The 274,090-nt window shown below is 44.0% G+C and overlaps 8 protein-coding genes across 28 annotated transcripts; 4 read left to right on the top strand and 4 right to left on the bottom strand.

The window, feature by feature from the left end:
- Nucleotides 1–50,797: 50,797 nt before the first annotated feature.
- On the bottom strand, nt 50,798–75,217 carry SEC22C (SEC22 homolog C, vesicle trafficking protein). Of its 4 annotated transcripts, XM_030501244.1 has the most exons (9): nt 75,128–75,217; nt 70,358–70,453; nt 69,588–69,797; nt 67,332–67,495; nt 65,224–65,406; nt 59,336–59,454; nt 58,665–58,730; nt 56,475–56,687; nt 50,798–53,632 (listed from the first exon to the last, which is right to left on the bottom strand). In XM_030501244.1, the coding sequence occupies exons 3-8, from the start codon at nt 69,767–69,769 to the stop codon at nt 56,487–56,489; spliced, it is 915 nt and encodes a 304-aa protein (XP_030357104.1). In that variant the 5' UTR covers nt 69,770–69,797; nt 70,358–70,453; nt 75,128–75,217; the 3' UTR covers nt 50,798–53,632; nt 56,475–56,486. The 4 variants fall into 4 exon arrangements, with proteins under 4 accessions (XP_030357104.1, XP_030357076.1, XP_030357086.1 ...); XM_030501216.1 differs by having other exon boundaries at nt 50,798–56,687; XM_030501226.1 differs by having other exon boundaries at nt 53,419–56,687; nt 70,400–70,453.
- A 23,992-nt stretch (nt 75,218–99,209) lies between these two features.
- On the top strand, nt 99,210–142,169 carry NKTR (natural killer cell triggering receptor). Of its 8 annotated transcripts, none has more exons than XM_030477816.2 (17): nt 99,210–99,349; nt 99,691–99,785; nt 107,717–107,791; nt 111,827–111,934; nt 112,956–113,000; nt 114,783–114,870; nt 124,195–124,224; nt 125,078–125,223; nt 126,495–126,696; nt 127,242–127,394; nt 128,290–128,377; nt 132,524–132,666; nt 133,668–136,601; nt 136,787–136,882; nt 137,210–137,269; nt 137,860–137,958; nt 139,724–142,169. In XM_030477816.2, exons 2-17 carry the CDS (start codon nt 99,728–99,730, stop codon nt 139,800–139,802), a joined length of 4,404 nt encoding a protein of 1,467 aa, XP_030333676.1. In that variant the 5' UTR covers nt 99,210–99,349; nt 99,691–99,727; the 3' UTR covers nt 139,803–142,169. The 8 variants fall into 8 exon arrangements, with proteins under 8 accessions (XP_030333676.1, XP_030333668.1, XP_030333661.1 ...); XM_030477808.2 differs by having other exon boundaries at nt 127,239–127,394; XM_030477801.2 differs by having other exon boundaries at nt 126,495–126,717; nt 137,863–137,958.
- Nucleotides 142,170–149,282: 7,113 nt separating this feature from the next.
- Nucleotides 149,283–178,636, top strand: ZBTB47 (zinc finger and BTB domain containing 47). Of its 2 annotated transcripts, XM_030477856.1 has the most exons (7): nt 149,283–149,286; nt 157,643–157,768; nt 167,542–168,915; nt 172,204–172,351; nt 172,935–173,050; nt 173,466–173,610; nt 173,766–174,133. In XM_030477856.1, the coding sequence occupies exons 2-7, from the start codon at nt 157,766–157,768 to the stop codon at nt 174,131–174,133; spliced, it is 2,154 nt and encodes a 717-aa protein (XP_030333716.1). In that variant the 5' UTR covers nt 149,283–149,286; nt 157,643–157,765. The 2 variants fall into 2 exon arrangements, with proteins under 2 accessions (XP_030333716.1, XP_030333707.1); XM_030477847.1 differs by lacking the exon at nt 149,283–149,286 and having other exon boundaries at nt 157,287–157,768; nt 173,766–178,636.
- A 7,621-nt stretch (nt 178,637–186,257) lies between these two features.
- LOC115617330 (kelch-like protein 40) lies at nt 186,258–215,667 on the bottom strand. 2 transcript variants are annotated; one of them, XM_030507679.1, is made up of 17 exons: nt 215,601–215,667; nt 213,923–214,069; nt 213,264–213,331; nt 212,757–212,870; nt 211,912–212,106; nt 210,864–211,073; nt 206,704–206,875; nt 205,904–206,048; nt 205,478–205,513; nt 204,557–204,758; nt 204,108–204,246; nt 193,553–194,676; nt 190,685–190,845; nt 189,015–189,122; nt 187,834–188,019; nt 187,126–187,272; nt 186,258–186,369 (listed from the first exon to the last, which is right to left on the bottom strand). In XM_030507679.1, the coding sequence occupies exons 2-17, from the start codon at nt 214,026–214,028 to the stop codon at nt 186,258–186,260; spliced, it is 3,225 nt and encodes a 1,074-aa protein (XP_030363539.1). In that variant the 5' UTR covers nt 214,029–214,069; nt 215,601–215,667. The 2 variants fall into 2 exon arrangements, with proteins under 2 accessions (XP_030363539.1, XP_030363548.1); XM_030507688.1 differs by lacking the exons at nt 186,258–186,369; nt 187,126–187,272; nt 187,834–188,019; ... (2 more) ...; nt 193,553–194,676; nt 204,108–204,246 and adding exons at nt 200,347–201,712; nt 202,989–203,130.
- A 3,821-nt stretch (nt 215,668–219,488) lies between these two features.
- Nucleotides 219,489–253,862, bottom strand: CCDC13 (coiled-coil domain containing 13). Of its 2 annotated transcripts, none has more exons than XM_030494283.1 (15): nt 252,594–253,862; nt 247,752–247,900; nt 245,065–245,207; nt 241,549–241,638; nt 241,168–241,284; nt 239,868–239,972; nt 238,019–238,183; nt 236,504–236,734; nt 234,694–234,900; nt 233,424–233,551; nt 230,561–230,644; nt 229,603–229,731; nt 226,947–227,101; nt 223,400–223,511; nt 219,489–222,858 (listed from the first exon to the last, which is right to left on the bottom strand). In XM_030494283.1, the coding sequence occupies exons 1-15, from the start codon at nt 252,806–252,808 to the stop codon at nt 222,699–222,701; spliced, it is 2,190 nt and encodes a 729-aa protein (XP_030350143.1). In that variant the 5' UTR covers nt 252,809–253,862; the 3' UTR covers nt 219,489–222,698. The 2 variants fall into 2 exon arrangements, with proteins under 2 accessions (XP_030350143.1, XP_030350152.1); XM_030494292.1 differs by having other exon boundaries at nt 236,558–236,734.
- A 667-nt stretch (nt 253,863–254,529) lies between these two features.
- HIGD1A (HIG1 hypoxia inducible domain family member 1A) lies at nt 254,530–261,538 on the bottom strand. 8 transcript variants are annotated; one of them, XM_030493741.1, is made up of 5 exons: nt 261,009–261,226; nt 260,130–260,333; nt 259,515–259,622; nt 256,436–256,570; nt 254,530–255,673 (listed from the first exon to the last, which is right to left on the bottom strand). In XM_030493741.1, exons 3-5 carry the CDS (start codon nt 259,615–259,617, stop codon nt 255,624–255,626), a joined length of 288 nt encoding a protein of 95 aa, XP_030349601.1. In that variant the 5' UTR covers nt 259,618–259,622; nt 260,130–260,333; nt 261,009–261,226; the 3' UTR covers nt 254,530–255,623. The 8 variants fall into 8 exon arrangements, with proteins under 8 accessions (XP_030349601.1, XP_030349581.1, XP_030349611.1 ...); XM_030493721.1 differs by lacking the exons at nt 260,130–260,333; nt 261,009–261,226 and adding an exon at nt 261,439–261,538; XM_030493751.1 differs by lacking the exon at nt 260,130–260,333 and having other exon boundaries at nt 261,009–261,525.
- A 173-nt stretch (nt 261,539–261,711) lies between these two features.
- Nucleotides 261,712–269,868, top strand: ACKR2 (atypical chemokine receptor 2). The gene is given in 6 exon segments (XM_030482986.1): nt 261,712–261,853; nt 264,653–264,783; nt 265,385–265,442; nt 267,042–267,271; nt 267,273–267,308; nt 267,310–269,868. Coding segments are annotated over 6 exon segments (1,440 nt in total). The 3' UTR covers nt 268,153–269,868.
- Nucleotides 269,869–270,173: 305 nt separating this feature from the next.
- On the top strand, nt 270,174–272,386 carry LOC115608225 (5-beta-cholestane-3-alpha,7-alpha-diol 12-alpha-hydroxylase). Its single transcript, XM_030486720.1, has one exon. The coding sequence runs from the start codon at nt 270,784–270,786 to the stop codon at nt 272,314–272,316; it is 1,533 nt and encodes a 510-aa protein (XP_030342580.1). The 5' UTR covers nt 270,174–270,783; the 3' UTR covers nt 272,317–272,386.
- Nucleotides 272,387–274,090: the final 1,704 nt, after the last annotated feature.

The raw sequence follows: 274,090 nt of genomic DNA, 5'->3' as shown, positions 1-274,090 counted from the left end.
AGGCCCTGCGAATTCAGTGCAAAGCTTATGGCCTTTTAGTAGCAATGGCTATTATTACGGGGCTATGTGTTTACATACTGGGCATCTTTTTCCTATAATTTCCCTATTTTAAGCCTTCCAGATCACTTATCTCTGATGATTTTTAATCAAAACAGACAGTTCATGGAGGTCAGCTGCAGGCATGGCACTAATTGGAACTCTGGCTGAACTTGACAATGACAGCACTGGCTCCTCAAAAGGACATTTTGCCCAAGTGGAAGCTTGAAAGCTCCCAGTAGACTCCTCCTGCTTTGTTTTGATCCAAGCATGGTCACAACAGGGAACCCTGTCACACAATATTAACCACTGATCTGTCTGGATAGATCACGCCAGACAGATAGGTCTTTCTGGTATGACTCACCTAATGAGATGTAGAGCTCTCCATCCAAGTCGAAGTTCCTCCTCTCAAACAAGCCATGTTAATGGAGAACTAGTCTGTGGCAAACATTGAGATTCAGCATATCTTGGTCAACCTACATGATTCTGCAATGTCCTTTGTGGGCTTCCTGACTTGGATGCACCCCTAATGCCAACATCTTTTCATGAAGCCTATCTTGTAGTGTTGCACATGAATCTTCTTTCTCATCTCCTTGAATAAGCAACAGAGACCTTTATCTCTGCTGCTGTCCTGAGATTCTAAGAACTCTCATCTAGCTCAATTAGCACAAGTCATACTTTAGAAGATAATACAGATAGATAGAAAATTTAGCACTGACATTTCTTCCCCTATTTACATTTTCATTCATTGAATTAATAGCACTCATTTTTTCCTTAGGTGATTAGTGAGCACTCAGCAAGGGATACCATATAAAAGTGCTCACCCAAACACACAAAATATAGCTTAAAACCTCCCTTGATATTTTAAACTCCAATATTGATAATAATGAATCGACTTCCACCTGGCTGTCAAGCATCCAGCTGGAAGCCCAGTAGCTAAGCCATACAAGGGCGTTCAGATTTCTGCCTGCAGGTTTTAGACTGGGATCAAGGTTTTAGCACCACATAGCTGAAGTGAGGGCTTTACCCACAGGGACACTGCCCAGCTGTCTTCCTGGGTGTATTTTCACATGAACCCCAAGCTAGCAGACAGCCTCCCAGCATACGAAATTAATCCGTCTGTACAAGAATAGGAGATAATTGAAAACCTACTTTATTGAACCCAGAAGGGTTACATTGGCTTGTGAGGTTGTACATGTTGCCATCAACAGAAGAACAAGTGCTTCTACAAGAGCTTCCTTCATGGAATTTGGGGCAAGTTTCTAAAGCAAAATACTGTGTCTTGCAAGTAACAAAATTAATTTTTAATGAGGCATCTAAAACACCTCTGCCTGGAATGGCTTTGGGTTTTAGCAGCATCTAACTATATCCATCAGGGGTTAATCAACAGCTGAGCGTTAATTTTGATGACCTCAGTTTCAGGATAAGTCATCCAACCTGATCTGGTAGGAACTCACTCCAAATAATTTTCCAAGGAACTCATTAACATTTCTCTCCTTTGTCAAATAGAGTAATTGGAGTCATAAAGAAACAGCATGAATAGTTAAAGGTGGTCAAAGGTAGGAAAAAACCCTGCATCTTCTGCACCCTAGTCCAACCATAGTAGACACAAGGCAATAGCCTTTACAGTTATAAGGCAGAAATGGTTTAAGAGGAATGCCTGATGAGTCTCTCCATTGGCGTCATTAGGATTTGGATCAAATATAAAGGCTAATCTTTCTATGTTCCCCTATGGAGCTATGCTCTTAAATGATTCATATAAACGAGGTGCATACATTAAATATGCAACGCTGTAGGCATCAATATGCAAGTGTTAGAAACAGCTCTTTATTCAAGTGACCTGGGCAAAACTCTGATTCTCCTATGAAAAAAAGAATGTTAAAGGAGCTGGGATAAAGATGATTCTTGTAAATGCATATCTAAAGAAAGGAAGAATAATTTTGAATGTATCCGTGCCCTTTATTATTCACTGGAAAAGGTCTCATCTTTTGTGCATTTGTAAATATATTTGAGTCCATGATTATGCATTGTCATGATTATTTTGTGGTGAAATCATCAATCTAAGCTGCTCTGGAATTAAGCTGAATTTTGCAAGTGACTTCTCTGTCAGAAAAATAGGTGTAGAGCAATTCCTTGATTCTTGTATGAATCAGACGTATTAATAAAAAATCCGCTGAGCTAATCTGCCAATGATTTGACAGCCCACTCTTCCAAGGCTTGAGAAGCCTTGAAGTATCTTAATTCATACCTGAATCTCACCTGTAGGCTGCATTATTATGGACATTGTCACCACTTTTGAGAGACTTAGTACAGCTATTCACACAGAAGTGCCCATTGCCATTTGAGATGTTTCAGGATATCTCACCAGGCTCCAAATATTGCTTCAGAAGAGCACAGGTCTTTCATTGCATCTGCATCATAACTTCCCTCCTCTTATGGATACTTTGGATGTCTCCAGATACCTGTTCTGAAGGTCTCAAAGAAGATGAGAAAAAAACCCCCTATTATTCTTATAACCTTCCAAAGAAGGAATCACTAATGATATCATTTAGCAGTTACTATTGACCCTGAAAGATGTGGCTATCAACACCAGATTTCTCCAGGTCATGTTCTGTACTGGCACTAGAAGCAAATCCTTCTTTCTTCACAAGCTACAATGGTAAACCCTCCTAAGCAGGTTGGTGCACTAGAGAACTCTGGCCTGAGAAAAAACAGGAGAAACTCTCCAGCAACAACTTTACGAGCAACCAAACAGGCAACTTGCCAGCTAGCACTTTTCCATTCATTGTCAGTTAGGAGTCATTATGGGTCAGGGACCATTTGCTGTTTCACTAAGGGATGTCCCTTGTGCCCATCTGGAAAATGAACACAGCAGCCTGAACAAGAGCCATGTCCGTATTGGTTGGTATCATGGCTAAATCCCATTCCAAACCATTATAAATTCAGCTAGTCATGTCAGCAAAATCACATTTTAAGGTCTAAAGTCCCTTCCGCCTGGAGACTCCAGGGAACACAAAACCTCAAAAATGGTTTGTACATATCTCTGGCAAGCCAGGAAGACCTGCCTGGACAGGCAAAAACCCCACAGATGTTTTTTTTCCCCCTGCTAATTAATTTCAACAGCAGGAAAAGGCAAGTTTATAGTTGCATCTTCAAATAGAAGTTTCTAGCACCTAAAACAAAATATGCCAATTTTCCATATAAATGCAGTAGCACAAGTCAAAGAGGGGAAAAAAATACTTATATTTTGTAAGTGTATAGAATATGAAGTTCTAGTTATACTTTTCAGCAGCAGCTTTTCATCGGCTGCAGCCCACAGCCTCATATAACACTTATTAGCAGGGCTCTAAGAGCATTGCTTTCTCAGCTTGTGCATAATTCAGACAGAAAAAAAACCACCCAAACATTTCAGGATAAAACAAATTACATTCTTTTTAAAAAAAAAGTAAAGGTAATCAATGGTTCTAAAAGCATAGTTTGGCAGTAAACAACGCTTTCAGTCTCACCTACAAATGTTTTCTTTAAGGGATTCTTTCGTAAAGGGCTTTTTGATTAAATAGCACTATTAAAATACAAAATTCCATTCAAATAAAAATCTGAAAGATTTAATTCTGAAAAGCAGGAAAAGGAGAGATTGAAGTGCTTTTCGAAATTGCTGTTTGCTTGATTTCTACACAAATACATTGACAATACCAGCAGTAAACATTCTGGTGTCTTTAAATCTGAATGTCTCCCCTGGAAAAAAAGTTTTAACCATAAAATGTTGCTGAGTTTTTGACTACACTGTTCCCTGCCTAGGAACATTTTCAGAGAAGGCACCATTTGCTAACCACACAGCACCCAGAGCTACAAGAGAAGAGGTTTTCTGAGCAAACAGGGTGATTGAGAACTAGAAATAGAGAACAAATATACTTCAGAGAAATATATAGTGCTACCACTAAAATCTTGACGTTTCCACAAGAAGATATTTGCAATATTGTCTCTATTGAGCAGAGAGAATTTCAAAGCTGCAGTGAATGTTCCAGCAGCCAGAAGTCCATGTCAAGACTCTAGTGGTCCTTAATGTAATTACCTGAGTGAGAACTCGGCCAAATAAACAGCCATTACCCTTCCAAGAAGTGACTCTTCCATTTTAATGGGTATTAGGATCTAAAGCTCTGGGCTGATGTCTGGTCTGAGAGGCAGCACTTTACCTGTGCTCCCTTGCACTGCGTTTGGGGTTTTTTTTGATCGTTCTGGGGAGACCCCTATTAATTAACACATCCCCTGCAAATACAGACCTACCAGCTCCTCATCGTGGGTCACCCATGGACCCAAGCTAGACAGAAATCCTGGATAAATGACCCTTTAGCAAATGCGTGTTGTACCTATAGGATATGCATTGTAATCCTGGACTTACTGGATTCATTGTTCATGCAGCATATGATCCATCTGACATGGTGAGCAAGTCTGATTCTCCAGGACATGTTCTATTTGCTGGCATTATGGAAATTATGCATGCCAGCCACCATAACACATTTGACCCTAGGTTTTCACTGAATCAATAAGCTAAAAATAGAGTCTTCTATTGACTCCTTTTTATTACTAGTGCTACAGCTCAAGCTGGGTGCCTCCAAAGAGGGACCTCAAAAAAAGAAACTGCTGGGAAATTATACCCTTACAATCTAAATTCCCCACTCCTCATGCAACAGTTCAGACCAGTCATTCATACAGTTAGGGTCTAAGGTCATCCCATTCTTCACTCAGTCCTTTCATTGTCTCTAGGCAAATGCTTCTTATCTTATATAAGGTTATAGCTTCTGTTAATGAATGTAGCTTCCTTCTGGTTTGAACCATCTCTGAGGCCTTTTTTTATTTGACTAGGTATAAGTTCAACATATCCAGGTGAAACTTCACGACTTGTGAGCCTAAGGCTTCAGCAAATTTAGCTACTCCTGTTAAACAAGTTATGCTGAACAAGTTCTATAGAAGTAGTACAACAAATTGCATAATGCTGGAGATGTTCAAATCAGTTTTGTAGTATAGAGCCAAGGAGGGGAGACGGGAGAGAGATATATAATTTATTGTCCCTCCTGTTTTCAGAACTGCCCACACAGCAGATCTAAAAATGATATTTCATGGTGCACCCTGGTCCTAGGTATTCATCAGGATTAAGACACCCTTGATCAGTGGGACTTTGAGTACAAAGCAGGTGAAGTGTGCTCCACAACCTCTAGGCTGACAAAGCAGCTGTGCACAGCACTGATGCCAAAATCATGGGAACTCTCCAACGTTTTATCTTCCCGGAGCTAGTTTCTCAAGCCTAGGTTTAAAACATCATTCACTAGCTAGTGCAAATGGGCTAGACAGTGAAGATTTCCACCACGTACTTTTCTGGTTCAGAAAAGGTTAAATAGCTTTCTTCACTGACAGTAAGAGCAGATTAGTCTATTACTCTACAGATGGATTGTTTCTTTAATTATATGCTGTCACTGCAAACTTCACAGATTTTCCAGATACATTTCTTTTTTTATATGCATACATGTGTCTAGATAGATGTATAAATATGTACATATTTTTATAGAAGTTCAGCATCCAGCTTCAGGCAGAAATGACCTGAGTCACACTCAAAATTAAAAGTACTGCAAGCTCCTGAAATACTTTCTTCAACATATCCCCCTCTTCTCACCTCCTTCTCATCCCCCTCCTAAGTAAGTTGCAAAGGAAATACTAATTAGCTTCCAGCATCAGGCACATCAGTATTATATGCTCTCAACTGACAGATACTGTACAGTAATTGGGTCAAACACACAGATGCTCAGAATAACCAAAGCATTGTGGTTTTGCCTGCAGCTCTGCTGGAGGAAGAAAGGAAAATTTCACAGTAAAGGAGGACCCAACACAGTTACTTGTAGTTTGACTGCTTTAAGGATGCTTGACTAAAGCACTTTACTAGTTTTAAAGATTTATGAGGATTTTTACAAAATCTTCCAATATCTGTGTGGTAGAAAAATGCATTTTGCCTTAATAGAAAAAATATCAGGCTGAGGATCACAAATATGTTATTAGCTTCATACAGGTAGCATGACTTTACCACACACATCCACTCTTCACACTCTTCATCTTCTCCAAAACTGAAATTGGAGCATCTCCTTCTGCAGGAAGGTACTTGCAATGCTGCCTCTACTTAGTACAGAGGCCATCAGAATAACCACAGGAAACCTAACTAGTTCTGGGCTGCAGTGTGAGCACTTACACAGTCTGAAGGATGAGAATCCTCTCACTTGCTAGGAGCTGTGGTTGAGCCCTGCAACTGGTTAATTACACTGTGGCAGGCTGGGAACAGTACAGCAGCTTGAAAAGTTGAATCCTGACATAATACATCTCTGCACATACTAGTCACAGGGGTATCTGTCAGAGTAGCTAGATGGAAGCAATCTTGGGTCTTCACTGGTATAAATGGCTGTGCAAGCAAATAGCCTTATTAGTGAAAATTAGTGCCTACAGCTGGTATTGCCCTGCCAAAGCCCGGACAGTTGTGCTAATTTATGTCTGCAAGGGGTTTGGACCTGGATTTTAAGATCTGGAACATTTTCAGATTGGGACAGTGGATATTTCTTTCGGCTATGCTTGAAAACATGGCTTGTCACATCACGCTTATGCTTTTCCTTCTTTCCAGATACAAAGGATCTATGAGAACTCAGATAAAAATCCTACACGGTGCTACCCCACTAACTTTCTCTGCTGAAATACTATTACAGGATGGGGTGGATGAGTTCAACAGGGAGAAGGAGATGGTCTGTACAATCATGAATGAATAAAGGGTTTCCGTGAGATGCTTTTTTCTTCAGTCAGCTCCATCTGCGGAGAAAAAACAAGTGAGTATAAAAAGGGCTCCAGAGAACCAGACATCTTTTGAGAGGGGATGCAGAGAAGCAGATGGCATTTGCTTATGGCAGCAGCTCTGAAGAACCTTAAAATCTTTCAGTCAGGAAGCTTGGCAATTCATCCCATCCCAGGGACACACCAAAGCACCTCATGAAGAAAGACATTAATGGCATTCCACCTCTAACTCTTCCAAGATAATACTCTTGGCCAGATTCTGCACTTGTTCAGGGGTGAAGTTCCAGAGCACTGGAGGTGCCCACTGCCCTAGGTACTTGCCCAAACTATCCCACACACCCTGCCACTCATAACTATTCAGCCTCAGGGAAGATCTCTGGGTGGTATCCTTAAATAGTTGTTTAACCGTAAACAAGATCTGAAACACATTCAGAAGACATAGCAATAGGAACATGCTGGTTTGAACACCCCAAGGATATTCAAAATTCTCAAAAACTAGTGCAATTGGCCTGGAAGAGAAGGGGGGGACAAAGGGAGTTGTCTCCCCCATGGATTGGGTCTCAGACGTGAAAAGGTAAAAGGTATGATAATTAACAGTTTCCGATAGATGGCTCCCAAAGTATGGAGATGAAGACAACGCTGAGTAAAAATACCAGAATAGTTTCACAACAAGCAATTCTTTCATATCATAAGCCAGTGTTACAAAGTACAACAACATGGTAACCTTAGCCACGTTGCCACAGATGATAAACAGCACAACAGGGAACATACACTGCAAGTAAGGTGATACATAACGCTACTTTAAGAACAAGCACACCAACTTCGAGAGTAAATAAATAAACATTGTGACTAGCAACTATTAAATTAATATAACGAATGCTTATAAAAAATTTTGTTCTAATGCATTCTAGTCAGATCTGGTGTTACCTCAAACTGTCATGCCCCATGTTGGGCACCAGAAAGGACTGTCATGGTTTAACCCCAGCTGGCAACTAAGTACCATGCAGCCGCTTGCTGACTTCGCTCTCCCCAGGGGGATGGGGAGGAGAATTGGAAAAAAAGGTAAAACCTGTGTGTTGAGATAAGAACACTTTAATGACTGAAATAAAGTAAAATATAATATAATAATGATGATAGTAATGAAAAGGGAGACGCAAAAAGAGGGAGAAGAATAAAACCCAGGAAATACAATTGCTCATCTCTCACTGGCTGTTGTCCTGCCTGTACCTGAGTGATTGGTGGTTCCCAGCCAACTCCCCCCAGTTTATGTACTGGGCATGACATGCTGTGGTATGGAATATACCTGTGGCTAGTTTGGGTCAGCTGTCTTGGCTGTGCTCCCTCCTGGCTTCTTGTGCCCCTCCTCACTGGCAGAGCACGAGAGACTGAAAAGTCCTTGACTAGGGAAAGCACTATTTAGTAACAACTAAAACATTGGTGATTATCAATATTATTCTCATACTAAAGCCGAAACACAGCACTGTACCAGCTACAAGAAAGAAAATTAACTCTATCCCAGCCAAAACCAGGACACATAATAATCAGCCCCACTTTCCTTTTTAGTTTTGTGGACTTTTCTTATCCAAGCTGTTTAGCAGGATTGTTGCAGTCTTTATTGTTTCCAGTCCAAGAGGGATGCAGCTTCATGCCTGGCATATAACTTAGTGGAGGCAGAGGAGCCCTTGATCCCAAAGCAAGGATTTTCAATGCTACCAAGGCTTGACACACCAGGCATACAGATCCCAACTTCAAAGAGCAACTCATCATTATCTGCACAGCAGCTGAGGCCAGTGCAGCTTTTGAAGATGCCCACCAAAGACGTTTGAGCCCTAACCCAAAATAAAATAAATAAACATCCTCCTGAGATGACTATGTTTTGCTGATCAAAGTCAGAGCAAGTGCTGGGTGTATTTGGGAAAATGCCAGAGCCTGGTTCACTTCACGCACACTCCCGCTTTTAACAAAGCAAAAGACCCACTGGTATTTTACCCACAGCACAAAGGCAGGCTTCCTTTCCAGGGGAAACCATCTTCTCTCAACTGAGGAGTGGAAAGGAGTGTTGGGTCAGAACTGCAAAGTCCTTGCATATGAGGACTTCCTAGAGGTACACAGAGCCTAAAGAACCACATAAATAGTTTGGGAGTTGTTTGGGTTGGTTATTTTTTTAATCTCAGAGAAGCAGACAGCTCAGTCAGACCTAGTTTCTCAGCAGTGAATAGCACTGAAATCCTTCAGACAACTCACATTGCCCCTTACATGTGAAGATCCCCACACCACAACTCTAATGGGCTATATCTTTCAAATGGTCTATTTGGGATGAAGCATAGGGAGAGATACTGGTAGGGTCTAATAGGAGCTGTACTGTGCCACAGCTTCAGTACTGCTGTCTTGAGGCCCTCCATCCTCTCCAGCACCACTGGCAGCAGATACAGCTCAGCTGCCTGTAGCTCACAGGCCATGGATGAGGCAAGGGGCCACCACGAGGCAGCACCCTCAAAGTGGGTCAGCGTAGAGCCAGCTCACATTCAACATGGAGACTTGACAGGCCTGCAAGCGTCGGCACAAGTCAGTAATAAGCATTGGAGAGCCTTGTTAGGCAGTGATGCTGTCTGGAGCAGAATCATAGAATCATAGAATCGTTTCAGTTGGAAAAGACCTTGAAGATCATCAAGTACAACCATTAACCTAGCACTGCCAAGACCACCATTAAACCATGTCCCTAAGTGCCACAGCTGCAGGTTTTTAATTACCTGCAGGGATGGTGACTTCATCACTTCCCTGAGCAGCCTGCTCCAAAGCTTGACAACCCTTTCAGTGAAGAAATTGTTCCTAATATCCAATCTAAACCTCCCGTGGCACAACTTGAGTCTGTTTCCTCTTGTCCTATCACTTGTTACTTAGGAAAAGAGACCAACCCCCACCTCGCTAGAACCAGACAGCTTTGTCCTCCAGGAGAAAAGAGGAGCAGCCTAGGATTAGATATACCAGCCCTCATGAGACATATTCCCAGCTTTTAGGACAGCTTTATTCTGCTGGAGCAGCGCCCTGGAGCTCATGGACAGATGCTCGAGACCCTCTCTATCTGCTTTGCAGCAGACATGGTCAAAGCTGATGTTGTCAGGGCAGGCAGAGCCTCAGCAAGGTTTGATGTCTGGCTGTACCTATCCCACCTGGGCTTCTTGCAGCTACCACCACCTCTCCATTCATCCTCCAACACTGACCTACAGCCCAGCAGCTGCTAAAGGCTGATGGGACTTGCCATGAATTTGTCACCTTCCCCAGTGAGTCACCTTGAGCAGAAACCTCTTATCCACCCAACACACATGCAAAGACTGCAAGGACGCTCACTACATTTTAAATGATGCTAAGCAATCCTACCCCAACCACATCTACCTCTCCTATGTAAAAAGCAGGGTTGAGATGAAGCACAGCAGACTACTGCCCCTCTCCCATCCAGATTTTTCTGTCCAGATGCTGCCAAAAAACTAGGTCAGCTACAGGCACATTATCTGTATGCATAACTTCTGCTTCTCTGTCTGCAAAGAAATATCAAAAAGGCAGATCCTGGTGCTGCTAATTTCCCAGGATAATGAGATGGACCTATTTCTCTCTTATGGCTGTGGGTTTGCAGGCAATACTTGCTGCACAGAAATACCCCATGTGCTGCCAGATCCAGCTACTCTTGCCCAGACAAGCCAGATGCCTGGAGATACCCACTGCAGTCACATGCACTTCGGTCTTTTTTGAGAACATGACTCGAAAAAAGGCATAAGTTGTTGCTTTCTGCATGTTAATAAGCACAATTATATGCATGCAGCATATAATATTAATATAATTCTGCGGATTGGACATGCAGTAGTCTCTAAGAAACTGAAACACTTTAAATATAAAGCTGTGTTTTCTTGTACAATTCACTATTTATTACCTAACACAGCCAGGGCAGCAGGCCCATTTTTATGAACACCAGGTACAAGGCAAACCTGAGTTTATGACTGCTTTTACAAAACGTTCTGAAATCCCATAATGGCCCAGGGCGCCTACCAGTGCTGTTTTCCCCTACTTTTGCGAATTTCTCATTTGATTAAAGGTAAGGGAGCATCCTATTAGACATATAAAATAGAAGATCACATGTGGTACAGCAGCACATGCACAAACTGGGGAGGAAAAGGGATCTGTGGCACAGTGAGTTCACTTATTTTCTAGTTTGGGGAGGGAGTTCTTCCATTATTTGTGTGTGTGTGTGCATTTATCTCTTTTTTCTGGGTCGTGGTAACTGTCAGAGTAAAAGGAAAAAAAGTCCTTGGGGTTTTTTTTCTTAAAAACAAAATGTATTGAGAGTATATCTCCCAACTAAACCCCTCTGGAAATCTAAAGCATTCTTTGCTATGGGGAGGGCTGTTACAAATTTTGCAATCCCTGACAAACCAGAGGAATGGAAATGCTCCAAGTGCTGTATAGCCTGTGATTAATCTGAAATAAGAACATCAATAAAATATGATCTGCTTCTCTTCAGCTGATAGAGACTCATAAATAATAAAGCAATAAGATGTGAAGTCCAAAGTAGAAAGACTTTTTCAATGTCAGAAACAGTAGGAGAAAAATCCCTGAAAATTATGTGGGAGAAGTTAATTTAGAAGCCCCTGTTGTTTGTCTTTGCTCTGCTTACCTTCACACCCTTCCCACCACAGCTTGCCACCTGCACAAAGCATGAACCACCCAGACCTGAGCATCACCTGGGGTACCAGTTACCCCCTGGAAAGAAGAGGTGACCTGATTTGTACCTGGAGGCTTTTCCCAGCTATACTGCCCAGCTGCTATGTAAACCCAGATGTAGATGCACTTATCACTTGTGTACTGCCTGCTTTGCAAAGCTTGTAATATCCTCTGAAGTCTGTGGTCCCTCATGTTGTGCATCGTTAAACAAATACCATGTTGTTAGAATGATGTCAAGATGAAGCGATTTGTTATATGTATGTTGGTTGAAAACTGGAAGAAAGCTTCAGTCCTGCATCCAGCCCTGGGGCACCTAGCATAAGAAGGACATGGAGCTGTTGGAGGAAGTCCAGAAGAGGCCGCAAAAGATGCTCCGAGGGCTGGAGCACCTCTCCTATGGAGACAGGCTGAGAGAGCTGGGCTTGTTCAGCCTGGAGAAGAGAAGGCTTCAGAGACACCTTAGAGCAGCGTCCAGTGCCTAAAGGGGCCAAGAAAGCTGGAGAGGATCTTTTGACAAGAGCATGTAGTGACAGGACAAGTTGGAATGGCTTTAGGAAGAAATACTTTACCATGAGCATGGTGAGGCCCTAGCACAGGTTGCCCAGAGAAGCTGTGGTTGCCCCATCCCTGGCAGTGTTCAAGGCCAGGTTGGACAGGGCTTGGAGCAAGCTAGTGTAGTGGAAGGTGTCCCTGTCCATGGCAGGGTGTTGGCACATGTTCTTTAAGGTTCCTTCCAACCCAAACCATTCTGTGATTCTATGAAGTCCCCACCATATCTGGCAATCCATGGATATAGGCAGTACATAGACCTTTGAGGTCTTCAGTCTCTGTCCCTAGCCCTAACATTGCACTTCTTCCAGCAGGGAAGTAGAGTTTGTTATCAGCCACTTGGTTCAGTTCAAAGCAATCAAGATCCACCACGTTATACTATCTCATGGTGGATTCTGAAGTGCTATAAGTACTGTGCTAAGCTGTGCTAAATACAGGCAGTCATATTGTTACAATATGCTGGAAGCAAGTGGAAATGAAGAGAAATAGAAACGTGGTAATGAAACAAACATGCCAGTGCAATGTAAAATTGCTGTGTGTACATTGTCCCAGGAGAGGGAGGTGACTTCTCAGTTCTGCTGCCCATGGTTTTGTCCTTCGCCTCAGGTGGCTGGAGACTGTCCTCTGGCCCGGCATGACCCACCCTTGCTGTTGCCAAAAGTCCATCCTCCTCCAGCTGTGAGTGTCCCCTAGTACCTAATGATAAAATAGCTAAAAAAGTGTTATTTTCTTAAACAGACAACTTCCATGGAGGTGGACAGGACAGCAGGTCACCTGTCTGGTGTCACTTAACACATTTAGTTTTCATGGCTACATTGATTCTTCAGGTGCTCCCAAAATCACAAGTAAAATGGCACTGAAGTTTTGATTTTTAATGACTACTGGAAATGTGTGCAAACTGAGCAGGACTCCAGAGTTGCTAACCGAGTTAAAAAGAGATGGCTGATACAGAAAAGTATTAACAAAGCCAAAGACATGATATTGGAAGCATATTCTTTCTGTGCTGGGAATCCTTTCTGGGCCTGGCTCTCCGCGACAAATGGGAAAGAGAATAAGCCAATGCACTCATCCATCATCACAATTGTATCTGTACAGACAACACTTTTCGTCTGAGGAAGCATTATACATTTATCATAATAACTGTCTGCAGAATTTGCAGTACGCTTCTCAGCCTCCGATCTACCACATGGCTTTCATCTCTCTCTGTGACAAATAGAGATATATGCACAATTCAAAGGAAGCTGGGGTGCTGGACAGTGAAGGAGGCAGAAAACAGCTATTCAAACAGCAAATCAGCCCTGGAATTAAAATATACATGCAAATGTATTGGTCCAAGAGGGTGAAAATCAGCCATCTCCACCATTCATGGTGCTGAAGCCATGAGCAGGAGGGAGGAATTATGTAATTAAGGACAACACTGCTCTTTCCTCCATGATGGGATGCTTTTCAGGGGCCTTCATGCTCTTCCCAATGACATCCACCAGCCTGCATTCACAGAAAGGAGTTCACAGTTCCCCGGGGGGGGACACTGTCACTCTCACTGTCACTGTCACTCTGGAGACAGTGACAGAGACATAGAATCATAGAATCATAGATAAGTAGAATAGTTAGACTTGGAAAGGACCTTAAGATCATCTAGTTCCAACCTCCCTGACATAGGCAGGGATGCCTCACACTAGACCATGTCTACCAAGGCTCTGTCCAGCCTGGCCTTGAACACTGCCAGGGATGGACCATTTACCTCTTCAAGTGCATGCTGTGGCAAAAGTATGCTAATCTGACTCCTATTAGCCAGCAATAAAATCTGTTGAACCTATCCCAAACTACCCTGCATGAACTCCTCCCAATATTCATGAACAGGTGCTCATCTAATACATGGCCACTTCTACACTGGAGCAACTGCAGGAGTCTGGATTCATGAATGCTGTGCTGTGGGATCCCATAATATCCTCACAGAGGCTGAATAGGGTCCTCAATACCCAGGACCCAATCTCCTCTTCCTTTACCAGGGGAGGCAGAACAGGCAGCTCCATTTATTTATGGGGAAACATTTTCCTCTCTGGCTGTTTGAGGCAGGGAAAGCATCTACAGGCAAGAAAGTCTTTATGGTGTCAAGTTGAGGTTATGGTAAGGAAGAAGGGGGTTCTTGGTTTTTGTTGTGGTTTAAGTCCAGCCAGCATCTAAGTACCACACAGCCACTTGCTCACTCCCCCGTGGGATGGGATGGGGAGGAGAATTGGAAAAAAAGGTAAAACCTCTGGGTTAAGATAAAAACAGTTTAATGATCAAAATAAGGTAATAATAATAATAGCAACAACAATAATAATAACTGTCATCATCATAAAAGGAAAATGAGGGAGAGACGTAAAACCCAGGAAGGACACATGATGCACAGTACAAGTGCTCACCATCTGCTGACCGATACCCAGCCTGACCCAAGCAGCTATTGGCCCCTCCCGGTCAACTCACCCCAGTTTGTATACTGGACATGACGTGCTGTGTTATGGAATATCTCTTTGGCTAGTTTGGGTCAGGTGTCCTGTCTCTGCTCCCTCTCAGCTTCCTGTGCTGCTCCTCACTGGCAGAGCATGAGACTGAAAAGTCTTTGATCAGGATAAGCGCTACAGAGCAACAGTTAAAACACCAGTGTATTTCTATGCCAGTTACATCGTGCCAGGCCGCATACTTCCCAATACATCATCACCTTTCCTGTCTTTTGATATATTCATACAGATACATGAATATATCAAAATAATTCATCATGGCAGTCCAGTGAAGTTCTTATTGACTGGAAAAGGGGAAATATAACCCTAATTTTTAAAAAGGGAGAAAAGGAAGATCCAGTGAACTACTATAAGTGTTGTGAAACACACAAACCCTGCCTGGTTCTTAGTGCTTTATACCTTCAGTCTCAAAAAAATAGTGGATAGCCAGATTTTCAGTATCATGCTTTCACTGGATGTTATTAGGAAACAGCTAGACTGGTATCAGTTAATCACTTCTTTGGTGAAAAGTTGATAGCCAGACTTGCACTCTTTTTTCCAACAAGCACGTCAAGAGTCTTTCCCCTGCCTGGTCTCTGTCTCCATGGTGGCCTACAGGAGCTTGTTATTTTTCTCTTAGTCATGCTCAAACAGCTGCTATAAACAGACACCCTACTAGTAGGAAGTCTCATTTTCTCTGTGTAACTTCAGTTCCAGTATCATACCATCTGAATAATGTGTCAGAACTGTGATGTCTACCATCTCTTCAGCTGCCTATTCACCTGAGTTGCCTGTCATCTCAGCCCAATGCAATCAAAGAAATAGCATAGGATGCTCCTGGGCACCACTGCTGAAAAGTCTCTGATCACTGTTAATAACGCTGGTTCGGTTAGGCCCAAATTCTAATGCAATTAGTGGGAGAGTAACTGAATTGGATTTATTGTGCCTCCACTGGGGACATACAAATGTTCCTCAAGGACTATTGAGGACATGTGTAACTCCAGAAGCTTAAACACTTTTCCATGTACCCCCATATCAGAAACTGCAAGAAGTTTAATCACATTTTTCTTCCCAAATTGTAGCTTCAAGGCAACATGGTGACCTATGTCTGCAAATCTTTTTTACAAAGGCTCTTGGTTTATTTTGGTTAAGATGGATAAGCCCATCTCATATTCCCAGCAGAGAAAGGCATTTTAGGATTGATATGCATCATTGTCAGATGTGCCTCCAGCAGTATAATCACAATCTCCACCATGTAGCCAAATGCACTTTGAACAGCAGGCAGAAGAGGACTGGATGGAAGCTATTTAAAACCTTTTACGATTACAGGTCTCAGGTAGGAACTGTTTGTTTTCCTCTCTCTGGTATTCACTTTTTCCTCTTCCAGTGTTATCTCCACTAATGGGAAAATAAGGAAAAAAGGAGGACAGGGCAGAAAGAATACGAACCCTTGGACCTCTGCCACAGGGTAGGTAGGCAAACTTCATAGTTGCATTCATTAGGTTTCAGGTTTGGTTGTTTGACTTCTATGGTTTGTGGATGTTCAACGTGTATGTATGCAACCAATGATGATGAAAAGTGAATGAGCAAGACACACTCTCTTTCAGAGGAAGCACTCATCATCTTTTGTGAAAGAATCTATCTTGCTTTAAACAGCTTGATAAAAGGAGGACACAAGCTAAATGTGAAATTTCTAAAAGCTACCCTTCTCCTGTGCCTGGATAATAATCCAACCTGAGCAAAGTGACACATTTAAGTAGACAACATAAGAACACGATCTCTTTTTGTCCAAAATTGTGCTTCAAAATGTCTCATATATACCAACAAAGCATTGCAATTTTTCTGGTACAAACCAGTGCAATTTATTGACCTTTGGCAATAGCCAATGAAAGTTATAAAAGGAATTGACTTGGGTCATGACATAGCTGAAACACAAAATTAATTCAAAGAAACGCTTATCGAGTCTGGAGAAAATGTGCCCTTCTTGACCAGTAAGCTGTGGCCCATATCAGCAGGGGTGCTGCAGAGGTCATTTGCTTAAAATAGGCACAAGAAGGAAACTCAGTGCACCACAGATGTGATCACTAAAGATCAGAGTTCACAGGTGAGAGGAGGGAACGAGACAGCATCTGATAGCTGTCATTCTAGCAGTACAAAGCCCAGCATCACGATGTCAGCATGGGGTAGGTGTATTGCTGATGGTAGCAGGGAAGATGAGGGTGGGAATCTCCTTCTGGATCTGACAGGTCTAAAATGAAGGTATTTAAGCCTGAGCTTTTCACCGCAATCTCCTTCTATAGTGAATAGAAAGAAATTGGCACATCCAGAAAGCAGTTCGCCTCACCCTAAAATACGAGCATAAGGTCAGTCTGAACAAGATCCTTTGGAAGGGCTTACTCATACCTATTGGTTATAGGTGGACTCCAGCACAAGAAACTCAAATGCAGTCATCTGACTTTTAGGTGCCTAAAATGAAAAGATACAATTCTCACTTTGAATCACACACCTGTCCCTCTCCACCATATTACATATCTCTTCCTGCGGTCTGGGGACACGCCACAGGACAGGAATGGGTGGAAAGAAACCATCCTTCTTTGTCTCTGAAGAGAATAGCAGACTCTTTCCCATTCCCTGTACCTGAGGCTAAGGAAGCAACCTGCATCTCTGTGATGAAGATGGGTGGCTGCTCAGCTACAGAAGCAGCACAAACTGAAGGTTAATAGAAAGCAAATTACCTTCCTGGTGTGTTTTCTTGGTTTGGGGTTTTTTTACCTTACTTCTGGAACAGGTTTATAAGATAATCTCAATTGCATAAGAAGCTGATCTTGGCTGAATCACACCCCATCAAGGGAGAGCTGTCTCCTACTGCACGATTACAGCGGTGGCAGGTTTCCACGCTCCGTGCAGTGAGGTGATTTCAGCCTAAGCTGCACTCTTTACAGAGTCAGAGTGATTCCAGCACTCTGCATTCACTAAAAGTTTATCTCTTTTCCCAGTACCAGGAAAATCACTTCACTTGTCAGCAAGACAGAGCCTTTTTGATCAACCTGAGGTAGGATGTCCTACAGTAAAAACCTTGCTGCCTGCAGCAAAGTGCAATCTGCACTCTTTTCCAGGTTTGATTTCCTTTGTTTTCCACCCTCAGGTTCTTTCTTCACAAAGCACTGCAGACTGGGACAATTCACACTCTGTTGGAGCCCAGTAGTGAAGTTTTCAGCCCCTGTGAGCTTTTCACGTTTTATAGGTTTTAATTTTCAGAAGGGAATGAGAGCCTAAGAAAATAACCTTTGCTGGGCAACATTTTGTTCGCACTTGTCCCTGGATGTGCGTTCTGTGTGTAGGCTGGAGGAAATTTCAGCAGTCAGATCTTGATCTCAGTCCCATACCTGTGAAACAGAACTGCCCACATCATAGTGGCATTTGGAGCATTTGTTCTAAGGAATGGAGGAGAAAGATGGAGATACTGGCCTATGATACACCCACATGGTACTGTGGTGTTCTCCTAAATAAGCAATTTCAAAACAAAATGAAAAGGAGCATTCTTAAAGAGTTCAGGTATTTTGCTGTCATTTTTGAAAGAAACTATTTCCGCCCACACAAGCTTTTCATTTTGAAAATTTCCTTAATTGCTCTATTGTTATCTTAATACTCAAACTTTGATCAGAACACTTCGATTCAAATGAAATGTTTTATTCTTAGAATTACCAGTAGCTCAAAACATCGCTTTCCCTAATTACTCTAATTGCAGAATCAGGGCAATTTGCCTGCTTAGTGCAAGAGGTGTCAAACAGCCTAGGAGTCAGAGCTGAGACATGCAGGTCCCCATGACTTCACAACCAGGATAAAAGCAGCACGCAATTCTGTGAAGGTTGCTCTTGTGAAATAAGCAATGAAAAAGGACATGAGAGTCAGGATTCAATTCCAGCTCTTCTCTTAGGCTTCCTGAGTGGCATGCCTCTCAGTAGGCATAGATGCCTCTGTCTGAGCTCCTCGCCCTGTATGAAAAAGGTCCAGGGGACAATTCACCTCATCCTGAAGAGGGCATATAAATATGTCAAACATATTATACTCTAAAAGTACCAACCTCTCCCCTAAATTCATAATCAAGGCCCAAAGATATAATTTAGTTGCCTAGAAGCGAGAGTCTAGTGACATTGGAGACTCATGGGGCTCTCCTATTGCGAGTCTAGTTGCCACTTCAGAAGACCTTGAGTACCTCACAGGTCCTGCCAGCCCCATACAGATGTCTAACATACCCCAGAGTATGTGAAAAACCAAACACATATGTTTAGTCAACAGGATAAAGCTGATCAGAAACTTTGAGAGATAAAGAAAACAATAATTCCCTGAAGAGTTTGCTCCAGTAAGTGAATCACCCTCACCATTAATATTTTTCTCCTTGCTGTGTTGTGCTCTTGTCTAGATTAAAGAGCCTGTTAGCATCCAATATTTTCCTTTCAATAGTATACTTTTAAAGACAGCAATCAATTCCCTGATTGACTGCAGCAGGGTAGATAGAGTTTGTAAGGTCTTACTGTAAGATCTATTTTCCAGTTCTGAAATAATTTCCTTGAGTGACAGAAATGGGCAAAGTAGTGCAAAAATAATCTTTGAATGAAAGCTGGTTCTTGAAGATGATCAATTCCCAGCCAACACATGTAATTCACAGGACTCAGAATTGCAAGTGTACAATAAAGTCTTCTAAAAACCCAATTTCCACTTCTTTGTGGCATCATTTCTAGGACCGAATGTCATTCTTGCAGCCAGGAATGGATATTTTTCCATGAAGCGAAAGGAGTTCCCTTTTATCTCACATCTGCTCTTAGCTATCATGAGGCAAAGAATCAAAGTAAACTCTTTAAAGGAGTTTCTGGTGCCTTCTACATTGAGCAAGACTGTTAGCACATGAACTCCTGAGTTCCCCTGACACCAAGGGCACTAGGGAAAGGGAGCTCTCCTAAACCAGTGAAATAGTTGAAGGGAAAGTAATTTGTGAAGTCACCCATACTGTTGACTTTTATTACCATACTATCGACCTCTACAGCTTTCAACAGGAGGAACGGAGACTTTTACTACAGGCGTCAGCTAATGCAGGGAAGTAATTATGTTAATGAACAAGACAAACAGAGATATGTGAGGCAGAGTCAGGGGAATTAGCTCATGCAATACATCAGAGCACATTTTAGCAGGGCACAGGTGACAAATGTCCTCGTGACTGACGAATGAGGGAACTGAACCAGCAATCTCAGGAACAGAGGTACAAGCAGTTATTGCTGCTCTAAAAAAACCCCCAACAAACATGCAGTTCATGAGTCCAACCTCTAAGTTTTATCTGAAGGTCACAAACCTACTTACATAGGGCTGAACAGCACATAACTGCCTAAAAAATTTCATCAGAGAATGAACTAGCTTCTGGAAGTATCGGCTTCTTTTGACTGATTTAGAAAGTGCCTGGATTACTAATTCAAAATTAGCAGCTATCTTTTAAACATCTGATGTTAGATAAAACGTATTCTTCCCCTGTTGTTTCAGTGGGAAAGATAGAATGGGCAGAGAAAAAGATGGCCCTGTTATACAGGTTACTTGGACTACCTAAATTTAGGACTATTTGTATCTCAGTGTTTTTCCAACTGACTTACTTGTTTTAATGAGACAGCAAAGACTTAAATTCAGAATTTACACTCAGTAAAGTCTTCCCTCATCAGACAGCTCTTCCCTCTCCTGTCTGCTTGCAGAAGGACTGATAAAACCACTCTTCTCCAAAGCAAGTGCATTTCAGCAACCCTCTACTTCCCTTTTTTGTCAAGAGCTTCCCGATAAACAGGATGTAAAGGAAGATAAAAATCATCCATTTCCCAGCCTAACCCTCCACAGCAGGCACTACATCAACTCCAAATACTCAAGCTGCTAATTGCAGAGGGAGAGGACTCTGCAAGCCCTTGCACTCATCTCCTGTCAGCCTGTGCCACCTACAGCTCCCCAGTATCCGTGTTGGGCTGCCAATATCTTAGCAACCTGCTTTCCCTCCCATTGGGACTTGCTTGGCTGAAGGGGGTCTGCACATCATGGGGCTTTGATGAACAGCTCATCTTGCTTTTGTTTTATTCTGTAGAGGATATTTTCTGGGTGTATCAGACACTTCTGGCAAACACACTGCCTGGGGGCACTTAAAAGCCAAGCAAGGAATTAGTCATGGTGAAGTTTTTGAAATGTGTGAAAACTGTTTTTCTGCTGGACTAAAAGCTACACGCTTGGTCTACTTTCAATGCAATTAGTAGCATATCAGTACGAATATAAATACAGTATTTTAACAGGTGACAAGTTACGGAACAAGATATCAGTCCTGATTAATTGATGTGTTGTTGGCTTGTGCCAATGCTACTTGTCTTAACCTCTTTCCTCACTTCACATTTTCTCCCTGCTGAGAGTTCACCTGTGACAAGTCACCATTGCTCAGCCAACAGATGGCAACATGTCCATGGGTCCAGCAGAAAGGTTGCACTGTTCAGATCACTGCAATTAAAGTTATTAAATACCCTTAGGGCAAGTTTAGGCACAGGAATGCAGGAATGAGCACTTCAAAATAGCTAATTTTTATAAGCCTGAATGATGGTAGCATGACTGAGATGAATAATTTTAAATTCAGAAGTGAAAATCCAAATGTCACTCCACCCCCACATCTTATACTGTTGACTGAGATGTGAGTGAATATTTGACCCATTGGTTGGGAAAGACTCAAACATCATTCCAGATGCATGGTGCCACTGGACAATGCTGGTTATAGAAGTATTCATGTCTTAACCAAGCTGGCACATGGGACTGGGACAGGCTTTAGACCTATTTCTGTAAAGAAAATAGAATAGAATATGTTGTTATGATGTCCTGCATTGGACATCCTCTGCTCACCTAGAGGCTGGATGATCCTAGGAGCTGGACTGTCTTAGTGCAGCACTGAGCTTGAGTGAGGCATCTTAAAAATCACTGGTCCTCTGATGCCAAACAAGGAGTTGCTGCTAAACACCAGACATAGGCATGTAATGGTTTGGAAAGACTGGCATTACTAATAGACTGGGAGAGAGAAAAGGGAATAGGTTGTTGTCTTCCTGCCAGCACATCAGCCTTTGCTTCAGGTGCTATCATGTTTAAGAAAACATTTACCAACTTCCCCAAGAGGTTTTACATGTGCAAAATGCTATGTGAGGACCTGGTTTAAAGTCCCTGTGTCCCACTGTTACTGCACAGAGAAGGAGATTCCCCTGAACAACTCCACATGGAACTGAGGGAAGGTCTTCACAGGACCAGAGCAGTCTAACCAGACATTGACAAGGCCAGGACATCACCTGCTGTGCACAGACCAGCCCTGGGCGCAGAGCCTCACGTGAAGGACATGCACACTTTTTCTTCCTCCTGAGGAGGACCACGCTATGCAGAGGCCTCTGGACTCCTTCCCTGCTGGGTTCAGCACATCAAATCTGAATGCACCTCCCTGTCATTCCAGAGTCTCCCTCGAGGACACCCCAACATTCACATTCACATGTGGCAAAGAAACTTTGCGTGCTGACATTGTCACAGAGAAACAGCTGAAGTCAGGATGACCTGACACCAGGCAGCAGGGCTTTAAGGATAAATGCTCCTCATTTGGCAGGATGGATGGGAGCTCTAATTTCCTGGACTAATACTAGCAGTGAAAAATCAATTACACCGAGGTCTTTTAAACTAATCAAGCAAATGTATTAGGAGGTATATGGGCATACACACAGGGAGGCAGCTGAAGAAGAAAGAAAAAGAGGTTGCAGAGCTTGTTCATGATGGATTTCAAACATATTCAGAACTGAAATGAAGGATGTACTAGTGTTCATTCAGCAGGGAATAACAGCAAGGAGTAAATAACTGAGAAGAGCTTTGGATACATCTTGAGATTTCAGGTTAAATAAAGAGCCAAGATAAATTAAAGGAATGGAAAATTATGTGCTGCTTGGGATTATTGATTAGGGCAAGAAGTCAACTGTGGCCACAGGAACTCCAACCTAAAAGATGTTTTCCTGTAAGTCACCACAGCATTACCAGCTGCAAGGATGCTGTTACGCTGGCATGTGTCCTTTTGTCAGGAGTATGCTTCAAAGACACAAATTCCTTGTTGAAAGCCAGCACTGCTGTGGTCATCTAGAGAGAGTACTGATGCATTGACACTTGCCTGCAGACATCAGCATAGATAAAGGCCTCACTGATCCAGCCACAAACTGCACAAAATAACAGACAATTCCTCATGCAAAAATCTCCTGATCCAAAGATAGAAAAATTGAGAGGACTGTATTCTTCTTTTATAGACATGAAAGTGAGGCACAGATGGAGTGTAGGATTCTCCAAGGTCACTTAGGGCATTAGTAGCAGAATATGGGAGTAAATACATTTCTCCTGAAATGTGATGAACTACTGAAAACTTGAACATATCCATCTTTCCAGACATGGCACAGACATTAAAAATGGATAGATGTCCAAGCTTTGAAAATGCACCTACACAGCACCTGAGTTTTTCTTAACATGATAGGACTTCTCTGAAAAGAGCAGAGCAGCAGATGTTTGCATTGGAGCGCTTCAGTCCAGATGTGGCTTGGAGGTCAGATTTTACTTTTTGGGAAAGAGACTGCTTTCAGAGGGCAGCAGGAAGGCTGCAAACAATGAGGTCTTAGCCCCAGAAACAAGAACAATTTTGTAAAAGACAAAATTAAATTTATACCAGGGAAACTGGGATATTGTAAGGCAAGATTTTTGCTGTCACAAGCAAACATAAAACCGATGTTAAAGACCGGAAATGCTATTACTTCATGAATGCAAAGAAAGAATTCAGGTACCATTATTTCTGCTTGACTTGCACTTGACAACACAATTTTCCTCCCAATGCTTGTTAATGCCAGCATAAACGTAGGCCAACCACTGACATATACCATCAATGCTAATAAAAAGCACGGTTGCTTGGCACACAAAGATCCTTCTGAACGCTCCTGATAACTTTAGAAGCTGCTGTTATTATCACTATAGCTTCTATGAATGTTAGTCAAAGCACCTTTAAATGGAGGGAGTAAACTGCAAGGGTGCCGTATCATCTCAGTTGGCTTTATGGCACCAATAACATTTTGATTTCTAATCCACCATTATTTCAAATGAGAAACTCTCATAGCTAGAGCTCAGCCTTTCTCATTCCTTTGTCACATTGCCCTTTATGGCAATTCACAGGCAGTTCCATCACTTGAGTATGTGATAGTCCATAGGTTGTTGTGTGATGATCCCTACAGTGACCCATCAAGTGAGGGAAATGCCTGCTTCGCAGGTGATAACGTGTCAGTAGTTGCTTGCTATGTCCTGTTCTCTGGCTCGGGGACTGATAGGTTTACATCCAAATAGAAAAAGTTAATGCTTGTGCACATCCTTCACATAATCACCCTAATAGCCTTATGCTCACAATCCCCATCTTCTCAGACCTCCCATTGACTCCCTGTTGGAGCAGGCCAGCTGATTTATAGGTCCCTCCTGCTTCCAGCAACTCTGAGAGGTACAGGCTTCGTCACAAGGGATGACTGGGTCACATCTTCCTCACTGCAACATCTTTCCTCAATTCTTCAGTTCAAGAAAGCCTTTTTCTTCTAGCCTCATTCCCCAGTGAGCATCCCTCCTGCTGATGCTAGCCAGAGGTCCACCTTTGCTCAAGACTGCCTTGTAAGCACTTTGTTGCAGGATGAAGGTTAGAGAAAGACCGAAGTGATTTTTATGAGAAATACCTGCAGTTACACAGCCTCAAGGTGTGTCCTTGACAGATCTAAGACCTCATTAGCACAGTATTGCATTTATTTATGGAATTTGTAATACACTTCAGTAAAAAAAGGTGCTATATAAATTGAATCTTGCTTGGAAGGTGCAAAAATCAGGATTTCCAGTCACTGCACTCCGTAACAAATGGGGACATGGGCAGAGTGAGGAAAAAGGTTCAAGGTGGGTACCAAGGGGAGTGGTTACATCAACCCAGTTTGTGGAACCTGTTAAAGAAAAATAATGAAAGCCTCTTCTATTACAAATAGGACTAAGGAAAAAGAAAAAATTATTGGAAGGTATTCTAAAGCCTGGGCAGCTCTGTGTAACCAGTGATGGAAGTGGATGTCTTCTGTGAAATCTTGTACTCCAGAGCCGCTGTGTAGTGAAAAGGGCCAGTATGATACCAGTTTGACCAGCATAGTTAGTTTGGCGCACAGAGAAGGGCCAGTATGGTGTGAACATCTGCAACAAGCCATTTGAGCTGCTGGTTATACCCATTTGGGTCATGCAGTGTTCTTTCAGTACACCAACATTGTCACACCTGTACAGTGCCTAGTGTGGGTGCAATTGCAGTGGTGCAGTTACAGTTTCTGCTCTATGCATCCAGTTCCAGTGATGAAATATAAGACCTCAGGCAAATGACAAAAAGAAAAGTATATGACAAAAAGAAAAATTCTTCCAGATCCAGTTGTGCTGGTGAGAGATGACACAAAACACCCCACTGTGTTTCTTCCCCCTTTGCACTTTAGGTGCATCCACTGGTGGCTGGCCAAGATGCTTGGGTTGGGTTTCATATGTGGGTTGGATTTTCCTGTCCAAACTTGCTTTCATCAGTACAAAGTATTTTTCTCCTATCCGAAAGCATCTTTTCTTACTGAAGACCAGTCTTTGAGAGGAAATTCTCACCAATGTGAGAATTTTACAGTCACAGTCTTTATGCTATTGTATATCCTGTGTACATCTTAGTCATTTCACAATATTCAAGAAACCTCAGTCAAGAAACCTCTTGGTGTTCTTGGGTCCCAGGCTTCAGCATAACAGAAGTATCAGAGACCATTGCGGAGGAGGTGTTGGGAAATACAGTGATCTCAAAAACCTGACCAGAGCTGACAAATGACAGGAAGATGCACTATGAGGCCCTTACGGTCCTCATAACTGAGGGCTTCACCAAGTTCAAACCTTTATTTTCACAACCTCTCTCTAAAAGCAGTAGGATACTCACTTGGCAGATAAAAAAATGCAGTTACATGATCTCTCCAATGAAGTAGGATGTTTCTATACTCGTAAACAAATAAAGTCAAGACATGGGAACTTTCCAGTGATCACCCACATTGTCAGCATGGTCTGTAGCTGGGTAGAGGTTTTTTCAGAGACTATGTGATGACACATGGAGAACTGCAGGGACAGATCCAGGCTAAGCCAAAAAGAAGGACGACAACAAAGAGAAAGACATTCACTACAGCAAAGAAGACATTCACTACACTGCTGGACGACAGAGTGGAAAGAGAGAAGAAAGCTTTCATGAGTGAAGGGGAGGACAGCTCTTGTCCTGCCCAGAGACATCAGCTTGATGCATGTGTGTTGTCTCTCTGAAAGCACTGAGCAAGCTCACTGCAAGGATATGTTAATGTGTTTCACGACTGTGTCTTATCAGTACATGTGCATGACTGCACTAAAAGCTCGAAACACCCCCGCACTTATCTGCTTATCTAAATGTTTTTGTTTCTCTCTCTGAGGTAAGCAGCATGTCCCAAATGCCTTGTTGATGTTCCTGGTGGGTCAGCTGCTAATGCTGTGCAACAGGCATCTCCCCAGTCCCAAAGGCTGCAATGCTCTGGGGAGGGTCCACTGTAGCAGTAAAGACATAACCAAGACCCAAGCACAGCCGTCAGATGATATAACTGCAGCATTTCAGAGCAGTCTTGGAGCCACTTCCTCCAGCCGTGTTTTCTGACCTCAACTTTAAAATAACAAGCAGACATCCTCTTGTGGTCAAGAAAAAGGTCTGAGACTTTGAAGACTAGGGGTTGTGGTGGGTTGACCCTGGCTGAACACCAGTTGCCCACCAAAGCTTCTCTATCACTCCCCTCCTCAACTGGACAGGGGAGATAAAATATAACAAAAGGCTCACAGGTCGAGATAAGAACAGGGAGAGATCACTCAGTAATTACTGTCATGGGCAAGACAGACTTGACCTGGGGAAATCAGTTTAATTTATTACCAATCAAATCAGAGTAGAGTAATGAGAAATCAAACCAAATCTTAGGGATTTACTTCTGTATAAAGCACAGCTCAAAAGGAAGCATGGCCCAAAGAGGCAGGTGGTCAGAGGTCAGAGCCATGGGTGCAGTAGGAGAACATCTCACTGTCATCCAATGCCTTCATAATCCTGCCCCTAGACAAACCTCTCTGCACAGTGCAGGAGTAAAGGTTATCATCCAAAGCCACAAAGCAGAGATATACTATATCACTGAAGACACAACAGATAAAATTTCTGGCACTGGCTCTGTGCCAATGCATCGCTTCCAAACCTGGCACCAAGCCTTTAAGCTGCTCCTGGTTGTGACGTATGTCACGGGGCTTTCCAGAAAGCAAAGAAATGAAAATTTATCTTTTGGCCATGGCCATTTAATATCATTAGCAGAGTCCTGCAGAGAGGTGGTTGTCAGATGCTTGCTTTTCTTTGGCATACCCAATCATAAAAGCCTAAATCCAGGCTTCACTCCAGGGTTACAAAGCTAGGCTAACCCTCCATAGCGCAAGAGCGGTCCACCCAGTCTCCAGCAAAGTCTGACAGGCTAAATCATTTCCAGACCCAAAAATGCTGAGGACAGTTGCTTTTTCCCTACCAGCAATACATGTTACCAAGCCACAGTAGCCTGGACACAAGTTATAAGCTATGGTCAATCAACATGAGGTTTTATAGAGCTCAGTCTCCTTTTCTCCCCCTCACAGGCTGCGTAGAAGTGACAGCTTTGGTTTTGAGGAGGGCATGAAGGGAAAGAGCCCACACACACACGCTAACCAGCGAGACATACAGGTCCTGTTCAGGCTGGAGCTGGATGCAATTCCCTTCCTTCACATACACTGTTAATAAACTGCTTTAACCTCACAGTACCTATCAGATGGGCTTCTGCAGACCATGGTAACAGAGCAAAGAAAAATTACAATTATTCTTCATTCAGAGTATAAATAACTGGTGCATTTTCAATGTACATCAGATCTAAGAAATCACTAGATTTCTTCTTTTGGTCTAGTTCTGGTAAAGAGGACAACAGAAAGACCAAGGGGAGCTTCTGAGTTTCTTCCAAAGTGAAAATGTTGCCATTCATTATCACAGCCACACACATGGATGAAACTCAGTGCAGCCCCCAGAAACATCTGAACCAGCTCTCCCAAGTCATCAAGAGGAGTGGATCAGTTCTGCAGAGCTGAACATGCACACCGGGAGCTGGATGATGCAGAGGGAAAACAAGCTTGATTCAGCTCCCCAGTACCTGCAGAGCAATCAGTGTGTTGCAGTCTAGATTTTTAAGAGGTCCCACCTCAGTCAGGATGATATCAGTAATCACAGGGACATATTTGCCGTCTGAGCTGCTTTCTACTTTGCTTGAAAGAGGGAAAAATATGACAAGCAGATGCAAATGGAAACATGGATCTCTCTAAGAAGTCATTTGCATGGCCCCAAGGTCATAATTTTAAGATAGCTATTTTTATAAGCTTACTTTAAATAAGCTATTTTATTTAAAATACCACTATTTTTAAAAGACTGCTGGGGGAAAAAATATGGAGCAGATACAGAAGATAACAAGGATAGTACACAGATGTGAGAAAATATCTTACAAGACTTAAGAACTGAATCTGTTCAGAAGGAAAAGTTAAAGGAGGCATGACTGAGGTGTGTAAATGTCTAATGGGGTGGTAACTCTGGGTAATGGTGGGCTCATTAGCAGGACAAAAATTAAAGAGTGGAAAATAAGCTGAACAAATTCAATCTGGAACTCACTGAAATGGCGGCTTCATCCTTTCCAACAGCTGCTGATGCAGACAGGTGACTACTAAATGAATATGCACAGGTTAGGGGTTAGCTAAATACAATTTAATCAGAAATAAGAAGGTCAAAAGGAGTGACCTTCTTCATACAGTCCAGATGTTGCAGCAGTACCTCCACTTTACTAGACCCGCTTCAGCTCACGGAAGAGGCACCAAAGCATTGGGATCAAACTTCTCTGAAATACTAAGAATCTTTTCATGGTTGCTGGGTTATAAACTCATTCCTGTGTTTACAGCAGAAATAACCTGGTGAACTGCTCTGCCATCCATTTATATCCTTTGCTGAGTATTTGGCATTCTTTGCATAGTCCCCTTGCCACAGAAGGCTTCTGCCTATCCAAATATTTATGTGGGTGTCATCACTAGAGTATCTGAACATTTACTTTTCTTTAAACAACCTACCTTTAGGTGAAGCAGTTTTGTTCCTGGTCACGAAAACCATCTACAACAGGATGCAAACTGGGCTAGAGCAGTGTCATTCATGCTGTAACAACATGAAATTGGCTTTTTAATAACTCCAGGTAGCCTGCATCCCTATTTTATTCCTCTCAAGAGAAACCAGGTCAATTGTGTCTCATGCTGCAGAGATTGCCTACAAAACAGAAAAAAATAAAAGAAAAAAAAAAGGAAACCTGGTGGTGAATATACTTAGTGCAGCAGTGCCACACCTGACTGCATTGTTTCCTTATGTCCTTTCTCTAGGGAGAAGCGGTATAAAATGGCCCCAGATTTCAAGATGTGAACAAATCCCTATTAACCCAGTGGCAACCGGTAACACTTGTGGTGCCTGGACTTTCTTCTATCACCAGAGCAGCGCAGGGACACTACTTATCACTGACATGTGCCAGCAGCACCATTTCTGCCCATTGATCCATGAAGACTTCTAGAAGTAATCAGGAAAACGGGGTGATGGCCACAGCTTGGTGTCAGCTTCAAATACAGACACTGCTAAATTCCTCCTGAGGCAAATATTTATTCCAGCCTCTCAAAGGCTGCTTTGCACATGAAGACACACACTCACACCACGTAACAGTGCACTTCTGACTGTGCCTACGGTAGGTCTCTTAAAGGCATCTGTCCACCCTTTCTTTGGGGAAATTCAAGAAAACTGTGTCAAAAATTAAATAATGGTGGACTTGAGGTCTTTTGAGTGCCTGGTTCAATTTGGTGTGATCTCTGCTGCTCTTGCTGGTCTCCAAATGGCTTTTATAATGCTAAGGGAATTTGACCCAGCCCGGCCCAAAAGGGAACATCCACGTCTCTGAAAACCAAGACCCAGCTTTGATACAAGAGCACTTGCAACTATACGATGCTCTGAGAGAACCAGGTTAAATGAAATATGGACAATTCCTGGGTTCAGACTAGCCAAGATCAGCAGCTTCTCCAGTCCAAGCACTCAGAGTCCATTACTGCTTTTTTCTACACCTCATCCTCAGGCAATGTCTTTTTTTCCTTGCAATTTTCCTGTGCTCCATTCACTGGCTGAGTTTGGCCTCAGGATTCAAGCATCATTGTCTAGCTCGAAGAGCACTTCACTTTTACACAAAGAAGCTTCAAGCACCGAGGTGCAGGCTTGAAACCAGACAGGCTCCTCCAAATGAGAAGGGCTGTTATTCTCTCACTAAAGTAAAAAAGCTCTGTGCTCGTGAAGGGGAAAACACAGGATGCTGGGACCCAAGACACAAGAGAGATACCACTGAATATTTCCTTCTGGATATTTATTTCTGGATGCTGAGAATAACATCCAGAAGGGAATTCTCCTCCAAAGGACCAGAAGCTTTTCATATTAACGCACTTGAACTTTTGATGCTTTAATTTCTCATTGTTAAAGGCTTGGGCAAGGACGCAGGAGATGCTACAGCAAAACTGGTTGCAGTGGTTTCTTGCCCTCCAGTCCTGGTGATGGATTTTTTTGGAGGCTTCCTCTTGGAGGCAAATTGTTTCTCCGCTGGCATGACACTGGCCTGATCCCATTGCTGATCCCACCTATCATTGGCTTAGCTCAGAAAGCACTATTTGAGGTTGGGGTTTTGCAGGAGCAGATGCCAAATGCCATAGATTTGCACCTTCATGGAGGGGGCCTTCAGTCTCTGCAGGCCCCCTCCATGTACTTCATTTTGCAAGACAGTGAAATCAAACCCTGTGGATATACAGTGTGGATACGAAAAGGAAAAAAGAGGTGAAAAGAAACACAAGTATTAGCTGCTGCATTGGATTAGGATTAGTGGCAAAAAGGAGGGTGTTCAGGCTCTAGTCCCTCACTACTGACACCAAGGAGGGCACAAATGCGATATGCTGCAAGACAGATTTCTTGCAGGGTGTTCAGTTCATGGTACATGCCAGGTCTTCTTGGCTGATGATGTGACACCTTGAGGTCAGTGAAGACAACACTTAACATTTTTCAAACCAGCCCATCACAGTCAGTTGAAGCACTGAGATTTTTGCGTGTGGTTGGTTGCTTATTCTGAGTTGGCTTATTTTCTCCCCCTTCCCATTCCTCTCAAGCTCCGAGTTTTCACACATCAACCATTAAGAGAGCTCACGTGAGGAAGGGTTTTTTTCCCAAGATCAAGCTGCCATTGCCCTGCTTGGTTCACATGCCTCTTTTCATCTCTCTCCAGCATTGCTCCCCACCCCTTCCCACCCTCCTTCCCCACCTGTGTCAGCATCGCCAGCGAGAAAATCTGCTGGGCTTCCTCTCTGCTCTTCTCACTCTCCTTCCTCTGTAATCCCCCTATCAAAACCTGAGCTTTGTGTCGTCTCCATTGGATGCCCACTGCCCTCTTCAAGAGCAGGGACCAGCAACCCTATTTGCTGGTCTGCTCCCCCTTCCCCAGCTTTCTCTCTTTCACACACACGTGGAATCACCCTCTCCTGTCTATTTCTCCATTTCTTTGAGCAGCCAAAAAAAGGAATATTTCCTTCATGAGAAGTTTAAGGAATTTTCTGGTTTTCCCGGCTTGAAACTCTGCGGATTATGTCTGTTCTGTTTCCTCCACCACCACCTAATGGCATGCAAGAAAACAGCAATTGGATCCTGGTAAATTCTGTATAACTGGTGTTAAGGATGCAGGTTCTCACAGAGGCACCTAGAGGACATTGTGTTGAACTCTGTCACCGTGAATTTACTTAAGAGACCAGTGCATGTACCCCTGCCAGAACAGCCAAAACTAGTCCTGCCTCACCAGTCCACAGTCAGAGCAGGCTTTCCCAGGGACACTAAAAATTATGATTTGCATTTTACTGTAGGGAACAGAGACCCAGAAGGGCAAAATGCTCAAAGGGTGGAAGCAATGCAGCAGGGAGGAATTAACTCAGGTCCTTCCTAATTGCAGAAGCATACAGAGCTCCTTCCCTGCTTTAGGTGTGCACATGTACATACTTAAACTGATGTTCAGAGCCAGTCCAGGCCTACTGAATAGAGCCAGGCCCTTCCAAATAGATTTGTACAGGCAGTAAATGGCACAGGGCAAGGACCTTCTGCCTCTCCCTTGCACCAAGGCAAAGCCACCAGTCATAAGTTCCAGTTCTTATACAGGTCTTTACCTTAATCACAAGGAGTCAGCTCTCATCAGCCCTCCCTTCCTGCTCACAAGCAAAGCATCTGAGCTTGAGCTGCTTGACCTTTTTATTTTCTCAAAAATATTCCTTCCCTCTGCACTGCTTTTAGGCATGCTCTAAATGTCCAACTCAAAAAAACATTCAAAATAGAATTTCCCTGACATATTACTGCAAACAAACGTGATGCTACACAGTTTATGTTTTCTTCAACATGCAGCCGATAAATCCTGCATCTTGATTCAGCAGAGGTTTCTGGTGCCAGGAGGTATTTAGTGCTCAAAGACAATTCTTTAACGAGAAACTTAAGCACAAATTTAACACCAAGAAGCCTGCCTAGGATAGCAATGAAACCCTAATCAAGAAGAGACACTGAGATTTATCTCCAGAAGGAACAGTACTTATGTCATCAAGAAATACAAAGCCAGAAGTTATCTATCTTGGCTCTTTCTCCCAGCAGAACAGCGTAAGAATGCATGTTTTAACAATGGAAGTTAAGTCTGACTCAGGAGTGACCGATGTCCCTTACCAAAAACCCAAAACTGTAGACAGACAAGGCTGTGTCCAGGCACTCCTGACCATTGACTCCCTCTAAGCCAACCCAACCGCACACCTTGCCCAGAAAGGTGGATATTTGTCTCCCTGTTCCACTTGTCAGCCCATGCTGGACCAGTCATCTCTGTCTGGACAGCAACACTTTGCTGGAGGACTCCTTGGCCTCCTCAAACAGAAACCAACATTTGGCAGGCACAAGGAGAGCCGTGCCTGGCTGATGGGCAGCTCAGATCTGCTCTTTTGGGAGGTAACGAAACACTATCTTCCTCCTCACCATGTGCAGCAGCCAATTAGAGCATCTGCCCTCCAGAGATCACGCAGGCTTAAACATTTCCCTAGATTAAAAACAAAAACATCACTTGGCACTGTCAGGCACAATAAAAAGAGATGCTGGCAGGTCTGCCAGAGCAGAAAGCCATTGGCACAGTAAGGAAAAAAACAGGGCATGTGGCACGTCAAGGATGTCTTGCCCTTTGAAGGGTGAAACACAAGCAAAGAGCTTGTTTTGCTACAGCTAAGTTTCATCCCAGCCCTCTGAAGAGGGCAATCATCTGCCCTCAGGAGCCCATCTCCATTACACATGAGCAATGGAAACTCAGTGTTTTCACTGGGCCCAGTCATTAACTCAGGGATGCTGGAAGAGGAATGGAAGGAAAGACTCATGAGAAAGAACCAGGGCTCCTAGTTTCAGGCACAGCAGTAGGGTAGAGGAACTGGGGGCACTGGGTAGTATCCTGAACTCAAATGTGATTTGAACCACCTCTTTTCTGATGCCCACAATGCTCGGGGGGTTGGCAATCCCCCCACCCTGGCTAAAGGGAAGTAAAGACAGACTGGGGAGATCTGGTTTGCTACTAGGTAGCTCAAGGACCAGACCAACAAAGCTGTTGATTCTGCTTCCAACTCCATCACTTCACAAAGCTGTGACCGTGGCTTCTCGCCCTTGACTTAGTTTCCCTTGGTTGAAACTCATGGTGTTGATCATGACTGTAGAAAGGTCCTGATGAAAGTGAGACATGGTGACGAGCGCTGTTAGCATTGGGGTCCATACCCTCCCGTCACAATTCTGTTCTGTTCAGTATCCCCAGCTGATGATGACAATACACGAGGAAGAAACCAGCACATATAGCTGGGGACATATATGGCTTCATACAACACTACTTCAAGTCCAGGCACCTGCTTCTACTCTATCCTCTCTACATCTCTAGCAAGAGAAATCCTACTTTGTTTATTCACGAAAATATTTATGGTGCTTTGCGTCATGCTTGCTAATGCAGAGGGGTCTGTTCCACCACCCACAAGCAAGGTTAGATTTACTTTCTCCTAACACCCAGTTTCACAGTTCTCATTGCCTTTTCATAAAGACTTTGAATTACAAGTCGCTGCACTTCACAGGCAGGGAAGGAGCCAGTTTTCCCTGTTCAGTCATGTCTGACGTGGGTATTTGTTCATTACTTGCTAGGAACCCAGAAGGAAAACAAGCAACACATTTACCTTGGCCAAATAAAAACTCGCCTGGTTATCCCCTGCTACTACAAAGTAAAGAGGAAGGAAAATAGCAGAGCCTTGGTACCTTTTATATTCACTTTGTAAAGACATAACCAGTAGCAAAAATACAAGGGTAATCCATCACCTTCTGTTTGCTAATGGCATAAAAATTTCTGTCACGTCAGGACCCATTATTTTTGAGCTCAGCTCTGCAGTGTTAGAGCATAAATTTACACCCTATTACCAAAAGAAGCATAATTTAAGCTAGTTTATAGGCTGTTTTGGTTTTTAGCTGCCTGCAAAGCTCTCCAAGAGGCGGCTGGGCCTGTGGGGGTTGCAGTTCAGCTGGGCTTGTGGATGAGAGCTAAATGTTGTGGTGGATGAGGTGAGGATTTTAGCTGACAGCTCCTGTTCTCCCCGGTGACATAGGGATTCTCACATCAGCTTTGAGAGTCCTCGTCCACCCGTGGCTAAGACAGCCTTCCACGTAAAATCCAGCTGAACACACATTGCTATCCCCTACCTCAACATTAACCTTCTGAACCTTCATCCTGAGGCAGGCTGTGGTTCCTTAAATCCAACATCAGGAGACACACAGATGTCCCACTCAAGTTTCCTTGCTCCTTTTTCTCATTCATTTCTGAGGACTCAAAGAGACTGGTTTTATTGTGGTGATAACTCTTGATAGCTATTCTTGTTAACATCTAAAGACAAAGCTCTTTCTGGAACACAACATAAGCACTCTGGTCCCAGGTAATAAAACTGGGTAATATTTTTCCCCATTCGGAAGTTCAGTTTTCATAACCAGCATTTTCATTTTCCTTATCTCTATTGCTGCTGTCTTCATATACTTGCACAACTCTCCTAACATTTAGGATTCAGTTCAGAGGTCAGCTTTAATGATGGCTTGATCATTACTTGTCATGCTTTTCCCTAGGATTTCCTTCCATTCTGGACAAAGACAGTAGGCAGCCCAAGGGCATCACTTTCAAACGGTTCCAACTGCAAATACTGAGCAGCAAAATCCTTCCTCTAGCTCACATACAGACACCTTCTAGTGCATACCCAAATGAAGATGTCTCAATCTGCCAAGTGGTTCCTACATTTAAAGTGAAATCAGTTGCTTTCATGAAGATCTGAACCTGTTTTGGACTTCCAGCTGCCTTTTCACCAGGACATTGTTCTCTTGTAAATCTTGTGTCACACCTGCCAGTCCCATGCAAATGGATTAGATATCACCTCAAATGGTTTTCGTCAGCTGTGTATAGGCAATTTAATCACAGCTGAGGTGTGCAGGATAAGGGAACTGAAGTATGTGCCACTGGTGTCTGTTTCTCTCATGCAAAAAGAGTCCAGGGTGTTGGTTTAGACTTGAAGTTTAATTTTTGCGTGTTAGTTAAGATTACTCCTCTGCCGAGAATGCTAGGGATGTTTAGCCTCAATAAGAGAAAGCTCTGGGTGATCTTGTTAATTTGTACAAGTACCTGAAGGGGGGTGGAAAGCAGGCAGAGACAGACTCTCCTAGGCGGTGCCCACAGGACAAAAGGCAATGGGCATAAACCAAAATATGGGGAATTCCACTTACATACAAGAAAAAACCCTTTTCACTGTGGAACAGGCTACCCAGAGAGGTTGTGGAGTTTCCATGCTTGGAGATATTCAAAACCTGATGTTTTATATCCTACTCCCAAAATCACGCCTGGTCTTGGAAAGCTGTATCTGGAGTAAGTGAGCAGTAAGAGAGCCCATGAGTAAGTGAGCAGTTAAGAAGCTGGGACAATCCAGCCTCTAGCACTTGAGCTCAAATGCTGGCCCTTTTATTTTGCGGTCTAGAAGAACCATTTTGTTTACCACTATGGGAAGATTTTACAGATGAGTTAACCTCAGTGTTTCCTTTTAATACATCAATCCCCCTCCTGGGTTACCACCCGCACCCACGGTAAACACATACATGCACATGCCTCTCGCACACACAGCCACCCACATGCCAGCTTCAGTACGCAACAGATGAACGCACCCAAACAAATGTGTATCCAAGCACCCTCATGGTCCACTCAAGAAATGTGAAATTGCTGAGCTCAACTCTTTTGCTAGCTTCCCAGTTTGATCAGATCACTCTCACTTAGCTTTCTCCACTGAGTCCTCATCCATCTGCTCAGGTAATCACAGCATTTCTGAATCACTGTGATTTCATTGATTTCTAAGGAGTTGCTCTGGATTTATGCTGATCAAACAGATTGGAACCAGTTGGCAGTTTTGTTAAATGTTCTCCCCTCAAATCAATACTTGATGGATGAGAGGAATGCTGTAGACTGAATGCAATTTCTTCAGAACGGAAGATACTTCATTACAGCATGACTGCTTTGTTTCCTACAGCAAATTTGCAGTCTTTTAAAATGATAATAGATATAAATTAAATCAAAACAAAATAAATATCCCATGTGAAAGATAATGCAATAATGCTTGTGGCAAACCTCCCTTTGGAAAGACAAATGGGTTTCATTGTTATTTTTAAAGGATTTATCCAACTTCTAGAGGCATAAGTTGTAGTTCGAAAGAAAATTCAGCTTGTTTAAGGGGGACGTGGTCCTGGGCAACTAGCTCTAGAAGGCCCTACTTAAGCGTGGGCAGTTGGACCAGATGACCTCCAGAGGTCCCTTCCAACCCCAACCATTCTATGATTCTGTGACATCTCCCAGTACAAACCCAGAGAATCAAAGACCATATCACAAGATACATTTTCCTACAGCAACCAGGTCATGAATATGTGTCAGTCAGGGCTTGGATAAGCACAGTAGCCTGTCCTTCCATACATACCTGTAATATGCACAGGCTATGGAAAAAAGAGCATCTTCACACACAAAAGCCCTTCACTGCTAGGAACTTTTCACAGTTGGCTTTGCAACAGCTCAGCTTGGCATGAGGACAGTAAGCTTGGCTTTGCTTAGAGGAAACATTCCAGGAGCTGATGGGGCAAGAGTTATTCTGGGAAATCGACATGAGTTTTGGCCATGGTCCTAACACAGAAAACTCGGGGCAGTAAACTCAATAAAGAAAGGAGAAACATTTCACAACATAGAGGTTATCTTCAAACAGAGCCACAGTTGGGTTTTTCTAGCTGAAGCACAAATAGTTAGGATGGACAGATTGAGAAAAGGCTTGTCCAGCTATCTACCATCCTTCCACACCCCTGGAGCATCACCTCATCTTCCAGAAAGAAAGATCCCTAAAAGTTATAATCCTCCTAGACACCATCATGTGTCATAGGAAGCCATAGGAGTGCCTGGCTGGGCACATCGCAGCCCATCCTCCCTGGGTATGCAGTCTCTCAGCAATGAAAAGTGGTGGTGCTGATTTTGAATGACTTTGGTGATGAGCTGCTGCTGCTGAAAAAGCCTCAACAAAGAGACTTCAGCTGTCACAGCCCATGGCAAAGCTGGCCCATCCGTATGGATGTCCCACCTACTGCAGGTGTAAATCCCAGCAGCCCCATCACTGAGTGTGTCACTGGTTTATCCCAGTTGAGAATCCAGACATTTCTTTTGAACTTAGATGCATAAAAACAGAAGATGACCTGAGCTACAACAGTTATAGACAAGTGAAAGCTTAACAGAGGGTGCTGGAAAACCCAGACTTCAAGAGAGGTTTTTCAAATAAATGTGACTTCAGATTGGCTCCAGGTCAACAGAAAAGACAGAGATAAATTAACTTCCCCCAATAAAATCCCACGCTTAGCTACTGCCAAGACATGAATGAGGCTGGAGATATTTTCTTGGCTAAAAAGAGCAAGTTTATGTTGGCCATGTCAGGTTTGCAAGATGATGGACATGTCAAATACAGATGCACATGACCTTTGCTCCAGTATTTAAAAGGGTGGCTAAGAAGAGGATGGATGTTCCAGTATTTAAAGGGTGGCTACAAAGAAGATGGACAGTCCCTTTGACAAGGAGCCACATGGAAAAGATGAGGGGTGATGGGCACGAGCTACTCCTGGGGAGATTTCAACCAGACACCAGAGGAAAATTCTTCAGAATGAGAACAATCAGCCATTGGAATAACCTCCCCAAGGAAGTGGTGACTCTCCAACACTGGAAGCTGTTATGACTTGGCTGGACAGGGTGTTGCGATCTAGTCTAGGTCATGCTTGTCTAAAAAGGTTGGGTCAGATGATACTTGAGGTCCCTTCCAACCTGGTATTCTAAGAATCTATTATTCCATGATCTTCCTCCACGCATGCACACAAACACACCTTCTCATGGATATGTATTTCTGTACCTTTACATACTTGTAGAATTCATATATGTCTGTGTGTGTGCATTTTTGTGTCACCAATGGCTGCCTCCATACCCCACAGAGCTCTGCTAAATGCAGTCCAACCACAGATCATCTTGTAATAAAGCAGCCATCCAAGCAGAGCAGATTAACATGATCCTGGAAAGTGCTGGTATGGATGGCCACAGGAATCTGTATAAAAAGACTTTAATATGCAAAAAGAAATTAAAAAAATAATAAAGTGAGCATTTGTAGGAACAAGCAGAAAGTCTTTCACTGTTGAAGTTGCTACTGTCATCAATGTCCTGGGCTTACTCACTCCACACAGACCACAAATGCCACACAGCAGGGAGTTGTCAAACCAAGTGGCCAAAGAGTAAATTTAAACAAAAAAAAAATTAAACATATTTAATTGTTTAAAATCACCAATTTAAGTGATTTAAATTGGTCTAGGTAAATAGACCAATTAAATCGTTCAGTGACAACACAGGAGAAGATTCCTGTTTTCCCACAGGAATCGATATTGTAGCCAACTTATTCCTGCTGTGATCTCTGAGCATTGATCAAATGACTGCACCTCTGCAGTGTTTAAAATGCCACCAGGAACAGAGTACTTTGTCTGAGGGACACAAAGGGCTTAGAGGTCACAGCAATCACCTGGAGTTTGAAATGTCTGTTCTGTCCCGTTCAGAAAAGGAGCAGTGGTTACACCTGACCCAGCTGAGATGCTCCTTTCCCCACCCACTGTCCTGGACAGAAGATCTGGGATTTCAGCAGAAATCTTCTCTTGGTGTTGTCTTTTGAAGGCTAAACTTTAGAAAAGAGACAATTCAGGTTCTTATACACAGGGCTCAACTCATTTGCCTAAACACAGATATCTAATGACATCTGCGTGTTGTTGGGGCATCTGAGATGTCTACACAGGAGTGGGAAACAACCTACAGGAGACCCAAACTCTCTTGGGCTGGTAGCACAGGACCAAATAGAAAACCCTCAAATGTCATTAGAAACTGATATTCAGACAACCAAATCTCAGTGTGTGTAAATTAGGGAAAGGAAGCGCTCAAAGACACAAATTTATATGGCTTTTTACCAGAACCACATTAGTATTCAGATGTTTATCGCACCACTTATGCCACAAATAATTTCTTTTTAAGCGCTGCTTTTATATGCTTTGTAGAAATCTCTTTGCAGAAGAAAAGCAGCAATTATGTTAAGCTCTCTTCAAGTAATTGAAGCCTTTATCAGCCCTGTTCCAGTGTCTGCTTGTCTAGGATGTGTACTATCACACTCTGTGTGAATTTTATGAGTCTAATAAGCAATCTTCATACTGACAAGTATCGACTAAATTTCTAGATAAAAAGCAATGCATCCACATCGGCAAAGAGCACCCAAGATGATAAGTGATAGAAAGACTATCATGCAACTTTTAAATTTAAAATCAGAGAAATGTCCCTTAACCTTTAGAGATAAGCCACCGAGTTCCTTCCCTTCATGTGTTAAACAGAGCCAAAGAGGGTGAGCTCCTATCTTTTATTAGACCAACCATCATATATGGAAAAAGAAAAAAGAAAAATTTCTGAACATACAGTTCCTCCTTCAGACTGAAATCAAAACATAAATATTGAAGCTAAATATAAGATGAGAGGAAATGCTCCAAATCTAAATACGTTTGACATTTAGGCAGGTTGAAAGAAGCAAGCAGTTAGCACCGGCAGACCTCAGGTAAGGCATTAAGCTTATTAGCCTTCGTGAGATGCAAAATTATGGGATGGAGAGGAGGAGAGTAGGAATCTAATTATTTATTTATTTTTGCCTGCCACTGCCAGGGGGAATGAGATACAGCATGGGGGTGGGGGAAAGTAATACACCATAAAATCAATGTCTATTGATTTTCCACGTCTAGTAGATTTATGTATTTTACTTGATAGACTCATGTTTCAACAGATTTTATAGGTCTTCCCTGGAGATGAAATTGAGTGATCGGAGATAAATGGGTCATGCCTTGAAAAATATTCTCTCGTGAGCACCAGAGGGTTTCTGCCTGTGCTATTTTGCCCATCTGGCTAATTCTTGCTGGTTTGTTGCTGGTTTTTTCATCTTCATGGGGTCTCTGGCAGTACTTGGTGCTCTGAATGAAATCTATCCCTTTCTCATGTGTGCTTGTGCAGGGCTTGGTGGGTTTTCAGATAAGCTTTGCATTTGGTTCTCACCTCCATCGGGTTCCTGAGCCTGCAGTGTTTCATGTGATGTCTCTAAACTGTGGAAGGAGGGGCGCAGGAGACACCTGTAGACTTGTAGAAGATGTCTCAGTGAACTTTTCTTTTAGGGTATGTGCTTCTGTGAGAATAGCTTCCCTGGAAACGTTCAAGGCCAGCTGAATGGGGCTTTGAGCAACCCAGTCTAGCAACCCATGGCAGGTGGTTGGAACTAGATGAGCTTTAAGGTCCCTTCTGACCCAAACCATTCTATGCTAATTCTTTAATGCTTTTCTGCCACAGCTCTGGCATGGTTTGGTATGTTAAAACACAGGCAAACCTATAGACATCTAAGAGTCTCCTGTTGCTGGGTCTTTCTGTTTTGCATTACAGCTCATTTTGAAGGAGAGATCTATTTCACCAGGCAAGTAGTTGAGTGGACTTCCCTTGCAGACCAGAGAGGTGGGTCCCACAACTTGGCTCTGTACAATAAAATACAGTGGTTTCCATGACTTATATGGCCTCAGCAGTATTTCACAGCACTTCGGTGGGGTTTGGGTGGTCGGCGGGTTTGATTGATAGTGTCAGTGGTATCTATATGTGCTATGGGGCTTTTCTGCATCTGGTGACCTGGAGCTAGAGCTGGTTGTTTTTCACGCTGATTGTGGGGTTCAGAAGACAGGTACTGGAAGAGCAAGAGCGAGAAGGACTCAAAGGTAAATTTGGCAACCCCAAAGCTATTCTCATCTTAAAAAGTATCACATCCTGCCATCCTGCCTTTTAACTTCCTAAATCAGCTGAACAGAAGGATAATGAATTGCTGGAGAGGGAAAGCAACTGTACACTGAGCAGTTGTTTCATTTGCTTTCTCCAGCCTATGAACCCAACTCTCCAGTGGCACTTTGCCCAGTTCATTTTACTTTAGCAGCTGGTAAATGAATATGTGATCAGGAAGCATTTCCAATAAATGTAATTACTCCTTTGCTGGGGAGAGTTGTGGTAAATGCAGCCCAGCAACATTTTATGCAAAACCAAAAAAAGGGAGAGAATAAATCAAACAAAAAGGCTTTTCTTAAGAAATTTCAGGTTACCTTGATTCTCATGGGTTAAAGTAAACCACTGTTCAGGTCCTAAAATGGTAGAAATCAGAAAACAGCTCCTTTAGCCAGGGAGAGAACTTCTTCCAGTGGACCTACAAGCTCTGCTGTTGCTATGATTTCTCTTTAGGGGATGTCATGGTTTAACCCCAGCTGGCAACTCAGCCCCACACAGCCACTCGCTCACTCCCACGGGTGGGATGGGGAAGAGAATCTGAAGAATGAAAGTAAGAAAACTCATGGGTCGAGATAAAGACAGTTTAATAGGTAAAGCAAAAGCCGCATGCACAAGCAAAGCAAAATAAAGGAATTCATTCACCACTTCCCATCAGCAGGCATGTTTCACACCTAACAGTTACTTGGGAAGACAAACACCATCACTCCCAATATTTCCACTTCCTCTTTCTTCCCCCAGCTTTATATACTGATCATGATACCATACGGTATGGACTATCCCTCGAGTCACATGGGGTCAGCTGTCCCAGCTGGGTCCCCTTGAAACTCTTTGTGCACCCCTAGCCCACTCACTGGCAAGGTGATGTGAGGAGCAGAAAAGGCTCAGCAATAACTAAAACATCCCTGTGTTATCAACCCTGTTTCCAACACCAATCCAAAACACTGCCCCATACTAGCAACTGTGAAAAAAATTAACTCTATCCCAGCCAAAACCAGCACAGCGGAATAAGTTACTGGTGGGAATAACAGTCATTTTAACGCAGCAACAACTCTGGGGTTCCACTAGAGAAGAGGGTCCGGCTGTACAAGGTGCTGTACGTATCACATTTGCTGACACAACGGCTGTGGATTTTACCGTCAAGCATTTGGGCACTGAAATTATGCCCATCTACTTTGCAACCAGTTGCTTGCAGATTGCAAGCTTCAGTCATAAATTGTGGCCTCTCTCTGGACAACTATAAACTTACCCAACCTAAGTTTATAGAGTTAGAAGGCACTCCTGAAAATCCTGCATGTAAGTAAAGAAGAAACTAAGGATAAGAGAAAGGAATAGCTGTTTTGAGATCAGATTATTCCTCTCTGTTTAAATGTGCCTTCAAAAAGATTGACATCCCACAACAGAAGCAGAAAAGTCGAAGATTTTTGGTTTTTTAATAAATCCTACCCAGGGTTGTTCAAATGTTCCCAACAGCAATAAAAGGGAATGCTGTATCAAGACTTCCAACTTCTTTTTTTGTTTATTGCTGAACTGGAAGTTTCAACATGCTCTGTCTGGTGTTCTGGAGTGAAATTTCATCAAACTAGGCATCTTCCGACTGAACTTTTCTTTGACAGAGAATAGTCCACTGAAAAAGTTCTGCAGCTATTTTATTTAGGAAGAAGGAAGATTTAGAGAAAGTGAGAAATCCCTGTATCCGCAAGAGCTTTATGTTGGTGTCGGATCTGTGTGTCTCAAGTGGACTTGAGTCCAGAGATCAGGTGCTCTAATTCATGTTCTTGAGCTCAGGCACACTGCTAGCCATGACGACTGATTTCTGTGCCTGTCTGATGGAGCTCGAGCACAGCCCTAAGTGACCTGCAGGTCACACAGGGGATCCTCAGAGAGCAGGAATTGAACACCCATCCTCTCAGCTCCACAGCTGTGTCAAAGCCCGTCAATCTCTTTGGCTTATGGGACTCTCTGTTGAGACCTAGGCTGGTCACTTGAAAATGAGAACACTTCAGGTCTTCAAATTGGAAAAAAACCATCAAATTGAGTAATGTCGTAAGCTGGGCTCAGTAGCACAAGTCTTAGAAATCTGTCCACAAATCCAACCTAAAGAAAGGGGTTGAATGATCAAAGATGCTCTGAAACTAGTTCTGCTGCTCAAGTTCCTCAATATGTATCATCTCATAACTTGACTGAAGGTCCTCTTTTTGTGTTCCTCAAGCTTCAGCTTTCCTTTCATCTTTACTACACTTAAATCCTCCATTCTCTTCTAGTGTATCAAACAGTGACCAATGCTCCCAGCAGCCAAAGGCCACATGGGACCTGAGCATTTATTTCCCTTACCTCTGTGACACTTTAACAAGCTCTCAAATGCTGCCATAAACAGTGCTTACTGATCCTTGGCATAAATGGCTTGCACTCCAAAATTACTGCTGCTTCTAAATCCAGTCTGTTGTATTCAGTACCCACAGGCCAATTAAAATCTTTGCGACTTTCCTGCTCGTCCATTTCCCTTTGTTTGTATCCTCATGTAATGTCACAGGTTTACAGCTGAGATCCTTTTAATTGAGCCATTCACAGCCATCTAAGCAGTTTCTCTCAAGGATTTTAGACAGCTCTTTTGTCTTTTAGTTATGCATAAATCTCTGCATCCATCACAGCACAGTTCTATTCCCCACATATTCAGTCTCGACTCTGTCATAAAGTAGGTTTACGTTTCTGCTACTGTAAAGTAGCTAGAGTTACTAAAAGAACAGAACAATTTAGTCTGAAGGAATCTCAGGATATCTCGAGTCCAACTCTGCCGCTCAATGTAGGGCCAGCTTCAACATTCACCAGGATGCCCAGTCAAGTCCAGTCCAGTTTTACTGTCTTCGAGGGTGGAGATGACACAATCTCTCCAGATCCCAGCCACAGTAATTGACCACTCTCGCGGTGAAAAACATTTCCTTATATATATTATTGGAATTTCTGTTCTTGCAACTTTTGTTTGTTGCTTCTCATCTTTTTTCTGGACAAGTATGGCTTTGTCTCCTCCATAACCACTCATTAGGCTGCTGAATACAGCAATTGCCTTCCCCTTAGCAACCCTTTATTCAAGCTGAGCAAACCCAGTTCTCTCAGTTTCTCCTTCTACGCCATGTGCTCCAGCCCTATAATCATTTTGTCTCAACTGGACTCGCTCAGTATATTGACGTCTTTCTTTACTGGAATGTCCAAAATTGAACTCAGCGCTCCAGATGAAGTCTCACAAATGCCAGCTGGAAGGGAACCATGCCTTCTTTTCATCTGCTGGCCACACTGTCACTGACACAACCCAAAATGCTGTTTGCCTTCGTCATTGAGAGGGCTCATTGCTGCTGCATATTCAACTTGTCCACTAAAATAAACAGTCCTTTTATAGAGAGCAGCTCCCCAGCCAGCTGCTGTGGAACTCAGGTTTGCAACTCATTGTAGACTTGACCTTGACCTTAATTCCCAAATATCCAAGAAGATCATACAGCAGCCTTATGTTCAATGTCACCATAGCACTAACTGAGCTAGCTCGATTATACCCTACTATGTGAATCAAAGTGGAAATACCCTCTTCCCCCATTTAGTAAACTAATGTAATTTGCATTGCCACAAAATCTGGAGACTTTACACCCCTCGTGAAAAAAAATCATATATATTTATCTTTGCAAACACTCTGGCCATCTAGTTTGTGTCCAAAATGGTGTCAAGATCTCAGAGAAGATGTCCCTTGAGAATCTGCTTCTGCCAGTGACATAGGTTAATGCCTGTTCCATTGCAAACACCAAACAATACTCTGCTAGGTAGAAAATCAGTCCCACCTGACCAAGACTGTTCTCAAGGTGAATAAACAAAGTGGACTCCAAAGGGAAGGGAGTCCTCACACCAGGGGTTTCCTGGCCAGCACAACATGCTGAGGCAGATGAGTTTCCAAGGGGTGCCTCAGTTGCTGCTGACAAATTGAAATATGAATGTGCAGGTTTTAAAAGATAAAGCCATAGCCCATCACTCATTTAAGACACCGCCGTGTTGTGTATAATGCCATGACCTTTTGCGTTATTGAATATGCTCATTCCTATAAAAAGGATTGATTTTCTTCCCAGGCAGTGATGAATGGCTAGATACGATCCAAAGGGAAGAGCTGCTTATTAACCCAGGTCAAAGATATTCTCAAAGCTCTTCTCCTTTTTTGCTCACATACCCAAGTGTGCTCAAAGCAACGGTAGGCCCCATGGTTAACCAACTGAAGCCCGTAGTTACTCAGTACATCAATCGGTGTGGGTGCTATACAGCTGACTGGACATTAATTTATTAAGCATATCAATTTTTGAGTCAGTCTTAAAAGGTAATAGGGTCCAAACAAGACCAAACACTGAATTTTATCTACTTGAGACTGTCACACAGGGACCAAGACCAGTTATACCCATCTTTAAAATCTTTATGATAAAACTCTTTGATCACAGCTTACTGTTGCTGTTTCTGGGCCTTCCTGGATAAAAAGTGTCTTGCTTTGAACAAAATATTTCATTTTCAGGATGTTTTCATTTTGACTTTTATTGAGATTATAGCTGACAGTGAAGTATCAGTTGGAATGAAAATTGCAGCATTTCAAGTTTAACAAAAACAAATCAAGTTTGGATGTTTTCTGTTTGTGACTGAAACAACTGAATGAGTTCAGTTCATACTATGAAACCTACTAATCTACTCTTCTTTTTTTTTTTTTTATAAATAATCCAGCAAAAATATTGTGCTTTGTCCTGACACATTCTAAAATATATATGAGAGAGAAGAGTGAGAAAGAATTAAGGGTTGTCTAAATTCAATACGACATGTATTCCTGTGTTTAAGTAAGTCCCCTCTGTATTGAGCATCGATCTCTATCATCAGATCAGCTCGGTAACATGTCAGCAATCAGAAGCAATTCACTGAGGTTTCAAATGAGCAAAGGTGATCAAATTAAAACCTCATTTCTGTATCAAAGCCTCATCAAAAACCTCATCAAAACCTCACTCAGCTGTTAGATAATGAAAAGACACAAAGATCTATGTGGCTGGTTGTCAAGCACCGGCCAGCATGGTAGCAGGCGGGCAAGACTCAGCTCAAGATGAGAAGCAGCAGGCTTTAAAGAGTAACCTGAAATCATATTTTTAACATTTGAAAAAACTTTAAATAACAATCTATGTGTAATTATGCTGCTTCATTACCAGCAGGCTCTAAAGTCACCTTTCTGAATGGGAAGCAAGATCATTAAAGCAAAAGCAATCCCCTGAGATCGTATCTTAAGTCATAAATCTGATGTGCTGCAAGTCAGCGTCATTTCAACACAAGGTTAATTTGCTCCCACTGCTGTAACACTGGCTGTTGGTGGGGATTTTTCAAATATGCTAATCGGAGACCCAACTGTGGCGAAGTAGCAAAGAAAACTTCCCCTCTCTTCAACAGTAAAAGTGGAGCATGACAGCCTGTCACTCTCTATGCAATGACAAGGAAAGGAAGAACAAACAAACAAACCAACAACTACAGGGGAAGAAATTGCTGGGAAAGCCTAGTATTTTTGGCTGGGAAAGAATTTTATCCCTGACCACACAGTGATACCAGGAGTAGGTAACAACACAACTCTCCTCCCCAGCCAGGCAGCTCCCCTTCACCCCTAAAAACCAGCAAATTTACTGTGGGATTAAGCCAGGCAAAATCCATCCTTGTTACCTATCCCAGCCTCAGCACTGAGCTTTGTCACCTCTTGCCAATGCACAGGTTTCTCCAGAAGAAGCACCCAGTGTCACCTCTCCCTCCATGTGCCCTGGGGAGCTCAGGCATCTTGGAGATTAGGGTTAGGTTGGAGCAGACATAACCAGGGTACAGTCCGGCAGTCCCAAGTGCCCCAGTTCTGCTCTTCCCTGCCTTCTTTCCCTCCATTTATCCTTTACGTCTCCATGCTGCCCTCTGTAGTGTGAGGTGGGCCCAGGTTTTTTTCTGCACACCCACCTAATTTCCCCTGCCACCATGGAGGAGGGAATACAGAAATAGGCATGGCGTCCAGCAAAAGAGGCAGGAGGAAGATGTGGTTATCACAAAAACAAGTTAATCGCAGGGCATATGATGCTGAGAAGGAGGAAGAACTAATGAGATCCTGCAAGGTCCCTTTCAGCACCAGCAAATCATCTCTCAGACCCAGTTTGGTTGCTCACTGGAAGCAACCTAGTGACATCAGGCAGCTCTAGCTCAGGCTTTCCTGTCCAGCACTGGATTATGGGATACACCCCAGGACAGACAGCAAGGTTTGATGTCACGCCTAGAAGTGATCCTACATGTCCTTTTCCCCCCCTCAAAGCTGCCCGCTGCCATCCAGGTACCCACATTTTTATTCCTTTTCACAGTAAAGGGCAGCGTCATCCTTTGCCCATTTATTAGCAGAGTTTTGGGGACAAATTTGACTCAAATCCTTCTCCGTCTGACTTAGCTTTCCAACCAGTTTACTGCAGATGGATTAAGTACCAGAAATGTATGCATGTATGCCTCCAGACTTCCCACTAATTAAGCTGCTGTTTTTGTCTCTCGGAAACCCTCCAGTCTGTTCCTGGATCCCTCAGGCCAAGAACAAAGCCCCAACACTCAGACCAGGAGTGCCAATATTTAGCACAAAGAATGATGATTTGCTCCTTAAAGACTAGAGAGACAAAAAAAAAAAGAAGCTGCAGCGGCTTTGCCTTTGACAAATTGGTTCCAGCCTAGCTAGGTAAGTGGATTTGCAGCCCTAAAGTGATCCTGCTACTGTCTCCAAGGTGTTTTATCTCTTTCATGAATCCCACAGCAAAAATTACTGGGAGAACCTTTGCATTCATACAAGCAGGTAAAAAAACAGGCAAGTTCCCTGAGTCAGCTGCTTGGCTTCCCTCCCAGTGCAGCATTAGCTTGTACACTGGTGCCTCCCAGTGCTTGCCAGAGAGAGAAGCAGAAAGCTCAAGAAGTGACATTGAAGATTGTTCTAATTTTTTTATTTTAAATCCAAATATTCTTTATTATGTACCTGCTCATCCAGGGGGAAAGGAAGCAGAGGGAGAATTGGGAAATCCTGTGTGTGCATAGGGAACAGCCAAAGGCACATGAGACCTGGGAATGGAGGCAGCAAAGCTTCTCCCTGCTCAGTTTAGTGTATTAGCCATGAGACCACAAAGCGGTGCTGGTTCTCACCCACTGCCTCCGACCCCAGCGTCCGCAGAGCAAGCCAGCCTTAGTGAGAAGGTTCAAAGAAAGAGGAGAGAAGTGACACTATGGCTTAGGTACGTATGGACTAGACACAAAGTAGAAGCTTCAGTATCAACACGTGACATGTTGCAGGAATTCTGGCTTCTGAATCCAAACCAGCAATCCAGGGTGACTATGTTGCTAGCTCTTGAGATGCCTCGAGCATCAAAGGTTCCTGCTCTGCATCATGTGAAAGTTTCTCAAGAGTCTTAAATGACACCTGTGTGCAAGTGAAAGGCACTATCTTGGGAGGAGACCCATCTTCTGGCAGGATGCCCCAATTCCCAGCTCTGCTCATAGCAGATGTGCCCAACTGCTGCCTTGTCCTGCAGGGAAGCCTGATGCGCTACATACATTTAGGTCACATCTAATACGTGAAGGCAGTAAAACACAGGGTGAGGCAGAGCCACTGCAATCCCTGCCACCCAGAACCATGGTCAGCAGCTGTAGTTGTACTGTCACATCTGAGTTTCATATTTATTCCCCTTTGGTCAGGACACACACTATCCCACTAAAAGCACAAATATGGGCCGCAGGAGGCTGGATTGAGATCAGCCCTGAGGAGAAGGACGTGAGAGTGTTGAGTGACGAGAAGCTCACCATGACCCAGCAGTGTGTGCTTGCAGCCCAGAAACCGTGTCCTGGGCTGCATCACCAGCAGCGTGACCAGCAGGTCGAGGGAGAGGATTCTCCCCTCTTACTCTGTTCTTGCCAGACCCTCGCTGCAGTCCTGCATCCAGCTCTGGGGCTCCAACATAAGAAGGATATGGAGCTGATGGAGCGAGCCCAGAAGAGGCCACAAAAGATGCTCTGGGGGCTGGAGCACCTCTGCTATGGAGACAGGCTGAGAGAGCTGGGCTTGTTCAGCCTGGAGAAGAGAAGGCTTCGGGGAGACCTTAAAGCAGCTTCCAGTGCCTAAAGGTGCCAACAAGAAAGCTGGAGAGGGGCTTGTGACAAAGGCAGGTAGGGACAGGACAAGGGGGAACGGCTTTAAAATGACGGAGGGGAGATTTAGATGAGACATGAGGAAGAAGTTCTTCTCTGTGAGGGTGGCGCGGCCCTGGCACAGGTTGCCCAGAGAAGCTGTGGCTGCCCCATCCCTGGCAGTGTTCAAGGCCAGGTTGGACGGGGCATGGAGCAACCTGGTCTAGTGGAAGGTGTCCCTGCCCATGGCAGGGGGTTGGAACTGTAATGACACTTCCAATCCAAACCATTTTGTGATTCTATGATAAAGGCAGGGTGTTCTGCTATTGAAAGTCTGATGGGACATGCACAGGCTTATTCAGCACGCCTGACATCCTCGCTACAGCTAGACTTGGGGTATTTTTGGCCTCATCCAGCAGGCAAATACAAATAGTTTGGAGCCAATGATGACAGAAGGTCTGTGCCCTCATCTCTCACTCAACGCCACAGCCGGCAGGAGGAGGTGGCACCTCCCAGGAGAAGGCCTCGTTAGCTTTGCATGGTGCATACTGATGGGCATTAATGTATTTCAGAGCTGAACTTTCCGCATAATTGCTTTTTAGTGCTTCCCTGCAAGAGTCCATGAAATAGGGGATTTTGTATGTTAATGTCTTTCCTTGCATAATGAAAGGATAAATCTCCACCCTCCGCAGCCGTATGTCACAATATCCTGACTGGTGCTTTACATTTTAATGGCCATTATTTCAAGCCTTTCTTACCATTCTCATACCAAACAAAGGGAATTTTATAGGCTTTGGTGTTTTGCTTATTGCATACTTTAAGTGGGAACAGAAACCAAAGACCTTTAAGGCCTCTTTGTTCTGTGTTACCATTTAATTACTTTTAAAATGGTCCTTCCAAGCAGTCTGGAACAGCCTTCCTAGGGCTAGAAAAGAAATGACTCAAGGGAAAGACCTGCAGCCTCAGTGATGAGGAGACACCTCCCCTTTCAGCTGCATCTTCCCAATTAGAAATTAGCTCAAGCCAACCTAAGACATGCATAAACTCAATCTCATGCTGTTATTCACCACCATAATTTGGCAAAAAAGAGCTACTACTGTATCTGGTGGGAAGGGATATTACCTTTTATCTGCCTGCCCACCCAGGAGGTTAACAGCTTCTCTCTGTGAACAGCCCTTCCTGAAGCACCTGACAAATATAGGCACATGTTATGATACACTGCAGCAGGGGAAAATGTAGCAGAAACTGTTCACTCCCACTCCAAGGTCCCCATTTTTGCCAGACTAACACTTTAGAGGAAAACCAGCACGCAACAATCAGTTGAATTTAAAAATATCACTTTATTAAGCCTTTTGGAAAAGAAAGAGTGAGGGCAAGAGGATTAACTCCCACTCCCCCAGGGAGCTCAAACACACCTTCTCTTCCTACAGACATGATATTGCTTCTTTCCAGAATATTCTCCAAAAGGCGATACCTTTAGTAGAGGTTTATTTGCGGACAACTGTGAGGTACCCGTAAAAGCCAGCAGGAGTGGAATAAAGCCTCTGACCCCTTCAGCCCGCATCCTCAGCAGAGGCACCTCACTACTGGGGTTAAGAATGAGGCTAAGATCAACTTTTAAAAGCAAACATCACTGGGAAGAGACTGTTCAACTGTCCCCTCCTCCTGCCTGACCTCTTTTGAGCTTGCTCCAAGAGTGGCTTTGGACACAAGAACTGAGAATCATGAGGAGGTAACACATTTGAAGATGGAGTTGCTCTTTTTCTTGAGGCTACTGTTTCCTTCCTCCCCACAAACAGTTTTCACATGCAATTAGGTCACATTTGAAAGACAGCACACGGCAGAAGTTGAGTTACTTTGTTTAAAATAAAAACATGTATTTCTATGACCTTAGGAGTTGTTCCTCTTTTGGCACAGGGACCCTCTGATCCTCCCACCTCCTTTTATCAGCATCTTCAAAAGGGAAAGGGAGTTATAATTGCTTTCTCTCCTCACCTTAGGAAAAAAAAAAGGGAAAGGCTGCTGTTCTCCTCTATCAGCATCTTGAGAAGAAACACGCTTTGAGCAATCATTTATTTACAGAACAAAAATAACATCCAGATTTCAAAGAGCAAAGCAGTTTGGAACAATAAGACACTCTCCTTCCTCCCCCATCATCAGCTTTTGCTTATCATCACCTACTGTCTGCACAACCCATTGCTCTGCTTCTTGCCTCATCACAGGGGCACACACAGGCTCCTCTGTCTCCTTTGAGTGCAGCAGTGAGTGCTGCAGCACTGTATCTCGAACCTACTGCTGACATTTCCATGCCGCAAGCCTGCAGCCCAGCAAGCTCCAAGGCTAAAAGGCCAAGTCAAGGCAGAGAGTGGGACAGATCTTTAAAGCAGAAGAATAATACTAAAGGATTTGCAGTTCTCCCAGATCCACTTTACCCACAACTGCCTTCCTTGATAAAGAATAAGCCTCAGATTAGAAAAGATTTCACTTTTTACACATTGGAAACCAGTGGAAGAACACAGCCCTTTACCCACCATGTTTTGCTTTTACTGCTGATCATTCCTGTGGAGGATCAGGGAGCAGTAGTTCCACAAGCCTGGTTTCTTCTGGCTTTTTGATTTTTACCCAACTCTTTGGTCCCTGATTAGGCAGGGTCCTCTATGAGTGCTGCTGTTCAAAGCATTGCTCTCTCAAAGTGCATCTCCTGACACCTGAACCTATTAAATTCAGATGGTGGGAAAGCTGAATGTTCTGCCACATCAGGCCATTCATTTCTATAAATCCTGATGAATTGCCGTCTTCAGAGCCATTATCAAAGGAGGATGAAATTGGCCAAAAAAGAGTCCACAAACTCTTAGTAGGAACTGACTAGTTGCACTAACTAATAGGCCTAGTTCCATTAAGAGACCAAGCTAAAAATCTAACATTAATCTGCAAAATCCCCACTATTCATTGCCAGGCAGCTGGAAAAAGACTTACAGGACTGTGTTATATCTTACTTCGCACACTTCAAAATGCAAGTTTTGCAGGAAAAGCCTCTATAATATGGTGTCTGAAAGTTAAAAGCAAGACTGTTAAAGCTACAAAGAGATTATATCACAGCATAAGCCAAATTGTTGCCTGGAGAAGCAATTTCTATAGACACATTTATAAACATATTTATATAGTTCAGCTGATGGATCAGTCACTTTCCAGTGTGCAGATGGCTGAACAAAAATCCTAACTAACAGGTATCAGAAAGCACACGGCCTCAAAGACACCCTGAGTTCCAACACATACTTCCTTCTGTAAGAGACTACATACAGGATGCACTGTGGCAGCATTTAAAATCACTCTGATTTTGAAGCTCTTTGTTAAAGAGAAGAACTGAGCTTATTTTTAAAATATTTTGAACACTGCCACATAAAACACTAAAGATGCATACAAAAATGAAACAGCCATTCAACCTTGTTTCTAATATAATCACTTATTTCAAAACTGTAAGTGAAGACAACCATTACAAAAAAGCCATTTATTAGATATATGTACATATATACATATACATGCAAAACGATTTTATACACATTTACACAGGTTCAGTTATTAATACAGTGCAAAAATGTCTAAAAAGGAACCAGCCCACCTTCTACAAACTTAACAGGTCTTTGGGAGAAATTAAAAAGAAAGAAAGAAAGAAGTCACACAGAAAAGAATCAGCTTCATAAAGTGACTAAGCACTGCAAATCTTTAAATTAATGAAGTTTATTCTTTGCCGATGTTCTTGTGCTGAGCTGCTGGGTGAGGAAAAGTTTCAAAAAGACTTATCTTGAAAACTGACAGAATTAAGAAGATGCAATTCAAACAACATTAAACAGTTTAAAGTTGAACAAAAAGGGATGGATTCCTGTTTGGGGATTTGATTTGGTACAGGCATAATCCCAAGTTATGAGTCAGATTTCATGTACTCAAACTGCAAGTCATTCTTTTTTATTAAATCTTAAAGAACTCAGATCCATGTAAACTCTTCTGTTTCTCTTGCCGTTTCACCAGAAGAAAATGTTTAACTGTATAAATACCACAGAGATGTAGGAGCCATTTTAAGTACTACCATTAAAATGAAAAAATCAAAATAGATCAAACTGTAGATGTTCTGCCTCATCCTGGAATCACAACCCAAACCTACAAAGTGCATAAACGCACACATATTAATCCATGTAGATTCCTTAATATGGTTTACACATAATACAGGAAAACAAGCAAACAAACAAAAAATGAGGTTGCAAAGGGATTAAGACTAACAGCAAACCAGAGCTTAGTTCATTTAGTAGAAAAAAAAATAAAAATCTAGTCACATCATCCATCTAATCCACAAAGCAAAAACCCAAAATTACACAAAGGCAGAACTGAACCAACTGCTTTTGTCTGATTTTATCAAAATCATTTTCAGGAAAAAGAAAATATTAAACAAAACCTGAATTTATCTGCTCTATGTTAAATACACAAGCTACCTAAACACTTTGTTGTACCACTCTTATTGCAGAGCTATTGCTAACATCACCTGGCATGAGGATGTATTTGGTTTATGATAAAGCAAACAGATGCTGGGGAAGCATTGGAACATCACAGTCTTTTCCAATCAGCTCAATACAAGGATGAGAAATAGAAAGCATATAATAGTTCGTTGGCCCAACACCCCAGTTAAAAATGCTCTGCCTGCCTTAAGCTATAGCAGGTGAACGCTATCCAAGCCTTCAGAGGAACAGTAAAGCTCTTCTGGACATTTTAGCCAGACTGAGGCTAAAAAGGTAGGAGCAGGGAGTTGGGTCATATCACTAAGGTCTTTTCATAAAGTCTTGTCTATCTGTAGCATAAAATGCTTCATCCTTTCCCACAGGATGATTCCCCATGGTAACCCAACGGGCTGATACCCAGCTTATGCTCCTGAAAAACACAATCAGTCATCAGATCCAGTGTCTTTAACAGAGTGCTAGATTACTAGTAGCATTTTTGGAGGGCTGTCCTTTTTTCAGATTTTTGGTTTTTGTTGGTGTTTTTTTTTTAACTTGTAATCCAGACTCATGGCTTGGTTCCTGCAGTCTCTAAGGATATTTTACCGGGTAAAACTGGGACTGAACAGCATGAAAGCTGTTCACATCTCTGGGGTCATCTGGGTGTCTTAAGGACAATGGTTGAATTCTGGCTTCGTTTCTCCATTTACACTCCGACAGAAAACTAGGGTAACAAATAACTTTAATCCACTCCCTTATAGCAGAAAAGTATTCCGTTATGGCACACAGCATTAGCTGTTCTCTTAAATGGATGGCTAAAATATTCCTCTATCATTCCTACTAGACTAGACATTCCTCCCAGTTTCATTATGTTACTCTTACAGTAAAAGGGATAATATGGGGTGGAAAATAAACACCTACATTTTACTAGTGGAAAAAGCTCTGGTACCAAATCTCTTGATGTCCTAAAAACTGTTCAGGTTGTAACGATCTGCCTATCGATGTTGCTGCTGCAGTCAAGCTGCATCACAGAAGTGTTTCCGAGGTACAGCACCACAGGTTTCTGGTGCAGCAGCACACTGATACTTGTCTTTGCATCATGAGATTTCAGGAAAATTCACTAAGATGCAAGAAAGTACTTTTGTTAAGCACTTCTGCAAATTCAGGAAGACAACTCTGCACCATGTTAATCACTTTGCAACCACTAGAGGTAGAAACTATGCGAGAGGAAAATAAATCTTTGGTGACATCTCTGGTGGAAGAAATGAGGCGACTAGAAAACAGTTTCCTAAGAAAAAAATAAAAGGAAATCTAGGACAATACTGCCACAATAACACACCAAAGAGTTCTCTACATCTTCTCAGTCTGAATGTTTACAACCCTTCAAGGACAGCTACATTAAAATGCTATGCATTTTTTTAAACAGAGAGCCTACGTTATTCATGTATGTTCTAAAATGCTCCTATGCACCTCAATACATCGCATACAAGAATACTCAGTGCAGCAGATGTTATTCAGCTCTTGCATTCAAAAGTGCAAACTCATAAATTCATCATAGTGTAAGAACTCAACACCATTAACTAAAGGTGTTTTATATAACAAAGAGAACCTGCTCTTGCTTTCCATTATTGGTAATGGCTTTCTACCCACCAGCTACACTTTTTTTTTTTTTTTAAATAAAAAGGTGAAGGAGTCAGTAGCCTGTCATAAGTATGCTTGGGAGATTTATTATCTGTACAGACCAAGCAAACATGGAATTACTCTTACGCTAAGAGTGACCTTAACCAAGGAAATAAATGCTGCTTGAGCTGAAAGATCATTTATATTCACTTCGGTTTATTTTATGCTGCCCCAAGCATATTTGCATTTAACCAATGAGCACATACTTAACTATGATGCACTGTTTAGCCAGGAGATATTTATAGCCTTTATGGTTTTTAAAAGACCCACAGTGTTTCCTTTCCTTCAAAACCTAGAAAAATTACCCTGAAGCTCATCCTAACAATTTTTCCCACTGCTATTGAACTCATCTAATTATGGCAAACTACTCCTTTACTTACATTTACCAAGTATCTTAATGCTTAACAAATTCTATAGACAAAAATGTTACCCACCACTTTATCTTCATTTCATTATACAAGTTTAATATTTTCAGCAGCATTGGCAGGGCAAGACATTGACCTGCCAAACTGTTACAAAGCCAGTAAGACAAATGGCAAAATGCTGTCTAGATGGTACTAGTCAAGGAGTAAAAGCCCATTTATGGCAAGGAGAACCTCCATCTGTTGATGGCACCTGACAAGACCTACCATGCACAACTACCACATGCCATGTTAAATACAGCTACATTCCTCACCCTATGTTTGACACGATTACAGTATCCTACTTTATTTCAACTTGCTTTGAAATATCCTCCTCGCAATAACCATTGTCACAAATCTTTAAAAACACCCTAAGCAATTTTTGGCCAGTTTAATTAAAAAAAAAAAAGTCATAAAAATAGAATAGCAAACCTAAAGCTTTTTTCATACTCCACAGTCAGGCTGTTTTTCCATAAGTTGTCTTGTCAATATCTGATAAGAAGAAAGAGATGCCACTCCTATGTGAAAGGCTATTTGCCAGAGGTTCCGTAATCCATACAAGTAAATGTTGCATAAACAAACAGAGAAAAGGAGTACAAATGTCTTCACCTTCCTTGCCGAGCTGTAGAAGAGGTATAAGTAACACTGCAAAAGCACCAGAGAGACGCTGTTAGCATTAAACATTTTCACATGGAAAAGACAAGTGGTAACGGGCACAAGTTACTCCTGGGGACATTCTGATTGGACACAAGGAAAATTTTTGATGGTGAGAACAATCAGCTACCGGAATAATCTCCCCAGGGATGTGACAGGCTCCCCAGCATCGGATACTTAAGATTTAGCTGGACAGAGTGCTGGGCCATCTAGTCTAGGTCTGCTTTGCCTAGAAAGGTTGGATCAGATGATCCTTGTGGTCCCTTCCAAGCTGATATTCTATGATTCTATGAAACTATGTACATATAGACAGGATACATAGCTGGGAATTGCTGGCACATTCACGCCTCTTGGATGTGCCTGCCAGCACAGTGATCACTAAGAAGCCCAAAGCTTCCCTTCAACTCCTGTGCTGAAAGGTCCTCCAAGAACAGCCAGAGCGGTGGCCTCAACCCAGACCTACCACCTAAACACAGATATCAAAAAAGGTCTGTCAGCACAACTGGCGTCCCTTCTGCCTGTCTCAGCCTGGACTAAAATGAGCCTGAAAGCTGAACCAGCTTTCAAAAACTACCTACAATTTTTTACAAGACAAAGGCTTAGAAGCTGGAAACAGCAAACCCAAACCTGCTTCTGTCATATTTGTTTTTGAGATAAGGGCTTCATTCACTAGACTTGACTCAGTTTCTGTCAACAGGTTCAGCTAGAGCTTTGAGTTCTTTTTCTTTTTAAATTCCAGATCAGGTGGAACTCATTTGCTAAGCATGTGTGAAGAGCAACAACCCTTATATCAGAAAACTGAAAACTCAAAGTGATGGCACAAGAGTTACTTTTTTAACTCAGGCAGTAACAAATCATGCTTTCTCACTTAAGGTCACAGTTTCCAACTGTGCTGATGACACAAGTAGAGATCAGCATGCAGAAAGCACTATCATATTTCAGCTGAATTTATGCACAAGCATTTGGTAAAGATGACTGCTATAGATCAAAAAGATAAGAGAGAACTGTTTAGCTTCTCTAGCTTCAGGTACTAACTGGAAAAAAAAGCAGGTCAGAGCCTTTCTTTGTGAAGAATGACTTACATCAAGTATTTAGATCCAAATTATATCTCCATCTTAAAGCTCTGCCATGAGCAGAGTTGTAAGAAGGCTGAAAGACAATAAAATGCATCTATTATGATTCAATAAATAGCCGCTGTGCAAGTTTTAAATACCACAGATAAATAAGTCTTCAGACAAGAGTTCCCCTAACCATTAACCAAATGCAACAGTACTAAGCAATGAATACACTGTCGGCATTATGTTACTCCTTCTGTGAACTAGTAACCCAACCACAACAGCTTCCTGAAGTGACAGGCTAAGAACCGAAGATTTTCCAAACAACATATTGCTCTCAAGGTAAAGGTTGTGGACCACTGTTTTAGGCATTTTAAGGAATTTCTCAAGAAGAACCCATCTAGAGCAGATAATATTTCCTCATTCTCACTATTTTTTTGCATAAGGAGGTCAGAGAAAATAATCATAGAATCATAGAACAGTTTGGGTTGGAAGGGACCTTAAAGATCATCTGGTTCCAACCCCACTACCATATGCAGGGACACCTTCCACTAGATCAGGTTGCCCAAAGCCCCGTCCAACCTGGCCTTGAACACTGCCAGGGATGGGGCAGCCACAGCTTCTCTGGACAACCTGTGCCTCACCATCCTCACAGTAAAGAACTTATTTATTACAGTCAGACCATCTGACATATCAAAACATGAAAGCACTGAAAAGGCTTGCAACTACAGTTAGCCAAGGGTCAAATTGTGCCTTTAACTGTAGTTGTGCCACTTCATTGGAATACCTCAGTGGAATCACCTAGGTAGGATACTAAATCCCAAACTGTTCCTCTGCTTATCTGAAAATTATTTTGTCTTGTATATTATAATATTAAAATAATACAAAAGCATTTTATTTACAGTTAACATACCTGAAAAATACAGGCTAGAAAAGGTAGAAAAAAAGCTATCACATTTCCAATTCCTTCATGGTCCTCCTGTTCAGATTAAAAGTGACAAACAACTACGTCAGGTACAGCTTTTAGCAAATACTGCTTGATATTTTAGAATGCTGTATTTCATCAAGTACCTCTCATTCTAGTTTATGCTGATTGACTGTAACAGTGCTAAACAGCAAGATCAATATCATTGAATGCGATACCAAGAACTGAGGCTCAAGTGATGATTCCTGCTAAATAAAACTGTGCCACCATACAATCAGGACACACTTTTTTTTCCTACTTTTTAAAAGTTGTTTACACTTTCACATATGCTTAAAAAAAATTACACAAAAGTATCTAGAACAAAATACAAGAACGGAAAAAAAAAAAAATAAAATAATCCAGCCAGCCTGGCAAGACTTAAATATTCCTCCAAATTTTAATCTCCCTAGAAAAGAATTAAATGCCATGTGCTGCAATAAACAACAAAACACAAAGTCTAGCAGGTGAGCAATCAGTTGTGTACTCCCTGGATGAACAACACACTTCTTGTGAGAAGATGTGTGCTCTACTTAGCAGCAGAAGAGCCACCCTTAATCTGATTAACCAAATAACTCGCTCCTTCTGACACATGGCACAGGTTTCAATTCAAGCAGGGTTACCTGAAATGAATAGTCTGCTAGGTGAACTCCTCGAATGAGATTCAAAGCTCCACACATGATGTTCAGAACAAGTGACAGAATCCCCAGGGGAGTCACACGCTGCATTCTGTAAGTAGGCACTTAAAAAAAAAAAAAAAAAAAAAAAAAAAAAACAAGCAGAAAAGAGAGAGACATTAGTAAAAGTTCACACTATTACTATTAATATTTTAACATCAAACAATCCAAATGAGCTCATGCAGGTATTAAACATTTTCAAAACCTTTCATGCTTGCTCCAGAGAAGACCAATTATGACTAGAAAAACCTTTTTGTAGCAATATGCTGTTTAGTTCTTCAGACATCTACAAATCAGTAAAGCTCTGGAGTATTTTTTAGAGAGATTAAGCAACAGAATTTGTTCTTGAGCTATTTGGTATTAATGTCTTCTATTATGGTGCACACAAATATTTTTTCACCATTTATTATAGCAGATTAGCATACCTAACACTCTTCTCAGGTAAGCAGAAGAGCTAGATGCTTTAAGCACTGGTCTGGAAAAGAGCTTAAATTTTTGACACCCACAAAAGCAAAACAGCAATTCATCTCTTCCTCAACTGTAATTATACATTTCTTCCTACAGAGTTTGAGGTTTCAGGCTGGTATACAGCAATTTAGTTTTACCTGCATAGTTTCCACACAGCATTTGGTGCCCTAATCAAGCAGTTGACAGGACTCAGCTGTACAGCCAAGGACTTTGAGGTTCTGCTGCTAAAACAGTTGTTGTAGGAGTCAGCAGGATGATACTACCTAGTCACAGCAGGGAAATGTCTGTCACAGAACTTTTGGGCCTCTCAGACTGACAAAACACTGTCAAAACAAAATGTGACCAGCAGGTTGAGGGAGAGGATTCTCCCTCTCTACTCTGCTCTGGTGAGACAACCCGCCCCACCACACCCCCCAGAGCTGCACCCAGCTCTGGGGCCCCCAACATAAGAAGGACATGGAGCTGTTGGAGTGAGTCCAGAGGAGGCCACAAAGATGCTCCGAGGGCTGGAGCACCTCTGCTATGGAGACAGGCTGAGAGAGCTGGGCTTGTTCAGCCTGGAGAGAAGGCTCCAGGGAAACCGTAGAGCAGCTTCCAGTGCCTGAAGGGGCTGACAAGAAAGCTGGAGAGGGGCTTTTGACAAGGACATGTAGTGATAGGAGAAGGGGGAATGGCTTTAAACTGACAGAGGGGAGACTCAGATTAGACATTAGGAAAAAGTTTTTCCATGTGATGGTGGTGAGGCCCTGGCACAGGTTGCCCAGAGAAGCTGTGGCTGCCCCATCCCTGGCAGCGTTCAAGGCCAGGTTGGACGGGGCTTGGAGCAACCTGGTCTAGTGGAAGGTGTCCCTCCCTGTGGCAGGGGGGTTGGAACTGGATGAGCTTTAAGGCCCCTTCTAATCCAAACCATTCTGTGATTCTATGAAAAATGGGGTCTAGGAACTAAACTGGATGCTACACTTTTTGGTCTTTGAGCCACATTTTACAGTGCATTGCAATTCCCTTTCTTCATGTTTCACAGCTAGTGAAATTTATCTCCCTCCTTTCCCACTTTCTCCACTACTACTACATAACACCCACACCCCCAAATATCATTTCTTCAGGATCATCTAATTGATACATACCTAATTAAGGTCAAAGCAATTATTATAAATGCGTATTTAACTTTGGAACCTACCACTTCTAATTCAGTTTTGGCTGTACAAATCTCACCTAGTTTCTTCCCTAGCTGTGCTAGCTAACTCAACAGATACCACACCTAGATACTCACCTAAATTTCATCCCTGCCCTTGGATCCTCACAAGTAGAACAGTGTCAGCATAATAAACGGGAAGGTAATTTGCAGCTCAGATACCAAATCCAGATCCTCTCCTGCACCAACATCCATAAGGTGCAAGAGAGAATGAATGAGCCCTCAAGACTCCACATCTCTCAGGACTCCCAGCCGGCTGCCCAGATGTAGCGAGTTCCTGACTACTGCAGATAGACTACGCAACACAGCAGACGTGGTCTCTGGCTTTGTTTCAGTGACAGATGAAGCACAGTAACAGCTTAAATATTGCAATACTGCATGGTTTAAGACACAAACACACTTTGTGTCTTCTCCTTCAAGAGAGGTTTTGATGGACGTAAAAAAGTTTGTTGCCAAATTAATATACAGATATAAAGTATCTTTTATTAAGTGTCGATGCAATTAACTTGTCTGGCATGCGTTCATACATCCATAATTTCATCTCCAAAGCAGTTGCAAAAGGAACTGTATTAATTCCATTTGATAGAATCATAGAATCATAGAATCGTAAGGGTTGGAAAGGACCTTAAGATCATCTAGTTCCAACCCCCCTGCCATGGGCAGGGACACCTTGCCCTAAACCACGTGGTTCAAGGCTCTGTCCAACCTGGCCTTGAACTTATGAAACATTACCGTATATTATTGTAACACGCATGTTCAGGTATATAAATGGTGCAAGTAACCCTATCATTCAAAGGCAATTTTGCTTTTTCCCCCATGCAGTGAAATCTAAGGTCCAAACAGTGTGCTGGACAGAAGCTGTACCAGCATGCTTGTTCATTAACTGACCTGAGTCTGAAGTTTCCTATTATTTTTGATAAATTAAGTCATGTTGCAGCTATGTATCTCTCTCTCATGGAAACTTATAAAGACTGCTTTTTCTTCTTCCTTGGTTTCAAAGGTTTACTTTAAAGGTACACAGTGTCTCTCAAACAAAGGAAAACTATCAAGTGCAAGTGTCATTCATTGTATCTTGCAAACCATACATGTCAAAGAGTTTCCATTCCCCAGGGAAAAACAATATATTGTTTCTGCAGCACAGAATATTATGTAAAAGTTACCTTTTTTTTTTTCCCCCGTTGTCCAGATAAAAAGAATTCCTATCACAGATGCAGGGGAGACTACAACATCCAGTTGCTCAGGGTTCAGATTCTGTGAAAACTGATCTCTAAATTGTTTGCTGTGGAACTTTATTTCTGCTATGTCATTCTGAGGTTTAATTCACAAACGGAAATTGCACAGTACAAGTGAGATAGTGTGCTAGGGAGAAATTATTACAGTTGCTTGTGTGAATTCAATCATAATTTTATAAACAGAATTTCATACTAAAATTCCTTCCTACATTAAATAAGGGAACAAGAGAGTATAAGCACTCTTAGTTTAAGATAGGACAATTTTGCAGAAGCACAATTAAATGCTAATTTGGGTTTCAAACTGATATGACTCCAAAGTAGAAAAGGTGTGTACTTCAGGATACAAGAACCATACAGAAGATGTTCTGGGGACTGTGGATTACCTAGCACTCAGGAAAAATGCATCTGCAGGTTTGAACATTTACAGAATAATTCTGTGAAAACACCCTCAAACAATGAAGAAATTGAAACCTCTGACTAGAAAAGATTTTCTGAGCAGAGGCCCCTGGCTATTTAACCGGAGACTGACACAAATGCCAGTACCACGCTTCATCCTGTCTCTTCAAGGCATAGCACAACAAGGGTTTGACAATGAGTCACATACTCAAAGCTCCAGATAAAGACAGCACCAGGAGGGAAAAATGAAATCAGACTCAAACATTTTAAAGTAAAATACAAGCACACAAAAGAGAGATGCAAGACATTTTCAAAACATACCTTAAAAAGGACCCTGTGAAGGGCTCCCTGCATGCCTACAGAAGACTAAACACTCTTCAAGGGGAGCATAATGCTCCATAATTTAACAGCATGCTTCCTAGACAAAAAGCACAAGTTGTTCTTCTACTTCACAGAGTCAATTCTGATGTGAAAACTCTCCCTCTTCACAGAAAGCTACTTCAAATTTCTTCTGTATACAGACCTCACTATATCCAGGAGTTTTATCAGCTGTGCTAATATCGAGAAACAAGGTGAGGCTTTTGCAACAGCAGCTGAGGTTGTGTAGATGTGGAACAAGGATACAGTGCTAACATTGTTCTAGCAAGAATGCGGCTGGGTTTAGTTAAACAAAGGAAGGAACAAACAGAAGGAAGAGTGAAAAAAGAAGGAAAAATAAAGCTCTTGTTCCCATATATATTAACGAGGACAAAACTACCCTGGCTTTTCAGACTCCTTTTACACTAAAATGAAGAGCTGTGAAATGTGATCACACAGCTCAAAATAGGACAAGAACCAGCTACAACCATGTAAGGAGACTGATGTTTTGATCAATCTACTGATTAATCTATCCTCACTATAGAATGTGGATACAAATAAATTCTGCTCTCCTGCAACCATAACACTTCCAACATACGCTCAAGAAATCTCCTGTATAGAAGAGCCGTACCATAAATAACATTAATATGGGAATAAACAATATCCACACGGTTAAACTTCAAGCAGCAAAGTGGTAATGATGAGAGGAGAGAGACATAGCCAGGAAAGCTGACTCCATCTGAGGGAAACAGATGATCATAAACATGATCCTTAAAATGAAGGCAGAACAATCTGTATGAGTATTTGCGTTAGACCAGAGAGAACAGCCAGAAATACAAAGCCAGATGGAAAGTAAAAGAAAGCAATTAAGAATATGGGGAACTGAAAATATATTTCTGATCTGTGGATACAGACTAGTTTGCAATGTTTACTGGCACCAAAACTGTTCACACTAGCGCAAAAAAGTTCTAAACCCTGTCACACCATGCAAATATTTAACCTTTGAGTTCTAAGGAGCACTCACAAAACTGACTGGCAAATAAAATGTTTTCAATTCTATTTTTTCTTCCTCCTGGCCACTGCCCCTTTATATTTTAACTTACAATACGTACATCAGAGTCCAGCTCATCCATCAGAAACAATAAGACTGAGCAACGGGAACTTCATTTTATTAGTGTTGCATAAATCAAGAACACCACAGAAAGAGTAGATAAAAGCTCATGGCCTTCCAGCTGCATTTAAACCACCACACTAACACGATTAAAACTGAGACATGATTTAATGCTGGACTTGGCAGTGTTAGGTTCACAGTTGGACTCAATCTTAAAGGTCTTTTCCAATCTAAATGATTCTATGATTTCATTTTGTAGAGGAAGCAGGCAGGATTTTGAGTATGCAACTGAGAAACAAATAAGAAGATACTAATTTTACAATAAATAAGTAGAGGTTAGTACTTCTAAAAGCAGGTAGAATCACAGAATGGTTTGGGTTGGAAGCTCATGTAGTTCCAATCCCCCTGCCATGGGCAGGGACACCTTCCATGAGACCAGGCTGCTCAAAGTCATGTCAGACTTCATTACAAAAAGGTCCCTCGTCAAGCCTGTGTGTGTTGTTTACAGAGATATACATATCCTCTTTCAGAATTTTAGTCAAATGCATTATATTTTAAAGAATAAGGTAAAAGGAGAAAGCAAAGTAGGCAGAATAACCCAACATGGAAAGTCTGGGAATAAGAGTTTTACCCTCTGCTCATATTCCTCTCAACTTTTCTTTCCTCAAGGCTGAAGCAACTCAGACTGTAATTACGTATCTTCTATTAGAATTTGCAACAAGCAATGAATTAGTTGAGCTTCTTTTGTCATAGAAAATTTAACAAAGAACTACTTTAGAAGCTGGAGAATTTAACACGTAGAATGCCAAGTCCAGTTTCAACCAACTGTCCATACACAGAAGCTGATCTAAGGCTGGTTAAGAAAGATACTACCATGAGACCTTAAAGGCTCTGATGCATACCTGCTATAATGTAGTTAACTATGATAGAAAAGCAGTCAGTCTTTTTTCTTGTGTTTCATGCACATGATATGTGTGTTTCTCAGTACAAAGGGAACTGCTGCTGTTACAGGATTTTCTGTTGTTTGCAAAGTTAGGTTCAGGAAGTCTACTGTCACCTGTGCACAGTAGTAACTTACCAACCTCCACATGAACATCTGCATGCCCACCATTAGCCATTCCATTCATCAGCTCCGTATCCTCTAGTTTCAGCTGAACCGGGGGCTGGAACTTCAGCTCCTCCTCAATTTTCTCCCAGCTGTCCTTCATTTGAGAGCGATTTGCACTGTTAAAACGGCATTTCACTTTCTGAATAATGTTATCTGAAGCAATACAAAAACATGGTTCAATTAGCTTTGCAAACGTTAAGTGCTGCAGGTAATTATTAATCAAATCACGGCACTCTTTTTACTTGTTTTTCATTTCTTCCTTCATTTTTTTTCTTACTAGTTTCAGGTGTAAAATTCCACTGCTGGTTAGGGAGTACAATATCTCTCCTAGGTATTTTATATCACACCCACTCCCTTCTGTATACTTTAAATCTCAACATCCTGCCTACAGCAGATTGAAAACAAGCTTTCATATTCCAGACTAGATGTTAACACATATCTTAAACTACCCATGAACTACCATGAGAAGCAATTCCACATTGTGTTTTAACAACATGAAGGATTAGGGTTTTTTTCCAAGCACAGAGATAAATTAATTCAACCTATATTTGAGTCACGAAGCAACTCTGACTGGCAGAGCCAATTCCACAGTGATTCTACCAACATCCAAGCCACACATCTACATACGGATCAGCCTGCTTCATCTCTCACACTTCAAATTTAATACCATTTGCAAGCAAATCCCTTTCCACAAATGTGGCTGCTGGTCTGACAGGAGTTGCACTGAGTAGAGAATTTTTCGGAGTACTTACTGCTCACACCTCCAGAACTGAAGTACCTCATTGTGGATACTTCCTATTTAATTGTGCAAAGATATTGGCAAATTCAAGCTATTTCAAATGCTTAGAGAAATAAAATGCAAAACCATTTAGTTTCCTAAGATATCCTATAAGCAAAATCCATATCCTTAAGACACTGCGATGCTAGAAGATTTGCATATGTTGACCACAGCTACTACTGGATACGATACATACGTAACAGCTTAAGCACGAGTTCCTTAAGCAGGAAGACTTCTGTGTTGAATATACAGCACCATAAGCATTCCTTAGTGAAAAATCCTGTATTTTATCTTAAGCGAGCCTGCTAAAATCATCTGTAGCTACCAGGCAAAAGGCTAAGATCTTAGGTATCAAGTGCATCATAGATCCAAACACAGAAAAGGGATGGGGGGGGAGGAGGGGGGGGGAAGGAGAGGAGGGCTGGGAATCATACGGCGACATTAGGTAGACTCAGTACAAAACATTGTACAATAATAGAAATGAAGAAAAAAGGCTTCTTTTTTTTTTTCTTTAAAAAGAGCTTTATGCAATTAAGAGAGGCTAGACATTCCTAAATTCCTATTAAAAAAAAAATTTAAAAAAAAAAAGACAGTAATTTGGATCTTAGCATAGAATTACATCATGCCTAGAATGTGCCCTGCAGGGAAATCCATCCAAGATGGCTGTATGTATCATATGCTTTCCTTGTGAATTTCTCAATCTTTTAAGCATGAGATTAACACTATTGCTGAAATCTGGATAGAAGTGTGCTAACCACTGCACTGTCTCATCCTTTCCCAGAGAAGAGTTTCTCACTGCAAATGAACTGCGCTTTTCAAAGGTACGAGGTACAGTAGAGCAGCTGCTCCTTGGCAAGAAAACCATTTATTTCAGGTTAAAAAAAGAACACTATGCATGATTATGAAGTATTATGTGAATTTAAGTCATGCCAGAAGTAAAGCTGCCCATAATAATCTATTCTGTCTCCCTTTTTTCCTGTACCCATCTGTCTCCACTTGTCAGATATTTTTAATTAAGTTAGAAAGTGTTTGAGATAAGGATTTTTCTTCCTGTGCTTGTTTATTAATTACCATAGCATTTTGTTCATCTACTAAAGGCACTCTAAGGAACTGCAAACCCAACAGTCTAACAGTTTAAGACAAATACATGCTCTCCCTGCTCCTCCTACACAGGAGGAGCAAAGGCACACACACAGATTCATTTTCACGATCAGGCTTTGGCCAGGAGACATTGTTTAACATCATAAAAGTAGCAGACACACAATTAATTAATTCTCTATTAGAGAACAAAATTACAAACCAAATTCAAGAAAAGCATATGGTCTGGAAGCTAAGCCGATGCTTGTTATATCATAGGAAGCAGCAAATTCCCACTGAAGCTCTTCCAGGAAGCAAAACGCCATGACAGTTGAGTAAGTGCTGGAACAGATTGCCATGCAGGCAATATCCCCAGAAGAAAGGAAACTGAAATAGAGGGGAAAAAAAATAAAAGAGTAATATCAACATCAAAAGGCAAGAGAGTCATGCTGAATGTGAGAAGTAAACTGTGCTTTCCGTCAAAATTAAATGTATAGACTGCACTGCAAGAGCAGACTGCAAAAAAATATATGGTTTACGCTGCTGTAATAGTCATGCAGCCCGTGTAGATCTAATACTTATTCTTAACTCATCCAGTATGCTTTGGTGTACTAAAGCTCACAATACAGACTTTATGAAATTGCTTCATTAGTAAAAATTAAGGACATTATTTTCCTAGGCTGGCTTTAAATCATGTCAATAAGAAAAGAGATGGCCAGAAAACATCACTGTCAAGAAGGTTTGGAAAGAAAACACAGTGGCTTTCCACAAACAAAACTAAACCCAAGCAAGGCTGTTCACAGGAGGCAAGCAGATATATTCATTGCTCTCTTTGAATATGACAACTTCATCTTAACAGCAAGAGATATTTAACTTGCACAAACCAAGATATTCAAACACTGTTACTGTGAAATCATTCGTAATAAATAAAGATGAGCTTGTAACAGAAACAGCACAATAAAAATTCCACTCCAAAAAGGGGTCCCTCTAACACTGAAGCCGCATTTATGCAGAAGTTTTCACTTAAACATGGCCCAAACAGGGTATTCATCTGACCAAAATGTAGGTGTGTATTTAAGGATGAGAGAAATCACTCTCATCTAGGCTTTAAACAAGATGGAAGCCAGGGCACCTAGTTCAGATGTCAGCACTACATGCAGATAGCTAAACTTCCACAATCCCCACCATAATTACAGATTTGTAAACATCTCTGAAAGAAGACTGAGGAAATCTTTTCTTACACGTTAGCCATTTGTTTAGCAATAGATCAGTATAAAATCAAAGTTTTGAAGCTGAACAATTACTCTCTGTACTTTCTCTCTTTTCTACTATTTATATATATCACCCCTCTCATGCAGAAATACTTGTCGCTTCTATTTTACCACATTTTTATTTATTCATTATACCATGTACTTGGGATTTATGGTTTTGGTTAGCCATGTGACAGCCTAGTTACACTGGGTAGGTTCCCTAAATTCCTTTTGTCTCCAGCTCACAGCTGAGGATCAACACTATACCTGTGTAAAATTACCTTTTCCAAGCTCTCAATAATTTACAGCCTTTTTGCCATGTATCCATACGTACTCTTCTCACTTCCAAGCCCAATGCATAGCTACTTATGTAGCAACTACAGAAGATTAAAAGCAGAACACATTAGCATTAAAGGGCATGAGTTCACTTGGAGGGAAAAGGAATTAAAATGCTAATCTCTGCTTTTCCAACTGATTCAGTGTAAGTTCATGCGTCTACTTTCTCCAACCACTCCCCAAACCACTCCCCCAAAAAGGGTACTTAATTTTAGCTCAGTGTTACTTTAAGTTTTCTTATGTTTGCTAACCAGACAAGCCATCACATGCTAAAACTGAATTTTAATTTTTAATTTCTTAAAATAAAGACTAACAGATCCTTCTCAATAAAACCAAAGATTTATAATTTGTCCACATTGGCTATTGTCAGCATGCTTCAGGCCTCCTCAAGACATATGCATCAGCCAGAGCTCTAGACTCAAACCCTTTTAGATTTGGAAAACAGAGTGGGCAGTATGTAGGAGAGAGTCATGGCAGTTCTGTGGAAGCCAGAATCAGATGAAAAGGATTTTGGGTTTAGACTAAACTAATTAATTCCTAGGCATTAAGATGCTGTCTTAGAAGGTGTTTGTAGAAGTCCAGGATATTCCAATTGCTAATAATAACAAGTACTGCCCATTGAGCAGAAAGCATTTGGTACAAAAATGAAAACTAAAATAAGCAATTCTTAACATATGCTTACTAAACTGAGTAGGAGCTGTGTGGCTGTGGTGCTGAGAAATGAGGTTTCAAAATACTTGGAGGTTACAATCTAGACATGAGTGGTAGAATTTCAAACTGGAGTTAGGTACTACAGAATATACCCAAAGTTTAACTAATCCCAAGTCAAACGATTTAAAAACTTCAAGTAAAAAAAAAAATAAACCACCAAACAAACAAAAGCAGCGACTTACTGTATGCTCAAGTCACGTCCTTTTGCTGTGCCTCGACTTGGATACTGAGCCAGAATTGAGGATAACACCTTCAATCTCTTTCTGCATTCCAGAAAGTCCTGGTTGAAATGGAAATCTGTGGAGGCTGAGAGGGGAAGTCCATCCCTCACCCGGACCACACAGGCAAAAAAGATCATGGACATTCTCCGCAGGAGTACTCATGAGGACAATCTGAAAATGAAATATTGGATTAGGTTAATGGATGTGATATTAGTTACTTACAATCCAGTGTGCTAGCCAGAAATATGTCAAGGTAAGCATTTATTCACCACTGCTACTGAACAGTACCTCTTGTAACACCACTGCAATCAAAAGGCAATCAAATTGCTCTCAAAGGTCACAGCTGCATCCATTTTTTGCCTCTCAGACAAAAAGGTGAGGCAGGAGATTTGACAGAGGAATTACCTACCTGAAAAATATCACTATTTTCCCTTCTTCTGCTTTACCTCAAGCATCAGAAATGCTGAGTAAAGTTCTTAAAGGTATTTACAGAAACTGGTTAACTCCCCCCAACACAGCATCTTCACTAGTGTTGCAAATAGTTGCATTAGTGTAGCAGTTATCTGATTTTCTAGTATAACACAGATACAAAAATAAACTTCAGGCTACAGCCTGTGAGGCTCTTTTTACAGAATCAACTAGAACTAAATATAGAATAAAAGCTGCCCTCTCTTGACTTCTTACTCTTAGTAGATCACAATGTCCCATGCAAAGTTATTATTGGGATTTACCTGGTACATTCAGAACACACAAGATCTGTCCTTCAGACATACCATGAGTATCCAGTGTAAGATGTTAGAAGGCTATAGCAGCAGCTCACATAATCTCTGAAAGACAACCATAATGAACGATTTCAGAAAATGAACCAATGACCTATATGTCTATACATATTTACAATGTAAACTCTCCCATGCAGTGGGTAAATATGTCCTAGAAAGTATTTTGCCTACAGGTAAACAGACAACTAATTTTCTTATCCAATATATCAATTCCTAGATGCAGTCAGAGACACTATGAAATGATATGCAAAATATTTCTGATGCCCCACTCACTGTTTAAGTCTTAGTTATCCTAGCATCTTATAAAAGAGCAGCTCTAATTCAGGCAAACTCCATCAATGAAGCATTGGGGGGATGGTGGGTGGAAGAAAAAAAAAAAAAAAAAAAAAAAAAATCACACTGTGAACTCAAACTTTTGATAGTGGGAATGGCTGCTTTTAACAGCCTGGTATCAAACAATTCATTAAGATGCTCAAAGTTTCTTTCAAACATGTGCGTCTCATCATCAAGTGTTTTTCTTTTCCGAGAAGGTAAGAAAGCAAAGTCTCTTCTAGTTTAGGACTTCATAAACTACTCTGTCTGTAAAGTTGCTCTACTGTTTTGTAAGGACTGAGTTCTTACCACACACAGCACTAAGAGTCTCATTTCTGCTCAGAACAGCACAATTTTATGGTCAATAGTTGGCAGCACTGATGAACTGCAACTCCAAAATACTCCAGTTGATGAACCACTGTAGAGACAACACACTGAACACTCCCATTTACCTTTCAGAAACAGGCTGAAGATGACCAGGAAAATGGAAAGGCACCAAACTTTGAAACTAAAGGCATTTTAAAGAAATGTATCCAACCTGTGAAATTATTCAACTCGCTATGCCACTAACAGCAAGTTTGAGATTAAAAATATATATATATATATATATATATTTTCATCGCTAGGGATACCACCACCTATAGTTAACCAACTGCACACATCAAGGTAAACAACTTTCCAAGACATACAAACCTTCACGCTTCAGGGCATAAGGCTTTCACTAAATATCAGCTGCCCACAGAAGGGTGCTCTGTTCTTCTGTGAAAGATCTGATATCAGTCACCATCAGGCAGACTTCCAAATTAAATGCCAGACTTCACTGAAGAAAGGAGTCAACACTCCTTTCTTGGAGAACACACCTGCTCTAATACAGGGTCACGCTATCACTGCTGTATTCAGCCAAAAGGCTTGATTTATCTTTTTTAAAGCTATGATTAATTCTATAAATCTACCTGCCCGTGAATTTTCAGATTTGCTGCCTAATGGAATGAGGCTTAGACAACAGAGCTGTGAGTAGGATCGGTATCTTATCCGCCCTTTGGTTTGGCGAAAATAAGTAAATGTGTATAAAAGAAACGTGCATCCCCAACAGAGAGAAGGGCTGATGCACTGACTCAAATCTTAACAGAGAGCAGGTGAGCACAGCTTCAGGGCAAAAAAACTGGAAATGTGTTCACTGGTTCTGCTTCCTACAGAGCTCTCATTTACATAGCCTAAAGGAATGTCGGTATAGGTAACACCCTACTCTCCAACAGAGCAAAGAGGTGTGAGATTTAAGAACAGTACCTGTAAGGACTTCTGAGGAGTTAAAAAAAAAAAAAAATTAAAAAACCCCCAAACAAACAAAACCAAACAAAACCAAACAAACCAGAAAAACAACAAACCACTAGTTTTTTTGTATTTCAGGGGTTTGTCTGAAGTGTAGCACAGGCTTAGCCAACAGAGAGCCAACATCACCCCACAGAAAAGGGCAAAGCCTAAAAATAAATTCATGCAGCCAGTTCACCTGTTTTCTGTGTAAATCTTCTCACCAAACACTGGTCACTAGGGGTCATCCAGCCCTCTCCCTTCCTTTCCCACATTCTCCCAGCCCACCTTCTTGGGCACCACATCTCAGTGATATTTTGGGCTTTGCTTTTCCTTTTTCAGAAGACTCTTTCTACTTGCAAATCAGGTGGTGTTTTGTGCCCATGGCAAATAACAGTTTCTAACATCACTTCCCTTAAAAGCTTAATGACTTGCAAGCCAATTTTGCCATGTCACCTATAAGTGAACACATACTATCAAAACTTACTCGACTGATCAAGGTGTCCACATAACCAAGTGAATCTATGATCTTACTCTTTCAGGTTGACCAACCCTTCCCTCCTCCAGCTCTTTCTATTTGCAGTATGATTAGCAGCCCAAAGTATCTGCAACTGACTTTACGTGGCAGGCCTTTGAACTCAGTCCTGAACTTTGCCAACATCGACATACTTGTGTCTTTGATTAAGCAGATATCAAATCTTGCTGTACTCAGAATTAACAACATCATGTCCGGCCACCTATGTTACTGGCACAAAGCAGGCAAAGTCTTAGGAAATTTTTTTAGCAATTGTTTCAGAAGAAGGAGTTTAATTTATGACTGAAGTAAATCAAGCTTTTTCCACTTTTTGAAGTACCTGTAGACCTAACAGCACTTCAGAAGAAAAATGTTCAGTGCAAGACTCTCATAAACGATATGTATTTAGCAGTCTTATAACAAACAAGACTCTTCAGGGTATTCTCACAGCAGGCATCTGAAGCACAGTTACTCCATCCCTCGCTTCCCAGGTAGCAGCCAACTGTCTCCAGTGACTACACAGGGATTATTAAGGCAGCCTTAATCAGACCTCTTACACTTTACTACACTGTTATGCAAGCTCCTCCACCTAAGATGATTAGAACCAATTCACAAGTGCCACACTTCTCGGACTGCTACTTTATTGTCTGTACGTAGAAAACAATCTACTCAAAAGGCTACGAAAGCAAATGCAAACCAGTACACAGTTCATGAGGGGAATTATTGAAAAAACACTGTTTTTTAAGAAATTATTTTATCTCACCATCAAAAGCACTAAGTTTCCTTCAAAGAATGGCCTAACACTAATAGGGAATGTCTTGTTATTGGGATCTCTCTCAAGCATTTGTCTTCTCTCCCTGCTAAGTCACATTTCCCTTTTTTCTAGGCCAGTTTCAAACCCAACAACATACAACTATTTTGTCAAGTTCTGCTCTTCCTACCGGAGGACAAGCTTAAAGCTTTAGCAAATGTGACCACAGCCCAGAGGCTCCTGAAGCACTCTGAAGTTTACTGGACATGGGATAGCTTGACGCATGATCATATTGGACCTAATGCGTCTTTCCACAGGCAGGTAAGCTTCAGAGGGAGTCACAAACAGCTACAGGTGGGATGCCAGACTACGAAAGAGATTCAGCTTGACTCAACCAAACACAAGACATCTAATAGTGCTGCAGCTCAAGTGCTGGTTTCAGTCTCAACCAAGGAGAAGATAAAAAGAATTGAGACATGGTTCACTTCTCTGCAGGATCACAAGGTGGATTTTTTTCCTCTTCTCGCATATATAAAATAGCAAATCTGAAATGCTGTTAGATTTCTCATCATCTAATATTGCAGTAATGGTATTCACCTGCCACTTCCAAACTGCTCTCCCTCAATGCTCACAACAGTGCTCACCAAGCTACAGATATCATGACCCATAGTACAGCAAAAGCCACTCTCCAGATTTAGCAATGAATAAAACCAAGTTGAAAGCTCTCTACCACAGCTTTTAAAACAGGATTTGTGGATATCAAGAGCTTATAGGCTCCTATAAACCCCACAAGCTTCATTCTTATCCCCAAAGGGAAGCTAAAGCATGTAGAAAACCCTTTCCATCACAAATCTCCTGTCTACACATACTCTCCTATGAAGTATCATAAATAACGCATGTTACACAAAACTCAAACCCCAACATTCAGCTCCCTCATCAACCACACTACCTCAGTGGACAATCCTCCTAACTCTTGCCCAAAACACATAGTAACAACTCTGTGAGGTTCTGAAGCTCTCCCCCTATGTTAATCTCTCAAAAACATCACTCCTCTTATCGGCTCCTGAATATGCATCCACCCTCACCAACCTGTACCCTGAAGCCTCCTAAAGCTCACCAGCTCATCTCTGTACCTTCACCAGCCACAAAACTAAGGACCCTTCCCACATCCATTCTGTTCCACCCATGACACTATACATACCTGAACTCTATCCACCCCTCTTCTCCTCCAATTAAGAGTCCCAAACCTTGCACAAGCACCCCTTTCCCACACTTTTCAATAAACCCAGACACCCTGAAAGCAACCCCCCTCATGAGGGCACTTCTTTGTACTGATGAGTCTCCCCATACACCCCTCAATCACCCAGACACTCCCAAATATGAGTGCCACCCTAATGTACAGCAAAGTCCCAATCTCTTATGAGTCCCACAGGTGAGATCCATATCCCTCAGATCCCAAGCCCTCACGTTATCCTAACTCACCTCACCCCCAGCCCAACTCAAGTCCTTCTCCCCCTACACCCCTCGAGCACTCCAAAGAGCCCCCAAATCCTACATCTGCACTACAGGATCCTGACCTCAACACACACACACCCCACCCACATCTCTTCCCCACGACCCCAAACCCCTCTTTGCCTTCCAACACTCCCCTCATGCACCCCCTGCCAGAGGACTCCACATCACCCCAGCCCTCCCCTCAGGGCCCAGCCCTCCCACTATACACCCTCAAGCACCACAGACACCCCGGCGCGACGCAGCACAGTCTACCCCCAGCCCCTCGGGACCCAGAAGAGTATGGAAGAGGAAAGACACCCCGCCGGGACTCCCCTCCGCTCACCTCCCTCGCCTCTCGCCGCGGCTTCGGGCCTCTCCCTCCGCGCAACGCCGGCGCCACCACAACACACCCGAACCCGCCCCCTTCCGCCCACAGAGGCGGTGGGTAGAGTGTCCGCGGCGCGGGGCACGCCGGGACAGCGGAGGCTGCGGGCGGGCTGGTTAGAGGCTTGTTATGCACGTCGCTCAGCGGCGGGCCCGGGTTAGGGCTCTGAGCCCCCCCGCAGCCCTCACACACCGCCCGCAGTGGGTCGTCACACACGGGCAGGGCCGAACGCGGGCCTGAAGGTGAACCCTAACGGCGCAGTGAGGTCAGGGTGACAGCTGTGGGCTCCTTGATGTCCGCGGGAGCACTCGTCCAGCTGTCGGTGCGGGAACCACAGCGGAATCCATGCGGCAACCGAGGGAGAGGGGGAAGCGGTGAGGCGTTCACAGTGCACGGAGGCTTCGGCACCAAGGCGGGCATGAAGCTGTCTGACCAGGCTGTTCTGGAGTCATTGGTTGGAATAAAACCAAGCTCCCCAGCTCAGTGCTTGTGCTGGTGCTTCAAGAGTAACTACCACTGTGCCTCCTAGGTGAGATGGATTTTTAGTTTTAAGAGCTGTGGCAGAAGGTGAACTGGGATTTAAAGTAGATTATCTTCCTTCCTTCCGGTGGTGCCAGGCGTAGAAAACATGAAGTTCTGTATCTGGAAGCATACCTGGGCCTCATTGTGGCAGTAACTTGGCACAAACTCTTCTCACAAAACCTTCATCTGAAAAAAAAAAAAAAAAAAAAAAGGGCAAAATAAAATTAGTAAAAACAAAATTAAGAAATAATCAGTTACTGAACGAGGTAGCTCAGAATTCACACATCTTGATGTGGGGACAACATCTGAGTGTAATCAAGTTGTTGCCGATTCAGTATGAATAACCATCAATGTTCTGCTGCTCTTCTAACGGCTTCCACTCTCATCGAAACATTTCATCACACTGGTGCAGGTCTAGCTTGTTTCACAGTCTCATTTCATCTCTGCTGAGGTTTGCTGCTTTGGATTCTTGCTGCTGGTGAAATGAAATATGTCACTTTAGAGGAAAAAGATGTATTTGGGTTTCTGGGAAACAGCAGAATTCCAAGCACTTCCTTCTGTGCAGGGTGGTGTTTGCCCACTTCCCATAGCATGGTGGATTTTGATCTCATTCACTCTGCCTTTAAAAGAAACATCTGTCTGTTTACTAGCACCAACAAAACAGAGAGGTTTAGTTTGCTTTTTCCTCCAGTTTTTAGACCTTTTTTAGGAAGCTGTTAACCAAGCAAGTCCACAATACAGTGGGTAGCACCAACTACTCAGCAGTCACTGCATCTGTACTCCTAGGTGTGTTGGTGAGAGCTCTGCCACCACCAAAGCCAGGATTCTCCCTGTGACTGGCAAAACCATGAGCTGTTGCTGTTATGTTCTGTTAACAGCAGCTGCATTTTAGTAGTAGGCAAAGGCAAGCCAGTTGGGGATCTTGGGGTGTCACAATCTGTTTGCTTGTTTCACAAGTTCTTTTGAGGAGCTGGCTGGTTGGGGGATTTGTTACCCCCTTCAGGTTGGTTTTGGATGAGATAGAGTTAATTTTCTTCACAGTAGCTTGTATGGGATATGTTTTGGATTTGTGATGGAAACAATGTTGATAATTCAGGGACATTTTAGTTACTCCTGAGCAGTGCTTAGACAGAGTCAAGGCCTTTTCTGCTCCTCACCCCACCAGCGAGCAGGCTGGGGGTGCACAAGAGGTTGGGAGAGGACACAGCCAGAACAGCTGACCCTAACTGGCCCAAGAGATATCCCATAACATATAGTGTCATGCTCAGCAATAAAAGCTGGGGAAAAAGAAGGAGGGGCGACGGAGTGATGGTGCTTGTCTTCCCAAGTAACCATTAGGTGTGATACTCTCCTGAAGATGGCTGAACACCTGCCTGCCCATGGGAAGTGGTAAATTAATTCCTTGTTTTGCTTGCCTGCATGTGCTGCTTTTGCTTTATCTATTAAACTGTCTTTGTCTCAAGCCATGATTTTTCTCATTTTTACTCTTCGATTCTCATCCCCATTCCACCGTGGGGAGTGAGCGAGTGGCTTTGTGGGGCTTGGTTGCCAGCTGGGTTTAAAACAGGACACTTTGAAAGCAGTAGAGGCTCCAGCCATCGCTCCCTTCTTTTACTCTTCTGTTCTTCAAGAGACTTGTGTGGCCACAAGACAGGGGGATATCCCTCAGGCAGTGACTGAATTGCTTCACTTGGTGACATTAACCCTCCGTTTACCCATTTCTCCTAATGCAAAATGCAAGGCTTCAGTCCTTTACTAAGACTGGAGGGTTGCTCCACAATTTCATTCTGTGCTCAGAAGTGAACTCCTTATGTTATTGTAGCTTACAGCATGCCAATGAATGATAGGCAGCGCTTTGCAGGGCTCCATCGTACTGACTACACCGAGTTGTAGCACGAGAGTGGCTCCGAAGAGATACAGGTTCCTCCAGGCAACACTTTGCAACTTCTTGTGAACCGAGCCACTGCCATTCTTTCCCAGTACCTGCTGTCAGAGAAAATGAGGTACCTGACAAAGAAAAGTGCTGAAGCACTGCCACGCTGTCAGTAAGGCTGCACTGACCACCAAATGCTCCGCATCTTCTCAGTCTGCTACCAGTCACCCAACATTGTTCTTCTTTGCAGTCAGCAGTGGATCTGGGACAAGAAGTTTGAAGGCTGAGTCTAAACAATTATAAGGAAAAAATGTTCCAGTCTGCATCAGCAGTGATCTACCCACTGGTGCTGGAGAGAAAAGAAACAAAAAGCTGATTTTTCTTTTGTCATGGCTCCAACTGCAAGAAATGAGAACAATGAAGCACAGAGCAACAATACTGAACTTCCAAAGAAAATAATGTTACGTGCAGACAGGCTTGAACCAGATAAGTTGAGATGATCTGTATGCTGTATGAGAAGCCTTGCCAGGGAATTTGAAGCCAATCTTTGCTTCCATTTCAAAGCAACACATCCTCATGTGAAAGACAAAACCATAGAATAAAGCGCAGGTTGAGTATGGGGAGCAAAAGAAAAAAATCCGCCACTGAATATGAGTGTTTGAAGAATCTTCCTATGTTAACCACTATGTTGACAATGCATGAAAACCTCAGTTGTTGAAGAGCTGTTTTACCTACTGGCTGAGAGGTGGTGATAGCAATGGTTAGTGAAAATAAAGCAGACAGAAAACTATTTACTGCTACTCAGACTATTTAATTTTTTCCACTTCATGCATGAAGTAACTTAAAGCTATAAGGAAATAAAGGAAAACAAACAAACAAAAAACAAACAACAACAAAAAAAACAGCTAAACCAAACCAAACCCAAAAAACAAAGCAACCAAACTCAGGACAGAGTCTGAAATCAGGGCAGTTCCTAGCTTGCAGTATAGCGAGGCCAGTTTACCGATACTGAATGTGAGGTGGTGGAAGATGGTCACACTGATAAGAGGTGGCAAAGCAGGTAAATGGAATATATTTTAAGGTTTCCTTCCACAAGGTGGTAGGGAGCGGGGTTAGCATACATTAGACACGGCATATTCAGGGTCAGGCAGCCTGGCCGAGTGGATTATACAAAGTCCTTCAGTAGTCCCTAAATCCCCAGGAAGCTGTGAAAGTGCCAGCAAACATGAGCAGGGTCTTGCTGTGAAAATAACTTGCTGTTATTTCACTGCATGATTTTTTCCCCACTCACATCTCTTGCATTAAATGCAAATTCATTTCTCACTGCTATGGCATGGTGGTTAGAAAGAGGGAGGGTACTCATCCACTCGTTTCCCCACAGCATTCAGGAAAGCATGATTTTTTGACTAACCTTCTGTTTGAATTATCGTGCTAGCCACAAAACTGCTTTATTTGATTGCTTGCCCTCGGGATTTTCTTATGATTTAATGATCCTAGCAATGACTGGGAAAGAACAGAGCATGGCAAATACTGAAACTTTCACTAAGAGCTTTAAATTAAAATAGAACAAAACACACTGACAGGCAAAGCCCTTGACAGCTTTCTGGATGAATATAAGTTGGCATTTGACAGTGATGTTAAAACCAAAAGAGACATAATAGCTTGTTAAAGCTCAAATGTCTTCACCAATACTTCCTGAGTGAGCAAGAGTGCTGGACACAAATCCTGTTTTTAGAAGGCTGCAGTGCTGGTTCCAAGGTAAACAATTGTGAATTATCCAACTGATAAAACACAGATCTGCTTAAAAAGAAAGGTAAACCCTCTTCTGAAAGAGAAGGCTATTACAGCCTTTCTTTTACTTAAAACCACTTACGGTGTGTGGATACACCTTGTGTGTGTATGAATAGTGCAGCTAAACCACTGTCTTACGTCTTAGATATGCAAATAATGAATCTAAACAATTTGCAAGATGGGAAAGTATGTGTAAGATTGAAACCTCAGCATGCTCAGTTTTACACATGTCCAGTAATCACAGTCTCAGTGGAAATATGTTTGAAGAGATTAATCATTTCTTGAAGGGAGATTTGATGTCTTACCCAATATGAGAAAATGCGACATGCAATGCAGTTGGTGAACATCCTATTTAAGCAAAACCAGTTTAGAATTCCTACACATTTTAGAGAACGTTTTAGGGAACATTCAATTCTAAAAATTTGTCTTGGTTTAGTTTTACATGTTTGCCATCTGCAACGAAAAAGTATATTGGAAAAAACACTACTTCTGCTTATGTCAGGCGCACTTTAGTGTAACTGCAGTCCAATATGCTATTGAAATACAAAATGAAAAGCAACACAATTTAATTGAGCCAAATCCTCCTCTTTAAGTCTCCATTGTTCCCCATAAAATTCCTCCCTAGATAAGGGAGGCCAACGGCATCCTGGCGTGTGTCAGCAATAGCGCAGCCAGCAGGATTAAGGCAGTGATCATCCTGCTGTACTCAGCACTGGTGAGGTCACACCTTGAATACTGTGTTCAGTTCTGGGCCCCTCACTACAAGAGACATTGAGGTGCTGGAGCAGGTCCAGAAAAGGGCAACAGAGCTGGAAGGGTCTGGAGAACAAGTCTTACGAGGAGTAGCTGAGGGAACTGGGGTTGTTTATTCTGGAGAAGAAAAGGCTCAGGGGGGACCTTATCGCTCTCTACAACTCCCTGAAAGCAGGTTGTAGCAATGTGGGATTGCTTTCTTCTCCCAAGTAACAAACAATAGGACAGGAGGAAATCACCTCAAGTTGTGCCAGAGGAGGGTTAGATTGGATATGAGGAAAAAATTCTTCACCACAAGGATGATCAGGTATTGGAACAGGCTGCCCAGGGAAGCTCTGGAGGCACCATCCCTAGTGGTACTTAAAAGACATGTAGATGTGGCACTTAGAGACATGGTTTAGTGATGGACTTGTTAGTGTTAGGTTAACAGTTGGACCAGATGATCTTAAAGTTCTTTTCCAACTTAAGTGCTTCTATGATTCTATGGTAGCGGATCATGATACTCCTCTGATAACGGCTGGCAAAGCAAAGTAGTTCAAGACCCTGCTCTATAACCAGTGCTTCTGTAGCTGCCACGTGTCTCTTCTACACTGTCAGCAGGGTGATGGGCTGTCGCGAGAGACGTCATTAAATTTTGCATTACCAACACATCAGTGTAAGACATTGTCTGACCACTATGTTCAGGCAAGTATAAATACGTAGTAAAGCCAGTATCTGAATCACATTGTAATGCTCATTTCATTACTTCCCAAAACATCTGTGATGGAGGAACATAACAAGCAAAGTCTTAAATTTTCATTTCATAGGAATTTGGAAAGCAGATTTGTTAACTTCTAGAATAGCTTATTTAATATTGTAACAGGAGGTAAAGCCTTCTGTTTGCTCTACATTATTGTAGAAGAACATGTCATAATTTATAATCTAAATCCTCAATTTTGTGAGCATTTGATGAACACATGGAAGGTTTATTTGTCTGACTTCTCCCACTGAAGTAAATGCATCCTATCACAAGCATTTAAGAAATGTAGTGTTGGTTTATATGAGTATTCTCAGGATATAGGGTTTGTTTTAAGCAAAATATGAGAAAAGTCAATAAACAATTACGCAGTTTTGTCATATTCATGTTTATTCAGGTTTACTGTTAGTGAGTAAATAAGATCAAAAGGAACAGGGATATTGTCTCAGACCAAATGCACAAGTTGTCCACTGCCCTGTTGCCAAAGGTGTCTGTAAGCAGATGTCAAAGAAAGAAGAAGTGATACTTCCCCCACCAACTGCAGTCTCCAACTACTTCATTTCAGAGAATTTCCTGAAACTGATGTAGTTGGTCTACTTGGTAATCCTCAAGAGATCTCTCTAAAATCCTGTATTAGTTTCCCTTTTAACCCAGGTAAACTTTACATCCACAACCTCTGTCAAGGAGTTCTATAATTCAGCTGTCCATAGCTGAACTGCCTCAACCTATCTTCCTATGGAGACAGGCTGAGAGAGCTGGGTTTGTATATCCCTGGCAGTGTTCAAGGCCAGGTTGGATGGGGCTTGGAGCAACCGGGTCTAATTGAAGGTGTCCCTGTCCATGGCAGAGGGGTTGGAACTGGATGAGCTTTGAGGTCCCTTCCAATCATTCTATGATTCTATGATTCTACAATAGAAGGAAGACCCACCTCTTACTCCTCTGTATTTTTACTGAAATATAGAAATACATACCGACCTTCTTGCATACATTTGTGGTTTTTTAATTACGGATTTACCCTGAGTTGTCATGTGTTTCCAATGTTATCATGACTTACATCCAGATTATTTCCATTGCATCTACACAGCCTACAACAACTACCTCCCAATTTAAAAAACTGGTTTTATTCCCTCAAGAATAACAATCACCAGATAAATTCGTTCTGTAGATCCAGCCCCATCTCATTTTTACACTGCTTGTAGCAACATGTTCAAAATGACATGTAGTGAACTTTGCAAGAAATCAAATAAATAATCATTGCATTTTAAATCTGGTTTAAACCAGAATGGTTTGTGGGAGATATTGACTGGGTGTAGTATGGTTTGGAGTCTTACCAAAAATGTGCAATTTTTTAGTTCTCACTGCTCACTTTGCAGCTTATTTTGTTACTCAGAAACGTCAGAGTCGTCAGATGGGATCAGCTCTGTCTATCCAGAGGAATGACCCAACTTCATCAATAATGAGTAATGTCATTAGAGGGGAATGTGCAAGGACACTGCAACATGAAGGCACAAGCTGCACGAGTGTCTCACTGCCGTATCTACTTCACCCATGTACTCTCTGCTCTCTCTTTTTCCACTCCACAGCTAATACTCCTAGGACAAAGAACGCAGCCTAATCCTCGAGGCAGCTCACAGTAGCTTTTCACTTTCTGCCCAAGCTTCACATGATCTAAGAGTGACACAACTGGCATGAAGTCTTCCCACACCCCAGTGTTCATTCCTGTCCTGCACTGACATGGTGGTTTTGCTCATGAGACAGATCAGAGACGGCCATGGGAAAGATCAGAGAACAGACCAAGAAAAAAGATGCACCTGCTTCTTGGTAGAAGCTCTGTCAGTTCCCTGCTCCAGTTGAGTAGAGCCCCGCGGGCATGCTGGTGCAACCAAAGGAGCGGTGCAGGAGGATGGTGAGAGTGTTTTAAGTCGATACTACTTTGAGAAGTTTTCACGTTGCATTTACCCTTGAGTCAAGCAGCAACTTGGAATATTTTTACCAGCAGGGAGCCCTATGTACTTTGACTTCTAAAAGCCTGAACAGCATAAGCAATAAGCCAGATGTATTTTCTGCCAAATGGAGCCCCATCAACATGTTTTCATTCTGTACTCCATTTGTGGTCCACATGAAGCAGGGACTAAAAGACACAAAAGCCTTTGCAAAGCGAATTAACAATCAATTATGTATTTATGCTGGTGAAGAAACCCATCATTTTAATACTTACTCGAATGAGCAGAATGGGAATAAGCCTTTACTTTTATTATATTACTCTGACCTCCATCTTCCTCCTTCCCTTTTCTAGGAAGCTGAAAGAACTGCTTGGCAGGGCAGAACCATACAGCTCAGGCAAGGACCAAGGGCAAGGGCTTGTGGTGAAATACAGCTTTCAACCCAGGGTCAGCAAGTTCATGGGCAAAGACACCAGACAGGACTTATAGCTTGCTCTTCCATCTCGCTGTTTCCAGAGCAGCCTGATCCAGCCTGCCTTACATCAGGGCTGACCCTGAGCATGCGCAGCTAAAATCTGAGGGTGGGCAGAGAAGAGGTTGCAGAACCTGTTGGTGCACTCAGCACTGTGACAGTCACCTTCCCTCCCATCACCATTTGTCCCCAAAATTTACAAGGGTCCAGCTTTGGAGAGGCGAGTGTTGTGAAATGCCCAATGTGCATACATAGTCTCTCATGTGCCAGATTTACCTTGAGGTGTTCCAGGGCCACCAGTTGAGGATGCGACACTGTGTAGGTGCTTACAAGAGACTCTTCCTTTGCTGGAGTCAAACTAACAGAGCAACCATCTGGGCAATGAAGTCCCAGCGAGAGCAGTGGCAGCCACTGGGGTAGCTCAGGGCTGGGAAGACATCCACACTTTATCAGCAAACTCAGAGGCAACAAAATTATGGGATGCCCCAGGTCCACCAAAGCAGCAGTTTGGGTGGCGCACTCCACTCCCACCCTATGTTGGGACTCACTCATGTCACAGCAGGCTGGCCCAAGGCTATGGCTGAATAGTTATCAGAACTCCCTCCAGCATAGGTAGCTAAAACCCCTTCTTGAGGGGGAGGGAGGAGATTGTAGAGCTTAGTGGTACATGCAAGACCCCAATGAAAGCCTCCTCTTAACACGCTGTATTAACATTTAAGACCAGACACAGGCCAGGAGCCTTTCAAGCTGAATGGGAGTTAGTGGAGGCAGCAAGGGACCTGGTTGCAGCTTTGTGTTCCTTAACATAGAGCTTCCCTCTTTCTGTTCCCTCTCCCCCTTTGTTGTAAGTTGCAGCTTCTTCAGACTTTAAAAGATGACATCTGCTTGATATTGGAGAGCTCTGCTGTTTCTTGGGAACTAACAGGATGCTTGTCTCTGTATAAATGCTATGACAGTTCTTCTTCCAAAGAGCCATCATTGCTCCTCCTTCTCAGGCAATGCTGTGACCTGAGATCAAGGGCATATCAGGGCTTCTGTTGGTATAGCTGAACTCTGCTTTTGTGCTGCACTCCATCCCTGGACCAGGTGGTTTCTTCCTTCTGCTGACCAGGAAAAGCTGCTGGCCCATGACCTTCTCCGACCATGCCTGCCTCAGTCAGCAGAAGCCAACACCATACTAAAAGCAATGCCAACAACTGAACAGTACAGACAGCCATGGACAGCTACCTTCTGGCCATCTTTACTGGACTGTATGTCTCCATCTAGTCCTTTGGACAATCACGTGCATAATTCTTTGCAGAATTTAATCCTAAAAACTGTTTCATTTTCTCCCCTGATTCCCAACTCAAAAAGGGGGAGTTTTCATTTATCTACCATTCACAGGTTACTGACTTTTAGTTCCCCTGTGGCAGGGGGTTGGAACTAGACGATCTTTAAAGAACTTTCCAACTTTAATCATTCTATGATCTATGAGAAGTTGTCAGACTCTGTGGAGGGGAAAAATCCAATCACAAATGAGGTCATACTGGATAATTTCCTCATCTCTTTTAGCTCTCAGTATCTGAGGATTTGGGTGCTGAAACTTTAGCCTTTTTCCATGCTTTTTTGCCTGATTTGTGTCACTTGGGTTTGGCAGTGCTGGAGGTCCAGCTTTTACTTCTGTGCCAGTATGTGGTAATGCATGACTTCAAAGAACGAGGCAATGACCTTGGTTTGCAGGCAGCTTCGCTGTCCCCTGTGGCACTGTCAGATACCAGATAAAGAGACTCTGTGCTTGATGAGTGCTTTCGCCTACTACCTTGGAGCCAGAAAAAATATTTCAATTCTACAGCCTGTGTTTCCTTTGTTAACCCTTCCTCACCTACTTTCAGGGTAATATTCTTCTTCCCAGCCTCCAAGAAGATTCAAACTGGAGGTTATATTTGCCTAATTAGCAGTAGGCAAATACGCAGTTTTAGAATGTTCAAAGAACCTTTTTCCCCTAAGGATCTCTAGGATTAGCCTTTTAGAGAAACAGCATCATCCACCATGTCAATACGCCCTGCCTGTAGCACAATCATGCTGAATGCACAGAAATGGAGAACTGCAAATTTAAAAAAGAACATATAAAAAGTGGCCAGTTATAATTACGGGGGGAATTTAAGTCTGACAGCATCATCTAGGAAGCAGAGCTAACACGGCTAATACGCCACTGTTTAATGAATCTGAGGGACAGGTTTAACACAGGAGGATGGACTATGGCACCTGTGCCAATAGTACATGGTAATAGCAGAGAGAGAGTAGCAGTGGTGTTACTGTATATCCCACCTCTGCTTCATGCCCATGTGTCTGCATTCAGTCCTGAGGGATGGAGTGTTTGGGATGTCATCTCTTCCTCCTGTCAAACAACACACATCACCAGATACACAGCGCTGGGAGCATGTTGGGGAATTCAGTGCACTATGAAGTGTGGCTTCATGGCAACTAGAATCTGGATTGCAATATGCATAGGCAAAGTGTGTATCTTCCAACACAGCTTTCATTTACCCCGGGAATAGAGTGATGTTGCTCTCAGTACAGACCACATAAACCCACATGGGATCCCAGGTGTATTCTCCAGTTGCCATATCTCATCAAAAGCCTGTGCCACCAAACCAGCTTCACTGTCATAGCCTACTTAGCTAGATTAAACCTGTCCCAAGCACGCCTACAGGTTTTGGGCACACATCCATTTGCAGGCACCTACAGGCCTTCACCGATGAGACAGAGAAAATAGCAGCTTCTGAGTGTCCTGGAGTGTTTTCCTACAAGAAGCATCTGTATAATGTACCATGAGGGAGAATACAGTGCATTCAGCGAGCTACTCTGCCTGCACGTACATCCCCAGGCAGAGTTTATGGGAGTGGCAGGGATGAGAGATGAAGAGACTGCCTTCCCTGCAGCAGCATACCTTTTCAGCCTACGTGTTGTCCACCCAGCCCAATCCATTTCAGACCATAAAACCTAAATCTCAGGTGGTCCTTAAGGTTTTTATCAGAAAGATCCATTCTGTCTAACAGTCATTTGATTTTTCCTTTCCATTCCAGTTACATGAGAGGTGATCTGAAAATTAGACAGTTCTTCATCTGGTATTTAGAGAGAAGAAAAGAGCTTACAGAGCTTATTTTGAGCACTGTGATCATCTTCATCAATTTTACCATAACCTGTGAAATATCAGGTTTTAAAGTTTGAAATTTTGGAATAATGGGAAACTGAAGGAAACCATAGCTTGCTTTCCAGAACAGAGGTAATTTATAGATCTCATAACGGGAGAGTAGAGCAAAAATATGAATCCTTAAAAGCATTTTAAAAATCACCCCAACCTTCTTTGTTTAAAAAATCTCATTTAGTTCATTTTTAGGATTATTTGGGGTTGGTGTCAGATGAGCATCTGGAGATGATGGTGTCACAGCTGTACGCTGGGAGTGGTGCATCAGGAGAATGTGAGTCATCTGCTATCCAGTTAACACCTTTGCTGATGGGGAAAAGGAGCAGCCTTGCACCAGATTTATGAAGTGACTCGTCTTAATAAAGACAGGCAAAAGAATGCATGAGAAATATGCCCTGAACAATGAAATAACAGAGGTTAAACCACTCATATTTTCTTAAGAAAAATCACTTGAGTACAGAAACTATACTGATCTAGTGATTTCCTGCAAAGGTACTGTTATTCCATATAGGTATTTCACTATGTATTTTCTGCCAAGTTTGCTTCTGCAGCCCAAAATCTAAATATGAACAGAGAGTGAAATTTTTACATCTTGCTTCTGCATCAGGTAAGACCTCTGTGTCATCTGATCAAGAGGGCTGCTTCCTGAGTGATACGCATATATTGCTTACATGCTGCAGAACAAATACTGGCCAAACAGGAGGCCATGAACATGCTCCAAGAGCTGGAGCACCTCTGCTATGGAGACAGGCTGAGAGAGCTGGGCTTGTTCAGCCTGGAGAACAGAAGGCTTCAGGGAGACCTTAAAGCAGCTTCCAGTGCCTAAAGGGGCCAACAAGAAAGCTGGAAAGGGGCTTTTGACAAGGGCAAGTAGGGACAGGACAAGGGGGAATGGCTTTAAACTGACAGAGGGGAGATTGAGATTAGCTATTAGGAAGAAGTTCTTCCCCATGAGGGTGGTGAGGCCCTGGCACAGGTTGCCCAGAGAAGTTGTGGCTGCCCCATCCCTGGCAGTGTTCAAGGCCAGGTTGGACGGGGCTTGGAGCAACCTGGTCTAGTGGAAGGTGTCCGTGACCATGGCAGGGGATTGGAACTGGGTGAACTTTAAGGTCCCTTCCAACCCAAACCATTCTATGATTTTATTATCTTTGGTAGATATTAAGCAGGGAAGAATGTAGAAAATTATGATGCACTTACATTTATACAATTTTGTTTTCTCAATCTTCCTCCAAAGAGCCCACATTTCACTGCACTCAGCAAATGATGCCTGTGCTCATAAATACTGTTTGTCCTAGAAACCTGCCTTCTAGGGTAAAGCTTATCCAACCATGGCGCTAGAGCACTCTTGTTGTGACTAATCCAAATTAACTCAGTTTTAGAACATCAGATATCAACAGTGCTTGTAACAGCCTATAAAACTGCAAACAAGAGGCCAGAGCATTGGGGAAATTATTTGGAAAGTCTGGTCAAACAGGGAGAGAACAAACAAAAGAAAATCGCCAGTCTGAGGAACAGAGAGCAGGCTGTGTTGACTGAACATGTTTGCTGTAAATAACGCGGTGCATGCATACCGACTTTTACAAACACTGCAATTACTGTCTGGCTGCCCTAAATCTCCACATTTATCTTGAGAGACTTTCTCTGCTCTGTATGATTTTTTGCCACTGTTCCTCTGAGCTGTTTATTCCCCAGCAGCATTGCTTACATGCTTGTTATTTTTATGGTTTCCCCTTTATTTCCCTGTAACCGGGAACAGAGAGGTGTGAGAGAGTTCATGTGGTGGGTCAGTGGCAGTTCAGTCAAACCAAACATCACAAGATGTTTTCTGACAGTGAGTTCATCCTACAATTGTTTGAGACAAATCAACAGCAGAGGTTGTCTTTAGGAAAGGAAAATCATTGATTTAGTGCTCTGGCAGAGGGGAAAATAGGAAGAAAATGAAGATAGAGGCACAGTTTTGTTTCAAGAAGTGAATTGTTTTCACCTGAGAATTAGGGGGCACAGTTTATTCCCATCTCTAGTGCCAGGAGAATTTGACCACATCTCACTTGTCAGTGCCCGCGGGGCAGGTACGAGAAAACGTGGCCATGGAGATGTGATTAAATAGCCTCTAATGAAATTTTCCAGTTATTTTCCCTGGCTCCTAAATTATAATCAGACCTGAGTGTTTCCAATGCTTGCGTCAGAAATGATACTCAAAACCATTTTCTACTGTGTGGACCTGTTTGGCCAGCTCTGCAGATGTTGGCCAGCAGCACTGAAGCTCAGCTTTGCAAAAGAACTATTTTCTACTGCAGCCAAGATCGAAAAGCCCAGGAATTTAAGTTTATAGCTGTTTCTCGATTAGCTTAGAATAACTAGATTTATAGATTTTTTTGTGGCCTTTCATTATAAATGGAGCACTAAATGGATAATTTCAAGTTAGAGAGGTTTTTTTTGCTTGTAAAGTCTTTTGTTTTTTTCCTTTTCTACCCCATCCTTGAGGCAATTAAATGTTTCTTCTCCTAGAATACGTGTACATACTTTCAGGATTTCAGTGCAACCACTGGCACGGGAAGAGACTGAAGCTTTTTTAGGATATACAAGTAGGATGCTAAAGGTACAGGTGATCAGAAAATTATGTTTTGTAGCCTTAAAGCCGTTTAATCCACCCTCAGAACCTGTGCAGCTGAATCTGTGCAGCTAGTGTTTTTACCAGTCTTGATTTATGTTTATAGACACTGTGCAATTATATGACTCCTTCATTTATCCAGACACATTAACACTTCCACATCTGACAACCTATTTAGGTGCTAACTCGCAGCAATGGCTGCATGGCTGGATTTTCTATCACTCTCTTCTTTCATTCACCATTAATACTTCATTATTATTGTGACAGTAAAAAGCTTATTATTCATTATTACTCTCACAAAGGCCAGGCAGTTATCCCAGACAAATACTTGACAGATTTGAACACCAGGTCTAAAACTAACAGGGTGTAGCAGGATGTAACACAGCTGATTTCCCAGCTGACCTATAATCCTCCATCAGAACAGCAACGTTTATCTTTCTTTGACAAATACACATCCGTTGATCAGGACACCTTTGCCAAGCTGTAGGTAAAGGATATCTCACTGAGATGACACCTCTGTGGTTCAGGTTCATCCTGCTTCACCTACCTGATGCAGCTATCAGTGAGGTTTTGTGAAATTCCTGAGCCTCTAGCAGCTTGCTGCTGCCAAAAGTGGTGGTCCTGCTCTCTCCTCCTTCATCTCCAGCTTGTTAGATCAGCAAAAACTTACCTGTTTTGAGGGGGTCTTAGGTTTGTGGGTTTGGTTTGCTGGGGTTTTTTTTGTGTTCAGGTTTTTGGGGGCAGTGTTCTGCTGGTTTAGGTTCTTTATTCAGTGTTGGATAAAAGCCATAGGTGCCAGTGACTGTGAAAGGCGGAGTCATTAGACAGGCTCACTTGTGTTAGGAAACTTTACTATGAGATGAGTTCAGATCAGTACAGAAAGTTAGGAGGAGACGCCTTCTCCCCTCATGGACGCTTCAGATGTATCAGAGAAAAGGGGATAAGGTAAAGGCTATTTATTCGCATCAACATAGCCTGAGCAATGGAAATTTTAGTGCTTGGGGAGATCCCTGCCTATACTCTATATCCTGCCAATATGTATATATTGAGCTGCAGCTGGAGCCATGGAGTGGGGTTGGCAGCCTCCCCCATACTCCCATCGTGCAAACTTGGCATCAGGATCCTCCTTTTCTCTTTTTCTCCCCTGCCAGCAAATCCACTCTGGTCATACCAATAGAAGTCTTAATTTATGTGCAAAAGCTTGAAGGCTCCATTCTAAAATTCCCTGTGTGGTTTCACATGCGGCCAGTCCTAATTTCTTGCAGTGGGAGAGAAGTTCTGGTGTGCACTGGGAGGGGAGCAGGACTGAAGGCTATCTGCTCTCTGACTAAAAGCGTTCTATTTCTGTGGTCTTCCTTGCAAAACTGCCCTTGCCCTTGTATTTTAAACTGATCATAGAATCATAGAATCGTAAGGGTTGGAAAGGACCTTAAGATCATCTAGTTCCAACCCCCCTGCCATGGGCAGGGACACCTTGCCCTAAACCATGTGGCTCAAGGCTCTGTCCAACCTGGCCTTGAACACCGCCAGGGATGGAGCATCCACAACCTCCCTGGGCAACCCATTCCAGTGCTTCACCACCCTCACTGTAAAGAACTTCTTCCTTATATCTAATCTAAACTTCCTCTGTTTAATTTTGAACCCATTACCCCTTGTCCTACCACTACAGTCCCTAAGGAAGAGTCCCTCCCCAGCATCCTTGTAGACCCCCTTCAGATACTGGAAGGCTGCTATGAGGTCACCACGCAGCCTTCTCTTCTCCAGGCTGAACAGCCCCAACTTTCTCAGCCTGTCTTCATATGGGAGGTGCTCCAGCCCTCTTATCATCCTCATGGCCCTCCTCTGGACTCACTCCAACAGCTCCATGTCCTTTTTATGTTGAGGACACCAGAACTGTACGCAGTACTCCAAGTGGGGTCTCACAAGAGCAGAGTAGAGGGGCAGGATCACCTCCTTCGACCTGCTGGTCACGCTTCTTTTGATGCAGCGAACTGAAAGATGCCACAGTTACCGTCTTTATATCACAAAAGTTCAATGTTAAAAGTGCTGCTACTGTATATTCTAAATCCCAAGCAATTATAATTTGTTTATAGCAACAACTGTAAAGCATTGAACGAATATGCCAGCACAACTGGTGGTATATCTGCAGTCATTAGCCTGCCACTAAACTAAAACAAACCCACAATATTCTAGCTTGCATTTCATGTAAGAGATGGAGTAAATATCAAGCCATTTTATTTATATTTTGAGAGCTAGAATTTAGAGTCTAAAGTAAACACCAAACCGTTTTATTTATATGTTTACATTCAGGTTTTACTTTAAGCTCCTACCTTAGCATAAGACAAACTCTTCCTATGCAGAGGCATAAATATGATTCTCACTAGATCACGCAGGCAGTTTTATATCTCTGTACACCAAGATCTGTTAGTATCAAATTAAGTGAGGGCAGAGCTCTGAACTCCCACCACAAATATTTTGCAGTTGTTGCAGAAAAGAGAAATTGTCATTCCCAAACAGATCGATGGAGCATCCTTTCTCTGACAGCGGTCAGTGTTCTGAATGCTTCAGAAGATAAAATAAATCCTCTCCTTCCAACCTGCTCTGTCCATAAGTGCGCACAATGCACTTAATTGTTCAATGCAGAAGAATATCTTCCTGACCTTAGTTGATCATAATCGTGTATAGCTTTATTTATACCAACATTAACATTAATCTTGATGGTTTATTACTAGCACTGTTACCAGGAGGCACTGCATATTTTATTAATACTGTTCTCTAAACTCACTGTGATGATTGAGGATTTCAGGCAATCCTTCATTCCCCACTAAGTTCCTCCTATAGAAACCTCCCACTTCTTTGCAGGAACTCCCTGCACATATCCATTGCTCTCCCTCACCCCAATGATTCTGCCTGTATCCACAAGCCAGAATGTGTCACTTCTGTGCCCTCTTTTGTTACCAGAATTCTTCATTCTTCCCCCAGGCTCAGGGGCAGGTAACTGTTCCCTTTTACCTGCTCACATCTCCTGAGAATTACCCACCACACTGCAGCCATGGCTTTGCCAACCACTAGGCTTTTTTCCTCTGTTCTTGCTATTATTGTCATTCATCTTTGGAGCCTCAACTGCAGATTCCCAGCTTTAACACCAGAACAAAGTACTGCACCAATTAGTTTGACCTCCTAGCTTGCAGGGGCACTACATTTCACCCAGCTACCTTTGTGTTGTGACTTTAATTCTTTGTTTTTAACACACTGCCAGCTGTCTGAATTTAGAGGTACCTGATATGACTTTGTGTGTAGTCAGCGTGCCTTCAATGTGATTTACTGGTTCAGGAACAGCAGTGGATACAAATGGAGCTGTGCTCGTTCTGGGGCCAATTTGGGTCTAGAAGCGATACAGTTGCCTTGAAATAAAGCTGATCCTGAGCTAGTAAACCCCTGCCAGATCTCAGCTGGTTCTGCCTGGAACCAGCTCAAGCATCTCTGTGCCACATGTCATGCTCCTGGAAGTGATACCTTTGGGAAGACAGTGAAAAGGTGTCCCACCAGTCAAGTAATTTCTGGCTCAACACAGCAAATCGTGGAATTATAGAATCATAGAATGGTTTGGGTTGGAAAGGACCTTCAAGACCATCCAGTTCCAGTCCCCTTGCCACGGCAGGGACACCTTCCACTGAACCAGGTTGCGCAAAGCCCTGTCCAGCTTGGCCTTGAACACTGCCAGGGATGGGGCAGCCACAGCTTCTCTGGGCAACCTGTGGCAGTGTCTCACCACACTCACAGTGAAGAATTTCTTCCCAATATCTAATCTAAATCTATCCTCTTTCATCTTAAAGGCATTCCCCCATTTCCTATCATGACCTTGTCAAAAGCCCCTTTCCAGCTTTCTTGTCAGCCCCTTTAGGCACTGGTCTCTAGGGTCTAAGGTCTCCCCGGAGCCTTCTCTAGGCTGAGCAACCCTAGCTCTTCCAGCCTGTCTCCATAGCAGAGGTGCTCCAGCCCTCGGAACATCTCCATGGCCTCCCTGGACTCACTCTCTGCTGGTGGTAGAGTGGTCCTGGATGTGGGCAGGGCCCTGAACCTCTGCTGGCTGCGTACGTTTTCATTGCAGCTGAATTGACAAACCCTCCTGCAATCCACATTGCTGGCAACCACAGTCAGAAACGTCCAAACAGTCTTAGCAAAAACTAACAAGCTCTAAAGTACCTGAGCTGACTTGGTTTCAAGCATTTCAAGGATTCTGTGCTGCATAACAGAGTGTTTTCAGATGGTGTTTAGTGAGAATGTTGAGCTGGGGTTTATACATCTTTAATGCAAAAGTAAAAGGTAAACTAAACTTTAGAGAAAAATAAAAAGAAAAAAAGAAAAAGGAAAGGAATCCTCATGCCATCTTCCCCTCAAAAAGCTATTAATTAAATATTATTTTGAATCACAGTGATCCTGGGGATATCACATTTCATACCAAGCTTCTCACAGGGTCAGTTAGCTGCCTTCAGTAATATGTTATTTTTTTTTTTTTTTCCCCCTACATTTTCAGTACCATTTTTTGTTTCTAATCCCCACCTCAGTGCCGCTTCTGAATACGGGTAATGCTTTTAGCAAAATTGCCTTATTTCTTTTACCGACAAAAGACCGATACAGTTTGTCAAAGTACCGACCAAAAATCCTTTGTTGTCATCCAATCCAAGAGCTCATAATTTAATATAAGGCAAGAGACAGCAGACACAGAGAAACAGATGGGAGATTGCAAGAACAGGGTAACACAAACAGTCTAATTTTACTGTGAGGGTAAAACTCAGTTGTGTTTCTGTTATGTAGCATGGCCCACTCACTGGCTTCCACGTAGGACTCCACAGACAAAACCAGCTGTCATGTCATTAACCTGTACATTCTCCTGTGGCACCAAGTTTCACCAGTTAATTATATGCTCTATAAACAAATCTCTCTTTTTTGACCTAGTTTAAGTATTACTGAATGGGTAAATCAAGTCTGATATAAAGAAGCTTCATCCTTTGGCTAAAGAATAGTTTTTATTACTAGCAAGACACCATTTTCTTTCAATAGACCTGAGTCATAACCCCCTGAAGTAAGTGAAAAAAACAAAATAATAATTGCACTGGGGTTTGAATCAGGCCAAATGTGATCTTGAAATATACACAAACATCAACCCACACATCAGATATCTATCTGGCATTTACTGGTTAAGGAAATATAAAATCATCAACCGCTTTCTCTACAAGCAGTGAAAAAAGAGTGAAAGGGAGGTATTTTTGTAAAATTATTTGGGGAGAACTCAGATACTAATGAAAGGGAGCAAATAAGCAGCTGGGTGGATGGGAAGACTGTAGAAGAATCTGTCTGGAGCAGCTGGGAGAATTATATACAGAACTACATTAAATGATGTTCCAGCTCCTGAACTCACTCATATTCAGGTTTCTTGACAGCATTTGCTTTTGAATGTTTTCTGGATGAGATTTTGGCACTGTTGAGATTTATGCCGTGTCAGCCAGAAAGACTGAAGCTGTTTATTTATCCAGGCAGAGCACAGGCAGCTAGAGGAGAGCTCCAGTCTCCCAGACCTGATCTGCCTTACAGCAACTGGCTGACTTTATTTCTACTCTCAGCAAGCTGCTGGTAGTACCCTGCATACATGGTGTGCATTTGAAGTCCCATAAACTAGTTTACATGAAATATGGGTTTCAGGGATAAAGAAGCTATATATACAGAATATACCTTGTGCCATAAAGTAATTTACCATGTAATGGATTGGGACAGTCATTAACAAATTCTCTTTAGTGTCTGAATAGCAGATCCACCTAATCAATCCACCTTCCATTTTAGGATGGAAACACTCCTAAAGCTTTAGGGCAGAATGGGGCAGTAATCCTTTAGGAAGCGTGTTAATGGTTCAGGTATTAAACTGGGTTATGGTCCACAGGAAATCCCTGGGGAAAGGGAAGCATGGATGAAGAGAACCACAGGGAGTGTTTGGATGCATGAGGTTACAAACATCCCTATAACCTGTCCAATCATATGTGTGTCCACACATCAATGCTCCTTTTCATAGAATCACAGAATGGTTTGGGTTGGAAGGGACCTTAAAGCTCATCCAGTTCCCAACCCCCTGCCATGGGCAGAGACACCTTCCACTAGACCAGGTTGCCCAAAGCCCCGTCCAACCTGGCCTTGAACACTGCCAGGGATGGGGCAGCCACAGCTTCTCTGGGCAACCTGTGCCAGTGCCCCACCATCCTCTTCTTTACTTCTTCAGTGAAAGAGTGATTTCAAAAGATATGGCTTTTTACTTCTGTGGGCAGGCTTACTGGGACCGCTCACATGCTGGACTCGGGGGCAACTGAAGATTGTTTCTGGAGTAGCCTTCACAGACTAGCGTCGTAGCTGCTAATGCATGGTGCCAAGTGGGAAAGCTACTGTTGGAGGCAGGCACTAGCAATAGTCTACCTGTCTAAGCTGCCAAATTTCCTGCTGCAGTTTGAACATTCTCCTCTCTATGTCCTTTACCTCCTAGTTTATTCAATCCTGTCAGAATAGGAACCATTAAGTGTTCCCAAGGCTCTATAAAAGCCCAGTTTCAATGTTTTTTGGGATGTGGGTAAGAGATTCTTGCTATGCACAATCTTCAACATCTTGGCATTCAATGTGTGGATGAATGTCAGATGTTATTGCCATGTGTTGGATTCTGATCAGCAGCCTACACCTGACAGGTTTTACTGTTCATTACTTATCCTCAAGCCATTCATGTCCCTTTAACACTCTAAATGCTGCACTCAAATGCTGACGTGGGTATTTTTTAATTAAGCACTTTTTCACTGTTTAAGTTTGCTTAACAGACAAATGCCTGCAGGCTTTCCACTTTTAACTTCTTGATTGCTCAGCAGTGAGGCTTTTCATAATTAAAAGCCCATTTTTCAGTTATTCTGGTCTGCAATATTTATTCTTCAGAAAAAAGTACCGAAGAAATGTTTTTGCATGGCTGAATGATTGAAGGAAAACACTTCAGGTGCTCGTCTGTTCTTCAGTAACACAAGTTTTTAAATTAAACTGCAGAATTTTCTGGCTTTTTTATCCACCGCCTCTCAGTGTGTGGAACTCCAGTGACTCTGATGAACAGCTCTGAGTCACTTCTCCTGGTGTCAACACTTTGCATCCTTTCGAGCCAGATCAGAATCTACACAGAGCGGTTACAGAGTGAGATCTCGAATAAGCAGCCGTGAATTTGTCTCACAGAAGTGTTTTAGAGTACCATCACCACCCACAACCAAACGGCCCAGTTAATGAAAAGCTTTGTTGAAAATTCCTTCTCCTCCTTATGGAACTAATGCGTGTGCAAATCACAAATCAGGTAAGAAAATATTTGGCATGCCAGGAGCAGATCAGATGTTTTTCAGACACTAGGCCCTCTGTAGTATTACAGTTGACAAACAAAATGTACCTGCAGTGGCAACATCTAAAATAGCACAAGAAAGAACTGACCAACAACTTGTTGCTAATAAAAAAAGCTTGTTTCCAAGATTGGTTGTTTGGTTTTAAGACTCAGGTTCTAGGCATGGAATTTACCAAAAGATAAGGAAAAGCCTCTATAAATGCCTAAACAAAAGCTGCTTAGGTCGAGCTTTCATGGCCACATGTAGACTAATAATTACTAAGGCAATCAAAGACACTTTGGAAAATAAAGACTGTGACCTAATTTAAGCAGCTTCACCCTGACCTGTACATAGGTTGCATAACTGCTCAGCAGTGGCTTTTGCACCCTCCTGCTTTTCAAATTTCTGTAGCCAAGCATGCTCTACCTCAGAAAAGAATGCAACTTCTGGCCAAGATTTGTCAACGTGAATTCTTAGGCATAAAATGTACAACTAAGAAATCTCTAAAGTTGATCTGAGGTAGAATAAAATTGGGTCCGCTGATCTGGATGCATGCAAAAGTTGTCTTTAGGAACGGAACATAGCTGGGAATATTTTAGCCTACAAAGGGAGTGTTTCACAAATTTATGGCTTATCAAAAACTAGTATTGTGCAGAAGCAATTATTCATAACTATACTGCTTTGCCACACAGACTGTAATGCCACTCAGACAGCCATAGCTGCTGAAATCAATGAGGGCTTTGTCACCAGTTTCAATAGACACAGGATGTTACCAGAACGGCACCTGCAGCGGTTCCCAGATAGGAACACTAGGAAAAATCTTCATTTGTAACTAAACCTTTCATGTTTCAAATGACTGGCCTTAGATGTGCATTGGAGACTTTTTTTTTTTGGGGTGGGTATGTTTTTCTTCCATCAAGATACATATTTATCAGCTCTAGTCCTGAGATGATCTTCACAGCTCATCTCCCAGGGGATCAGAACTCCTTTCTAAATTGCTTCTTTATGAAAATAATCAGGGCTTGAAATTAACTTTTTTTAATTGCTCACAATCTTTGCTACTTGCAAGAAGAGCAAGTAGCATATTTCCATGTCTTTTTTTTTTTTTTACTATTTTTTTGAAACTTTAGCTTATTTATTTGCTTATCTGCCTTTAGCAAGTTCATGTTCTGAAAGCAGAAGAGCAAGAGGATGCAGGTGAAAGGGAATTAATAGGTTATTTCTGCTCAGGAAGAAACAAAAACCCCACATAACCATAAAACCCAAGCATACTTTTGTTGTTTGGGAAGATCAAGGAAATCAAATTGCAAATTTTAATTTTTGGAAAGGAATTCCTGTGAAGCTACTGTAACTCAGCTTCTCAGTAGCTTTGTTTCTCAGTTTACCATTTTAAAGTGTGGAAAATAATACCCTTCTATATTATAAAAGCATTTCACAGCTAAATAATCTAGGGCCAGCCTGTGCTAGGTTTTTTTGATGTTGTGTGATGGCTTACCACGCAAGTATCCCCAAGGGACTAGCAAACCTCTGTGACAACTCCATTGACAGGCTTCCTTAGGGACCACTTGCACAATCTGTGTTATTAAACATAATAAAGAATGACAGAATCTGGCTGTTAAAATGTCATTGGAGGCTCAAATACTATAGTGCTAGCAGCCGTTAAAGCTATAGATAAATTACATCTAAACCAATCCCATTTTGCTGCATTCCTAACTTCTGAAACATCCTTTGATTTCAGTGTTGCTAGTCTTTATTCTCAGCACATTCTTTTTTTAATCTAACACCTCTGAATTTCTCCTCAGACAAGGACGTAACCACAGATACGGCTGCCAGGTAAAATTACTGCAATGAGTTCTGGTTTGTACAACTTCTGAAAAGCATTCTGAAATGTTTTGCTTCAGGAATGTTTTGCTTCTGGGGTGGTGAGGACTGAATAAGATGTCTTCACTGCTTAGGAAGCAACAGAACTTCTTTCTGGAATCATGGAATAGAATCATAGAACGGTTTGTAAAGGACCTTAAAGCTCCTTTACAGTCCAGTTCCAACCCCCTGCCACCGGCAGCGACACCTTCCACTAAGCCCCATCCAGCCTGGCCTTGAACACTTCCAAACACTTCTTCCAAACACTTCTTGGGCTCCTAAGGCATGGCTTTGTAAATTTATGCAGGGCTAAGGCTCAGGAAAGGACGGGATTGCCCCAGGCCAGCCTTGCTTTCGTGCCAGAGGAGAACCAGAGCCATCCTACCACAGCCCTGACACATGCATCAAGACGAACATTCCCCCTTACAAAATCTCCCAAGTTTTTTGGCTTGGTTTTTTTTTTTTTTTTTTTTTTTTTTTTTTTTTTTTTGTTCTCTCAAAAATGTTTTCCCTTTAGAGGGCGGTATCTCTGCAAACCCGCCCAGGCTTCTCAAATTAAAGAGATGAAGCACCGTGTGGGAGATGGTCGCTCAGCTCCAGGATCCTGCACAGTCATGACAGCTCGGGGTCAGGGCGGTGAGGGGGGATGCTCCCCACGAGGGACATGATTGTATTAATGCTGTGAACTTCTCACACCGCGCCTATCCCCCGGCCAAGCAAAGGGACAGGAGAGGTTCTCCCCTTAGGATGGAGCGGAGCCCGCAGCCCTGAAGCGAAGCACCCGACCCCACTATCACCGCGAACCCGTCCCCTCACAGCGGGCGGCGGGAAAACGCGGCGGGGGCGGGGGGGGGCGGGCCGCGGCGGTTGGAGGCGGGGCCACGCCGCGCCGTACCGGGGCGGGGCGGGCGGGCGGACGGACGGGCCGTGGAGCCCGTCGGCTAATGGCGCTGGGGGCTGGCAGCGCCGCCTGGCCGCGGGGCGGAGGGCGGGGGGGCTGAGCGGGGCGTGCGGCGCGGAGAGGGAACAAAGCGCCGGAGCTGCCAGGTAAGGCCGCGGCCGCCGCACCCCTTCCCGAGGGAGGAGATAGGCAGGGCGGGCAGCGCTGACGGGGCTGTGCCCCCCCTTCCTCCCCGTTCACCTCCCCCATGTTTGTGAGAGGAGGAAATTCCCCTCGGGGTGATTTTCCCCCGCTGGCCTCCTCCCGGAGCCCGGCCGCCCGCCCTCACACACCCGCGGCCCCGCCGCCGGCGGCCGAAGGGGAGTAGGAGGGGAAGGTGTCGCCCTGAGTTTCTGGCAGCGCCGCGGCCGTGTAATGTTACTCCTCGGCGGGGCGGGAGGGGCGCGGGGCGGGCTCTGCTCCCAGCGCGGCTCCTCTTTGTGTCCAGGTGGCGAGGCCGAGGGGCGGCTGGGCTGCCCGCGGCCATGGGGGTGCAGGACCGGCCCCAGTGCTTCTTCGAGATAGAGATCAACCGGGAGCCAGGTAAGGCCAGGGTCTCTGGCGAGAGTCTTGTCTCAAGTGTCGTGTTCGGGGTGGGTTTTACCACGTTTTTGCCTCCGTAATGCACTCAAGCCGTTAGCAGTGAGTTTGTCCATTGATATGTTATTTCTGAGTTAGTTTTTAGTAACTTTTGATGTTTACCAGGGTGCTGGATGCTTTTTATTCTCTCTTAAGAGTGAATTTTATTGGTATACAGGAGAGGCTCTGTGAGGCTAACACCGTTCTCAAGATAAAGAGCAACCTTTATTAAAAGTGCTGCCTGGTTATTTTTTGTACCTTTACAATTCTATAAACTATGGAAAACTGGGGCAAGTTGTGAGGAAACTGGAGAGGTACTCCGAGAAGTAATTTTAATCATACGGTAATTAAATTGGAAAGGGACCTCAGGAGGTCAGCTGGCCCAAATCTTTCCTCCTCCTGCTCAAAATGAGTCTTGTGAGTGTAAATAAAGAATTGACCATGGAATCGTAGAAGCGCAGAATGTCTCACCAGGTGGCCACTTTAAAAAAGAAAAATAATTAAAACAGATCCATGTCTTAACTCATATTTTCCCTATGGGAAGTGTAAGTGCCCGTTAGAGGCAGACTGTGAGTTTTAATCCTGGAATAGGTACTTCATTCCTTCTGTTTTCCGCACTCCGTAAAAATGGTTGCAGAGATTTACTTACCCGGCGTTTTGAACATGAATTTGTCAATGCATATGAGTTGTCTCACATATACTCAATGCTATATATTGCTGCTGTTTGCCTCTCAGAAAAATGAAGAATGTGATGGCTTCATTATGCTTTCACTTTCATTTTTTGCTTCAATGTTTCTCTGAAAGCCTTTGAAATAAGAGTTTGTATCTTTGCATGTTCAAATTTCAGTTGCATTCAAATGTAACTGTAACCCATTTGGCTTGCTTTTTAATTTCGAAAGAAAGATTCAGTTCAAACTTCTGTGACCCGATAGGGCATATCTATAAATCTGTTGCTGGTGTCATTCCTATTTGAGTTATTTAACTGTGCCTTTTCTGAACACTTTTATTGAAGAGAAAAAAGTTAATGTGAATGGACTTTTAACATTTTCTGTGTCTTTAAATTCAGATTTACAGTGGAATGAGACTACTAAAAAGGTTTTACATTGGGTAGGTTTCAGTTTAGGAATGATAGTTTAATGGCATTGCTTTATAGCAGAGACAACTCATTATTCATCTCATTTGCTTATAATCTTTGTTAGGGATTTTTTGTTTTGACTCTTCATCTGAAGAATCTCTCCCCGCGCTGTTATCTTCTACTCGTTCTTTATGCATGTGTTCCTGCTCGTTCATGATATCCCTTGTCGTCTGCCTTGTCCCCTCAGCCTTGTGCTGTGCATCATGAGTGAAAGTGCATTACCTTGTTTTCCCTCACATCTATTTGGGTTTGATGACTGATAGTGGTGTCAAAGAGGAATTGCAGTGTTAGTGTTCGTGGTGGCGCAGAGCTTTGGTTACCTGGAGTAGACAGAAGGCTTTGCCTCTGTTTGTGGCTGTCAGTATTTATTGTCCCTTTAGCAGGGATCTCAAAAGTGCGTATCAAATTCAGAGCCCTGCTGGTTTCATTGCACCTTACTAATAGCTTGTATTTTTGCGGGAAAATGTGCCAATTTGTACAATATTGGCATGGGACTTAGGTGCAGTCTGGTTATACTACTTTATTCTGGTGTCTGTTATGAACTTGCTATGCAACTATGTCTCAGGATTTAAGGTTATATTTAAAAAGCTTAAATGTTGCTCTTCTAGCTGTAAGATGACCTTCAAAAGCTGAATCAAGTGTGAATGATAAAGCAGTGCTTCCAGATGACATGAAGCACTAACTCTGAGATGTACTCTCCCGCTGATACTAGTGAGATATTAATTTTAACTTTTAAACTGCCAGCAGATTTTCAAGTTAACACTTGTTTATTTGATTTTAATGCAATAAGCTGATCTGCTGGTTCATTTTTTTAGACATAGGGAGAAAGAACTGGGCAAAAGAACAGTCCTGCTAGCCAAGAGATAAGACATTGCACCCACCCTGTCTACACTGAAAAGCTGAACTAACATCTCCCCACAAAATGCAGAGAATAAGCAGACATGCCTCTTAACGTATTGGAGACATCTCTTCACCTGCAGAATACAAAACCATGTCATGTTTGACAGCGTAGGTTGTTTGGTGTCCAAAAATATTCCACCACACAGTGGGGCAAATTTTGAGGGCTTTATGTCTGTGTTTTTAAGTCTAAACTTAGGCTGCTTTTAATAAGTTGCCTGTTAAATATTTTTTATGAATGCACATTATGGTTCATAATTTTTGAAGAGCAGAGGGAGAATAAATCAGAAATAAGTGTTTATCTTGATACCAACACCGATAGCACCTCTCCCTTCTTTTTGGGTCCCCCATACCAGTGGATTTGGATGCATACAGCATGCAGATAGGAGTAAACTACCTTACAGTTTCCAAGAATTTTGGGATGGCAGCAGATGCCAATTTAGATAATTCTCTCTCTACTCTCTGATGCAAAAATCTGTGCAGAACGTCAGTCTTTCAGATACCGTGATAATTAGAACAGATGCCTGACTAGGATGTCGCATACATAGTCTGCTGCTGTAGCAGTTCTTGTGGCCATCCAAGATTATTTTTTCACACGTTTCCCCTCCCGCCCCCCCCAGCTAGATTTATCCATCATGAAATATGTTATATTTACTCATTTTTGCTTTTTTTGTTCTTATTCGTGGCAGAATTTTCCTTCTTATTTTGTTTTATTACCTTTTTTCATTCTTTCTCCTGTCCTTTGTTATTTTTTAACCCCTTCCTCACTTTTCAATTCCATTTCAGTTTCCTTCCTTCCTTATCAGTCAGTCTGTTGATATATTACTTCTCTCCTTCTAGTCAATTCATGCAAAAGTTTGGTATATTTTGGGATTGCAGCTGCTATGAATTTATGTGAAATAAGCTCCACTACAAAAGTCATTGTAGTACTGTGCTTGCATTAGTAGAACCAGGGATACTTTATGGGGTTTTTGTTACCCTTCCTGTCTGCAGACAGAAGCTGTTCTCAACTGGCTTCTCATTGACTTTTAGCCCTTTGAAGGCAAAATTTTGCAGATTAGCAGAAAACAGATCGGCACTTTGAGTTTGTCCATGAACCATTTGGCAATCCAGTTGAGCGTAGTACAGCAGGACCAAGGGGGCATGCTGTATGAGGAACCCCTGTCAGGGCCTATAAGGGAGCTAAGGTGTAGATTTGGGGGGAACTGGTTTAATAAAAATTGTAATCCAGTCATCATGTGAAATTGTTGTCAGTGCAGAATGAAATACCGTGAATACTTACTTTGAAGTTCAGAACAAATTGGATTAGTAAGTGGAAGATTGAACTGATGAGCCTCTTCTGCTAGGAGGAGAAAAAGTGTAGTCTCTCACTTGCATATCTCTGTGAAATATAGTAAGATAGTAAATTTTTGTTGTGTGCAGTAGTGAAATATGTTTGCTTTAGTAGAGACCACAGAGGACTGGAATGGAGGAGCTTCAGGTAGTATTTGTGGAAGACTGGGCCTAGTAGAGAGCTGGAGAAATAAGTTTATGGAGGCTTTCCTTGCAAAAAGTGTAAAGTGGGGTAAGGAAGCATTAACCAAATGTTAAGGTATGAAGGCATAGATGCCTTCTCAGTGCAACTGTGACATCCATTGTTTTAACTGATGTTTAAAATAGTCTGTTCTTTTTCCACAGTAAGTTTGTATTTTTCTGAAAACTGTAGCTGCATTTCTACTTTAAAGCAGGTTTTTTTTGAATTTATGACTTAGTGCTCTCAAATTTAGGGATAAATATATCAATAAAATTAAAATACAGTCTTTTTAGTGAGCTATTATTTAAACTTTTAGGCAGATCTATCTAAGCCTTTGGGCCTCTGGCAGGCGTCCTGGGCTCAGCCTGTAAGGTATGTGCATCGCTGTTTTAATGGTTGTAATCCCCACTTTCCCCTTCAGGAGAATATTCCTGTTGATATACTGGGAAAAATGCTGCAGTGGCTGCTTACTTGGCCTGCTCTGAGAAACTGGGAAAAGACAAACCCAATATATCTAATTTTGAATAGCTAGATTTATTTTGCAAGTGTCTCTCTGAAATTGACACCTTTGTGGTCTAAACATAACAATCTAGCAAACCAGTTTGTATTACATGGCTCCTGAGGTTGTTTCTGAAAAGTTAAGCAGCTAAACTGGAGGAAATCACTGGATAAACATTTTAATTCACTGATTTTAATAAACTTCGCTAGCAGAATCCCTCAGCACAATATAGCATGGATATTCCTACCCTTAATTTTTACCACTTAATTTGAATCAAGTACTAGTTCTTCCTCAGCTGAAAAATTGATCATGGGTTCAAAAAGAAAAGAAAAAAGCTCTCATCTTTTGATTTGAAAATAGTCCTGGAATTGGATTATATCTGGTCATTATGCCTTCTGGTTTCTATAATATCATTAGGTACATGCAGCATTTTATGAAATCAAACTTCAAAACATCTTAGACTTTATATATGCATCACTTACTGTATGTAATTACCAGTAAGGTAAACGCTCTTTCATCACTTTGACTTCTATCAAAAATATCATTAAAGAATAAGTCAAAAGCCTTCTAGCAAATAAGAATGCTTTATCGAAGTATTGTTTTATAAGTAAGAGGCAGATGTTGCATTATGACGGGATAAATTCCTATGATGTTGGCTATTGCAAGAAGTACAGTAACATGCTGTAAAATCTACACTGTGCTACAGACAAACACGTCTTCATAGCTGTGAGCTGGTGAGAATCAGTCTCCTATTGAGAACACACTAAATTAAAATTACATAAATGTCCTCCCTGCTCATGCGTTAAAATAGAGATTTCACCTACTTGAATAACTTTTCTTAGCAATTTGCTTGTTTGCTTGTTTTAATTTATTATTCAAGTCTCGTGGTTAGTCACAGAAAGTTTGTTCCCTAATGGGATAACTTAACCTTTGTTAATTTTCTGTATACAGTGAAGGTGGATCATTTGAGATAAGAGATGTCTAAATCTGAGGAAATTAATAGCATCTCAAATGCTTTTTTTTCTGTGTTGTGTCAGCACCTACCTCAGCTCCAAGTTTAAAATTAGATGTTTCCTTTTGTAGGTTTTTCCTCATCCCTCAAAAAAAAAAAAAAAAGACAAAGATTTTTAAGTTCTAAGCAGAACTTTTATACAGATTTTTTTTTTTTCTTTTTTTTTTTAATTAACAGCTGCTGTTTCATATGTATTTGTCAGATCAAGGTGTGAAAATGTGTTTGATCTTTCTCTGGCACATTTAATTGACTGCTTGTCAGTGGAAAATAAAACCTTTCAGTGATAATGATATTGATGCAGTTTAGGTAACATACAGGTAGCAACCCAGCAGATGGATACACAGTATGTGGTTTGTGTCTTGTAAGCACATGGCACTATTTTATATAGCCGGATAAACTGTGTAAACAGTACTTTAGGTTATATGGAGGAGAGAGGTCCTTGTCTTTTGATGGTCCTATAGTCTTTTGATGTTGGATATGTGCATTACAAGCAGTTTGTTGGAGTTGAAAGGCAGGAGAAGCTACCACACGCTATTATTGACAAAGCACGAATGAAAGATGCTGTTGAAATCATGACACCTTAGTTATGAATGTCTTTTCCCACCTTCTGCCTTAGCATCTTCAAGAACTTCAGATGACATTCTTCAACTAGAAAACAGACATGGTGGTGTTCGCTGCTTCAGGTGCTAGATAGGGTGGGGTTTGTATGTAGGATGGGAACCTGCAAGCCAGAGGCTCCTGCAATTTATGCCTGAGGGCAAAAGTCCCTTCTGGAGCTCACAGGCAGTAACACCTACTAGTTATTTGGCAGCTGTCACCTTGGTAAATGAGCAGCTGGTCTGTATTTCTCTACTTTTGGTAGAATGGGGATAGTGACAGCCTTTTCTTTGAAAAGTGCACGTGTTATTCACACAGTGAATGCAAGAGAAAATCTGTACGTGGCTTTTTAAAGCACTTAGTCACTGTTCAGCGCTTTTGCAAGAGGGGGAATGGGCCTTCTGCTCTCCTGAGTGACTGCTTATAGTGAAAATTGATAACTCTCTTACTGAACTGTCTGTTATGTTCTCTGCATGAGTCTTCAATCTGCATAGCTTATCGTGATTTCTTCACTTGAGAATAGCTGCTTTTTCGTAGTGATAGTTACAGCTACCACTGTTTAATGTGGGGACTTTGAATATTTGCTATTTCTTCATTTTTTGCACTCTCTTCCTCACCATTTTTTTTTTTTTTTTTTAGATTTTCCTGCTGTAATGAGAAAGCTCAGAGAACATTCTTACTGTAGTTAATGGACTTTTTACAAGGACATGTAGTGATAGGACAAGGGGGAATGGCCTTAAGCTGAAAGAGAGTAAAATTAGATCAGATATAAGGAAGAAGCTCTTCTCTGTGAGGGTGGTGAGGCCCTGGCACTCACCCACGCTGCCCCAAGAAGCTGTGGCTGCCCCATCCCTGGCAGTGTTCAAGGCCAGGTTGGACAGGGCTTGGAGCAACCTGCTCTAGTGGAAGGTGTCCCTGCCTGTGGCAGGGGGTTAGAACTAGATGAGCTTTAAGGTCCCTTCCAACCCAAACTGTTCTATAATCCTATGAAATGCAGACATTTCATCAGCTGAAGGCATCTTGAATTTTTATCTAAGACTACAAAATACAGGTGGTGTGATTTTATTTCTCCCCTTTTTCAACCAACAGTTTACCTTGTTGGCAATTACATAGGTTTGGACAAAGGCTTAAAATTGAATGCAATTTCTTAGGAGCTTCACAGAGTTTTTCTTGGTAACAAAATATTGAACAAAATACATTTGAACACTTTTTCTTTTTTTTTTTTTTTGGAGGGGGAAGGAAAATAAGTAATTACTGCAGTAGTTACTTTTTAAAATTATCTTTGAAGTCTTACCAGTGCACACCACTAGAGTGTAGTGCTCATTGACAGATTATTACTGGTCCCCTTGTAATGCTGGTTGACAGTGCGGCTTTTATGGCTTATTTAGCAACTTCCTATTTGCTAATTATATATTTTTTTTAAGCTTTCATATATTTGGGATTTTTTTGGGGTATTTTTCTATAGCAACGTACATCCCAGTATCTTGGAAAATAAAAGAAAATGTGAATCAGTTCTAAACCAGTGGTTCCTTATATTAAAGCACTCTTCAGCAGTATTTACTAGTTTTGGAAGGTACTACCACCAGTAGCATGGGGGTAGCTGGCCTGAGAGTGAGAATTACTCTGCTCACTTGGCATAGGCAGAAAGCAGTATTTGGTTCATAGTTTCTGGCAAGTGGAATGTTAATGCTGAGATTGCTAGTGGGGTTTTGCCTGCCTTTCGTCTTTTGGTTCATCTTTTTTGTTTGTTTGTTTTTAAACTAGAGGATTTTAGGCCAAGAGTGCTGATTTATCTCTAGTCCTTAACACAGTATGGGGATAGGTCAGTTGGGCTTCTTAGGTAACTATCACAGAGGAAGCTGTGACAATGTAATTATTAACTTATTTGTACAAATATAGTACATGGGGGCCGGGGAATTACTCCAACTGTCTGAGGACCTGTATTTACGGCAAATGTCTTCAAAACAGGAATTGACAGGATAAACTATTTTGATAAATAAGTTTGGCTTTCAAATCAAGATGGAATAATTAGGATTTTTAATAAATTAGATGTAATGATACTACTTAATCTTCATTTTTTTGATTATGGTATTGTTCTTTCCTGCCACTTGTTTTAATGTATGCATATTTGAGATGTTTTCTGCTTGATAAAAGAACTTTTTATAAGAAAAATTTATTTTGAAAACATATTTATGTGACTATTTTATAACGAGTTATGAAACTTTTTTTTTTAAACTTCTAGTTGGTCGAATTATGTTTCAGCTCTTCTCAGACATATGTCCGAAGACTTGTAAAAACTTCCTTTGCTTGTGCTCGGGTAAGTAGCATGCTTATATTTAAGATTCTTTTTTTTGTTTCTTAGAATTATTATATGTTATACAAGTATAATCCACAGCATAATAATAGTGCTGATCTTTATTTTCCTGGTAAAAACAAAGCTGAGACTTGTTAGAGCTGAGGAGGGTTTGAATAATGCATAGTAGGAAATAGTGTGGTATTCTGTAACTGTGACTGAGTTAGGGTAGTGGAGATAATACATGATTACAGAATGCAAACTGAGTTTATGGAACAAAAACTTTTGGTCCCTAATGTGGGACTCCTTTAGGTAGAAGTGATTGACAAGGCTGAGACTAATGAGTGATCACTCAAGTTACACAAATGCGACAAAGACATGCATTTCTTTAGGATTTATCAGGGTGTTAGGATTTATCAGGGCACATATTAAATATTAATGTCATTGCACAGTATGATGGTGACGTTTGACTTGGGACACTACATAAAACTGAATATGTTAAAACTTATATAAAACTTTGAGTGTATTTCAGGCTCATAGAAGTGATCAGAGGACAGGACCATCTTTTAAATCTGAGAAACTTCTTCATGTTTAGCTAAATGAAGGACTGAAAGGTAATATGATGGTCCCATAGAAATCCTGGCATTGTTTGGTGGGAGACAGGAGAGATCTGTGAAATTGAAGGGACAGCACTGACAAAAGAATGTCTGGGTATAACGTAGCACCTTCCAGCCCATTTTTTAAGGTTTGGTTTTTTTGGGGTTTTTTTTGGTTTTTTTCCTTTTTTTTTTTTTTTTTTTTTTTTTTTTTTTTTAAGTTAAGCAGGATTTAGCTTTTTAAAAATGGCTTCTAGAGATTGAAAGAGTAATGTTAGCAAGAATTTGGTGGGGTTTTTGGTCTGCACTGTTCCTCAGGGATTTTTCAGCTGAAAGCTGCAGATTAATCTTGATTAGGTTATTACAGGAATTAGTGTGTGTTACTTATGGGTAGAATGCATTTTGTGTCTGTTGGTGATCTCCTGGTCATTTATAACTGGATGCTCAGCTATTTGCAATATATCTTGAACTAACTACACCAGTGAAGCCTCTCCCTTTTACATGAAATAACTCTTTTCCAATTCATTAAAAGGCTCCAGCAAGACTTTCCAGGCAGCATTTTAACATCTGGCTCTAGTGAACAGCAGCTTTTAGCTATCTGGTTATGTGAAATAAATTTGTTGATATCCTTATGTATTAACTTCTTAAAGCTCATCTTGTCAGAATGTGATGTGTTCTATATAATCTCTGAAGATTCGGAATAGCTTTATAATACTGTGTACTGTGGAAGGTACAGTACATACCTCGTTTTATTGAGGTCTTTGTGGTGATGCCCCTGCTTTTTATTCTACTTTCAGATTTTTTTTTTTTCATTTACACTTGTTAGAGATATCTAGAGATAGACTGAAAATGGGCAAGAATGGTACAACTGATATAAAAATGGGAACTCATTTGAAGTTTATCTTACTCAGAATAGAGTACTAAAGATAATAAATGAAATGCAGTAGCAGACTGGATAGTCTGAGCCTCGTGTTCTGTAGCTCCAAAGGATTGTTAGAATCCTGAAAGGAGCTTTGCTAGAAAAATGTTAGATGGAGGTAAAGGAAGGGAAAGGTGTTGGAGATGATGAGGAACGAAACAAACAAGCAGAAGAACAACTTTTTAAAGCAAAAAAAGTCTGATTTCTTTGTATTGGATCCCTGTTTCAATTTTGTTCTGCAGCTGGCTGTACAGGTTTCACTGATGTCTTCAGCTGGAACTTGTCTTTAATTCGAAGAATATTGGAAAGTAAGCACAGAGTTAAGAGGTCTGCTCTTGAGATCTGGACCTCATAGCAACTTGATTTGTGCTGTGTCCATCTATTGTGTGGTGGGCACACAATGTGTGAAACAAAGGGTGATTTCACTTGCCTCAAGGCAAAGCAATATGCCATGGGAGAAAGACCAGTATTTAAAATGCTGTGCCCGTCATCCTGCCTGCTGCTCCTTCCGTAATCTCTGTGAGTCAAGCCAGGATGTTTCTGTCAGAGACAGATGGAGGAGGACAGGGTGATTCTGGCAGCCTTCCTACAGCCTGACATTGTTGTCAGAAATAGACCTGGCTGCCGTGGAAGTATGCTGTCTGCCTTGACAGCAAAAGGCGCCTTGCCTTTAAATTAAAACATCTGGGCTTGCAAACTGGCATTTTCAGGTCCTTCAGGCAGTCCACCTATTGAATAAGCAGAAGCCCATCTGCTCTTTGGCGCTTTGTTAGGAGCTTCCCTTCTCATAATCTCCAATGGAGACCACTATTGCAAACCATGGGTACAGAGAGTCAAGGTAATGGAAAATAAGTTGTATTCTCCAAGAGAAGGCTTCTACAAGTACAGTCAACAGCAATGCCATGAGTAGGTTTTGTGTCACTCTCTTTGCCCTCATCCTGGCAGCAATGGGCTGTTGAGAATGGCAAATCTGGGGTGAGTTGACCATGAGTTAATTTTGGGTGGAGGAACAAGAGAGTGCAAAAGGGGAGCGTTGGCTCTGCGTAACAAGTACAGGAATATTTCTGAGTGAATTACATGGTATAGAACATACTGGTTAAATGTCCTCTGATAAAGCATCAAATGTCTGTTTCATAACCAGTGGTGGGATGAAACAGAACATTAGGTTATTTGTCCTCTCTCATTACAGACTATCTCCTGCACTATGCTTTACATGGGATTTCAGCTGTTGTACAGCGTATAATATACCTAATGCCCTTAATCGCAGTGTTCTGCCAGCTCCCCACTTTCTGGAAGCTAAAGTCAGTATCTCTTGCTTGTTCCTTGACTGGACCAGTATAAATTCCTCATGAACCTACTAGCAGGACCTCTGCCCTGCCAGTCATATTACCCTCATCCACATGTCCAGTGAAGTTTTTCTCCTGAATTTTGGAAGAACTGTTAATGAAGCTTACTCAAAAATCACCAGTAGGCTTGAGCTACAGCTGCAGTGGGAGTCCACTGGGTGCCATTTCTTAAAAAATCTAAGGCTCAGAAAGAATTAACAGGTACTGTGGCCTGGTGGGGCTTCTGCTGCTAGATAAGAATGACCCTGGTTACCTGGACAGGGTTTGAGGAATTCTTTGTTTCTTTGTTTTTGGGTTTCCCCCCGCCTCCCCGCCCCATTACGGTTCACATTCAGTTCATCCTGGAACTGTTCTTGTATAAACATGTTTGTTCCCCTGTTCTGTCACTCTTTCCAGAAATGAGAGTCTGGTTCTGCTGCTGGATAAGAATGACCCTGGTTACCTGGACAGGGTTTGAGGAATTCTTTGTTTCTTTGTTTTTGGGTTTCCACCCCCCCCTCCCCGCCCTATTATGGTTCACATTCAGTTCATCCTGGAACTGTTCTTGTATAAACATGTTTGTTCCCCTGTTCTGTCACTCTTTCCAGAAATGAGAGTCTGGTTTGTACAATTTTCATACTGAGATGGTGAGGGTCGGTGCTGGGTAAATTGGCATTAATGGGTGGCCTGACACTGTGCATGGATTGGTGAAGACGTGATGCATGCTTGGAGTAGCTCAGACCCATTTTTCCATGAGTGGACTGTATTGAAGCTGATTTGAAGCCTGTTCTGAGCTCAAATTTCTGTCCTGGGATTCAGGTGGCAAATCCAGATATATAACGGTTTGAAAAGGAGACAGGTATAAGCTTCAGCTAACACAGCAGCATAGCTATAACCACAGAAAATAATTAACCCATCATTATAATGAACTCTTGTTTTCTATAAATTGTCACGAGTGGATTGCTAATAAATAACTCTTCCTTGGGAGGGGGTGGAATTTTTTTTGGAAGACACCACTTAATTTTTGCTTGAGTCCCCTTGTAAAGAAGAGGTCCTGTCTGCAATTAATGGATTTTGAAAAGGCAACAGGTAGGACTGTGGTGTCTTGTATAGTTCTGCGGTTCTGATGGCTCTTATATCCATTAACACTAGGGAGGTAAAACCCTTAGAATTTATTCAGTGACAATCTGTAGATTCTTTTTGTTTAACCTTCTTGCAGGTGAAAAAGGAATTGGCAAAACAACCGGAAAGAAGCTGTGTTACAAAGGCACTACCTTCCATCGTGTGGTTAAAAACTTCATGATCCAGGGTGGGGACTTCAGCGAAGGTAAAATACACTTTCAAAACTGAAATACTGTAAATGGAACTTTGTTATGACTTAGGTGATTATAATGTAACTTCAGAAAATGCTGTGGAATTATTACAATGCCATAAAAATATTTCATTTGCTGTGAAGTGCAGCATTTCTTTGTTAATTTTTGAAATTATAAAATGTTTCATCTGAAGTGATACTTGTTTAGAAAAATGTATTAAGTTAAAGAAGAAAAAAACCCTTTAGGGGCTGGTAACACCTATATTATTAAAACAATTCAAGTCCAAACTGTAGTTTTAACTGCTTTTCACTTTTGTGCCTGCAGTAGAGGTGACAGTACTCATGCCCTATTGATACAGGAACATAACTGTTTGAATAAGTTTAAAAATAATAATAAAATAGTAGACAAGCTAGAAGTGTTTAATGGAAAAACCTCTAAAAGGATATTATCTGGTAGTTTCTTTGTTTCCTTCCCTGCAATATGTGTACAACAGGATGTTTTAGCCTATTGTCCTTCCCTGAAGTACCTGTCCTTACGAAAATGTCTTTCTCCTTCACTGTGTCCTGGAATCTTTTGCCTGATAAAATGGGCGTGGTGAGGGAATATTTTGTTTTGAGAGTCAAGTAGAAGAGCCTTTAAAACTGCTAGCTATGTTCTTAACCCTTCCATTCTAGTGGCCTCTCACCTGCTTTGAGCCAGGAAAGATTGTTGCTCATACCTGCTGTTGTCTCTATCATTTTTTATTTTTTTTTTTTTCTCCTTGCTGTTGTTTTGCTGGCTGCTGTTACTTTAGCAAATACCAGTGAGGACTGGAGAACTGGCCTTTGGAGCCCAGTGTTCAGAGGCACTAAGGCTATCTTCATTCTCAGTATTTTGTATGTCAACAGGATTATGCACAGCTGTGACTGAATTAAGGAGCTCAGATTCTAGTAACTGGCCAGAGTATACTGGTTTGCCATAAACTGGTGGAATGTTACGTATGGCTTTTTTTCATAAATGGAACAAAAGGCTTAATTCATGCTTTTTAATGCACAGGTAATGGAAAAGGAGGTGAATCTATTTATGGTGGCTATTTCAAAGGTAAGAGGAAATATATCTTTGCAGATTCTTTATTCAGTTCTGAGATAAGTAAGTCTTGATTCCAAAGCTATTTAATGCAGACAGGTCTACTTATAGATCACCTTTTGCATGAAACTAATGTTGCATGACAATCCTTTTTATATGCATGACTTTCAGATAATTTTTTTGGTAATACTTAACTTTAACTGACAATTAATTAAGGCTAACATTATTGGTTAAACATGACTTTCAGCATGGAGGTTAGGCAACTTTATTCATGAATAAACTCCTATCTTCCTGCCTAAAACTGTCAACATATTCTTTTGTTTATAGAGAATGTGGTCTTTTGCAAAATGAAAAGGTAAGAGACAAAAGCTCAGTAACACAAATTCAAACTCTGTTCCCTTGTACCCTCCCTAGTAAATATATAGACAACCGATACATCCGTTTGTAGATGGATATGTGTTTCTTGGAGAAATGAAGAGTTCTGTGTCTGACCTTTCTAAGGGTTAATGGCTTGTTCTGAGAAAGAATACTGGCATAATTTCCATCTCTAAACAATTATTTCTTGTTTTGTTAATGTCCCTTTCCTCCCCTTCCCTATTCAAGGTTTGTATGCTTAGTATTTGTTTCTAAAAGTGTTTGACTTTGTGTATATGCTACAAAAGTTACTTTACTTGCAAAGACATTGTAAATAAATGTACATTTACTTCTTTTTAAAATCTGTTGTTGGAAGGAAAATGGTGAGTTTATAACATATTCATTTAAAGACGTACAATTCTTTACTGGGGAAAAAAAACCCAAACAACAAAACAGCACAAACCAACGGGTAGTTACTGTGGTATTTAAGCATTAAAAAAAAACACTTCATGTATTTGGGTAACAGCCCCTGATTCTGTATGTTTTGCAAGTAGCTCTGCGTGATGAAGTGCATGCAATTGTGTCTTACAGAGACATAATTGGAGTATTACAACCTTTAGTCAAAAGAAAGTCTTGAACAGATGCGTTTGCTAAGTAGTTACTAGGGTTAGTTTCTAAAGGGGGTGAGTGCTGAACATGCAGGACTGTGATATGTAATCTTAAAAGTAACAGCTCCGTACACTCAAATTACTATTTTTAGCTTTGAAAATGAGCTTCAGGAGATCTGGTTTTATATTATGCTGTGCAACCAGAAGTCCTCTTTAATTCACTGGAATACAAAATGCATCTTTACTTTAGTCTTAATTGATTTTATACTTAGGTTGGAGGAACAATGTGTTCTTTAGTTTCTCATTCAGGTATTTATATTTTTTCCCCTTGGACATATTGAGACTTCCAGTTTGGAGTGGATAGGTGGCTATCTCGTAACGCTCCATACCGGGGAAATGGCTTTTTCTCCTGATCCTTCTACCTGAGATGCATGCTGTGTAAATAACAGTATCATGTATGTTCAGTCTTGTTTTAGGATGTCAGTCAATTTGCCAACAATGTTCTTATTTAGAAAATGCTGGATTTAAAGCCATGTCTATGAGAATCTACTGTTTATTGAAGAAACTACTAATGACTTTAAATGTTTTTTCATTAGAAATGTTTGCACTGTATCTGAAGCTTTTTCTTTAAGAAAGAATGCTTTCTGTCTCATAACTGCTTCTACTGTAACTTTTGAGAGGCTTGCTTAAACTTTATTTTTGTTTTTCTCCAACTTGTTCATGTTTCTTCAGCAGCAGCAGAATTTCTCCTTATAGCATCCATAAGTTACTAAGAAACTTAGCCTTGCGTTCTTTGTCAGGGAAAATCTGACGAACATATTTTTTCTTCAAACAGATGAAAACTTTATTCTCAAACATGACAGAGCGTTCCTTTTGTCAATGGCAAACCGAGGGAAACATACCAATGGTTCCCAATTTTTCATGTGAGTAGATGTGATAATGACAGTTGAGCTTTTCTTAAACAGAGAAGCGCTGTTCATGAGAAAGATGGTATTGCTAAATTATCTATAACAATGTTATTTGCCTTACTTTAGCTAGGGCTGAGTGGGTACCTGCAGAGTAAGCTATAATAGGAAACATTAGTTATCACAACTTTCTTCTAGTATTCATTTGGATTAGAAGCTGATACTACACGGATGTTCCTTGTTCATTGCTTTTTACCCTAAAAATACAGCTTATGTAGTAGGTTCTTATGTCGAGTAAATAGATTCTTTGGCTTTGTATGTGCACCAGCCAAATCTTAACAGGTTATCTGCAAATTACAATGTTGAGCATTGTACGCAAAAGGGAGCGAGATCTATCTAGAGGTGGTTTGTATGGGTTTGCACGTGCTCTTTAAAATATGATAGTTTATGATTTAGTTTAGGGGTTTTGTTGTCTTTTGGGGGGGAGGATGAGTGGGGTTTTATTTATTGGGGTGTTGTGAGTGGTTTTGTTTGGGAGTTTGGGCTTTTTTTTGTTTGTTTGGGCGTTTTTTAATTTTGGAGTGTTTGTTTCTAGCACACTTTTTACTACACAGTTCTGTTTACTTGTGCATATACCAACTACTTTGGTACCAACACCATATAAAATTACATGCTCATAATCAGATTTTTCCTTCATCACCTTAAAAAAAAAAAAAAAATCCATTCCAGTATATAGCCTTATTCTGTTAAATTGTAGAAAATAATGAGACTCTACCATCAGTAAATAGTGAAGTCTGATATGCCAGGGTCTTCTGGTTACAATAGTTGTATTCTAGATTCAGTATTAGTATTTTTAAACTTGCTATTTTTTCACATGATCATTCCTCCTGTTAACTCCCTTTCAAAAATTGCCAATGTTAATGTTTAACAGTTGAAAGAGCTGAATTATAGCTTTGGGCTTGTGCTGAGAACTACTTTGGGAAATAACACGGTGTTTTCAAAAGTAAATTTTAGTTCAGTTACTTAAGTAGAAAAACGTATTTTTTCTTTGCCATCTTTCTTGGGGGTTAAGAATGAATGGCGCTTCACTGTCTTCAGTAAAGGAGTAAATTGTCCTCAAGAATCTGTTTGGGTTTTTTTTTCTCCTTTGCTTGAAAAAGATCTTCAGTATGATATGGTGAAGTTCAGATAAGAGACATTTTTAGGTTTCTTCCTAAAGAATGCCCTAAAAATGGAAAATCAATAGGAGCCTAAGAGGAGGTCTTTCACAGTTACCACTGTTCTGACTTTCCATAGAGATAAAATTGCAAGTGTCAAAAGCTTGTTTTCTGTCATTTTCAAACCAAATTTTAGATGTTGGGCCTCTTTATAGTAAATCTGAGTGGATATGCATACACATTAGTCTGGAAATATGGTTTAATAAGCTCTCTGAAAAACATTGGTTCACTATTTAGTGCTTGGTGACTTACCTCTTGGTTCTCTTGCCATAATTTTCCATTTTTAAGCTTATCTGAACAATATATGTGGAAACTTAATGATGTCACATCAGTCAAGAAGCTTTCATTTGAGGGCTCTAAAGTTTCTTTTCTCTCCTGCACTTGATTCAGAAGTCATCGTATTTCCCTTATGCTCAGCAGGCTCAGCTACTTGTTCAATTAGATTTAATAGACATAAACACCTTGTCTCTCCCCACACACCAAAACAATCTAAGGTTGTGTAGGATGGTAAATTATAATTTACAGGGAACAATAAAATTAACAGTATTTAAGAGCACTTTCATCAAACACAGAATTATTCTGAATGAGAAAGATTTAATGCATTTTAATTGGATTTAATGCAGATTTCTTCAATTTCTTCCTCCCCCCCCAAAATCTCTGTAAAGAGAAAGTGTTAGTTTGGTGGAAATTCAGACAGTAAGTTACCTAAACATAATTGTCTCCATGTAAGCTAGATTCACCTCAGCTCCCTGTAGGAATCTAAAGGCGTTTTAGCGTCCTGGAATGTCCTACGTGGCCTTCAGCTGCTGGGAGAGAAAGCCACGTATGTTTGAAGGTCTCTTGTCTTACTGGCCTGCCCCATGCAGATTTCTTGGATAATCCTTACCTTGGATATTCACCATGAGAGTGGTAAGGCCCTGGCGCAGGTTGCCCAAAGAGGTTGTGGCTGCCCCATCCCTGGCAGTGTTCAAGGCCAGGTTGGACGAGGCTTGGAGCAACCTGGTCTAGTGGAAGGTGTCCCTGCCTGTGGCAGGGGCTTGGGAACTGGAAGAGCTTTAATGTCCCTTCCAACTCAAACCATTCTGTGATTCTACAATCCTGTAATGTCTTAAGTGTCACCGGCTTCCTCTATAGAGTCGGGCAAGTGAGTCAAGCCCAGGAGTGAACTCCCAGATAACCAGTGAGGTTTAGGTGGGCTGCTGTCAAGTCTTTAAAGCATCCTCTAATGCTCTAGACTTCTGCAATCCTCTTGTCCGGGGCTTTTTTCATTTTACTGCGTGCAGACATGTAATGCTGTTTGAGGCATCTTTGGGAACTCCAAGTCAGGGAGTGTGAATTATAATGTAGCACCTACAAGACCCCCTGCACTCCTGGAGTAGTAGCTGGAAGCCAGGCACGATAAGTAGGGCAGCTCAGGATTCCTATATGTCAGCGATTGAGTGTTCTCCCCAGATCTGACCACCAGCTGAGATGCCTGCCTTGCTTACAGATGCCTTTACTGTATTCAGGTTTATGCATTTAAGCTGAATCCCACCATTAGCCTCCAGCACTGCAGCTGATCCCAGGAATGAATCCGTAATTACGGAATATGTGCAGATATGTGAGGCCACTTACAACAGCATTTGTGTGTACAGTCAGTTGCAAAGGCAGGTCCACATTTGATAACTCAGTTTGCAGCTAGGCAAGGCTGGATAGTTCAACAATCTGCCTTTTTGTACAGATTTTTTTAATGGTGCAGCCCTTGGTTTCAGCTTTGTAATGTGGAGAGCTTGGATTTTAAGATTCAAAGTAGGAAACAAGTACTGAAGATCTTATCTAGGCAGTTTCTGACTTAACTCTAAAATGCAGTATAATAAAGCAGTTAGTCTTGCTTGGTGACATTTGTCGAGTTACTTTAGGGAATATATTGTGCACCTAGACAGCTTTTCTTTAATTACATGTTTGCTTCCTTTAGTGATATACTTCAGGCTGAAATTAGAATGTGCTTCTTGTACTCAAAAGAATGCTCGGTTATTCAGTAGTTTATCATTAGGAAAAATGCTCTTCAAATGTATAACCTGAAAATTGTGTGAAAAGCAGTATTCAGTAGCAGCCTTTGGATTTTATTTAATTTTTTTTGGTAGTTTGAGCATGTTTAATTTTACAGGTTAGATATTTCTTTAGCCCTCTGTTTGCATTTTTTTCATAGATAACTTCGGGAATGAGAACTCTTTTTCTCTCTTATACACATCTAATGTAGCAGATAAGGAAAGCAAATAAGTTATTTTATTTAATGTATTTGTCCAAGTAGGGCTAAAATAATAGCAAGAATCATGACCATAACGGGTTTGCTTAATCATCAGAAGTGTTTTCCGTGCTTACCACAGGAAAGTGTCATTTGGAGTAACTAGTCTTTACAGAAAGGAATTGGGCAGCAAGTATTTCTTTGGCAGGCTGCACTAACAAGTTGGTCACAAGACAACTGTACAGTGCTGAAAAATTGTTAAATGTTGATCTGCAGTGGTCAGTTCACTTGAAATAGAAGCTCCAGACTAATCTTAAAAGTAAACAAGCATCTGCCTAGTCCTAAGGTATCATCAACTTTCTTTGATTCATCAATAATTTCTCTGGCATGAATGAGCTTGAAGCATTTATAAGCAACAACAGAGAACCGGGCATGGGAATTGACAGTGTAAGTATTGTCAGGGAGTGCCCATGAGGCCAGTGTGAAAAGAATGAACATAAATTAAAGCACTGGTAGAAACTGGCAAGATGCAAAAACAGTAAAGAGTCAGAAGTTTGCGTGTGTGTGTGCGTGTGTGCGTGTGTGTGTATATATCAGTGTTCGAAGTGCTGTGGGTAATGGTGGTGACTAATTTTCCCCACCTCTTACAATTTTTTTCCTTACCTGAGTAGGAGTAATATCTGGATTGAAAGGGGAATGTTGAGCTAAGGAAGGATTACGGTTTTCATGAACACTTAATTTAAATAGGCCAAGTCTATTCACACATGTGATTAAGAAAGATTTCCTAGTCTGAAGAAATGCATTTTGTTGAAATCCAGCATAAGTGATACAGAGACCGTCCCTTTGTGCTGTTTAGAGTCGTGAAATATTGGAACTTCAATTTTCTTTACCCAAAGGGATCTGTTGGAACATTTAATTGCATCTTGTGTTGAAGGTGGTTGTAAGGTACCAGGTTATAAATTGGCTATTTGTATTTTCAGATAGCACCAGTATTCAATTTGATTCTTTTCTGTGAATAACTCCTTTTAGAACCACCAATTGTGTAGCAAGTATTTTAAGCACCACCAGCATGTGCTCATCTTCTTTTAATTGTCCTGTTTCCATGTTGATACTCAAATACGGAATTTCTGGGATGGGTTCGAGGTTGACAGGAACCACTCTAGAATCATCTTCCTTTTTTCATGTACTCCAATATCTGTTTTAAACTGCTGCTGAAAATACTACTAGTAGTAGTTACTGGGGGAGTGCATCTAAGCATTTCACAAATACAGCCATTATCTTTAGATCCCTGAGTTAGAGTCAGGGAGGAATAGTTGGCCTGTTGTTGGGTATTCTAGCTCAATGGCTGTATTACTTGTTGGGTGATGTTGTTCTCAAGCAATGTGTTCTACTTCTCAGTCAAGCTGATCTGATAATGGTATCTCATCTATTTAGAGCGACTACATCATGCATGTGGCCGTAACCAGCCTTCTAGTAAGGCAAGTTGCACACAAAATAAGTGTGAAAATGGGTATATGAAGTGCTATAAAATTAATGAGATTCCTTATCCTAGAAATGCTTGCATGGGCTTAACTTTGCTTCTGTGGGCATACAAAATCTGTCAAGCTACGCTTACTAGATAAAGATAGATAAGTGTCTAGTGTCTAGTTTACTAGATGAAGTGTCTGTGCAGAATGAAGCATAAAACAATAGGAGGTAAAGAGGAAAAAAAAAAGTAACTGGCCTCTTTGTTATCCCTGGGAAGTTCTGTGTAATAATTAATTTATTGCCTTGTTATTTAGCCATATAGTCCTTATTACAACTTAAAGAGCAGTCCTAGGTTGTGTTCCTTATCAGCTCAAATTCTTGGAGTTCTTGCCTCTATCTTCAAAAGCTATTTAAAACTTGAGGCCATTTTGCTGTTTCTGCTAGATTTATTTCCATATCGAGGGTATTGTTGGTTTAATGTGGGTCAAGCTCTGCTTTCTTGCTCAAAACTAAATAGCTTTTTTGTGTTAAAAATGTTTGTAATGTGTGGTGCCATGCCTAGTTACTAAATTCCGACAAACTAACCACTTTGATCTGCTAAATGAAGGATAAAATAAATTTTGAGGATTCTTCTGTTTTGATTTTACAAATGATTTCTCAGTGTTACCAGCTTATTGAAAGTGGTTCATTTCTCAGTCTTTTTTGGTGTCTCAAACCAGGTATTTTTCTAATCAACAGTTTGGATTTTTTTACTGTGAATGAAATAGCTTTTGAGCTAATTCTTGAGCAGTTGACAGTGATATGAAAATCTAAACACTTCAAATGGAAAGGGCTGACATTGCATTATCTTTGAGCAAAAAGTGGTACATGTGCATTGATCACACAAGCAGGTCCCATTGGCTTGGTCAAAAGTTTACGTAAAAGCACAGCCCAGGTCAAAGGATGCTTTTATGTGTAATAAGTAAGAAAACATAATTTCCATGCTTGAATATGCGGAGATATAATTAAGAACTAATAGTTTGGGGGGGGGGCCATGACACAGAATATGGATAAGCTCAACCGATAATGTATTTTTAAAACATTGCTGCCGTTCAGAATTATACCAGAGCAAAAAGTATGGGAGTAGCTGGTGCATATTCTATAATTCCATGATATTTTTTGTCTGCTGCTGTCTGCCATGTGTTTGTCCTTCTATAATTCTGAACACAAGCGATGAACCTGTTGTAGAGAAAGCACTTATTTTTCTTAGCTCTAGAAGTGCTTCACGATGCAAGGAAGTTGCCAGCTAATTATGAAATGTATGAAGTTTTAGACTTGCTGACTTTACACATTTCATTTGTAAATCAAAATGCTTACACTATGGTGTGCCATCCTTTGAAGTGTATACTTAGGACTGCATTCAGGAGAGCATTTGGACACCTATGTAACTGCAAGCACGTGAATAAACCCATTGAAATCAGTTATTCATATGCTTAAAGTTGTGCATGTGTTAACCCTTTTGCTGGATTGAGACTTAGAGGGGAGCGGGAGGATTCTCTTTTCTAACTGTTTATCTTTGTAATAGTGTATGCAAGCAGGTTATGTCTACAGGTTTCTTTTTGGTTTTAAGGAGAACTTACTGTAGTTTTCAAAGTACTTTGTATACTAAAGAAAATTTAGAGCCCTCTTTTAGGCATCCTTGTTCTGCATACAACTTGATTAATATTAACTTTAAACTTGTATTTAATAAAACATAGACTCAGTTTTGTCTGAAAATGTATTACAATTTATTTCTGCCATTTTTGTGTAAAATTTACAGAAACAGTGTTACATCGTGCGCTCCAAAGGTAATGTCTCATTCCTCTAAGGCTGTGTCCTTTCCTTTTCTTCTTTCTGTTTTTATCTATCTTGTTTGCTTCTGATCATATTGTTATGTGCATTGAATCCTTTGTTAGGACTGAGGTTCTTTGGGGGTGGGTGATAACTTGCTGTTACCAAAAAGATGCTTTTCTCTTCAGCAGTATCTTAAACGAATTTACTTTAAACTTGAGTGAAGAAAGGTATTTGTCCTTCTGTAAATAACATGGATAACAGTATAAGGCAGATTTTAAGTGTTTTAACTTGAAGTTCTGTATAGAAATGTTTTATTAAAATATTTTGAGGAGGAACTCATCATGACTCTAGGTTTCTATAGTGAGAAGGCAGAAAGTAGGTTTTCTCCTGATTGCTTTGAAGCCAAAGCAAACATTCAAGAGTTGAAAGGCAGAACATACGCAGAAAACTTTGAAGTGGTCATTTAAAGTGCATGTTTGCAGAATAAATGTCATGTTACAACCTTCACATTTAAATGAGAAAACTTTCAAAAGCAGAACGAGGTGTTGGGTTTCTGCTTCCCATAGGAAGTCTGTTAAAGCCACCTAGCTCCTTGTCATGCATGTGAAAAGTTTTCTTTTGGGATAATGCTCTTCCTTGTCTTTTCGCTTCATATACAAGTAAATGAGAAAAATCCTATCCATCAAATTGCCAATGTAATGGAAGAAACCTCTACATGAGTTTTAATGTGCCAACTATCCCTTTCTTTGCTATCGAGGACTAGTCTAAGCAAAGTAAGCACTCAGGTAATTTGCTCAAGGTCTTCAAGTGCTGCTTTGGCATGGCAGGAGCACATTACTACAGCCTCCACATCAAGTGTGTTTGAACCTACTGCTGTTTCTAGCTAATTCTAAGCGCTAAGTCTTGTTTATTATTGATTTCACTGAAGTAACCCACTTCTGTTTTTTCACTCCTTTAAATCAGCTTTGTAATTAAGCCCACTTAAACTGTTTGCTTAGCAGCAGGTTGTTAATGCAGTTAACTCTTGCTTGAAGAACCTAAAAAGCTGTTAAGAATTTTTATTTGTAGCAATACTAGCAAGGGAAAACCATAGAACACCCCCTGCAACTGGCAACATTAAACGTTGTCTTGATAGCTTTTATTTCCCCATGTAAAACCAAAGTTTTCTGTATTATTCAGTATTACAGAAGTGAAAGGTCTGGTTGGCATTTGGAGCTTGAAAAAAAAAAAATACTAAAAAATGAAGAGTGTAAACACTCCTGATTCACAGTTCCACCTTTTGGCATGTGTTCCAGCACTGCGATGTTTTGTGACTGGGTAGTTCAAAACTTGAGTGAAGATATGTGCTTAAAAAGTAGTATTTTATTATAGCAGTGAAAAACTGACTTCATTGTACCACATCTGTGCTACTGTAAAGTTAGTTAGAAAAAACGTCTGTGATGGATTATATATTTTGAGAGGTGAGTTCATTGGAAGAAGGCTGGAAAGGCAAAGCAGTGCCTGGGGAAAAGAGGGGAAGGATGTGTTCAAATATTAAAATAGCTTTGAATGCAAATTAGCTTGCTTTTTTTTTTTTATTTCCTCCTCCCTTCCCAATATATAAGCACACTCTGATGTTCTTTACAGAATTTGTCTGCATAGCAAGGTTCCCTGTGCAGCATTAATGCAGGCTTACTTGGAGAAGTAATTTCCTTTCCTTTTTGGAAAACGATCTACAGAAATACTAGGTCATAGCATTATCATCAAAAGGGTGAATCTTCACATATAGTTACATATGCACAGCCTGGAATATTCCAATTTGAAGTCTACTCAGAAATCTGGCATAACTCCAAAGGCCTGTTTTTAGGATAGTGTACAAAATGGAACGTGGTTCCTTCAGACTACAAATGGCCGAAGGTGGGAAGCTGAAAAATAGGGAGGAAATCTGTACTTACCACAGTAGTAAACTGTAGGGCAGCACATAATGTCTGCTTGCATTGTGCTGCTGTTGCTTTTGAGAAGCCTGTGAGCTGATGAAGTGCCATAGTTGATGGTTAAAGATAGAAGTGTTGCTTTGCATTCTGGGTCACGAGGCCAATCAGGGAAGTGGAAAGTAAGAAAGAAGTGGGAGGGGGGAGCAAAGAATCTATCACATATGATAACTCTCTTCTTTTTAAATAAACTGACTTTATAGTGACCTTGTAATGTAAGAACCTAACAGTCTCAAACGTTTAAATTCCATTAGTTACCCAGTACTTATTGCCGAATTGTACCTTCTCTGTGACTAAAAATCTTAGTGAGTTATATTTTAATGTGTATTTAAAGACTCTTATTTCAAAATTGTTTATTGCATGCATTAAAATGGTACTTGGTATAACTTTCAAGTATGCATAGAAAGCTAAACTTCAAACAAATTTCATGTAAAAGTTTAAGAAAGCCTGTGTGTATAAGCTGTAAAGTATTTTTAATTCTATGTGTGTAACTGGATTTTCTCACTATTTTTTGTCTTACCTTCACCTCTTCCCCCCCCCCCGTTCCATTCTTCTCTTTTTACTTCATCTGAATCCCTGATTTTCCTTTTTTTTTTTTTTTTTTTTTTTCTTTTTTTTCTTCCATCTTACCATCTTGCTGTTTGTCAAACAGAACAACAAAACCTGCTCCTCATCTCGATGGGTAAGAATCCTTTGTAGTTCTTCCAATGATCGCTAAAATTTGAAGGTTATAACTCTTCACGTTATATTTAAAGTAGACAACAATGGAGAAACAAATTCTTAATTCTCTGAAAGACTATCCAATAGAAGAAGATGGAAAACAAAGGTTTCAGTTCTATAAAAATTTGAAGTTGCAAATTAATTCCTAAAGCTGGTCAAAAACTTGGAAGGGCTTAAATCCTAATATTAATTCTTTAAAACTGGGTACTGCCCTCAATCCATAAATCAGTGAATTGAAATGTCAAGTTTAATGTGTTTGAATAGTACTCTCTTTTGTGGCATGGTTTTATCCCCAAAATGGATTAGTTCCTTGGGGTGTAAGTTATGGGCAAACAGAAGAAGGAAAGAGAAATGTGGGAGATGTAATACAAAAATGGGGATTCCTTAATTATAACTGTCCCTGCAATGCCAGTGGAAATTTGTGTGCTGAGTTTGTATAGTCCTATAAATCTTTTCTGGGGAAAACTGCGCTTCCTTGTCATCTTTATATATGGACTCATGATCTCTCTATTGCATGAAACTGCAAAAGTAGAAGGATGTGTTAGAAATAATGATTGTTTACTGTGCCTATGTAAAAGAGAGTGGAATGACATCAAGTACTTCTGTCATTGAATCAGAGTAGACCTCTGTTTCATGTCGCAATAAAATCTTAGCATTGCTGTAAACGTAAAACTTAAAAACAAGATGTTTGTTACTCTAATACGTCTTAAAGAAATGAATGTTTGTAGTTCAGAATGACTTTTTAAGTCTGAAATTCATTATAAAATAATGACATCAATATATAAATGTACTTTCCAAATATTTTATTTTTGCAGTGTACATGTTGTCTTTGGACTGGTTATTTCTGGGTTTGAGGTAATAGAACAAATAGAAAATCTGAAAACCGATACTGCAAGTAGGCCCTATGCAGATGTACGAGTTATTGACTGTGGGGTGCTTGTTACAAAATCAGCAAAAGATGGTAAGCATACACACATCTGAAGTTAATTGAATGTTGATATTGTTTTCATAGAATCATAGATTTGTTTAGGTTGGAAAAGACTTTTAAGATCATCAAGTCCAACCATTAGAGTTCAGAGAAAATGAAGATTTTGCCAACATCAAAATCATTACAGTGAATCTCTAGAATCTTAAGTCTTACAAGGCTTTAGAACTTAAAAAACCTTAAATCTTGGTGAAGATGAGGAAGGCACAGCAAGGGAAAAGGTTTCTCTGACCTAAACCTTTATGCATTGGAAAACGTATCCCTGCTTCTTGTTCTTAATGTTTGAGGTTAATGTGGCTTACGCAAAAAATAATTACAACTTGTTTTTCTGAGTTTGAAAGGTAGAGACTCAAAATACGATTTTCTTGGAGTTGAATTTTGTGCAGCTTCCAGAGTTTTAGTTGTAAGATCGTGTAATGTTAATATGCAGTATATGTAGTCAACAGAATTTCACAAGAATTCATAGGGAATAAATTATCTTAAATATGTGTTTGGACTGTTGCTGTAATGTAGTGGAGTGTTAGAAGTTTGTGTTTTCTACTTCATTTTTGTCTTTCCTTAAGTATAATGTGGTTATTTATGTCCTTTAAAGAAAGTCAGGAGGATAGAGTAAGAAAGTATCAGATGCAGAGAGAATGACAAATATTTAGAAATAAGAAATATACAACTGAGGCTATGACTAATTCTTTCTTAAACTTTGTTTTGTAACCTGTGCATTGCTTTCTAAACACTAATTTTTTTTTTTACTATAGATGGTCTTTGCTTATCTGTGTATTCTAACCCAAAGGTGTGAATTCAGTGTTACAACTTAAAATAGCTTTTTCAAAGAGAAAAGGGAGGAGCCCTCCTTCTTAAAATTATATTTTCTTTATATTAGCTTGGCACATGATAATATTGAACTTCACTTATAAACTTATTGTGTATTAATGTAAAAATGTTTTGGCTTTGCAGTGATGTGTCATCTTATATGGTGGAATTTGTGCATGGAAGTTCTTAGAGTTTACTCCATAGGAACTATCTTTGCTGGAAAATATTTGTATCTTTTTAGTGATATGGGTTTAGACTAGACACAAATCACTTTTTATTACTGTAACGTAACTCATTGTGAAAAAAGTTCACAGAGCTCTTCTGAAACAGTACGTCTGTGTATTTATACGTATATAAAATGATGTATTTTGTGCTGTAGATATACACACTACACACACATGGACATGTGCACACTGTAAATTTAAAATATCTGTTTTAAGCTTTGGAGAAGAAGAAGAAAGTATGTTCTGAGTCAGAAGCTTCAGACTCCTCCTCCAGTGCATCAAGCTCTTCAGAAACTTCATCTGAAAGTGAAGCAGAAAATGAAAGAAGCAGAAGAAGAAAGCGTAAAAGAAGAGCTAAAACCAAACAATCAAGAAAACGAAGAAAGGAAGAGAGGAAGAAAGAGGATCCAAAGTGCAGGCGAGCCTCAAACCAAAGACGGTGACTAGTCTCTTAAATTTAAGAATTTCAGAGAAATCTGAGAAATCCTACTTTGTTTTCATGAAGTACTCAAGCAATGAATACGAAAATTGTTTTAAGTTTGGGGTTTGTTGAGTATATTTTTCCATGAAAGAGTTTAAGATCTTTGTAGATAGAAGATAGAGTGATTTTGAAGTGAGTAAGTCTCAGCATGTTAAAGAATTTGGGACTCAGTGTACCTGTGTTAAAGTGAAAAATTAGGCAAATAATAGATCTTTGATATGTATTTGATTATATTTTAAAATATTTCGTGACAAATGGCAAATTCAAAGCAAAATTATTTTCTGTAAAGCAAGACCTGAACCTTCCTTCCAGTAATAGTGTATCCTTTCTTTTAGCTTAAAAGGGGTTTTCAATGAAACATGTTTCGGTTGTTAAGTCATCTTAAAGCTTGATGCATCACATGGGCTTGTTTTGGAATTTGCTTTGAAAAGAGTGTTTATCAGTTGACAGTTATTTTATCAACTTGTTTTTTCCCATAGCAGCCTTTCTGACAAGAGCGATATAACAGAAAAAGCGGTTGATGTTAGCACGAAGAGGGACAAACCTGTGGTACGTCCTGAAGAAATTCCCCCAGTGCCTGAAAATAGATTTTTGCTGAGAAGAGATGTGCCCGTTGTCAATATAGAACCTGAACCGTAAGGAACATTGAGCTTTCTTATGATGTTTTCTTGGTGGAAACTAGGCAAAAAATTTTCCTGTTACCATTGTATTACTAGTACTGATAGCAAATTATGGCTCTAGTGTCTAAAGGAGGTAATCTAATTGTGCTTTTTACAGATTTATTTTGCATCTCTACTAAATTGCAGTTTGGTTCTTTTTCTGTCAAATTTCTTTGCTTTTGGACTCAGATGACCTAGTAAGTTACATTGCCAGATACCTCTTAAAATCAGCAATATGTTACGTTGCCAGTTATTTCTTAAAATCAGCTTGGTGGTTTGTTGGGTTTTTTTTAATTGATAATTTCAGTTAATGATGTAGCCTCCTGTACATCTTTTCTTGAAACATTACTCATGTTTTCAAAGCCTTAGTAACTGCTTCTTTCAAGGATATTACACAAACTGTGAAAGAGTGCTGAGTTACCTCTTATTGCTTAAGAAAGAAGCAAGGCTTTGGAACCTGTGAACTATCATGAATTGCCATTCTCTGAACTAAGACATGGTTGTGTAACTGCAGAGATCCTGAAACTCTTATGTCCATGTTGCCTTCATGATTTGTGCACCAAACGAAGTTAACCTCTTTAGAAAAGCCACTTACCGCTTTAACAGTGCTTTGCAAGTTCATCGTTAGTGTTTATTTACAGGTGGAGAGGTCAGATAAGCTACGGATTTGATCGAAAACAAGTATATCTTTATTTGTCTTTCATTGCAGAACTGTGCATGTCTTGCTTTATTTCCTGGAGAATTCACTGAATTCTTAGTTCTGCCATCTTTAAATAAGTTTAATATTTTGCATGATAAACTTAAAATTAATTTACATAATTTTTTTTGTTGTTTTTTTCAATGTAATCTCATATTTTATTAATTTATGTAGGAAGCTTCTTGATACTACGCCAGTTCTGGCTGACCCGAAACCATCAGTCTCTAAATCTGGACGAAAAATTAAAGGAAGAGGCACAATAGTATGTGGCAATTTTTTCTTTATTTTATTTTATTTATTTTTATTTTTTTTTCCTCCCATCCAGAGTATCTTCTCTGACCTTGAGCTTTGAATTTCCTTTGAGGCTTTGTGTGACACTTTAACTATTGTTGACATGTTGTAGATTCTAGCTAAGGTTGAAATATTGTAGTCTGATAGTTCATTTTATAACACTTTCTTTCCATCCTTCTTATTACTGTCTTTTTATAAAAAGATTGTTTGGGAAAACAAATGCTTACTCCTCAGCTATGAGAAGTCTTCACGCATAATTTTTTTTTTTATTATTATTTTTGCTGAAGATTGAAAGTAATTCAGCCAGTCATACATGATGCGCAGGATCTAAAGTAATGAGAAGTGACAAGAACTTTTACTCCTCTCTGCTCACTGGATTTGCTTGCTGTTTCTGTTAAGCATTAGGACTATAATACATAACAGTAGACAAAGCTGGTCTACAGTATCCCGAGTGTATACAGCCGTTTGCGATGTATATTGCTTGTCCTCCTGAGTTTTGGTGTTTTCATCTTGTGATGCCTGTGCTTACATTGCTGAGAAACAGCAGATTTGTTGGCAACTTTGGCAGAATCACTTACGTTGTTTGTTCTGCTTTTTGACATTTTGTCAACCTTTTGTTTCCTTTTTTTTTTGAGCCACTTAGTATAGTTTCATGTAGAGGGCTGGAGCACTTTTCCTATGAAGACAGGCTGAGAGAGCTGGGCTTGTTCAGCCTAGAGAAGAGAAGGCTCTGGGGAGAGCTTCCCAGTACCTAAAATAGGGCAGACAAAAGCTGGAGAGGGGCTTTTGACAGGGGCATGTAGGGACAGGACAAGGGGGAATGGCTTTAAACTGACAGAGGGGAGATTTAGATGAGATATGAGGAAGAAGTTCTTCCCTGTGAGGGTGGTGAGGCCCTGGCACAGGTTGCCCCAAGAAGCTGTGGCTGCCCCATCCCTGGCAGTGTTCAAGGCCAGGTTGGACGGGGCTTGGAGCAACCTGGTCTAGCGGAAGGTGTCCCTGCCCATGGCAGGGGGTTGGAACTAGATGAGCTTTAAGGTCCCTTCCAACCCAAACCATTGTAGGATTCTATGTTGATTCTGTGATAGTTTGTCAAATTTCATCAGCTGTCCTGGCTGAGGTCATGTCTGTATCATTTCACAGGTGACACTGCATGGGCAAGAAGTTATTTTCATTGCAGTGCTGGTAGCAAAGCATTTTTACAGACCTGCAGACTCGGTCCTTCTTTTTCCCTACCTTCCTCTCTGAAGACTCTGCTTATTATGCAGATTTCATTTCCACTTCAAATCTTTGGTATCCTGATGACTTTTGCTTTTGCCTTATTTCTACTGTACTCAAGCAAAACTTCCTTGTTTCTTCTCTAATAACCCTCAATACAGGGCTCAAAGCACTACACAGCTGCACTGTTGTTCTTCAGTCAGTAAAAGAGGGAGAAAGTAAGAAAAGCTTTTGTAATTGTGCATTTGATTTTGGTGTATTTCAAATTGTAGCATACCATGACTGAGCATATTCTTCCCCTTTCAAATGTTTTCCTGGATCAATTTAGCAAGTGGCATTTGGGTAACCATAAACCGAACCAAGGCTTGGTCCTCAAAAAAAATATATGGACAGAGATAAGTATCTCTATAGTTGAAGACACTTTTCATTACAGTAGTCTTAAGTGAGGCTCCTCTGAGCATTATTTTCTTATGTGGTAGCCCCTGGATTTGAGAAGTACTTTTCTTTTGATCCCCATGATGCAATTATTTTAAGCCACAAAATTACTGGCTTGGAGTACTGCGTACAGTTCTGGTGTCCTCAACATAAAAAGGACATGGAGCTGTTGGAGCGAGTCCAGAGGAGGGCCACGAGGATGATAAGAGGGCTGGAGCACCTCCCGTACGAAGACAGGCTGAGAAAGTTGGGGCTGTTCAGCCTGGAGAAGAGAAGGCTGCGTGGTGACCTCCTAGCAGCCTTCCAGTATCTGAAGGGGGTCTACAAGGATGCTGGGGAGGGACTCTTCCTTAGGGACTGTAGTGGTAGGACAAGGGGTAATGGGTTCAAACTTAAACAGAGGAAGTTTAGACTAGATATAAGGAAGAAGTTCTTTACAGTGAGGGTGGTGAAGCACTGGAATGGGTTGCCCAGGGAGGTTGTGGATGCTCCATCCCTGGCGGTGTTCAAGGCCAGGTTGGACAGAGCCTTGAGCCACATGGTTTAGGGCAAGGTGTCCCTGCCCATGGCAGGGGGGTTGGAACTAGATGATCTTAAGGTCCTTTCCAACCCTTATGATTCTATGATTCTATGGACCAAGGTATTGTAGTGTTTGAGCCTCACCTGAGAACCAACCCTCATTTGCCAGCCACGGCATTAAATCTGATAACTGTCTTTGCATCTGACACCTTTCATTTTTATTTGACATTGTAATATCCACGAAAGGAAGCCTTTTAAATGGAATGTTTTGAAATATTTATGTCAGTAGAGACTTCTGGAAAATCACTTAAAGCTGAGTGGAATTGTCTTTTGCCAGGGATTTGGATGTCTTGGTTTTTGTATTTTTGGCACCTTCTTAGCAAACTTAAGAATGAAAACCAGTAATATCAAATATTTTAGGGCTAGCACTTAGTTGGAGAAACACTTTTTCTCCCATCTCTAATAGACTGATTAGCAACAGTTTGTATCCAGAGTGCACTTGTCTGATGCTTTTCAAAATACTCATTCTCAGTTTTGAATCCTCTTGGGTTCTGTGACACTCCTGAGTATAATATGAGAGAATTGGGGAGGTCCGTGACACCTTTGCAACCTGTTGAAAGCCATTCATCTGTAAGAGCTTTTTTTTTTTTTTTTTTTTTTCAAGTAGTCATTGCTTCAGCTCAAAGGGTAGAGAACCTCCAAATCTTCATGGCAGGTTATCTTTATTTTTTTATATAAACAGGATGTCTTAAGAACTTCTGCCTGTAATCAACTGAATAAACCAATACACACATCTTTCTGTATTTATTCTGGGGGGCAATATTGTTTCTCTACATGTTGCTTTCTTTTATAAGTGGCTTAAAATAATTGACCGAATTCCAGATGTTTTTTCTTTATTGAATCAAGGAGCATCTAATTTCCTCACAGAATTTACCTAAGTGTGTATCCAACTGGATAATGGAAAATAATGAGTTAGCAACATTAGAATTCTTTCTCTACTGCACAAGTAGCTCTTATTGCCTACTCAAATGCTGTGCCTAAGCATAATTTGTTAAGTATGATACTTCATTACACTTCTGTGGAAGATGGTTTGGCTTTTTTTTTTTTTTTTTTTTTTTTTTGAAAGTGTCTTGCACTGGATTCCCGTTTCTGAAGGGCTGAACAGCAATAACTTTTGAAATAGGGTTTGTTTTTTCTCATTCAAGCAGTTAAGTGTCTGCTAACTGAAGTGAAACATCTGTGCTTTAGTATGCTGAAAAAAAACCCTGGTTATCTGCTGTAATTGTGTTAGTTGAAAAGGTGTTATATAAAGCTAATCCATGACCTATTCTTGATTCTTCCTTTTATGTCTGGTAAAAATGGGTTAGGTCCTGGCCCCTCTCAGGCTTTGTGAAATGCTCTCAAAGAATGAAAGGACACAGCTAGCTGTGTAATCCAATCTTACGTGTGGGATATGTGCATGCCGAAAGTGGGTATTTCTGGCGGGAAACCTGGAATTTGTGTTTTCCTCATGGACCTTGTGTGGATAATGTTGTCTGGCTTGTGTTATGAAGATGCATGCAAAAATCTATGTAAGAGGCACAGATTTTTTTTTTTTTTTTTTTTTTTTTTTTTTTTATAAGGGCTTGTAGGGATAGGACAAGGGGGAATGGCTTTAAACTGGCAGAGGGGAGATTTAGGTGAGATATTAGGAATGATTCTTGTTCTTTCCTGTGAGGGTGGTGAGGCACTGGCACAGGTTGCCCAGAGAAACTGTGACTGCCCTATCCCTGGAAGAGTTCGAGGCCAGGTTGGATGAGGCTTTGAGCAACCTGGTCTAGTGCAAGGTTCCAACCCTTCCAACCCAAACCATTGTAGGAGTTTATGATATGATTCTATTTGCTATATTCTCCAGTCTTCTATAAAGAAAAATATATTATGTAACTATCTTTCCTTGCTTTCACAGCGATATCACACCCCACCTCAATCACGATCATGTTCTGAATCTGATGATGAGAGCAGTGAGACCCCTCCTCACTGGAAGGAGGAAATGCAGAGATTACGAACATACAGACCACCTAGTGGAGAAAAGTGGAGTAAAGGCGATAAGTAAGATCCTTACTACAAATTTAAAATGTCCTCTTTTTTTTTCCTTTTTTTTTTTTTTTTTACAAGCTTTAATAGATGGTGTGCTTGTACCATGTCATTTGTGTTTGAATAAAAAATGTGAATGACTTTGTGGTTAACATGTTCCATTTAAGTTCCAAAAAATAGAAGTGGAAAACTTTCTTACAACCTTTCTACTTCGCTAATGTGACACCAGATGAACACAAGCTGAAAAGTGTCAGAAGAGTTGTTTGTGATGGTGTCAGCTTGGATACTTATTTAAGAAGTAATTAATCAATCTTTCCAGTTTCCTGTTGCTTTCCCTAAAGCTAGTCATGTCGGATTTCCTTTAGCCTCAAACTTGGTTATGTGGTTTCTTTGAATACGAAGACAGACAGTGGAAGCCACCAATCCTCTGTTGTTTTAGTTATGTTTTTTCTGCAATTGCAAACTCCGTGATAGAAGCCAGCTCTCCAGAATTTCTGATGACTTGACAGTAAATAGGAGCTTCTATCACATTATGATAGATAAAACTCAGAAGGAAAACTGAAGACCACTAAATATAATCATTATTGAATAATTTTATATACTGAGTGCGTTCAGTTTATTGCTGTATTGCAGCATACCACCTAGAAGAATACTAAATAAGGTGATGTTTTAAAATTTGTATTTAAATGTTTTAAGAATCATTTTGTTGTAGAGGTCAAAGAGCTGTGGTCTAGGGTAGTTAAAGCATTAAATAGCTTAACACAGGTGCTGCAATATGCAAAATTTTCTGATGTTGGCTGATTCATTTGTTAGAGAGAAGTAGCTCTCTTGATAGTGAGGTAATTCCATATCTTAGAACGAGTGTAACAAGCTCAGTTAAAACATACTTGTTTGATAGTAAAGGGGGGGGGGTGTTAATTTTTCTTAATTACTTGCCTTTGAGGTGTGGAAAATACTTAATTTATCTGAAGTTTTTAAAGAATTTCCACTTATCGTGGGGTTTGTTTGTTTTTTAGGTTGAGTGACCCATGTACAAGCAGATGGGATGAAAGAAGCGTGTCCCGGAGGTCAAGATCATGGTCACGTAATGGTTATTCTGATCTAAGTACTGTGAGATATTCTAGCCACCACAAAAAGCACAGAAAAGATAAAAAGAAGGTGAAACATAAAAAGAAATCCAAAAAGCAGAAGCATTTCAAGAAGCACAAGCAAACAAAAAAGAAGAAAACGTCAGCATCGTCAGATGTAGAGTCTTCTCATTCCTTTCTCAGGAGGACAAAATCATCTTGTAATCATGACAGGAAATCTCGTTCTTCTTCATCATCTTCCAGACATTCATCCAGAAGAGACTGGTCTAAATCTGATAAGGAAGACCAGAGCTCATCGACTTTGTCAAGCAGAGGGACTCGATCATACTACAGGTCCAGATCTAGATCTAAATCAAGGTCTTATTCCCGAAGAAGTTCTAGATCAAGATCAGCATCTAAATCATCATGTTCTCGAAGTAGGTCAAGGTCAAGTTCTAACCCTAGGCATCAAAAGACAGTTTCCAATTCTCCACAAAATATTTCAACACGATTAAATGAGAATAAGCTTACCAAGACTGCTGAGCCTGTAAGAGCAGTTATACTCCCAAGTGATAAAGTTGTCGTACCACCAGTTGTCCCAGAAAACCTCCCTGTTATACCATTAAGTGACAGTCCACCGCCTTCAAGGTGGAAACCTGGGCAGAAACCATGGAAGCCGTCTTATGAGCGAATTCAGGAAATGAAAGCTAAAACGACACATTTAATACCCACACAAACTAATTACAATTTAGTAGCCGTTAAAGAGGCTAATACTGCTTCCTCATATCATAAGCGACAAAGGAGTTCAGATAGTGATCAAAGTGGTTATTCCAAATACCGTAGTGACAGAAGCTCAGATAGTTGTCTGAGATCAAGAAGCAGGTCCTCTCAAAGTAGGTCATACTCAAGATCTTACACGAGATCTAGAAGTCCATCTAGCTCTAGGACAAAATCTCATTCTTCTGGCAGATCACCATCACTGAGTAAATACCGCAGTGACAGGTCAGGTTATAGTGAGTCAACATCTTACTCTTCCCTTAGTGATGATGATAGACACAGAGGCAAAAGAAAATCTGCATCAAGTGATCAGAAAGCTCGGCCTCTTAAACTGAGGCAAGAAACAAGCTCTGAAAGTACTATCCCTTATAAGCATACGAAAGACTACGATGAGTCTTCTCAGGGCTTGAAAGAGAGTGACAGTTCATCATCTTCAGACTTCTCTACTGACAGTGAGCATTCTGCCAAAATGAAAGTAGTCCAAGAAAAAGAAGACCATTTTCAGTTCGAAAGAGGTACTCAGAAGCAGGACAAAAATAGCTTAAGTTCTGAGCAAGGGGAGGAGGAACCCAAGTGCGAGCGGGATTCTGATGATGCTAAAAAGAAAGCAGCTAAGGAGAAATCTTCTGAGCAACCAAGAGGTGGTGGAAAAACTAAACAAAAATCCTATTCAGGTAGTAAATGGGACTCTGAATCAAATTCTGAAAAAGGAGAGGCAAGACGTAATAGGGGAGATTCCAGACTCTCCTCTAGTAAGGAAGAAGGAGAGGCCACCTCAGGATCTGATACAGAGCATAGTGTTACCAAAAGAATAAAAAAACAATCAAATTCTTCAGAAGGCTTTCTGGATTCTGATTGTACATGGAAGACAAGCAAGCAGTTGTCATCTTCTGAATCTGACAGCTCTTGTTCTAGCTCAACAAACATTAGAGGAAAGTCAAAAAAACACAAACATGGATCGAAAAAAGCTCTTAAAAAATCCCATTCAAAAAAAGTGAAAGAAAAATCAAAAGGGAAAAAGGAGAAGAAACACAAAGTTCAGAAAAGAAAAGAAATGTTTCATTGGCAGCCCCCTCTGGAGTTCGGTGAAGAAGATGATGATGAGATAAATGAAAAGCCGGTTACCAAGGATGATAAAGAAAAGCAACTTACCAGGGACATAAACTTGTTTTTTATCCTTTATGACAAGGATGAAATAGTCCAAGATAAAATGGGAAATACTGAAAAGCCTTCTGTGGGTGAAAACCTTTTAAGTAAAAACACTACATGTGGTGCCTCACCAGATTGCAATAACCTTAATAAAGATAGCATTGAAACAAATGCTTCAGCCAGTATCTTAAACTCAGGAATAAATGTGACCGCTTGCAAGGATGAGATGAAACAAGCTGAAGAAAGTAACCAGAACGGATTGGAAGATGTTATTGAGACAGATGACAACATGGAGATTTGTACTCCAGATCGTAATTCACCAGGGAAGGTTGATGTAGATGTTTTGTCTCCTGTCATTCTCACTGCTAAACCTCAGGCTTTAGATGCTAGTATAAACAAAGATTTACAGGTTAAGACCCCTGAACAAGATGCTGTCAAACTAGGAAACAATGTTACAGATTTCATAAATATTAAAGAAGAAAAAGAAACAGGAATGCAAGAAAGTAATTCTGCTCCTGTGTCTAGTGCTAAAGACTGTAGTTTAAAAAGTGAAATTACTGAAAATACACAAAGCAATATGATAGATAATAAATGGAAGCCTTTGCAAGGTGTTGGTAACTTACAACCAACCACAATTAGTACTGCTGCAGAAGTTAAGAACATAGCTTCAGTGCCAGAGCCTAAACCAGCAGGTTTAAGAATTGAAATAAAAGCTAAAAATAAAGTAAGGCCTGGATCTCTGTTTGATGAAGTTAGAAAAACAGCACGGCTAAATCGAAGGCCAAGGAACCGAGAAAGTTCCAGTGAGGAAGAATCTCCAAGTAGAGATGATAATAGCCCATCCAGGAGTCTCAGTAGGTCACGAAGTAAATCTGAATCTAAATCCAGACACAGAACAAGGTCCATATCTTACAGTCACTCAAGAAGTCGCTCTCGAAGTTCTACATCTTCGTATCGGTAAGAAGTTTGCGCTGCTACCACAGCTTAAAGTGAAAGCTCTGATATTTTTAAGTCATGTTTTTCTTTTTCAACTATGTCACTTAGCAAATATGGAATAAATATCTAGCTTAAAAGATGAATCTTTATAATGCTCTTCAGTTACATCCTATTTTGTGCTTTTCAAAGTTGTTCATTCATTGTAGATCAAGAAGCTATACAAGAAGCCGAAGCAGGGGATGGTATAGCAGAGATCGGTCAAGAAGTCGGAGTAGTTCTTACCACAGTTACAAGAGCCGTAGGTAAGTTTCTCTAATTGCGGACAGTGTTGGGATGTATTACAAACCAGTAAATCAGGCACAGCTGTCTGATGCCTCAGTCTCTGAGCTTGGCTAAACGCTTGGCTATTCGTACTACAGTCTGAAGTAGCTACCTGAAATGTGCAGGTTAGAATACTTGGATTTCAGAATTTCCGGTTACTGAAAAATAATTTTGTTTAATGTTTTGTAGTATGGATAAGGAATTCTGAGCAAAACATGTTCCTTGCCTTTTGCTCCCCCCTCACCCTGCTCTCTTCAGCACTTGTTTCTGATTAACTTAAAACATCTCTGTGTTTTTGTTTTTGTCAGTCGAACCTATAGTAGAAGTAGATCCAGAAGTAGTTCTTATGGTCATCATAGTCGATCCAGGTATGGATTATAGCTTTATAAAAAATGTATTATAGTTTTATACAAACTCTGCAATAAATGTATGTATTATAAAAATATCTGTAAGTACCTCTATCTATGGTATTTACGGTTTATAATATCATGATAGCAGCTTGAATCAAAGCAAAATCAACATAACATACATTTAAAAGCTGGAAAATAACAAAATCATCCTGGCATTGCAATTATAGATGATAGAAAATAAGTAATAGTGAACATATTTCCCTTTATTGTTTAAAAAACCCCCTGAGGTATGATTTGTTGCTTCTTTCCATAAGTATTAACAAACAAGATTTTTACTTCATCTACAGTTTGTAGAGAAAACATGAAACCGTTTAAATTGTTAGTAGGTCTTTTCTGGATTAATACATTTGAGATTTTTACTATTGTTTTTAAGATACTTGTATTTAAACTTTTATAAAATGTGGAATTATTGTTTGTCACATCCTTCGAAAGTAATTTCTATATAGCTGCTCATCTCTGTATTTGAATGTCTTTGAAACATGTTTAAAATAAATTGCATTTTAGACAAGGAATTGTAAATTTACACCTACTTTCTTTTCACTATAAAGTAGGTCATACACATATGATAGTTACTACAGCAGAAGTCGAAGTAGAAGTAAAAGGAGTGACAGCTATCGAAGATCTAGAAGTTATGATAGGCGATCCAGGTAGGTTTTTGCTAGCATGACTTGACACTAAGTTTATGCAAAAGAATTTGCTACATATATACTTACATGTTCATGAAGGCTGATGTGGTGGTTCTTTTTCCCCCAAGCATAAAAAATACATTGTTAGCAAAAGTAGTAATTAAAACCAATTCAAATTAGAGCAAGTGTGTGAGTGAGGAAATCAGAATTTCTAGTGTATTGAATTTGGGGATGGGATAAGAAACTAGGGTAAGAAAGATTTGAGAAGGCTCCAATTCATTGTATGTATGCATTCAAAATACATACATGGGGTTTTTTAATAATTCTAAATGTTTCTTAAAAACTACAGTGAACGTAAGATTTAAATCAAGTGTCCCGTTGTGGATTAAAAACTACCTGGTACGCAGAGAATGTCATTGGATGGTAAATTCTTCTTGGTTAGACTGTGAAAGTGTCATTAAAAAAAAATCTGGAAGGGAAATTAAAAATTGCAGAGCTATCCAGAATTAAGTTTTAACTTTCTAGAATATATTTTAAACAAACATTTTACCTGCAAATCCAGCGTGCTTCTGATGAATTTAGGATAAATTTTATATACTCAGTCCAGGAGAATTATATAGGTGTAAGTATTAGATTTCTTAGAGATCAGAAGTGGAACAGGAGATTATATATAAATACATATATTTACACATATATATGTATATATACATATATGTGTGTGTGTGGTGTGGTTTTTTGGGTTGGTTTGGGTTTTTTTTGGGGGGGGTGTTTGGGGTTTTTTTGGGGGGTGTTTTTTTTTGTTTTTGCCTTTTTTTTTACTATCAGTGATGATTTGTTTTGTACCTTTTTAATGTCCCACATTAGTGGTGAATCAGGCAGACCTATTAAGACTACTGTGAATTTTTATCCTGTGCTATCCTCATGCTTATTTTTTCATAACTTTGTACCAACTTTTAATGGACTTTGTTCTCATCCATTTCCCCATCTAGTTCTGACAGTAAGACAATTTTCTTCATGTGTTTGAGGGGAAATTAATGAGATTAGAGTGTGGAAAAAAGACTTACAAAATCATTGGTTTAGGATGTTGGAAAGCTTCAGAGAAACAATGTTGGATTAGATTGTGCTCACCTTTTGTTTAGAAAGCTTTTCCTACAGGCACAAGGCTAGAAAATCTCTAATGAAAGTTTATTCTGTGTAATTAGAATATGTCCTGTGGCTTGTCTGAAACCATCTGGACTCTATCTTGATGTTTGGCCAGGTGCTTAGAATTCTTCTGGATAAGCCAAAACATTTTAATCTACAGTTTCCAGTCTGCAGACACTCACACTCCCCTGTTGTTGTTATGGGGCCTAATTTGCAAGACCCTTTTTCAAATGAAGCACTGTAATATATATAAAGCAAAGATTTGGGAAATTATCTCAATTGAGAAAATGCTTGCAATATAAAATTATGTTTGTTAGAGTGTACTTCTCAGCTATTAGCATTTAGAAAACCAGTTGAGTTTTGGGATGAGTTCTTAGCTGTATCAGAAGACAAGAAATTATGTAGTTACAGCCCCACTTGTTTTACTGAAGTTACATAGGATTTTCATCCTTTGAATTAATGATTATTTTAATTTCTAGTGTCCCTTAATGAATGCTTCAGTTATATGAAATAGCCTTCTTGTATGTTTTCTTCTTGTCTCTTGTGTTTCTTGACAGTTTTTTGTTGTTGTTGCTTACATGATGTAATTTTGAATTTTAAGCTCAAAATACAATTTTGAGGCATTTTAATTTTTTCTTTGCAGATCTTACGGCTCTGACAGTGAAAGCGATCGCAGTTACTCTAACAATCGAAGTCCCAGTGAAAGCAGCAGATATAGCTGAAACCGTTTCTTTGACGACGGAAACTGTATTTAATAATTTTTTCAGTGTTATGTTAAAACTGTTTTGACAGTGTCACAAGTGAAGTTGAAGGGTGTTTACTGAGTTAGCTGAAACTTTACTATTTAATGGTGAACTCGCTTGACTGACTGTATACTTATGGAGAGGAATACTGAACTTAACTGGGTTTTTTTAAATTTTTTTTTTAATATCAACTGCTTTTACAAAATATGGAGGGGGGAAAAAGAAAAAAAAAAGTATTATTTCCCCGAATTGGGTTTCCAAGCCATGAATGACAGGGGAATTTGCTGCCACCGCTTTTCTGGGTGCAGCTATTGGTACTGTCTTCAAGTATGTTTATAAACATCTTAGGTCTTCCTGCTTGTTCCTGTTAAATAGATGCTAGCAACTATAAAACTGTGAAGAAAAAAACCACAAACCTTCTAACAAAGGCTGCCATTTCTAGTTTATTAAAATGCTTTTTTTAATGCTGGAAGATGGGTTTCTGTGATGTCTTGTTTGTTGATTATTGCATTATATACAGTACATACACACAAGAGCTAGGTGATGAAAACAAAGGCTGCCACTCTGTCTTAATCCTTTCTGTACTGTGATATTTCAGAAGTCTGCTGAAAAGGGTGAGATTACATACAACATGAATTGTTAAGCTGACAATAGTGAGCAAAAGCATGGTGAATTTTGCTCTTAATATCCAACTTGTCTAAACTTTACATTTAATTTTGTGATAAAACAGCAATATTCTTAAGAATCTAAGAATTCTTGCATTTCATTTCAGTTCACATTACAATGCTTGGTGTACTTCAACACATTTTTGAAGTTGAATGTTGGAAACTGTTGAGTATATCACGAGTTTGTTCAAAACACTTTTTTAATGATACCTAATGATAATTTTTTGAGAAAACAAACCGTAATGGTTCCTTTATAAGAATGTCTGTAGATGTATTCCATTTGCCATAGGGAATATCAGATACTGATATTGCAAATACTGAACTATATATCGTTAAAGTGATATAACTACAAAAAGCCTGGTATGCCTGGTAAAAAGCATGGACAATACTTTCAAAGTAAAGTTCAATACCAAAAATGACTCTGTGTTACAGGTAAATGGTTTGCAAAAAACCCCATAGATTTTAGCTGAAGAGCACTGAGCAATTTTTGCAATATTCTGATTTGAGTTGATTTAAAATAATTTGTAAAGTTTTTCAGTGTTTAGAAAGTTCTGTACTAAGACACATTTTTTTAGTGGCATAATGTAACCTGAAAAATGGGGTCTGTATTGAAAAAACAGACTAACACAGCTTTATTAGAGCTAATGGGTACTGTTGTATGATAATAGTTTTCATTACCGACTTTCTGTAGTATCTTGAGATGCTTTCATTTTCTCAAACTTTTCAGATATTGAAATTACAAAAAAAAACAACCACCTCATCAGGACCCAACAGCTTTGAAAATTAAAAGTGGTAATTTCTTGCTTAGACATTAATTCATACAGTCTCTTTGATTGAATTAAGCTATGCAAAATTAGCTTTTGGTACACTTCAGAAACATGAAAAGAAAGCTCAAAGTGAAGTTTGAAGATTGCGATGGTGCCCTCCATTTCTGTTCATGAACAGCTGAGTAAGACATTTGTAGTAAGTTCCTAAAACTGAATTTGTCGTATAGTTTTTTCCACTTTCGAGAAGAACCCAAAATTCTGGGCTTACACCCTTCCTCCTCTTGAAGCTCAATGAAAAATTGTGTGCATATAATCCTTTCAAATCAATATTTTGTAAGCTTCTTATGCTTTTCAACATTAAGGACATTTATTACTTAAGTCAGTACACATCTATAGGCATGTTTCTAACAGTAGCTGCCATTTCAGAGTCCTGAACAGATAGTGCTAACTCATAAGAGTTTCATAGTTTAGTTTTTTCCCTTACGGAGAAAATAGAACTAGTGGGTTAGTGGTCTGTCAAAATGCACAACTATAAACATTGTCATTTACTTACTAGAGAAGAACTTGCTCCAGAATCAAACTTCATCAGAGTTGACTTTTTAAGGCCAGGAAAAGGTAATAAAAATACAGTCAATCAGTTAATTGTAATTGTCCAAAATTACTGTAATGCCACTAATGGCTATTTCATATCTTGAATTAAAGCTTTATAAAGAAATTCTATCTGGTAAATGGTTGGGGAGGGGTTTGAGGGAAGGAGGGAGGGAGTATTTTTACTTAATGAAGTCTGTTAAATTGTGCTTCAGATAGCAAACGTATCCCTGAGCTGGTTTTCTAATGTTGGTCTATGTTTTTGCAATTTTGTTATTCAAAAGTAGTTGCTGTTTGTAAAATAAACTTTTGTACATATCTGCAAATACTGTTTTCTCTACATCTGGAAAAATCCATTGCTGGCAGGGAAATTAGAAATACACTTTGATTTCTGTATCTGCTTTTCTCCCTTCCACGACTGTATACAAGTTGCCTTTCCTTTTCCTGACCTACATAGGGAATGATTCCTCAGCAAGACTCTGGGCTGGGTTTACATAAGAGTCATAGTAAGAGCAAATATTTTGAAATTTCCAAGTTATTTAAGGTCTCACCATTTCCTAAAGATGTATAAAAGGGTCCTATCCTCTGTGAAAAGATACACTTACCAGATCTACATGGAAATCTCTGTATGTGCCGAGTTTAACTACTTCACTAAATATTCTTTCCCAAATGTATGTTCCCGCATCATTTCCATAGCATGTTGGAAATGTGGTATTAGTTCAAGTTGGCAAAAGTAGTGGCTCAGCAGACTAATCCATTAGTCTTTTAGACCTTCTGTTCCAGAAAAAATTGATTTTTTTTTGGCAATACTGGCTTTTTCCTAATGGGAAGGCTTGGCCTAAGGTAAAAGGGACAAGTGGAAGCATTTCCTTGTTTGATTTAGTGTAATCCAGTTGCCCTGGTGTTTCCCAAACTTTGGAGCACTGCCTTCAGGAGGCATAAGAAATCATAGAATCACAGAATGGTTTGGGTTGGTAGGGACCTTAAAAGCTCATCCAGTTCCAATGCCCTGCCACGGGCAGGGACACTTTCCACTAGACGTGGTTGCTCAAAGCTCCATCCAACCTGACCTTGAGCACCTAGGCAGGAAAAATAGAAACTCCAGGCGTGGTGAGCTAGAGTGATGGAAGGTGTAAAAAATGGTAATTTCAGGAAGGGGAAGGGTGAAAAGCTACATCAGAAACACCTGTGTAAGAAATGTTACACAACCTGTGTCATGCTGTAGCATAAAACTGTGTCTTGTTAAAGAGAGGTTGTCAACAACCTTTCATTTTAACTGTATAATTTTGGGTGTTGTGCTTAATAAAGCCCTATTCCATGCAGAAGCTGAACATCAGGATCCCGGACCCGCTCCCAGGTGCTGTGGAGCTGCTGCTGTAGAGGTCAAGGCGTCACCTTGAGCCAGGAGGAGGCTGACGGCAGGCACTGCGCTGGAGCACACGTGTTAAAAATAGAGCAGCTGACACCCGGTTACGTATGCCTCATTAGTGACATTTTCCCATTAAAGTGAGTCTTAAATCCTGCAAAGCAGTAAAACTATCAAGTATAGCTGTTTTCATGAAAAAATACAGGTTGAGCTCTAAACGAGGGTAGGGGTGTGTGTGTGTCTTTGGTTGTTTTGGCAATAGATGACCTGCTGCGCAGTACACAGAATATTGTGGTGCAGCTTGTAAGAGCAAGTATTCTGTCTGCAGTTGCAGGTGAGTGACTTAACTTATCCAGAATAAGACACTATTAAATGAACCATCTGGCTATCAAACAACTAGTTCTTACAAAGTACATATTTACAAATCAACAGCATAAATCCGCTTTTCCTACAATATTGACACACAGAGATTTCCTTTCTACCGTATCGCTTCTAAACAAGGACTACTTGTGTCCTTGCACTGGAGGGTAAGAAGCATTCAACGTGCTCTTTCAGAAGATCACTGAGTATCTGTCAGTGTATTAAATTTCTGTTGATGGCTTTGTGTGGTTCATGATGATCATGCTTACAGTTTGGAGCAGAACACAGTATTTAGATGACCTTGAGGTGCACTCTGGAATCCATCTGGCTTAATTTCCAAACTGAACACTGCCTGGGATTTAAATCATGAAAAGACAAAGCTTTGCATGCCCCACCTCCACTCCACATCCATATAGATAACTTTATTTTTTTATAGGGTTGTGAAACAGCAACAATTTTCCACCTGGTTTCAAAATGATTAACTGTGGTGAGTTAAAATTTAAAAATTATATAAACAATTAAATGGACCCAGTCTGGAATTTAATAATAGCCATGTAATCCCTCTGAAGGAGGGAGGATTGCACACGCGAGATCAGTCTGTGGTGGTTTTGCTGTGGTTTTTTAATAAAAGTGATATTTCAGAGTCACAGTAGAGGCACACAGGGAGGTGAGTGATAATCTGGTATTAACTGATGTTTCTGCTGTGATGTGGGGCTCGTTCAGCCTGGAGAAGGCTAGAGGGAGACCTAAGAGCAGCTTCCAGTGCCTAAAGGGGCCAACAACAAAGGTGGAGAAGGGCAGGTAGGGATAAGACAAGGGGGGATGGCTTTAAACTGACAGAGGGGAGATTAAGATTAGGTGTTAGGAAGAAGTTCTTCCCCATGAGGGTGGAGAGGCGCTGGCACAGGTTGCCCGGAGAAGCTGTGGCTGCCCCATCCCTGGCAGTGTTCAAGGCCAGGCTGGACGGGGCTTGGAGCAACCTGGTCTAGTGGAAGGTGTCCCTGCCTGTGGCAGGGGGTTGGAACTGGATGAGCTTTAAGGTCCCTTCCAGCCGAAACCATTCTGTGATTCTATGTCTGTCTTTACAAGAGTGTGATGCAGCCCAAGAGAACCAACATCCTTACCCACAGGGTGGTCTAACAGAGTGAGTGCTGAGCTTGTCGCAGCTTGTGAGCACGTGTAGCTCCCAGAGCAGCATTATGTCCTAGTCCTGGCCTTAGGCTGCAAAATTCCTTAGTTAATTCCTTAATTCAGTCAGGAAGGGACTGCCCTTCCTCTTGGGCTTTATTTTTCTTCCAGCTCATCACGTACCCTGTGACAGAAGAGAAGGAAGAGTTCTCCCTGGCTCCTGGAGCCTTGGCCGCCCATCCCACCATTTGGGCAGCATCTGCGTAATTTCTCCCCAGCACTTTTTAGAAAAGAAGCGATGGAATGCATAAAGAGGGTTGGGAAAGTCCTCGGAATCAGAGAAGGCAAAGGGCTGAGTGCTGCACTTCCAGGAGAAACACCCAGCTCTCTCAGGAAAGTACGGGTGAGATGAATCGATTTAGAGAGGCTCTTGGGTCTTCAGATGCTGGTTGAAGAAGTATGTTTAAGGAAAAACGAAGAAGCAAATCCATTCTAGGTATTTATATGGCATAAAGAAAGATGTTGTTTGGGTTGTTTTAATCAGCATAGGTATGTCAGTTTTATGTGTTCAAATTCACTGTTTCAGAACTCCAAGGCAAAGAGAGGCGAGTGCTCCCCTGGCAAACCTTCATCCTGCATGCCCCTGCCTGCTCACGTGGCCAAACCAGATGCTGCTTGTTCCAGATTAAGGCAACTGACTGCCAGACATGCCTTGCTGTTAGAAACTGCCTTCATGTTGAGGGGCAGCCTCAAACAGGAGGACTTTTGGTTTATGCCATCTGCGGGCTCTGGCTGAAAGCTGAAAAGCTTTCCTGGTAAAAGTAGTGTCTCAGTGGTTATAACCAATTGCAGGTGTGCAAAGAAAAGAAAAGCCAGACAATGAGTTAGCAGGCTTTTTGCAATGGCCCCGTGTGAACCACTGTGCTTAATAATGGCTGTATAAAGCAGTTGAGAGTGGGTTTTTTTGTTTAATCCCTTTATGCTGTTGAGGTCTGCTGTTTATGCTCTAGTGATGGCTTCCACCTTTTAAAGAAATAACACTGGGGGTGGGGAATTAATTCCTTTTTGCTACTGTAATGTGCAGTTTGATAATTTCATTGAGTGTCCTTAGCTGCTATTTTAAGAGAAATGGTGAGCAATGATTCTTTGGTTGCTTCATTTCACTTGTTTTCAGATTCTTCCCCATAGGGACCCATTGGTCCTTTCTGTGTCCCACCACTAGCACCACCCAGGGCTTCTCCACGTTACCTGCCCATTAGTCACTGGCATAGCCAAGCCTTGGATGCTATTCTGGAGAATGTGCTAGATATCTCATATACCACTGGCTTTGCTAGAAGCTACATGGTTATTCAAATCTGGCTGAATAGCAACAGCCTTCAGACCATGAGCTTTTAATCTTGGACCTTACCTCTCCCTTCTTCAAAGATTAAATCTCTCCCTTGTTACAAACAGAGTGGTTGAGGAGGACCAGGTTAGAGGTCATTTAGGCAAACCTGACACCCACAAATCCATGGGCCGTGATGGGATACACCCACAACTGCTGAGGGAGCTGGCAGATGTTACTGCTAAGCCATTCTCCATCATCTTTGGAAAGTCATAGCCAAGCTCAGGAAATGCAGGTTGGGTGAGTGGATGGTGAGGTGGATTGAGAACTAGCGGAATGGCAGGTCTCAGAGGGTTGTGATCAGTGGCACAGAGTCTAGTTACACCTGTAATTAGTGATGCCCCCCAAGGGTCAGTACTGGATCCAGTATTGTTCAACTTATTCATCAATTACTTGGATGAGGGGATAGAGGGTGCCCTCAGCAAGTTTGTTTGATTACATAAAACTGGGAGGAGTGGCTGACAAAACAAGAGTGCTGTGCTGTCATTCACAAGACCCGGATAGGCTGAGTGGGGTGGAGAGGAACCTAATGAAATTCAACGAAGGCAAGTTGCACCAGTGCAGGCTGAGGGTGACCTGCTGGAAAGCAGCTGTGTGGAGAAGGACCTGTTGGACAACAAGTTGTCCATGAGCCAGCAATGTGCTCTTGTGGCCAAGAAGGACAACTGTATCCTGGGGTGACACAATAAGAGCATTGCCAGCAGGTCGAGGGAGGTCATCCTCCCTCTCTACTCTGCCTTGGTGAGGCCACATCTTGAGCACTGTGTCCCATACTGGGCTCCCCAGTTAAGGAAAGACAAGGAGCTACTGGAAAGAGTCCAGCTACAAAAATGATTAAGGGACTGGAGCATCTCTCTTATGAGGAAAGGCTGAGAGAGCTGGGCCTGTTCAGAAGAGATGACCGAGAGGGGATCTTACGAATGCACACAACTACCTTAAGCACAGGTGGCAAGAGGATGCTGCCAGACACTTCAGTGGTGCCCAGCAAGAGGATAAGTGGCAACGGGCATAAACTGAAACATAGGAAGTTCAAACTGAATATGGGGAAGAGCTTCTTTACTCTGATTGTGGCACAGCACTGGTTGGACAGGGTTTTGGGCAACCAGGTCTAGCGGAAGGTGTCCCTGCCCATGGCAGGGGGTTGGAACTAGATGATCTTTAAGATCCCTTCCAACCCAAACGAGGCTGTGATTGCATGATTTCCTGAGTCTATCAATATAACTCTCTTCTTTTTTTTCATTAAACTAGGGAGGTGTAAGCCAAAAAAAAAAAAAAAAAGGAAAAAAGAAAATGAAACAGCTGTATGTGCCAAAAAGCGCATACTGATGCAGAAATGCAGCTCCAGCAACGGTTTTCCCATAGAGTTCCTGCAGGAAACTGCACAGATTCCATGATTCTTTCACTTCTATCAATAGCTTCAAACCAAGGCCTTTCAGAAAAAGTTTATGCCAGAGAATACAGTAAAAACGGACCTTTTCGTCTATGCGCAGTTTCCTCCTTCATAGAGGCAGGATCCACTTTAGCTGTATGAATTGCAGTAGTTTTTATCCAACCTATCTGCAAAAAATGCCAGTGCTGAGATACAGCAGTTGAAGTGCCAAAACCAAAATTGCCTGAACTAGCCACACTATAATAAAAAAAGTATAGAAAAAGGAAAAAAATGTTTAAAAATAATAAAAAAAAGTGTATTTTCTGATATCTTAACTAAAGCTCCTTTGCTGCCACTTAAGCCATCACTACTTCTCGCAGTTAGAGAGGAAGAGAATAACCATGTTAAATATTCGTAAGAGGTTTGGGCTAGCTTTTGCCCAGATCTGGTCTTCTCTGGACTAAATAGCTCCAAGACCTTTGTGTTTTTTGGGGGGTGGTTTGGATGAGGGTGAAGTTTGGTTTTTTGGGGGAGTTTCAACTTCTTAGATCTCACCATCTCCTGGACTCCACCACAAGCCTGTAACCTTCCCAAATCACCATACCCAACCAAAAAACATACTCCAGCCAAGGCTTCAAGATGCCATGCAGATCTAAAAGGTCACTTCATGTGTCCTTCAGGCAACATTTACGTGTCCTTGCCTGTGGCTTGCTGCTTTTGCAATGAAGTTAGGAGAGCTGCTTGCACCCGGACAGGGATGCCCTGCCTTCCCCTGCTGCATCCCTGCCTGTGCTGTGCTCTGTAGCTCAACTATTCTTACACAAGAAGTCAGTTTTTCCTTTGTTTCTACTAAATTGCAGCCTCTTCTCTTTTTTTTCCAGGCTATTTCTCTAATGTGTCAAGATTGTTTTGAAGTTCCAGCCCATCCTCCAAAACACTCAAAGTCCCTCCTGTCTTGGTATCATTTGCAGTTGGAAGAAGCAAATTTTCTATTCATGCAAGTAATTATCAAAAAAATATTTTGAGCAGTACCAGGCCTGGGACAGATCCCCAGAGACTCCCTGGCTGTGTATCTCTTCAGTTTCCCAGCACATCATAAGCAACGTTCCCTCCCTCTAGCACTGCTTTCCTCCTGCTTCGTGTCATCTGTCCCTGCCATCTTTCCTCTTCCAGCCGTGCTGGGGGTGCAGGGATGTGAGCAGGGGATGGCGTCTTAAGTTGAACTTCAGCTTGTCTAACTTTACTTCTGGATGTTGGGTCTTTCTTACGAAACATTGGTTGAGGGTGCCCATTGCTTGTTTTCCCTAGTTGGCCTTGGAGACAGGGTTTCTAATACCCCGTGTAACTTTATCTTTCAAAAAATTGAGTGATGTGCATGCTATCTGGGCTTTTGCACCCTAAGACATCTTCTCCAGTGCTCCACTTCACCCCGATGACCCTGTCTGCAGAGTATCTTTCTGCATTCTCCTTGAATCAAGATACCAGCACAAATACTAGCATTTTGTATTTTTCATAGAATCACAGAATGGTTTGGGTTGGAAGGAACCTTAAAGCCCATCCAGTTCCAACCCCCTGACACAGGCAGCGACACCTTCCACTAGACCAGGTTGCTCCAAGCCCCGTCCAGCCTGGCCTTGAACACTGCCAGGGATGGGGCAGCCACAGCTTCTCTGGGCAACCTGTGCCAGGGCCTCTCCATTCTTCCTCACATCTCATCCAAATCTCCCCTCTCTCAGTTTAAAGCCTTTCCCCCTTGTCCTGTCCCTACCTGCCCTTGTCAAAAGCCCCTCTCCATCTTTCTTGTCAGCCCCTTTATGCACTGGGAGCTGCTCTAAGGTCTCCCCAGAGCCTTTTCTTTTCTCCAGGCTGAACAAGCCCAACTCTCTCAGCCTATCAAGTGCTTTCTTTAGCACTAATAAATATCAAGACTATTTCTATGTGATTTTCACCCTGGATTTTTTGTTTGTTTGTTTGGGGGATTATTTTCCATTGCTTTGGTAGTGGAAGAAAATTCATTGTTCTTTCTGTGTATAAGTATTTACTGAATAAGATGGTTTCTTGTCTTTCATGTTACCAATTTATACCCCATTGTGATGGGAAGGTTCCCCATGGATTCCAGGGACCTAATAGAGCAAAGGGACTTTGAAATTATTGCAGGTCATGTATATCTGCTTTGCAACCTCACCAAGCACCAGTGTTTCCCCATCACTCTTAAAAATAACTCCCTATCCAAGGTTAAGGAAAAAAGGAAGAATCTGGTTTGTCCCAAGAAAATCGGTAAAGGGCAGGACTCAAGTGGTGGTTCTGAAAGGTGGGAATTCATTTTAGTAGGCTGCATCCTTGAACAGAAACTCCTATTTGGGCAAAGTTTCCAAAGACTCTCTTGAATATAAATGCATCTCTGGGTATTTCCTGTAATTCTTTACAATTATTTCAATCAAGATATCAATTTATAACTTCCTGACTAATGAAATGCTGTTTCTTACCGCGTTATCCTTTGATATGTAAAGATGCCTTTGAACTGCAAGCCCCGTGCTGGGAAGACCCATGCAGCTTTCACACCTGGCATGTCAACAAGCAAACCCATCGCTGCGCTGCAAACGTGACTCGGGGGTGACACCAAAGCCCTTCTGAGCTGTCACAGAAATTCGATCCTTACGTTTGCACGAGACAATGCAGGAACCACCCGATGTACATTTTAGTTATGGACTGGACAAGGACTGAAGTTTATTGATGAACTTGACGAACTTCTTGACGAACTCTAGAGGTAATCAGCAGTAATCCATGTGCATCTCGCTGGATTTGGGGGAGTCCGTACCAGTAAACTGCCCCATTTTTCTGTAAGTTTATCAAGCCTAATGGTATTTTTTAGCAGCAATAGGAGATAATACTTCAGGAGAACACGCAAGGCAAAAATATCTTCAGTTTATTTCCCTCTGCTCTCCCAGCATCAGCAATCATTGCATCATGGACCTGTTGGAGCAAGTCCAGAGGAAGCCATAAAGATGCTCCGAGGGCTGGAGCACCTCTCCTATGGAGACAGGCTGAGAGACCTGGGCTTGTTCAGCCCGGAGAAGAGAAGGCTCCAGGGAGACCTTAAAGCAGCTTCCAGTGCCTAAAGGGGCCAACAAGAAAGCTGAAGAGGGGCTTTTGACAAGGGCAGGTAGGGATAGGACAAGGGGAATGGCTTTAAACTGACAGAGGGGAGATTTAGACAAGATCTGAGGCAGAAGTGGCAGAGGGTTGGAACTGGATGAGCTTTAAGGTCCCTTCCAACCCAAACCATTCTGTGATTCTATGATTCTAAGAATAGTTTTGCATCTGCTGTATACATTGCCTTTATGATTTGCTGCACCTTGCTTGCAAGCTCCCAAAATCATTCCCTTCTCTAGGTTGCAGAGTCCTGAGGTTGTCATTTCACCTTGTAAAGCAGCGGCCCCAACCTCATCAGTTACTTTAGGTGTTCTTTTTGCTTCCTGAACACCATCGTGCTCCTCTTTGAGATCAAGACTACACACAGCAGTCAAAATGTGGATGCATCCAGGTTTTCTGCAGAAGCAAAGCGATGCCCTGAGCTTTGGATGTGCTCAGGCAAGGCAGAGAAATAACAATTTCTTGGCTTTTTTTGGCTGCCACCTTGAACACACCTTGGCCGTGCTTTGAGCCAGCAATTTCAGAGAGCTGCTGCTGGCAATCCAAGATCTCAGCTCTAGCTGCCAGTTCCAACCTCAGCACAGTGAAAGCATGCTTTCTCCTCCAGATGCTTTACTTTATGTATTCCTACACCAAAGTTCATTTGAAACTTCCTTCTTTGCTTTTTCTTTCCTTTTTTAGAGCCTCTTGGAGTTTCTTGCCATTGGCATGGCACTTGATGACCTTGGAAGAGCTCACCTGCAAATGCAGAAATGTAGGCCTGCTCTTGCTCCTCCAGATTGCTGATAAAGATGTTGAAAAGAACCCCAGGACTCAGCCTCTGGTGAACCACACCACGGGCTCTTTTTTTCACTGATAAGTGACCATTAAAGCCCTACTTTTTTCTTCTTGTCTTCTAACCAGCTTTTGAGCAATAAAAGACCTTTTCTCCAGTCCTGTGGCAATTTAGTTTCTTTAATAGTCCTGCTGAGGGCTTTAAAAAAATATATAAATTATAAACTCCTCTTGATTCCCCACCTACAACATAGAATCCACATGCTTTTTCATGAAAAAGGTTAAATTTTGTTGAATTTGCTTTTGTCCAGTGCCCTGAACGTAACAGCAGTTAAATTGTTCATGCAGGAAAGCAGTAGTAAGTAATGCTGGAGAAAGGCCTGGTGGGAGGATAGAACTATTTTTTTCCCCAAAATAATAAAACTGCCAAGTCAAGTTGTTAATAGAGATTGTTTATCCAATGCAACAGCAGTGACGACAATTTGGCTTAGCTTGCTTGATGCATCCAGAGCACAGGCCTCGATCTTAAAAGCTGCAGTTAAGTAACACTTGAAATAAGCCCTTTTTCATAGAATCATAGAATCACAGAATGGTTTGGGTTGCAAGGGACCTTAAAGCTCATCCAGTTCCAACCCCCTGCCATGGGCAGGGACACCTTCCACTGGACCAGGTTGCTCCAAGCCCCGTCCAGCCTGGCCTTGAACACTGCCAGGGATGGGGCAGCCACAGCTTCTCAGGGCAACCTGTGCCAGGGCCTCATACCAAAACAAAGACCTTGCAATGCTCTGTTCACCTGCTGTAACTCATCCCAGGGAAAAGCAGGACTAACACGAAAAGCATTGTGATGTCAACTGCACCATTCTCTCCACCCTTATAATATATCGAGGTGACCCACCTGGAAAAAGCACTCCATGGTGCCAGTTCTCGTGCTGTGCTTCTGCAGCACTGATTCCAATGAACCCCACTGATAAGGACTTGATGTCTGTCAACAGCAACATTGTGCCAGGGATGCAAAGACACTAAAGCCGCACTGAGCCAGGCAGCACAAAAAGACCCATCACAGCCTCACCTCGCTCTGGGTTTTGGTACCCAAAAAGTCTTTCTTGATGTTCAGCAGCAGTGCAGATGTTTGGGCTGTGAAGGGTATGGGTCAAGGCTCCTCTTTAGTCCACATCCTGGGGTGGAGTGCTGAGAGAGCAGCAAGGAAATAAAAAGATGAACTACCCCCCAGCCCCATTTTGAGTAAGACATTGTACTATGTGAGCTCTGGAGACCACTTTCAACAGAAATACTATGATGGGGGGGGGGGGGGGCTGTGTCTTCACCTTCTTCCTCCAAGCAATTTTTCTTTAATACTTTGTTCTTCTCACCACTGTACTATAATTCACAGATTGTAAGTAAACTTCCTAATATTGGCAACAACATATAAAATTAAACCTGATTATTACAAAATTGGTAGGAAATGGGACCTGGAATCCAACATGAGCTCCTCTGAGAATTAAAACCTGCCTGCTGCTGGATCCAGCAGATACCTGTGGGTGTGCAAATTACTAGGTGCATGCAAATCAGAGAAAATACAAATTCAGGAGCTTCCCTGTACTTTCTGATGTGTCAGGGTCTTATTTGCAGCGTGGATTCTCCTCCCTGCCTCTGCCAAAATCAAAGAGGAAAAGCTATTCCCGGCGGAGTTGTGATCCCTCAAAAGGAAAATACCGCCTGACTTGGCTTAAGGTGTGCTTTACAGCTCCAGGAGGTGGTGGCTCCCTCTCGGGCAGCGGGATGTCGGGTCAGCCAGGGCTATGATTTGCAGTGGTGGATGGATGGATGGCCTTGGCACACGCCTTGGTGTCGTGTTGGAGAGTGGAGTAACGGCATCTTTCCCGGCTTGCATCGCAGCCCTTCCACCGCGCAGGGGAGGGGGGTAAACACCAGCGCGGCCGCCGCTCACAGCTGTCTGCAGGAAGGAGACCATCCTCCTCGCACAGGGGAGGCTTCACCCCTGTCCTCAGGTGGCCCTTCTGAGCCTGATCCCCTCACCGTGATGTGAGGGTGTCACTGAAACCATCCAGCCCTACCCAAATAACTGATTTTCTTTTATTATTTTATAATTATTTTTTTTTTTTCTAATTTGGAGACAGAAGTGAGAAATCGAAGAAGTAGAAAAAAATATATAAAAGAAAGAAGAATTCGGGTCAAAGTGAAGCAGCGTTATTTCAGTCGTCCTTTGAGAGCTTGTCTATACTCACGCTGTGGGTGTTCTGATTGCAAACAGTAAGCGGGAGACGTTTTCCCTTAGTAGGGCAGAGCTCCCACACTACGGCCCTCCTCGCCTGGCCTTAAAAGGACAGTGTTTTCTGCAGGACCATGGGTCCTCCAGAAGCTGACGGGGTTTTGGGAAGGGGCCTGCCCTGTTGCATCACGATGCTGCTTGCTTTGGACCTTGCAACCCTCACATTAATGTTGCTTTGGCTCATTCTTTTCTTGTGCCTTTTGTTTTGTCTTTCTCCTCCTCCTGCTCCTCCCAGGAGGTTGGAGCGAGAGAGGCCAGAGAGCCTCTAGGAATGTTCTTGCTTTCCCTGTTTTTTATTCTCTCTCTCTTGGCCCAGTTTGATCCCTTCTTTGCCATGATCCACATGCCTGCTCAGAAAACCAGCTGCTGAGTGAAAAACAGTTGCCAAGCCCATGATGCATCCCTAAAGTTTTGACCATGTCCCCAGCCTCCATCCTATGTCCCATGGGTGAGGCCGTGACAATCTGGAGGACTATTTCACCTCCTGCTCTACCCAAGCTCATGCATGCCCTGCCATGCTGGTGGCTCAGTGCTGGCTCTGGAAGGGTGGACACCAAGGCAGCTCATCTCACCATCTCCTGGAGCATGCATCCATGGGACTTCCAGCCTACAGAAGATGCTCAGCAGAACACAGTCGTTGCACTTAGAGCAGTGAATCCAGCCCAGGCAGGCAGAGCCAGTGGGAGAACATGGTACCACCATGGACATACCCTTTCAGGTCCACTTGGCTCCTTGTAGAACCATAGAATCAGGTTGGAAAAGACTCTTAGGATTATTAAGTCCAACCGTAAAACAAACACTACCAAGTTCACCACTAAATCATGTCCCTAAGCACTACATCTATGCATATTTTAAGTACCGCCAGGCTCTTGCATGGGTCCTCACTAACTCAAAGCTGATTGAGCTATTACAAGTCACCGGCTTTCTTCGTGTCCCTTGTGCTTGCTGACACTTCTCTTAGAGAAGACCAAAGCTATGGAAATGCAAATTGAACTACCAGAGATTAGTTATACCAAGAAAATATGAACTTCACCTGGTTTCCCTAAATGTTTTCCCATCTCTGTGTTATTGTGGCTGATCATTTAAGACCCCCTGTGACCTTGTGGAGTCACTGGGTTGCTAACTCATGGCTCAGAGAAAGGAAAAGGGAAAGCTACAGGAAATGTCCCTTTTGTGGGCATCACACTGCTGGAAAGAGGTAGGGAGGAGACCCAACACTCTACATGCTCCTTGTTTACCAGTTTCTCCAGATCTTCCCTCTTCCTGGAGAACCCATTCCCTAACAGTGGCTGAACTGAACTCTGGATCTCCACATCTATCTGTGGTTAGCTGGACCTTGTTCACATTTCCTTGGTCATTCTCTTTTCCTTGGTCAATGATACTGTGAAGGATGTGGCAGAGCCAGCACCCTCAGCCCACACCCTCCCAGGAAGACCTTCCAGATGTTTGTGTGAAGGCACCAAGAGCTTGGAGTTACCCCCCTCCAGGAACCCCAGCAGTTGAAGAGAAAAAGCTCCCATGAGACGTCAGTTGTCCATGTGCCCTGTTAACCTTAACTGTGTGCTTGAAGTGTCTGATGTCTCACCCTGCTTGGCCTTTGCACGGTGGGATGAGGTGCACAAGAAGGGGTGGCCTAAGTGGGTTAGGACAGCCCCTGCACTGCACCAGTCACACACAAGACCAATTTGCCTGTCATACCAATTTGCCAGCAAAGCCACCAAACTAGGTTGGGTGGTATCCCACCAAAATGGGTTGGGTGGGATTTACTGGGAGCTTTGGAAAGTTTTTCCAGCAAATTCCTCATGAGCCCATGGGTAGTTGTGGCCATAAAACCATGTGTGTTTTGTCTCTTAGGAACACTGCTGTAGTCACGCTTGACAAATAAAGTGTTTCACCCAAAAGTGTCGTTGGTTGTGATGCTTCCAGAACTTATCCCCTTGCGTTCATGGCAATGGCCACTGTAGGAACAGATTCTCCCACGTCAGGAAGGTAAAACTGTGGCTGGCACAGACCAGGCTTCCATGTGAGAGGTGGGCTCAGCATCCCCCAAAAGGCAAGGACCTTGTGGTGAGCCCACAAGGCAGGCTTTGACCATCCCTGCCTGTCCCTGCAGACCTGCATGCTTCAGAGCTATGAGGGCTCCAAGCTCCAGAGCAACCTGGTCCTCTCTGCCACATCCGTATAGGTGCTGCAGGGATTTGGGCTCTGGAGCAGAGCTTAAATCCCTGGCTCCCACCTCCGGCCTCATCTCACCCTCACCCCAGCGCTGGCTGTATGTCAGACGGGTGTTTTCCAGGAGCTTATGTAGCTTCTAGAAAAGTTTCCAGGGTAGAAGACATGCTGGATAGGCCAAACACTCATCTCACGAAAAGCTTTCTGATAGGGGAGAGGTGCTGGTGGTGTCGGCCAGGATTTTTCCTATAGAGCGGAGCAGGGTTGGGAGCAAGGAAGGGCATTAAAAAGAATTAAATATATTAAATAAACCCACTGCAGGCAGGACGTGGCTACAGCAATATTATGCATAGAGCTGGACACATCTGGAAGAAGTTACCGTGCACGGCAACCAAGGCAGAGTCTAAACAAGTGCAAGACGTTACCACATTTGTGGCTGCAAAAGGGAGTGGTTTGGAAGGGGAGAAGAGCTGGGAAGGTGGGATGAAGATGCAGCAGGCTGGGGGCTCTGGGGATGCCCCCAGCCCTGCTGTCACCATTTGGAGCCATTGTGTTTCTCTGCTGTTAGCATGGTAGAAGGGAATTCATTTGCCCTTGGCGTTTTGGATGGTGTCTGCATGAGTGGTGAGGGCAGAAGTGGGTCTTGGAGGTGGTCAGCATCCCAACATTGAGTGCTTCATGGGTCTTCTCCTGCCCTGGTGGAGCCCAGCGTCAGACGTGTGGGAGCACCATGGGGACCCTACATGGGTGTAGGGTTGCCTCCCTGGACCTCCCCCTCCATGTCTGCTCCAGCTTTGCCCCCTCAGTCCCCAGCATGAGGCTTTGGGGGGACCCTCTGAGTTGCATTGAGACGCTAAACCCCGTCCCCAGCTCAGCACTGGGTTGATCCAAGCAGAGAGCAAAATAATGAATCCCTGCTCTATTTTGAGGGAGGTAGGGGCTAGCTATGCCCCACATCCCATGGCCTAAGGGGGCTTTGGAGGACCCTCACCATGATCACCTATCAGCCCCCCCTCCTAAAACCAAACGTGCCTTAAACACTCATCCCATCTACCTCTACCTATAGGGACCCCCATTTCCCCAACAGCAGAATAGCGCTCCAAAAATCCCTTTCCTTAACAAAATCGACCTTACCCCACAACTCCCCAAACTGGGGGTTTATGCCCCAAAAAGCCTTTATGGTGGTTTTATGGGGGTTTTTTTTGGGGGGGGGAGGGGGCATGCATGTGCCTCAGTTTCCCGTAGTGAGGTACAGAGGATGCTCCCGGGTGTGCCTATGTGTTTCTGGGGGGTGCTCCCACAACACTTGGCTGTAAGCCGGGGTTGGGCTGCGGGGATGATGGGGGGGTTGTCACGCGTGGGGCGGGCGGCAGCGTGTCGTCGTTGTCGTCGGGGGCCTGTCCCTTTAAAGGGGCAGCCGCGGACCCATCTGATGCGGCGGCTCCAATCAGCGGCCCCGGGGCTCTTGGCAGCCGGAGCCGCCGCCGCTCCGCATTCCTCCGTCTTCCTAAAAGGGGCGAACATGGCGATGGGCAGGATGAGGTGAAGAGGAGGAGAGGAAAAAGAAAAGGAAAAAAAGGAAAACGAGAAAAATAAAAAAGAAAAGGAAAAAAAGCGGGGGAGAGAAAGGAAAAAAAAAGAACAGAAAAAGGAAAACAGGGACGGGGGATGCAAGCAGCGGCGGCGCGGTGATTTCTCCCCCCCCCTTCCTCCTCCAAAAGGCAAAAAAAAAAAAAAAAAAGGGCAGCAAAAAAGCCAGCCAAAAAAGAGAGGAAAAAAAAAAAGGGGGGGGGGGGGGGGAAGAAAAATTGCATCCAACCCAGCAAACCACCCATCCCAACAGTTCTTGTTTTTTCATGGAGAGCAAAAACCCCAGGCAAGCGGAGGAGGACCGGGACTCCTTTGCGCGGAGACCTTTGCATCAAAATGGTAGAGCTTGCACACCCCCCCCTCCTTCCCTTCCTTCCCTTCCCTTTTCCTTGCTTTTTTTCCTTATTTTCCTCTTCCCCCTCCTCCTTCTTCCCTTCCCCCCCCTCCCGTTTCCTCGCGCTCCCGGGGCTTTGCTGACTTTGCAAAGGCCTCCGAAACTTGCCCAAATCCTTGCAAGGGCGGCGGAGGTGGAAACGCGGGTGGGGAGTGTTTGCATGAGCGAGTCGGCGGCATGCGACATCCTTACGGGGGGGCACACACGGACACGCGTGGAGGGACTGGGAGGAATGGGGAGGTTGGTTATAAACAGCGCAGCCCACCCGTGCAGTGGGCCCGGTGCTTCCTTGCAAGCCGCTTTTTTTTTGGGGGGGGGGAATAGTCTGCATGGGCCCCCCCCTTGTGCCAAGGGGGGGGAAGGTTTTGCATTCGAAAATCGCATTAAAAATGTCGCCGTGTCCCCGCCATGCACGGGCTGGTTTTCCGGGGGGTGAGGGGACGGTTGGGGAGGGGCTGGGCTTGTTCCCCCCCACCCCAGTGTGTTTTGAGGGGTAATGGGGCTGCAGCGGGACCAAGCCCCCCAGCCCACCTCAAGGCCCCCGTTCGTGGTCACCGGCGAGATTTGGGCCGCGGTGGGGGACACACACACATACACGACACTTTCGGGGCCGCCTGCTCGCCCAGGCCGGAGGATTTGGGGTTTGCTGGCGCTGGGGGGGCCGCGGGAGCAGCCTCCCGCTTCCTCGGCCGTTTTTGTTCCCCGGATGACTGCTTCATTTTGCTAATGCCTCGTCCCTCTGTGTGTGTGTGTGTGTGTCCCCCTCCCCGGCTTGTTGCTGCCGTGGGCCCCCTTTTCCCAGGGAGATCTGGAGGATGCCGGGCTCACCCCGGCACCCCAGAGGAGTGAGGCCCGGGGAGGGTGCAGCATCCCACCCTGCTTCGGGTCCGCGAAGGCATTTTCCATGAATCTCGCTGAAAAATAATGATAATAACAAGGGAGGGAGGCTGGTTGCACCGGCAGCCTTGCAGCAGTGACCTATTTTAGCGGCCGGTGGACTTTTGGGGGGGTGTCGTTTGACTTGCAGAGAGCAGGCCTGAACCGGGAAGATGCACAGGGAAAATCGCTTGGGGTGTGCCGTGCCCAGGAACCTCGGTTCCGGGTGCTCTGGTGTCTCCCCCATCCCTAAAAGTGCAGGGTTGTGATTGCCCCAGCGGTGGCTCCGTGCTTGTAATAACACCCTGGAGGCATTCGAGAGGCTTTTTGGACAGGGGAAGAAAGTGCAAGCTTGGAAAAATAGACACAACTGACCTGGTACAGGAAGCGATGGTTGGGATGCTGGGATGGAGCTTGGCACCCCCCGGCTCTGATAGCCAGGGTCCGGTTTGGGCTCATGCTGGCCGCACTCGGCCTGTGAAATTCCTGCTGGCATTAAATAAGCTGCTGAAGCCACCCCTGCATCACTTCTGGTGGGAGATGCTGATAGACTTGTGGAAGCATCGGGGTGGTTTTGGGGAGTGTTTCATTCCTGAGGTGGGAATGGAGATGCCCAGAGCCTACCTGAGTGGGCAGCCCTGTGAGGAAGAAGGGGAAAAGCTGGGAATTAAACCTTTCCTCTGCACCTGGCCTCAGCAAGAACCAGAGGAAAATTTGCTTTACAGAGCAAAAATCCTCCTTGGAAAGATAATAAGGGAATTTTTTAAATTTTATTTTTATTTATTTTCTGGATCTGGTGTTGAAACCGTTTGCTGGCTGCAAACATTTTGGCTCTGACCATGGAGTTTCCCTGAGGATGCCAGCTGGGCTAAGCAGCGCTCCAGGGGCTTTGCTGGGGTGTCCGGAGGGTTCCCATTGCCGGCTGGCTTGGCTTCACGGCAGAGCTTTGTTCTCCCTGTGAGGAATTAACGGCGCGTTAGGTTATTACGAGGCAAACGCCGGAGTCAGGCGAGATAAACGGCCTTGTGTTTGTGTCTCACGTCTGGAGGAGAGGCATGTCACCCCCTTCGTAAAAATAACTCACTGCAGCCTTTGGAGATGTCTTCTTTGTAAAAGGCAGGGAGAAGCCGGAGGTTGCCCGCGAGTCGGTTAAATATTGGTTATTTTTAAGATGCAGATTTTTATCCTGAAGGAAAAACAGGGAAAAAACCACTTCTGCAGATGAACTGAATGTGTCAAAACATCAGAGGGTCTTTGAAGGTTTCAAGGGAATTGCTGATTTCCCCATCCTCCCTCCTTGCTCCGGCTGGAGGAGGAAACTGAGGGCTCTCCCGTGCAGCTGCATTGAAGCTTTTTAGATGGGTACGTGGCGATGGCCATGACAGAGTGCTCTGCGGGCGAGCAAGAGCTGAAGTTTTTATTTTGCTGCCACATTTGTGTGGTCCTGAGAAAGGGGATCCCTAGGTCCCCTGCATGGTTTGCATCCTAGATGTCCCCTGACATCCCTTGGGATCTGTGGTCCCCGAAAGTCTGTTGGGGAGGATGAGCTCGGGATCAGGCTCTGTGCCACCTGCCCCTAATTTTTGCTCTTATTTCTGAAGGAAACCCATTGCATTGCGTTGCTGGAGTGGTATTTGAAGGGCAGGGCTGGCTCTGTTGCGTTTCCCATGTGGGGACACCTAAGGACTTGTCCCTGTGTCCTTTGGGGCTGCTGTTCCTTCTTCAGCCAACTTTGGCTGCCTCTCCTGATGGTCAAACCTGAGATGACTTTGGATATGGGGAAAGATTGGCCATGGTGGTGCAGATATAACGAGTAGAAAGCTTAATTACAATAAAGTGTCTTTTTTATTATTATTTTTATTGTTATATCTTTTGCCCAGAGCCAGGGCTACTAATACCTTTTTCTGGGTTAAAGCCCTGCTCCCTGAGCTGCTGAATTTGTTGAAGAGCCATGATAAAAATAACCCATTTTAATGCATGTTCATAAAATCTTGACGTTTTGGTCAGGAAGGATGGCTGGAGGAGAGGAACACGGCTGGTGCTTCCCAAAAAGCCCCAGTCAAGGTTGGGTTTAGGATGGGGCTGGAGATGGGGACCATCCCTGGCGTCAGTGCCAGGGTTTGGAGAGGATGCTCTGGGATGGAAAGCTGTGCCCAGGGTGCTGACAGAGGCTCAACCTTGGACCTCTCTGGCAATTTTGTGGTCCATAGTTGGGTTAGAAAACGCCATGGGTTTAGGGTCTAATGGGAATCGGGTGTGGGCAAACCTTGGAGGTATCACGTCCCATCTCACTATTGACCAACCTGGAGGATCACTGGGGCTTCGCCAGGGATGGGGACCATGGTGCTTGGCCGGGGAATGTGCTGTCCAGTGCCAACCTAATTCAGCTGCGTATTGGAGGAGGCCTTGTGCCTCCCTCCCTCCACCTTGCTTTCCAGGGATCTTGGCCTCTTCCTGGTCATTACATGGCTGCATGTGTGTGGGGCTGGCTCAGGGACATGATGGCTTTAGGCTGCGCATAGACAGCACGGTGACTGCCCTGTTGCACCCATCCATGCTGCCTGCACTGAATTTGGGGTTCCTGGGTGTCCTATGAGTCACAGGGGGCTCTGCACCATCTGCCCCATTGCATCCATCCCCTCTGTTGGTGGCACTGGGGACACCCACAGGGTTGCAAGGGGATGATGCTCGCCTCCTCCCTGGCCTTACCGGCTCATGCCGGGCTAGGCAGCGGTCCGGAGCTGGCCCCTGGCGCAGCCACTTGGCCGACAGCCCGGCTGGGGAGGTCAGCGTTGGGTTTTGTCCTCGTTTCCTCCCTCGATCTTTCCTCCACTTGTTTTTCTCGGGCAGGGGAGGGAGGGGGACAGTGGCTTTGTGAGTGTGTGTGTGTGTGTGTGTGTGTGTGTGTGTCCCGGGCTCTTCTACCCCAGCAGTGGCTCTGTGAGAGGTCCTGCATCCCCTGGACAGGAGGGCAGCATCCTGTCCCGTTGTCTGCTCCTGTGCCAGGGTGGTGGCTCGGGGACATCTCCATCAGCTGGGTGTCACTGGCTGTGCCAGGCACTGGCGGGGACCCTGTGGCTTGTCTCCCCTGGCTGGGCTCGGTGTTTGCCAGGAGGATGCTGGCTCTGCCAAAATCCAGCAGCATCCGTTCGGGGTTTAACCCCAGACCCTGCTGCAGGCTTAGTGCAGTGCAGCTGAGCTGCATCCAAAGAAACCTCTTTTGGCCCTGATCAAGGGAACAAGGACAGACGGATGGGTGCATCCAGCCTGGCTTTGGTGCCTCTTCTCTCCCTCCAGAGCAGAGTGGTTGAGGTTTGTCCTGGGCTGAAAATAATGTGGTGCTAGGCTGAAGCACCAGTATATTTGCAGCAGGGAGGTTGTGTTTGTGCAGAGGATGGGCCTCACCTTCACACATCAGGATGGACACCAGTGGGCTGGTCACTGGTGGTCAGTGGGCTGGTCTCAGGGCTTGGCAATGCCCTCCACTGTCGCACTTGGTGGAACAGAGGGATGGTGTCCCTGATGCCATCACACTGGTGATGGTGGCATCCCCAAGGAGCAGCTTTGCAGTGGCGCCTCACTGGACCAGTTTTGGGATGGGGGGTAATAGCAGAGTTGTTCCATTTGTCCATCCTTGCAAAGCATCATTGTGGCTTTGCAGCTCTGTGTGCAAAGGAAAAGAAGGATGCCCAGAGAGGCTGGTGGGTTTGAAAAATGACAAAAACCTATAAAATAAGAAAGCAACCAGACATTAACCCTCACCAGGCTGTGCTGCTGGGAAGCCAGTGCCCATTCCCAGTGGGATGAAGCCTGGTGTTGCTCATCCCACCTCATTCCCTTGTTCTCCCCGTGCTGCAGGTGGCCATGGCGCTTACAAGAAAAGCCCAAACGAACCTTTTTGCTGTTTACAGAGGCAGCTCCTTGGCTGCATGGGGACAGGGATGGGGGAAGGATTTGTCCCTATTCCCTCGCACTGAGGATAGTCCTGCTGGGCCTGGCACTGCTGCTGGCTTCCCAGGCTGCTCCCTGGAAAAGCATCTTTGAGCTGAAGCCTGTAAATGCTGGATGCTATTAAAAAAGCCCTAGAAAACAACCAAAAGGGAGGGGAACAAAAAAAAGCCTGGGAAGCATCTGACTGTTCCCCCAGCCAGGCTAACGCTCTTCTTTGCTTACGCAGAGGCTGGGAGGTGTTTTTTGGTATGCCCAACACCCTGGAGTGGGATAGGCTTTGGGACCATCGCTGAGCACCTTCTTCTCGCTTCCCCTCCCTGAAGCGTGCACATGGCTCTAATTTGGGCAGCCTCAAGCCTTTTAGACAGCATGTAGAGGAAAATCACCACGTTAGATGGTGTCGCCACCATCCCAAAGAACTTGGCCATTCCTGAGCCTCCAGAGCTGGGATGGGACCATCCCTTGTGAGTGCCCAGCCCAGCCCCGGCAGCATCCCATCCCAGTGGGCAGGATGCTGGCGGTGGGCGCTTGGGGCTGTGTCGGCCGGCGCCTCGCCAGGCGGGGCTGTGGCCGAGCTATTGTTTTCCCTTCCTGCTTGTTTTTCCGGACAACCCTCCCCTAATTAAATAAAAACACCCATTTAGAGAAGCAAAAAAATTCCCCTCCTACCCCCAGCACAGTGCTGTGCCACGGGAGGGCAAAGCACTCATGGGAGAGGCACCCAGGGAGGGCGGCGACAGGCAAGCAAAGCAGGGAAGGTAGGTGATAGGTGAGGGGAGGGTGCGTTGGGATGTATTCTATCCCAGTGCCAAGTTTCCATGCATGCTCATGGTCCAAAAATGGGTGGTTTTGGCGATGTGTAGTCCAGGCGGTGCTGCTGGTTCTGGGGTAGCTTCATCCTGGTGCATCCTGGTTTTGGGAAACATGGGAAGATGCGAGCACCGCATCATCCTTAAAAAAACCCGAACCCTGTATGGCCTCAAAACTATGGGTAAAAGGCTGAAGGGTCTTGAAAGCAGAGGGCAAATGGCAGGGGGATGTGGATTAAAATCGAAAGCATGGGTGTCTTTGGAATTCCTAATGATACACCTTTATATCGCTTCAATTAATCTGTAAAAATAGGGTTATTTGACATTATTTCTTTCTTTAGCAAAAGTCAAGTTTTGAGATTGAATAGTTTCAGCCAAGCTCTTCTGCCCTGCAATGCAGCGGTATTCAAATTGAGGATAGGACATAAGGTTTCTTTGAGGAGCAAGTGCTAATATCTTATTCAGCTACTTATTAAAGCACTTTTCCTTAATGCAGGTTTAATACTGAAGGTCAATGGTAAATGTTTTGGTGGTTGCAAATGATACAGAAAAGCAGATTGCTTTTTTTCGTGGGAGTCTTGGGGATGAAAAATTTTAAGGAAATCCCTAGATTTTGTGCTGCAGGGAAACTGGTTCACCGGCAGCTGGTCGAACTACCCTACCCCACTTGAAGCAGGGGCTTGTGGCCACCTATATGTGCCTTTTATGCCCCAAAACCCCCATCCTTTTGCTAATACAGGAGATAGGTACTTGTGATCCTCTATGCTCCAGTGATGAGGGTGATAGACATGGCTATAAATAAATAGAGAGAGAGGGTGGCGATGTCAGAGGTGGTCTGGGGGTCTGCAGATTTGAGTATTTAAATATATTCAGGGTGACCCAACCTGCTGGTCCTTCATGGGGGTTTATTGCTGCAGGAGCATTTAGAGATCTGTGAAGATAAATAGCATTTTATCTTAGTCCATTGGTTTAAATTCAGCAACGGCCCTCTTTCAAGGAAGGTGATCGGGTGTTGGTGGCACTGTTAAGGGGAACTGAGGAACGTTGGGGGATGCAGGTGGAAGGGAGCGGGGCTGTGCTTGGGCTCTATCTCCTATGGCAGGATTTTCAGTGGCTTTGTTGGAGAGAGGTTGTCCTGGTCCAGTGAGCATCATCATCTCCTTTGGCCACCATTCCTGTATCACTCCTGTCTTCTTCGCATCCACTGCCATTGGGGCTCTGCTAACCCCATCCCTTGGTGCCTTCTCACCCTGAGCATCCTCCCCATCCTCCAGCCTGCCATTTTGGGATGGGACTTTGGCAGTGCTGCTTGAAAATACTCTTAAAATAGCGCTGGAGGGCAGTGTCGGAGCAGGGAGGGCTGCCTGGAGGTGCTGCTGTCCCCTAGACATGGGGACACGCTGCTTTCGAATAATTTTTATGGGGTTTTTTTTGTGATGATGATGATGCCAGGACCCTGCCTGGAGTTCAGTGGTAGGGGTCAGCAGTTTCAGGGTTTGCTCTGGTTTGATGTACCATCGCACACCCCAAGTCCAGGCTCGGGATGGGGTGGGTGACCTGCTCCTGTGGTGGGCTGCTCATGGGACTAAACCCACTCAGGTGGTGATGGTGGAAAAGAGCAAAACTCTGATTTTATTTTTTTAATAAGTTTTTTTCTTTTTAGTATGTTTGGGATTTTAAAATATATATATATTTTTTTGAAGTATTTGTTTTCCCAGGGGAAGGGTGGTGGATTTAACCTTCCCATTAATCTCGATTAATCGGGCTTCTCTGCTGCGGTGTGGCAGCAGGAGCAGGAGCTGGTAGAGGGGTATTTTAGGGCAAGTTGGGGTCTTTCTTGGGATCTCACCCCGGCGGGCGCCTCTCGTCTTGGCTGGGGCTCCGGGCAAGCTCATGAAAAGCATCTGATAGCAATAAAGAGCAAAAGCCTCCCGCTGACAAGCCCAGGCTGAAGTCACCGACGGGACGCAGCCAAGACACGCATTGTCCTCGCTGCTGCTGGGACTGATTAGAGCTGCCTGGCAAGGCCCGGCTCTGGGTGAGGGATCAGCCCCTTTTGCCAAAAAACCTTGATCCGGAGCAGAAAAACCCAGCTTTTGTTTTCCTGTATGCGCTGTGTGGAGACGATGCTGCCCGGCAGACCCAATTCTCTCTGTTTTGCACCCATTTCTCCATGGCTGTGACTGTGCCGAGCTTGGGGCATCCTATATGGGGAGTGAGGTGAGATGGATCCCAGGAGGAAAAACCGGAATGCAATTGTTTTTTTTTCATAGTGCAAGCAAAGCAGGCGAGTCCCTGGCAAAGAGCAGACCTCTCCACTGAAAGCTTTTGCTGTCTCTTCAGCACTCAATATTTATGATGTCCTTATTTATTTTCTGTGTGTCTTGGGGGGGCTGAGCCATCCAAGTTCCTCTCATCGAAATGTCCTTGGCAGTTACAAGGCTCAGAAAATGGGGGACTAGGGGTGGTGGATATTCCAGCTGGGATGCAGCATTTTGTAACAAATATGTATGTAGAGTATTTATGTATTTATATGTTTATGTATATATACTGAGTGTTTAAATATATATTAAAATTGAATATATAATATAGATATATATAGATATATATATAAGATCCCTTCCCCCTCATTGCCCTGCTCCGGGCTGCAGAAGAGCTGTTTTTCCCCTGTTTTCCACCCTGGTGTGAGCGTTTGCTGGGGCTCTCCAGGGCCTTCGGGACGATGCAAAGCTGACGGCCCCGTTGGTTGTGTGGGTGGGTAGGTTGTGGAGCAGAAATTCAGTGAAAATGAAGAATTTTGGCAGGGAGAGGAAAGATTTTTTTTTTTAACTTGTTGAGAAAAACAGAGAAGAATACACCCTTTTTTATTATTTAAGCATTTTTGTCTGTGTGTGCTTTTGCCTTTGGCTCACAAAAAAAAAGACAAACAAAATGTATCTTGCTGGAATTCAGGGGTTGATCAAGAGCTGCCATTTGTTCCAGAAAAAAATGGGAGCTGAGAAACTCTTTTTGAAGCATAAGGTGCAGGATAAACCTGGCAAGTTGAACCCTCCATCTCTGCCACTGTTCTGCACCATGTCCTTGGTCACATCTGCAGTGGTGGAGAAAGAGGGTGTTCATGTGGCTGGGTCCTTTGCCGTGCATGAATTGGGTGTTCAGCACAGAGGGACAAAGGGAAGCAGAGGAGAAGAGGTTATCTCTCCTGCTTTTAATACAGGCCATGAGATTTAGAGCGTGGGACATCCCTCGTGTTTAGGAAGCAGCTGGCAAACCCATCCTGGGGCTCAGTATCCCCAGGAGAGGTGATGGATGTCCAGAGGTGGTATGCACCATGCAAAATACATGTAAGCGGAATTAAATACCCAGAAAATGCAGTCTGGGAAGTGTTGGCAGTCACAGCATTTCCCAGCCTGGGGCTGCTGCTCCCTGATTTGAATTTTTCCAGGTAGCACCTTTCCTCAGGCAATTTAAAATGGGCATTAAAAAAGCGCATAAGTCATCCCAGTGAATCCAGCTAGGCAGTTAGCTGCTAACGTGAGTCAGAGCACACGGTGTAATTCGGGAAATATGAGAGGTTACCGTGTTTTATGTAATTATCTTGTAGAAGCAGGGAGGTTTAAAATCCTAACTTCCTTCTATTTAGGGGGTTAAATCTCAGCTGGTGCCTAAAATTGGCTTCTTGCATGGGGCAAAATCCCCCCAGGGTCTCCATCTGGTTTAGGAGATCGAGGCATCCCCTCTCCTGCATGACATGTGTCCCCCACACGTGTGTGAACAGCTGAGCCAGGCTTTGGACTGCCTTGGTGGTGGGCCTCCTACCCCAGACTGAAGGGATGTCAGTAGGTGCTCGTATGGCCTTGACATGTCCTTTCACTGGGCTTTCTCCTCTTGGTTGAGTCTCCTGGACTTAAGTTGGTGGTGGAGCTTCTTGGTCGGCATCTCCAAGCTGGTGCTGGTGGAGGAGCTTCTTGGTTGGCATCTCTGATTTGGGATGCATGTACAGGGAGGGGTGGCATGGCTGGGCAGGTGTTTTCCTGGGAAAAGAGCCCTCTTGAATGATTTTATTTCCTTCTTCCCCACAGCTGATAGTCGAAAAAACGACTGACTACCCTTCGGCTGAGTACTCCCTGGTGGAGGATGTAGCCCTCCACTTCACGTGTTTGATGGACAGACTGAACGAGCAGCGCCTCTTTCAGCCGGACCTGTGCGACGTGGACATCGTGCTGGTGCAGCACAAGAGCATCTTCCCAGCGCACAAGGGGGTCCTGGCAGCCTATAGCCAGTTCTTTCACTCCCTCTTCACCCAGAACAAGCAGCTGCAGCGCGTGGAGCTCTCTCTGGAGGCTCTCACCTCACAGGGCCTCCAGCAGATCCTCAACTTCATCTACACCTCCAAGCTCCTTGTCAACTCCTGCAATGTGCAGGATGTGCTGAACGCAGCCGCTGTGCTGCAGATGAACAACATTGCCTCCTCCTGCCAGGACCTCCTCGACACCCGCTCGCTCAGCCTGGCCACTGACATGGCCTTGCCTGCTGAGGGCTGCGCTGGACCCCCACCCTACTACTGCGAGATCAAGCAGGAGGTGGATGCCCCCCATCCCAAGATCTACGCCCGGGAGGGCAACGACCCCTATTCAGTACGGGTGGAAGATGGCACAGGTGGTGGGACGCTCCCCCCTGGTGCAGCCAAGCAGTACTACAAGGAGGAGAAGGATGGTGGTCCAGGTGCCGTCTGTAAGATGGAGGGTGAGGAGTCCGAGGAGGACCTGGACAGCCAGGGCTCGTACAACCGGGAGCAGATCATCGTGGAGGTGAACCTCAACAACCAGACCCTCAATGTCTCCAAGGGCACGGAGGGGAAGGGAGCTGCCAGCGAGGCAGCTGTGATGGGGCGGCCTGATGGTGATGGGCGTGAGACAGAGGAGGATGGGGAGGAGGAGAATGAGGAAGGGGAGGAGGAGGAGGAAGAGGAGGAGGATGCGGAGGTGGGGGAGGAGGAGGAGGAGGAGCACAGCGAGGAGGAAGACCTGGAGGAGACAACGGAAGAAGAGGATGATGACGACGATGATGAAGACGCGTCAGAAGTGAAAAGGGAAAAGGGTGGGCAGCCCCGCAGAGGGAGCCGGGCCTCCAAAGCCACCAAACCTGCCATGGCAACCAGGTCCCAGGAGATGGCCAAGGTGGAAGAGGAGGAGGAGGAGGAGGAGGAAGAAGGACAGCGAGGGAGGAAGAGGAAAAAGGAGCAGGATGGTTTGGGCCAGAAGGTGAAGCTGGAGGAGAAGCAGCACTACCCATGCAAGAAGTGCCCCCGAGTCTTCAACAACCGCTGGTACCTGGAGAAGCACATGAACGTCACGCACAGCCGCATGCAGATCTGCGACAAGTGTGGTAAACGCTTCCTGCTCGAGAGCGAGCTGCTGCTGCACCACCAGACTGACTGCGAGAAGAACATCCAGGTGAGCCAGCCCCAGGGATGTCCCGCCAGGGGATGGACGTCCCACCAAGGGGAGAACATCCACCACGGCGTGGAGCATCCCACGAGGGATGGGCATCCCACCAAGGTGGGGACATCCTACCAAAGGAAGGGCATCCCACTACGATGGGATGTTACAGTGTGGGAGGGACATCCCACCCACCATGGAGGACATCCCATCCGGCTACACCATGGGATAGGCTCATGCTCAAATATTTTTGATGTTGTGGTTGGCACATGGCAGATGGGAGGGAACCTTATTTCGCCCTTGTGACTTGTATTCAGGCTCAGGAGGGTCCCATGGTGGCATGGGACCTGAGGGTTTGTGCCAAGAGACTGAGGCTTCCCCTTGGCTGGCCGGATGGAAACATGGAGTAATTTTTGAGGAGTAATTTTTGTTTGAGTTTATTCAGTTAATCTGGATAAAACATTGTGAGCCCCTGATGGAGACACACTCCAGCTGTTCCCACCCAGGCTGAAACCAATTTAGCTTAATTCAAAGATTTGCTGACACAAGTTAAAATAGTTTTAATCTGCCTTTTGTGCTCTTTAGCTTGCATATTAGCGAATTTCCGGATGCATTTGACATCCATGTGGGGCTTGGGCTTGGTGTGTCCTTCACCTAATGCTAACGAGATCCTGTGTTTGCAGACTGGCTCTGTTAAATCAGTGCTGTTTTGGAGGGATAGGTAGGCATCCCATCAGAGCAGCAAATGTATGTTCCTGCAGACCCTTCCAACCCATCCCCTAATCCCTGACGAGCTGTTCTGTGTGATGCTGCTGAGACTAACTAAAAAATACCAACTTCTGGAGAGCTTTGCCATCATCCTTCCCACCACCAGCCAGATTTTAAATGATCTTGCAACAGTCCTAGGTAAAGGTAACACAACCCAGGGCAACCGGAGCCCTTTGCTGATGGTACTGCAAATAAAAGGGGAATGAAGCAGATCTCAGTGTTACGGTGTGTGGGGAACATGAAGACAGGAGCAGTCTTGGCTCAAGCAGGTGAAGGAGCTGCTGTCTGCTCTGACCCTTTGACCCTGAAAAATTCACAGTGCCGGGGTTGCTTTTTTTGGATGCTTTTTCCCAGAGTGGGTGAGCGCAGCTCCGATACCTGCGTCATGGTGGCTGTTTCAGAGCCTATCATAAAGCCTGTGCAATTAAAGTGACTTTTCCCAGAACATTTTTTCAGCCTCATCAGCTTTCCTGATGGATAACATGGGGCTGTCACCTTATTGGTTCCCTCCCCCCTGCTTTTTATCCCTTTTCCAGTTCATTACTGAATAGGATGAACCACAACTGACCGTGTGGTGACCTCTTTCTGCAGAAAATGTGGATCATTACCTCTCACTTAGTTGAGCTTTTTTAATTTTACAAATAGCGAAATTCACTCCAGTTGCTCTGGTAGTATTGAATAACTTTATCAATATACCCTGGAATTATAGCTGGATGGAAAAGGGATTTTTTTTTTGACTCTATGCCTATAATGGACAGTCTTTATTTCTTGGGGTTTTTTAACCCAATTTGTGGAGGGACCATCCCTCTTATCTCATTCAGGTCTGCTGCTTGATTTCCCTGTTTTGTCCCCAGATTTTTTCCATAATGCTTTAGGTGTTTGGCTTCACCCTGTCATGGTTTCCCATCGCCGTCCATGGACCTGCAGACAACGTAACAGGCATTCTACCTCCACTGCCTGAAAAATGCTTTGTACATTGCTTTATTGGTTGTTTCTCAAACTCTTTGCCCAGCTTCAGGATGGTTTTCCTCTTAACCTGCAATAATTTATCTTCTCATTTTTTCCCCCCTCATTTGGATGCGACTTCTACATTTTCAAGTGATGCTTTCTTATGGTAACTGAAGACAGAGAGCTCAGCCTTCCAGGGTGCTTGGTCCCAGCCTGGCGGCTTTCCTACATTTCCTTCTACCTTTAATTTTAGAATCCCCCTGCAGCCTTTTTCATTTTAAGTGCAGAAAATGGATATTGATGTGTCTTTGATATCAGGCTCTGGTCCTGAATTTGTCCTGAAATGTCTCTTGCAGCAGAGATAAAACTGTTCTTATCTGTGGAAATACATACTTAGAAACAGTAAAACTCAGAGGACTACTCATGGCAAGGTGAGGGTGGTGGATGTTGGGAATGCTTCTGTGACCCTAATTTTGCCTCTTGGGTGCCTAAATAGAAATATATACGGAGAGATACTGTGACTTCATGGCATAGGGGGATATTTTCTGTGGTATCACAGCCTCATTTGGTGCAAAATCTGGTTGAAGCCCATCAACGAGCATCTGTTCCTCTGAGTAGGAGGAGAAGCCAGAGGAATCCCTCCCTGGGCTCACTGGTACCACTCAGCCATGCTGTTGTGAGATGCCTCCAAGGCATGAATTATTTTCTTAACACATTTGTGAGGAGGAGGGATGGTTTTATCCTTGTTAACCAAGAGGAAGATGAGTCATGGAGAGATGAAGATCAAAGAGTTGACCCTTGGAGGAAAGAGAGACCCTTGGCTCCTGGCAGGGTCCTCAGCCGCATGCTGCCTGCCATCCCTGTACTCCAACAATGGTCTCCTGTGTGGACCTTGCTCTCCAGTGTTTCCCTGAGCACTAAACTGATTTCACATGCTTCAAACTGATCCCGTGCCAAGGTTGAAGCTTTTCCTGGGAACTTTCAGAGGAACATTGGAGCTGAAGCAAATCTCTGCCATAATTTCTCAGGGGAGTCTTTGCACATCATGTTGTTCTGCTTGTGCTGATGGACTGTTGTCGGGGTTCATTTGGATATGTTTGGAAAACTCATTTGGTGGTAAAGCATCTGTAATACCTGCTGAAGACTGAAGCTGTGCTCCCTGGCTTGGGCTTCTCCTCGTTCTTGTATTCTTTGCAGCTTTCTAATGCACAGAGGGTTGGGTTTTGGTTTTTATGTAATAGCTTCATTGTGTGCAAGAATTCAATCCCCAGTTGGGAATAGGGCCTTGGTGGGTGAGCTGCTGTTTATGTGAGTCCTCATACAGCCATTGATGGAGATTCCATGTCCTTCCCTGAAAAGTCATTGTTCCATTCTCATCCTCATAGAAGTCCGACTTTTGGAGGTTTTGAAGTGAAAAGGTCTGTAGCAGATTTGCTGGCCATTATGATTTTTGATACAGTCTTAGCTATAGGTTTCCTAGTGATGTTCCCTTTCAATGGATTAAGCTCACAGCCTAGTAAGACAAAAATGCTGGTGGTGCCTGGGCACGTTCTCCTGCTTCCCTACCCATCCCCTTTCTCCTTGCAGTGTGTGACGTGCGGGAAGGGGTTCAAGAAACTCTGGTCCCTCCATGAGCACAACAAGATCGTCCACGGCTATGCCGAGAAGAAGTTCTCCTGCGAGATCTGTGAGAAGAAGTTCTACACCATGGCCCACGTGCGCAAACACATGGTTGGTGAGTGTGGGAGGCACTGGTGCCACAGGGAGATCTTGTTAGGGGTGTTCATCCATCGTTTCGGCAACGAAGGGTGTTTTTTTGTCACTGTTGTGTTGAGCGTTTAGGGCTGGGCTTACTTTTGGGTGAGCTTTCTCACATCAATGCAGAGGCCTTGAAATTTGGCCTAGTATTTAGTGCTGAACGTATGTGTGCTCACTGCTGGGTTTGGAGCAATCAGGCATGGTGCTGGGAAATCACATTTGTTTTATTTAACCAGAAAAAAAGACCTCAGAAGTGATCAAAGGAGGGTTTGAAGTGCAACCATCCTTCCAGACCACACCAGTGCCAGGCTTTGAAAAGCAAATTGCACATGGCAATGGTGGTTGGGTCCTCGAGGCTTGCAGGCACCTAAGAGATCCAAAAATGGGGCCTTTGGCAGGCAATTAGGGAAGCACCTGAAATGTTGCTGCTGTTTATCTTCCCGAGACGGCTTTGCGTTTGCTGGGGTTGGGCACTGGTGTTGGGAGTGGCAGATGGGACTTGGGAGATGGATGTTCGAAGTGCAGGGGAGGACTCCTGACCCTGCCCTTCTCCACTTCAGCTCACACCAAGGACATGCCATTCACCTGCGAGACCTGCGGGAAGTCCTTCAAGCGCAGCATGTCCCTCAAGGTCCATTCACTCCAGCACTCCGGGGAAAAGCCTTTTAAATGCGAAGTAAGGTCCTGTGTGTCTCCCTACCCTGCATCCTCTCAAGTACAAAAACACTGACTTGGGGAAAAATCATCCATTTTTTGGGGCTCCCCCCATGCTTTGTGCTAGTACAGCTGTAAGGATGCTCCCATGCTCCTCCAAACTTTGCATCACCTCCTGATTTGAGGGTCCTACCAACCTTAGCATGAAACTTGTCCAATGCCGTGATCTGTCCCTCCAGTGCCTGGACTTTGCATCCAACCCCAAGCCCATTGAGCCTGCACACCTGGCTGGGTATATCTTGAAAAGCCATTTGTTTGGGTTCTCTTGGGAGGAAAAAAGGGATTTCTTGTACTGCTTCAACATGCTGGCGATTTGGGGGGAATGTGGGGTTGTTTTGGGTGCTCATCAAAAGCTCATCCCCCTCTCACTTCTGCAGAACTGCAATGAGCGCTTCCAGTACAAGTACCAGCTGCGCTCCCACATGAGCATCCACATCGGCCACAAGCAGTTCATGTGCCAGTGGTGCGGCAAGGACTTCAACATGAAGCAGTACTTCGACGAGCATATGAAGACGCACACGGGTGAGAGCTCCCCACCTTGCCCCCAGCCCCTATAGGCAGGCGCCCTGGGGAAAGGCGATGGAATAGAGGTAGCATCTTTGGATGGATGGCAGGGTGGGGTTTTGGCAGGGGACAGCCCCGTCACTAGCTTCTCATCTGTTTTACCCCGTCCCTAGGTGAGAAGCCCTACATCTGTGAGATCTGCGGGAAGAGCTTCACCAGCCGCCCCAACATGAAGCGGCATCGCCGGACCCACACAGGCGAGAAGCCATACCCCTGCGACGTCTGTGGCCAGCGTTTCCGCTTTTCCAACATGCTCAAAGCCCATAAGGAGAAATGCTTCCGCGTCAGCAACCCCTTGGCTTCGGACACGGCCGCCCCCCAACCTGCCACCAGCCCAGCTCCATTGCCACCCGGCCCTGGCGTCTCCCCCCTGCCCCTGCCGCTGCTCCATCCCCTTCCACAGACCCTCCCTCCTCCTCCTCACCTACCGCCACCCCCTCCCCTGTTTCCTGCAGGGAGGGTAAATTCGAACAACAACTAGGTGCCCCCCATCCCGGCCATGCGCCTGCACAGACTGCTCTGCCCTTTGGGAATGCCTCCCCCCAGGGGAGCCAAGGCTTCGCTTGCTCTCTACCCCCCTTCCTCCTCATTTTGGGGTTGTTTTGGTTTGTTTTTCCTTTTTCCGTCATTCTCCATGGAGAGGGGGAGCAGGAGGAAGCCCCCCGCCCCAAGGAGCATGGGTGTTGAGGGGGGAGGAACCGCCATCCGTCCGTTAAGGGTGTAGGTAAAAGGCTTCGCTCTCCATTTCATCTTCCCATGCATCGGCTTCATCTTCAGCTGGGATGCTGGTGGTGCTTGGAGGAGCAGGATGCCGTGCCATCCGGGGTTGTGCTCACCGGCATTGCGTGCCCCGTCACTAGCCGAATGAATGCCTGCCGGTGCTTCGATATTTATAATAAGCCGAAATCTAGTTAGTGGTGCTTGAATCCTGTACTGTAAAGCTGGTCTTTCAATCCAGGCTTTTTTCCCAAGAGGTTGAGAGGTGAGCACCACGGAAGAACCCCCGCCAGCCCCGTCTGCCAGCCCTGGTGGCCCGCGATGGGTGAGCAGATGTCCCTGTTGGAAAGCTGTCAGCCTGCCCTCATTAGCAGCCCTTGCCACGTCTTCCTTCCCCGTGACAGGTTTTCCTGCTAGGTAGGCAAAAGCACAAACACCAGCGTTGCATCTTGGGGCACCAACAGCTCACTGCTGGTTCATTTTTGGGGTGCCCTAAGGGAGTTGGGCTCTGGTGTGCCCTTTCTGCTAATCCCAGCAGGAGCTGGGCTCCTGGGGGTGCTTTGGAGTTGGAAAATGTCCCTGAGAGAGCTCAGATGGGCTTGGGAGTGGCTGGAATGTGGTCTGGGATAGAGGAGCAGGATGCTGCCATTTCTCAACAGAATCGGCCCAGAATAGTGCCTTAACAATTCGAATAAACCCGTCTGATGGGTGAGCTCCAGGCTAAGTCCCATTACAAGGTTCAGAGCTAAAGCAAGACCACGTTCAGCCCGATGATGATGTCCCATCCTCCAGCCTGTTGCCTGCGTCGTTCTCCCAAGCTTCGCCGCTCCTGTGGGGTTGTCATCTGTTTTCCTGCCCTGCTTGGGGGGACCAGCGGGGACCACTGAGGGCTATGTTTGGTTTGGTGATGTCCCATGGTGTTGGTTAACACTTCTTTGGCCACGTTGTGTTTGTTGAAGCTGAGTTTGTCTTTGGTTTCACTTCAGGCTGGCTTCATGCTGGTGGTAGAGAATAGGAGGCTTTGCTGTTAACTTTTTGTTGGTCCAAACTGGGTCTCTCGCTGCTGTGCTCTGCATCAGGGAGTCATGCATTGGTCTGACTATGGCTGTGTGGTCCTCCTGTCTGGGGAAGCATCCCCTTTGGAGCTGGGGAGAGCTGGGAGCACTGCAGGGGCTGCAGAGCATCCAGCATGGACAGAGAGGTGCTGGCCAAGAGGTAATGTGCATTGCAGTTGATGCCTTGCTCTCAAGGCCAGCGCTGTGGATGCATGTGGTCAGGTCATGGAGGAAGTGGTGAGCAGGGCTATTGGTAGGCAAGAAAGAAGAGAGGAACTTGAGCGGGCTGCAGGAGCCCTTTCTTATTTGCATCTTGTTCTGGGTGACAGCAGGGTGCTGGGCACAGTGGGCCACATCTGGCTCTGCAAGAAATCTCGGTGCTTTGTCTCCTGGACCAAATCAGAAAATGCTTGGGCAGCATTGAGGCTGTCCCTGCAGAGATGGGAAGATTCAGCCATGTGCTCAAGGGCTTTGCTGAGTGGGAACATGCAGGAATGCTGGCCTGATAGGGACAGGACAGGGGACCATCAGCTGTTGTCCTGACTGCTCTTTGATGTGATAGGTTAGGTGACTGGTGTCCCCTCCTGCTGAGTGGTGGTCCCCTGTGCCTGATGTCTTCAGAAAGCTGGCTGTTCTTGTAGTGTTAGCATTTTGGAGCAACAGATCACTTTTCCTCTTCATGTTGGCTGAGATCCTGTGGACTCCCAACGTTGCAGTCAGTACCAGTGAGCTTACCCTCATCTCCATCTGCATTGAGCAAAGGGAGCGTGCTGTGGCAGAGCTGTCTTGCCATATTGACCTTCTCAGATGGGTACCAAAAGCTTCTTTGCTCTCCTTCCTCCATGACCCTGGGGCTTATTAGGATGGTGCAAAGCCTTCTCAAACATACACCCATGAGGGTAGTCTTGGGGCCATTGGCTTTCTGAAGGGACCATGATCCAGACAGGAAGATGATTGCTTTAGAGAAGCATTCAGTGATACCCTTGGATGTGTTAGGAGGGCCTTAGAGTGGTCCATGCTGCAGCCTCCTCCACTGCCTCCCAGATCCCATCCCCTCAGGCTCCCCTGTGCTTCTTACCTGTCACACTCAGCCTTGAGATGGGATAGGAGCACTTACACCCCAAGGAGGGCTGACCTTGCCTGTATGGTTTTTGTGATGGACCACATCAGCTTACCTGGCTGGTAGACTTATCCCCCCAAGTAAATACTCAGCAACATTTGCTCCCTTGTACCGCTCACCTGGAGGTGGCTTTCCCTGTCCCTGTTTGTCCTCTCCCAGTGAGGACCTGTCCCACTTGGATGTCACTGTGAGATGAGAGCACCTTGTTGAGGCTAGAAGCCCAGCAGAAAGCCCAGTGACTGATCCCATCTGCGTCCGATCCCCTTCAAGAGCCTGCTCGTAGAGCCACTTGGAGACGTCGAGATGTGACCATGCACACAGCACTTTGGAGAACCAGATCCCTGCTGCTCCCTCCCCTCTCCAGGGCCTGGGCAGTTCCCAGGAGTCCTACACGGCCTCTGAGCCCTTTTGTCTACACCCTTACTCGGCCCCAGTGTGTGTTTTTGTGTCTGGTTTTCGTTAATGTACTAAGAGCTCAAAATGAGTCAGTCCCGCATCCATCCCGGTTGGCCCTGTTGGTACCCATTGGGTTAGACAGGGCGGGAGGCGGGGGAGTTGGGTCCGTTGTTTTCAAGCTTTTTATGGTTTATTTTATTTTTTTTTATTATTTTTTTTTTAAACTCTTGCACCTTAATCTCTCACATCCCTTCTTCGACAGACCGCGAGGGTGGAGAGGGGCTTGATTTCCATTACGCAGTTCATGAATATGCCGCAACACAATGTTCAACTGACAACTCTGCCCATGCACCTAACCCCAGACCTGTCTGGGTTTGAAATTCTCCCATCTGCTTTCATTTGAACTCTGGGAAGGGAGGGAGTCATGTGGGGAGGGTCATTCTTTGGTTTATCTATCCCAGGAGCCTGGTAGCACAGACCAGTTAGTCTCATAATGTCCATGAGGCACAGCTGGCCCTTCGGACCACAGCCATAACCCCAGTGCGGTGGGAAGATGGTGATGGATGGACAGCCGGCGGGTGGGAACGGCTGTGACAGTGCAATAGAAACGAGCATCCGCTGCTAGACAACTCCACTGATTAAACTCTTGGTTTGCCCGAAGCTGAGAGGGAAGGACGGACAGACAGACGCCCTTTGTTCACACGGATGGAGAGAGCTTCCCCACACGCAGCCCTGCCTAGCGACATGTAACCATGATGGGAGTTGAGTCGAACTTGCAAAGGAAGAAAAGAATAATTAAAAAAGCAAAAAAAGGAGTAGGAACAACCTCAGTAGCATGGAACTTGAAGGAAACGTATGGAACCCCAAGCACTTGCCTCAAAACTAATTTCTCATGCCTGGTGTTTGGCTCTGTTTTATTTTATGGCATTCAGTATCGGTTGCCCAAACATGCCAAGTTAAGAGTGTATCAGTGGCTCTACTAGTGTGAACAAACTAAATGAAGCACTTTATTCTGTATAGATAAGGGAAGGCGGGGAGGGGAAGCTTGGATGCTTTTCAGAAGCGTCTTAAGTAATGTTCTAGGAAATGTATTACTTTTTTTTTTATGACCATGTGTAATCAATATATGTTTATCTTTAACTCCAAGTACAGCAGTTACTCTCTTTGGGATTGTGTGATGAGGGGGAGGCTGAGATGGTCGGGTTCATCCATCAACATGGGGCCAACTGGGGCAAGTCATTGCCTACCGCAGGAGCGGGCAAGTCTTGCTTCATTGACAGCCCCATAGGCCAATGTCTGGGAGGTCCCAAGAGGTGCCTCAAAGCTGCCTTCCAGGGCACAGCTCACAGTCAGCCTTGATGCTGAGGGCCCAGTGTGCATCCCCATCCCGAACCATCTTCTGTCTTGGGGTGCTGGGGCTGCTCTCTGGGCCACCCATGAGCAAGACGAGTCATGGTAGGGTAGGCTGTTTTGAGTTGTCGCTAGAGGCCAGGTCCTTGGCCATGCTTTTGGCCTCTCACCAAGGCATATCAACTCTGACAGTGGTGAGAGGTCAGAATTGGGCCTTTCCACTGCGTTCTCCCAGTCTGGAAGTGTTATGACTGTTAACCAAAGAGGTTGCAAGTGGAAGGACTGAATCAATAAACAATTTGTCTTTTATAAAAGAAAAAGTAAAGCTCCACCACTTTTTTATGTTTGGTTTGTTTTTAAAGGTTCTTTTCAGGCAATTGTGTGAATTGTCAGCTTGGCAGGATGGGCTTTCTATGGCATGTTGACTGCTGCCATTGCTTCATGTGTGTAGACTTCGTGTTTGGTTTGGTGGGAGGTGAGTGTGTGTGTGTGAGACAGACTCTTGTTGGGCCAATAAAATAGAATCATAGAATCACAGAACCATAGAATCGTAAGGGTTGGAAAGGACCTTAAGATCATCTAGTTCCAACCCCCCTGCCATGGGCAGGGACACCTTGCCCTAAACCACGTGGTTCAAGGCTCTGTCCAACCTGGCCTTGAACACCGCCAGGGATGGAGCATCCACAACCTTCCTGGGCAACCCATTCCAGTGCTTCACCACCCTCACTGTAAAGAACTTCTTCCTTATATCTAGTCTAAACTTCCCCTGTTTAAGTTTGAACCCATTATCCCTTGTCCTACCACCACAGTCCCTAAGGAAGAGTCCCTCCCCAGCATCCTTGTAGACCCCCTTCAGATACTGGAAGGCTGCTAGGAGGTCACCACGCAGCCTTCTCTTCTCCAGGCTGAACAGCCCCAGCTCTCTCAGCCTGTCTTTATACGGGAGGTGCTCCAGCCCTCTTATCATCCTCGTGGCCCTCCTCTGGACTCGCTCCAACAGCTCCATGTCCTTTTTATGTTGAGGACACCAGAACTGTACACAGTACTCCACGTGAGGTCTCACAAGAGCAGAGTAGAGGGGCAGGATCACCTCCTTCGACCTGCTGGTCACGCTTCTTTTGATGCAGCCCAGGATACGGTTGGCTTTCTGGGCTGCAAGCGCACACTGCCGGCTCATGTTAAGCTTCTCATCAACCAACACCCCCAAGTCCTTTTCTGCAGGGCTGCTCTGAATCTCTTCTCTGCCCAGCCTGTAGCAGTGCCTGGGATTGCCCCGACCCAGGTGTAGGACCTTACACTTGGCTTGGTTAAACTTCATAAGGTTGGCATCAGCCCACCTCACAAGCGTGTCAAGGTCCCTCTGGATGGCATCCCTTCCCTCCAGCATATCAACCGAACCACACAGCTTGGTGTCGTCGGCAAACTTGCTGAGGGCGCACTCAATCCCACTGTCCATGTCGCTGACAAAGATGTTGAACAGGACCGGTCCCAACACCGATCCCTGAGGGACACCACTCGTTACAGGTTTCCAACTGGACATCGAGCCATTTACCACAACTCTTTGCGTGCGGCCATCGAGCCAGTTTTTTATCCACCGAGTGGTCCATCTATCAAATTGATGTCTCTCTAATTTAGAGACAAGGATGTTGTGCGGGACTGTGTCGAACGCTTTGCACAAGTCCAGGTAGATGACGTCAACGGCTCTGCCGCTGTCCATCAGTTCCGTGGCTCCATCATAGAAGGCCACCAAATTGGTCAGGCAGGATTTCCCCTTAGTGAAGCCATGTTGGCTGTCACCAACCACCTCGTTGTTTTTCATGTGCCTTAGCATGTTTTCCAGGAGAAACTGTTCCAAGATTTTGCCAGGCACAGAGGTGAGACTGACTGGTCTGTAGTTCCCTGGGTCTTCCACCTTCCCCTTCTTGAAAATGGGGGTTATATTACCCTTCTTCCAGTCATCGGGAACTTCACCTGACTGCCAGGATTTTTCGAATATGATGGACAGTGGCTTAGCAACTTCATTCGCCAGCTCCTTCAGGACCCGTGGATGGATTTCATCAGGTCCCATGGACTTGTGCACGTTCAGGTTCTTAAGATGGTCTCGAACCTGATCCTCTCCTACAGTGGGCCTAAGGTCTTCGTTCTCACAGCCCCTGCATTTGCTTTCCAAGACTTGGGTTGTGTGGTCAGAGCATTTGCTGGTGAAGACTGAGGCAAAGAAGTCATTAAGAACCTCAGTCTTCTCCAAATCCATGGTAGCCAGTTCTCCTGATAGCTTCTGGAGAGGGCCTACATTGTCCCTAGTCTGTCTTTTATTTGCTACGTATCTATAGAATCCTTTCCTGTTATCTTTTACATCCCTTGCCAAACTTAATTCTAGCTGGGCCTTAGCTTTCCTAACCTGGTCCCTAGCTTCCCAGGCAATGCTCCTATATTCTTCCCAGGCCGCCCGTCCTCGCTTCCACCTTCTATAAGCTTCTTTTTTCCCCTCTAAGTTTCCTCAGCAGCTCCTTGTCCATCCATGGAGGTCTCCTGGCCCTCCTGCTGCACTTTCTTCTAGTCGGGATGCAACACTCTTGAGCACGTAGCAGGTGATCCTTGAATACCGACCAGCAGTCTTGGGCCCCCCTGCCCTCTAGGACTGTATCCCATGAAACCTTACTAAGGAGGTTCCTGAAGAGGCCAAAGTCTGCTTTCTTGAAGTGCAGGGCAGTGAGCTTGCTGCACGCTCTTCTCACTGTCCTGAGGATCTCAAACTTAACCATCTCATGATCACTAGAGCCAAGGCTGCCCGGGAGCGTTACATTTCCAACCAGTCCCTCCCTGTTGGTGAGCACAAGGTCAAGCATGGCACCTCTCCTCGTCGGCTCCTCTACTGCTTGAAAGAGGAAGTTGTCTTCCACACAATCAAGGAACCTCCTGGATTGCTTGTGCCGGGCCATACCGTCCCTCCAACAGATGTCAGGATGGTTGAAGTCCCCCATGAGGACCAGGGCCTGCGAGCGTGAGGCTGCTCCTATCTGTCTGTAGAGCGCTTCATCCACAGAGTCCTCTTGATCAGGCGGCCTGTAACAGATCCCCACCGTAATGTCCCCTGATGCTGTTTTCCCTTTGATCCTGACCCACAAACACTCTGTTACCTCATCACCCGTTCCCAGACAGAGTTCCATATTCTCTAGCCTATCACTGACATAGATAGCAACACCCCCTCCCTGTCTGCCTGGCCTGTCTTTTCTAAACAGCCTGTAACCTTCCATTCCGACATTCCAGTCATAGGAGCCATCCCACCATGTTTCTGTGATACCAATGACATCATATTCCCGTAGCCTTGCACACATCTCTAATTCCTCTTGCTTGTTCCCCATACTACGGGTGTTTGTATAGAGGCACCTTAGCCGAGCTCCAAATGGAGCCGACTCAATGGCTGGGGCAGCTGGAACATCTCTACATCGCTCCAAGTACTTATTACAGGTGCTGGCAACTGACCAGGAATGTTGGGATGGATCAACGCTCCCCTCCCCCCACACATCTAGTTTAAAGCTTTCCTGACCAGCCTGGCAAGCCTCCTACCAAAACAGCTCTTCCCCTTTGTCAGACCAGCTCCACCAGCCTCCAGTAGATCTGGCCTCCCAAATGGAGCCCCATGTTCTAAATAGCCAAACCCCTGACTATGGCACCAGCATTCTAACCATTTATTAACCTGCCAAACGTGCCTAGCTTTTTTAAGGTCCTCCCCTTTGCCCTGGAGAATCGATGAAAAAACTATCTGAGCTCCAGAGCCCCTAACCACCTCTCCCAGGGCTCTGTAGACCTTCTTAATGTTTTCCAGGCTACTGCTATCTATATCTCTAGCACCCACATGGACCACTAGGAGGGGGTAATAGTCAGCAGGACTTACTAGAGCAGGCAGCCTCTCAGCAACATCCCTGATCCGAGCCCCTGGCAGGCAACGCACCTCCCTCGAGACTGGATCAGGACGGCAGATGAGTGCCTCTGTGCCTTTCAAAGTAGAGTCCCCTACTGTTATGACCTTCCTCTTTTTCCTGGAGGCACCAGTAGCGATCCTCTTTACTGGTGCATCAGCAGGGTGCTCATTAGGTGTGGTGGGTGCTTTCTCATTAGCCCCCTGCAGAACTGCGAAGCGGTTCTGGGTGGGGACATCAGATTTAGGAGGAAGCCCCTTGTCGTTAATTGTCCTCTTCCTCCTTTTTTTGTTCGTTTTTCTCATGACTAATTCCCAGCTTCCTGGGTTGCTGCCCTCCTTCTTTCCTATATGAGCAGTGCTAGACGTTTGCAGCCCCTGCACAGTTTGGGCCTTGAGCAAGCAGCCCAGCTTCCTCTCAGCTTCCCTGGCATCTTTTAGCTCTCCAACAGCCTCCCGCAGCTCAGCCACCTGCTGCAGGAGGACCTCCACCAGGGCGCACTGAGTGCAGCCCTGTCCATTGTGCACCCTCGCCTCAAGAGACCAGTCGAGGCACTTTCTACACTTCGAGGTCTGCGCCGCAGCCTCCCCTCTCATCGGCTCTGTCTGGGTGCCTACGCTGGCCACCGCCGGGGCAGAGCTCCCAGAGCGGGCCCTGGTCCTGAGGCGCGTGCTCACCATCCCGCTCGCTACCCGCGCGAACTGCCGCGCAAACTGCCGCGCCACACCCTGACTGACGTGCCACGCCCTGTTCACCGCGCTCCCTGGGATGGGTTTTTCCCCACTGTGGGCTGGTGCCGTCACTCCTGGCGCCGCCCCCTGTGAGTCAGCTGCTCGCGTGAGCTGAGCTGCCGGCTCCTGGGCAAGTCCTGTCGAGGACTTCTGAGGCATCCTCGGTCGCTCTTGCCGCTCCGAACTGAGGCTCCGGGACGCTGTGCTTCCCCCCGCTCCGGTGTTAAAGGCGTCCTCTCTGGAGATACTCACCTCGGCAATTCAAATAGCTTTGCAGGGAAGGGTGATGAGTGAATAGAGGAAGGGGCTCAGTATTTACAGCCCTGGGGGGGTATTAGGGAGGGTGGGGGCTGAGCTTCTGGGTCCTACTGGCCCCATGAGGTTCGTGTGAGCTACAAGCTACGTCTCTCTGAGCTCTCTGAGGTAGTGGAGAAACCAAGGAGCCCATCTAAAAGCACCCAGTGCCTTTATTGATTTAAAATGGAGTGGTGGGAACCTTGCCAGCTAATATCAGCACTGATATTGGGAAGCTAATAGAAGGAGAGATGATTTTTCCCACCCTTGGGATGCACCTTCTCCTTTGCTGCTGGCATTGCCTGGTGAAGATACCCATGGGGGGACCTGTGCCACTGGAGCTGTGTGCTGGGCAGCAGCGAGCAATGATGCCTGAGTATTCATGATGGCATTTCCTGTCTGTAACTGCCTTTGGACTGAAGCAGCCTCTTGATGTGGTGGTGGTCAACATCTCTGAGCCACACTTTTGCATGGTGACGTGCAACTTTGCTGCCTTCCTTGGGCCAACGCTGATTTGCATGCGCTAGTTTTGCCCCTCCTTGCTCAAGCAGTGGGATATTTCAAGCTCTTCTGGGTCCTTTGGTACAACAGCTATTTTTCCTTTTATGGTTTCTTGCCCTGTGCCAGTGATGGCATCTCTCACAGCTTTATAATGGATGTGAACCACGTGGGAGCACTAAGCTCCTATTAACTGTATTCCCGATGGACATTTGCGAGGTGAGCCACCAAGGATGGGGACCAGTTTTAATCACCACTCCTCAAGCTAATAACAGGGGACCACTCTACAACAACTCATTGAAGCTCAGCAACATTCCCCATTGACTTCAAAGGGCCCAGATTTCCCCCAGGAGAGCCAAGCAGCGGGTGGATGGGGATTAACCCTCTCTTAGGACCAAGTGTCAACAACTTTCCATTCTGCATCCAGCAAGAAGAGCTTTAAGCAAAGGCGTTGCTGTCTAATCCTAGGCAGGAGGTGGTATCCTGCCACTGCAATAAATGACTGTTGAGAAATTGTTCTTCTATGCATGGATTTTCTTCTTTCTTCTTCTTAATTTTCCTTTTTCTTTGCTACCATAAGCTATTCTACATTTAGCAGATTCATCTTCATTTAGCTTGGGAGTCGTCCACAAGAATTTCTGCAGAACTGGGTAGAATGTGATTTTTTTCTTTTTTTTTTACACACTTGATTGATAGTTTGAAAGGTTTTCGTGGCCTTTTTTTTTTTTTTTTTTTGTTTTTGTTGTTGTTGTAGGTTTTGGGTTTTTTTTTAATTAAAAAGCTATTTTGTGACAGCCGGTCACCTGGGATTTATTTTTCTTGTGAAAATATTTCATTACGGTTCTGATGTGATTGTCGTCTAAGGAGATTATCCTGTAACTTTTTAAATCCTTAAAATGAAACCAGGACAAGACTCTGGTTCTTTTACTCATGCCAAATTGTCTTTCCTTCCAAACATGTTTTAGTTTCCCCCATGACTGCATTTTGAACTAGACAAATCAGCCAGATATGATTTGTGATACCATAATTTTCATGCCACTTTCGGGGAATTATTTTGCAAGGTTTGAATTTGGGGTTTTTTTGGGTTTTTTTATTATTACTGATTATCACCCCTGTTCATAGTATCAGACCATGTAGGTACCAGCTTCCTTCTAATCCTAGGTAAGCTTCTAGTTCTTCTGTCTCTGGAGAATAGCTGTAAGGATATGAATGCTAAAGTTTCAGCTTCCAAATTGGGGGAAAAATAAGAAGAATAAATGTTGGGGCTCTGCTAGGGCTCTCCATGGGGCTGGCTTGCCATGTACGTTCATCGCGGCTTGGTCCTTCTGTCTAGTTGCTATGGACATTCAGTTACAGCTCTGTTAACATGCAGACACAGGAGATTTCTTCTGAAATAGCATAATAATTTATTTTTAAATAAACTGCTGGTCAGATGGTGTGGGCAGATCTTTGTCCTGGTGCCAGTGCAGTCATGTTTCTATCAAAACATCATTATGGATAACTTTAAAATAAATATGCATTTTTCCTTCAGTAGGAGGCTCTCCTAGAGCCAAATACATCTGAGATCTCCACGTACTTAGCAAACTAGAATACTCTTAAAAAAAACCCCAAAAATCATAACATTAAAAATAAGAGAAACAGCATTAATATAAAACCTTTCCCTGAAAAACAGCACTTGCCCATCATTAGGTGAGGACATTGTGATCTGTGATTGAAGATGAGGAGCCCAAAAGGCTGAAGATAAGTACACATGGCCTCCTGTTCCTGTCTCTCCCTGCTTTCCTACCCTGCTACTTGCACAGCTTTTCACTTCCTGGATACCTTAGCTCCTGGCCTCCAAAAGTCAAGGAGGAGGTAAAGAACAAAGACTCTTTTATTCTCACTGTAACTTGCACAGTATTTCTGCTGCCCAGGCTCACATACTCTTTTCTTCTAACTGTCTCATCCAAACAACCCTCATCACTTGGGAACTCATCAAGGTTCTCCCAGGTCTCTCCTGTGCTACTTGAATTAGACTCTTCCTTTTCTCCTCCAAGGTGGGCTCTAGCACCATGTTCACAGCTACCTTAGATGGGGAAATTTTTTATAGACCCCCTTCCTTGGGGAATGTCAACTTAGTCCCTTGGGACCCACTTTCTGCCTTCACTATTGGTTGGGGAGGTTTAACAGCAGGTGAGATGGGAAAACATGGAGAAAGAAGCAGAACTTTTTGATCTTTTTGTCCTGTCTAGTGATAGTGGAACAATGCATTGCTCCATGCTTCTCAGCCTACCTCGGATTCCTGCAGGCTCCAGATCCCTTCTTTCCTTCTCTAGTTATCTTGTGAGCATCTTCAAGTTCCCATGGGGCTTCAAGGTAATTTCCTCTCTTTCCCATTTAAATAAAAAGGTACCAATCACAGATGCAATGTCCCACACACAGTAACCAAATGCCACATCTCTGTCCTGATAAGCATGGTCTCATGTCCCTGCATCCCTCCTTGCCCCAGATCCCCCTGGAAAAATAAATAAATCAGGCCTTGCTACATCTTCGTTAGGCGCAAAACATTGAGGCGCACAGGAAGGAAAGTGGCACCAGAGGCGTATTGGATCTCCCGGAGGACCCCTTCCCACTTCTTCTGCTCTTCGTCATATCTGGACACAGACAGACAGACAGTTACGGTAAGGAAAGCTTCTCCTCTCAAGCTGCTCTCCATGGTAGTGATAGCCCATGGTGTGATGCCCCATAGGTGTTATTTGGCTACAAGGTATCTGCGGAAGCTGCATGGGGACTTTCAGCCCTGGTCTGCTCTGGTTTGCAGCACCAGGCTAGGGGATGTGGGTGTCAGCACATGGTCTCGCAGGGCAGGGTGTATTTTTCCATTGGGAAAGGGCTTGGTGACACCAAGACTGAACATCTATGGTGAGGGCCAGTGGGTGCCTGCTGATGGTGCTCTAGAGCCACAGATGTAAAGGACAGGAGCAGCTAACGCTCCATTAGCAGCCATCAGAAAGTGCTTTCTGCTTGCACATAAGACTATCAGATTTCCATCCTGAGTACTGGCTTTTCCCAGGGAGAGGATGCATTGCAGAAGTGCTGCTTCGCACCAAAGGGAAGCTCTGGAACCAGCTCCAGGCAAAATGACAATGCGGCAACAAAGCTAAAGGAGCCGATTTTCCCTGGTACGTTGCTATATGAGGCTGAGAGAGATCACTGAATCACCTTATGTGCCCTCCAGCACAGCACAGGACAAACTTCTCACCCACAGACCCTGCACTGAACCTGTAACCTCATGCTGGTGTAACCATCTCATTGAAGGCATCAAGAAAGACAGAAGCTATCTGTTCCCCCAGTGGCTCCTGCTAGCATCCCTCCCATACTCCCATGGACAGCTTGAGGAAGATCATCACCTCCAAACATCGTTCAGTTCCGTTGGCACCAGCTCTCCCGACTCTGTCTCCACTGTGGCGAACCCTCCAAGCAGGTAGAGCACCCCAGCCAAACTCACCAGGCTGACGGAGCTGCGCTCCTGCGGGAACTCAGTGAAGGTGTCCCACCTGCCGCATAGAGAGAGGGGACATGTTAGAGCACCCTTCCTACCTTCACGCTGAGGCTGGCCTTGAACCAGGAATCGACAACTGAATTAGCTAGGGATGGTTTAACTTGTGTAGGTCTACATGGGATGGGATCATGCACCAACTGTTGTTAGAAATACCTGTCTCCATCATCATAGTTCATCTGCATTTTGTGCTAAGCGAGCTGTGAAGCACACCTGGCATGGACCAGCATGCCCCAGCAGTAGGACTGCAGCTGCAAGGCCCACCCAAAGTCAGAGAGTCTATTGTGTTGGGTGAAGCTGCCAAGATAAAGCTACAGCACTGCAGGGAACCCAGGAACTGCACCAGTTAGTGAAACTGCTTTGAGAGTGAGCCTGAGATGATCCATAGCCCAACTGCAGTGGCATTGGTGATGCCCAGCTGTCCAGAGAATACAGACTGTGAGTAACTGGTATCAGGACTTGCAAGCAAACTCCAGAATGATTGGTTGGAAGTTGCTTAATGTACACCTGTAGCTGCTCCTTATGTAACTACACCCCGAAGCTATGCTCAGGTACATACTTGTTGGTGACAATGTCATAGACTTCCACTGAGTTGGTCAAACCAGAGTCGGTCACGCCAGCTGCCACATAGATCTTGTCCTTATGCACGGTGGCTCCGAACAAGGAGCGGGCAGTTTTCATGGGAGCCAGCTCCTTCCACTCAAACTTGGATGGATTGTAGACACACATCTTTTTCAGGCACTTCCTAGAGAAAGATGAGAGAGAACAGGAGCCTTGATCACTTCACAGGGAGTAGCTTTGCAACACAGGAGTTTGGGGTTGTCTGCTGGGAAGAATGTGGAGTGTCTAGAAAGGATTTTTCTCCTCCACATTGGCATGTGTGCCTTTGCTTGGGTATATACCCAAAGATGCCCATGCCTAATTTGTGTGTATAACATATCCCCTTCTGCTGTGCTTGTGCTGGGTAGGAGTCCCAAAAGTTCAGTATAGTGCTCAAGAGCTGGATACGGGTCCATGTAGCTAACTGCCTCTCAGAAACTTGCACATAGCCATCAAGACAGTGTTTCAGTGCTCCTGATCCAACTTGATGCTGCAAAATATGACCAGCAGCATCCCTGTCCCCATGACGGCAATGTAAGGTGTGTGAATGTGTGCACGCTCACACTTTTCAGACCAAAATCCTGACAGAGCAGGACCTATCTTTGCTGGATTTTGGCATGTTTGTTCTGCAAACAGTCACACTTCTGCCTTGCAAAGCAATGGCTACAGTGCTCCCTGAGAGAAGCTGTTTCTGCTGAGCCCGTCTCCTGCAGGAAGGCAGGATAGAGGTCAGGTTTGATGAGGTTTTTCACTCCTATTGCAAATACCCATCTGGATTTGACTGCTGGGACCACACTGCTCCACAAGAAGTCAGAGGCACGAGACCCTGAATGTGAAGGAGTTTCTTGCTCTTCAGTGCCTGTCACAATCTCTGTGACATTTATTTTGTGAGCAAAAGGGATGATATGTTCCCTCTCCTGCAAGGACAGTACCATCTCCCTGATGTCCCTGTGGGACTTCTAAGGGCTTGGGAAGGACTGCAATCACAGAAGCAAGCTGAGAGGGAAGGATCCACATCTCATATCCCTTCTAACCCTCTTAACCCATATAGGATCCAGGTTGGGGAGGTACCAACTCACACTCTGCACTCCCACTAGTTTGAGGGATGGCTTCCTAGGTTTCTCTTGTTTTTTGACTTACTTATCACTTCCTTTGCCACCGATGACATAGACGAGACTGTTATGCGATACCACCGCATGGCCGTAGACTGCATAAGGGAGGGAATCGGCTTCACCCCACTTGAAGGACCTGGATCAGAGAAAGATTGGAAGCAAAAGGATTTGTAGCTTTCTGGGTAAGGCCTAGAGTACATGGTATTTTCCAAACCTAGAGGTGACTCAATCTCAAAAATATGAGGTTTTCAATGAGATAGGGCTCATGAGTAAATTTTGTGATCCTAAAAAAAGGGGGGAAATGAAATATGCAGAATGTTTATGCTAATACTCTATTTTCTGCAGCATCCCCTACTCTTGGGCTTTTTGGGTACACATCCCCACTTCTCCCAGGATTTCACTTCATTTCCAAGCATTACCAGCTGAACGCAAACAAGACAGATTTCTGCATGACAGAAGAAAATTAAAACCAATGAGACTTAGGGGTACAAGATCCTGAAGACAAATGGTTTTTGGCCATCCTCTACCACTTTGAGGTGCTTTGGTTAGCCAACATCAGCAAGGACCCACGGGAGTGGGTATGTCCATATTTTGCAGTGCAGTGCTGTGTTGAAGCCTCTGAGCTAGATCTGGGACAGCAGAAGATGAAGCTGTAAGGCTTTGGAAACCCCAAACTGGTACCCAAATAGGGCTGACCAATTTCTCAACAGATGCCTGTTCATATCCATGTAGCTTAGACTTGTCCCCAGTTTTCATACATATAGGATGTAGCCCCCAAGACCTGCACTTTATTTTACTTAAGAACTGAAAGTTCTTAAGTTTTCTAATTGCCCAACCAATTTGGGCAAATATTTGATCCCATAGAGCAGCACTTTGCCCCCTCCAGGTTTGTTACAGTTGGAATCTTGACTTAAATAATGCTAGAAAGGCAAGTGGTGCTGATCACATCTCCGCCAGCTTCAAACCCTTCCCTGAGCACTTAGTAGGGGCAGACGCAGGGGCAGATGAATGCCCCATTCCGTGGGAATGAAACTGGTTTCAAGTCTCTGCCCATAAAGCAGACTTTGAAACACACACATCTAAATATAAACCAAACAAAGGCTTGTTAATGTTTACTGCGCTGCCTCTTTGGCAGCAGTCTTTGGATGTTTCTGTCTCCTGCGAGCAGAAAAGGATGGTGCTTTTTAATAAAGGTGATGACGTAACATGGGTCAGAGCCCATTGTCCAAAAATAATTGGATAGTAAGCCTGATATCAATTAGGCTGGTCAGTTCAGTGCCACGTTTGGGTATTTTCAAAACAAACTTTCCTGTTGAAAGCCACTCCTGGTGAGATCATGGTGAATGTCACTGGATCTCCAACCAATGGGCAAGAGCAGAAGGAAAAACTCCTCTCACTCCTCTGTGTATGCCTCACATAAGCATCTACTAAGATCAGTCCCTGATACATAATATCCCCATTACGGCTTCCATCTTGGGGAGCTTCAGTTACAATAAATGAAGCAGCTGGACAGAGACAGCTCAGCGCCCCAGGGTATAGCCTGAGACAGTCCCAATGGTCCCAGCATCTAGATGCAGAGTTTGAGCCCTGCCTCTGAAACCTTTTGGCCTCTGGAGATCTGGGATCATTTTCAATGGCAGCTGCTTCACCTTCTCTTGTAAGCCATCTCCCGCCCCACACTTGCATGTGAACACTTACAGCCGGTCGTAGCACAGGACTGAATCCAAAGTCTTCTCTCCCTCTTTCAGTTCTTTCCCTCCAACCACAAATATAGAGTTTTCTGCCTCTCCCAGGCCAAAGAGGCAGCGAGGGGAGGGCAGGGGAGGCATCCCCAGCCAGTCTGCATCCAGATGGTCGTACTGAAAGGAAACACATGGTCATTAGTGTGTGCTCACCCGGCCCATTTGCTTAGCAAAAATCAGGGGCCAGAGGCTGACGGATAAGTCTATTCCCATGTGCAGCTTGGTCACCCCAGTAGGCACTTACTGCAATGCCTGTGCCTTACCATCTGGTGCAGAAAGGGAGATCTTAGTGCAATTCCAAGCCATATATCATATGACATGTGTTTTATGACAAGGCACAAGAGCAGAGATACGCCAGCATGAACATGTTCTTGTCTATGCACCAAAGCCTTGACTTAGAATAGCTTTGTTCATCCTTGGAGGAGAGAGTCCCATGTTGGACCTGCAATGGATAGTTCCTTGGACTGGAGGAGCTGAAGCACTTGAATCTTAGAATTTCTGCCTGAACGTCTTCAGGTGCAACCCGCACCACAGTATTTCATCCTGATACTTTCCATCTCTGCCAGGTAGAGCAAGGTGTTGGCAATGTTGGCTACACAGCTCACTGCCCTGAGCCCCTTCTTTTCCTATTGATTCTTCTTTCTGGGAAATGATCAGTTACCATGTTCTTCCTCTGCTTCTCAAGATACTGATGTTGTCCTGTATCGCTTCAGTGTGTGTGAGTTCGTGAGATGAACCATGTGTCTATCTGCACAACAGCTATTTACACAATACTTATCAACCCAACACAGTACAACACAACTGAGATGGTACTGCAAAGACCAGAGCTCTTCTTGCTGACCAGAGTGTGCCAGACCCATCTGATGGAAGGGGAAACTGATTCCTATGGCACTACTAAATCAGATGTCCAAATCCTTGCAGATCCTTGGACATCTGTAGATCAAGGCATTGCCTCATCTCCCATCAGAAAAAAAAGATGTGAAAGATCATAAGGCTGGGGGCTCTCCGGGCACCATGGCTTGATGGGAACTGTAAACTAGGGCAAAAGCATTTAATATAGCAGAGGAGGGAGTGATGTCTTTCAGCCAGTTTGGTGGGACTCTGCAAGATAGAGCTGTGATGCAGCATTGCCTGAAGCACTGTTTGCTGTGGGCTCAGGCCAAAGAACTTTAGCTTGCTGGGCTGCCTCCAAAGACTTGGCCTCAGCTGGGTGCCTGTGGTTATTGTCTCTTTGTAATCTGTGGTCCACATATGGGTTATTTATAGTGCAAGCCTGAGCAGCTCAGTCACCAGGATAGTTAGTTCCTGCTTCTTGATGGATTCAGCATTGTTTTAAAGTCACAAATCTTAGAAATGACAAATAAAGGATACCCTTTTCCATCTGAAATGTCGATGGAATCATTTTGTTCCTGCCAAAATTTGCAAGACCTCTGGGATTTATCAGCATTTTTGTATTTTGGTGCCTGTCCTTAAGTCTAAACTATCCCTGACCTAACTGTCCTGGCTTCAGCAGGAGGAATGTGAAACTGGGGAGAATAGAAACAGTCAGAAGGTTGCTGCTGCACTGGCACAGTGGTTCAAAGTTTTGTTATATAGCGGTCTGTCTACATTTGTGTGAAGTTTCATCTGAAAAAAAGATTCAAAAAGGCTCTCTTGCTCAAGGAAGAGAGGAACCTCAGGAGAGCTTGCTCAGGAACCTCAAGCTACATAATGACACTAGTGGCAATAAATTACACCTTTGAAATTGATGGCACTTTCCAACCTTGGGAGACTTGTCTGCACTTCCCATGCATGAGTGCCACAGAAAGCTGTGAAGGGACCACAGTCCCCTTCTTGTGGGCAAGGCAATACTAACAGCCACATGATACCCAAGGCATTTGCTACTGGGTCAGTGGCAAACTGGGAGCTGAATATGGAAACTTTGGTGTTTGCAGCTTAGAATCACAGAATGCTTTAGGTTGGAGAGACCTCCAAAGGTCTTTCATCCAGCCTCCATGCTCAAGCAGGTACAGCTTTGGAGTTAGAACAGGTTGCCAGGGCTTTGTGCAGTCAAATATTAAATGTTTCCAAGCATGGAGGTTTTGTGACCTCTCTGGACCCCTGCTTCAGTACCCCACCACCTCTGTTGGGAAAACCTTTTCCTCACAACTAACTGAAATTTCCATTGCTGCAACCGGTGGCCATTGTCCTTGTCCCATCTTTGTGCAAATCCAAGAAGAGTCTGGATCACTCTTCTGTGCCCCCTCTTATCAGGAAGCTGCAGACACCAATGATATCTTCCCTTGCCCTTCTCCAGACTGAGTAGGCCCAGCACACCTCTAGGGGCAAGAACAGCACTAGAAATGGGAAACATACTGGTAGGTTGGGAAATACCCTGTGTCCTTGGGGTGTTTGCTCTGTGGCTGTAGCTGCTGCTGTTCCTTTGTTGGCACTTGGCAGAGCCACCCTTGGTTTTAGCTGGGGATTCATAACACAAAGGATGCAAAGCAGAACCCAGACCTGATGCCATTCACCTTCCAGTTAGTGTACCCTATGGCAGCCAGGGTTGGACCAAATGCAGTGTTCAAAGTGGTCCCCTATTCAGGATTTGAATCAGGAAGGCTTATTCCTATTACCTACTCCTTCAAGCCTCCTTCCCCAATTACAGAACCCCTTCTAGTGGGATCTGCCTTAAAATTATAGGGAGAAGAGTGAAGCAACTCAGATGTTTCACCTTCATTTACAGCTTGCATTTTAATATCATATGACAATGAACTACATGGAAGCTAAAGACTGGTGATGCTCCAAAGTGGTCAAAGAAACAAAAGAAAGATAAAGCTAGTACCTGTAGGAAATAGGAACTCATGGGATCCTCTTTGCTATCCTCGTTGTAGTATAGTCCTCCAACAATGAAGATCTGATTCTCTTTGGTCACCAGACTGATGTGGTTCTTTGGGATTTGAGTAGACAGGGAGGCAAAGTAGCACTCATTGGCAGTGGGGTCATAGGCCACTGCTCCACTGTCGCTCACCATGAAAATAAGGTCCTGAAGGAACATCCCAAAGCGCATTGTGTCATTTAAGATCCCTGGGAGAGCATCCTCCTCTATATCTTCTTCCTCATCTACTGCTCCATTGACAACATTGTCTTTCTCTTGCTTTTCACTGCTTTTCTTCACTTTCTTCTTCCTCACCACAGTGAATTTGCCTTTTTGGGCATCCTTCACCATCTGCAGTTTCTTAAGCAGCTCTGGGCTGGACTTCACCATGGCGTGCTTTTCCACATGGTCCTTGATGTAGTCATTGGGCATGAGGCGGAAGCGGATGCTTTCAAAGATGACAGGCAAGGCCTTCTGCCGGCTGTCATGGTCCTTGGTCCCCACCCACTTCATCACCACTTCGAAGACAGTCTCCTCTTTCTCAATGTTGAGGGAGTCACTGGAGATGACTGCAATAAGCTCGTCAGGGGAGAGCTGGTAGAACTCCTCGTCACGAGAAACCAGTGCAAAACGATCACAAATGAAATCCCGAGCTGCCACGGCCAGCCGGGCACAATCCAGCATCAAGCTCAGCCTGAAGATAGCCAAGCAGTTACTGAGGCAAAGCCGCTTCTGCAAGAAGGACACGCAGACGGTGAAGATGGAGGGGATCTGGAACATGTTGGCCACGGAGAAGATGTCCTGCACATTCTGCTCTGTGATCTCCAGCTCAGAGGTGTAGATATAATGGAGGATCTTGCCCATGACATCCGGATCAACATCTTCCAAACTGACCTCCCTCTTCTTACTCTCTTCCATGTCCGAGAGGAACATCGCTCGGAAATATGGGCTGCATGCTGCCAGTACCAGCCGATGGCAGGGAAATTCTTTCCCCTTGACTTTTAAGACACAGTCCAGAAACTTATTGTGGTCCAACATATCTTTGAGTCCATCCTGGAGAAGAGTTTGCTGGTAGAGACGCAATTCTTCTGCTTGATCTAAAGGCAAACCCATGATGAAGAGTAACTGCTCTTTCTCCTTTTTTTCCCAATCCTTCTTTTATAGATATATATTTATGAATATATCTATACCTAAACCCCTGGTAAAGAAACTTGTTCAAAGCAGGGCTCACGGTCTCCCTTGCTTCCAGACCGTCTGCACAGTGGGAATGTGAAACGCTTGCTACTATCGCAGCTGTCTGTGTACTTCAGTTTCCAGCGTAGGGCTTTATATATAGCCACAGCGCTACAAAGCTTAAGGAATCTATACTGAAGCATGTGTAAGCCGATCACCCTTTAATATGACACATTGGACAAGGAGGAAGGGAGGGGGCCGGGGGAACAGCTGTAATTCCAGCCTCCGTGCTTCGGGAAGGGTCTGACAGCCCATGAGTCACCCCAGGGAGAGCAGGAGTTCTTGCTGCCATGTCATGATGGGAGACATACGCGACCCATTGGTGCAGCCACCATGCTTGGGAAATGACCTCCAGATGAATCAAACGTCTGAATCTGCCTTCTGGGTCATGAATGGCAGGACCGAGACCTTCTCCCAACACCACTAAAATGACTGCTCTGAAACTCCTAAACCTTTTGCTGTGCTAAAAATAGTCAGTGAAGTCAAAGCTGGAAAGATGCAATAAGGGAGCGTCTTATGTGGGCCTTGTGGCATCCCTGACTCCAGCCAGCTTGCTCCCAGGGCTGCTTCTCTGCACAGGTTTGTCCTTTATTCTCCTCTGGAGCCACTTTTCAGGAGTCTGGAAGGGGGGTGGAAAATGAAGATAGAGCTATTTATTTACATCCCTGTACGGGATATGACACCTATGCTGGAAGTTACTTAGAAGTCTCACTAAAGGAAGAGACTCGAGGAGCCTGGGAGAGGGATGGCTCTGCTTCGCCTACAATACATGCATGGGCCTGAATGGCACAGTCTCTGGATGCCTCATCATTAATAAATCCATCTTTTCCACCATATTAATCCATCATTAATAAATCCATCTTGGTGACAAAGTCTGTGGCAGTAGACTGAGAAGTAAAGAGAGAGCAGCGGAGGGCTTCAACTCATGGGTTAAGACATCTAAACATGGGTATATTCTTGTAAATTGGGGGTCTCCTTCTAAGGTCTACTGAAATGCAACACCCCTATGTTGAAGTCTAGAGCCACAGCAGGTCAACCTGCCTCGCCTTGAGCTGATGTTCCAGAAAGACTGAGTCTCCAGCAGGTCTGATGTCCTGCTTGCATGCCATGGATGTCTAGGAAGCCCCATGGGTCCTCAAATGGCCAGTCTTTGTCCATCTCTTCCCATGGAGCTCACAAAGGAGCAAATTAGTTTGGATAGACATAGGTGAGCAGAATAGCTATAATTATGCCTACAGTAAAAATTGTACATGTATCTGTTTTATCTTTGTTACTATGGACCCTTTGGGCTGGCAGACAGTGTTATAGCACAGATTTAATTAATGATCTAAATAAGTCTATGCAAAGATAATAGCCAGTCTTCTTTGTGTATTTAAAGCCACATTAACCCCTTACCCTAGCATGGATGTATTTATAAAAGTGCTTTGTGCTTTTGTCTACAGACGTGCGAAGAGGGAGGGAGCTATACTGGTATGAAGCTCTCTTGTACTGGTGAAGTTCCAGCAGCATCTGGGAGGTACCAGTATAGCAGGGAAATAATCATAAGCTGTTTTCGGTGCTCACATGATAAGCTCTTCTGCTGGGCTGCTCATCTGTGACAGGATCAGGCGATGAGCACTGATCTTTGAACTGGGTTGAACTTTAGAAATGCTCCTCTGCTCCCAGACATGTGGGGCTGGACACTCGCATCTTCCCCTCTCCCCTCCCTCTGCATTAGTTCTGCACTATCCCAAGTTTAATCATAATGTTGTGCTACCAGCAGGGATTTTTCCCTCTCTGCCTTTAATCTCCCTTGAGCCCTGGCTTGTTTTCCTGTTCACTGTGCTGCTCAGCGTGTGCTGCCATCCAAGGTTTGCTGCAATACTCCCTGTGTCACAAAGTGCAGCTGCTAAAATGCAGCTACAGCCCATTCCTTCTCAGAGGTACTCTCACCAGACAGTGGGTCTATGGCTTCTCCCAGGTTTGTGGTCCACCTGGGGAAAGAGCACTATGCCAGTTCCAGAGCTGGTCTGGGATCTCCATTGGCTTCAGCGGTTTTGCACAGCAGCTGAGCCAGCTCCAAGGCATGGGGATGCATCCCTGTTTTTTCAAGTGCACTGCCTCCTCAGTACACTGTGTTGTTTAGGCTTCCTACAAGCATTGGGAGATACAGGTATCTCTGGGAGCTGGTTCACTGCACCCAAGTTAAACACTTACTTGAGATGAAAGGACTGTTGGAGTGAGTCCAGAGGAGGCCAGAAAAATGCTCCGAGGGCTGGAGCACCTCTGCTATGGGGACAGGCTGAGAGAGCTGGGCTTGTTCAGCCTGGAGAAGAGAAGGCTCCAGGGACACCTTAGAGCAGCTTCCAGTGTCTAAAGGGGCTGACAAGAAATCTGGAGAGGGGCTTTTGACAAGGGCAGGTAGTGACAGGACAAGGGGGAATGGCTTTAAACTGACAGAGGGGAGATATGGATATCAGCAGAGCCATATCAGATCGCAGAATGGTTTGAGTTGGAAGAGGCCTTAAAGCTCATCCACTTCCAACCCCCCTGCCACGGGGGGACACCTTCCACTAGACCAGGTTGCTCCAAGCCCCGTCCAACCTGGCCTTGAACACTGCCAGGGATGGGGCAGCCACAGCTTCTCTGGGCAACCTGCGCCAGTGTCTCACTATCCTCACAAGAAAGAACTTCCTCAGATCTCGTCTAAATCTCCCCTCTATCAGTTTAAATCCATTACTTTTTGTCCTATTCCTACCTGTCCTTGTAAAAAGTCCCTCTCCAAGTCTTTTCTCTGATGATAGCAGTGGAATTGGAGGCAGCCATCAATTCCGAGTCCTCTGCAACCATTATCTCTTGTAGAGGCTTTGATCATAGTAGATTTGTCCCACCTGTCTTCCATTTGCTGGGTCCAATGTGTCACCACTAAGGTAAACTGGTCTTCAAACAAGTACCAGCCAAGCCCAGAGGGGTTTAGCGTCTAAAAGCAGATGAGATGGCACATGCAGATGCGATAATGGTGAGCAGTGCTCATAGTTACCATTCATCCACATGAATGGATGAATCGACCCTCCTCAGGGAATTCCCTCCCTTTCCTCTGAGAGTGCTGACTGCTGTGTAACAGACAACAGCCCTGAATGGTGGTGGGCTGTTCTGAGGTAGCCCCTGCTAACTGGCCCCAGATCTAACACGACTACAGCTAGTAATTTCCGATAACTAATGGGCTAAGTCAGTTACAAAGTGTGTCTCCAAGTGGGCAATAGCACCCCCCATGACATGGAAGTGAGTGAGGATTCATTGAAGGTATCCTAAGGGTATGCAATGTAGCAGGATCATTCCTTCCCATACACAATTTTAGAACAAGGAAGGTGAATGCAGGAATTATAGCCATGTCAGGTGAATAGGTGTCAAATGTAGGGCTATTAATTGGGATTTGTACTTGCAATAGCAATGAACAATTGCTTTTCTTGGCTTCCTGGGTGAGTTTTGCTAACAGACAGGTGATAACCAGATCAGACAAGATACTTTTCTCCAGGAGAGAGAGGAGCAGTTGATAAATCATGTTCTACAGAGACATACACTGAGCTTGAAGCTCTGCTAAGCAAGTCTGAGCTGGCCGAGATAGATAGCACCTCTTGGGTGCTCCTGGCCCACCAGACCTCCTGGGTTTGTAATAGCAGTGATAGCTGAGGGGAGAACCTCAGGCAAAGAGGGGCAAATCCCAAGTTCTCCCATGAACAGCCTCTCTAACAAATCACCCGCTCAGTTGGTGTCTAAGATTAGCTCCTTCTGGCAGCTCCAGCGATGCAGCTGCTGGGTAAATTTAGACCCTTAGTGAATGGGTTATTTTCTCTCCTGGAGTACCTGCGTCAGGAGGGCAGTGCAGAGTCACTGGGCTTTGCCGTGTAAGTCACCCACTTCGACATCGCAAAGTGGGTGACTCTGTTTGTCCTCCCAGGCATCCAAGGACCTGAGCTGAGCCACCTGCAGAGTCAGATTCTGTGGTTTCAGGAGCTCAGGGTAGCTTCAGCTGTGTAGGGACACCTGTATGGAGGTGGGTGAGATGAGTTTTATCCTGGAAGGAAACACAGCATGTTGTAACTGTTTTGGTGGGAAAGAGTAAATCTGAAATAATGGAGATGCCAAGAAACATCCACCAGAAGTCCAGCAGCAGACCTGTGTTAAAAAGCGATGTGCCTGGTTTTGGGGATGTGACAAGAGATGCCACCAAGGCATAATACCTGCCCTTCCAGCAGTTTTGGTTGGGTTCCCAGAAATAAAACCAACACTTCTTCAAGCTCAAAAAGTACATAGGTGACAGTCTGATGGCAGTAGGCTTGTGATATTTCACTGACATGAAGATGGAGTCAAAATAAAGGTAAGTACAAATCAAGCCGCAGACAAACCTCCAATCTGGTGATGCCACTAACGTGGGTTTCCTTTAAACTTAGTGATGTCTCATGTCACTGTCAGGGGTGGGAGGTGAGGACCTGCAAACAGATCCTTTTTGTCTCTTGGCTCTAATGGTAGCACATTGACCATTGCCCAGGGTGTCACCTGCATTACAGCACCATGACAGTGATGAGCAGCAGGCATCATAGATGTCCAACATTTATTTGCTACATAAATAAGCAACATTTATCAGGGACTTTACAAAGTACTTTGGCAGAGCTGAAAGCTGGCTAGGAACTGATCCTGTTTCATCCACAGGGAAGCCAGAATACACCAGCACCAAGCGTCTTGAATCCACTTTGTAAAGTGGTCCAGATTCTGCCCTCACCAAACATTGACATAACTCAGACATAAGGCCACTGAAAGTTATTCTAAAGTGCAAGAGAGCCAGAGCTATTTTTCACCTTTTCCCCAAGGCACCACATTTCACACATGTACATTTATTCTATACACTCCCTATGCAGTGTCCTAAAGTCTACTTCTCCAAGGAAGCTGTCATGGGCTTTCTTCCCACCACCCAGCCCCAGATCACTGCCCTTCATTCAGGGTCTTTCTGCTTTGGTTATATATACACATGTGCGCTCATTCAGCCATGCAGTCACGGGCTTAGGCTGTGTGCACCAAAGTCACTCAAGGGATGCATGGCTGGAGATGAGCAAGAGTTGGCTACAGCATCTTCAGCCATGGACAGGAATGTGAGCTTAAGCCTTTGTCCATGGCATTTGAAAAATCATAGCGTATCATATCATAGCAGGATGGTCATGGTGGCCACATCAGTCTGAGACCCGGCAGTGGAGAGCCCTTTGGGTTTGAGTTGGGGCCTGGAGACCAAGCAGCTGTGAGCCATGTGTTGTTTCTTCAGCAGGTCCCCAGGCAACTTGTATGTGTTGCACGATGGCTGTGAAGCAAGTGTGGCTCCCGCACTCTCCTTAACTATGCCTGATGTTGGTGTTAAATCACTTTTTGCCAAGACATTTAGCACTGATGAGACCTTGTCCTGGGTTCAGCTATAGCAGTCATTTTTCTCCTGCTTAGTAGCTGGTGCAGTGCTGTGTTTTTTAACTTTCAGCCTGGGAACAACGCTGATAACACCGATGTTTTTAGTTGTTGCTAAGTAATGTTTATTCCAACCAAGGACTTTCTCAGTCTCATGCTTTGCCAGGGAGGAGGGGAAGCCGGGAGGAAGCAGAGACAGGACACCTGACCCAAACTAGCCAAAGGGGTATTCCATACCACAGCACGTCATGCCCAGTATATAAACCGGGGGGAGTTACCCGGAAGGCCCAGATCACTGCTCGGGTCGGGCTGGGTATCGGTCGGCGGGTGGTGAGCAATTGTATCCTCTCCCCTTGTTATTTCACTAATCGTTATTATCATTGGTGGTGGCAGTAGTGGTTTTGTGTTATACCTTAGTTGCGGGACTGCTCTTATCTCAACCCGTGGGAGTTGCATTCTTCCCATTCTCCTCCCCATCCCTCCAGGAGCGGGGGGAGGAAGAAGCGGGGGGGGGGGGCAGTGAGCGAGCGGCTGTGTGGTTCTGAGTTACCGGCTGGGCTCAAACCACGACAGACCTGTTTTGCAGAGATTGTAACAGCTATCACTCCACACTGCTGCCAGTGGTGGGGAGATAGTACCCTTCAATGGGTATTAAAGACATCCTGGTCTTCCTACCCTTTGCTATAAGGACTGTACTATTTATTTACTAGCCTCTTGGCAGGTATAGATTGTGCTGAGCCATTTCACAATCCTTACTGCACAACCAAAGGATGCTGACCACTTCTTGTAGTGAAGGAAACATGGGATGCTTAGGCTGGAAGTGACCTGGAGGTGGTCTGCTCAGATCAGGCTCAGCACCAACTAATCCTTTTCTCATAGCTGTGTGTCTGGACCACCAAAAAACCTCCAGTTGTGGAGCTTGGAGAGTCTCCTCTGGGAGACATGGGCTACAGATCCTGAGGGAGTGGGATCAAGGAGCGCGGGATCAGATCCACCTGAGTGCTGGTGGACCCCCTGGAAGCAGAGAGTGAAATTTCTAGTCCTGCATGAGGTCAGGGGGTCAGAAAAATGATGAGGGTGACTCTTTCTAGCATTAAAGAGATGTCCTGGGAGCCTACCTCAGCAGTCTGTCACACATGGGGAGCCTGCAAAACGCCCACTGTGTCTTATAGAAAATCTTTCCTGCAGCAACGGGGTGACCTGTGCCTTCCAGGTGACTTCTACATGGGTGAGATACAGCAGTCTGATTGTCAGGAGTGTTTGGAGAGTCCCGGCCAGTGGCTGGCCTGGCAGCGGTGGCTGGAAGGGGGATGAGGCTTTGGGACAAGTCTGTTGATGCCTTCCTCTACTCTGCCTTTGCTTTGTCAGTCTTCTCCTCCTTGATTGCCATAATGCGCTCATGCTCTTTGATCAGCTGCACTCCGCAGTACGTGATGAACCAGATGGACAAGGTGCTGACAGGGAAACCTAGAAGATGTAGGGAGACATGGTCATCTTAGTGTGGCAGCTTGCCTAACAAAGCCAACTCTTCTCTCCAGCAATGCTGCCTCTCAGGTGGGTTTAGAGGTCCTACGAGTTCGTGATGGCCAACAACATTTTCCATTGTGGATCCAACCCTACAGCTTCACTGAGAGAAGAGAGAAAACCCCAAAATCAGATTTTAGATGATCTGATTTAGATGGGCTGTGCCTGAGCCCACCAAAGCATCATGGACCACAGCTAATGGGGGAATATGCTGGAGTGGCTTTGAGCACTGTCTTACCCCCGACACTCCTTCTGTTCCCTCGGTTTAGACATTCAATCTGCCCATATCCATCGTTGTTCAGTACTGTGACCTTCTGGAAGTTTTAGGTCCTACTAATGCTGAGGATCAACCCCAGCCTTGTTCTTTACTCAATGGGGACACAATGTACACCTAGGGAAACACATGTTTTTGTCACCTACGTAAGTGACTGAGAGCTGAGAGCTCTCCCTTCACTTATGAAAGATCTAATGGCATTTGTAATCACAAATCTGGTATCCACAGCAGAGAGGAGACACAGGCTTTGTACCTGCTAAAACAGGACCTCTGAAATGTATAATGCAACCAGCAAAAGCCAGCTAGCTCAGCGGGCAGGCACTTCTGGCACACTGAGCCCAGAGTGTCACATTATCTGTTTCCTATGCCAGCCCTATCCCAGACAGGGCTGGAGGACATGGGCTTCTGATGGTTATTTATACCCTGGGGTGCTCAAGAAGACTTCAAAATGGTGCCACCATCCACTGATTAGAAATGTACATATTTGCTGTACATTGCTAATGTACTGTAGCATGAGGATTTGTACCTGTCACCTTCAGGTTGACGCAGGAGTAACTGCTAAAGCAAAAGGAGAAGAGGTAGGACAAGTAAGTCACTTTCTCCAGCAAGGGGACCATTTCATTGCCAGGGACTCATTGGTGCGGTGAATGTGACCTTTGCATTGCTGCAAGGAGTCTAAACCACAGTGTCAGGCTGTGTTAGGAGCTGTACAAGCACACCTGGAAGGTAGCTCATGCCCCAGAGAGCTCACATGAGAAGGGTGGGAGCTAAGAAACCATTCTTTTCCATAAGAATTGAGCACATTGGGAGCTGCCACATAACAACCCAATGGCTAGGCCATTTCGGATCCAAGAGGACTCAAAAGTCCCGGTCATCAACTCTCCTACCAGTGTCCCCCCATCAAGACAAGATGTCCCTCAATGGGGAAGGCTGGTAGCACCTTACCTGTGTGGAGGAGTCTCTTGGTCACCAGCAGTGCAAACTCCAGGCTGTTGAGGGCTAGGATGTTGAAGAGGATGATGGCCCAGAAATTCACAGCCCCAAAAACTGCCCTAATTCGCCGAGACATGGCCACTGACATTTTGTCCTGTGGTGGGGAGAGGAGTAGAGAGTGAGGAAAAATGAGGCTGTAAGGATAGGGTAAGCACTAGGCCAAGTCCTACCTAACTCCAGCTGGGATCCCTGAGGGGTAGGCAGAAATTAGAGCAGCCTTTAGCATCTTTGGGATGAAGAAACATAAGGACAAGGTAAAACTTGTGCTCTGCTGCTGGACTCCTGCGTTTGGGACTCGACTGGTGTTTCAAGGTCCCATGGGTAGGGGCAAGATGTTATACGTGGTTTCATGCTAACTGTAAAGGTTGAGTACTGCTTCCTTCATCTGTTGCCTGGGGTAAGCCATTCCTCAAGGCAGATGAATGCTCTTTTATACCAGGATTATTATTATCCCTATGTGCATATCACTCCTGGCTCCTGGTAGAAATTGTTTCTTAGGAGTTAAAAAACCCCAACAAGCTGAAAACTGGTGACAGCAACAGAGTGAAATTGTCACTGGCATATAATCCTCAGGAGCAGCTGCTGTGAGTGGGGCAGGGAAGTCGTTTATAGCAATCTTCAAAGAGCACGATGAATCCCCAGGCCACTTAGTGCTGAGAATTGCAGTGCCACAGGGAAGGAGATTTCACTGCCTGTCAGTGCTATCATCTGATTAGAAGTGAGGAGAGTAAATAGGAGGACTCCTCTCCAAAGTTTTTGTTCAAAAGAAGTCTTTATTGAGCTGGTTTAGAACCTCCAGATTTTAGACTGGGCAAAACAAATAAGCAACATAATTGTTTCCAGGATGGAGTTTCCAAAGTTTTTCTTCCAACATATCCCCGAGGTACCTTGGTCCCAGAGACAGGGGACTAAGCTTTGGAGTGGTTGGAAAATGATTCATTCTAATATCTAAAAGTTTGCTTTTATCAGAAATCAGATCAAAACATCAAAACCACTCAGAATATCAAGATGTTTTGCAGAACAAGAACAAATTATTTTTATATGGAAATGTATAAACAATTCACCATGAACAGACCTCAGATTGTGTGTCTATCATCTGTGGTACTTTGACACTCGTTGGGGCTGCACGTCTTGTTCTCTTGGACCTCCATTTTCCCTCTGAAAGCTCCACACTCAGCCTAAATGTCATAGGGGCACGTGGGAATTTGCTCTGCATGGGTGACACAGTGCATAAAATGAAGGGATACCAAATACCAGGACTGTGTTTCCCTTGGCCAGCTAAGTAGCTGATTGCAAGGATGCTAAAGGCCACAGGAAAAAGCTTCAGGTCTCCACACAGGAGGCCTGGACATGGAGCTGCATAGCTTCATCAGTGATGTCGCTCTTCAGTCTCAGCTGAAAATGGATCTGGCTTGTATAACAAAGTCTGATCTCCCTACAGTCATGAATGTTTCCCAGCACCAGAGTTTGGTTCCAGACCTATTGACTTTTCCCCATCCATTTGCGGCCTAGCTCCTCACCTCCAGTTTGACAAAGGGCGCCTGCTGGAAGAACTTCTGCACCCAAAGCTCAAAGTTGAGGCCAAAGCAGTTGAAGACAGACCAGATGTAAATGATCTCACAGGGTCCTAGCCACAGGGTGGTGATGGCAAAGGTGGAGATGGAGGCCATGAGCTCCTTAATGATGTTGTCATGGTTCTCTCCGATGTGATCATACACATACCTAACGGGCAAGGAAAGAAGTTGGTGCTCCCTGTAGTCAATGAGACCCTTCTGGAGTCCCTTACCCCATGCTCACCCACCATAAGCCTTTCATAGGCAGGTCAACATAGAGCACCCCAGCAAGAAAGGAAAGATGTTTTGGCTGACACATTCTAGCAATAAACTGATTATTGCTGCAGTCCAGCACCCTTTCCCCCTCTTGCAGGTAAAGGGTTGCTAAACCACGGGGATCTGTAGAGCTGCAGGCTATCTCGGACTTTCTGCTGCACAAGATTTCATCACAGAGCAGCCACTACCTTCAGTACAAGTTTACTGGTGCGAACTTGTGGCTGAAGAGAGCTGACAGGCTCAGGGAGGTGTAGCTACAGCTCAGGCCACCCTTGTTACCCAGGATATGGGAGACCTGGGCTCAATTCCCCTTTCCTCTTGGTGGAATATGAACCTGACTCTTCCTCCCTCGAGGGAACGCTAAACCCACCAGACTTCAAGGGATGTCTGGACAGGACTCTCTTATTCCTAACTTTGGCAGAGGGCTGTGGCCCTTTGTGGTGATTAATTCAATGGTCTTAGGGATAAACAGACCAAATATGACTTCATGCCATAATGGGATTCATTTGCAAGAGAGGACACCTCAGCTTTGGGATGAACAGCATTTAATGCTTCATTGCTATGTGATGAAAGATAAGACCCTGAACCAGACTAGAGATGGTTAACACTTACTTGCATAGCCAGTCATTAATCCCTCTGTCAAAATGCCTAAAATGCAGATGATAAAAAGCATGTTAAAACATGCAGCGTAATGAATGACACCCTTCCACACAGCAGTCAGCCAGAGAAGGTACCCAATCCCCTGGCAAGATACATCTTGAACCTTGTTCATAGCAGTTGTCCATGCTCCTTCCTTGAACAGGTCCCACTGTTTATGTGATGGTAACCTCTCTTCTTATCTATTGCTTCCTGCCCAAGAATATTTTCCTGGGCTATGGTCAGGTCTAGACTATAGGTTCAGTATATATGTTCAACATCATAGATAATCTCCAACTCATAGGCCAACTGCTCAGAATCCCAGCACAGATGTCTCCCCGCCATGAGTGTTTCATTCAGGTCAAACATGCCATCTCTCTTTGTTGCATGTGGGGTACTCACGTTTCTGCAAAGACATAGAGCATGGTGATGCATTTGGGGGGCTGAGGTGGGTCCAAGTGGTCCAGTCTGGCAATGGTGTTGATGACCCCAAACATGACAGCAGCTTTCACCCAATCATACACCAAATTGGAGTAGGCCAGGCCAGCTGGAGCAAAAATGGGAGTCAAATGAGACTGCCTTGGAGAGGAGGAGTCTGACACTGGAAGACAAACCCTGCAGGAACAAACACTAAAGATTTCTAATTCCTATTGCTGCACCTTGCTTGCTGCATCTTGCTTCTTCCCTGCCAGCCTCCAAGAAGAGTCCACCTTCTGTACAACCCTCCATTAGGCAGTTGAAGACAGAAGCTAAAACTCCCCTGAGCTGCTCTCTGTACAACCTACACACAGGGGCTATTTCGGTGGCTCACAAACACCTATAACGGGTGGCCACCTGAGAAGGCATCTGAGATACCAGGTGTGCCTCTTGCAACAGCATGGGGCTGATTTTTTGGAGGTGCTGAGCTCCCTCCCAGCCCAGAACAAAGTCAATGGGAATGGCTTGGTGCTCAGCCTCTTAAACCAGCAGCTAAACAATTTACATTGGGACCTTGTGAGAACATCAGACCAACACCACCTGCTTTCCAGGGCTGCCTGCCCCAGCTCTGTGCATTATCAATGGGAAGAAGAAGGGTTTTTCTCAAGCCTGTCCAACAAAGGCATTGCCAAAGCCTCTCAGTGAGGATGGATGGAGATTGGAATCACTCACCACTGCCCTGAAGCTGAGTACAGGTGTGAACCTGTCCGAGCACGGCCACTCACCCAAGGACCAGTCTGAGAGGCGGTTCATGAACTTCAGGTCAGAAGGGAGAGTGAGGATGTAGAAGAAGTGAAAGAAGATGTCCACAGCAATGATGGCCCCCACGTGGATGAGGGCATGCGCCCGGATGTTCCTCATCTCATCATCTTTGCGTCTGAGCTCTCGGGTGCTCACCTGCCCAGGATGGCAAGCCAGGAAAGGATTGAGCTGAGAGACAGGCAGCATGTTCTTACATCCAGAGAAATGGTCCAAACAGGGACTTAATGCTGCCCTTCAGAATCACACCATGGCCTACAGTGGCACAAATCACCACTGATGCAGGAACACCCAGGGGGGTCCCTCCAATACCCACACCTCGGTGCTGAGAATAGCAGCAATGTGCCTCCTGGATCACCCTCCTAGCAAAGGCTGTTCCCATTGCTGGGCCTTCTAGCAGAGCAGGCACACAGTGTGACACCACAGGTCTGGCTGTACCTAAGGGACCTGAGTTGGGGTGAAAACCATATCAACCAGGGAGCTGGGGTTTATGCTCTTTCTGCAGGGACGTGTTCAGAAAGTCAAGTTTTCTTAAGGGTGGCACCATGCACAGATCACTAAGGGAGAGCAAATGCCCATACCCGCCACATCTACAGGATGCCACAGCCTGAGGGAAGGACATGGACTTATAGAATGGTTTGAATTGGAAGGGACATTAAAACTCATCCACTTCCAACCCCCTGCCACAGGCAGGGACACCTTCCACTAGACCAGGTTGCTCCAAGCCCCGTCCAACCTGGCCTTGAACACTGCCAGGGATGGGGCAGCCACAACTTCTCTGGGCAACCTGTGCCAGGGCCTCACCATCCTCACAGGGAAGAACTTCTTCCTAATATAGGAATAGTGAAAAATTTTTTCCTAATATCTAATTTAAATCTCTACTCTGGCAATTTAAAGCCATTCCCCCTTGTCCTATCCCTACAAGTCCCTTGCCCAGGAGAGGTTGGGAACAGGGCTGGAATCACACCTATAGCTCTGCCAGGGCCAGGTCTATATTTTTGGAGCAGGATCATTTGGGAGGAGGAGGAAGATGACTGATGGTCTCTGGAGCTTCTGCTGAAGACACTTGCTTTAAATGAGAGGGTAGCTGCTAGAGAGGCCATCCTGAATAGGCTGGGACCTAATCTATGGGGATTTCATCTCTGCTGTGTCTTGTACCAACAGGGGGCCGGGCTTTGCCTCCCGGAGCTGTCATGTCTCTGGCTGTTGTAATATAATCACCATCCGAGCAAGCTTTCAGGATTACACTGGGCAGACTGATGTCCTCGCTTCCCCGCATTGCCGTAAAAATTGCTGCTGTATTCAAAATCCTCTTATGTTTATTACTTTCCCTTTATTCCCTGCGAGAGGTGGGAGCTCTCCCAGCATAATCCACAGGCTTCCACACCAGCCCCATCATCAAATCCAGATGATTTCCGAGCATTAAAGCCTTTGCCAGATTTCTTTCATGTCTGTTATATGCCAAGTGCTTCAAGGGTACAAAGAGGCCACTGGACCCTGAGCTGGTAGACAATTCGAGGGAGGACAGTCTCTAGCATGGAGATATGCAGGAGGACAGGGAGACCCCCTTTCATAGAAACATTTAGAGAAGAACATTTAGAGAAGACCTTTAAGATCATCAAGTCCACCACTACCAAGTCCACCACTAAACCATGTCCCCAGGTGCCACATCTACAGGTCTTTTAAATTCCTCCAGGGATGGTGGCTCAACCACTTCCCTGGGCAGCCTGTTTCACTGCTTGACATCCCTTTCAGTGAAGAATCTTCCCTAATATCCTATCTAAACCTCCCCTGGTGCAACTTGAGGCCATTTCCCCTTATCCTCATGTCTGAGTGTGATGGTATCACCCCCTTGTCATCAGGGATGTGTGCCCCATGCTTCCAGCCCTACGGAAGTGAATTTGTTCCCTTGATCCTAATAAGGAAGATGCTTTTCATCTCAAATGAGGCTGACCAAGCCCTGGTACAGGTGATGTCCCATCACACGTGGGGGTGCAAGGGTTCTACCACGATGTAGCACCAGTAGGAGACAAGGATACAGATGTGTTTCCTAACTGGGCCGCACACCCCACGCTGGGGAAGGGACTCCATCTGCCTGCCCCCCATAATTGCTGCTGGGCAATCAGGAATTCACCTCTGCGATGAGCTGCAGCTCCAGCAGAGCAGGGGAGCATTTAGCCAGGAGATGGCAGTAGTGGCCAGGCCAAGACAGGACCCATGGCCGGGGCATGGGAAAGGTGTTGGGACTTCTTGGGCCTTTTGGGGTGAGCGTTTTAAGCAGCAGATGGGGGAATTGCTCATTATGTGTCCATAGACATCTTGGTTTGGAGCTGTGAAGAGGAGCAGCGTGGTGGATCTAGGTGATCTTTAAGGTCACTTCCACCCCAAACCATACTATGATGCTGTAAATTACAACCCCTCCAGATCAAGATTTGTAGGAGTGATGGAGTTCATGTGCTGGAGATATGAGGAGTTTAATGCCCTGATTTACAGACACATGGCTGCTGTAGCGTTAGGAGAAGCCAGTACTGCCTGTTTCATAGGACAGACTGATGAAAAAGGGGGAAAGAAGAGGAACATGGGGTGAGGAGGGCACCCCAAGGCACTGTATCCCCTCCAGAGGGGCTTGGAGAGTGGGGCTGCTGGAGCCATGCTCGCCTGGACTTCAGCCTGACAGATAAGACTGGAAAGGTGAAGCCTTACATTTCTTCCAGCAGCCTGGCCATCCCTGGTGCTTGTCTGCTGAGAATGGGCTGATGGCAGACTCCATGCACTGCAAGCATTCCTTATAGGGGACAGAATGATCTTACGATCTTCAGGGTCTAAATGCTCTAAAAGTCTTTTTAAATAGATCCTGTAAGACCCAATGGATCCTGTTGCTTCCAACACACAGCACAAGGTTATTCACTCCCCAGGTGATGCAGCAGCAAGGAGCAGGACTCAGGTCAGGGCTCATCCAGCTCACTGGAGGAAACAAGACCAGTGCAGACCCTTTCTTAGGCAGCTAGTACTAGCCCAGCACTGGGGAGAAGGTGCTGAGCTGGGTGGGTCTTCAGTCTCCTCCTTGCCAGCTCTGGGCTGTTTATTTCTTCTGAATTCACAAATGTTCTTCCAGAATGCTTTTGCACTCAGAGGTCAATTTGGGTCCAAAAATCCAATGTCACTGTTCTTATTTGAAAGGAAACAGGGGGACGGCAGTCTTCCCCAGCACCACTGCTGACCAAGAGGTTCCTTCCTTAGCAAGCAGTACCAGTCTGATTTGATGGCCAAGGTTGATCATTGGTGTAAAAGAGGATGTAGAGATGGGAAGAGTGAGAAGGGAGAGAGCAGCACTGCTGTTTTTCATGATCTGGCTGTGAAACAGCTCCAGATGTTGGCTGGTTCCAGCCCAGCCTTCTGCTGATGTTTTCCAGTGCTACTTGAAGCCTGCTCTTCACAAAGCTCCCCTGTTTTTTTGTGATACAGGCAAAGAGTTGGGACATCAGGGTATTTCATGGAGATCAGAGGAAGCCCCTGGCTGCTTCTTTATTTATTTCTATTTGCAATCTTATTGATTTCTAGAGAAATAACTCCATCTGAAGACACAGACACCATCCCCAGGAACACTGGATGGCCACGTCTTGGGCAAACCAGCTGGATGGAAGCATGAGACTGCCCTTGCTGTCCCAACCACCAGTATGCAAAAGCCCTGCAGATGGGCAGCACAGGTCTGGCTCTCATCGTGGCTTCCCAGCACAGCACAGTGGGGCAGCAGGGAGCTGCTGGGGTGGCAGCACTCGGAAACTGAGGCACCAAGCAGTGCAGGTGCCCAGCAAACAAGGACATGATCTGAACCCTCCCCTCCTCACCCCAGCATGATGCTATTGCCACAGCAATGTCTTCCCTTCTGAACTGACCGGTGGAAATGACCAAAAACCCAAAAGGGAAGGTTAAAACCCCATCAGTTTATGCCCCTCCCCACAAAAATCACAGCATCATTGTGCAGCTCCTACTATGGCCAGAGACTCTAGGTGATAATGAGAAACTCTACAACCATTTACACCTTCACTGTGGCAAAAGGTGGGGTTCTGTAGGCATTAAACCCAAGCAAACAAACGCAGGGAAAGGTTTATGGAGGAGCACTCACCTGGGCAAGAAACTGGTCAAAAGTCATGACAGGCCCAAAGAAGAAGAATGGGAGGTAGAAGTTGTACTTGAGGAGGTCGAAGATGGAGTAGATGCCCTCTTTCTTCTCAGCACTCTCGAGTGCAAAGCTCATGCAGCGCATAATAGTGAACCCACTTCCTCCATAGAATAGGACATCTTGAAGATCAAAAGCTCCCATTACAAACCCGCTCTGGATGAGAAATTAAGAGTTACCACCAGGAACATGGTGTCACTTCCGTGTGCCCTTGCTTTGTGGAGGACATCATTCCTGGGACACCACATAAAGCCTCTAATTATGCTCTGACACCAGTTGTCCCAGGAGCTAATGAGCCTTGCTGTTGGAAAGAGAAAACTAGGGCTCAATTTCCCAGCTGGGTCCTGCACCCTGGAGGAGATCCTCTTGGCCATGTTTTTATGTCTTTGGCCATGTCACAGAGGCTTTAGTCTGGGGTGGGAGCGTTTACCCTGCCACAGGGACATAACCCTGCCCAGGGAGTGAAGAAAAGCCAGCACAAGCCTGATGGAAGGGACATACACATTTCAGGAGGTCAGCAGCAAGCAGGGAGGGACCGCACTGTCCTTCAGAGGGACTGAATAGCTTTATAAAGTCCTTCCTGGGCTCCTCTCCACCATCAGTGAGAGATCATCTTAACTGGACAGAGACCTAACAGACAGGCATGGACCCATCCCAGCACTGTTTTACAGATGGGAAAACTGAGGCACAGGGCAGGAACACATCTTGCCTGGCTGACAAGCTGTTGACTGAGCAGCAAGAAGGACTCAGGTGTCCTGAGCTCTGGCCCAGCACGAAGCCATCAAAAGACGACATAGCCCCAGTGACATTACTCCCAAACTCACTGGCACTGGAGTCCCCTCCTTCTCAAACCCTGTGGGAGCTCTGATGTGGCCAGTGGAGAAGTGGCCATGGTTTGGGGGTGCCCCAGGAGTCCACCTTGGAAGTAAACCCAAGAAGCCAGATACAAGTGGGCTGGACACGAGGCAGACAGATGTTCCAAGACAGCACCTACCTGCCATGAGCTAAACGGCTCCATCTTGAAGGAGGCGAGACAGCAGAGCCCGGCCACATAGCAGAGCCACTTCTGCTTAGCCAGCGCGATGGAGTAGAGGACAAGGCAGTGGGAAAGGATGATCATCAGGTAGACGGGCCCCATGCTGCTTAGCACGGCCAAGAACCCATACAGCATGTACACCACAGCCCGGTGCTGCAAAAAGAACCACAGACTGGTTTGGGTTGGAAGGGATCATAAAGCTCATCCAGTTCCACCCCTGCTGGCACAAGCAGGGACACCTTCCACTAGACCAGGTTACTCATAGCCCCGTGCAGCCTGGCCTTGAACACTGCCAGGGATGGGGCAGCCACAGCTTCTCTGGGCAACCTGTGCCAGGGCCTCAACACCCTCACAGGGAAGAACTTGTTCCTCATATCTCATCTAAATCTCCCCTCTGTCAGCTTAAAGCCATTCCCCCTTGTCCTGTCCCTACCTGCCCTTGTCAAAAGCCCCTCTCCAGCTTTCTTGTTGGCCCTTTTAGGCACTGGAAGCTGCTCTAAGGTGTCCCTTTCTCTTCTCAGGCTGAACAAGCCCGGCTCTCTCAGCCGGTCTCCATAGCAGAGGTGCTTCAGTCCTCGGAGCATCTTTGTGGCCTCCTCTGGACTCGATCCAACAGCTTCATGTCCCTCTTATGTTGGGGCCCCAGAGCTGGATGCAGGACTCTGAGTGTGTCTCACAAGAGCAGCCCTAACCCATGGTCAGCTTGGTGAAAACCCCAACTCTTCTCCCCCTATCCTAGAACATCCCTCGAACCCCCTCCACCCTGGTGCTTTCAAATCCATCCCACCACAACCCTGGCTCACCTGTGGCACCGTCAGGGAGCAGATCTTGCCAAAGAGGACATGTCCCGAGAGAGCGAAGATGATGACATTCCTGAATGAGGTGAACCACATCACCCACTCGAAATCGGCCACATCCTGTGGGAGCAGCACCGGTGCCTTACTGTCCCAAGTCCTTGCACCCCTGCCCCAACACCCTTCTTTCTAGTGGGGAAACCATGTAACTTTCAAAGCCTTTTCTTCCCATTTTCCACTCAAGGGCTCCCGAGCACTTTAGGTTGGTCATAAACCCCCGGGAGATGTGGAGAAGTGGCTCATCTTGGTGGACACAAAGGAGAGCACCCACAGTGCTGCATGGCTGATATTTTCCTGGCTTTTGTATACGTGACTTGTATTTTTAGGGAGAAAAATACAAGTCACGTGGACTTTCCAAAGCATGTCAGCACGAGAACAACCAGCTCTGCTTCTCCAGCAGTCAGCACTGACCTTGTCACCAGTAGCTACAAAAGACTGAGTCTGTTTTCCTCTTACCATCTTCCTGCCGAAGTAGTGCCAGCCCGGCTTTATGCCGTCCCGAAAGGCCTTTCTGTTCATGCTATCTGCAAAAGAACCAGAATTATGGGAGCATAATTCAGAACAGAATTATGGGGAGAGAAACAGTTCTGGGAAGTGGGGCCCAGGTTTCAGCAGAGCAAGGAGCCTTCATCACCATGATGATGAGCCATAAGGGCTCAAACACCCCGTCCCAAAAGTGCCTAACTCTCATGGAGGACCATAGGAGTCAGGCTCCTCAACTGTTTTTGCAAGACTTTGCAGCAAAGCCTTTTTGCAGTGCAGATCCCAGGGACCTGCAGTTGAACCCATGAAATTTTCAGGTGTTTTGAGATTTCCAGAGAAAAGATTTGTGAACCAGACCTGTACTGGCAAAGTGGCTGCCTGCTCTGGGCACTGGCTGGAGACCTGTGAAGTGCCACAGCCTCTAGCCCTGAGTCATGGCAATGGGGACAGGGGGAAAAGCAGGCAAAAAGGCAGAAGTCCTTTTTGAACCTTGCAAAGGATTCCCAAGCTGTTCTCTGCCCAGACTAAAGCCACGGATCTGCTGCTGGTATTAATAGCTGTAGAAGCATCCACTGTACATCCATACTCCCGCCCAGGGCCCCCTCAGGGGGTATGCAATGGGGAGTGATTACCTCTGGATGCTTGGAAGATCTCACTGCTACTGTACACCACAGCACACGTCACGGTGAGGGCATAAAACCCCAGTTCATAGTTGGGAAGCATCGCTTTAACCCCCATGGTGGCAGGTTACTGCCCCAGCTGGTGCGGGGGATCCAGACCTGGGAAAGGGAAGGAGAAGAGGGAAGAAAACCAGGGGTGAGAGCTCCACCTGCCCTCCTACCCCTCAAACACCCTGAATTGCTGCTGGTCCTCTGCAGCTCTGCTTTGGCGGGCTTCCTTGAAGGGTAGTAGCTGAAGAGAAGAAGATGGTAGCACCTGGGGCTGAATGCTGGGTGCAGGGATAGAAATTGCTGCTGAGCCCTGCTGCAAAACCCACCCAGGAGCTAGATTCTGGGGGCAGCTCAGCTGGGTGTTCCTGATAAAGGGCTCTTCCCGGCAAAGCACATCCATCCCAAAGTTCAGAGATGCTCCAGGATGCCACCCACCCAGGATGGGGTTCCTCCAGCACGTTTCTGGTATCTTCCCTAATTGCTAACCGTATCTTTGGAGGAGACCCAGGACAGAGTGTGGAGTCACCCGTGCTGGAAAGAATGTGATGGGATGCCTCCGCTCCTTTGCCCTGGGCTGCTGCTCACCTTCTGCTAGGGTTCCGCCCAGCCCCAAGCTCTTGGGGGCTTTAGGAGCCCCCCAGGAACCAACCTCAGAACCCCCCAGCCGCTCTGCGGCACCCAGCCCCGCAATTAGTCCGGGCTAATTACTCCTCCCGACGCTAATTAACCCCGGGTAATTAACGTGCTTCTCAGCCTGACCCGAGCTCTGCAGCGCCCTGAGTGCTGCAGAATACGCTGCCTGGGACACTGCCCCCCATCCATGACATCTCCCCCCTCCCTGGGGGTGTGGGGACCCCGCTGCGGCGCGGGGCGCTCTGGGGGGAGAAAGGGGCGGAATTCTTCTTATAGGCAGCAGTAAAAGGCGGCCCGGTCACCTTCTGCTTTTGCATCTGCCTCGCCAAGCTTTGTGCCGAGGGTGCTTATTTAAACAATTCGGTTTTTTTTAGTTAGTTATTATTATTTTAAAATTTATTTTCTGTCGGTTACTGAGTTTTTTTAAGAGCTTTGGGGCGGTCGTTGGCAGCGATGCGGGGTGAACCCATCCTCCCCAGGACTGGAGGGAACGCTGGTCCCGGTGAGGCGGGGGGTGTCCCGGTGCCGCTGCTCCGCGGTCCCCTGCGGCAGGGGGGCATTCACGGCGGTGGCTTTAAGAAGCTTTTTTAATTCATTTCCATGCTTTTCAAACTTGGGGTTTTTTTGGGGGGGAGAGAGGGGTAAGGTCACCCCGCAACTGAGCCGGGCGGGAGGGCAGTTACCGGCCCCCGGGTGCCGCTGGGGACCCTGCAGTGGGTCAGGGGTGCTGGCGGGGGCCCCTCGGTCAGTTTTAACTCCCGATGGCTCCCGGGCTGCTGAGTCAGGTGCAGGGGGTTGCCCAGCGTAGCCCCCCGCCCCAGCTCCGGGCCGCCGCGGGGCCGCAGCATCCTTATCTCCCCGCTTCCCTCCGCCGCCCCGGGACCCCGGCCGGGCGGTGGGCGCAAGGCAGAGGTGACCAAAAGCCCCGGAGCTGCGGGAGCAGCGTGTCACCACCCGCGGCGTGCCCACCCCCCCGCTCAGCCCCGCACCGCTCCCCGCTACTGACCTTGAGCCCCGGGGCCGCGGGGGGAGGCGGGCGAGGGTGCGGGTATCCAGCGTCCGGCACCGCGACGGGGGGCGGCGGGAGGGGAAGACCGGAGAGGAGGCGGGGGGGGGGGAGGCGAAGGAAGGTTTTGGGGGGCTGTTGGCTTGCCCTAGAGCATCTCTCAGCCCGGGTTGGGGGGGGTGTCTGTCCGGGTGTATTTTGGGTCTGCCGTCCCCCACCTTGCCCCTGGAGGAAGTTTGGCAGGGAGTGGAGCGGAGCAGGCAGGAGGTATTTTTATTTTAGAGCAGCACTGCAGAGGGGGGCTGGTTCAGGAGCTGTCTGTCACCGCAGCTGCCGGAGAGGACCCGTCCTGCCTGCCAAAGCTCACCCGGGCCAGGGAGCGCGGCCCAGGGCTCGCCAGGGGAGCCCCGGGGTGCGGGAGGCACCCCGCAGGGAGCAGTCCCCTCCCGGGGGTGTTTCAGTGCCCTGCTTTGAGCCCTGCGAGGGAAGGGGAAGCCCTCATCGCCTTGTGATGGAGGGGAGGCAAATATAATTGTATGGCGATGGGGAAACTGAGGCACAGAGCCAAAAGGTGCACTTCCTCACTGGCTCAGGCAGTGTTTAAATCAGCACAAGGCTCAGAGGTTGCTGCACCTCTATAAACTAACTCTGGGGGTCCCTTAGAATCACAGAATGGTTTGGGTTGGAAGGCACCTTAAAGCTCATCCACTTCCAACCCCCTGCCACAGGCAGGGACACCTTCCACTAGACCAGGTTGCTTCAAGCCCTGTCCAGCCTGGCCTTGGGCACTGACAGAGAACCTGGCCTTGAACGCAGCTTCTCTGGTGGCAGTGTCTCACCATCCTCACAGAGAAGAACTTCGTCCTCAGATCTCACCTAAATCTCCCCTCTGTCAGTTTAAAGCCATTACCCCTTGTCCTGTCACCACCTGCCCTTGTCAAAAGCCCCTCTCCAGCTTTCTTGTCAGCCCCTTTAGGCGCTGGAAGCTGCTCTACCTGGAGCCTTTTCTTCAGGCTGAACAAGCCCAGCTCTCTCAGCCTGTCTCCATAGGAGAAGTGCTCCAGCCCTTGGAGCATCTTTGTGGCTTCTCAGCTTTTGGCATCTGAAACCAAAACAGGATAGGAAGGGGCTGCATGGGGTTGTGGCCTCTGTTATTCTAGGATGGGCAAATAGAGGTCAGCCAATCAACACAGCATCAGTCCCATCCCTGTGTACTGTGGGTAGCAATTTCTACCAAAGCCCTGTGAAATCTGGGGAGAGCTGACATCCTCAAGCATCTTCTGGGCTGCCTGTAGGGTCGGGGAGAGAAACAGCAACCCTGGCTTTTAAAAATACCTCTGTGGGTTTCACCCTGCTTTGGGGTGAAAGAAGTCATGTTCTGGGCTCTGGGGGGAGGATCCCCAGGATAGACACCCAGGATGGCACTGGCCATGAATAAAAAGGTTTTTTGGCAGCATTTTTAACTTGGTGTGCGCAGAGAGACTCTTGGCACTGCATGGCCAACACTTTCAGCACCTAATGAGCCATTATAAATTGTAGCAGCTGGGCAGGATTTGGCCGCCTGCCTCTCGGATGCCCCCGAGCCCCAGCCTTGTTCCTACTGCAGCAGCTCTTGGAACTTCGTCTCTTCAGACCTTGGTATAATGGAGTGGGTGCTTAGAGGCAAAGTAATTAAGCAATCAGTGCAGATAAGTGCAGCGACACAATTCATCATGCTCTGTGTGCCTGTAGAGGGCAGGGGTTTATGGCCAGCCATGGCCATATGTCGAAGAAGCTCAGCAGGAGGGAAAGCTGAGGCTCTTTGCCCCCACCAGTGGATGCAGATGGACATGGGCTTGCCATGGTGGCAGGGTGGTACAGGAATACCACATGCAAAGGGGCACAGGGGGACTGACAGGTCCCTGCCACCCCCCTGGCTCCCACCCTATCCCTCTCCTGTTCCATGCAGAAACCAAAACCAGCCCCCAAATCCTTCTCTCCGAGCCCCCACCGTGTTGGAGGCACAATAGGCTCTACTGTGTAACCATAGGGCTGTGGGAGATGGGGATCTTGCTTTTGGGATGTTGGGGGGCTCCAGGGAGCAGGTTCCAGCCCCATCGTGCTGCTCTCCCTGAGCATCAGCATCCCGAGTTTTGGGATGATGATAGATATTTATTTTCTTTACTTTTTAAAATCCTAAGTAATTTGTGATCTTGCTGGATTGAAAGAGCAACACAAGCGGAGGGCTGGGCAGCAGTTTTTCATGAGGCTCTGAGAACTGTGGTGGTAAAGATAATTTAGCTTTGACTTATGGATATTATAAAAAAAATGGGAAAAAAACCCCTTGCTCTTGATTTCTAATATAAAAAGATTTATTTTCAATATGTAAGCAGCGTGCCTGCTCCAGTACGGGGGACACCTCTGTGTTTTATTGCCCCACTGCTTTATGACAAGGGCTGTTTATGGCTTTGAGCTGCTTTTAATTATAGTTTTTTTCAAACATTTAGCAGTTGTTGGAAGTTGTGGCACATGAACTGTGGCCAGACCTCGATTTAGTGTCCAAACAAGCAAGTGGAAGGTGGCTGTGTTCAACGAAAGGCACTTGGCTATGGCCCAGGTGAGGCATGGCACAAACTGGGAATGTTTAGTGGGGACACCAAAGGAGCCTCCTCCTGGTTCCTGCCTTACACTGCTGTCTCCCTGTTCTCTCTGGGGTGAAACGGAAGGGAAAAAGGTTATAATAGCTCACACTTGGTTGGTTTTTTTTATACTGCCTTAGGTTACCCCATTGGATTCCCATCCAAAAGTGCCACACATGCCAACCCCACCAGGATCTCAGCAGGCATCTCCATGGTAGCAGGATGGCTCAGGAGAAGGGGATGTGTGCCCCATCCACCTGTCCATCCATTGATCCACCCAAGGTCACCCCAGGACCCCTCTCAGCACCCCGAGGATGGCTTTGCACATCCCCCATGACTTACACCAACCCCATTAAAGATCCCAGGACCTCCTCCTGCCCTGGGAAAGGACTCTGAAGAAGGCTCCCACCATCTGCCAGGGACAACCAGCATCAGGTCACAGCCTTCAGCTCCTCTCCTCACAATCCCCTCCCGTTCCTGAAAAAAATGCCCCAATTATGTCAGCGATGTGGTGGAATGACCTTATCATCTCTTATCTGCACCCTGCAGATAACCATCCCTGCTGACAAACAAGCTGCTCTAAAGCCCAGGACCTCACCCCCCGCCTGCAGATGGGTTTCAGAGCTGTAAGCAGAGACGCATGGGATTGAGTTGGCATTCGTTGAGTGAGGCCGCCCTGTCCCAGGGGAGCAGCCAGCTCTTGAGCCAGGCTCACAGGGAGAGGATGGAGAAACCCAATACCCCTCTTGGCTCAGTTGTGGCTTAATTTAGAGCATGGGGGCCCTGCTAGAGTATTTTTCCATTTAAAGCTGAACCTCATTCCTTTTGCCACGCACAGGGCAAGGGCCCTGTGCCTTGCAGGGCAGTAGCAGCTGCTGACTGCGACTGATGGAGGGGTTGGCAAAGCCATTTCCAACTCAATTCCCCTTTGCCACTAACTTCCTTCCCATTTCACCCATGTGAAGAACTGAAATCTGTCTTCTCCTTGCTTTGGAGCATTGGGAAGGGCATGAACCACCGACAGCCCTGATCTATGTCTCTAAACTGGAGCTGTTATAGTGGGATCATCTTCAACCTGCTGGCTGATCCTCCACCACTTGGCCAAGCAGACCCTAGGTTAGGAAGAGCTCACTTGCATCGATACTATCTGCATTTAACCATGCTAATGCAACCGAATTCATGTTATGACCAGTTTGGAAAGCTGTACTCTCATGCTCCCTGCTCTTTGCAGGTAGATGTCTCACAACAGGCTGAAAGGAAAACAATGACGATTCATCAAATATAATTTATTCCCAGAGGTTCAGTTGTACCTGTAAAATCAGATGCATCTGTCGGGCACTTGACAGCTGCTTTGTGGAAGTGCTCTGCCCTGCTCCAGCGTAGAAGACAACCTTGGGCTCAGCCCAACTATTTGGAGGACTCGTATTCTTAGCATACATTAGTTAAAAGCTGGCCAAATCTTACAAAGGAGTGTCCACAGCCTCAAATATTTGCAGCAAAATTAGCCTTATGCTGTTCTTCACAGCTTAACTGTATCCACCAGCCTGTGCCAGCGGTGCAAGCGTTGTCACCCTCAGCCTGTCACCACCATTAGCTACAATGAGAGACTGAAAAAACTCTGAGCTTATCAAAAAGCAGCTTGTGACATGACTTTGCACAGGATGAAGGCTGTCCCAGCGAGGAAATGCTGCATACTTACACTGCTTTTATCTAGCAAAGAAAGGTGTAACAATGATTGGCTGCAAACTTCAGCCAGAGAAATTCAAATAAGAATCAAAGCACAGGATTTTAATAGGCTGGTAATTATCTGTAAGGCCATCAAACTTCCAAGAAAAGCAGGGAGTTGTGGAGGCTTCAGATCAAGCCCAGCTACATCCCTAAGAGAAATATTGCAGTTCAAACAGCTTATCAAGCGTGCTGGAGAGATCCTATGGCTAAAGAGCAGTGGTAAGGGTTTTTGTAGGCAGTGAGAAAAATATTGTCATTGGTTTTGTTCTCTGAGTGGTGGGCTGGGGTAGATGGGGCTGCTGCTCCCAAGGTCTGACAGGATTTCTTACATTCAGCAACAAAACGATATGCACTGCAAGAAAATCAGTCTCATACCTTGGAAAACTGGGAAGCAGTTGCTACAAGAGTCAGCATGGGGATTAATTCAAAGGCAGGTCACTCAGCGGAAATGCAGAGGGAATTTATTTCAAAACTAAGGTGAAAACTGAGACGACCTGGACAATTTGGCCTGTGTACAGAAACCCTCCCCAGCTCTGTGATGGGGGACAGATTGCACATTTCCATGAGAAACAGTTACCTACAGGTACAGACTCTCTAAATAACTTCTTTCATAGTGTCTTAGCTTCTTCTGTATCAAGGTGTCCAGAGATGCTGGGCATGTGTGCAGAAAAAGAAGAAAAAAATGCTTCTGTGCCACCCCAAACAAACATATGTTTAAAGAAATGAGTGTTGCAGCATTTGAGGTTTGCACCATGTGCTAGGAAGCCATAAGTGTTCTGTAACATATAACACTCCCATTTTCTTATCTCTTTTTCATGAGTTGATTCACAGCCATTCAGCTGGAAAGTGGTATGAGCTTCACTGCTTCATCACGAGACAGGAGACAAATGCTGACCATGTATTAGAAGGGACGGCAGATTGCCTCTCCTGTACATAGGTGAAAATATTATTGATTCACACTTCTGTGTAAGTGAAATCAGAATCTCTAGCTGCAAGCTATCAGCCTGAATTTAGCAGCCACCGCATAGCAAAATCTCCACACCTCTGCCACAGCTCAGGCAGCTTTTCAAAGGGATCTGCTCGCTACTGCAGGTCCTTAAAATATCTATCAGAGGTGGGCTGATTGCTTCTGTTAGATCTGCTCTCTCTACCCCTCACCTCATAATCATGAGGATGGAGCTGAACAGAAACAAACCACAGCTCGCTTGGATGAGGCTGTGTCTGTCTCTCGATCCAGGATTTACAATTCCTTGAGTTGTTGAGAGGATTGTGGGTTGCAAGATGCTTTTTCCTCTGATGCTACCAGCAAGGTGAGCAGGAGGAATATGGCAATGAACATTTTTGGTCCCACTTTTTGTGGCCAGTGCTGGGGGAGCAGAGCAGGGCTTTTAAATACAGGGAGGGCTAACTCTTGGATGCTGAACTTATCCTCAGCTCCCTCAGCTCCTCCATCAGGGACTCTGCAAACTGTTTGAAGAAAGACATCTCTGAGCATAAGCAGGAAAAGAAGACAGGGATGACACCACCCTCAACGCATCTGGAGTAACTCCTGCTCTGCTCTTTTTCACATGCCTCATCTTAATGCAAGCAGAGTCAAGGTGCAAGCCCCACGCTGGGGAAGGGAGCTGTGGTTTGCCTGGCCCCAAATCCACTTTGTGCTGATGGTGGCTGGGGTTAAAATCTGACCAACTTCACACTCACAAAAAGAGGCTGACAAAGCAAAGCAGAAAAAGAAGAGCTTTTAAGACTTTCCACTGAGAAACAAAGCAGTGCTATACAAAAATGACTAGCTCCCTATTTGCTTGTAATCCCCCAGGCTAGCTCTCTGCTGGCAGGCTGCATGCTAATGCCTTATTAGCTTGCACTTGGTGTTCTCACCATGCTGCAAGAGAAAAGGACAGAGATGAAATGGTTTTCAGCATCTCCAAAAGTCCCACCACTACTGCAGTGAGGACCTGTCTGAGTTTTGTTAGCATTTCTTTCTAGTGAGAAGACCTGCGTAACAGGTGAATGCAGAGACACAGAAATAGGGAATTCATAACCTGGATGGCAAATTTTATATGGTATAAACTAATCTAAGGTAGGTCTGACTGATTATAGGGGTAATCTGCACAGTCTACCTTTTCAGTGGAAACTCCACTGAGTTTCAGAAAACTCTGCTGCCCATATGTTCAAGCAAAGAAACAGGTTGGAATGGTGAGAGAAGCCCCCATGAAATTCACTTGCAGATATTCACAGGGCAGACTAAATTTCTCCCTCAGCGCTTACGTGCTATAGAAAGCCTGAGACAGACAGGTATCAATGTGCTGATAAAAACAGAACTTGGTTTGTTCCTGGCACAAATTTGGAAGGGGGCTGGCACAACTTTTATAGAGCAAATTCCTTCAAGAGCTGATAAAAGCAGCAGCGTATTGAATATTGAGCCCTCTTGAGGAAAAATCTGTTGAAACTAGGAAGGTTTTGTCTAAAATCACACTGCAGACCTGCGGCTTCCTAAACTGCACCAACCTATGGCATGTGCAGTTTGAGAGCCAGCTGCTGGCTGGCTAATTCTTAAAGACAAAATTTGCTGACATGCAAAACCTTCACTCTTTTTGTATTTTATCTCCACTTCTCATCCTCTTCTGCAAATGCTAAAGAAATGACATGATCTGAAGCTGCAAAACTAGACTGCCACTGCATTTCACTTCATGGGCACGATGCCCGAGCTCTCTCCCTGCTTTGCAGTCCAAACGACTCTTGAATATCTTGCTTAACTCTTCTCCTGTTTCTGCTGCTGAATGGCCTGTAAAAAGATATCCTTCACTTGGCCCATTGTGTCTTGATACAGTTTAAAGTCTTCCTCTTTCTTTCTCAGGGCAGTCTCCAAAGCGGCCTTCAGAGATTTGTTCTCATTCAGCTGCATCACAAGCCTATGAGGAAACAAAAGGAAAACTTTCATGTGCATTGTGGAGCTTTAAAGCAAATTAAGAACAGTGTTTCAGCTCTGGGAAAGAAAATACCGAAACACATGCTCACTGGTAATTTTATGACAGGTGTGAGGAAGAGTGAACTTATTACTTGTTCCTCTTCCCTTTGAGACAGAAACAATTATTAGACAACCAATATACTTTTCAGATCTGCTTTGTTAAAGATTATAATTATATTTTCACTAATAAGCTTGCAATCAATGCATTGGGAAAGAAAAAGAGAAAAAAAAAAAAGGTGTCTTCCTTGCATGTTTTGTGTTGCTTAACATTTGCATTAGCTTCACATTTCTGGGTATCTGTATAATTACGAGGAAATTTGTGTAAGAATGACATAAACAAGCTCAAACCAGATGATCTGTGATTTCTACAGATTTTGCTAGGTTTTATCTTCTGAGCAGCAGGTGCAGATAATATCATTGCTAAAAGGACAGCAATGAATTTTAGCTATTGCAAGTAACATAGCATGGAGAAAGTGAAACCATACCTTCTGCTCAGCTCCTCTACCCGCAATTCTATAGGCAACCTGGAAAGCTGAGCTGCAGAGAACTTCCCATCACTCACATCCAAGGTGAGCCTTGAATGACTTGCAGTCTGGCCTATAAATTTAATCACAAAATGGAGTTTTAGTAAAACAAACAACCATTTTCACTTGGTAGCACACTGAGTAAATCTCAGGAAGCAGTCAATAAATACTAAGGACTCTGTTAAGTTCTACATATATCCATGAAGATACTGTAAATGTATAGGATAGCCTTTTATTTTAATCTGCTTTCAGCAAAATGAAAACACGATGAGTTTGCATTTCAGGGTTAAATGCAGTAATCTGTGAGCCTACCTATTCAGAGAAGAAAAAAATTAATGCAAAGTATTCAGAGAAGAAAAAAATTAATGCAAAGTATTTAAATGGACAAAACAATAGGTGATAGAAACAGTTGAAAAGGATTATTTTGATGTTTATCTTTTCCTTGTGTTTCACTTAAGATAATGACAACTATTGCTTCCTGGATGCCTGTGATAAAGTTTGCATGTGGCACACACTCTAGCAGCTTTTGTAAAGCACTTTGATCCTCAGCATAAACACAACATAGGTTAAATGGAGTAAAGCACTTAAATACCTACCTCAAACTAAGGTTCTGAATCAGGAATGCTTTCCTAATTAAAGGCCTACCCAAAACATGTAGCATTGCTCCTGTCATTTCAAAGGGACACCAAACTTTTTTCAGGGTTATAGAGAAAATACAATTCAAATTTACTACTGGGACTGGAGAAACAGAAAAGTGTGACCAACCAGCAAACCCCTACGATGGAAGAAGGCTCAGAGAAGACAGGCAAGGATGATGTGCGCAAGAAGCTAGGAAAGGAATGTAGGAAGTGACCACAGCTATCGTACAGGATGCTGAACTTATCCCAACACTGAGAGAACTGGAGGGTGGTCTCTGCTGTAGATAAATGGCTGAATCAGTTGAGTAAATGGTATTAAAACACTAAATCCTCCTTGTGTGGAGTATCTGAAATATCTGGCCAGAGAGTATTGAACTCTGACAAAAACATGAGAAGAGAAAGGCTATGTTGTATAAAAAACAAATGCTTTTGATCTTGAGGTTGTGTTTTACAGGACTGAGGAAAACCTGCTGTTACTTTCCTATTCTCCTCTGGGATTATTCTTTGCTAATTTGAAATTTGGATAAAACAGGAAAAAAAAAAAGAAAAATGAAAAGCATGAATAATTTTAAAACACAACTGGTTGTGTCTAGCGGCTTGGCATCATTATCTACTTCCCTTGAATTGAAGAGACTAGAAACATTAGATAAGCAATTAGATCAGCTCTCTCCAATTTTGCACTTTCAGAAAGAGAAGAAAATATTATGTTAATTAGTGGGTTCTCTAGTCTCTATTTTATATTCAAGGTTTTCATTCCTTCATATTTCGACAACTATCTGGCATGAAAGCATTTAGATAACCTACATGCTCTGCTGAAGAGGTGTATTATGGACTTGCATACTTGTTTCTTGTACAAACTCCAGAGTTTTGGCACATCACTAGGGGCTGAGCTCTCTTCAAAAGAAAGGTGGTGAAATAAATTGTTACCTACCCATTTTAGGGACTTAAAGAGGATTTCTTTGTATTAGTCTTACTGCCAATCCTTTTCTACATTAGCTTTTAGTCCTTAAGCAGACAAGACTAACATACTAAATATTTAGTAAGAAGGAACCTGTCACACTGGTAAGAATGGCCTGTTTCCTCCAGCTATGAAATGCCGATCTACACAGAGGATGAGTTACCAAAGCACTACTACAGCACAACTTTCCCAAAAGAGCTCACGACCTGAAGAGTTTATTGCTGTATCTCTTTGAGATTGCAAGGGAAATGTAGGTGGAGAACATGTATGATAATAGAACAACACACCAATGCTTTACACTGCCAGGTTGTATCAAAGTCTGAACACTCAAAAATTCAGTTAAATTCTCTTCTAGAAGACAGCACCAAAATGCTTCCATTTCCATTCCGTGTGTAAGGCATGGAGTCAGTAAAAAGTGTACCATTGAGAACTGTATTCCCACAGCTCTTATTTGGCTACTACCTGTCCCTACAAACCACCTGATTTCTTCCTCTGGGCATCTGCAGAACCATATGAGGGCTCCAAAGCCTCTCACCTCCAAACCCTCCTGGGAATCACAAAGGGCATCCCATGCTATCACTTCTGTAAGGGTCAGCACTGCTCTCATATCAACATGAATGTCCTATATCCTAAAGGCCAAAGGCTGTAGCACTTTGTTTCTAAACTCTAGGTTTCTATTAGGATCTAAGTTTCTCTGCACTACGTCTTCTCCTGTCAGGCTCTCAGTTAATACATGTAAGACAGCTCTAAAAATCAGTGCTCACAGAAAAACACATGGGAATGAGTCAATGTTGGCTGAAGCCCTTCCTAAGGACACAACAGTTCTACTCTAAGGAACAGACGCATATTTTACAGAGAGGGGTAGGTTTGACGCAGTGCAGTTACAACAGTGTTTCTTACCTCAGTCTGACCCATGCCTAAGGAGAAACAAGACCTCAGTGTGGGTGGAAAAGGAGGTGATTACTTATATGGGTTACCACTCTCAGTACAGAGCAGCTCTAAGAAGCTGATGAGGTAGCATTAGTACACACTGTAGTGCTGGATAGAGTAATGATGGAAAACCACACCACCCATCTGCTGAGCTGCAGGGCAGTCCTCCTATGGCCCAAGTGCTTGTGCAGGGTCTTTGATGAGGCTTGTGATCTCTCTAGTCACCCTAACTAACCTGACACCATCCCAGTATTTGCCAAACTGAAATTCCCGTCCCTATTGTTCATCTACCGGCACTTAAGGTCTTTTTACTTTATGAAAATACACATAAAAAGCGAAACCACTGTAAAAGTTTCCTTAAGAATATGTGCCATTTTATTGGTTTAGACACTTTCTAGAATCAGAGTCCTTAAGCAATAAAAGGATCTGATTGGGGAAATAAAAATTTAACATCCACCATGAATTCCTCTCCTTTAACTATGCTAGTGAGGCGTTCGTATTTATAGCAGGAGATTATCATGTTCATGGGATAATAAATTACACCAGATCTAATTACTTCATCACCAGCAATAGTTTTTCATAGACACTGACAGGCCTTAAATTGGGATGCGTCCTTTAATTCTGCTTTTAACCTTCAGATGAATCCCTCGGGCAGAAGTGTAAAGGGAACACAGCAGTGGGCATGGTTGCAACAAGGAGCAGCGTCAAGTATTTTTCTGTAGGCTGTCATTCCATGAAAACAACATATTGCAAAAGTCCTGGTCCCACCTAGGGAATGTAGCAAATCCTCTTGAATCTGTAGCAAAATCCTCTTGAATTAAGCAGGGGTCAGGATTTTACCTTCTGTATTGCTCCACTAGTCTGAGTAGGTCCAAATCAGCACGTGTAAGATCAAGCACTTGTGTAGGTTTGACAGATGAATGTCCGAATGCTGTTGCTATTAACCGTAAAGGTAGGATGAGGGACAAGTGCTCCGCTTTACCTGTTTTGCTCCTCAGGGGAGATTTCTGTTCACTTGTGTCACTCTCTGCATCCATTTGCAGTTTTTCAAGCTGCTGTTCCAAAATGACACATCGCCGCCGCTCTTCCTGAAGACTTTTCTCAGCTGCCAAGATTTTATTGCTGCTTTCCTCCACCCTGACAGGCAACAAAAAAAAGGTAGTTCAGCTTATTTATGTCATGACTATTAAGGATCAGTCAGTCTTGATACTGAATCCTGCTTCACACTGCACAGCTCCCAACAGAGGGAAAAAGAGAATTTTCCATGCATCTAAAGGCAGAAATCTCAGTGAAATTGTTCCAGATGACATCCTCCAAATTTGCAAAACAGCATTAACTAATGAGTACAGTTGGAAATAATGGGTTTGTTAATGGAGGTTACCTAAATCCCTTAACACTGGCTACTTGTGTGATTTTACAACTCAGATGAGCAGGCAAGCTGCAGATTGCTGAGGAAAGATCTTTTATTACAAGAATAATACACTGTGTTTTTTTAAAACACTAGGAAAATTTGGAAGGAAAATAGTTTACAAAAACACTGTCAGTTAGCTGGTTTGCATCAGTTATCTGCAAGTAAGAAAAGAAACTTGATGTTGCTTCTAATAAACTTGGCCATTAGCTACTACCATGGAAAGAAGCAACTGGAAAAGAAACTGATGGTTCATTCTGCAGTACAATACAGAAGAGCAAACTGACTCTATATTCACCCTGCACAACATCTTAGAAAATTTACTACAAAAATTTGATGTGTGCCCACAGATGGAGTCAGTGGTGCATCTCGTGTGGGGCAGTGCCTGATACCAAACGATTTAGAGGAGTTTAAAGCTAGAGAGAAACCTGAATTCACTCACTGTGTTGTATAGTGCAGAACAAAAGAATTTCCTTCTTGACCCCACAGATGATAGCTGATTACTCTCTGAATCAGGAGACCTGATTAGTCTTATTTCCCTCCTAGCTGGCATAACTAAAAAACTATTACAACTATAATAAAATTATATCACTGTCTTAAAAATCTAGCTACAGGCAAGACTCCGACCTCCCGTGGCAGTGAATTCCCAGGCTGGTGACATGCTATGAGAAATTATATTTCTCTCGGTGGTTCTGAATTCACTCAACTTTCATTTGACCAGGTGTTCCCCTAGCATCCACATTAGACAAACAGTGGAGGAAAAATGACAAGACTAGTAATTTTTTTTTAATGAAAACTTTTGCCAATAGGAATAACTTCAGTTAAAATGTTCCTCTCGCTCTTGCTCTTTCCCCAGCAGGGCCCTATCCTACAAACCATTTACCACAGAGTATCTTCTGAGAGTATACTCTGCTCTACAGTGAGTGATTGTGGAACACAGTCCTAAATCCTGGCAGCTGCTGTAGAAAAATCCCACTCACGTAACCATTCCCAGCATTCTTCTCTTAACTTAAGCATTACATGTTACTTGAGCTTTGCTGACCCACAATCCAACAGGGAAGTGGAAGAATGCCTGATTTTTTTATACATATTCATGTTAAAATATGACTGGATGCTATATTATCCTCATGTTTTGCAAGAATTATTGCATGCAATCTCACAAAATTTACTTTACCTGCAGGAGCTCTTGATATATGTGTAATAACTGTGGAGCTGCTGAATCATCAGTCTGTGGTACATTTTACAAGCAACTACGCATTTCATTGGCTCTGCGTTCTTCATTATCCCATATTCGTGATAGCCCCATTTTAGCTATCACTCACACCTCCATTCTTATCTAATTGCATAGCTCTATTAAAATCACTGGTCTTACAAAGAGGAGCAAGATTCTCCCAGTGTGTATCATCTCCAGGATTTAGCTCTTAAAAGCACCTTTATCACAGTTATAAAAAAGATGTATTTTTCTTACTGCAATTAATTGTATCGGACCAAAGCTGGACAAGTGAGAAATGATAACTATTTTAAAATAAAGCAAGCAAGCGAATAGTGCCTATTGTATTCAAAAGCACACAGACAAAAGTGTATTTTCCTACAAGCTGGAATATAGATTTGGGAATCAAACAATATACATTCTCTAACTGGAAAAAAACAAAACAAAAAACCAAAAAAAACCCAGTAGCTGAAAGGTGTCCAAAGAGAAAGGACTTTGCTTTTCCTGCCCCCTTAAAACATAGTTGGTTTTTCACATCATCTTAAATTGAATTGAATAATAGAAAGGGAAAAAAAAAATAAAATCACACCTATGCTTCAATCAAAGCAGAATAAATTCATTTAGAAGAAGATACAGTGTAACTTATAAGAATGTGAAAAGCTTTTGGAACAGAAGACAGATTACAACTATAATTACAGTATTTACTACTGATGAATAATATTGCTGCCTAAATAACACCACATGTATATAAGTACAAGAATTCTAATTTCATCTAGGTGCAGCAAGCTTGAAGATGACTCCATTTTTTTGGCTCTTTGTTCTAAAAGAATAATAATAAAAAAAGTGAATCATCAACTAGGCAGGGAAATTGAGTAGAACAAATTTAAAAGCCCCTATTTAAGGAAAGGATCACCCTGGCAGTGCATGGCGTACTGTACTGCACGCTATAGGTTCGCACATGTCTCAAGCACTCCTTAATCGCAGCATCCCACAAAGGATACTGGCAGAATCAGCCACTACCTTTTCTGCAGCACAGTGACCAGTTCCAGGAGCCTGTCTCTTTCCACTTCAGCAGCCTGGCAGAGAGCCTTGTGCTCTGTGATCTGTGTCTGCAGCACTTTCAAATCCAGGCTGTTAGTGCCAGCAAGCCTAAAAGCAGCAGAAGCATAGAGAGTCTGTTTCCCATTTCAAAAATGAAAGAAATGAAACAAAGACAGGATTTGAAAAACATACCAAAATACACTTGTGTGAAGACTAAGCAGAGCCAGGCTCACTACTACCCCCCAGAACCAATCTCTATATTGCAATAAATGGAACAGAAATATTTGGAAATAAAGCTACCACGAGTTTCATTAGAAAGGTCTTTTCCTTCACAAAGGTGCTTTCCCTTCCCACTACCCCTGAAAATAAACTTCCACCTCCTATCAATTCACTATCACTGACTCTCCTCCCAGTAGCAAAGTAGTTACTTTGCTACTGCCAAAGTAAAAGAAGCCTACATGTGGATTCTCCAAAGCGCTAGCTAACCTGTTAAATGGCATGCTACTGATTTTCTCCCACTGAAAGGCTTCAGGCAGCATTAATACAATGGCTGTTCTTGTGTCTGATATGTGATGAAAGGAAGAGCCAGTTCTCCCATGTATCCCATTATTATGTACTTCATTACTTCTCCGACCTCTCCACATAGGAGTAGTATTCAGGAATATCTCCTTGAGACCAAAAAGTAGGAGAAATCTTGGTGGCTGGAGGTGAAAAGGGAAAAATGGGATTTATGGAGCATAAAACTAGCAGTCAATTAAAAAAATTAAGATAGTAAGAAGATGATAGAGTCTGTGTCAGAAGCCTTCGGCAGTATCCAGTAGAAAGGATGGTGAAAGAAGCCGTTTGTTTCAGAAACAAGGCACACAAGGATAAGGCCCGCAGCTTGTGGAGCATGGCAGGAAACCTCCCTTGTTTATGATGAAGTTTACATACATACCTTCCAGGTGTGATGTTATTACTGAGATGGAAAGGCTTAGTAGCTGCTGACTCTACGAGTGTATGGCCCATCTTGGACACTGTGCTGAGAGGAAGAAAGCTGTATTAGACCCTGAGCTCTGCAGAGGGCAGTCTTCCAAGAACTCCAGTCATTTTCCAATGACTGTATTTATTGTTGCCTTGTAGGGAAAAGATTCCCAGAGCCTCCTAAGTGGGTATCATACAGGCCCTACATACACAATAACTCAGCTTGCTCCCCAACTCCAAAACATGCTGCAAAAACACTTTTTGTCTCCAGTGTACAAAAAAATGTAGCTCAGTGTTTGATCTCTGGGCTTCTGGGGATACTTTGCTGGCACTCCAGACTAGCACTGTGGAGCTCCATGCCACAGAGTAGTCACACAGCAACTTGTGAGCAGGCATGGTCTCAACACTGCTTGGCTCAAACGGAGCACACAGCCACACAAGCAGCCACCGCTGCTGTTTCCTCACAGGCACTGCCTTGGACAGAGCACTCTCATCTTACTCTTTCACCCACTGCGGTGAGAGACAAGCACAGGTTACTGTGCTTGTTTGATGGTGTTTGCATGCTGCACACTTTCTAACCAAATGAATTCCTGTTCTGCAACAAGGTGCACAACTTACTTCCAAATGCCTTCTAAAAATATACTTCATATAGTTTTCTGAACCATTCTACTTTGTGGACACCCTAAGGAAGATCTGTCAGGCTTACTTGTTCTAAGACGAGGAGACAACACTACAGAATCATTTCCAGTCTAGATGAATTTTATGCATAATATGTGTACTTGGAACATAAAATTCTAGTGTGTGTTTGTTTTCTGAATTTCAGCTCAGCTGCCTAAAAGCAAGTCACTCCAGACTTAGCCCATGTTTCCTTGTCTTTAGGCTGCAGCTGACAGAGCATAAACCCTTAATATTGTGGAACAGGCAGAGCTGCCTTCTAGACTAGGAGTGGTTAATCCTAAAATCAAGTTAAGGTTGGTAATGACAGAAGTGGCCCAGTCTAAAAATGTAGATTTTTACTTCGACATCTCCAAGGGGCTTTAGTTCCTATTTATAGCATTTTTCATCTCATCTTTCGTGATAGGAAAAGATGATTCACTAAAGTAAAACGGAATAGAGTTCATCAGCATATTAAAGTTAATGGAATGAGTGAGCCCTGCTGACCAAATTATTAACGGCTCTTGCAATTTCCAGACTCATTCATTGCCCACCTGACATATCAGCTATTTTCACGACAGAGCTATGTTAGCCACGTATACAAGCAATAATTTATGCACTGCACTTAGTGGCTTCTACAAAGCCATTACCCAACCTCATTATCTTGCTTGCCTTCCTGCTTAATATCAGCAGATATATGAAGTAAAAAAGTGGATAAAATGTAGATTTTTATCTAAACCAAGTCCACAGGAGGCCACAAAGATAGAGGGCTGGAGCACCTCTGCTATGGAGACAGGCTTAGAGAGCTGGGCTTGTTCAGCCTGGAGAAGAGAAGGTTCTGGAGACATCTTAAAGCAGCTTCCAGTGCCTACAGAGGCTGACAAGAAAGCTGGAGAGGGGCTTTTGACAAGGGCAGGTAGGGACAGGACAAGGGGGAATGGCTTTAAACTGACAGAGGGGAGATTTAGATGAGATGTGAGGAAGAAGTTCTTCCCTGTGAGGGTGGTGAGGCCCTGGCAGAGGTTGCCCAGAGAAGCTGTGGCTGTCCCATCCCTGGCAGTGTTCAAGGCCAGGTTGGACAGGGCTTGGGGCAATCTGGTCTAGCGGAAAGTGTCCCTGCCCATGGCAGGGGGTTGGAACTCAGTGGTCTTTAATGTCCCCTCCGCCCAAAACTATTCCATGATTCTACGATTTACTCCTTGAGAGCACACTGCAGAACTAGAAGTGGGAGAATAAAGTCAGTCAGAAAGGTATAACAACAGAGATGCGGAAACTTTGAAATAAAGGTTGTTTTAACTGTAACTCAAAAACACTGAGAAGAACTTTTCTTAAATTTCATAGTAATGCTCTACTTTAACTCTGATTGACAGGGATACATCTGTCAATTTTAAAACCACATTCAGTGTCTAAAGTAATATGGTAGGCAAGTTAAAATTACATAGAAGAAATCAGTTGCAACTTTAACATGATGAAAAATTTCCTTCTTTCTCAGAAGACCAGTCTCAAATTCTGATTGTCAATTAGACCATGAACTCTTTAGCAACAAAACCAGAATTTTAATAGGAAATGATATAACCTGGTTTGGTATTATGGTCTCTTTACACAGCCAGAGTGACACAGATCCACATCAGTGTACACAAAAATCAGATTTACTGCTGTATTAAGATTAGTGTAATTTACATGGTCTTCAGTGAGGCTTTAAAAAGGGTATTTGTTAAGAACAAATGATGTGGGGTGTTTTCAACGTTTCTGCAAGTAATCTTATTCCAAGTGTATTTATTGATTTAAATAATGAGCCAGCGATTTAGTGCTTACCTAAAATGGCATTCTGTATGTATTCGCCACCCTGCTTTCAGAAGTCTGCTCATTAGAAACCCCGTTTCTCATAAGAGAGAAGAATCACAGGCACTTAAGCTAACCACATAAACATTATCTGAGCTGCAGAAGGAGAATTAGCTGCACTACCATCATGCCAAATGTAGTAATGCCTGCAAGTCTGTAGATCTTTCTCTGTTCCAGCATGAAAATCCAAGACATAATGTGATTAGAGATTCCTATATACTGTAAACAGGCTGCCATCACTGCTGGCACATAGCACTTGTGGTTTCATACAGTTGCCTGGGAAAACCATGCTTCCAAATAACTCAAAGCAATTATAAACATTGACATTAGGGTCTTCTTACCGAGCAGATCCAGTCCTTCCAACCTCATTGCTGCCTGATGCCACAGGCTTAGAACCTGGATCTTCTGAGTACTCAGAAGGTGGTGTTACAGCAGCTTCCAAACTGTCCCCTTCATAGGCAGATTTCAACTGTTAATGTTGGAGCAGGTTATAAAACCGATTACACAGTTCAAAGAAAAATAGCTGCATCAATGCCTAATCAGCAGCTTATAATTATGGCTATAAGCATGCCAGAACTTTTGATTTACAGAACCTCTCAGAAAGTTTCCTTTAGCTTCTATCCATTGCAGAATGAAAACAAAGCAAGTTGCATATGAAATCATAGGGTGCACACAGTCTCACTAGAGAAGCACACAGTGCAGCACCACCACTACCACTGCCAGCACAGTTGATTTTTGTCCCTAACCCAAGTTTGACGTTGGGTTCAATGCTCTAGCTCTCATTACTGAGACATCTGACAGATCCACAATCTCACCATAACCCTATGAGGGTTTTATATCAACAGGAATTGGCTGCCTAAATACTCTTAACAAAACCTGACTTGTAAGATATCAGACCACATGAGAAGCCTTTGGCAGGTTAGTGGACTTCTTCTCAACTCCTGTGCCTGTGCTCTGGCAGTAGTGCCATCTTGCCTCTGTCAGTTTGCATCACTAAATCATAAAAGTTTAAAACATTTTTACCATACTAGTTTGTAAGGGGCCAACCTCCCCAGTTCTTTCATCTGTACAATGAAATTTCCATATGCTTGAGGCCTGTCAGATTCATATCAATAGTTTAGAGGTCTGAAGGAAAGGAAATTTTTGAAGTGTTTTACAATGGGAGATGAGAATAATTTACTAGGGGTCCATCACTCCATATAGGGATGTAGCTGGGTATCATGGCAGCCTCCCGATGTCAACTTCACCTATGTTTGTTTGCTTGCTTCCTTCAGCGGTCAAGGATGCTTAATACTGAGAAGTCCCCCTTGTAGCCCAACCCTTGCTGTCAGCTATGTGACAGCCTTGACACAGAGCCACGTGTGGATGTGGTTGATATTTTTATGTTTTCTGCTGCTTAAACAGCTTAAAGAAAAGTTATGTACAGGAAAGAAATTCAAGAGTTACAAGAGAAAATTCTTGCTTTACCATTCCAAGAGGACAGGCTATCAGTAGGACAGGTATTAGTGTCTCAAGCTAGCAGTCAACTCAGATAACAAGGGAGAAGGAAGTGGGAGAGCAGATCTAAAATTATTACAAAGCATGCTTCACCAGTTAATTTTTTCTGTCTACCTGAAGCGTGAGTTGCTCAACCTCTTCTTCCAGCTCTTTAACCATTGCTTCTCGTTCAGCCACTACCTGTCTGAGCTGCTCTATAAGGCAGTTTTGCTTCTGAACCTCACTGTTCAAGTTCTGCCCTAGCATGTGCTTGGACTCCTTGTTCTTCTCATCCTGATGGCTCAGGTGCTTTAAGATCTCCTGCATTTGCTTCTGCTGGGCCTGATAAAATAGAAACAATGAGTGAGATCTTCACTTCTGTACACAATGATTATTAAGACTCCCCGGGTGTTTTACACCCTCCAAGTCAGATACCTGTTTAGGAATGCTAGGGCAAGACTCTGCTCTGCCAAACCCATTCCTTGGTGTAAGCACATTGATGTCACTAGTGCTACTCCAAGAGTTTAGTCCGTTATGTTTTAAGCATGAGATCACCGCATCAGCATTTATCAATTGAAAGGAGTGCACAGGACATCTACTTGCAATGTCCAGACACATGTGGCTGGGTAAGGACAGTCCATCCCCACTGGCTCCTGCTGGTCATATCAAGACTTTAGCGACCGGGCAGTGCAAGTAGAAAAGACCTGAGCAACCGGGAGATTCAGGTTGCTGGCAGCTTTGCTACTCAGTATAGCAGAAAAGAGAGCAAGAAAGGCTGACCTAAGGCTGGCCTTTGACAATGAAGGTGACTTTTTCATAAATTGGATAAAAGTAAAGATTTCAATGTGCTTTTCATGAAATTAGAACATGATCAGATTGTGTGAGCGACATTAAAAGATGAGGGTAGTATGAGATGACAGCTATAAGGCTAGGCTGTTTTACCAGTGGCTTTTGGAGTTTTTCTCACACTGACAAATCTAATACTTGCCAGACAGTTGGTTCTGTCAGGACAACAAACTGCAAGCAAGGTGCTTCTTTGATGTAAGGCATAAAACAGTTTAACCATTCCTCCCAAGTAAACTTGTGTCTTTCTGTAATAATTTTAGTGAGACGCTAAGACTTAGCAACAGTGAAAACTGTTATTTGGCTCCTCTAGAATCTGCCTAATGTGCTGGTCAGTACCCACGCTCCTAGCGGTTGCCTGGTGTGCAGAAAGGTGAATGCCAGCTTACTCATAAGCGTGTCTTAGCTAAAACCTAAAGAAGCAAGGAAGTGTGATTTGAAACTTGTGAGGAGCTGGATCAGGAAACACAGAGCTAACCCTACTAAGAAGCAGCATATTTTCTATTTTTTTTTTTTTTTAAATTATTGAAATTGGGGAAGACTATTTAGAACCATGTCAGGACAAAGGGATACTGCAAGACCATGACAGCAGCTATTTATTTCAGCATAACTGCATCTTGAATCTTTGCTAATACTCTTGGTTTTGAAGAGGCCAAATTTCAGCTCTAGCTACTGCAAGCGAATGTGCATATGGGTTAGTACTCATGGTTCAGCTTGCGTGTTTTGAGCTGTGTAACACAAAAAATGAAAGTGCAAAATTGCTGGCATTCTAAGAAAAGAAACCAAACCTGCCAATGAAGCTGAAAGCAGAACAGAAAATACTGTCCATCTTCATGGGTCAAGAATGAAGCCCTTCCTCAACCTTCTAGACAAACCTATTCAATCCTTCTTTTGCAAAATGTTTCTTCCAATATTTGAAGCTTAGAGCCACTTCACTGCAACTGTGTCACGCCTGGTGCTGTCTTGCACCCTTTACATGATCTGATCCAAAACACAGAATAGCTGCCTAGGAAACCTCTGGCTGTCACAGTTTGATTCATCAGGCTCCTCTATACCCTAAGGTTGTCTGTGTCATTAAATGACATCATGTTTCATCACTTACAGAAAGAGGGCTGATATGCAGGGGCTGGAACCAACAGTAAAAGTCAGACCATACCAGTAAAGCGTCTATGAGCTCATTGTCGTGTTTTCCTTTCTCCAACAAGATTACGATCTGTCCCTTCAGGGTTTTCACTTCACTGCACAGTACTTTGTTCCTGGCTTTTGATGCATCAAGGGTTTTTTTCACTTCCTCATGACTCTTTTTGAGAGCATCATATTTCCCAGTGAGTTTCTGCAGTGATGCAAACACATCATAGGAAATGACAGTTATAGCCTATCACCAAGCCCCAGGTGCTCTGGTGAGCTAAAGGAATCACATATTGCCTGGGAGAATATAAAAAAACGGCACTGGCATTCTGTATCATCCCAAAGTAAGTAGAAATTACAAATGCTACAACTCGCTGCCTGCTTGCCAGCACCAAAACAAAAAAACGTCTGTCTGCTCAGGAACACAAGTGGACTAGCTTAATTCAGTATGTGCCGAGAAGCAAATGATAATTTTGTATTAAAACCTAATTCTGTATGCTCCTGGTTTGTATTTAATATTACACGAAGAATGCACATCTGGCCAAAGTGCAAGAGGGATGCTACAGAGTTTGGATGCAGCTGTAGCAGGGCTTCTTTCTACATATGCCTTCAGTATAAAGCCAGTACCAGCTGTATTGCAATCCAGGGTCTCTCTCCCTCTTTCCAACTTCACCTAGCAGGCACAGTTGTCAGATGGCCACATTTCAGGCTAAACAGATACATGTGACACATAAATCATAGAATGGTTTTGGTTGGAAGGGACCTTCAAGACCATCTAGTTCCAATCCCCCTGCCATGGGCAGGGACACTTTCCACTAGACCAGGTTGCTCCAAGCCCCGTCCAACCTGGTCTTGAACACTGCCAGGGATGGGGCAGCCACAGCTTCTCTGGGCAACCTGTGCCAGGGCCTCACCACCCTCACAGGGAAGAACTTCTTCCTAATATCCAATCTAAATCTCTCTTCTGTCAGTTTAAAGCCATTCCCTCTTGTCCTACCCCTACATGCCTTTGTCGAAAGCCTTTCTTCACCTTTCTTGTTGGCCCCTTTAGGCACTGGAAGCTGCTCTAAGGTCTCCCCAGAGCCTTCTCTTTTCTAGTCTGAACAAGCCCAGCTCTCCCAGCCTGTCTCCATAGGAGAGATGCTCCAGGCACTTAATCATCTTCATGGCCTCCTCTGGACTCAATCCAACAGGCCTATAACCTTCTTATGCTGGGGGCCCCAAGCTGAAGACAGAAGCAGAGGTGAAGACCAAATTTTGTACTGCAGAGGCATGCCTGTCCACACAAGACTGCAATACAGACAAGAAGTGTGGAAGCCTTTTGCGCAGTCTGTGGAGCATGGCAGAACTTCCTCCAGCAGATCAAAAACCAGGTGGGTTTCTGAAATGGTCTCTGGATGGGATGTAACATACACCTTGAAAGTAAGGTAAGGCAAGTTATTACACACTATATACCCAAATAAGACTCTGTCAGCTCACAGCGTTTTACCTCCAAAGTTTCTTTCTTTTCTTTTTCTAAGCTGCGAATCTTCACGAAGTTCTTCTCTTGGGCTGATAACTTCCTTGGATCAATAAGTGCCAGCAATTCCCCATCAACCTTGCTCAGTGATTTTCTGGTCTTGCTTTGACCCAACTGATTCTCCAGCTCTCGAACCTAGAGGACAATAACGACAACACATTCAGAGCCCTTTCCAGGAGTACAGTGGTCCAGCCCCAAAGAGGACATAACCAAAAGGAGCTCAGAGTGCGGCATCATATTACTTCTTGACATTATCATGGTTAACTAACACAGAGCAATGTCTTCTCTTTCAAATTTAAATGTGTTAGCTGCTAACAAACATGCAGATATCTAGGGCATCTGTGCAGGGAGGAGGTGTAACACCAGACTGACAGAAGACTCAGGACACATGGGATATATGTGCTCTACTTGGGCCACATGGAGGCTAGGCAGACACTCCAAAGCATCTTGATTGCCACTACACACACATGTGGGCAACAGAATAATACCTTAGATCTCCTCTAAAAGGGCAGACACCCACTCATCTATCTACATTTAAGCATCTTGGTCTTTAGCAGAATCACCATCCAGGATGCCCACAATCAAAGGCACAGTTCACTAGCCTGAACATGGGTACCTAGTGCTGGTTTAGATGCCCTGGGATACTGAAGACACACATGATCCAGGATCTACAAGACATCCGTAATCCTCTAGAGATGACCAGAAGCCAGAGGGACATCCTGTGGCATCTCAGCTAGCATTAAACACCTATGTGCAGTCAAGTGAACTAAGCAACTGCATCTCAGCTATTTGCTATAGACCTTTTTTACAGTCAGTAGAAGGAAATGGGCACTGCTACAGCACAGTTCCTCTGCCTTTTTCTGGAGGTGTCTTCTGGGACAAGATGCACCTACCTCACTTTTGATCAAGTGATTGTATTTACATGATCCCCACTGACTACTGAAGGGGCCTGAGGAGACTGGCTCAGAAAGAAATTTCTACATTAGAGTACAGTACATACAGTCTTTAGATGAATCCCAGCCAGGGGGCCTAACAGAAGGAAAATGTAATTTGCTCCAGGGAAATCAGAGGTTAACATTTTCAGTCAGAGTGCAAAAATCAGTTTGTTGGCATAGAATTAAACAGCAGAAAAAACTGCCTCCCCGTCTTGAGCTGACATTTCAGCTAGGCTGTGCCCTTCAGAAGATTCAAGAGTTAAAGATTTTACTGAAGTTCTTGGGGGAACAATTTGAAAATCTTATCTGACCTCAATTCTTCCCATCTGACTTTAGGCACTGAGCAAAGGTGTCTAAGTCAGAGCACAGACAATGAACAGGGCTCCTTCTCTACTCAGTGGAGAAAGGCACCTTCAGAACATCCTGCGATTTTAACTGCCTAAGGTGACCAAACTCTCTCCTTTGACACAGATGAGAAAAATTCCCAGCTTAAATACTGAAGCTTGCAGGTTTGCAATAGACTAACTACTATAATCTGCAGAAACTCTGAAAGACCCTGCACACATCAACACATACTTAAAATATAACATCCCTGTCACCACACATGCACATGCATGTGCTGACACATACAAACATACCTAAAAACTACTACAAAAGTTACCATAAAGTGTTTTATTCTAACAGTTGCTTTCTTCAACTTAGAAAACTGCCATGTAGTTGCAGTAAACACTGTACTGGGACATACCTTATAAACAAGTACAGATGCTAGGAGTTATGTAATAAAGAACTAACAGTATCTTTACTTTAAACTGATGTAATATCTGTACTTAGAAAGAGCACCCTGGTACCCAGCTTACATGGCACCCTGCAGGGTCTTAACTCACCTTGCTTTGGAGAACAAGAATTTGCTGTGCTCGTCCACGCCAGCTGCCAGAATTGGTCAAGAGACTTTGAATATTCACATCTTCACCAACTTCATTTGCTAAAAGCTATGAAAAAAAAATTAACATTAACAAGAAGGCTAGGCTTAATACATGTTGGGGAGGGGGGTGGAAAAGCTGCTCACTCTAGCAGTAAACACAAAACACTATCTATACAGAGTGGCCTGCATCTGATACCCAGTATCTCATGGGATGTAAGCTCTTTCAGATCATTATTTCAATACAGATTGTTGGTGGGTAGGAGAAGTTTGGCTAACATGAATGGTTTTACTTCTTGAGGTGGGTATTTCAGAATTTTTATATGTTTGAGTATTATTCTTCGATTTAAAAAAAACGTGAATCTGTGTTTTCCTGCCTGCCTATGGAGAGTGTCAAATTGTTCTCTCTAGCTGTATAGCTGTGTGGCAAACTGTGCTACTTCTTGTAAAATCTTGTAAAAAAGATTTCAAATTCACCACCAAGGTTTACTAACTAGTACTAAAAATTGTCAATATATGTAATTATTTTTGATACAATGAATACTTAACCAGAACTAAACAGGAACAGAGTAGCGTCTTAATGCACACCCTTGCAATCAGGAATTGAGCCAATCTCTCTTACACAGTTCCAACACAGCCACATTAACCAGAGCTAAAGTTAGTATGAAGAGCATTTAAATTATTTATAAAAAGGTCAGCAGAATTCTATTTTTAGGACCATATTTCTACTCTGATCTGCATTGCAGGTCTCTTATGCAAAGTAATGAAACCAAAAGAAACAGAGCACATAGTAACGCTTTAAAATCCATCATGAATCAAAAAGGTTACTCCGGATGTCACTCCAACAAACTGTACTTTAGTTCAAGCATGGTCTTTAATCCCATTGATTTCCATGGGACTGAAGCCTACTTTTAAAGTAAATACATAATTAAATGTTTTGGAAAGGAGGAATGGGCCTGAACGCGTGCTTTAAAGCTATTCTGCTCTACTGGGACTTTCAAACCTTGAAGAATCTGTACCTGTCATAGCAATAGAAATAATGGACAAGGTCATCTAGTCATCATGCCAGAGCATGAAATCTGTGTGTCCATGTGCATATCTTTCCAATGCAACCACTACACCTCTGTCTTTCCTTACCTCTTTACAGTTCACTGGAATGTTTCCTGGAGGCTCATCAAAGCTCAAAAGAAAAGAAGCCTCCTGATTTCACAAGAATTTACCTCTTGCACAGGATCCCAGACACAGACTGCATCCTGCAACAGTACCTTTTGGGTCATCTTCAGTTCCTGCTTTGCAGATTGAAGTTGGTTACGATATTCCATCACTTTAAAGTTGGCTGCAGTTAATTTTTCTTGCAATGCTTTCACCTCTGGACTTTCAGCCTTTGAAGAGAAGAATGTACTTGGTAAGCACACAGTGCTCAAGGAAAAACTGAAGTGATTAAGATCCACAGATCCCTCAGAATCACAGAATCTTCTTTTTCCAGACCCATGCCTTCCCTAATTTTGGGGGTACAGAGGCGATACAGAGCAATTTGGCCACAAAACTAGTGACAGGGATATGTTCGTGTCATAGGGAAAGGATTGCACAATAGGAGAGAACTAAGTAACAGCTTCTGATTTCCTCTCTTCAATTACAACTCGTACCAAGTTTCCTTCTATCATCTTCAGAGTTGATTGCTTGATTCCTGCATCACCACCACCAAGACAATGTATTTTTTCTACGGCTGTCTGTAACTGTAAAGAAAATGCACTGTTATTATAAAATGAATACAGTGAAGAGCATACCTCCATGGAATATTAATTAGCAAAAAAGTACAACATGGATGTTTATTTACTCTCAGAAAAAAACAGACAACAACTTAATTTTCCCTTGTTTTTAAATACAATCAGTAGGAAAGCATATTTTTTTTTTCCTGAAATACTTCCCAAAGTAACATATGTTACTTTACTGTGGAATAAATTCAGTGAAAATGTCTCTGACTTGCTGAGACAGGACCAGTTATCAAGTATGGAGACTTCTGGAGGATTTTATTACCGTAAGTTCATAAAATAAGTGTTTATATACATAAATGTAAATCCACTACAGTACAGGATATTTAATAAAAACCTCATAGGCCTACTCACCAAACGAATGTAAAAGAAGGAATGACTACCTATTGCCCTACAGACGACATTTAGCAATGATGTTAAGGCCATTTCTCTTTAGCTGGTAGCTCTAAGGTAGCATTTCTCAACCTGTGAAGAATATACATCCGATTGCTCGCCACAGCAAAGGCAGGCAGACATAAGCCATTCCTGATCTGAACCATGTCCTACGTTGAGGTTGCAAAGACTTCTTACTGGTCAGGAGTGTTGTAATTTGGAGCTGAAAAGGCCAGGAAATGTTGCTTTAAAGGGCTGAGACTTCATTCTTTGAGGTGGGAGGAAAATCTTGATTATTTGCCTGAGTAAAAAAAGGTGCTAAGGAATAGCTTCTTCATTCAAATCATTATTTGGTGAAACACAGAGTGTAACCTGGAACCAGCTCTAATGTCACCCCTTCTTTGCAAGTAAATCATTGGTTAGGCAACCCCTTCTATACAGTTCATAAACTCTTTTAGTCAATGGACTGAGAATCAGATATTTCAGCTAGTGTTGGCAGCTGCTAGATCAAATTCTAAGGAAGTTTTCTGCAAACATCCATCTGCAGTATTTGTTTACATGTACCACCCTTTGTTAAGTGATTGCTCAATGGCCACACCTTCCATTTTGTTTGGGGGAACAGAGTCATGTTAAAACACTTTGGATTTACATATTTTTCACTTTTCATACAAGCAAAGAGTTAATTATGTAAAATAACTGGTGAAAGTACATATTGTGATGCAATTGCGTCACGACAATTCATTTTGCAGGGTTTAAGGCATCTAGAAGTCAGCACAGGGGATGAGAGTCAAACCACAAATTAACATTTTCCTTGTTTTCAGTGTGGGAGTTTTTATAAAGAATGGAGCCTGGCCAATAAAATCAGGTAAGTCTTCAGCTCACTCTACAGTAGACTCCTACATTACACCAAGTGGATGTGACTAGGCTGTGGGACCACAGCTGCCTAGTCCCATTTGAGGCATCTGAGGGTACCCAGCAGGCCTTCAGCCACTGCACCAGTCAGCACCTCAGCACTGCCTGTCCCGTCACGTCCAACAGCCTTGCAGGGATGTCTAGGAGGTTTAAGTGGCATCTCAGATTGTACTTTCACACTTATGCGTGGGCAACTGAATGGCACTTTAGTTGTCTTGGTTCTTTCTACAATCAATGGAAAAAGATGAGTGTGTCTAGACAGTGATCCAGCTTAGCCTAAGAGCTATTAAAGAGATATGAATTAATGCAGGTTTCCATCTGTGACAGCTCTTCTCTTTCACAGAATGGTTTGGGTTGGAAGGGACATTAAAACTCATCCACTTCCAACCCCCTGCCACAGGCAGGGACACCTTCCACTAGACCAGGTTGCTCCAAGCCCTGTCCAACCTGGCCTTGAACACTGCCAGGGATGGGGCAGCCACAGCTTCTCTGGGCAACCTGTGCCAGGGCCTCACCACCCTCACAGGAAGAACTTCTTCCTCAGATCTCATCTAAATCTCCCCTCTGTCAGTTTAAAGCCATTCCCCTTGTCCTATCCCTACCTGCCCTTGTAAAAAGTTCCTCTTCAGTTTTCTTGTCAGCCTCCTTATCTTCCTATAGTTCTACTGAACAAGTACAGTTCACAGACTCAGCCAGTCATCATCAGTTTAGAGAAAAGCCACTCCAAGTGAGGTTGTGAGAAAATGTAGAACATTGACCAGGGCATGGTTTCAGTGGGATTCATGCTGCGGTTATCTTTACCTCAGATGAGACAGACTGCTGTATTTAGTTTTGATTTTGATGGTGTTGGTGTTTAAGGGCACATTAGTTCACATTTAACGTGTCTATCTCTGCTTTGACCAGCAATTATTGTTCCTTGAAAATTTATGTTTGCTCTCAGTTTGATTTCCTTTCCCGAAATGCCTGTGGTCCTTTGTTTTGGGTCAGTATCTGATGATACTTTAAATTTCTGTTTGAATAACGGTCATTACACTTCTGCAAGTAGGGGATTATAACCAACTTGATTTTTCTTGAAATTATTCATGGTTTGCTCCCCTTCTTGTGTGATTTTGCAGGTCCCCAGCTACACCTGACATTTCTCAGCCAGCCTGCCAACTGTTTGACAAGACCCCTCTGACCAGAACACTGTGGATATATGGAGGTGTTCTCAAAATTTTAATCTACCATTTCTTCAACTTTCAGGTAACTGGGGTACAATTCAGATAAATGCATGATTTGTGATAATTGATTGTGAAAGATGAAGTCAAAAATGCATTTGTCAGCATGATAAACATTATTGATCCATTTAAACGATGCTTCTAAGGAAGCAAAGTGCAGAAAAAAAGCATTAAAAATTACCCAAATTTTTACCAGTATTGTGTAAGGAAGAGCAGTAGTAGCCAATGAACAAAGTAAACGCTGCCATCAGGGCCTCTAATTTTCATTTTAGCAGTCACCTGAGTAAAATTATTCCTGTGATAGGTTAGCACATATGAAACATTCATACTAATTTTTCATATGTGAAAAATTAATTTCCCTGAGTGAAGATTTGCTGTTTTACATGATCTATTTTGTTACTGTCTCAGTTCTGGAAGTACTTATGTCAGAAAGCAGCTTTCATTATGTGGACAAACAAAGCTTAGAAGAAGAGAATATCAATTCATGGCCGGTATTAATGAGGTGGGAATGTAAGACATAATGGTATGAAATTTGCTTCTCCTCACAGAAAAATAAGATCAGAAAAATATCATTCGCATAGTGCTAGAAAAGCCTCTGTGTGGCAAATACACATTCCTAATCACTATTTCATAAATTCTTGGGTCATCACAATTTATGGATTTAGGAGCTTTCCTAGCTCCTCCTTTCTGCAAACGTGAAAACACAGCTGAAGGCACACATCCCTTTCTCCTATTATGGACAGAAATTACAAGAACTCAAAGCAAGCATGGATGTAAGAGCAAGTACAAAATGGGAACATGAATCAAACTCAGTTTCTACAGGTCCTCTATCTCAAAAGCTAGATTTCTATGTTTTAGCATGCAAAAAAGAACAAGAAAAATGTCTCACTTCTCTTTCCAGCTGTTTGACTTTGTTATTCAGTTGCTTCACTTTGGCTTTTTCAGTCTCAGCCTCAGCAGTTATTTCACGATTCTTTTTGGCTAATTCAACTATTTTAGTAGCTGCAACATCTCCAGCTAAACCAGACGCCCCTGAAAAGTATACATAAAAGCAAAGGACATATCTTACAGGGAAGATTCAGAATAGATGATGCTTTTGTTCTCTGTCCAGTGCACAGTGTACTTTTATTGTCTAATTCATTTCTCTCAGAGCTGTGCCAGGCACTTAAATGAACAAGAGAAGGAAAAGAGGCGCCAGTGATTCCAGCTGGATTGCTTGGCCCTTTGAGTCAGCATCACGTTGTGGCTAGCAAAGCCACATTTCACGCTTTAGCAACAGCTACATGTCAGAAGGCCACAACACTGGTCATAGCAACATTACTACATAGAAAGGGTAGAAATGTTTTCTGCTCACTGCTGTGAAGGACAGTTATGAACAGGTTTTTGTGGTGTATTACAGGAAAAGACAACACACTATTTTGTGCTGGTTGTTTACTACTGGAGGAGTTGCTGAAACAGAGGTGTGAACTTTTTTAGACATCTGTCCTAAAAGGTCAGGCACACTATCACAGTTGGGTCCTGGAAAACGTTCAAGAAATTTCATTGTGCCTATTTATACATCCCTTGAGATTATACACGGAGCCTTACTGTATTACTCTCTTAATTGCTCTTTTAAACAGACACTTCATTCACTTCCTCACCAGAGAGGGTTTGATTAGTACCATGAATACAGGAATCCCCAGGACTGGCTTGTGTGTCTCTTGGCTTTTGTTAAGTGACGTACATCACGTAGGTGAAGAAAAGTTCTTACATGAGTGCAAAATCAATATAATTGCATACAACATCCATGGAAACCTCTAGCTCAGCAATGAATATGAGCCTAGAATAACAAATCTTTGGTGGGATATATGAAGATTGAACTCAGCTGTTGTCATTCTTTTTAACTCCTTCATCCTCCTTCAGTGCTCTGAAGGATTAATTTTTCTGCTGACATCCATGAAGATTATATTCAAGAGTTGAGGCGAGATGCAAGGATGACAGATCACTTTTAACTGAATTCTGAGTCCCATAAAACCCCTAGAGACATTAAAGGGGCTATGTAGAATATAGCTGGGAACAGAATATGACCCTATATCACTAAAAAACGTGTAGATAAATTTATTATTTTTAAAAGCATTTTCACTGTTCTTATTCCTTTATCTGATTTGTGTTTCCATTCCTATCTAGAAGCTGCTTTTTCCTTAGTTTTTATGGTAAATAATGGCTGCTAAGGATCATGGTAAGTAGTAAACTAACCAAAAGCCAGGCTGGTGCTTCTATGTAACGGTTATCAAATGCACTGCACACATTTAATTAAAGCTTTTAATTCCCAAGCAATGTGGACGGGTCTTTTGCCACGTTGTAGACAAGGAAGACAGAAGCACGGGGCAAACTGCCGCAAGCTGGCATACAAATCAGTCAGAGAAGCTGCAACAGCACATCTGGCTCCTGGTCCTGACCCAGTAATACCTCATCATCTCTCCTACATACGAGCCACAGGTAGTTTTTATGAGTTAAGGTGTAATTTAAATGTTATTTAAGTTCCGGCTATTGCTGGCTTCCCCCTTCCCTACTAGCCTGGTCATCTCTGCTGTCCTAAACAACAGTGGCACCCAGTGGAGGAAATGCAGCCTGCACAGTCCAAGTTGCAAGGGACACTCAAGCCACTTTAGAAGCCAGACTTAGCATTCAGCCAGCATCCTGCATGCGCTCTATTCAGGCAAACAAAAGGAGCCTGAATAAGGAATTTAATGCCACAAAGCAGAGAAAGCTGCAACACTGCTCTTTGGTATTAACAGAACGTTTTCCAAAATATGATGTTTATGAATCGTGTGTGGTTTTGTGCCAATAATAGCAAGTTTGCAGAAGATTTGTGAGGAACAGAGATCGCTGTGTACCCCAGAAGGGCCCTATACTTCTTTTAAGGGCCATATAATTATCAATAACAATATTCTGCACCTTAAATTTGATCTGTCTGACTACCAGAAGTCATTTGGCCCTTTCAATAGCTCTGTAAGATGGGGGGTAGCAGTAGTAGTATTCATATTTTGCAGATTATGAAACTGAAGGAGAGAGGAAGGCACAGATCTTTAAGCATACATGCTGTTCCATGTGTGAGTGCTATCATGTAAAACCATTGCGAGGAACTTCCCTCTGCAAATAAAGCCGTGAGACTCCTTACTCGAGAGAGATGCTTTGTAAACTCAGCCAAGGCAAAACTGTGTCAGTTGAGATCCTTGCCAAGTTTAGGTAGCAATTCTAAGCGTTGACTAAATCTATAGTCAGGTGTCTAAGTATTTTCAAAGTTCAGAGCCAAGTGGTTTCAGTGCTAGTGCAAATTCCTGCAAGCTCCACAGCGAACAAGTCTCTCTCACCTGAAACCTGAATTTTGATTCTTCCTAGCAGAAACTCATTGCAGGAGTGCAACAGAGGCAACCACAACATGACTAATACACTCCTTTTTAGCACAAAGCAGGTAAAGAGATGTCACATTAGTATTTCACTGCCAGGAGCTCACAATGAATCTCTTACCCTACCTCTACTGTCATCAGCATCAAGCAAACTAACACAGTGAGAATACAAAGTTACTGCATTTACCTGAGAAAGCCAATCTGTCCTCCTGTATTTTTTTCTGGAGTTGCTTTATTTCAAAATCTTTTTCTGCCACCAGTCTGTACAGTCTGCAGTTCTCATCTCGGACCTCTCGAAGCTGATCCTGGAGCTGCTTATTCTCAACCTCGAGCAAGCTTGGAAAAATAAAGCATAATGTAAATGTCAATGTAATGTGCTTCAAATAGATGCTTCCAGAAATAAAAGAATGAAATGACTGGATGCTAGATGAGCTGAGCTTACCAGGTGTGAGTTTACTGAAATAAGTAGCATATCCCAGACTGCAGATCAGAACACAAGCTGATGATCTGACCTATTCAGTTAACATTTCTTCTTCAAAAATTCTGCACTTCCTTGTGCCATCTGGGGCAAAACATCACAGAACAGGTATATTTTCAGTGCTCATGAGGTCACTGAATAATCTCATCCCACTCAGTCTTATTTACCTGTTTCTTCAGGAGAAACCAGGCAGGCTCATCATTCAGCATCCATAACATTCAGGCTTTACTTTCCATATTTACCAAAGCAAACAGAGCATCAACTGGAAAAGCTGTTACTGAGATTCTTTCTTTTAAAATTAATCCTTTATAGCAATTCACAAAAGACCCATTTCCTGTGTCCTCATCTGATTTGATTTGCTTGGAACCCCACCAGCAGGAACTGGCATCAGTTTGCATTCTTAATGTTGCTTTTTGGAATTAATTTAGAAACAAAGAATATCAGAAAACCCTCCGAGCGGGACGAAATAGCCTTGCTTCTCCTATTCTTCCGTACATTTAGTGACATTTAAGGGTTTTATCTCTCCAAGACATCCAGAGAATTAATAACTTCAATCTCTTTGCTGTCCGTACGTGATGGTTCCTCTGAATGTAAAATCTAGACACTAAGGCCTCGGGGGCTCAATTCAATTGTGAGCACTCAGGCATCTGAGATGCCCCAGGATGATCTGAGCTCCTTATGTGAAGCCAGCAGCCATGACATAGGGTTCTTGGGAAAACTACTGGAGCCCAGGCAAAGAATCAAGAGCATCTCAGAAAGCACTTGCCACCTATGAGCCAACCTCAGGAACTACTAACATCCTCCAACTTTAGATGCACGTTTTAGCCAGTAGCAAGCAATGAACGGGTCTCCATTCCCCAGAGAGGAAATCAAACATGCTAGAGAAGTTGTACGGACACTATCTTTGGTAAATATATTTGTGGTAGAGATCCTGCTGGCTCAAGTCCATGATTCCCATTCTGCCTGCACAGCCTCTGAGTTTCCTCTCCCCACCCATCTGAGTTTCCTCATCTTGCTCTATCAGAGTTTCAGGGTAGGGTCCCACTCTGTACCAAGACACGGGCATCTCTCTGTAAGCATCAAGCCAAAACGCACACAAAAGTCAGAGGAGGTCTAGTCAATACAACCGGTACTGCCTACAGACTGGCTGCCATCTGAATTGCTCTCTCAGTGCCACTAAGTGCCCTGAAGAGGGGACTCGGTTCAGTTACCCACACACAGGTGCCATTTGGGCTGCCCACTCGACCCCAGCTGCTGCTGCTGAAGGGTGCAGGTCTCCTGTGTCCCATCATTCCCATGTGGAAGTTCCTGATACCCTACAGCACCTCAGATATCATTAGACACCTAAATCAGCCAGATGAATTGACCCCTGGATTCTCATTATCTGCAGAATGGCCATAAATGTTTGCATTTTGGTGACTTTATCTGGAACAGTGTCCCACCCCTTTGGCCTATAGAGTGATTGCTCCAGACTACAATAGAAGTACGTAGCTTGGATGATCACAGACATTTGGATTAAGCCCAGTTGTTACAGTATATACCTGTGGCTTTCAAAATATCCACAGCCAGACAAGACAGCTACCTCCGTGGTCACCTAAATCTTTTCTGTTCAAAAGCGTTAGCAAGCTTTTTGCTCCAACTGGACTTTGGAACTTTCAATTGCTCACTCCATAAGCATATGCCAGAAAAAAATGACCCCTTAAAGCACTGTCATAAACAGCACAGTCAATTTATGAGACGATAAGAAATGCACTTGTGTTTCAAAGCTGCAAATCAAAGGGAGATCAAAGGCAGCTGTTTACAAAGGAGAAGAAAGCAAGCAGCACTCTAAGCAGAGAAGAGGCAAAACTAAGTTATTCCCACATGTAGCCCCTCATAGAAGTGAGCAACAAAACTGTGCAGCTCTAGTTAGAGATACATGGGCAAAAATATTTTTAAGAGTTAGAGAATTAACATGAAAAAAGGCTCTAAGCTCTTCTCACACCTGAGCAGCAGATGTCTTCCTTAGAGCTGGCCTCCAAGGCTTGACAAAAATCCCAGCTGCACAGAGCTGCAGTCTCCTCTGAGAAACTTCTCCATGCCAGAGCGACTCTACATATTACAAAGGAGGCAGCAGGTTCCACCCAAATGGCTCAGCTATAGAAAGTCAGCCAAAAGAAACAGGCTGCCAAAAGGTAACTCTTTTCACTCTAGTTCAAGGAAATAGAGCCAGGTGAAGCTTATGAGCAGGGTTTGTGACTGAAATTCAGATGTCTTTCCCAAGTCTGTTACAAGTTCTCCATGGGATGGGGAGAATCACTTAATCTTAAATATACCAAACAGAACAGAATCATAGAATCATATAATCAACCAGGTTGGAAAAGACCTTCAAGATCATTAAGTCCAACCGTTCCTCCAGCAGGGAGGATAAAATGACAGAAAGAACAAACCAGAAAGACAGAAGTCTCAGCTAACCACTTGCCTAAACAAAATTTGGGAGTAGGACAGAGGAAGGAAAAACAAACTCCCAAGGCTCAGAGGAAGGGAAACTTCTGAGGGGAGAATGTTTTCCATTGCTGCTATAAACAACACTGACGTGCTGAAATCACTGCCACTGCGGACCATATGGAGTCCTGTTATTCTGGAACAAGTTTCTAATGTGTTGTCATGGGAATACTGCAAAGTACATCCTGGTGAATTCATTCCAGAAGCAAATTCTGTCTGGACTTGATACACTCATAACCACTCTTTTGCTGAACACAGATGTACATAAGCAAAGGACAATCCAGATAAATCTGCTACACCTGCCACGTCAAATGGGGACTTTCAACAGCCAGTGTCACTGAAAACGGAGGTACGTAATAGCTCTTGAATTACTCAGACCTAAACTACTGGACTGTAAATAGCAGAGAACTGCTGGGACTCTCCTATACTCTGCGTGTCAGAGAATGCACACTGCACCAGTATGTGCTATGGGAGCACCTATGCCCGCTCCTCCACTAGACAAATCCACATCTGAACTATGGGAATCAGTCTCCCTCTCCATTAAAAAAAAAAACAAAACATATATATATATAAAATTAGATCTCCATAGTAATCTTCCATATACTATCAGAACAAAATAATGAAGGGAAGAGGACAGCTGGTAGAGGTCACATCAGAAGCATTACTTGGCAAATCCAACAGCCGTGGTGAGGGACCCACGTGTGAAGTATGCAATGTATGACGCAATGGAGAGAGCAGCTCCCTGCTTCCACACAGACTTCCTGAGCAGCATGAACACTACATTTCCAGAAGCACCTGCAAGTTTCAGTGGTTCACTCCTGGACTCCCTACATCTGCACAGAAGCTCTGCTGCAGCTAATGCACTTGGGCATTTCAGGAAGCAATCCTCAGAAACAAGCTGCGCAGGGAGCTGCCCAGAGTAACGCAGAGGGAAGATCAGCATTTAGGAATGAATAAACCTTGATGAGTGCCTTGATAAACTTTGGTAGAGATGCCCCTCCCCACTTCAGATGCTGGGAAAGGAAACCATCTCAAAAGTATATGCCTAACTGTGGTTTTCCACCCGTGATCTGATAGTTTTGGCAAAGCTGCCAGCTCCTCCTCATTGAAATGACCTGAGACAAAAGTACCCTTGCCCCAGAAAGTGAATCCACTTTCCAGCAAACAGCTGTATCAGCATAGCTGCAAGGGGGAAGCAGAAGCAGGAATTTCTTCAGCTGGCTTCACCACTAACACAGAGCATATCCCTGAACAGCCAACATTGCAGACATCTTTGGGATGTGTCCAACTTCAGACCTGTTCTAGTTTGTAAAACAAACATTAGTTGGGTCAGAAGGAAAGACCAACTATATCTTAGGAGGAAGATAGATAAACTATCTCAGCTGGAGTTTCAAATCTCTGCTCCAGTAACTCAGCTCTAAAAACAAGATTGAGGGAGATCCACACCAGAATGTCCAATGTCCTGGTAATCCAGATACAGCCCCAAAGGTAAGGGAAGACCCAACCCCCTGTCCCCAGTAAGATTTAAAACCTTACCTTGTACAACCCTGTCAAGTATCTTAACCAGGAGGCAACTCTGCCTATGAGACCCTCCTACATAGCTGGCTGTCTTTTCATCTACTAAATCAGGTTATAGTGCAAAGATAGCCAGGGCAACACTTTTCTGCAGGCCTTTGGGGTGCACCTATTAGCTGCTTTGCCCTTATCTGTCTTTGGAAATTATTCATGTAGGGAACTTGTTTATTTACAAGACTAGGTAGGAACTAACCAACAGTGTTAGTGATCCTGAATTACTGGATTTTGCCAGATAGTATCTAGCTGCCCCTAAAATGTCACCCTTAACCTCTCTGTCCTTCCACTCTTCATCTGTGAAACACTGAAAATAAAGAGCACATCATAGTGCTCTAAGGATAGACATGTTAGGGACAGTGAGAGTCTTCTCAGCATACTGAAAGCCTGATATGTGAAGAGAGAAAGTGTGCTGTCAACTTAATATGAGTTTCATAAGATCATATGCTAAATACACTTCTGTGACTTCCTGAAGAAACGGTGCTGCTACAGCTTTACCTTTTGCCACCATCTTCATTTACAGGTTGTCCTGCTTCAAAGAGGTTTAGATCATTCGGGATTCTGAAAGTCTCCTTTGCATTGCCATTATCACCCTTCTGACTGTTCTGCTTTTCCTTCCTCTCCATTAGATTTTGCAGCCGCCTTTGCTGTTGTTCTTGATAAGCCTTAAATTGGCTTTTAAAATGCTCGTTCTCTTTTATGTTTGACTCCATTGTTTACTAAAAGCATAACAAGAAGAAAATAAAAAGTGACAGCAAGCAGAGATCAACATCTCTTTGAAAAAAATCCTCCTCTAGCAACTGCTTTGCAGTTTTCCCTCACTGACCTCTTCACATTCTCCTTGTCACCTCCTCCTCTCAGCCACCAGGCTCTTCAACCACACCGCCTTGCTTCAAGCGCCTTTTTCCATAAACAGCTTTCAAACAGTCTTCAAAAAAGTTTTCAGGTCTTTTCCACTCTAGCATCCAAAACGCAATGTTTTAAAATGTTTTTAAACACATCATTTAAATAAGCATTTTTAATGAAGAGCAAGTTGGGGTCAAACCCAAGTGAGTGTGGCAGGCAACCATGTTACACTGACTAAGGGGAACACAAACTGTTGGCAACCATCCAGCCTTCCTTCCCATGTTCCAAAATAAAGATGCAGATCCCCCTGTTTTTGGGTTAATGTGGGACTGACAGAGGATGGAAGATCTCTATTTATCCTAACGCTCCCTTTGGGCACAAAACACCAAGGGAGCAGCTTATATTTTCCCCCAGATTTCTAAGCGTTAAGTGATAACATTAAAGCAATAATACTGCTACTCATTTAAATGTCTAGAGCTTTACTTGGTATGACTAAAGATGGGCAGTTTTCTGATGTATTCCAGCCTTCTCTCCCTCTGTTTGACATTTACTGTCAGCAAAAAATCTATGTGCACCTTTGGTCTAGGAAGAACAACCAGTAAAAACTTTCAAAGGCTTTTTACTGAGTAATTAATGCACGCCCTTTCTGACACTGGGGCAGCAACCATCCCGATGCAGTGCAGAAATGCGGGCCACGTCCCTCTGTGCCTGTATGTACTGTGTGGGCAGGGACGCACCGCAGCCTGCATCGGGACAGGGCGCGCTGTGGATTAAAAAGAGCAAAGAGCAAAGTCCGGCGCCTCTGCACAGCCACGAGCCTCGTGGGTATGAGCGAAGGCCAGGGGGCAACCTTTAGCCGTACAGCCTGCCTGGGCACCCAGTCCAAACCTGCCGTAGGGGTTCTGCCGCAGATCTGGTGTGTGGGCAGAGGGGAATCCCCGCGCAACGCCCGCCCTGTCCTGCGGCCTGGCAAGGCCGCGCTGCTCCCTCGCACCCCCCACCCCTCGGCCTACCGAAACTGCGTTCCCCGGCCCCGCGGGCAGCGGCAGGGTCCCCCCCGGCCGCCCCCTCCCGTCGGCTGCCCGCTGGGCCCGGCCTCTCCGGCTCCCGGCCCGGCCGCAGCCCCACGCGGTTCCCATAGCAACGGCGCCCCGGCAGCCAAGGGCAGGCGAAGGGCAGGGCCGCGCATGCGCCCTTGCCCTCAGCCCGGCCGCCATGACAGTTCCCCTCAGCCGCCCGCAGGGCCGCCCCTTCCCAGTAGAAGTCCGGCCCCTCGGGTTATGGCGGTGGGAGGAACGGAGCTGCTCCTCAGCCCGCCCCATGGAGAGGGAGGAGGAAGGCGGTGACGGGAAAAGGTCTCTGCGCAGTGGAGAGGCGTTTCCTTACCCGTTCCCGGCTCGTCCCCGATGAGGGAGAATTGTGAGAACAGCCAAGGACAGCGAACTTGTACCGGCTGGGAATGCCCCTTCCAGTAGCATCGCACTCTCTCAGGCGATTTTTATCCAGGTACACCAGCTCACCCCATCCCTATGCAAGAGGAGGCACGCACAGCAGGAGCGCCCCCCACAAATCCATAGCCAAACGCTTGTTATCTCGAGTGCTCATACATTTATTCACGTTTTATCTCCCACTGGGCTGTACAATATGTCACAGACAGAGGTGCAGTATAGACCTTGTGGAATTTGCTACAGAGACATCATACTGTCACCATGGAATGTAAGCTAAGAGGAGAAAATGAGGTTTTTACAAATTGGCTTTCTCAACACATTTATTTTTGTGACTGCTGTTGGAGATACAAGGGGTCCGAGTGTAAAATAACAGTAGCAACTGACAAGGGAAGGGGTTTAACACCTCAAAGATTATGGGGGCTTTTCAGATTTAAATGGTTAAAAATTTCCATGGGGAGTGATACCACAGAAATCAGAGCTAGATCATATACTTTAGCTGAAAGCATTAGAACACCAAACAAAGGTTTAATTTCCACAATATCTATTTTAAATGTTACATTTAAATGTTATTCAGAAGAACACTGTAAATAAAGTTACAAAATACGGTAATTCAAGAGTCTGAAAATCTATAGTAAAAATAGGGAGCCTGTGTCTTCATTAACAATGAATAAATATAACATTTAAATAGCTGCAACATACCAAATACTTATGCCTTAAATAAAAAAAAATAGATGTTTATATCTTAATATTTTAGAAATCATTTAGTGCTACTAGAAGCTGCTAAATTACAAAGTTGGAGGCTGACAGATAACATAGGATAGAAAATGGCAGCGAAGCATTCACGACACTGTCTTACAGGCCTGGCCTCCACATTCTGCCCAAGGCCTCATAGAAGCTAGTTCAGACTCTGGTTTTGGGCAATGGCAGCAAAAGAAGCCACCAATTTTAGGAAAGAGTTGATAGTTGAGAAGATAAAGGCATTGTCCTCTACTATATCCCCTAAAAGCTGGGATATGATAATGTCAATCAAAGAAGCAGACCCTGATACCCGCTACCCCAGTGCACAATCATTTAGGCTGCCAGCTTCAAGACAGTGTGCTGTACACCAAATATATACAGGGCAATTCTCTAATACCGTGTTTTGTTTTGTTTTTCCTCAAGAACCCCTTGATATGAGGTTTGTAGCTGCAGTACACAGGCCACCACCAGGACAGAGATTTCAGTCAGCTTTCTGCTACTCCTTGGGCTTCATCACATGCTCCCGAAACATCGAATACAGCACACCTACAAGACACAAATATGAACGCAATCAGAAAGCTTTATTAAACAAGAAATAAGGGGTTTCAATCTGAACAGTAAGAGAGAGTCTCAGCAATGAAATAATGTTTCCCTTCCTGTTTTTTTTTTAATAGCAGTGATGAACACTGAATTCTTCATATACAAAGAAATTTGATATGAAATTATACTGTATATGAAAATGCTGATCCCAAGCCAATTCTAGTTTGCTTTGCAGTCAGACTTCTCTGTTGTACCTTCTGGGAATACAGTATCAACAAACAGTGTTGCACAGGATAGGCACTGACACACGCACACAGAGCTGCAATGCTTAAGACCTGGGATGTACACATCAGTATGTTCAGTTCTGATAACATATATACACAAAAATATATAATACCACAGTCCACACAAACTGATCTTCCAGTGTGTTAAATTCAGGAACAGCAACGTATTTACAAGGGGAAATATTAATGTCAGACCACTGTTTTATTTTTTTATTTGCCTTTTAATTTCAACATCTGCAGAACCTCACATACTTCCCACGTCTAAAAGCAGTCAAAACTTCTAGTCTCAAAGTTAGCACAGCTTAATATTAAATATGTGTAGTTAAAATTCACACTGATCTAGGAAGTCTGAGCAAATACCAGTAATAAGCATAAACATCCTGAAATGTAACAGCTGGGACACTTCTACCCCAAGAATGTTGCATGCACGCTGTCTAAACCACCAGGAGAAGAGATGTGAGAAGTCCTCCTGTTCAGTACGCACCACACGTGAGCGCTCCCACGACGAAGCCCTGGGCTGCCACGCGCATGTGGATCAGGTGAAGGGACATTTTCATGTCACCTCTGTGCTTCAATCTGTACAGCCCATAGCCAACCACCACGGCAAAGCCAGCCATCCCTGCAAGAAAGAGGCAAGCATCCTTCTGAGTCGAGATCCATGTCAGGGATGTGTGAAGTGACCCATCTAAATGAAATACCCTGGGAATCATGGAGTTATTTAGGTTGGAAAAGACCCTGAAGATCATTGAGTCCAGCTGTCAACCAAGCACTGCCAAGGCCACCACTGAACCATGTCCTTAAGTGTGACATTTACATGTCTTTTAAATCCCTCTAGGGATGGCTATTCAACCACTTCCCTGGGCAGCCTGTTCCAGCACTTGATAACCCTTTTGGTGATGAAATTTCTCGTAATACCCAAGCTAAACATCCTCTGGCACAACTTGAGGTGTCCTCCCCCCCATCCTAAAATAAGGATGTTTTGGTAAAATTGCTGTTTCTATGTGGATGACAAATCCTGCCCTGTGTACTGATTCCACTCAAGTACCACCTCATTCAATGCACAAGTCAGTGCAGAGAAGAGTGAGAGACTTTGTCATTTTCATACACAAGGAGACAAGCTACGGAGAGCATCATATAATTCTCAGATTATGTTACATTACAAAATATAAAATAGCTTTTAGATTAAACTGCATCAAGCCAAGGTTTTCATGGGGCCAAAACCAGTCAGCCATGCGATGGTACAAAATAGTTCAAATGGAATCCATATAATATAAAATGATCCAAGATTAAGTAAGACTGTAGCAATAAATACCATTTTAGGTTTTCATATACATTGCATATTTCCTGCTTACTACAGGAAAACAGCAGTTTCAGATGCACCTTTTGCCATTCACAGAAAATCTTACATAAAAATGGCAACGGCAGAACAGGGGTACTCTTATGAGGCAACCTTAGACACTGAAAATTTTTTTCTTTTTAATTTTTTTTTTTTTTATTTAAAGGCTTCTGTGGTTGGCTTTACATGATCAAGTAAATCCTTCCCAAACATGTTTTCATCATTGCTAATGAGTTAGTTGCTGCAATCAATTGTTGAAATTTCTTCTGGTTTTTACAACTGTTTGCCTCACTATTTTGGTAAAGATAGCAAGAATATGTATCTTTAGAGCTCTTCAGATCTCTTGTTTCCCTGCTGACTAAACTCCAGCTGTTACTTGGCTGGGGCTTTGAGCAACCTGGTCAAGTGGAAGGTGTCCCTGCCCGTGGGAGGGCGTTTGGAACTGGATGAGCTTTAAGGTCCCTTCCAACCCAAACCATTCTATGATGATAACCTAGTTCCAACCCCCCTGCTGTGGGCACGGACACCTTCCACTAGACCAGGTTGCTCAAAGCTGCGTCCAACCTGGCCTTGAACACTGCCAGGGATGGGGCAGCCACAGCTTGTCTGGGCAACCTGTGCCAGGGCCTCACCACCCTCCCAGGAAAGAACTTCTTCCTATCCTGAAGGTCCCTTCCAATCCAAACCATTCTAGGATTTCCACTAGCGTTAAAATGCCAAACCAGTAGCTCAGAAAACCCTGGATATTTTTCAGAAGGAGTAATTGCTGCTTGCACCCTCTTTCCAGGACAGAAGCTCACATCCAAGAACCCTGCTCAGCTGCAGCTCTGACCCCCAGCATGTGGGTGCAAGCCTGACATACCCACTGTCCTGCTGAGGTTGCTATTTTGGGTGTTGTCACACATGGACGGCTTTCACCGGGACAGGACAAGTCATGTGTTACTGGTCCTGTGCTGTGGGAGGAGAGGTTCGGCCAGGTCTCTTTCACAGGGAGAGAATTAACTTTGTGTTCTTCAACAGACCAACCACAGCCCTGGCTGTGCCAGCTCCAACCTGTGTATGCTGATGGTCTCATGGAAAACAGAGCGTCAATGCACAAGATTTCCCAATTCCATCCACTTAGTTTCCTATTTAGGATGATTATTTACATAGCACAAAGGAGGCTGCCAAGTTTTAAGTGTAGTGTGTATTTTACCAACGAGAGCTTGGGCAGCTTGTCTCCCTGAACAGGACTATCACCAGTTCCACTTGGGAAACTGTACACCCTTCACTGGCTCGCAATCCGCATGGCAGCTTCATTAAATACCAATTAAGAGTTTCAGGGCATTCAAACTAGCTCCAGTTTAGGCTGAAGGTTAAATTCTGCCAATCTGCTCAGGAGAACATGAACTTACAGCGTTCGCAGTACACCCTAGCAAGCTGGAAAGCAAAGTCCTGTGACCACAGGGACCGGTGACAGATATCTGCTGGCAAACGCCTCGAACAGTTCACCCCAAGTGACCCGACTGCTCTCCATTTTAGGTGGCTGGAAATCACAATGTGTCTCACGTCAGAGGCGGTTCCCAGTCAGAGGAAAGCTCTTGGGATGAACACAACTGACCCTCTCCCTCCTCCGAGGCTTTCTCAGGGTCTCAGTAGAGAGGCTGAGAACTTTAACAACCTCTTCAAGCTGGGGCACCACAAAACCTACTAAGAAAATGCATTTTAAACTAAGGATAGCAGCACAGAAGGGTGACACATTTAGCTGGTGGGTTGTATTTTAGACACTTTTGGTTTATATTTTGTTTGCATTAAAGTCACTTTCTAGTGATCACATACTTCCCACCAACCGTACTCCAGGACGGCTACAAAACAGGCTCCATTCCGCCTAACAGGATCACCTAAACGTCCTTTTTTAAGCTCACCTAATCAATCTTTCTGGGTTTGTTGTTTGGTTGTTTTTTTGTTGTGGTTTGGTTTTGTTCCCCCCCCCCCCCCCCTTGCAGTTGAAGGTTCTGAGATTTCTATTTAAGCTAACAAGCCTCATTAATTTCCCTGTTTCTTGCAGAACAAACATCATTCTGGGCAGAAGGAGTACCGCTGTCAGCACACGAAAAGCCTACACAAGGAAGTAATTGCAAAGTAATTTCCCATTCACAGGGGAAAAAGGTAAACAGCATTAACCCTACTGATTGCCCATCAAAGGAAAGATCTATGTGTAAACACATTTATTCATCTTTATACTTACCAATTGGTACAAATGGCGTCTCTTTAAATTTTCTTAATAGCTTCGATGTCTGGCTGGTTTCAGTCTCATACTCAGGGAAAACGGATTCCTGGCCGGATGACATGGTGGCTGTGAAGACAAAGAGTCTCTCTTCAGGATTTAGAAACACCAAGTTAAGAGAACTTTTAGTAAAAGAAATTCTTTTACATATTCCACGAGTCGTGAGTGATCATGTAGCAAGATAAAAGCACAACAGCTAGACTCGAGCTGATGAGCTACATACAGATGAATTCATTCAAGTGAAGTTCTGGGAAGCAAGATCATTGCATACCAGGAAAGCGAAGGACAAGACAAAAGAAAGAATGCTGAAGCAACAAGTTTCTGCCATGGTTTTCACACAGTTACAGATCCCAGCTGCCTCTCATGGGCAGTGAGAAGCCGCTACAAGCTCTGGTCACTGCCTGTGTTTCCTTTCAGGACTTGCATCCTTCACCACGCTGCTTTACTTCCACAGACAATTCCGTAACAGCAGCTCTCACTTCAGGAAAGTTCATTTTTCCTCTTTCACTCCCTGCCAAGAGCAGCACTCGAAGCAAATGGGGGAAAACGCAAGCTGCTGCAGAAGGTCAGCCCTACCTGGCACCTTGTTGATCACTACTACACCTCTACCACCTCATCCACCACTTCAATGAGGTTTCAAACTCCTGCTGGAGAACGCAAAAATGTAAAATGGCAGCTGCGGAGATGCCAAAGCAAGTCTTGGAGCCTTTGATTGGCACAGAGTCATGTGGGGGCACATCAGGAGGATGATCAGAGTCTCCACTGCAGCACAGGTGATTTCTTACGTGCCCCCTAGTTAAAGAAAAAACAGCAATGGCCATGAGGAGGGCTCTACTTACAGAGCCATCATCACCAAAACAGAGAGAGACCATCCACCAAAACCTGCCAGCTTGTTGTCCTCTTCCCATCGCAGATACACTGAGACCTGTGCCTTCTTTAGTGCTTGGCACAAGTATCATTCTTCAATCAGTGACTATTTCTGCCAGCACAGTTAGTTCAGCAGCATCACAAAGGTCTCTACTAGAAAAATCTCTACCTGTATTGTTCCCATTTTGCCATAAACACACGCAGCAGCCACATACAGCTCGGGGGCACATGAATGTACTCCAAGCTCTTGAAATAAGCCATCAGCAATTTAACTTAAGCACGGGCTTAAATTAACATGCAAAAGATACACTTCAAATGTGGCTGTGTTCCCCGGTTACGCAGCATTTTGTGAGCAGCCATTTCAGACAGACTACCTGGGTTTTAAACTAAATGCGCAAGCCTCTGCAGGCCAAAGGATTTGGCCTTTCTGTGCCTCCTACCGCTACCCTTATTTGCTAAATGGAAGTTATATTTTAGCCTGACTCATTCGGAGAAGGAAACTTGAGAACGCACACACACCCCCCACCCCTCCGTCACCCAGGAGAGGCGGAGACAGCCGGAGGTGAGATTCACACAAGGGAAGGATACCGCGAAGTGAAGCAATCCGTCCATCGCAGGAGGTTTCCGTGACCTTCACCTCAGGCGAGGTCGGGTGGCCGTGGGGCACATCACTGACCTGACCGCCGACACCGCAGCAGGGAGGCGCGGAGCACCCGTGCGGCCACCCACGGGGGGCGGCTCTGCCACGGGTGGGCCTGTGACAGGACCTAGCACCCCACGGTACCACCAGGGGTACCACCAGGCTGCCTTCCCCCCGCCCAGACCCGCACGGGGCCCTCGCCCTACTCCAGCACTAGGCCCTCGTACTCCACACAAGGCCTCTGCCCCACTCCAGCCCCAGGCACCTTCAGTCCACCCCGAGCCTCTGCCCGTCTACCTGTCCCCAGTGACCTCCGCCAGCTCCCGGGTCTCCACCTGGGGTCCCCTCCCCGGTTACCCTCCGAGGGCCGCGCCTCACCACGCTGCTGCTGCCGCCGCTGCGGCTGCCCTCCCGAATCCCAATACCGGCCGGCGTATGCTCGCCTGGCCCCGCCCCCCGCCTCTTATTGGCCGGGCGCGCCCCGCCCCCGCCGCCCCAGGCTGCCGCCTGTAGGGCCGGAGAACTACGGCTCCCAGCGTGCCGTGCGGCAGCCCGTACGCTCACAGCCAATCCAGAGCGCAGCCGTTGGCACCGCGGGGCGGGGCGGGATGTCATCACGGGTGCTCCTCGCATTGCGGCGGGCGTGGAGACATGGCGGGGAACCGGGACGGCAACGGCACCCAGCCCAGCCCAGCCCAGCCCAGCCCCTGCCCGCCCCTCAAACCTGCTAAACAGGCAGCGGGGCGCGGCTCTGCGGGAAGCTGGGTTCTCTCCACGTCGCGGCTGGGCGCGGGTAGCTAGGATTTGCAAAACACAGAGACTCCGGGTTGAACTCGGCGACTTGTTTCGCCCCCGAAAGTAGGGGTTTAGGCTGTCATTTGCAGGATGCGAAAACAGCGTGCGGTTTTCCTGTAACTTAGAATCGTAGGATCAGCTAGGTTGGAAGAGACCTTCAAGATCATCAGGTCCAACCATGGCTCCAACACTGCCAAGTCCACCACTAAACCATGTCACCAAGGGCCTTCTCCACGTGTATTTTGAACAGTTCCAGGGACGGTGATTCCACCACTTCCCTGGTCAGCCTGTTCCAATGCCTGAGTACCGTTTCAGTGAAGAAATTTTTCATAATACCCAGTCTAAATTTCCCCTTGAGGCTGTTAACCTCTTGACCTATCGCTTGTTACTTGAGAGAAGAGACTGACCCCCACCTCACTACAACCTCCTTTCAGGTAGTTGAAGAGAGTGATAAGGTCCCCCCTGAGCTTTCTCTTCTCCAAACACCCCCAGTTCAAAACTTCTCATGTCAATATAAACCCACACTGTGACATCAGGTGGAAGCTCTCTAGCAGAGGGTAAAGTCAGAGGCCAGCTTTCCTTGGTCTGGTTATCTTGATAGTCAACTGTATTGTTGACTATTTTTTCCTGAATTCCAGCTACCAAACAGAGCTTGCTTTGCGCCTGCTCTATGCCAGGCAGTGGATTCTGAAGCCTAAAGACAACCGAGGAATTGCTTCTCACTTGAAGTGAACCAGACTCTGGAGCAGGAGGAAAAATCTTCTAGGATCCTGAAGATGCCTAACCCCCTCACCTAAACCAAGGGGCAGCTCGTCAGAGCAAAACAGCAAAGAAGAGACCTCTTCTCCAAAAACCCTGCCTGGTTTTGCAGTGCTCTGGTGCAGTGTTCGTGACTCCCCATCTCTGAGCAGCGGGGGATGTAGAACTGCTGCTCCTGCAGGGCCACCCCACTCCTGACACACAGCATTTTCAGAAGCATAAAAGAAAGCGGCTGAGGTAGCCGCTGTATCTCTCTAAATGTGCTCCCCATTACCAGTAATCTGGTTACTTTAATTGCCAAAGCCATTAGGGCTTTGCAGAGTCTAAAAAATAAAATAAATTTAAAAGATCTATGCAATTACCAGCTCCCAAATTGAGTTAAAATCTTGTAATAAATTACCATGAAGGCTACTTTCTCTAGTGACTCTTAGAGGCACATTTAAATCCCTGCAGCTCTGCATGATATGTGCTTTAGGGGAGAAACTCAATTAAAACAAAAAACTTATTTCATTTTAATTGCTGGGCTAATGAAACGGCTGTCACCTGTAGCGTCCTTGTGTGCATGTCTGGCACCTCGGCTTTGCGAGCAGCTTCTTGCTCTTTGCTAATGTGTACATTGCCTATATATTTATTATAGGCTATCTTTTAAATGCAGGCACACATGTACACCAGCTGATGGCAGCAAACATGAAGATGGGTAAAAAGAATGTATTTCTGCGAATCCACCTGCAATGGGGCAGGTTGGATTTGGAGCTGTGGATGAAGCTGTGCTCTGTTCTTCCATTTTTACCAGGGCAATTTGGGGTTTATAAAGCACACCGGAGTTGATATGGGGGATGGCCTTGGCATGGTCAGAGCGCTCCCCATGGCCCTGTTTGATGGTGGGAAGAAGGAAATGAGCGGGAGGGTGACCACCCAACAACAGTGATGCCCTAAAACCTCTCCAATAATCCACTTCATCAGAGACGCTTTTGACAGGCAAGCAAAGGGTTGTGCCATGGAGCTGTCCCCAACGTCCCTATGGCAGTGCCAGGAGGCTGGCACATCTCTGCTGTTGTCAATCTCTGCACGTTCAACCACAGCAATAAGCTCATTATTCTGGTACCACTTGCAAGGCTTTGTCACTGCCTGCAAAGGCATGTGATTGTCCCAACAGAGCTGCCAGGGTCTGCTGGCCACACTGGTAGCCATTTCTGCTTTGCAGGGGATGAGGACCCTGCAGCATCCAAGTAGCATGTGGCTTACTCATTTCCTGGAAAAAAATGCAGATTTCTACAGCAGGGGCTCAGCCCTGGGAGCCTCTCAGTGCAGAGACCAAACAGATCCACTCCTGCCTGGGGGAGCTGGGATGTAGGCAGAGTGGACATGATCTAATCTTAATATCCATCTGATCTACAACCGCAAATGTTTCCACTAATGAAAGCTTTTAGAAAAGAAAATAACAAGAGGGAACTTGTTGCCACATCTGGGGCTGGTATGCAGCAAACCCAGAAGGAACAGGGAGAAAGAAAAATCGCCTATTTGGAAGGAGATAGGGCAAAGAAAAGGGAAGGATTAAGGAGCACAGCGGAAAAGCATGCATGGAAAAATGGAGAGAAAAAGAGCAAAAGGAAATGGTTATCTTTAAGCAAGTGGCTGATCTGTGTGCTTGTCTGTGTGACCCTGGTCTGGCACATCCCAGAACCTACTTCAGACTATTTTATGGGTGGTCTCCCCACTACCCCATGCATGTTGGGGTGCATGGGATCCACCAGTGATATTCACACTGTGCTGACGTGGATCCTTGGTCCTTGCAGCTCGGGCCATCCCTAATGTGAAGTCTGACTCCAGCTACACAAGAGTAGGTTGTGTTTATGAAGGAGGGGTGCTGGGTCCCCATGGCACCCATGGCAGAAGGCGCTGTGTTCTGAGGGGTATCTCAAGTGCCAAAGCCCAGCTCTGGGTGCAGGTGCCAGTTCTAGATATTGTAGAGGGATTCATGCACGGATGTGGGGTGGAGATGATTCCTTCAGTGCTGTCACCCACTGATTAACACCAGGAAAGGCAGAACAAAACCAGGGAGGTCACACTAAGCTCACATTTCCTGCCCATGCTGTTACACAAGTAAAAGAGGTTCCTAAAAGCCCAATTCAAGTGTCTGGCAGGACGGGAACAGGAGAAGCAGCTCCTGTAAGTACATTTTCTGCTTCTTGTAGGCAAAACAGCATGAGAAATCTGGAGATATTCTGCTTTTTTCTTGACAGTTAGTCAGCTCCTAGGCACCGGTGCTCCAGCAAGCTTGGAATTAATCTCTGAGCTCAGCCCATGTTGTCAGTTTTCCACTATGACCTATGGGATGGGTATGTGAATGTCAGTGCCAGCACGGTGCAGAGAGGGGAAGGCACGGCGAAGGGAGAAAAGGCATCCTGGTGGGCCGGAAGAGACCCAGAAATGAAAACTTTGGAGATGGCTTGTCCTGTTGTGGGAGCAGAGGGTATGTGGGGAGAAGCGTTTAGGAATCTCGCTGGGTGTTGCTGTGTTCAGAAGGGTGGACAGCTTTGGCTTCTTTCTAAGGCATACAGTCAGAACTGCATATGGATAAGCATGGATTTTCTCTGAAATATTTATATATAAAAGCTAATTCCCAGAACATTCTTAGAATATCACTTTCCTGTGGCAGATCTCTTCTCTCTATGGCTGCTCTGTCTGAAGTGCCCTGTGGCACTCACCAAAGAACTGCAAGACATCAAGAAAACATTCCAATCCAGCCCAAAACAAATTTTCTTTTCAGCTGCCTGGAACTGCCTGGAATGGGTATTTGAACAATTTTAGACATGGGACCACAGCAGGTATGTCCACAACTTCACCCCTTATGGCTGCACACCCACAGGCACGCTCAGCACCCCACTCTGAGCCTTGAGTGCTTTGGTTAACCTGTGTGGGATAGGGCCTCCCCTTTCCTGGGGTGTTTGTGGGGAGGGAGCCATACCTAGAAGTTGCAGAGCCACCATGGGGTATGTCCTTCTTGGGATGTGTAGCATAACAAGGGACCAACAGTTTAATTTTCTCATTACTTGGTGGCTGCAGGTCTCCTGGGCAACGAGAGAAATGTTGTCAAAGAGAGCAAGGCAGCAGGGAGTGCAGGCAGGGAGCTACACAGCCATGCCTGGTTTTGGATTGCCGGAAGAATAAGCCCCAGGGGAGAGGTGGGCAGTTTTGGCCATGGCTGAAAAATGGTATGGTTTAGGGGTGGAATGGTATCAGCACTAATTTTTCCCTGTGACAGTTCTGGTTTACTATCAGAGCCTGGAGGTTACGCTTGCTTTTTAAACCCCACAACATCATGCTACTGACGTGAGGTGGCTCAGGCAGATCCCATCTCCCACTGCAGGAGATAGGCTTTTTAGTGACAGTGGTTGCCCAGTTTGGATGGCTTTCAGAAAATGAAACACTTGTAGTGTTCTTGTGGGTTTGTTTTTTTTAATTTTTTTCTGAAAATCGGACTGCAGAAGTAGGAAGCTCTCCAAATCAGTCATCATTTCCTGAAATCTGCATTGCAGCTGTCTAAACATTGACACCACCCTTCGGTCCCAGGGAGTGGCTGACCGCATGGTCCTTGCCTTCCTTGGTCAGCTAGGTTTCAGTCCATGCATCCTCTCATGCAGGATCAACTCCAGCAACATCCTTCCAGCTAAATCTCTACCTCTGACCTTGATTCAGGAGTTGATTCTGATGCCTACATGTCCTTACCTTTGTTAAGTCTTTGAGCAACTTGGTCCAGTGGAAGGTATCCCTCCCATGGCAGGGGGTTGGATCTAGGTGATCTTTAAGCTTCCTTCCAACCCAAACCATTCTATGATTCTATGAATCTGTATTTTCCACTTACTAACACCTTTTACAAAAATCCGTGGTTTGGTGTCCTAGACTTGGCATTGAGAGGGGTCAGTGTCCAACCAGGAGTGAGATGTTCAGCATTTTGCCTGAGGGAGCAGCTGCACCAATATAAAGGTGCTGGTGGCAGGTTCTGCTTCACCGAGAATTGAGGTACCGCTTTCTCAGTAGGGACCTGGGTGAATCTAAAGCAGCTCACCGCAAGGTGTTGTGGAGGATTTCCCATAATTTAGAGCAGAAACTTCCTCAAAAGCTTGCAGTGCCATCAGGAGGAAGTGGTGACTTATGTCAGAAGAGACTGTGCTCTTTTGCTTTCAAGTTTTAATGTGTCAGAGTAAGGAAACCAGAGTTTTATTTTCTTTTCATATGTATGTGTAGAAAGCTGTCCCATGCCATAGGGAAAGGCCAAGGATCCAATACTTAAGCCAATACTTATCGGAAAGTGGCAAAAATTTAAACACATGAACTAAAGGACAACCCTCCATGATGTGATATTTGCCTTTCCTGTGTGGATTGAAAAAACATTTTGATCCCCTTCACTTGTCTTTTGCTCCTAGGCAGCCATTTGTCAAATGCAACAACAACCACTGCTGCCTTGCTGGATGCTGCCAATTCGAGTGACTATCTGTATGAGTACTTGGACGAGGAGGATTACAAGCAGTATGGCCTCTGCAAAAAAGAAGAGGTACTCTCCTTCAGCAGAGTATTTTTGCCATCTTTTTATACTGTGGTCTTCCTGGTCGGGTTAGCCAGGAGTGCCCTCCTCTTTATTGTTCTCATTATATGTTCTCATTATCAAGAAGAAAAAGATGATGACCGAGGTGTATCTATCTGCTGAACTTGGTGGTTTCAGACTTCTTCTTGCTACTAACCCTTCCTTTCTGGGCTCTGTACATTTCTCAATGGGTGACCTGGGACGTATTGTGCCCGGTTTTAAATGCCATGTACACTGTGAATTTCTACAGTGGTATCTTTTTTGTGAGCTGCATGAGTCTAGACATGTATCTGCAGATAGTTCATGCTTGCTCTCCTCATAGCTCCATGACATGGAGGAAGTCCATCCTCATCTTGTTGGTGGGATGGGTCCTTTCCATACTTCTCTCCATTCCTGATGGTCTCTTCACCAGCACAACGTGAATCCACGACAAAACCATCATGTGTGCCCATGATTATGGCCAGAATCACTTATTTTGGAAAGTTGTCTTTCGGGTCGTGCAAAACACCCTGGGTTTCCTTTTTCCCTTCCTCTGCATGATGTTCTGCTATTCCCGCATAGCCTGTGTCCTCACTATGTCTCAGATGCCTGGCTCAAAGGGAGCACTCTGCTTAGTCCTTACTCTGGTGGGTGTCTTCTTTGTCCTGTGGTCCCCTTACAACATTGTCCTCATCCTTCACTCCCTACAAGATGTTGGCGTGATCAGGAGCTGTGAAAGCAGTAGGCAACTAGACTATGCCATGCAAATCACAGAGAGTTTGTCCTTTGTGCACTGCTATCTTAACCCCTTTCTATATGCCTTTGTGAAAAAATGGTTCAGGTTATATTTATGGAAGATCCCCCAAGCCATTTTCAGGAGAAGAGCTTTCTTTGACATCCACCCTTCAGAGACAAGCCAGTCTTGCAGCAGATACGCATCTGAGATAGAAATGTTGAATATCACAAATGCATGATATTTACATTATTTACATTTTGTGTATGCCCTCTCTACTGTATTTTACTGGTTGTGGCCATGCGATGGAGTTGGTGCGCAACCAGGTATTTCATCCTAGCACCAGCATCAAGTTGAGGATTTTCCACGTTGGGATTGGAAAAGTACGTGGGAGATTTGTTTCTGTTGTAACTGGTATTATTATAAAAGGATTGACCAGGGTTTATGTTTGTGGAAGCCCATCTCCTGTCTGGAGTATGTGAGGCATTAGTGAATGAAGGAGCAGCCTGTCTAGATGTTGTGCCATTAAAATGCAAACTGAAACGTGTGCAGAACTTCTCCCCTCTTAGATCCCAAAGGGTCTGAAGGTTCTGGTGGTGGAGAGCCATCCTGTCATCCTCCAGGTCATGCTGTGGGCTGGGGAATGGATTTGCCACACTCATCCATCAGGCCAGACACAGGTGGCCTGAAGCCCAGCCTGGGGGGTGGCTTTACTTCTCCTGGCTTTCACTATCTGCCAGGTAGATGTGTTCAACCGGGCTCTTCCCTTTGTCTACCAGGAGAGGCAACGTGAGGAATTAGGCACCTTTAAATGGAGCTGTCTGACCAGTGATGGCTTTCTCTGTTGTGAAGAGCTGTATCATGCTCAGGTCTCCTGGGCAGGAAACTGTGTCATTCCAAGGGACAGATCCTTGATTAGAGATCAGTTTGATCAGCAACAAAGTGCAAACCAGTAACAAGCAGTGAGAAAGAGAAAAAAAACCAATTATGCATAGCAGAACAGTGGTGGAAATATTTGCCTTCTCAAAGATCTGTTTTGACAAGATAGAAAGATCCATGGATACCATCTTTAATATAAATATTGCTTTGCAACACCCCAGAGTGAGAGCATGGCCTTGAACATAAAAGCACATATAGCTGTTAGCCAATCCTTATTAGCCAATATAGCCTTAAAGTTCAAAGTTATTAGTTTGCTGACCTTTACTTAAAGGTACTATTCACCCCAAATACTCTTAAACCTTAAATGGACCCTTTCCAGTCTGGAGAGCTATTAAACTTGGGAATTACCTAGAATTGTAAAAATAAAATCAATAATTTGAAAGAAAACACTCATCACCTTAATTTCATTGCTAGACAAGATGACTGGACCAAAAAGGGCTTTGAGTTGATCAAGAAAGGTGGATTGTTTTCACTGCTGTTGTTTTTCTTGCCAACTGTTTCCAAAATGGTAGGGCTGGGAACTTTCAAAAAAACAAACAAACAAAAAACTCAACAAAAACAACAAACCCAAAGTAAATATTTAGCTGATGCTGTGATGTGTCCTTCACTGCAGGGGTCAGCTCACTGGGAGAGAATGTGGAAGGAGAGAGCAGCTGGGAAATGAAAATAAAAAGGAAGATTGTGATCCCGTACAGAGTAGGGCTCGTGGGATTGTGCAAACCTTATGATGGGATGCTCAGGGGAAGGGCAAAGGTGGGGGAAATGGCGGGGGGAGAAGTATAAAAGGGGCTGGTTGTGTGTAAGCAGCATTCCCCATGGATGCTCACAGCAGTTTGTCCTATCGCCTTATTAAATACTTTTTCTTTCACTACATCTTTTCACATAGAGAGTGACAATCTCACTCTCTGTCCTGCATGAGGGTGCTGTGAGGTCCAAGTGCCAGTGGCTGGGGCCAAGGCTGTGTAGATCAGGGTGGCAGCACCTTGCTCGATGGGGCATGGGGTCCCTGGCATCGTCCCCAAACCCCATCCAGAGAGTGGGGAGCAAGAGAGATGAAAAAGCAGAAGGGAAGATGAGTAAAACTGCCAGGTACAGGGATGGGAGCAGGAGGGCAGAGGATTGGGGGTGCTCCACTGGCTGGAGGGGACATGACTGATTTATGGGTGCTGGGTGTGCATACATTGGCCCAGAAGAAAGTGCTGGCACCCATCTAGGCACTGCTGCTCTCCAGCCAGGAGGTGGGCTTGGCCAGTTTCAGACTCCATACTTATCTGGTGCAGAGCAAATGCAACTGATTGAAGCACTCATCACTCACAGGGGAAGCAGACCTGAGTTGATTTGCCCTCATATGGGTTAGCAGTGCTTGGAGCATTCATTGGGAAAGCACTTGCAGGGCACTGTGTGCTGGAGAACATCAAAGTATTGGAGACCTTTCATTCTTTTGGATTTTGAGACCAAATTAGCCCAGCTGTAACCCCCTTCCCTTAGTCCTGAGCTCATTTCCAATAGCATTTCCAACATCTGCTCTTTCAGTTTTTCAGCCTGCAGCGTGTGTCCATAGCCTGGTCTTAAAGGCAGAAATTACTGAGTGAAATTCTCTGAACTCTCTTTTTCAAAACCTGAGCTCTGTGCAGCCTAGGAAAGGAAATTTTTTTTAAGCTGCTGCAGAGCACACGCCAAAACCCATCCACCTAACACAGCAGTCTGGTAACTCCAGCTTGACAACAACATACCTTCCACCTTAAAAATCTGTGTTCATCAAGGGAGATGTACACACTGGAGTGCTCCACAGGAGAAAGGCAAACACTTGCTGCCAGTAGGGACAGAGGTCATCAGCTGCACATCTGCATATCAGTCGCTGGATGGGAATAAAAACCACGTTCCTGCCCCAACCTAGTTGTAGTCCAACGTCCTGGATGAGCACAGAGCTCTCATGGCGCTCTGGGAGATTCTCCTTTGTACCTTGATAGCATTGCTGCTCAGCGGGCTCTACCTCCTGGGCATGTTTCGGAGACGGAGACCCGGTGAGCCACCCCTGGCCAAAGGCATCATTCCCTGGCTGGGGTATGCTCTGGAGTTCAGAAAGGACACTTCAGAGTTTCTAAAAAGGATGCAGAGAAAACATGGGGATATTTTCACAGTGCTGATTGGCGGCTATTACTTCACCTTTGTGATGGACCCCTCCTGCTTTGGAGCCATCGTGAAGGAATCACGATCTAAATTAGATTTTAGGACTTTTGCATCTAAACTGGTCCTGCAGGTTTTTGGCTACGAGACCATTGAAGCCGACCACACCATAACTCATGCATCAAGCACAAAGCATCTGATGGGAGATGGACTCACTGTCATGACAGAAGCCACCATGGAGAACTTTAAGAAGCTGATGCTTTTCAACCTGAGCTCAGGAGAGGAGAAGCGAGTGTGGCAAGAGGATAGCCTCTTCCACTACTGCTACAACATTGTCTTCAGAGCTGGGTACCTGACGCTATATGGCACCCAGCCACACCAAGGGGCAGATAACAAGGAGAAAGCTAATGAGCAAGATCGCATCCACTCCAACCAGATGTTCCATGAGTTTCGGAAGTATGACCGCCTCTTCCCTCGCCTGGCCTCTGCTATGCTGCCTTCCAAGGACAAAATAGAAGCTGAGCGGCTGAAGAGGCTCTTCTGGAGCATGCTGTCTGTGAAGAAAAGCTGTCAGAAGGACAATATCAGTGGGTGGATAAGTGATCAAAACCAGCTTCTGGCAGAAAACGGTGTCCCCGAGTACATGCGGGATCGTTTCATGTTTATGCTACTCTGGGCATCTCAAGGCAATACGGGCCCAACTGCCTTCTGGCTCCTCTTGTACCTAATGAAACATCCAGAAGCTATGAAGGCTGTGAAGGATGAGGTAGATAAAGTCTCAAGGGAGAATGGCCAAGAAGCGAAGCCAGGGAGCCCACCAATTAACGTCACTAGGGACATGTTAAACCAGACTCCAATTCTGGACAGTGCTCTGGAGGAGACCCTGAGGCTGGTTGCAGCCCCAGTACTGACCCGAGCTGTTCTGGAGGACATCAGCCTTAAGACAGGAAGTGGGACAGAGTACACCCTCCGCAAAGGAGACAGGGTGGCTCTGTTCCCACACATGTCTGTGCAGATGAACCCAGAAATTCACCCCAAGCCTCATGAATTTAAGTATGACCGCTTCATAAACCCAGATGGCACCAAGAAATATTTCTACAAAAATGGGAAGAGGCTGAAATACTTCAACATGCCTTGGGGGGCGGGAGTATCCATCTGTCCCGGGCGGTTCTTCGCTTCTGCTGAAATTAAAATGTTTGTATTCTTGGTGCTGAGTCTGTATGATCTGGAACTGGTCAACAGAGAAGAGGAGATCCCAGCGATAGACATCAGCCGCTGGGGATTTGGGACAATGCAGCCTGTCCGTGATGTTCGGTTCAGGTACCGGTTACGCTTTTAGTTTAAGAAGTCTTTGTGTTGTTTGTTCTGGTATTACCTGTGAAATAAATTGCATGATCCACTGGTTATCAGATCAGAGTGGTGCCAACACTGATAGCACAGGATCTCGGAATCACAGAGTAGTTGAGGTTGGAAGTCATTCAACCTGTCCAACTTCCCTACTCAAGCAGGGTCACCTAGAGCAGATTACGTAGGAGTGTGTCCAGACGGCTCTTGAGTATCTCCAAAGAAGGAGACTCCACAACCTCTCTAGGCAACCAGTGCTCAGTCACCAACACAGTAAAGACGTTCTTCCTCATGTTCAGGTAGAACTTCCTGTGTTTTAGTTTATGCCCATTACCCCTCATCCTATTACCTGGCACCACAGAGAAGAGTCTGGCGCCATCCTCTTATGATCTTGTTTGCTTCACAGCTATGACGGCTTTTGTCTTTACCTCCTTTACATGTATTGCTGCTCTGGGTCTCCGGTTATTGTGGTTATATGTAATAAAAGCTCATCTACACTCCAACACAGGAGTGCAGAAAGAAAAAGAGTACTGTGCTAGGCCACTGCCAGCCCCATCCAGAGGGCCATCTGCCTATCAAAAGCCCATCTGCACAAGCCCAGAGGAGCACAGGGACTTATTGGCAGGTGGGAACCCAAATTAAGGACTCCAAGAAACAAGTATTTTGTCCAGGTCCCTCCCAGGGCTGTCCGGCAGAGCCACCAGCCCCATGGTCCCAGCATGAGACCCAGTAAGATGTGCCACCCAGAGCAGCTCTCTGGATCACTATCTGGAGTAAGGGGGATTGCTGTCAAGGGATGAGGGACATCTTATGGCATACAGGGGAAGAACATTTTGAGATCGCACAGGACTCATGGTGGAATGTTTAGGGGAGGAACCCAAAGGTGTGAAAAAGGAGGCATTTAGGGGACTTGGGGCGGAAAATAGAGGGGTAAAGGGACAAAGAGGGCTGGTTGTGTGAAAATAGTCGGCTGGTCCATCACACCCTGCACCTGATCAGCACAGTCTGTCCTATTGTCTTATTAAAATCCTTTCCTTAAAGACCATGAGTCAGAGGACCTCTGTGTCCATTGTGCCAGCAGCTGGCACTAGTGTGCACGTGATGATCAGGCCAGCTGAACTGGCAAGTAAGTGAAGTGTCCTGAGAGCCTGGGGGTAAGCCCGGCTGCGCACCAGCGTTGGGAGTTCATTATTCTCTTGCCAGCTCCTTACTGACTCATTTATTTTTCTGCATGAATTATCATTGCAGGATGGCATCAGCTCATAGTAAACCCCTGAAATGACAGAGAACAACAAATATCCTCTCCAGAGATGTAAGAATTTCCTTGGGGATTTCAAATAGTCTTGCCTATAGTCCCCTTCTTGTATGAGAGGAGATCCGCAAGGGAGCAGAGGTGGAATGTACTGAGCAAGGACATAGCAACAGCTCCTTCCCATTCCATGTGTAAGAAAAGGAGAGAGATCTTGCCAATCTCATTTACCACATCCATGGGAGAGAAGGGAATTGCAAACTGCTAATAACCTACAGTACCATTTTCGTGTATCTATGGGAATACATGCAGTCACCTGCCTTTCCAGGGCTGCAGGAGGTTGTGCCTTCAAGCCCTGTCTTGTGGACAGTATCTGGGGATAAAAAAGCTGTCTGTGTATGTGTCTGCTTTCATCCCACCGACTGTAACACAGCTGGAGCAGGGTACATACAGCTGAGGCAGGATCCCCCCCAGCACCAAACCAGCTCCCTGCTTTAACCCGAATCATTGCACAAGCCCA

Source organism: Strigops habroptila, chromosome 1, assembly GCF_004027225.2.
Source record: "Strigops habroptila isolate Jane chromosome 1, bStrHab1.2.pri, whole genome shotgun sequence".
Taxonomy (NCBI): domain Eukaryota; kingdom Metazoa; phylum Chordata; class Aves; order Psittaciformes; family Psittacidae; genus Strigops; species Strigops habroptila.
This window is presented reverse-complemented; position numbering and strand designations above follow the sequence as displayed.

Coding starts and splice junctions, on each gene's coding strand:
- ZBTB47 (XM_030477847.1), top strand. Junction 168,916..172,203: donor ACTGCGAGAAGAACATCCAG/GTGAGCCAGCCC, acceptor TTCTCCTTGCAG/TGTGTGACGTGCGGGAAGGG. Junction 172,352..172,934: donor CGTGCGCAAACACATGGTTG/GTGAGTGTGGGA, acceptor TCTCCACTTCAG/CTCACACCAAGGACATGCCA.
- NKTR (XM_030477773.2), top strand. CDS start 99,728: ATGGGGGTGCAGGACCGGCCCCAGTGCTTCTTCGAGATAGAGATCAAC. Junction 111,935..112,955: donor GGGTGGGGACTTCAGCGAAG/GTAAAATACACT, acceptor TTTAATGCACAG/GTAATGGAAAAGGAGGTGAA. Junction 124,225..125,077: donor CCTGCTCCTCATCTCGATGG/GTAAGAATCCTT, acceptor TTATTTTTGCAG/TGTACATGTTGTCTTTGGAC.
- HIGD1A (XM_030493721.1), bottom strand. CDS start 259,617: ATGTCATCCGGCCAGGAATCCGTTTTCCCTGAGTATGAGACTGAAACC. Junction 256,571..259,514: donor GACGCCATTTGTACCAATTG/GTAAGTATAAAG, acceptor TCTTTCTTGCAG/GGATGGCTGGCTTTGCCGTG. Junction 255,674..256,435: donor CGTGGGAGCGCTCACGTGTG/GTGCGTACTGAA, acceptor TGTGTCTTGTAG/GTGTGCTGTATTCGATGTTT.
- SEC22C (XM_030501216.1), bottom strand. CDS start 69,769: ATGTCCATGATCTTTTTTGCCTGTGTGGTCCGGGTGAGGGATGGACTT. Junction 67,496..69,587: donor GGACGTGACTTGAGCATACA/GTAAGTCGCTGC, acceptor CCTCTATTTCAG/TTTCCTTTCTTCTGGGGATA. Junction 59,455..65,223: donor AGATGTTCATGTGGAGGTTG/GTAAGTTACTAC, acceptor TTTTTTTTTAAG/TGCCTACTTACAGAATGCAG.
- LOC115608225 (XM_030486720.1), top strand. CDS start 270,784: ATGGCGCTCTGGGAGATTCTCCTTTGTACCTTGATAGCATTGCTGCTC.
- LOC115617330 (XM_030507679.1), bottom strand. CDS start 214,028: ATGGGGGTTAAAGCGATGCTTCCCAACTATGAACTGGGGTTTTATGCC. Junction 212,871..213,263: donor ACTACTTCGGCAGGAAGATG/GTAAGAGGAAAA, acceptor CTGCTCCCACAG/GATGTGGCCGATTTCGAGTG. Junction 194,677..204,107: donor AGACACACAATCTGAGGTCT/GTTCATGGTGAA, acceptor CTTTAGATCAAG/CAGAAGAATTGCGTCTCTAC.
- CCDC13 (XM_030494283.1), bottom strand. CDS start 252,808: ATGGAGTCAAACATAAAAGAGAACGAGCATTTTAAAAGCCAATTTAAG. Junction 230,645..233,423: donor GGAAGGACTGGATCTGCTCG/GTAAGAAGACCC, acceptor TCTTCCTCTCAG/CACAGTGTCCAAGATGGGCC. Junction 227,102..229,602: donor GTCACTGTGCTGCAGAAAAG/GTAGTGGCTGAT, acceptor GTTGCCTGTCAG/GGTGGAGGAAAGCAGCAATA.